This window comes from Notechis scutatus, chromosome 2, assembly GCF_049901735.1.
Source record: "Notechis scutatus isolate UNSWTSFEM ecotype Mainland chromosome 2, rNotScu1.2, whole genome shotgun sequence".
NCBI lineage: Eukaryota > Metazoa > Chordata > Lepidosauria > Squamata > Elapidae > Notechis > Notechis scutatus.
The window spans coordinates 232,672,227-232,960,584 of record NC_142010.1 but is presented as its reverse complement, the minus strand read 5'-3'; the positions used below and the strand labels follow the sequence as shown (position 1 = coordinate 232,960,584).

Sequence of the window (288,358 nt, the reverse complement as noted above, 5' to 3'; positions counted from 1 at the left end):
CTTCTAAATAAATGAGCATACAGTCTGTTGTTGATTTGTTATGAATTTTATTATACTGATTCTGATAAAGCTTTATTCTTGATTTACAACTGCAGTCTAAATCCACTCCATAATATTCAAGTAATCCAAAAACATTAATGATATATAATAGTAAAAATGGTAACTTATTTAACATGTTTTTTTCAATACTTCTGAATATGCATCTCCAATGTCTTCCTCAAATGTTTCCATACATTTAAAAATAGGGTATAATAATAACAGGGCACAATAATAACAAAAATAGTGACATTTCTGGTCCTCCCTGCCTGCATATGAAACTGTTCAGTAACCCAGTATTTTGTGGCTCAGTTGTCAGTGCTATGAGCTGAGGAGGCATGATTCGACAATTTTCTCTTTGCTTGAGATATTTTTGGCTAAGAGCACTTTGCTCCACTTCAGAAAAAACCTCAGACATTATATATTTCAGTTATGAGTAATCAGCAATCTACATATCAGAGGAAAGTGGGGACGGGGGACGGAGAGAGAGAGAGATTGCTATGCGGTATGCTGGCATTTCTACCCCATCAGCATTAAGACCAGAAACTCTTCACAATATATGGGCATTTCTACCCTACGTTTATAACCAACCAGGAAATAGGTGGGTGGGGAGTATACAGAGAGCCCTCAGAGACAGCCCAACACATAGTGGCATGATGAAAGATGCAAGCAGCAACAGAATACACTGCAAAAGAAGCTGGCACTAAGTACAGAAATATTTGCACAATGTATGAGTTAAACTCTTAGTCCAGATGGGAGATTCCACAGGAAGTCATGAAGAATAACAGGGCTAAAATTCTATAGGATTTCCAGATCCAGACAGACCAGTCAATTTGCCAATCAACCAGACATTGTGGTAGTAGAAAAGGATCAGAAGACTAGCAATGAGATTGACCCCTCTGTCAGCTTTCCAGAAGAATACTAAGACTTAGTTAAATCAACAAGCATGGGGGGAGCAATAGTGGTATGCAACCTTGAGGGTGGTTGGTGGCTTGAGGGTGCTCTCTCCATCCTTTTAAATTTTTCTTTTGCTGTAAAGATTTTATTGTGTTTTTACCTGTAAACCACTTAGAGCCACTCAGATAGCGAGATGGGCAATATATTAATTTGATAGCAATAGCACTTAGGCTTATACCACTTCACAGAGCTTTACAGCCTCTTTAAGTATTTTACAGAATCAGCATATTGCCCCCGAACAATCTGGATCCTCATTTTACCGACCTCAGAAAGATGGAAGGCTGAGTCAATCTTGAGCCTGGTGAGATTTGAACTGCCAAATTGCAGGGAGTGAGCAGAAGTAGTCTGCAGTACTGCATTCTAACCACTGCACCATCACAGCTCTTATGTATTAATTTGATCAATATAAATAAATGAATAGATAAATAAATTCTAAGAGTCCATTCAAATTTCCAAAATGCTCATCATTGCATAGCCCAAACAATGTCATCCATATATAAAAGGGAAGTAGGAACAAATTCATGAGACTTCTATTTGTCATTTTATTTTACGAATTTGTAGATTGTAGATTGGAACTGCGGGTGGTATACATCAATCAAAAATAAAAAGCAACAAAATAAAAAATAAATATAAAATTAAACCATATAACACATAACACCTAGCCACAGAAATACATAGTTCCTATTAGATATAGCAAGCCCTCACTCATTCAACAGAAGGGACTCATCTAACATCTTGGTCCAACACCCAGGAGAAGAGCTTTGTCTTCTCTGATCCTTGAAAGGCTACTTCACACAAAGTAGTAACAGGTTTTAAGGAAAAATAATCAAAATGGGGAAGGAAACAATGACAGTTCAGTAAGAATTGATTATGCTAAATCACCACGAAATTCTGATTGATATTTGAAGGATGAACCTAAACATGCAGAAATAGAGAGGAAAAATACAATCCTGGAAAGGGCCACGTCTAGCTGGCACTCTGAATAAAAACACTTTATATTGAAACATGTTGTTCTAGAGGCTCACCCATGTCTTAACTTGGCAATCTGATACATATATACTCAGAAGGAGGTTCAACTAAGTAGAATTGTTTGTGTCAAGATGATAGTAATATAATCTCCTTCTTGTTGGATCTCACTGCAGGAGAAGGGAACCTTTGGGAGACAAACTTCACATTTGGGTAGAACTGATGGTTCTACCCAAGTGTAAAGGCTTGATGGTTGCAAAATGAGTGAGGCCATATCAAAGATGGAAGCCAGGAAGATTTTTCAGCATGTTTGAAGGCTTTTTAACAAAATATGCCCTATTCTAGGCCTTGTACACAATTTACATTGGTTGCCTCCTCAAAATTACAAGAAACTATGCTGCCTGTTGCTAAAATTCTGCTTCTTTGATACAGATAGTAGGTTTTAATTGGAGGTTAGTGTACTACCTGTAGCCATGTTTTAATACTGGCAAATGATTCTTAGGAAAATGAGAAGAGTAGTTTTCATTCACCTTTAAATGTCACTCATTTAAATATTTTAATTAATATTCAGGCAGAGAAGCTTAAAAGTGCTTGGAATCATGTGGCATCTTATGTAAATTCTGAGGATTTGCAGTGATCTAGTCATCCCTTTTCTAGCCATATCTAAGCCCCATTCACTAAGAGCTGCAATTTTAAAGAACACGTGGAAAATGCACATATACAGACTGCAGAAAAGGGATTAAGAGAAAATATGAAACCTGAGAGTTAAATACGATATGAATACGTACAACTATGGCCAAGTAACTTGTAACTTATTAAAATTCTGGCTTTGGTACTACAGAAAATTCAATGTCAATGCATTGCATTGCAGTGTATTTAGTTACAACAAGCTGCAAAGAAAATTACTGAGCCAATGACAAGATATTATTAAGTAGCAAACTAAGTCCTTCTCCTACTGAAAAATAAAATTAAAATCAAGCAAAATATGACTCAACAATTCCCAGCAGATACTGTAGAATTCACAGATGACAAAAATGATGTTTTTATGTAACAAATTTTTTAAATGGGGGTTTTATTCGAACTTTGACAACCTTAAAGTTCTTTGATTCCACTGGACAGCAAAGATGAATAACCTAGTGAGCTGTATAATTAAATAGAATTTCAACTGCATCTTCCTGAACATATTCTAACACTCTAATTATTACATTGCACTGCTTTTTCTAGGATCCATAGATAACTGTAACATTTAACTTAGCTTAGAGCTCTTCTCTAAACTTTAGTTTAGAGAAGCAGAGCTTTTATTGGATAATACATACAGTTTACCCAAGCATTAATGTGTGAAAAAGAAGGGAGAATAAAGAAAGGTGAGAATGAGAGTGAAGTAGTCATGCCTTGAACTACAAACTTTTAGTTTCTCTAATGGTTTGTTACATTTTAGAAACTATCTCTTCAGTACAGTCCTGAAATCTATGTTTCACTTGAAACAGTGTGATCTCTTCCAACTTGAAAGCACTAGATATCATAACAATTTTGATATACATTTAGTGATAAAACTTCAACAGCTTTAAACATGTGTCTACCATTATCTTAAACCTTCAAAAAACCACATATGTAATTTTCAAAGGAACATCTTTAGAGTTCATAATAGTGTACCAGAAAACAAGAATCTGCTGTCCATGGTTCTGTTAGCAACTAGTAAATGGAGCTAAGGGAAGATAGGTTAATATAAGGAGTTGAGGAATCAAATACAAGAAAAGTGATCATGCTTGTAAAAGCACAAAAATAAATTTAAAAAAGTTTAATTATATTTTTTCTATGGGAAACAAAAAAAATTGCCAAATTTATTACTCTCTACTTTGGAGAGTTTGTACTGGCAAAAATCCTCATATACAATACAGTAGTAAAATTTGGCAGAACACAGAGACTTGATGGGAACAGAATGTTGACTATTTATCTTCTACCATCTGTAAATGAATTAGTCTGACACAGATTCTCATTATATCTGCAAGCTGATGAACATATAAAATAGAAGGCAAGATCACCATGCTTTCAATTAGGAATTTTTATTTATATGATCAATTTTCTCTTAATTTTAAGGTATGCACAGAGCATTCACTTCAGTGCTTTTAAAATCAAGTCACAGACACTCCTGATCACTCCAGTTTTATCAATAATAATATTTTAATTATGCATGCATCTAATGTAAAGTAGGATGGGTAACCTTTTTGTGGCTTGGTTTTTTGCTCTAAGGATTTTTTTTCCAGCTGCAGGAGCTGATAGGGAGATGACTGGTGATATGTTAATACCATAAGGGTATGGGCTAAAAATGTTTGATCTGTTTTGAACAGTGTTTCAGGATTGGGGGCTTAAAATGGCAATGGGTTTGTTTTGTCTCAGAGATGGTTTGTGTTTTTATTGCCATCACCATTCATATTTTTTTTCATCAATGATGCTGCTAAAATTGACTGAGCTACTAATTTTCATTGTTATTCAATACAAATTAGGTCTGGGGGCTGGAGAAAATCCATAGGCCACAGATTGCCTGCCTCATTACAGTAGTGTATTGATCATAGAGAAAAATATGGCAGATCAGTCTTTTCAAAACTGATTTCTTTATGCTCCTATTGTAACTTAACAGGCAGAAAGTCAGCTAATTTATCTACTTATATTCAGAGATTAGGTTACCCTGCTGTCTTCCACCAAATGAATGTAAGAACACCTTCATCTATCTAAAATCAGGAAAGATTCCTGGTAGATCTTAAATGAGACTTTAAATCTACGTTTTAGGACAAACATATAGAATGAAGAGATAGATTACAACCAAAAATGTGAAGAGGCAAAAGATTTCTTACAGAGTGACACTATTTACAGTATGAAGCCAATGTATACCTCATGGTGTAAGTATCAGCATAGAGAGCTGATTTCTGAAACAGGAAAGAAATGTGAATACAAGATTTTGAACAGAGTTTATATTTGGCACACAGAAAACTAATGACAAAAGGATAGTCATTTTGCAGAACCCCATAATGTTGCCATTGCCAAAACAGCAAATACCCAGCAGATTCCAACCATTCAAAGTGTCATTATTTTGTTTTCTTCCTCCTGCACATTCTTTTCCGGTCAAGTTCTTCTTTGTGGTGGCCATTTCTGACCACCCCTACAACCGCCTTCAGGGAAGGGAGTAATGGCCCTGCAGGCAGTCTCCCCCCTCTTCACCACCTCTACGGGGTGGCTTAGCCCCGAAACCAGCCGGCTCGGGGTGCTCCAGCAGCGAGCACGGATCGAAGCCTCGCAGAGACGAGGTTTTGGTCTGTCACCGAAGAGGCTCAAACCGGAAGTTTTGGTTGACCAGGTCAAACAGCAAAAGCAACAAATAAGGTACCCTGGAATTGAAACTATTAAAAAAAACCAATAACATTGTTCCCTAAGAAGATTTTTAAGCTGCGAAGGAGAGAGAAAAGGGAAAAGATTTGTTTTTTTTCTCATTTTCTTATACTGACAGCTTAGAGACTTAAGCAAGAAATTGGAAAAAAAATCCACTTTGACATTAATAGGCATTTAATGCTGAAAATAAAAAGTCAAAGGGATAATAAAAATTTCTGGATAATCAAAAGTTTTTGAAAACAGGAAAGGAGAGAAAAAGAATAAAAGGGCAGGATCTGGAAGGGAGGAGACTGCCTGGAATTAAAAAGAACTTACAGCAAAATCTCAACAAGACTTCCAAAAGATACATTTTAACTGAAATATAGGAACAAAAACCCCAGGAAGAGAAAGTGGAAAAAGAAACAAGAAGAAATAACTTGGGACTATTTGGATTACTTGATGATTTCTGGATTTTTGGTTATTGTATTTGAATGACTAAAATCAATCAGGTGGTTGTTTAAAACTGTTTAAAAAGACTCCACTTTTAGAAGAACTGAAAATGGAACTTAAAAAGTACAAAGAAGATGCACAAGAAGGGAGAGGTTCTTTTGGCTTCGTATTTCAGTTTTTAGAAATGGAGATTTGGAATTATAAGAAACAACAAGAAATGCCTGCAGAACAAGAAGATTGCGACAAAGAAGAAGCCATCTTTAATGAACAAGTAATCTTAGGTGGGGGGAAAAAAGGAAAGGGGGGAAAGAGAATGGAAAGTTTAAGAATGGGAAAAACAACTCAAAAAAAATAGAGTGAAAAATAAGTATAAAATCAGAAAGCAACAGAAGAGGGAAACGCAGAAGAGAGAATTCGAAGTAGGAAGACAAGGGGGTAAAAAGGGGAGGGAGAAGATGAGAGGGAAGAAAGAAAGGAAAAGAAGTTATAAAGGACAAAAACAAAATATAGAGAAACAGTGCCTATTTAGAGATAATGGGTGAAAATTTAATGGAAAAAGGGATTCTGCAAAGATACATAAGATAGTATTGTTATATTAGAAATGGAAATAATTTTAGAAAATATGAAACAATGTATCGTAATTCAGTGGAATGCTTGTCAATAAATAAATGTAACAAAATGAATATTTAATGATTTACAAAACATATGTGAAGAGAAATAAGGGAAAAATTAATTATGGAGATTAAGGAAGTCTTTAAGGAAGTATGATATTTAATTGAAAACAAGTGTTAAAGATGTTAAGATTTTAATGATTATTAATGATAGAACTGAATTGGAATGGAATGAGGGTTTATAATTAAAAAAAAACATTATAAATATATGTAAAGAATATCGTATGTATTATAAGAATGTACCAAGCAGAATTTGATTGGAAGTTATGTATTATGTATTATATTGAAGGTCATAACATTAAGGCATATATTGAAGTTTAAATAAGAGTTGAATGGATGTAATTAAAAGATATAAAGGTGTCATACTCCAATTGGTAACTACAGGAGAAAATTTGTTTAATGAGAAAAGATAATATGAAATTGAAACAGAACAGACAAAAGTATAAATATAATGATTTGAATTGAGATGAGATAATCAAAATAAAATTGAGAAAATTAAAAGAGGGGAAAAACTATATAGAAAATGTAGAATAATATAAGATATGGAATAGAACACAAAAAGAAGCATGAAATTGAGTTTTGTGTCTGTATAAAGAAGTTCAACCCGGGACCATGCTATTTTAAAAAAAGATGTCTTACTTGTATTTTGTATGTGTGAAAACCCAAATAAAACTTTATTTTTAAAAAAGTGTCATTATTTTGAATTATTTTGCCATTGTCTTATATTGTACTATATTGAATTATTTTGTCTATTATTTTGTTTTCAGCTGAAAAAAACATTTTTCTAGTTACTTTCCTGTGAAATAAAAATTAAGTTACAGTAAATTGAATAGCTATCCTTCCAACTCTGCATTCGGCTCAGATTATACCTGTTAGTGGGACATGGTGGCTCAGTAGCTAAGATGTTGAGCTTGTTGAACAGAAAGGTTGGCAGTTCAGCGGTTCGAATCCCTAGCACCACAAAATGGAGTGAGTTCCCGTTACTTGTCCCAGCTTCTGCCAACATAGCAGTTCAAAAGTATATAAAAATGCCAGTAGAAAAATAGGGACTACTTTGGTGGGAAGGTAACAGCGTTCCGTGTGCCTTCGGCATTTAGTCATGCCAGCCACATGTCTTTGGATAGTGCTAGCTCTTCAGCTTTGTAATGGAGATGAGCACCATCCCCTAGAGCTGGAAATAACTAGCACATATGTATGAGGGGAATCTTTACCTTTACCTTTATACCTGTTCTGTTGCTAACACCTGTATTTGGTAATACCCACATCTTTCAAAGACAATCTGTATATATCTTTGTGTAGTATCAAAGCATATAAAGATATGTTCACATTTGTAATTTCTTTCTTGCTGATGATCTCTCTTATCCAAGAAGACTTTTGCTTAATTTACTTTAAGCTACCCTCTGTTAGAGGAAATTGAATTATATAGTTCCTTCTTCCTTTGCTGACTAGAAACACCATAACCACTTGATGACTTTTTTGCCTTTCCAATTCTATCCACAATCCTCTCTTTTCTTGCCTAACCTCTGTATTGTCTTTCGTTCTATTCTCTTTGCATTTAGATATTCATAGAATTTAAAAAGAACATTCTTTAGTTTATTCTCTTTCTCCAAGTACTTTCAATTCCTTGTCTTTTTCCTTTTGTTCTTTTACTATGCATCTTTTCTTTTTTTTAATCATGCATCTTCTGAAAATAAAGCTTGTTGTTTCTTCTAAATTATTTACCCTTAAAATGGCCTTGATGTACTAAGGTTATGAAGATAGATGATAATTTTTTGTCTGCTTATCTTCCTTTTAAGCAGGGCTGTTTTTAATTGTAGTACTTGTGTGTTCCCACCAATCCAGTGATTGGGGTCCTGCTTCTAATTTATCTGCTGACACAACTTCATGCTCTGAGTTTTTAAAAGATAGATCAGACTGGGGCATTTTGCAGCCCCCAATGCAGCACTTTGGCTGCCCCTGTCCAGCCCATATGAGGTCAATTGGAAACTAGAAATCAAATGTAAATAAGTCTTTGATAAGCAAACAAAACACTTTTTTGGACCTGAAAAGTTATAATTCCTTACAAACCTGAAAACAAATCCATCTCCAGAAGCTAAAAGAATCAACTAGGACAGGGGTATCAAACTTGCGTCATCACAGCGTCATCACATGACATATCGTGATTTTTTCCCCCTTTGCTAAAGTGGGCATAGGTGTGGCCAACAGAGTTTGATAGCCCTAAACTAGGAGATATTTAAGAAGATTTTTTTCACGGTGTGTTATCAAGTCTTCTCTGTCATTAACCTTTCCATTAAAACATATCCTTCTAACATCTCCAACTAGAATGTCTAAAAATTCTGGCTAAATGTATATCACATTTCCATTGTTGTCAGGTAAATCCCTATTCAGTAACACAGAAAAATCCTGCTATCCACTTTAACTTTACCTAGCCTACATGATTCAAATCTGAAGTATTTGATTTCATATTGTGCAGACATATGCTATATTTATTTTATTTATTTATTTATTTGATTTGCCAATTGTTTACAAGATAATAAGTGTATACATAGTTGTGAATACATGAAATGGGTACATATAAGAAAAATAAAACAAGAATAAAAGAAACAATAGGACAGGGACAGTAGGCACGTTGGTGCGCTTATGCACGCCCCCTACAGACCTCTTAGGAAAGGGGTGAGGTCAATAGTAGACAATCTAAGGTTAAAGTTTTTGGGGTTTGGGGAAGAAACTACAGAGTCGGGTAGAGTATTCCAGACATTGACCACTCTATTGCTGAAGTCATATTTCCTGCAATTAAGTTTGGTGCGGTTAACATTGAGTTTGTATCTATTGTGTGCTCTTGTGTTGTTATGGTTGAAGCTGAAGTATTCATTGACAGGTAGGACATTGCAATGTATGATTTTATATACCATGCTTAAATCAGACCGAAGACGGCGTAATTCAAGGTTTTCTAGTTCTAGAATTTCAAGTCTGGTGGCATAAGGTATTCTACAACGAGTAGAGGAGTGGAGAACTCTTCTTGTGAAATATTTCTGGACTTTCTCAATTGTGCTAATATCAGATATGTAATGTGGGTTCCAGACTGATGAACTGTATTCGAGTATTGGTCTAGCAAATGTTTTGTATGCTCTGGTTAGCAGTGTGATATTACCAGAGAAAAAGCTACGTAGGATTAGGTTAACAACTCTTAATGCCTTTTTGGCTATGTAGTTGCAGTGGGCTCTAGCACTTAGATCATTAGAGGTGAGTATTCCAAGGTCCTTTACAGAGCTTGGGTCATCAACAAGATCTTGACTATTCAGCTTGTATTTTATTTTCTGATTTTTTTGCCAATATGTAAGACAGAGCATTTATTTGTTGAGATTTGAAGTTGCCATTTGTTTGACCATTCTGATACATAGTCAAGATCTTTTTGTAGGGTAGCAGTATTGTCTGTGGTATTGAACAGCTTTACATCATCAGCGAAAAGAACGCAATTGCTCTTAATATGATCACAGAGGTCATTTATGTAGAGTATGAAGAGAGTTGGTCCTAGAACACTGCCTTGGGTGACACCACTATTGACAGGTACAGAATTTGATAGTATGCTCCCAATTTTGACCATTTGTTGTCTGTTTGCCAGGAATGCTTCTATCCAGTTATTCAGTTGTCCAGAGATACCATAGGATTTTATTTTTAGGAGTAGTTTGTCATGTACCACTGAATCAAAGACTTTACAGAAGTCTATGTAGATTGCGTCTATTGCTTTGCCCTGGTCGATTTGTGTCGTCCATATGTTTTTGCAGTGTAAGAGTTGCAGATTACAGGATAGTTTTTTTCTGAAACCAAATTGTTTATTGGAGAGTAGGTTATTTGTCTCTAAGTGGAGGATGATGGATTGGTTAATAATTGATTCCATGACTTTACAGGTGACGCAGCATAAGGAGATTGGTCTGTAATTTTCAACTAGGCTTGGGTCTCCCTTTTTGAAGATGGGGATGACTGTGGCTTGTGACCATAGGTTAGGCAAGGAGCTGGTCCTGAAGGATTTTTTCAAAGATTATGCTTAGAGGTTTGGCTATGGCAGTGGAGTAGGCACATATTCCATCCGGTCCAATAGATAGAGATGGTTTTCATTGCGTGTGCTTTTTCAACATTGTCTTCTGTAAAATGATCTGTATTAAATCATTGTTGTTATCTTTCCAGGAAATACTGGGCATGATCCATTGCTGTTTACAAATACTCCAACGAAGAATGTGTTAAAGATTCTGGCTAAATGGTGTATCACAGTCTTTACCATTGTCCTGTCAAGGGTGGGATGGACCTTGAGTCCTATTCAAAATTGTAAAAGCACAGAAAAAGGTTTTCCTCTTGTTTATGTGATAATTGATGCATTTGGTCTTTATCTGGTGGCATAAATTTTTGTATCGGCTTTTGAAATTCGTGACCAATTTGTTTTCACCAAGTGATCTCTTTTGGATTGAAGTTTCTTATTGTTATGGGTAATCTGCTTTTTTGTTTTGTTTTGGGAGTTGTTGTTGGTACATATAGTTTGATATGTCAGAGCTGGTCTTTTTTTTTTCATTGAAAAACAGCTATCAAGCCACTATTTTTACACACACACACAGAAACACTTTTAAATAGCCATTTGATATTTTAAACAACATAAATATTAGCTAGAGAAAATAATATTGCTATGTCTTTCCCTATGTTTAAATAAAAAAAAATCAGAAGTAGAGAGGGTTTACATCTGGTTTGTAAACCAGAATTTTAAATGAATATGGCAATCTTTCCATAAGCTGCTGTTGAGATTTGTCTCATGATTGCAATGCCTCAGAGGAATAATTTTTTTCAAGAAGGAAGTTAATAATGTAGTAATTTCCTGGATAGGACATCCCTTGACACATTCACTTAGAATGAAAAGAACAAGAAGCCACTAGAATCTATAGATTAAGGCAGCATTAGATCACAGGAGGCATTTGGTTGAGAAAATCATGAGTTAAAAGTTTAATTAGCAGCAAGGTTCTAATAGCTATTTTCCCAGTAGCTTAAACTGGTCTTTGTTCTAATTTGATTATGTAAAAAAAAGGAGGTTCAAGGGTGAAAAAAATCCTTCAATATCTTATAAATAATTAGATTTAATAAGATTTTTCTTCTTGAAAGAAATTATAGAATAATTGGATAGAATTAAATTGTTATAAAATAAAGATATAATTGTTGTAAGCTTCTTATCAAAGGCCGTTCAATAACAAAAGGAGACATGGTCATTTTGTAATGGAGAAAACTAATCAGGCTTTCAGTTCTCCTGGGAACATGGTGGCGTTGGGCTTGGTCTCTTGTCCATAGACCTTGCTCCTGTTATTAAAGATATCTTGCTTATGTTAATTAAGTTGTCATTTGTGGGTTAATAATTTATATTAAATATGTTAAGACATTGTTTATATTAATTTATAATTTAAAATGTTTAGGCATCTCCAGTTTGCAAAATTAAAAATACCTTTAAAAGCAGCCAATTCTGAGTTCTTTGAGGAAATAACAACTCAATAAAAATGTTAATTTTTTTCCCCAGGTGAGAAGCAGAAGTTCATGCTAAGAGTTTGTTATTTCAATTGAAACAATGGATTTATTCCAACAATAGGAGGGTTCTTTCTTCAACTGGTTAAAAAGGTTGCAGAATTGGATGAATGTGCTAAATTTGGGGAAGATGCTGAAGCTTTCATTTTTTTTGTAAAGTGCGGGATTCTGCTTCAGTTATACTCTTCATTGTCCATTAGATTTTTGTTGTTCACAGCACTTTGCAGAAAAATATGCATAAAAAGGTACATCTATGATAGTGAACAGATGGAAACCCATGCAGTTTTCTTGGCAGTGTTACAACAGTGGGTTCTCACTTCTTCTGATATTTTCAATTTCCAAAGCTAGACAGTGGTCCATAAATGATCATGTTGTTCCCCCCAGTAGAGAATAAACATGCAAGTAAATCAATATGTTGGTATAATCACAGGTTTTTCCACCATTAGCTGCAACTTGGATCTATCAACTGAATAATGGCCCCATCTTTTGACAGCAGTTTGAATATGTAATTATAAATCGATTAAGTAGAAAATTAGCTGCTGCTTGCACTCTGTATTACAGTATATTGCTTTCAGTACCATGAAATATTCATTTTTTCACTGTATCAATGTTAATATTAACTGTATGAGATTCCTGTTCAGATTATTCTATATGTTTATATGATAAGATTTGTAAGGTAGCGGATTTTTAAAAGATCCTTTTGCTCTTGGATAATGATGAGCTTCTGATTCAGAAAAAGTTGGCACATAAATGTGGATCAATCCTTTTCCATACGATCAGAACTATTAAGTGATGCAATTTTGGGGGGGGGATGGAAATCTGTATCTTTCTGCATTTTTAAATATAATATCCTCATTTTTAGAGTTCCTAACCTCAAATATTCATCTTAAAGTCTGATAAGGAACTGTATCTTTCCTACAGTTTTAGATATTTTGCACATGCTGTAAAACAGAGTTTTTCAAACCTGGCAACTTTAAGATATGTAGACTTCAAGTTCCAGAATTCCCCAGCCATCATGCTGACTGGGAATTCTGGGAGTTGCCCATACATCTTAAAGTTGACAAGTGTGAAAAACACTGCTCTACGGCAATATTTGCTTCCTTGTCTATTACCAAATACCATGTTGTGTTAAGCACAGTCTATCTTCTATAACAAAAAAATACATGGGAAAAAAATTGGTATGGCTAAGATAAGCCAAATCTGAAATAAAAGTACAGTAAAGTAAGTATTGCTGTACAGTAAAGCTATTTTATCATATAGTAATATGATTTTGCTTGAATAAATCTAATCAGTTCAAAGCTTGTTTCTTGGCTGCAGTTGTGATCTTGTGTAAACAGTATGCGTGCTCTATTTGAAGTTTCCATATTTAACTATTGCTGAACTTCTAGCTCAGAGCTGTCAAACTCAAGGTCTGAGGACTGGATCCTGCCTATGGGATGCTTACATTTGGCCCGTAGGCCCACCCTGGAAACAAGGAAGGACCAGCCCACAGTGTCTCTGCCAGTGAAAACTGAGCTTGGGAGGGCTGCATGTGGCCCCCTGGGCTCTGTTTTTGCTGGCAGAGGGCTGCAGGAGGCCATTGTGGCTGAAAACGGAGCCTGGGTGGGCTGCACACAGCCTCCCCAAGCTCCGTTTTTGGTGACAGAGGGCTGCAGGAGACTGTTGTGATCGAAAATGGAGCCTCGATGAGTGATATGGAGGTAGCCACACACCCCTGACCTTGCTCCCCCGACCCCTCCAAGGTCAAACACAATCCTGATGCAGCCCTCAATGAAATCGAGTTTGATACACCCCTGCTGTAGCTATCCCAATTTTTCTTGACAGGACTCAGAAAAACCAGCCAAGAATAAACCAAATAATTATTTTGTTTGGTCACATCACTGACTCTGGTTTATTTGAGTATGTTCGTTAACTAACTACGGCTTAATTATATGTTAAAATAGCAGCACAGGACAAATGAAGTTCAAGGCCCTGCTGTGCACTTTGACACCTTCCTAAATGACAACTTTGCAGAAGCAAAAACAACAACAATAACACAAGTGCTCAATATGGGGAGATAAGCCTCTAGGATGCTTTTTTGCTTGGGGGGGTGAGAGAATTAACCTGAATGGATCAACAGCATAGAACGTAGAATAGATCTGGACTTAATCACATTTTTCCATCCCACAGACAACCATGAGTCACTGTTAAGATTCATGGTCATCAACCTGGAAAGATTTGAACAGATATAAATAACAGTGTGATAAAACTATTAAAGAATTCCAGAATAATTAAGGGGTCAGAAAATCCAAATTCTTATTTCTATTTAGCTATGTAACTGGGGGCATATTCTTTTGCTAAACAGACCCAGGCTGATGTTTTTTCTTAGGCAGGGAGTACCGTAATATATTTTCTAAGATACAATATAGTTGGCATATTTACCTGTTAGTATGATTTATAAACAAATTACCGTGATTGGATAAAAAAGTAACATTTATGATTTAGCCCAATGCACAAACCAGACAAGAGTGGCTTATTCAGCAAACTAGTTAACAAAATTGGATATTAACATGCCCACAGGGTATGCACTCATGTCTTGCACTCAGGACATGAGACAACTGATTTCAATCTTTTCCTGGGCTCCATTATTATCTCTGCCCTCCAATATCTTTATTCCAAATTAAATATATTCAGTTCCCTTGCCTTCCTTTCTCAAATAAATTTAGCCATCATAAAGAGGCCCATTATATTATGCTGACCTTCAGAAATGTTCTGTATGTCATTAACACAAGAAATCAGATCACATCCCTCAGAAATAAGCAAGGAAAGGAGATGATGCTACAAGATGCATAACAAATAAAATAAAGGCCTAAGCATTTCAGCCTTAATGAGGTCCGTCCTTTGGGAAAGAGGTAAAAATACAAAATTGTTTACAGAGCTCACTAAAAGAGTGACTTGAGAACTTCGGTTATGGCAGGGCAATAATAATGCAAGCGCTCCCTAGAGAAAACTCAGCAAGGAGCTTTGTATTTTTATCTTGTGACTCTGAGGAAAGTCTTTATTGTAGATGAAACCAGGGGTGGGATTCAAATTTTTTAACAACCGGTTCTGTAGGCGTGGCTTAGTTGGTGAGCTTGGCTTGGTGGTCATGTGACTGGGTGGGCGTGGTCAACTCAACATCACTCACAAAGAGGCACGCATCTCCTCGCCTGGCCTCTCATGACTGTGGGGATGCTGCAACAGTCATAAGTGTGAAAAACGGTCATAAGTCACTTTTTTTCAGTGCCATTGTAACTTTGAATGGTCACTCCACACAAGCAAAGTACCAGCAAAGGAGAAAAAAAAACTCCAGGGAAGTTCCAGAGACAGGAAGTCTAGTCCTGCCAAGAACGTAATAAGGGTTAATGGAGAGGCAGTTTCTGTAAGCAACACCAGAATGTTTCCTTCCTGCCTTCCTTACAGGATTAGGCCAGTAATTTCTTCTAACAACCGGTTCTCTGAACTGCTTAGAATATTAACAACCGGTTCTAGCAAATAGGTGCAAACCTGTAGAATCCCACCCCTGGCTGAAACAGGTAAAGCTTATTCCACTGTATTCATTTTTCTGGATGATTTCAAAATCTTTTGGCAGTACCTGGTATTGGCAGTGAGCGTAGTCTGTAGGGCATTTCTGCAGATTACAGAGCAATTTCTTATGAACTTTTTTCCAAATCAAGCAGACTTCTTTTTATCACTCAAGAATGCTTCCAAAGGGCCTACAGTGACACTCACTGCCAGAGCAATTTCAGCCATAGTCACTCATGCTTTCTCTAAAATAAACATTATAATATCTGCCCCCCCCCCAAGGGGTTCTCCTGTCACAGCTTATTCATAAACAAACTTAGCAGTTCATTTATTGATGCCAGACTAGACAGTGACATGGTATCAGCCATGTTTTTAAGAAGGGCTTTTTAGAAGATTAGCACTTCTTAATCAAATGGAAGGGGGAGGGAATCAAAATATACAGGCCAGATCATATTTAGAAGTTCTTTCTTCAGACTTCTTATCCTTCATCACATAGCCCATATTATATTTGACTTGGTCTCACTGATGTCTAAGGCATTGCTCCAAATTACACATGTCTCTTCAAAAACAAGGCCTTTTGTATTAAATGAAATATCAAAATTGCAGTTTTCAGACAGCCTTGGACAAAAGGAACAAGATACTCTTCTGAAAAGCAGGGCACATGGGACAGGAAGCCCACTAAACAGAGTGAGGAACAAATAGGTTCTACAAAAGGGAACATGATTTTTATTACACTAATGTTAATGTAAATAATGCCATGGTTAAAGTACCAGATTTAGTCCAGAAGAAAGGTTTGGATCACCTTCCACAAAGCATCTCCCTGGATGGCTTGAGGCACCAGAGGTCAATTATTCCTAACCCACATGATAAACTGTATAACTGAGTACTCTAAAGGAAGGGGGAAATCAAAATCTAGTAATCCTGTGAAGTAATATAAATATGGATTCACCTAACAATCTTAGCCATGATTTTTGTAATCATAGATTTAATCATTAGTTACAATTGGCTGGACTTACACCAGTGCTCTTTGTGCCTGTTGTTCCATATATCTATGTAGCCTCCTTGCCATTTATGTCCATCATTCTTCTTGCCAGTCACCCTAAACATATGCACACACCCATGTGTGTGCTACACTGAGGTTCCTAAGTGAACCTCAGACACAGACACACTGAACTTGTATCTATCTTGCTAGATGCTTCAGTGCCTACGTGGGTTCTGTAGTCAGACTATGAAAAGTTGCCTCCGACCTTCTTTTCCACAAACACTAACTGAGAAGTTTAAATGGAGGCATAAAAAAATTCTACATGACTGGATGGTACAAATGGAAATTGCAGTAGCAAACATGCCAACACAATTAGCAGAACGAAAATATTTGACATTATATCACCCAGAATATCCCTCGTGTCACCTGAGAAATTTAAGACGCTCTGGTCTGTTTACTACCTTCTTAGCACAATGATAATATCCAGAGCTGAAGAAACTTCTTGGATGAAAAGTGAAATGTCTTCAAAGAAAAGTCAGAAAGTCCAGTTGCCTCTTGAAAAAGCACCTTTGGGATTCTTAGCACAATGCAACTTATATCTATACCTGGGATCAAACTGTCTCCCCTTAAATGCTGTTAAGATAACAAAATGTTGTTAAGATAATAAACTACAAACCCTGATGCTTCCTACTACCAAATTGACAATCCTATATCTTTTGGTTTAAAGCTCCACATTATAAAACTGAGCATACTATACTTTGTGGGAAAATTCCAATGGGTTTTTGAAGATCCCATCAAAGCCAAAATGGCAAATAGATGAATATGCTAGCTATGCCAGGGGAGAGGGGGGATCAATGACAGAGGATGTCTCCAAGTTTTGATTACTTGCCCAGGGCCTGGATTGTAATAATTCAGTGCCACTAACCAGGTTCAGAAAAGAATGCCACATAATGTCCCAGTTAAGTTGGCCAGAGTGGAACATCCCACCACACAACATGGTGGCAGATTCAACTGGATATGCATATAGATGGGCATTTGACAGTGCAACAGATTCGAGTAGGCAGGGGCATAAGACCTGATTTGACCCATCTGACAAACTCTGAAACCTCTGTCAAATGTTAGAACATTTCATAATGATTTTCCATTCTTATTGGAACAATATTTCTATAACTCTTTTTTTTTTTTAGAAATCAATATTGTTTTAACAAACATTGCATTTCAGGTTTCTCCATAACCACATATGTCCTTGCCATTGCATTTCAGCCACTCAATAGTTTCACCTGATTAGTAAGCTTCTAAGAGGGCTGTGAAAATATTTACAGACCCCTCACATCCCGGACATAAACTATTTCAACGCCTACCCTCAAAACGATACTATAGTGCACTACACACCAGAACAACTAGACACAAGGACAGTTTTCTCCCAAATGCCATCACTTTGCTAAACAAATAATTCCCTCAACACTGTCCAACTATTTACAAAGTCTGCACTACTATTACTATTAATCTTCTCAACGTTCCTTATCACCCATCCCCTTCCACTTGTGACTGTATGACTGTAACTTTGTCACTCGTATCCTTACGACTTACATTGACTGTTTCCTAGTATGATTTGATTGCTTATTGTACCCTATGACTATTATTAAGTGTTGTACCTTATGATTCTTGACTATTGACAAATGTATCTTTTCTTTTATGTACACTGAGAGCATTTGCACCAAGATAAATTCCTTGTGTGTCCAATCACACTTGGCCAATAAAGAATTCTATCTTCTATCTAAAGAGCCCCTAACAAATTCACTGTCTTGCCCGTGGGGTAAAGTTTTGGAGAAAACAGTTCCAGAAAATGCAGATTTCCAGATGGAAAGTGAAGGAATCTGCAAATGAACAAGAAGGGCTGATTCGCAAACATTTAAAAATCCAAGTCCTGCTGAATCAGAGCACAGGACTCTGCAGCAATATTCATTCTAGATAGCTATGAACATACAAACATCCAGTGCTTTACAAGGTTGGCTTTAATAAATGATAATAAATCAATTATTAAATAAATCATCCAGACAGAACTAAAAATAAGTGGATATTATTATTGCTTCCTGGCAATATCAACTTTAATATAACCTATAATATGATATCTTCTTACTACTAATAAACAATATTGTGAGCCTACTTGTCATGCCCCTGTTAGAATCTGACTCTGAGGGAGAGGAGGGACAGCCGACAGGGAGTGGGAGTGTGGCTCCGGAGGTTGTGGAGGAAACTGGGGAAGGGCACTGGATGGGTGGGCATTCAGAGGAAGACCCAGGCCCATCCCCTCTTCATCCTAGCGCACGCAGGGAGGAGCGGATAATGGAGAAACGTGAATGGTGTGGTCTACAGGGGAGGAAAGGGCCTTGATCCCCTTTATGGGCTATGAGGACTGTTTAAGAGGACAAACTGCGCATGGGCCAGTGCTGGAAGCAAAACGTGAAAATATTTCTAGTTTGTCAGTTCTTATCTGAGTTTTGGCGTCCTTCCCAGTCTGTGTATTTCAATATCTGTGGACGTCTTCAAGCCCTTATCCTGCCTGGTCTCCTTAATTGCTTCAGTGTGGTTTGTGTTGTTTTTTCCTATTTATAATTTATATGTATTTTGAGTTTGAACAGAAGTTCTTCCTTTTTGCAACTGTTTGTGGGAGAATGTTTTCTCTAGTCAATGATAAGTGGATCTTTGAAGCCAAGTTGAAGGAATTAAAGGGACTTCACCTGTTTTTGTGACTTTGTTGCTTTTGTATCCCACCCTGGGTCATCACACTACTCTTTATTTTATATATTCATCAAACTTTCCCTAATTATTGGGTCTATTTAATGCTTTTCTTGGCTCAGGTTCTGTGTCACCTTTTAGTTCCAGTTTCTCAGGGGTGCCCACAGGGTATGCACAAAAAATCTCAAGATAACAGTCATTACGATGTGATCAAAATTTCACCTACTTTTATGTGTGATGTTTTTAACCACAACCTACATACCCCACTACACTTTCTACTTCACTGTTAAATGGATCTCTGCCCCATTCCTTCACACACTTTCACAGTTATAAAGTTTGTCAGTTATAAAGGCTTGAAAAAAAAACAGCTGAGAAAACTGTAGGCTGTTACAGAACAAGTGTAACTGGGTCACTGAAATGCAAAAATAACTCAAGTAAGGTTATCTGTGTCCCACTGATAGGGCCACTTTTGCTACTTCCCGCTGCCTGTGGACCTCCAGAGGGGACATCAAAACATGCAAGGCAGATAAAAAATGATTGGAGCTTCAATTGCTTCAGTTACAACCCCCATCCTGCCTTTTTTTAAATCCTCATCCCCTGCAGATGTTCCTGTTGCTGCTCTTCTCTTTCCCAAAGAGTGCAGAAAAGATCTCCACCAAGTACTGCTGTTGTTTATGAAAAAAGTATTTTATGCATATGAGAAAAAGAAAACAGGAGGAGGAGGCACGGAGAGTAACCCAAGATTATTGTGACTCAGCAGTTTGCCAAACGATTAATAATGGAAAACAACTGAAAAACGTGTCCCTCCATGTAAAAAATACAAATCTTGAAGTTACTGTAACATCAACTACAATGCCAAGAGTCACCATCCAATGACATTTTCAGAGTCATGTTCTTTCCTTTTCTGGTTGGAAAAGCTGACAGATGAAGACGAATTTTCAAGCAAAAAGTGCAACCCCTCTTAATGGCCTGATATGCAGATATCTTATACATCCAGACAGATAATTTTACTCTTTGCTGAGGGGGATTATTTGTCATCCAACTCTTCTGTACTTAAAATGTGTGACCAAGGCATTTTACTTCTGTAGTTAAATTATATTTACGGGATTGAGCCCAATGGAAAGAGGATTGATTTTCAAAGGCCTGGAAGACAAAAGTACAATCCTATTCCTGAGATCTTCCAGCCTTAGGTTTTTGTGAAAACCCCCCTATCTACACAGAATGTGAAGCACACAGCAGTTATAATAGATATATCACTAGAATACCCTCAATGAAGCCACGAAGCTGTGTTATTGCAAACAATATATTGAGAGCGCAACTAAAATGAAATAGTCAAGGATGGGATATAGAATAAGAAAAGAGCAGCTAACTATATATGCCAACAGTCTTCTTCACTGTTGTAAGTCCTACCAGATAACTACACCAAGAAAATGAAATAATTCTGTCTTATTGTAAAGTTTCCTTAACAGAATCTTGCAAGTCTGAAGACAACTTCCTACTTCTAGGAAGTTGTTTTAATCACATGATCCATTAGGGATGTCTTTCCTATGTGTCTTTCTCTGACTCCTAAAGAACTGGGAGTTCTTGCCTTCTTGTCTGATTCATAGGAAGCAGCTCTTTCTTTCTTTCCTTAATGCCATTTACATGTTCCATTACATCTCTCTACCAATGGTGGGATTCAATTCTTTTTCTACCAGTTCTGTGGGCATGGCTTGGTGGGCATGGCAGGGGAAGGATACTGTAAAATCTCCAGTCATAGATGGCATTTTCCAGTTCTCTGAACTATTCAAAATTTCCACTACTGGTTCTCCAGAACTAGTCAGAACCTGCTGAATACCACCTCTGCTGTCTACTATGTGGTTCTTACATCTAGCAAAGAGCAAACAACCTGAAACCAGGTTGATTTGTTATAACACAGGTTTTAAGTGCTATTATTTCCCCAAAGCATGAGACTCTCAAGCCATTAGATCACAGAGGTCAAGGAAAAAGGTGCAAAGTTTTAATATTGTTTTGTTACAAATACGGTTTGCATTCTACATAACAGTTATTGGATTTCTTCTAAGCTGTGTCCTTGAATCTGCCTGGAATTAACCAAGAGAAAGCTAAGTCTAGACAAAGAAATTAAGTGCTGTATATTGGCAATGCAGGCATGATCAGACAGTTCCATGCTAATTTTTCTATTCCTCCTTGTAATCTTGGATCTCCTAAATCTGTAATCTGTTTTTACTTGAGATATTTGAATCAATTATTTCAAGATCACATGAGTATTTACTATAGTTACTAGGTTTTGTCTTTCATAAATGAAAAAGAACTTTGCCACAAGGCTTTCTTTCAAGTATCATCTAATAATAGAGTTGATTTTATCTTTCAGGGGCTCAAATCAAATGACAGCCATCACCACAATAGAAGCTCTGCCTCTTTCTTACATGCACCACACATTTTAAAAGGTAGTTGGGATTCAATCGTGCAGTAACTAGTCTGGGCTTTTTCTACCCCCTGCCCCCAATCTCTCTTAGCTGTCTTACTTTATTATCAATTGTTCATAGATAATAATCATTCATCTGTTAGCTCTCTGAAAACTTGCATCCCAAAGGAAAGGTAAATATTTATTTTTAATGAATAAGTAATGCCAAGAAAGGAACCCAAAGGGGGAAAAATTCCCTGGTGAGAATTTTAATTTTGAAAGATTAAGTCTGTGGCCAGATTCATATATCATGTGATTTTGTTTATTTTAGGCTTGGTATCTTGTGTAAATCTAATTGCTGTGGGTTCCAAATTATATTTATGTCTCAAAATTATATAAAAGCAGATTACTATAATTGGTTGAAAACACCATGATTAAAGCCCAATAAATTTTCTTGTTCCTCACCCATTATTTTATTAAGTCTTATTAATTCTTCACAATTTGTATAATAATATGACCTCTTAAACCCTGAAAAGGCCACTATACAGCCAGACAGCATAAATTTTACAGTACTTCCCTACCACCTCCTTTGGGAAGTATATTAATGTGGCCAACTCATCTTTCATCAGAGTTTATTATAGAAGAGAGAGCAGGAAATACCTGAAGTCAAACATCCTCAAAATATTCTCTTCAGAATATATTTAGAACAATATATTTGGTTAGCTAGCAGGAGAACAAGACTTAGGGTAGAATATCAGCGTCCAAGCAAAACATTGACTTATAAATTCTGAGTGGAGGGCCCTCTAGTTGTTGTCCAATAATAACAGAGTTGTAAAGTTTACAGTAGAATCTTGATTTAAATCAGTACTATAAAATAAGCATATTATAGGCTTATCTAGGCTGAAACTATTATCTACAGAATGTTGAGATGGTGTTAAACCTTCACCCCTTCTGCTTCATTCCTGAAATTTATTAATACCTCTCTTCGGGGCGGGGGGATTAAATAAGGAATAAAGCATCCAAGAGGCCACAATTACAGTTAACTATATATCACTTAACTAATTGGCTACAATCGTAGCATAGAACTATTCAGCTTAAGAGTTTTTATGAGACATAATTACATTGAAATTGAATTAAAAACTGTTATACTTTTTTCAAAACTAGCTTCTTTCAGTTACATTTTTTTCTAACCAGTGAAAAAATAAAATCAAAATACTTCATGTTTTCCTTTTGTTCCTTGATAGATTAACTAACACAAACACAGTTCAGTGGTAGCATCCCGCTTCTTTTATAAATGCACAAACTCTTTTGATAGGATCTATTTTGTACTGGGTTTAGGCAGAGGGAATGACTCAGCTGCAGTCATTCTAAATCTCAATGCAGAGTCCAAGATGACTCAACAAAACTGCCTTACAGACAAGGCCTCGTCAAGGCTGCGTTTTCATAAAAGGATATTTATGCTGCCATCAAAACAAATCAGAGTTTAAGGTTACTAGAGGTTCATTTGTCACATTCAGTATTATCAGTCCCAAAAGATATCAAAACAAATGCCTGCATTCCATACTGAAGCAAAACAGTTTTTCCTATTTGTGAACCTGGGAGTCAATCCATCTCCCTGAACAGAAATTCTTAAAGCAGTAGTGCCCTATTTTTTTCAGACTTTGCATTGGAGCCTGCAAGAGACAGGGTGCTTTAACACACAACAGAGAGAGCCATGCATGCACTCGTATAGTGTCCAAAGGTTTTCCTCTGAATAGTTTTTGAAAAATACAGCCCTTGAAAACTAGTTTTGACTTTGTGAAAAACTATCAGCCTATGCACACTGAGGATGATCTCAAGTCTGTATTTGAATTCCTGAATTCTATGGGATCTGATTTGTCTTTGATAGAGGGAAAGTCCAAATGCCTACAAAGGAGGGGATATTTCATGTCTCCTTTGACAGATTGACAGATTGGCCTACCTTATATATGCATTCAATGTCTTCTGTTTCTTAACTATATTATAGATTCTTGTGAAAATTCTGTGGATTTTCTTCCATCTTCTTCAGAGAACTTTTATTGCATATTATTAATCCGAAACATTTCTTTCTTATTTATGAGTGGTGGTGGTGGCCTAGAGGTGGAGCTTTCACCTCACAATCAAGAGGCTGTGAGTTCGATCCTAGGTAGAGGCAGATACCGTATTTCTCTCTCTGGGCATGAGGAGAATGTATCTGCTGAATATAACTCTGTAATGGCTACAGGAAGGGCATCCGGCCAGTAAACACTCAGCTCCATACAGTTGCCCAGACTCCACTCCGCAAAGGATTATGGGGTCATTAAAAGATGATGATGATTTCTTGTTTATGTTCAGCATTGCATTTCTGGCAAAAGCAGCTGGGGGGAGAGGGAAGAATTAGGGTGTGCTTAATGAGGTATATGAATTTTGATTTGTCATCAGTATAAACCTATTACAATATTGGAAAAGCACTTTAGTTGTTTGTTTTTAGAAATCTGGACACTACCCTTTTACATTTAAAGATGCAGAGCCAAATTTGAAGTAGGTCATATTCTCTTGCAATGTCTCACACTTTGCCATATCCATGATCGGCCCACTTTTCTGTGCTTCCAACACTTAAGCACAAGGCTTCATTTATCACTTCTAAAATACATGAATCATGCCTGTACAGTGTAATTTGCCTATTCTTTCCTAAATACACTTGTGCTTAAGGCACCACAAAATAGTTGTAGCAAAGCTATTCCTTTGGAAATATTCATTCTGCCCAAAAGGCTCATCTGATTATGTTGTGCACACTCTATTTATGAGAATGGGTAGCAGTTTTCACTTGGTAGACTTTGATAACCTAATATGGATTACACCTGAGTATTATGTGCATAAACAAGCTACATAAATAAAATTAATTAATTAGTTAGGATGAATAGCTTCTATTTCAATACATGATCATAGTAGCCAACAGGATTTTGCTTTGGGGCCTCTCTCTAGCCTAGGATGCCTAAACCATTGGAAGGGGAAAGTGATGTCCAGGCTACCCATCCAGGGAGGGGTTTTATCTGGACAATGAGCATTTTTCTTCGCCTTGGGCCATGGTGTGTAATAACTCCTGGCTGGCAGTCTAGCTGAATTCCAGCTCCCATTCATTTACTGCCTGTGAGTCAGTCATGATAATATGACAATAAGCATATTTGTCTCTTAGAATTCCTTCACTCTTTTGAAAAAGTCTTTTCCTGACAAATGGAGAGTTGGCTGCCTTTGATCCTCCCTTTATGCCCTTTTTCCCTAATATCTTTCTGACCAACATATGGCAATACAGCAGTGATCAGTCATGAGTGACGAATGTCTTCCCAACACTGTTCCTAAAGTGCTGGCAGAGCATTTTCTCCTGCAATTTGTTTTTAGCCCATTCTCATTTCAGTGCAATGAATTTTCTTGAGAAATTCTTTCAAAGGAGAATTAGAAGAATCAGAGATTCCTTAGTTACCAAGCGGTCAGAGGGTAGGCTTTTGATTATGTATTCTTTGAATTAAAAATAATTAAATGACAAAGCAAAATGCCATCTCTAACATTATTTTTATTTCCAAGACATATAATTGGCCCATAGGCAGTTTTAGAAAATAAAATCAGTGAGTGGTTCTATCTCAATATTTTATTACTCAGCAATTCCACTGTTGGACAGGGGAGTAGAGAGATAAATGGACAGTAATTTTTCAAACACACACACACACAGTGTTCAAATGAAAGTAATGTTTATTGTTAGACTCTATTGCTGGGTTAGCAGTTGAGTTGCCCCATGCTGACATAAATCTGTGGCAGATCAGGATTTCAGGGCCACAGTCACCATGACAACCAACCCAAGTCATCAAGCACCAACACATTCCACGGATTGCATATCAGATTTGGTTTTTGCCTTGGGCCACTTGCAATTGGGACATTGCCAGTAGTCCTTTTCAATAGTTAAATCATTCTCTGATCGCTTTTCGATCTCACCTGAGAGAGGTAGGAGCTGTTAGATTAGTCCTAGTAACTAATGGACCCTATGTGGTTCAAGAAGGAGTTTGGGGTTTTCCCTGAGGATCTAGTAAATTATTCAGCCAAAACTTTAGTTGCAACCTGGCATAAGCATGTGATGAGGGATCAGATTGTACCTTTCTGGATTCTCATTGTGTATCAATCCTGGTACATGAGGTAGTGGTGGCCTCCTTGATAGTGGTGGTGGATCTACTTACCTAGAAAGAGACAGCGATGGGCTCAGCCCTCAAGAAGTTATAGGTGGTCCCAACAGTCGTGGACAATTTTTATCCAGTCTCTATTTTTTCCTTTCAAGGAAAGCTTATTGGGCTATGATTCAAGAGGATCCTGAATGAATTGGATTATCTGGATCCTTTTTATTTGGATTTTACACTAAAATGAGACAGTATTGATGGGATTTGCCATTGACCTCTGGCAAAGCTCTGACAGGTGTGTTGCTAGTTATCCTCATCTGTCCTGGTTATCCTCACTCTCTCAGCAGCTTTTGATAATATTTGTAATGATACCCTTCTGTACTGCCTACAGAGACTGAGAATGGGAACCATTGTCCTGCGGTGTCTCTCTTCCTTTCTGTATGAGAGGTTCCAGTTGGCATTGGTAACAGGATAGAGACTGAGCCATAACCCCTAACCTATGGGGTGCCTCAGGGCTCTCATCCCTTTTATTTAATATCTACATGATGCTGTTAAGGTCACCTATCAGTTTGGGGTCAGGTTGTAACTCTTGGCCCGGGTTATCCACAAAATGTCAAAGCCCTGTCCCAGTATCAGGAGGCTAGGGCGATCTGAATAGAGAGGACCAGACTCAAGTCCAACCCTAGCAAGACTGAGTCAACTGTGTCTATTCTGGGAATCCTAGAGAATAGAGTTCTACTTCCCCATTCAGGACAGGTGCATAGTGGAAAGGAGGGGGATTCTGCACATGTAGCTCTTGTTGAAATGGCATGTGGCAGTGTGGCCAGGAAGGCCTTTGCACAGATATATTTTGTATGTTAGTTACACCTGTGCCTACAAGGCCTTCAATCATTCAAGATAGCTGGACATGCTATCTTGCACATGGACTATGTAATATGCTGCACATGGGGGTACCCTTGAAAACCACTCAGAAGATGCAGGTTTTCTGCCAGTACTGCTGGCAACCAACAACATAGCAAGATGAATGCCTGCCACAGTACAGTGATAGGCAAGCTCAGGCAAAACTTTGAGAAGACAGGAGTCCTTTTTACTTATAAAGACAGCAACTTCAGTGTAGTCAAAGGCTTGGCACTTGTTGAGACCAGCAATCCAATAAACAAGCAATAAACCCAGGAGAAAAGCCAACCAACAGAGTGAGGTAGGACCCAGCATGGCATAGCAACATAAACATGACAGGACTGAGGCTTGAACATTTTATTTTGGTGTTTTCTGTTTGGCAGGAAGGTTAATAAATAAGCTGAGCCTCCACCCAAATGCAAAGCTGAGGTTCCTTAAGAGCCTACTGTCCTGCTGGCCTGTTTTTGACCTGCATAGCTCAGCCCTCTGCTGCTGCATTTTTAAAGCATTCCTATGCTTGGAATTAGGTGACTGAACTTCAGAGTCTTAGAGGTTGTCATTTAAGATTTGTTTAAATTCTAGGTGCCCAATGTAGTTATGCCACTTGGATGTGGAGGTCTCCTTTATTAAAGTAAAATATCTTTGACTAGTTACATAAATCTCTTTTCCTATGATTCTGTTAACCCTTTCATACAATCATTATGGAATTTGGCAGAAAACAAATCCTCCACACAGATTAAAGTCTGTCTTGGGCTCTTTGCCTGCATTCCGCAGCTCTATTTGTGACTGAAAGGATGCTTGGAAACAGTTAATTAGAGTTTGTACATACACCATCCATTTCAGAGTGTCATTCCAATGAAAGGAGGTAAAGAGCTCTGAAATAGGTTCCCTTTCGCAGCCATTTGTACTCACCAAACTATCAGGTAGTTTATTGGTGACTCAAATTTACTCACAGCTCATTAAATTTTAGGGTAGTGGAACTGGACGCAGTTGTTCTCTTTTGTAAAGTCATTGTCAAAGAACTAAGAAAAGTATTGCTTTATTCCTTGAATGGCAGAGTGCACCAAAAACATCTTCACTTCTTGGCTGCTTCTATTTAGAAAATAGCTCCAACAATTCTGTTGTCACCAGGAGATGCCACACTAGTTTTTTCCCCCCAATGTTTATATATCTTGGTGGTGTTTGCAAAAGGGAGCAAAGAGAACAAGAGGATGACTTTGACTGTGCAATTAGCAGCCACGCTCTTGTTTTATTTTTCTTTAAATTTACTCTCCTGCAGATACCCTTATTCCTAGTCATTTCTTTCTGAGAATATGGACAGTACATTACCCAAAGATTATTCTCTCTTACCCTCCACCCTCACTACAACATCCACAATTTTTATTTGCTGGTGGTGGGCAGCAATTTTTGGAATTGACATCTTGCAACTAATATTCCAAATTTAGTTCTCAATCCAGGTAGTTCTAGAGATGGTCTAATATGCCAATTTCACTTGCTAAAACATAGGGGTGTACTTTTTTTTCAAAAAAAAAGCTCCTTTTATTCTGTTTATAATTCATTATTAAATTTATGATCTGCTCTTCTGCCTATACAGGTTCACAGGACAGTTCAAAATAAAGTGCAGTGCAAAATAATAAAAAATGACAATTAATCAACTAACAAATAAAGAGTTATGTTTAAAAAACACAAATTGATTAATTAAAATGCCTGCCATTTTATGAAATGTAAGAGTTTTGGTAAATACTAAACAATGAGCTAAAATATAATTTGTCTCTGATTGAGAACATGGACAGGACTTAGCTACTCATTTCTGTCTACAAAGCAGACCCTTGTGGGGTGAGAGCAGGGGAGAAATTCAGTTCAGCTCCACAAACAGGATTGAATACTCAGAAATACAAATTTCAAGATTTTTTTAAATTAAGCATTCAATCAGAGTCTTTCAATTCTGCTGTTTCAGTTTTATGAAACCTCAAGTTTACTTTCCCATTTGTGAATGAAATATCTCTCTGAACTGATATCTCAGGTGATTTAAATTTAGTTTTGAGATTGTGTAATTTCAACTCTCCATTAATGGTATGTTCTCTTGATTTCAACCTACCATATACATTGCTGTAAAATACTGAATTTCAGTACCTTAGATTGTGTTCTGAAGTTTTCACATCCTAAAAAAAATGAAAGATTTCTCAAAGTATGTTTGACAAAAAAAATTAGCTGGTTTATACAAAATGAGATGAATAATTCCTCTATCTCAGTATAGATTTCTAGAGTGGTGGTCAAATTACTGTTATAATTTTAAAAATCATTTTCATGCAATGTAATTTTTTAAAAAAGAATGTTTATCATGTCTTTTCCAAAGAAAAAATACTACATGAAACCCTAATGGATAGAGTCTTGCACCCTACTAACTGTGAGCTAAGAGAAAAACATATGAACATCCTGTTTTGTTTTATCCTATCATCTATTCAGTGAACTGCAGTCTCTTTGGCTAACCACACATTAGTTAATTCCGTTGAGGAGATATAATGAGAGAACTCCTATGGGGCTTTTTCACAGCAGGAAGCGTGGACAGTGGGAGAGCTGCAGCAGTGTGCTAGAGTGATATATAGCAAGTAAAGAAAAAAATTGACTCAACGACACATCAACTTCTATCCCCTAACAATGATAAACTAAGCTTTAAAACACCAGTATGATGATGTTGAAATATACTGAAAACATTCTGAAAATGAGGTTCAAAAACAGAAGCCTCTTTTGATGATGAAGAAGAAGGAGGAGGAGGAGGAGGAGGAGGAGGAGGAGGAGGAGGAGGAGGAGGAGGAGGAGGAGGAGGAGGAGGAGGAGGAGGAGGAGGACAGGAAAATGGAAGTAATGGTTTAACAGAGTTTCCACAGTAATTGACAATGGATTTGTCTGATTTTCTGCCAAGCTGAAGAATTTTTCCATACATGCAGCAGTTTCTGTTCTACAATGAGCTTGTTCTGAATACAAATGGATATCTGTAAGCCTTGTTGCATTCTAACATTGCCAAAATACATACTGATTTTGATAATCAGGTATTCCCCATCCATGTGCAAAAATAACACCTATTTTACCTTGTTTTTCTAACAATGCATTGGATAAGCATTTACACGGTGCTTTGATTGGACAAAGATACCATGCAGCTCTGAAATACTGTTAACTAGTTTACAGTTGGAATGAAGAATAGAAAAACCCTAGCAGAAAATTATATTAGACGAAAAATGTTTAAAAGCTCAACTAGAGAGCTTTCACACATGCATTCAGCTAGGCAATTCATGAAGCAGTTCCCTATTGTGAAGTATCCGTGCGTTGTGTGAATGTGTGTGTGTAAACCAGAAGGATTATTTTTCTCTTTAACTCTTTTTCTTTACTGCAGGGACCAAGAGCTCTGTTTTTATCCTTAACGTTAGGATGGCTTTCTAAGCACTATAGTACTTTACACGGAAGCAAGAGGCACTGCACACAACCCATTTGCCTAATCATTTCTGGCGGATGGAGGCGCAGGTGGTAAATGTGCTAGTGGAAAGCACACCTATTACTAAGGCAACCAAGAACTATTATTGGTCCTAATGGGATCTGCTTTCCTTAAGCCTTAAATTACAGCTCTGTGGTATGAAGCGGAATAGGCATAAACATATTTTCTTCCTACTCCAGATGGCAGTATTGTAAAGAAATAAGAGTTCATTGTTGATATATCTCCCTTCAATCTGCTTGTCACTTCCCAATATAGTTTTGCCACCATTGGTTTTATTTAAATACACAGCACAAATCTTTGTAATATTTATAATTTGGGGCTTATTGTTCTTTAACAGTCTCATTATTACCCATATTTAAAAGAAAACAAAAATTTGAAGAAAGTTTTAGTTTAATACTTTGGGGGAGTTTCATTGTTGCGGTGTCTTCACTTGCTCTTTAATATGGCACTTAGAACACCCGTGGACTGGCAATGTCACCCCATTTCATCCACAAGTGAAGTCACCATAATCAGGGCCATACAGTGCTTCAGACTTTATTGGAAAGAGGTTATTTGGAAAACTCAGGAGCAGGAATGCAGTAGAGATTTGTTTAACTATGGTTCAAAATTATGATGGTGCTGAAAAAAGTGGCTTATGACTCATCCTTGAAGTTACAACCGTTGTGATACTTCCACAGCCACATGATCACAATTCCAGCCCTTGGCAACCAGCTTGCATTTATGATATTTGCAGCATCGTGCAATCATGTGATCACAATTTGGAACCTTCCTAATGGGCTTCCAAGAAGGAAAGTCAATGGAGAAGTCAGCAAGGAAGGTTGCAAATTGTAATCACATAACACCACACTTAATGACCATGGCAAAAATAAATAGATAAATAAAATCAGGTACAGTCACATAATAGTCACTTAATAAATGTGCCACTTAACCACTAATTTTTTTTGTGGTCACAAATGTGGTCACAAATCAAGGGGTACCTGCATGTTTTAGCATCTCATTAAAATTGCCACTTTTTTTTCAGGTTCGCAAATCTGCAACAGAAATTTCCCTTGTAGAGAGGGCCCTGTGGAGATCTTGAAAAAGACATGGCTGCTTTAATGAGTCACAGAAAGCTATTTTGTCCTCACTGCATTGTGCTCTGAAGCACTTTGCCAAAGTGAATCTGAACATTGGTATGTTTATAATAATATTTTCCCATTAAGTCATTGGATTGCAATTTTAAGATATGTAAAATTTGTTATACTTTGTTACATGGAGTGAAGCTGTTCAGTGAAGCTGTTATAGATGAGATTTCATTTGTAATACAACCCTTCCCTTTCTGGTTCTTTTTTTGCCACTAACCAGTCTCTACTACAGCCATTTCTATCCCAACATTTATCTTATCAAGCAACACTTCATTTCTTGGCTTAGCTTTAAATCAAAATCAAAACAAGAGCAAACTAATATCAAAGCATTTTAACCTCCCAGAAAAGTCTATAGCTCATCCATACTCAAAGTGATTGCAATTCTGAAAAAGCATGATTAAAAGCAAGATTTTAATAGTAGCATCCAGTGAGAAATTGTTGAATTTACATGCATAATAAGGCTTCAGGCAATCAGAAGGTCTCAACAAAATGATGTGGTTTTTTTTTTTACACATTGCTATCATAGTTGATAAGGTACTTTAATTTGTGGAACCTATATCTGCATAATTATCTTCCCTTCCTTTCCCTCTGCATCAACCAGCTTAAACCCTGCATATTTAGCTCTACTATCTGCCTCTGATGAAGTTAGCTACAATTTAATACAATTTGATAGTCATAAAAAGGACTACAAAAATCTTTCAATTTTCAACTGAAAGAAAGAAGAAACATATAAGACACATGCAATAAATAACTGTATTTCCTGAGTTATTAATAAGTATTTTGAATGATCCTAAGATATTCCTAGGTTACTGTATCAAAAATATGAAAACTCTTAATCCCTGAAGATAATAATTTATGCATTTATTTATTTTAAATGCTCCTGTTGAGAGAGAGAGAGAGAGAGAGAGAGAGAGAGAGAGAGAGAGAGAGAGAGAGAGAGAGACCTTAGTCTAATTGTGAGAGGCTTAGGACTGTTTTAGTGTAGATGACTACTGCCCCTCAGTGGTTAATATCAGTATGAAGCCATTCTTGAACAGAATTTCCTTTTAATCAGGTCTTCTTCGTGTTGTTGCCTTCCAGAACTGTTGAATGACACTCCTACATTGCCCAACATATATTATGGCTTTAAATGAGGGAGGAGGTTTGCAACATACCTGCAGGGAAAAAAAGTTTTGGTTTTTTTTATTCCTTGAAAAGACCTTTATAACCATAGAGTTTGATGATTAACTTTAGGAAACTGTACAAGAACCATTACCTGGTCAAAAGGGGTAAAACATTTTTAAGTCCTGGAAAGCAAGATAATAGTCAGCTCAGGCAGGCAATTTCCAGATTCGTGGGAATATAAAGCAGGGAGGACACCATCAGATTTGCAAGGTTCTGTTAATATAGCCAATCTCAATAAAGATAGCTTTAGCCTTCCCATGGTGCTAATTTTTTTTGTCAGACCTAACTGGTGGGACATTAGTCCAGTATTTTTCACATCACAAAAACATCCTTGGGGAACTCCCAAGCAGACCTGAAAGCCACTGTATTCCAGCCCTCCCCCCACTTTTTTTTGCAATTGGTCCTAATAGAGTTATTTTCCACAAATGTAACATGAATTCAGCTCTGCATTGCTTACATTATGCCACAAGTTGCCAATATTGCAATGAAGGAACATGTTTGTTTTACAACCCACCTTTCATTTAGGAACACATGGTGATATATTTACAACTCTCTTCCCTCACTGTTTCTGTAGTACTACAACAGCAACCTTTTTCCCCCCACAGCAAGACCTGGACTAAACAAGTTTGTCCCTTCCTTGTCAAAGTCCAGGACAAGGCTTTAAATATATAGATATATATATTATCCAAGAGATTTTGAGCTGCTGGTTGTTCATGTTTTATTTTATAATTAAGCTTTGTAAGCTATTCAGAAACATAAAACAGAAGTGGGAAGTATTCTTACCTATTTAATTAAATTTAGAGGCCACCCAACTCCAAATAACCTTACATAGCTTACAGTTAAAAATGAGAAAGGATGATAAAACTGAGCAAAAAAATAATCATGTAGGTCCATAAAATGTTCAATATACCAAAAACAACCAATGGCATCATTACTCACTTTATTCCCAAGCAGGAGAGAACAGTCAAGTCTTCAAAGACTTTCAGAATGATATCAAGGATGGAGCTTCATGGAGAATGATGTTCCAGAGAGCAGGTGTTATGGCACAGAAGGATGCTTCCTAATTCTCAGCAGATGGCAATGTTTAATCAAAGGGCACTGGAGTACATCTACTCTGCCTTATCTCCCTGACTGAGAGGAACTATTAGAGACAGACAGTTCCTTAAACAGTCAGACTCTATACTACAAAGGGCTTTCTAATTGATAATCAGCACCCTTATTTGCAACAGGAAGCCACCTGGCAAACAGCAGCTTGTGGAGCAGTAGTAATACTTAGGCATACCACAGGTGTTAACCTCTGCCTGTGCCACCAGGTGGCCTTAAGAACAGCTGCAAGTAATTCATATTAAATACAGTAGTCCAGTCAATCAATAAGCATGCAAGGAAACCTATTAACTGTAACAGGAAAGAAAGTTATGCTGACCTCATTACATTACTGTACTTTCAAGCAATCTGGCTCAGATAGCCTCCAGGTCCTTGTTCTTCATTTTCCTCATTTGGGACTATATGTGCCATCATCTGGCCTCCCACCATTTCATCAGTTCACCAGGATTTTTGAAAGATTACAGTCAACAGTTCTTGGTCAGCATCTTCAACACCTGTCCTCAGAGACTGAATTCATTTAAGGTGGTAAGATGGCTTCTTATTATAGCTTATTCATCCTGAGCTGCATCCCTCATCCCCACCCTCCCGTTTCTTCAGTCACATTAGGTAGTTCTCAGTCTCTTGCAAGGAGACAAACATAAAGAAAGTGTAAAGCAGTGCTGTATTTTCCTTGTTCCCTTTTATTATGACTTTTCCAACTAGTTTCCCATACATTACATCACCAGGTCCTTGGCTCCTTTTTTAAATCACACTATGCCCAAAACAATTCCTTATATTTTGAATTCCTAGGGGATTCATCTCATCAGCTACCAATTTGAGGTTCTAAATTATTCTGCAAGAATATAAAAATATTACATATGAAGCCATAGATCCATCTTGTCCAAAGTTCTGTGTCACACAGTGGTGAACTAGATGCATCTGGTAAGCTCCTAGGCCTGGACTGGAAAGTGATATTTCCATTCAACTGTTCCAGCATCCAGTATTGAAGGCATTCTGCCTATGATTCAAGAGGTAATTAGCATTCATCAGCATTGGTAGCTTACCTTCCGTGGTCCTGTTTTAAAGCCATTAAAATTGACTGGGATTATTGTCACAGTGTATACCACAATTAAACCAAGTGTTGTACTTAAACAACAACAATTTCCTTCTATTGGTCTTCAATCTCTCTAAAATTAATTTTCGTGGAGGACCTTGAGTTTTATCTATACATGAATGGTTTTATATACATTAATCATGTGTCCCCTTATGTTCCTGTTCATTCCTTCGTTCTCACCCTGATCTAACCTTACAGCAACGTGTATGATCCCAGGAGCTACGTTCTGAGCTCAAAAGATTACATGAATTAGGTAATACAAATCTATACATTGATTACCGTGCTGACTGTATCAAAAGCAAGAGCCTCAACCCATGTCACAATATCCATCACCCAAACATCCAATGTTAGGAATGCACGCCCCTTACTTCCTCCAGACCCAGTACTTCATATCTTAAATGCAAACTACTTAACGCAAGAAGCCTCGCAAATAAAATGCATGAATTGCTCATCCTTCTAAGCTCAACCACATTTGACATTATATTTGTCTGCAAGACATGGTTAAATGCATCTTTCCCAGACTCCATTACCACTACAAGAGAATATCAAGTTTTTCAGTCAGATCGCGAAATCCGTAGAGGTGGTGGAATTGCTATATTCTATAAAAAGTCTCTAAATCTAAAAATGATCCAGATTATACAAGAGCTTGCTCTTCCCGAGGCCATCATCTGTGAACTGTCCTTAAACATCTCAATCCGTTTCTTACTTTGCTATCGTGCCCCTGACTATGATATAATTCATGCAAACAAGCTAACTTCACTACTGACATGGGCTGCCTCCTGCCCACACCGTCTCATTTTTCTTGGTGACCTCAACTTATCTCTTATAAATTGGACACTAAATGAATGTACATCTGAACCCATTCATACAACCCTGTACAATGCCGTTGCCACACTAGGACTGCAACAACTAGTAACCAACAACACTAGACTTAACAACTGCCTCGATCTCATCTTCTGCAACAGTTTGAATTCAATTTATGGAATACAAATTAATGAACCCTTTTCCAACAGTGACCACAGCATGATGGACTTTTATCTCAACATATATTCTCACAAAAATCACTATAACAACAGGATCACCAATTATAACTTCAAAAAAGGCAACTATGATCTTATAGACAACGATCTCTCATCTCTTGATTGGCAAATTCTATTCACTGGATGCAATACTGTTGGAGACCACTTCAACATATTTTTACTTGAAGTCAAAAGAGTCATCAAACTATATGTACTAATAACAACAAACCAGAAAAAACAAATTACCCATAACAATAAGGAAGCTCCAATCCAAAAAGAAATCCCTTTGGCGGAAAAACAAATCTGGTCACGTTGTCAACTTTAAAAGCCAATACAATTTTTTTTGCTACCAGATAAAGATTGAATGTACCAATTATCACACTAAACAAGAGGAAAACCTTCTACGCACCAATTCCACCCACGCTTCCTACAATTTTGTAAACAACAAACTAAAAGACTCAAGGTCAATCCCATCCCAATCCCACCAAATGGTAAAGACTGCAATGATAACACCATTAAAGCCAAACACATTCTTTGGCTCAGTATTTGTAAACAGCAATGGATCATGCCCAATATTTCCTAGTCGAACCACAGACAACTACAATGATCTGATACATATCGATTTTACAGAAGACAATGTTGAAAAAGCACTACGCAATCTAAAACCATCTTTATCTATTGGACCGGATGGAGTTTGTGCCTATTTCTTAAAAAAGCTATTCACTGCCATAGCTGAACCTCTAAGCATAATCTTTGAAAAATCTTTCAGGACCAGCTCCTTGCCAAATCTATGGTCACTAGCCACAGAGACCCCAACCTAGTTGAAAATTACAGACCAATCTCCTTATGCTGTGTCACCTGTAAAGTCATGGAATCAATTATTAACCAATCCATTATCCTCCACTTAGAGACAAACAACCTACTCTCTAACAAACAGTTTGGTTTCAGAAGGAAACTGTCCTGTAACCTGCAACTGTTGCACTGTAAAAACATATGGACTACACAACTTGATCAGGGCAAAGCAATTGACACAATTTACATAGACTTCTGTAAAGCCTTTGATTCAGTGGTGCACGACAAACTACCATGTTTCTCATAAAATAAGGCCGGGTCTTATATTTTTTGGAGCCCCGAAAAAATGGCTAGGCCATCTTTTTGGGGATGACTTAATTCCCCCCTTGCATCCTCATCTAGAGCGCCCCGCGGGCAGCCTCGCCACCAGCCGCTCCTAACGGGTGATCATGGTGAAGCGCAGAGAGCTCCCTACTCCCACCAAACACCTTTGCTGCAGACCCAAGACCTTTAGCACCCGCCGCTGTTGCTTTCCCTTCTGCCCATTCCGCCGCCACGTTTGGAGCTGCTGCTTCCGTGTTTGAAGTGCCGCTGCCATTTGGAGTGCCGCTGCCATTTGGAGCACCACCATCATGTTTGGAGCTGCCATTTCCACGTTTGGAGTGGCAGCGGCGCTCCAAATGGCGGTGGTGCTCCAAACAGTGGCAGTGCTCCAAATGTGGAAGCGGCAGCTCCAAACGCGGCGGCAGCTCCAAATGCGGACATGGCAACTCCAAACAGCGGCAGTGCTCCAAACAGCGGTGGGGTTCCAAACGCGGAAGCAGCTGTTCCAAATGCGGCGGCAGCTCCAAATGCGGAAGCGGCAGCTCCAAACAGCAGCAGTGCTCCAAACAGCAGCAGCGCTCCAAATGCAGCGGCAGCTCCAAATGCAGAAGCGGCAGCTCTAAACGGCAGCGGTGCTCCAAACAGCAGTGGTGCTCCAAACGTGGAAGTGGCAGCTCCAAACGCGGTGGCGGCATGGGAAGAAGGGAAATCAACAGCGGCGGGCGCTTAAGGTCTTGGGTCTGCTGCAAAGGTGCTTGGCAGGAGTAGGGAGCTCTCCGGGCTCTGCCATGATTGCCCATTAGGAGCAGCTGGTGGCGAGGAATTGCTGCCCGCGGGGTGCTCCTAATGGCAAGTCCCCCCGCCCTTCCCCCCATTTTACATGTTTTAAAATAGGCCTAAATTTGGGGGGAGGGGCTTAATTTCATTTTATGCCTAGAAAACATGCTGGGTCTTCCTATTGGGGGAGGTCGTATTGTTGGAGAAACACGGTACTCCTAAAACTAAGGTCTTATGGTATCTCTGGATACCTGCATAACTGGATAGAAGCATTCCTGTCAAACAGGCAACAAATGGTCAAAATTGGGAGCGTCCTATCAAATCCTGTACCTGTCAACAGTGGTGTCCCCCAAGGCAGTGTTCTAGGGCCAACTCTCTTCATATTCTATATTAATGACCTCTGTGATTATATTAAGAGTAACTGCATTCTTTTCGCTGATGATGTAAAAATATTCAACACCACTGACAAGGCTGCTAACCTTCAAAAAGACCTCAACTATGTGTCAGAATGGTCAAACAAATGGCAACTTCAAATCTCAACAAATAAATGCTCTATCTTACATATTGGCAAAAAAAATAAAAAAATAAAATACAAGCTGAATAGTCAAGACCTTGTTGAGGATCCAAACTTTGTCAAGGACCTTGGAGTACTCATCTCAAATGATCTAAGTGCTAGAGCCCACTGTAACTACATAGCCAAAAGGGCATTAAGAGTTGTTAACCTAATCCTGCATAGCTTTTTCTCTGGTAATATCACTCTACTAACTAGAGCATATAAAACATTTGCTAGGCCAATACTTGAATACAGCTCATCAGTCTGGAACCCGCATTACATATCTGATATTAATACAATTGAGAAAGTCCAGAAATATTTTACGAGAAGAATCCTCCACTCCTCTACTCATAGCAGAATACCTTATGCCACCAGACTTGAAATTTTAGACCTAGACAACCTAGAACTACACCGCCTTCGGTTCAATTTAGGTATAGTATATAAAATTATATATTGCAATGTCCTACCTACAAGAGCACAAAATAGATACAAACTAAAGATAAACGGCACAAAACTTGATTGCAGGAAATACAACTTCAGCAACAGAGTAGTCAATGTTTGGAATACTCTACCTGACTGTGCTTTCTTCCCCAAACCCCAAAATCTTCAACATTAGACTGTTTACTATTGACCTCACCCCTTTCCTAAGAGGTCTGTAGGGGGCGTGCATAAGGGCACCAAAACGTGCCTACCATCACTGTCCTATTGTTTCTTTCTTTTTCTTATTCATATCTATTTCTTGTATTTATAACCATGTTGATACTTATACCTGTTATCTAATAATTGTTTGACAAAATAAATAAATAAATAAATAAATAAATAAATAAATAAATAAATAAAGTTTCAAGCTGAAAGTCCCAACTGCTATTACCTTAGTTTCATTTCCTATATAACTGTTCTTGTTTTTCAACTTGACAGTGAGATTTCTACTTTTCAACCTTCTAAAAATACGTATGACAATCTGCTCCTAGAGGAGTAGCTTTTCCAACAGATATTGAAATAGCTGAACTCTCCTTTTATCACAATATCAAGTCATCTTAAAAACTTGATGAGTTAATTCCAGAATTCCAGAAACGCATATTTTGTATCTTGTGCCTAGTTAGTAGACTACAGAAACTTCTCATAATCATATCACAACATATCACAACCGCAACTGGTTATGCAGTTTACACAAGTGTCTATAATCTCATCCCATTTCTACTCTGGTTACTTCACTGTCCAAGGTCCTTGCCAGTTTTGGTGCCAATGGCAGTCTGACACCTAACTACAATCACTACCTAAACTATGAATTGCACCCCAGGATAGATGTGGTCTCTTCTGGCATGGCTTGAATGGGCTCCTGTCCACATAACAGGATTGCTTCTCATTAGCACATTTATACACTCACAGGACACAAGATTGTAATAAAGCTGAAATACCACCCAGAACTCCTTAGAGGAAAGCTGAAGTGTGACTGCAATAAACATACATGGTCTGTTCATACTAAAACTTCAGAATCTAATCTGTTGTTGCTCAGTTTAATGGCATACAGGACAACTTGAAACAACACATTTCATTTGCCATTGTTCTCTTGAAAAAAGTGAAACGACAAGAGTTGAAAACTGTTTCAAACAGAGAGAGAAAATATGTTTTTTTTAAAAAACCTTCAGTATGCCAAGAAAGACAGTGGAACAATGGCTGCATTAAAAGCTCCCTGTTGGCAGCAGCAGCCAGCAGCAGCTCTCCTTGGAATGAATAGTGGTAGGAAATAGAAATCCTGCCACAGCTTCCCAGAAATCTTGTAGCAACATTAAGAAAATCCCCCAGCAAGCTGACTCCTGAGTTGAAAGGAAAATTCAATTCATTTATGCCAGCAGCTATTTTGGACATGTTGTACAAGAGGGATTAGGGTACTTTACACTCAGCTTTGAATACTGAGCAGACCTTATGCTAAGGCATTAAATGTGTTTATAAGGGAAAGATGAGGTTCTTATTTTCTTGTGTTGTTAGACCTTAATCAGTTTTTTAAATTATCCTCTTATCTCCATTCCTCACAAAAAAAATACTGGGAAATGTGGTTCTGGGATCAGCGAGTAAAATGAGATGCTTCTAGATACATGGAACGTTACCCACTTTCCAATTACATCTGCCATCCATGAAAGGGTGCATATGAATTGAACAATACACATTCAGAAAGCAATTATTAAACTATCTTAAACTAAGTGCTTCTACTCTATTTAATTCATGTTTAACATCTATTTGAAACTGCTTCTAGGAAGAGGTTCGGTCTTCCTGTAATTTTCTTGAGGACTATTACATCAAGAATGCATTCAGGTGTTATGCAGTGCTTTTCTTACATTGGTGTTCCACCTTTTTAAGTCACAACTGAAAGCTGAAAAACTAGAGCAATGTTTTTCAACGTTATACTGGCCAGAAAAAATTGTCATACTTCACTTAATCCTCCAAGAAAAGATTGAAGGCAAACAAGGTCCAGGCAGAAGAAGAACATCATGGCTTCAAAATCTAAGGGACCGGTTTAGACAAAACTCAATGGCACTTTTTCAGGCAGCTGTTGATAAAAATAGTATTGCCAACATGATTGCCAATGTCTGATGACAGATATGGCACAACAAGAAGAAGACGATACTGGCAACATTAAGATGTATGGATCTTCCATTCCCAGAATTCCCCAGGCAGTATGCTTCTGATTTTAAATAATAGGCATTTATTATAAGTAATTCAATACAATAATAAATGCTACTTGATTAGTTTCGGATGGACTACAGATTGTCTGAGGCCATAACAATATAAGTTAAAAGCTCAAATTGTCACTTCAATCTCTTCTTATTTTGCACTAATATTACAACTACTTTTATTCTTTTTTTATATATGGAACAGTGCATGGCATTGAAAAGGTAACTATCTTCCAAAAGTATAATATTGCTCTTCAGGGACAATTGTGGTGATGATGTTTTTATCCCACGTTTATGGTTGATCAATGCAAGGCAGCAAGCATACCTCATTCTCTTGCATCCTATTTTCCCCACAACAACAACAATCCTGAGAGGTGGATTGAACTAGGAGAGAACCCAAAGTCACCCAGCCAGCTTTCATGTCTAAGAGAGACCTAGAATCAGTCTCCTGGTAAAAGATACTAAAAGATCCTGCCATATGAAAATGTTGTGCGTAGTTGCCACAGTGACCCATTTCATTTCCATGGAGCTTGTGTGAGATTTTAGTGGCAGGTCCATTGCAATCGCTGTTGCTAATCTCTCCTTGAACAATGATTTGCAATAATAAAACAACAAAGGTTTCCAGTTCACAAATGTTACCTTTTCTGTAACAAATCAGGGGTACAGCAAAGCTCATAAAAGCAGAAAGTCCAATTTCAGAACAATTAAAAGAAAATAAAAGAATCTAGAAACAATTACTAGTTCTTTGTCTTGTGTGTGTGATGACACACTCTCCCTGACAATCATTAAATTAAAAGAAAAGAAAGAGAAATCGATCCTCAGATGTATGATATGCATTCACTGATCAACAACAAGGAATCCTGAGGCATCTTAAAGTCTAACAAGTTTATTATTACCAAAGCTGTAAAAAGGAAAAAAAAAAAAAAAGAGAAGTGAGAGACCAAATTACCTATAGATAGGTGTGATATAGACACTTATGTACTGCAGAACTGATTAGCATACTTAGTGTGATTAGAGTATTTGATCAGTGAGAAATTGTATCACTGTAAATCTCCTAGCTCAACTATTTCATAATAAAACTGGTCTCTATAAGTCTTGTATTCAATGGTCACATTGAGATTACTACAAAGTGAGAGTCCTGAGGAATTAAAATATTTTCCTACTAGATTTTGTACAGTGTGGTTTCTGATATTAGATTTGTGACCATTTATTCTTTTGAGTAGAAATTGACCGGCTTCTCCAGAGCATGATTTTCAATAGAAAACAGCATATACTACAAATATCTACCCTCCCAGCCTTCTGAAAAGCATTAAAGTCTTGGTTTTCCTATCAAAAGCTGGGATTAACCACATTTGAAGCTTGGCTTGGTGTTTGATTTTATTGTATGTGTTCAATTTTTATAATTTTAATGTATTGTTTTCATTTTTGATCGGGAGAGATCCAGAGTTTGATATAAGATGGGTGACTATATAAATGTAATAAATAAATAAATAGTGGCAACAGTCTTAATAGTCTTCTTTTTATTAACGGTTAGATCTAAAGGATATTGCTGACCAAATGTTATTAGTTGGGTCTCTTTATCCCCAGCTCAGAAGTGTGAGGATGCTGTGTTTCTTCTTTCTAAAGTACATGTACCTTTCTTCTTTGGGACATCTTGTATCAGCTGAAATAATCTAGTTCCTGAGCGATATTCATATTGGACAAGATCCTGGATCTTAACCCCGGGTGGAATTCAAAAATCCCATCAACTGGTTTGCTGCCTGGTTGCTGGGTGGGCGTGGCCATGGTGGGCATGGCCTACCGGAACTTCCTGTTTCTGGCTTCCGGTGGGCCTCCAGAGCCCGGACAGGCTGTTTTCACCCTCCCAAGAGTCCAGAGGCTTCCTCTGGGAGGGCGAAAACATCCTCGCCCAGGCTCTGGAGGCCCCTCCGGAAGCTTGAAACAGGCCTGTTTCCAGACTTCCAGAAGGCCTGTTTTTCTCCCTCCCAAAGCCTCCACACAGACCCTGCATTTACCTGCATCGCGTGGAGACTCCTGGGAGGGGGGGCAGCTGGTCAGTTGAAATACCAGTTCAGCAAACCAGATGTAACTTTAACATCTGGTTCACCCAAACTGGTCCGAACCAGTAGAATCCCACCCCTGATCTAAACCAGTTACCTTCCAGATGTACAATACTGGAGTTCAGCTTCCATAATTTATCATACAGTGTTATACCATTAGTGTCTATAGAGATTCTCAATCATCCAGGTTATGGTTGTCCCAAAGGTGCTTTTCAAAGGGCAACTGGAGTTTCTTAGTTTTTTTTCTTGAAAACATTTTGCTTCTCATCCAAAAGCTTCTTCAGTTCTGGCACCATTAAGGACACCATTAGCCACATATTGTACATCTGGAAGGCACTAAATTGGGGAAAGATATATCTAAAAGTCCCTGATGTTTTGTTCATACTGATTTTATGTCCTAGTAGTTTTTAGTACTTTGACATTGTATTAGAGTAGTGAGGATAGCAGGGAATTGGAAGCACCATTTTGCTCTCCTGTCACTACCAAAAAATTATACTGAGAGATTTTTTATTAATCAAGGTATCCCATCATTTTCTAGCTTGTGTCCCATATTGTTTTAACAGCTACATGCAGTCACAAATCATTCATAGGTTTGCTGATATCTCCAGGGACTCTGAGCAACACCAGGTTCCAAAAAAATTTGGATGTTATAAAATGATATGAAACTAAATGCAGGCAAGGATTTAGGACAAAGACTTACTTGAGTGCGATTGCCCATCTTAGGAACAGATTGCAGTCTAGGGGCTTCCCTGCGATGTGCAGTAGCCACATAAAACTGGTGGCATGAAAGGCCTTTTATCTGCTTCGTCTAATAAATCATATGCTTGAGACTTGGAGGAGTGAGGCTTAGCTTCAATGATTAATGTGCTGATATCTTCAAGATTAGATTATTCTAATTTATGTATTCCGTGTGAGGCAGTCTAGACATTGCAGATGTCTCAGAGTACAGCCATACAACTGATTGTTGTCTTATGCTCACAAAAGCATAGAAAGCCTTACAAGGCTTTAAGCCAAACTATTCGGTGGCGCAGTGGTTAGAGTGCAGTACTGCAGGCTACTTCTGCTGACTTCTGGCTGCCTGCAATTTGGCAGTTCAACTCTCACCAGACTCAAGGTTGACTCAGCCTTCCATCCTTCCGATATCAGTAAAATGCGGACCCAAATTGTTGGGGGCAATAGGATGACTCTGTAAACATCTTAGAGAGGGCTGTAAAGCACTGTGAAGCAGTATATAAGTCTAAGTGCTATTGCTACCCAAAAGCAGAAGCAGTATGCTCTATTCCATAATTGGTAGATCAGGTTGCCCTGATAGACCAGCCTCACTGGAAAAAAGCACTCCGTTACTCCCACATATATACTCTTATTGTTAGATCGGGCAAGGAGAGACTCGAGACCAGCGTGACTTTCAGCTCTTTATTTAGTGTATAGATCTGTGTAGGATCTCGGAGCCGCGGCAGCCCTTCATATAGGGATTGCTCGCGGCTCGCCAGCCAATGACAGATCTTTGAATCTCCCGCGATCGGCCCAGCCAATCGCGGTTGATTCATAGCGAACCAATCACTGCAGTTTAGTTAACCAATTGCATTGCGGTAAGTGTGGACCAATCAGAAAATAGTATTTGAAGTATGTTAATACAGAACACTTATATAGACCGCTCTTAGTTTTGGGCACTTTCTGTGGATCCTAAATACAGAACATGTGCATTACTTCCATTTTAGTGGCATGTCATCTATCGAGAAACATATTGCATCTCAAGCTGAAGCAAGCCCTGTAATGGTACAATTTAGGGATAGACTAAAAACTAGTTGCATGCAAAATTCACTAGCCTGGGGATAAAACATTTTGGAGCATTCCAGAATGATCCATTTTTCTTCTGGAACATGTTCATATAGTTATCATTTTCCAGAAATTAATCTTTCAGAGTAGGAAGTGGTTCTGAACTGCAAAGATTGAGCTTGTCTAGATGTCTTGTAAAAAATGCAAGACAGGCTTTTTTCCAAAGATTTTTTTCCAATGGACATAAAAGGACCACTGTATAACCAACTGTCTTTTCACCCCCTGGCAACTTAGATGCAGAGTTGGAGAAGGATATTTTGCCTATTATTTTTTATTTCAGATTGCTGTCCTACCTGAAGAAATGGTGGAAACATCCTCAGGTTGAGGGATTCTATTGGAGATTATTTTTTCTCTCCACTCAAATGAAGCATCAAACTTTAAACCATGTTTAAAGACAGATGCCAGTATCAGTTTTAATCCATTTATCTGAAACAATACCATTGATCATAGGTAATTGCTGAAATATATCAAGGGATCTTTTTTAGCAAATGGAGATCTTGAAGGAGACCAAAACTTATTGCTTAATGAGAAGAATACACTTCAGCCCTATATTCAGGTGGCACATGCAGTACCATCTCAAGCAAGACAGCATGATAATGCGTAGAACAAGGAGCTAGCAATCAAATTCAATCTTACACAAGTTAAGTAGCTAGAACACAAGTACTAATATAGCTTTGTAATCATATTCATTGTGGAGAAAGCTAGGTTAATAAAGGGGAAAGTATTAAATAAGCAGATTAGGCAGACAATAGCAAGCAACCTTGAAGAAATCTCTTGAAGTAAATTCTATTAACTTAAACAGTTGACATGACCACCTTAGTCCTAAACTGGCCAGAACAGGTCCATATCAGCAAATAAAGAGAGAATGTCTGTATAGAATGCAAGAAAAGCCATATATATTCTGTTCTTATTTCCATGCCTAAATGCCTTTTTCTTTTCTGAAGAAGTGCCTGATAATCATTTTCTTCTATTTATAAAGCTGCATCTTGTTAACACTTTCCAACTCACAATAACAGAATTAGAAGGGACCTTGGAGGTCTTCTAGTCCAACTCCCTGATCAGGCAGGGTTGCTTGCATGTGCAGAGAAAGGATGAGTGTCAAGAGCTCTCAGAAAGCCAACATTCAATAATTTAGCTTGAGCACTATATCTAGTGCTCAAGATAAATTATACATATTTTGATTGTGACTTGTGTTTTCTTTTCAATGTTCTGCAGGGATGTTTCCAGTTAAGTCAAACAGCCACATGTATGCTTTGCAAACTGACTTGATTTGAACTACCAAGGAGACTAAAAAAAAACAAACAGAAAGCAATACCCTTATTAAGGAACTATCAAGGAGAAAACCTCACTTATATCCTGACATTAGCAAGGCAAGCTACTATATATAAACAGAGAGAAAATCTTCATTTACTAGAACTCATGTTTTCCAGTCAAGGAATAGAAGCAACAATGCAAAGGACAAAAAACAAAATAAGTGAGTCAGTTTGGCCTAGTGATTAAAGCACCAGGCTGGAAAGCAGGAGATCATGAGTTCAAGTTCCACCTTAGAGGGAATGTCACTTGGTGATTTTCCACTCTCTCTCAGCCCTACTCACCTCACACAGTTGTTATTGTGGGGAAAATATGAGGAGGAAGATGTGTTGGATATGTTTACTGCCTTAGGTTGTTTGTAAAAATAATAAAGATGGAATATATAAATCTCTCTATATAAAAGTGAAATACCATGCATCATCATAAATCTCCAGAACTGTAAAGCCTACAAACTTGAAATTTGGCTCTTATGTTCCTCTTGGCTTCTAGGTGCTCACTAAGAAAGGATTTTTCAGAATGACCATTAGAGCATTAGTATTTCCTATATTATTATTAACATGCTCTGGTGCTCTCCGCCTCCCCACCTGAAAAGAAATCTCTTCCAAATGCAAAACACAAGCAGAAGAGAGGAGTTTCAGTTTCAGTTTTAGTTTCACAGCAGCAACCAGCTTTAGTACAGAACAGTTGAGCTAAGCCAAACCCAGGCTCCTTCCGGTCTCTTCTTGCTCACACAGCAAATACTGCTTCAGTTTCCAAACAGCCCTCAACTCTCTCACACACTGACAGGATGCTAGCCAGATGAATACCAATGGGTGCTGGTAGGCAGAGACACATTTTTTTGTCCTTATTTTCCTCCCCCAAAACTAAGCCCGATCACATAGTTTCATAGCAAAGCACAGGTATAGAGTTAGTAAATAAATAAAATCATACCTCCCCCATTCTCTCTCTCTTCCAAGCACTGATTATGGAAAGAGGTCAAATAATTCTTAGTAGCAGTCTGAACTGATCTCCTGCAAGGGGCCATTAAATTAGACCAAGGACTCAGGTGGTCCATTCCTCATGCCCCAAATAATTATTTTACCTAAGCTCTATCTAAACTTATTGTTCTTGGAAATAAATCCCACTAAACGTAATAATAATTGTTTCTGAATAAATGTGATTACACCATTAATGAATAGAACTGTTTATAGACGTTACTTTGTAAAAAAAAAAAACCTAATCACAATAGGTATAGAAGTATGAAATGTTTGATGGTATAGATGATTCCTTTGGTCATCTCTAAGCCTACTAAAATATTTGAGGCATTGTTTTTGAAAGCTCCAGACAACTGTCACTTCTCAGGTATGCTGAAGAGAAAAATGTAAACTATTTTTAATCCACCAGAAGAGGAGTGAATAATATCTTAAAATAGAAAGAAGTGTTTCTATCTGGCAAAAGAAAATGACAGTCTAATGCTCTGAAGTGTGAAACTGAGAACACAATGAACATTGTAGATATTTTTATGTCTTATTTCTTTGAGTTTAGTTTGTTATAGTATACAGCAAAATAATTTTTTGAACATTCAACTTGTTTGTGTTGTAATACAACTTAACTTACCTGGCAATGAGCCCTACCTATCAGCTAATAAATATGTGTAGGATTTCAATGCATAGTTTAATGGTACCTAAAGAACTTTACTTCCGAAACAAGAATCTTTGGATACTTGGTAATCCTTTATTCTCCATTTAATGCCTTGTGGGTCAGGAAATGGAAAATGGAAGAAGTGCAGTCATCGCAAAGTTAATCAATTGTCACAAAAGAGGAAACTGACACCATTATTCATGGGTGCTGGGCGTCTGCCAAATATCTGCAACAGGCACATAATAAATCTGTTCTTTTAATTATGCAGAATGAATATGCTGTGTGTGTTCTGGTCATTACATTGTAGGATCAGAAGGGATCATTAGGCCACTGAGTCTGATCCTTTGGTCACTGCAGGAATCCAATTAAAAGCATCAGTTAGTTGTCTAGCTTCTGTTGAATATGCACAATAATGAAGAACAGCTTGCTATTTCTCTGAATAATTGTTCCTACTGAGAAAATGCTGTTATGGTTAATTCAGTAGAAATCAGCTTCTTGTAACTTAAATACATTTTCTGTATCCTACATTTTGGAACAATAGAGATTATATCTGTATAATTCTTTCAGGTATTTGATGATTGCTATCAATCTTCAAATCTTCTATGTTTCTCTTTTTAGGTTAAACAAATTCAGACTCTTGCTCCAAAGAATTCAGTTTGTGTTTCCACCAACTAGTCCCACAATCTAATTTGAATTTTTGTTTAAATTTTCTATAATTCTCAGAACTGTACATAACATTTGAAGAAGTGTACTTATTTTCTCTTCATGAAGAGTTAGCTTCTGAAATGATTAATTGCCAGGGGAAAAGAGAACCCTATAAAAATATCCCTTAAAACATCTTTAAAAAGTTGGAGCAGCATATTTTGTTAAGGATTGCTAACCTAAAGACCATTTAAATTTGGGGTATCTCTGAAATAGCCCACTTTGTATCATTATTTGGGGAATTTGTTTTAAGGCAAGGAATTTTAATTTTACATGAGTGATGGTTCAGACTGAGATGGCAGGCACTGATCTGGAAAAGTTCTTGAAGTTGAAATTGATGATCAAATGAAATATGAACTCAAAGTGACACAACTATGAAAAATACAAATTCCATGAAAGATATGAGGGAACAGAAATGAACCTGCAGTATGGTAGCATTTTTATAAAACTGTATATAAAACTATGACCATAGTAGGACATGAATACAGCTTTGACCACCACTTCATAAAAAAAAAAGAATTCTGGTGATCTGCAAAGGTATTTTTAAAAAGGCAGCCAAAAATTTACAGGAGCTAAACCACATATCTGACAAGAAAAGATTACAACATTTAGTGGAGATTATAGAGGATTTTATTGGGTAGAGAAAATTAAGCGCTGGATAGATTTGTCTGCTTTCATAATCCTAGATACTGGATGGACAAAAATAAATGCTTATCCATGTAGCACATAGTTAACTCTGATTGGCTGCCACAATAAATAATGGCTTAGCAATTTACAGTAAGTTATTTTAAAAAATCATATATGCACACATGGGAGTAAACCTCTAAGTTACTAATCATGTTGGCGATAGACTACTTTCAAAATCAGAAACTGTGCACATCTAATAAAAGTTGGTGGGCCACAACAGTGAAAAATTGTTATGGCCTTCATGTCCAGTTTCTCAGTTTCTTATTGTGGTGACAAACAGGATGCTGGACTTTCTCTCTGCTCTATATCAAGATGCCTGTTTTGATGTCTTAGATGTGAGGGAAGAAGTACTGCTCCAACTAGCATATGTATTAAGTGTACTACATTGGCAAGCAGAGCTTTGATCTTACCTGTTTTATTCTTGAGTCCACTTTTTGAAAACTGAATCATAAAAGATTCATCATTTAATATATAGATATTATTGTCCATATCATGAAATATTTCTTAATGAATCCTATGTTTCATACTAAATTGTGGATCCAACATCATTTATCTAGTTAATTCTAAGAAAGCAAATAAATGACATACTTTTATATCCATTATGCAAATACATATGCTTAGCATAAAGGATATCTATATCACCTATATCTAACTATCGTCTATCATGCATAAGCTTTATTGACATCAGCAAGATGTCCTACATCTGCCAATTTACAGACTTCCCAATCCATACATTTCGGTGGACTGACCAACAGACAGGAAATTTGATAATAAAGACTTTAGACATCCATACATAAACATAATGCACCAAAGCTCCCCTCTTTTTGTCTAGAGAAACCAAGTTAGTCATTTTGGAATCGTGGCCTCAAAAAAAGGAAAAGTAAAAATAACAAAGTCTTGCTCAAACTAACTCCAAAGAGATTCCTCCAATAGCCAGTCAGTGAAAAAGATTTGGCCTTGACCAAGAATGGCAAGAGATTTATACAAAGATCTGAGGGAAATCATGGATAGAGGAATCTCTATGTAAAGCAAAAATGGGTCTTTGAAGAAGAGTGAGAGAGACTGGAATGGGAACCTAGGAAAATATAGTAGCTTTTGAAATGTTTATACTAGAATTAATGTTCTTTCTTCATGGCAATTACATGTTATTACACTGGTATTCTCCATGAGATACTTCATGGTACTACATTATTACGCATCCTGGAACCTCATTATACCAGAATGCTTTCAAAGAAGAGGAAGCCAAGTTAAAGCATGGTCTACTTTAATAATCTTACTTCTTTCTTCTATGGAATAGTTATGTTTTCTATGCAGTCTGTGTTTTTATCAGCACTAAATGTCTTGGCAATTGACTATCTAAGGCAGGGGTGTCAAACTCACGTTGTCATGGCGGCAGCACATGACATATTAGGACATTTTTTTCCCTTCGCTAAACTGGGCTTGGGCATGGCCAGAGCTTGACGCATCCAGCCCACGGGCCAGGAGTTTAACAGCCCTGATCTAAGGCTAAGAGGAACATGATCAACTGGTCACGCCTACCCAGCCAGAGAACCGGTTGTTAAATTATTCAAATTCTACCACTGGTGGTGCTCATTATGAAGAAAAGGAAGAACTCTGTAGCATCACATTCCGGCTCTGATAGTTTTTGATGTATAGGTGAAACTCGAAAAATTAGAATATCGTGCAAAAGTTCATTTATTTCAGTAATGCAACTTAAAAGGTGAACCTAATATATGGGATAGACTCATTACATGCAAAGCAAGATAGTTCAGGCCGTGATGTGGCATAACTGAGATGATTATGGCTTACAGCTCATGAAAACCCCAAATCCACAATCTCAGAAAATTAGAATACTGTGAAAAGGTTCAAAATATTCTAGGCTCAAAGTGTCCCACCTCTTCCTGAGCCTTTAAATGGTCTCTCAGTCTGGTTCAGCAGGAATCACAATCATGGGAAAGACTGCTGACCTGACAATTGTGCAAAAAACCATCATTGACACCCTCCATAAGGAGGGAAAGCCTCAAATGGTAATTGCAAAAGAAGTTGGATGTTCCCAAAGTGCTGTATCAAAGCACATTAATAGAAAGTTATGTGGAAGGGAAAAGTGTGGAAGAAAAAGGTGCACAAGCAGCAGGGATGACCGCAGCCTGGAGAGGATTGTCAGGAAAAGGCCATTTAAAAGTGTTGGGGACTTTCACAAGGAGTGGACTGAGGATGGAGTCAGTGCATCAAGAGCCACCACACATAGATGGAACCTGGACATGGGCTTCAAATGCTGTATTCCTCTTGTCAAGCCGCTCCTGAACAACAAACAACGTCAGAACCATCTTACCTGGGTTAAAGAAAAACAGAACTGGTCTGTTGCTCAGTGGTCCAAAGTCCTCTTTTCTGATGAGAATAACTTTTGCATCTCATTTGGAAACCAAGGACCCAGAGTCTGGAGGAAGACTGGAGAGGCACACACTGCAAAATGCTTGAAGTCCAGTGTGAAGTTTCCACAGTCTGTGTTGATTTGGGGAGCCATGTCATCTGCTGGTGTTGGTCCACTGTACTTCATTAAGTCTAGGATCAATGCAGTCATCTACCAGGAGATTTTGGAGCACTTCATGCTTCCTTCCGCAGACGAGCTTTATGGGGATGCTGACTTCATTTTCCAGCAGGACTTGGCACCTGCCCACACTGCCAAAAGCACCAAAACCTGGTTCAATGACCGTGGGATTACTGTGCTTGATTGGCCAGCAAACTCACCTGACCTGAACCCCATAGAGAATCTATGGGGCATTGCCAAGAGAAAGATGAGAGACACGAGACCGAACAATGCAGAAGAGCTGAAGGCCACTATTGAAGCATCCTGGTCTTCCATAACACCTCAGCAGTGCCACAGGCTGATAGCTTCCATGCCACGCCGCATTGAGGCAATAATTGCTGCAAAAGGTACCCAAACCAAGTACTGAGTACATATGCATGCTTATACTTTTCAGAGGTCCGATATTGTTCTATGTACAATCCTTGTTTTATTGATTGCATGTAATATTCTAATTTTCTGAGATTGTGGATTTGGGGTTTTCATGAGCTGTAAGCCATAATCATCTCAATTATGACAAATCATGGCTTGAACTATCTTGCTTTGCATGTAATGAGTCTATCCCATATATTAGGTTCACCTTTTAAGTTGCATTACTGAAATAAATGAACTTTTGCACGATATTCTAATTTTTCAAGTTTCACCTATACATCACCAAAACTATCAGAGCCGGAATGTGATGCTACAGAGTTCTTCCTTTTCTTCATAATGAGCACCACCAGTGGTGGAATTTGAATAATTTAACAACCGGTTCTCTGGCTGGGTAGGCGTGACCAGTTGATCATGTGACTGGGTAGGTGATGTCACTCATCACACCCAGCCCCGCCTCCCAGCCACTCACTTCAAAGGCAGAGGTGGGATTCAGCCAGTTGGGTTAATCCCACCACTGGCTGACTCCACCCCCACCCATTCTTCGGTCTGTTTTTGGGGCATTTTTGGGACATTTCAGGCTGTTTTTCAGCTGCTTTTGGGGCCATTTTCAGGCCATTTTGGGGCCATTTTCAGGCCGTTTTGGGGGCATTTTTCAGGGCATTTTCAGGCTGTTTTTGGACTGTTTTCAGGCTGATTTTGGGGCCATTTTCAGATCATTTTTTCAGACAATTTTTGGCCCAAAAAATGGCCCACTGAAAACTGGCTCCAAAATGGCTGAAAAACAACCAGAGAACCTCCCAGAAAACAGGCCAAAAAATGAGGGGGTGGAGCCAGTCAGTGGTGGGATTTGCTGGTTTGCCAAATGATGCAAAATCTTAACTACTTCACCTTGAACCAGTGCAAACCGGCATCAGCCCACTTCTGAGCACCACCATAATTAGCACCATTGCTATTATGTTAAGTTTACAGGAAAGTAAGTACTCAAGCTGTGAGGTGCCTATCAGTCTCACAAGCCAATGTTAAATGGGAAGAAGTCAAACAAAACTATTTCTCTTCTTCCAAGAGAGACGATAGCAGCAAGAAAGCACTCCACAACTGAGGAGCAGCGGGAGAGTAGACCAATCTACAGTATGTGAAACACAAAATATTTCTGGGAGAAGAAAATAAAACTTTTCCTGATATTGCACCTGCTAGCATCAACTCACCACAGCTAACTTGCCATGGCCAACTCTCAATGGGACAATTCGCCATGGTGAACTCATTGCGGGACAGCTTGCCTTGGGACAAAAGTTACATAATATCAAATAAATGGTGGAATAGAATCATTAAAGAAAGGATGCAAAAGGAGGAACAAAATGAAATGTGATTGACAAAAATTAAAATATTGTCCCAAGGCAAGTTGTCCCACAGTGAGCTGGCCCAAGGCGAGTTGGCCATGGCGAGTTGGAAGCAATGAGTTGGCTGTGGCAAATTTGCCATGACAAGTTATCCTATTCCAAGCCACAGTTCTTAATTGTTGGCTTAAATCTTCAGAATTGTATGTTCATGGATATTTTTGAAAATACAGTGATAAGTTAACCTACCTCACTTAACTTTTCATGGAAGTTTTATTGAAAGAATGCTTATCCTTTCAGCACATAGATGCCATTATCACACCTGCTGATAGAAAATTTATTATCCGTTAGACTGCTGAGTCAAGGCACTTGAAAATACTAGATTGAATTAACAATAAAAGGCTTAAGTCATCCAATTATGCCTCATCACAGTGGAAGTCATTTTGTTGGGTGACAGCATAATCTTTTTTCCTGAAACAGAAAGAGTATAAACTGCAGAGTGCTAAGTCAACCCTGTCAAGAAACTAGAGTGGGATAGAAATGCTCACATTCAAATACCTTTCAGTTGACTATTTCATGTACATGTCTTCCATATAAATTTTATTCCAGGTTCCTCATTTCATATATTTAATTCATCTCCTGGGAATGTTTAATTAACTAATTAATTGTCAATTATAAATGAAAAGCATCTCTTCCTAACTCATATCCTAAGATACATTAATGAGAACATCAGATTTATTCAAGTTAGTACATGGCTTCATATGATCATGTGGGAGGGGGTTATTATTTTATTATTTTTATTGGTATTAGTTTTACTTCTTTTATGTGAAGTTTTTATATCCTTGTAAGCCACCTTGAGTCACAGCGAGTAGGTGGCAATATAAATTTTCTAAATAAATAAATTATATGATGGCCAACTTAAATGAAAACTACCAAGAAAATTGATGTAAGCCAAAGTGCTTCAGTCAAGAATTGCTTGTTTGTGTCACTTTTGAGTAAATTCACTTCTTGCAACACAACATAGACTTTGATTGATTTGGCTTAACTCGTACTAAGCAGAGGTGGTATTCAGCAGGTTCTGACCAGTTCTGGAGAACCAGTAGCAGAAATTTTGAGTAGTTCAGAGAACCAGCAAATACCACCTCTGACTGGAGATTTTACAGTATCCTTCCCCTGCCATGCCCACCAAGCTACACGCACAGAACCAGTAGTAAAAAAAAATTTGAATCCCACCATAAGTCACCTTTGGTTCACATTGAAATTAATGGTTTGATTTATCTGTGTTTGTGTAACTTTATATATATAAAGTTGAAGACAAATAAAAGATTAGTTGCATATTTGTTGTTCGTAATTTTATTATTTAGTATTTTTGCATAAGAGAATAAGCACAATATAAAGGGCAAAACTAGTGCTTTTTTTTTATTAATTGTTATAATTGTTCAATTATACCTCAGAACAGAAACTCAATGTAATGTAAACTCAGAAACAAGTTTTGGATGTATGCAAAAGAAATTCATGTGTGGCTTCTTGCAAGTGGTGGCCTCAGGTCTGCCAGTTAATTTTCTTTAAGCAGTTAAATTAGTTCCAATAATGCCTGTGAATGAATGGTATTCTAACATCCAAAAAGATTCATTACCATATAACTGTTCTGTTCTGGAAAGTTATGGGATTCTCAGAGGCAGATTTGAGATTCATGGAGAACAGGGTATGAGAGAAGGACAAAAAAAAATATTGCATAAATGTATTCATTTAACATTAGAGATAATCCCTAAGCTTCCATTTATAAGAATAAGAATTTGGAAATATTAGAATTAGTTCAAAAGCTGCTTAATCTTTATGATTCCTGAGCATTGGGATTATACCTCTATGATTTGTCCTGTGGTTGGACAGATAATGAGAACCATCTCTGTGCTCATTCACTTACCAGGTAACTGAAACTTCCTTATTACAAGAATTCCAGCAAAAGAGACACCATTCTAATCCCAATTAATAGGTGAGTTCATAAGAAAAGTATCATTTTAATGGTTTTTAAAAATGAACACTATGCATTTACTGAACCAAATCAATATAAAACAGTATCTTACATTAGTTTACATGTATGTTGCTTCTATATAGGCATAGTGTGTCCAGTATCAGTATATAAGACTTATTGACTCCTTCTTTTCTTGTAAATGGATTGTGTTACGAATACGCATCTGTCACCCTTTAAATTTATGTTTATATCCAACCTCAAAACTCCTTTTAAAATGTATATTTGGCTTGTTGGAAGTGAAGCCTTTAAGTTCTCCAAATAATAACGAGTGCAAAATTAGGACATATTTTTGACCAATATAACGGAATAAAATATAACTCTGATTTGAAAGGATATTCTGATTTGACGCCAAGGCAAAATAGCTTGTAAAAATCTTTCCTGAAATCAAATTTAATTCATAATTCACAATTAGTTCACGTTATCCCCATACTCAATCAACAATACTCCAAATTGTCTAAAATTGACTACATGCTTCTGGAATTTTGGGGATTTCATACAATATGTAGGTCTGCGCCCAAATCCCACAATGATGCCTTTAATACAAAGATAATTATCTGCCTGAAGGACCACATACCTACCGATATTTTGGAGCTAATATCAACCTTTCTTGTCCCCTTACCCCTCCCCCTTTTTAAAAAATGTACTATTTTGGGAGACTGATAGAATTGTGGGTTCTTTTTTAATCAATATGTTAAAAAAAGAGGCTAGTCAATCATTCATTATAGATGCTTTAATAATTTCTGAAGTTGGATTTGATTGCCAAAATAGCCCATACCAACTTTTTGATTCTATGGTAATATTTTTTTTTACAAAGTACATCCAAAGTAATGTATCAGACACATTCCAAATATATAATTTGCCCAAATAACACAAGTATTTATTCTTTTAATTTATACCCTATCTTTCCCCAGTCAGATGAATGCCTTGTTCCACTTTTAACATTGCAATTCACATGTCCATTCATGCATACATTAGTGCTGATAAAAAGAATCACTTCAGTCAAGAAGCTTAAATATTTATCCCGAAAGATCCGGAGATAGTCAAAAAATAAAAATAAAATACTACATTGAAACGGACTTTGTGACAATGATTTTATTAATGATCAAATAGATTAGTAAAATACAAGAGGACATTATTGAAAAATATTTGAAAGTTTGACCAATACATTGTTATAGAAGTAACAGAGTTAGAATCTTTCCTTTATAAATATCCATTCTCATTGTTTGATATATGCATATTTGTAAAACATGTAAATCTGCTTCAGGTTGCTTGAACCCTTTATAACAGAATTTAATTGTATACATAAATAAGTGGTTATTGTCTCAAAAGAAAAGGCATCTACATGGTATGGGTTTATACTTTTCTTCAGTAGCAGATTATGGAAGTAATATCTCAAAATTGAAAGTGTTCTTTATTTCATCAATATTTTTTGCAACTTTAGAAGATGGGAGTTGTTGTGGTCCTCATAGATTTCATAACACTTTCATTTCTTATGCTCAACCAAATTCTTCTCAATCCTGACAAAGTCTTAACATACAAAGTAATATAACAACAGTGCTGCTTGAATGCACTGGTATGTGCACTCAGCACTGGTCCTCAAAACAATACTATATGGCAATGATCAAGGTCTAATAATAGAGAAAACTGATGATGAATATTCAGAAATTTTAATTTGAAGTAGGTCTTTGCAATATCCTTCAATACATACACTAATTAACCAAGTATAATGTCAACAAAGACTTGTCTCATATCTTTCTACTTAGTCATCATGAAGTAGACATGTCCTGATGACTTGATCAGGGTGTCACTATTTGACATATATTTAAATTACAATTATTAATTGCCTATTATGCTGCTCTTTCTGAAAGAAACATCAGGAATTCCATTACAGATTTTGTCAAGGAAAAATGTTCCTAACTTTTCTTTCCATCTTATTCTCAAAAGATGTCAGGAGGCAAAGTCTACGTCTCTTCCTCTGCTATTTATTTCAAAAATATGATTGCCTAAGAAAGCTGGAGGTACTGGGTTGAAAGTACTACCAAATTGAGATGAAAGAATTGTTTAGTAGAGTACTTTTGAAATAGTGCCACTGTTTTCTTACAGTTGGCATACATGTGTGTATCTTTTGGGAAATGGATATTTATATTTTATTTTTAAATGTTTGAATCTTGGAATCATTCCTATGTGTCATTAATTTGATTAACCCCTCTAGTCGTCCTCTAATTTATCCTTGTGTTTGCATTTGAGAGAAAATAAATGAATATATTTTGTAGAGCCAATTTTCATGGGGACCATCTACATTCAAAAATAAAGTTTTGAAAATATCAATTTATTCTTTGAACACTGGTGTACAAATATGGGAAAAAATAGGACAGGAACAAAGAAGGAAACCAACAGAAAGAAGAAATGGCAAGAAGAAATCCTAAAAGCAACAGTACGGCCCTTACACCCATTTCCCTCCCACCGCCCACTACTTTGTATGTGATGAATACAGACCCTACTCCACCCCACCCACCTGCATCCATAACTCAGGATTAATTCTTCAGACAAGGCAACTGATTCTTTTCTGTTCTCTCCAGAGGTTGAAGGAGGGACTTGACTTTACAAGCACTTCAAGAGAAAATTATTGCAAGATGTTCCTCTGGGACAGTCACAGAGTTTTCCAATCCTGGCACCTTTTCTCACAGCACACTGCTCTCCTGCATCACACTGTCATTAACAGCAACCAACAATTAGATCAAGAGTGAAACTGCATTGGGCCAGAGGGAGAAATATCATAAAAGATTTTTTTTTTTTTTGCAAAAATACAAACTCTATATGTGAGGTTTGCATTTCCACCTGATTTAAAGGACTAAAGCTAAAATTCAATTATTTCTGTATCAAATGAATGAATTAGAAAAAATATTTCATTTAACTTTCTGTATCAGCATTGAAATTTTTTATAAAAATTGCTTAAAACATCCATTTTCTAGACTTCATGAAAAAGTTCAAATGCAATATGTGTAGAAATATATATATTTTTTAAAGTATCATACCATGGTTAGATGTCATCAATTATCTTTTTAACCAAGATGTAATTTTTTTTGTCAAAAATTCAAAATAGAAGACACCAAAACCCACAACTTCGCTATCATAATATGAATCTACACTGATGATAAGGTTCTTTTTCCTTTTCAACCATGTTCTAATATTTAATTCAGAAAATACTAGTTAGTGCAAAGGAGCCTAATTCCTCCTGTAAATGAATGACCAATGTTTTATTCAGATTCTTTTAAACTTTAGTCTCAGAAGCATTTCAATTTAAGTAATAGCCTAAAATATATGCAAAGAATACCAATAATCCAAGTGCAAAAATCTAGCATGACTACTAGGTTTTATTTCATTTAAATAAACTTCTCTCCAATAAATATACAGCTGCACTGAAGTTCCTTCAAGTAGACATATTTACAATATAATCCAGTGCATGGGATTTAATCCCCAAAAACAGAATATATATTTGCAGCTTTAGGATATTAGATAGAAAAGGAAAAAAGGGGAACAGAACATTTGTAAAGCGTTATTTCAGTATTTTCAAGCAGGACACCTAAGGTTTGACATGAGGGAAGGTAGAACATTATTATTATAAGGCTAACATTAAGCCTTATGTTGATAATGTGAGGATTAATTAATACAATGGGGTGAAAAAAATCATTTTTATTGGCGGTTTTCTAGGAAAAAGTTCTTTCCTCAATCAGATATCAGCTCCCTACCAACCTACTTCTGCTCCAGGGAATATGCTGTTTTAAAAATAACTTTTCTGAGTTAGAATCAGAACGCACTCACCATGGGAACTTGACCATACTTCTTTTCATAATGTGGGAGACGTTTGCTTTTCAGCTTCTCCAGGACTTCCTGCAGTGCTTCAATCTGCAGACACATGAACTAGCTTATTAGTAATAGATCAAGCAGCTGAATACAGAATGGGAGGCAAAGCATTTGACAACCTAAAAGAAAGCTGGCCGGCCTCTCATGGGCACTTGGGAACGGTGGATATGAAGAGCTGATATTAAGAGCTGTAGACCCGATGACCTCATTTAGGAGTTTTCTTCTTTTCAAGCTTCTTTTCCACTCCAACTTTCCCTTCTTATTCAGCCTATCTCCCTGCTAAGAATGGCTTTAAGTTTGCCAAAAGTTGCATCTCGTGAAATTTGAAGCAAAACGTGAGGAGTGAACAGCTACTAAGCAGTTTAAGGCTAACATCGGAAAATAGTAAAAGAAGCTGCTGAGATCAGTAATAGCCCCACCCGCCTATTCAGACGCTTTCTCGCTGGAAAACATACCAGTTCCTTTTCGTGGGACGTTTCCTCCATGGTGGAATAGAGATCCAAAGCTCGGGATTGAAGTTCGCCTTCTTCCTGACCGCGGACTCCCGCAAGCAACAACAAAGCGGCTCCAAGCAGGGCGAAAAAGCGAGAGCTCTCCATGGTTCTGAAATGTAGCTCAGCTTCGCGGAGCAGTCTTTATACGGATTGTTGGAGTCAACTGTTGACAAAGCTTATTGCACTGTGATACGTCATTCCACCAGCGGGTACCGGTGGAGGTGGGCGGCGATGGGAGGGGGTAGAATCTGATGATGAGTTAGGCAAGAATCTTAATTTCCTTCAGGGCAGACAGAAGCCTGAGAAGGTAAAGAAAACAAAATACAAGAGGAGCTATGAGATAAATTAGCTAACTTCTCAACAAAAACTTAGAACAGTATTGGTTTTCAGCACCATATATTGAATTGCCAGGTTCTCATCACATACCTAGCCAAAAACAAACTACACTGACATTTTGTGCATTATGTGTGAATCTCTCCATTTTGGTTTGTAAATAATGGTTTGTTTAAATAGTTTAAAGTGTGAACTCAGCCAATTAGCAACTCATAATTAAGCCAATAGCTTACAGTGTTATGCTGGATTCTTATTAAGATCCAGTCCATTTTGCCTATAGATGATTTACACAAGTAATATATGAGTTCTATATGCTTGATTTTGCTGGATCTCATACTGGTCAAAAGAAGTGAGCTGAAGGTTTGGGCTGAAATGTTATCAATACATAGATAAATGTACTTTTATTTCACTGTTCACCATCTAATATAATGGAGAGCAACCTTTAGCTCAAGAATTCCATGCAATCAATGCAGTATTGAGTCAATGCCCATAATTAATGTGTGTGTGTGTGATTTTATTGAGTACAATAAGAATTCTATGTAACTGTTTCCATCTCTTGTAATTTCATACTTTCCATTTCTCATTCTCTTTTTTACAACTAGAAATTTGATTTCATTAGTTTATAATGAGCAATTGCTCATTATACTTTTCTAATATGCAAGATAATTAGCACAAGATTTATACAGCTCATTGCTCTGAAACTATGGGCACAATAATCTAAAAGACTTTACATTAAATCCTAGAGCTGACCTGAAGGATGGAAAAAGCAAATAAATATTGCCTACAATAGGAGAGTTGCAGACTCAGATTACCTATTTCTTATTATAAGCCATAAACCATGATGTACAAACCACAATGGTAGAGTTTACATGTCCCACTAAAACTACGTAAATAAATACAATAGCACTTCTCTACACTCTTCTCATTAGTTTTTAATAGCCTTTTAAAAAATTAAAATAAATATGAAATGAAAAGCTGATGTTTTCCAAAATAAAGTGTCAGCTTTCATTGTTTCTCAAAGAAAATCCAAAGCTACACCTGGATCCCATAGGAATTCCTAGAAAATAAAAAATGGACCAAATGTTATCTTTGGAAATGTATAGACTAGTTTATAAATTTGATGAAGAAATAACTATAAACTGTATATAAACTATAAATCTAACTAAATTATTGGGTAAAATATTTAGAGTAGTGACAAGCACCCAAAGTCTATTGTAAAAAATGGTGTTTTGTGAATAGTTACATCTACATTTGTAAATAGATAAGACCCATCAAAATAATCATTTTGTAAGAACACCCAAGATGTATTCTTAAATTTTCAGTAATGTCTTCTAGCCCAAAAGGTCAAGGAGAAATACTACTGAAATCCGATTCAAACCTTTATGACAATTAAATTAATTTCCATAAAGAAGGGGGTTAGACAAATATTAACTACATTTACAGAGGACTTGTGAAGCCTTTTCAGTTTGGGGAACCGTTTTTTTAAAAAAATCTGATAAATACCTGATCAAGAAGAAAAACTCTAGTGACAGAAAATTGAATGCATTTGAGTGCATTTTTTTCTTTTATCCATAGCCTCTCCCAGATCCCACTGAATTCATGCAGAACCCTAAGACTCTAAAGAACACAGTTTTAAAAAGCCTGCATGAATGCAACTTGATTTCGTTGATTGATTTGGTAAATAATCAAATTGTTTGAGCCCTCCTCACCTCCAGATTGGATTACTGCAATGCTCTCTACATGGATCTGCCCTTAAAGATTATTTGGAAGCTTCTACTGGTACATAATGCAGTGGTACAAAAAATTATGTGTGCTCCTAGAGCAGCATCTTATTCTCCTGCTCCACAAGTTACATTGGCTGCCAAGTTGCTTCTGAGTCCAATTCAACTAGTTTTAACTTTTAAAGTCTTTCATGGCATGAGACTGAGGGACCATATCTCCCCAGTTATATCAGCCATCCCATTAGATCTTGCCATAGGTTCCATTGGCTAGGAACCTACATCTGGTGAGTACCAGAAGACATGCCTTCTTTGCTATGATGCCTGCCTTATGGAGCTTCCTCCTGAAATTAGATTGGCCTTATCCCTTAGGGTTTTCCCTAAGACCTGGTTATACTGTGCATTATCCATAGTCTCCTTGTGTGTGATGGGTGGCTATATAAATTTGATGAAGAAATAACTATAAACTGTATGTTAGAATGCATTTACACCATTGAAAGTTAGACTGAAATTCACATAATTTCCTATCCATGTGGCTAAGAGATCAGAGGCCAATCAGAACTCCCTCTTGAGGAGAATGGGCAGTCTACAAACATGAAATATAAAATAAATAAATAAATAATAATAAAGGAAATAGCCAGCACTTGTGTATTTCCCTCAAAAATAAACTGACAATAAACACTATTTCAACCTTGATCTAATGTGGTCTCTGGTTCCTGAAACAAATTGCTCAGGTAGACCGAAAAACCAGCACCATCTCACCCTCTGCCAATAGAGTGTAATACAGTACACCCAGTAATACATGTGATGTTTTAATATATTACAGGAAGTGCCAGATTTGCCATACCAACTAAGGAATTCAGAGTTGTTTGCTTCAAATTATAACACAAGATAGCCATTTTGGTTCGGAACTGCCCCTGTGTACCTGGTCCTTCTGGGAGAATGTGACCCTATTCAGAATAGGGAAATTGATAACATTCCTGCAATTGTGACTTCCTACAATAAGTATCTCTGACATCCAGATTTTGTTTCAATATATTATTTCACATCCAACTTCTTAAGATTGGAGGAAGAATTATACCACCTCTTGAAAAAAAAAATCAGATAACTAGATTTGAATGTTTCTAAAAGACCATTTAACTATTCCAGGATATAGCAATAACACTTAGACTTATATACCACTTCACAGTGCTTTATTCCCCTCTCTAAGTGGTTTACAGAGTCAGCATATTGCTCCCAACAGTCTGGGTCCCTCGTATAATGTTTAGATGTCAGAAGTGGAAGGTGACAGAAATACATGTTGTCTACACTGAAGCATAATGTTGGAATTTAGTTTGTACTGCCCCGATTCTTATCATTTTGTTCAAACTTCCAGATGATATATTCTGCCAGCACATATAACTGGAGGTAAGCATAGATTAATTTCAAAACTTACTATAGGGCTCTCTGATCTTTTTGACAGGTAGGCACATTTGGAATTCACAGAAATGCAAATTAGCAAAGCTAGCAAATTAGCCTGAGAATCCAAATATATGGTGGACTCAATCCCCTAATAAGAAATCTATTTTTTATCTACATCTATCTCAGAGTTCCTTTCAAACTATTTCTCACCCCCGCAGTGTTAAAATGTGAAAGTCACTCTGCCCAGTTATTAATGTTGCTGTCTGCCAGAATCACGCCTCCAAATACAGGCACACTCACGTCCAAGGAGAGATATTTCTTTTTTTGCAGTATCCCTTTTTTTCCACAGACCAGTCCTATTCTACTTTCTTTTTCCATTATATTAGGTAACTTCCAGCCATTTCTGGTTACACTGTCATTATCACAACACTTTTCCTTCCTTCCTTCCTTCCTTCCTTCCTTCCTTCCTTCCTTCCTTCCTTCCTTCCTTCCTTCCTTCCTTCTCTTCCTTCTCTTCCTTCCTTCTTTCCTCCCTCCCTCCTGAGTCCCAGAGTCATTCTCTGGAATTGTAAGGTTGCAATGTTTTGCTTTGCCCTCCCTGCCAAATAATTCATATTTTAGCGTATCCTTTTTTCAAGTGCAACCACAGTGGCTATAAGTACCATCATGCCATACTATGTTTCACAAGCTACCTGTTGTTTAAAAATAGTGACTATGGAACAATACCATTTGCATTCATTCAAGAATGTATTTTGACCCTAGGCCATATATATAATGAATGTCTCCTAGTGGAAAAATGTATCTTTAACATCAGTGGTGGGATTCTTTTTTTTTTAACTACCCGTTTTGTGGGTGTGGCTTGGTAGGTATGGCAGGGAAAGGGTTCTATAAAATCTTTAGTCAGAGATGGTGTTTGCTGGTTCTTCAAACTTCTCAAAATTTCCGCTCTCCAGAACTGGTCAGAACTTGCTGAATACCACCTCTGTTTCACATGGTTAATATATCAGTTATTTTCAAAGGTATGAAATGTATATAAATTGGTCCTTTTGTCTGTCTCAAGACTGTTGATGAATTATGCCTTGCTCAAAGAAGGTATTTATTACCACTCTGCTGGAAAACTTGCAGCCCAAGAATGTAATTTTCAACAAAAGCCTGGTTTTTGTTTTATACTAGTTTGTCTACGTTCTGTATTTATTAGATTTTTATCCTGCCTTTATTACTTTATAAGTAACTCAAGGCAGCAAACATGCACACACTCCTTCCTAGTTTCCCCACAACAATCTAATGTTTACATGATAGATTATATGCCAGCCTAAAGCAATATATTTAAACAAAGGAAGTGTTTTTTAAGAAAACACTTGCTGAAGTGCTTTAGTTTAATGTTTGATAACCCCAAGTGTCTTTATATCATGAGGCAACTTGTAGTTCTTAGTCACTCTCTGCAAGGAAGCTGACAGGCATTAGTAGGCAGTGGTGTATGGGTCACTTGTTATCCTGTTAGTAGGGGGGGGGAAAGGCAGCCTTCTTACTGATAATCATTGGGCAGGGAATCAATCATATATTTGAACTGTATCTTCTTGCCTAAAGACTGAATGACGGCATGGGTGGACTGTTTAATTGTCCCATCTTCCAAAGCACCTGCATGCCCAAATTCCCAAAGGTTCAACAGAGCTCAATGCAATGTTTCCAATCCCCCTGCCCTGGTTTGCCCAACCTTGTATTAGTATAGAGTATTCGTATCTTTTTCAGGTTTCAAAAGTAAAGACATGCAGATGAGACATATTAAGAATTGATTAATGCAAGCCTATGAAGGGAGTATTAATAAAAGTTGAAAGTATTCCCCTTTCTGAGCAGGAAAGTACATCATATTTTAGAATTTTAAAGCATATTATAATGTGAACATGTTAGATTCATTTAAAGTTTACTTTTCCCTACATATTTCTTCCAAGTTTACTTGCCTTGTGGATGATGAAATAGAAAATCTTTCTGCACTGATTGATGTATCATTGAAATGTCAATATTCAGTTCATTAATGAGATGCTATTGGATGCATAATCCACAAGGATTATTTCTGTTTCTGAATCTCATCTCCAAAATGAGAATGACTTATATCTCAGACTATACAGGCTGAGGAATACTGGGAGTTGAAGTCCACAAGTCTTAAAGTTGCCAAATTTGGAGACCTCTGTCTTACAGAGTAATATAGTTCTCTATTCCCAATCCTCAACAACTAGATCGAAAAATTTCTCTCATTTTATCACACATGAATTTCACAATCCTGGAACAAAAGTTGCCTATGCGGTGACTTGCAAAATGCCATGATATTCAGAAAGGCAAGGATCAAGCACTTCCCACTGCAGAAAGATTATTCCAAAATGAAATACAATCTTTGCTGGAATCCATTTGCTCCTTTATTAATCAATATATATATTTGCAAGTCAATGGTAAGAAAATGAAGTAGGAATCAAAATTCTTGAGACAGAATGATTGAAGAGCGACACAAAACAGTGGCATCATAGTATTAAGTACAGTACCAGCTGCCAATACAACCAATCTTAATTTTAAAAAATGTATGAAAATGCTTAACCATAGGCTAATTATATTAAAGATATATAATTACCAAATCCTAAGCAATTGATATTATTATACTTGCAATTAATAGAACAAAGATAAAATGTGCTGTGCAATGTGAATTTAAAGGCAGATAAACATCTTATGTCATTAGGAAAGAAATTAAAGTTTTAATTTTGTTCTCAAGAAAAATTGACTCTCTGGATTAACTCATCAAAAACTCTTCGGATTAATTCTTCAAAAAATTTGTAAAATTAGAATAAATTGTATTGGACCCTGTTCAACCCTTATTTAAAAAAGGACTGAAGAGAGAATTAACCTTATTTATTGCTAATTTTTGATAGGTTGTAGAAAGAATATAATCTTCCAAATAGCACTATATAAAAACACGTTATGTTCTCAGGTTTGTTGTTGTTAGTTGCAAAGTTGTGTCTCACCCATCGTGACCCCATGGACAACATTCCTCCAGGCCTTCCTGTCCTCTACCATCTTCTGGAATCCATTTAAGCTCAGGCCGACTGCTTCAGTGACTCCATCCATTCTCTGTTGTCCCCTTCTTCTCTTGCCCTCAATCTTTCCCATCATTAGGCTCTTCTCCAGTGACTCCTTCCTTCTCATTAGGTGGTCAAAGTATTTGAGTTCTCTGGTTACACCCACTAAATTTATGATACTGAAAACCCATTTTAAGTCTATTAGGTAAAGGTATATTTAGATTCTAAACAGTTTATTAACTGTTTATTAACAAATTTAACAAAAATAAATACAATTTTGAAGAAATTTCTAGATATTGTTAATAACATTATTATTAGCAAGTTAGATTCAATGATGTGTTGTTAAATTATGTTCCTAAAATTGTGAATTCATCTATTTGGATCTGTCTTGCCTGGACTGTAGCCAACTCCTATCCCTCCACATAGTTATGTCTTCTTGAAAAGATATTTCTTAAACCAGATACCAAAAGCTGCCTTGTTGAATGATATACACTCTTAGCCTTTGAACTGTTGAAAAATCCTCTACAATATGATTTGTGTATAAATAATCTGAAATTGTTTAAAGAATATTTACTGTTGTTTGTTGAATTTTATTTTCGATCCTTCCTTTCTCTACTTAGAATAAACAAAAAAACATCCTCCCCTCCTTTAAAAGACATATAATTAAAGGAGGGCAGCGTGTTTTTGGTTTTTGTTTTATTGATATAATACATTTAATGTGAATTGATAGATCTGATTTTCAGAGATTGAATGGGTTACAAATACTGACAGCTGTTTCACTGGGTTAGAGCTTGATTTAATAAAATAATTATTTTTAAGAGCCATGAAAATTAAACCCAGCTGCATTATTGTACAAATCTTTATTTTGTTACTTGATTATGTTAGGTCATTTGATTTTATTTAAAGTACGATTGGTAAACCTTTCATATCACATTCTGAATATGCCAAAGTCTGTCTTCTTGCTGGGTGCATTGAAAGCAGCACTGAGGCCAAGGCCCAAAACAAGTCTTGTATCAGCTGGATCAATGATTCCATCATCCCACAATCTGAAACATATGTCACAAAAACAAATGGTTTTAAAACAGTACCATAACTGTATTCTGATTTTATAGCAAATTATGCAGTTCACTTTTCAACTGAGTTTCATTTGTGTAAGTTCATTCATAGCTGAATTACAACTTGCTAAATGCTTCAACTCTCCTTCAACTTTGTCACTGCATTTTCAGTATGTATTATCTGATAGGATTACATATCATGAAAATTAAAAATTTATGTAACCCCATTTCCCCTTTTCCTATTACTTCAGCCTAGCTCTTCTGCATTTATCTTTTAGTCTTTTGCAGTGACATATACTGGAAACACATCACAGTTAATAACTGATTCATATGTTACAGGAAAAAACCCTGAAGATTCACTGCCTGTGTTTTCAGACACATGGGCTATTTCAATTGGAATAAATGTAGTCGAACTGAAGGTAGAAAAAAAGTGTGAATGTTTCATTATTAGTACATTGTTTGACATTTAGTACAATGTCAAACAAATAGTACTTTAAAGCCAAAGGCTGCTGATAATTATTGGAATGTGCAACCTTTGACTGAATTATAAAATCTCTAAAAATCAAATAAATAGCTTGAGAGCATGCCATTTCTTTTGTTTATGGATGAGCAAGTGATATCTTTGTCTGGAAAAAAGTAGTTTGAAGGTATTTAGAAGTTTGGAGATGTTCATCATTGTTTGATTTTGTCTGGATTGGGCAGAGAACAGGATAACATTAATGTTATATTATTTCAACTATGAGTGTTGACAAGTCCTGACATCTTTTCCAATCAAAATCCAACCTAAGCAACATTTTTTCTATAGGATAAACCAAGATTGGAAATTTAAATGAAAACTGGAAATGTTTTATTAAATGCATCATTATCCCAGTACAAATCCCCAGATACTAAGATCAGCAAAATAGGACATTTTAATGATGCCCATTATTAAGGTAATTTCAAAGGTAATTTAGTCTGATAGAGAAGGTCTTCCTCCTGTTAGCCAACTAGAGAACACATTCTCTTGAGAATTACATTTCTCTCCCCTCTCTCCTTCTTTAAAATCATATTGATAAAGCTTTTTAACCTGGGCCTTTTGAACTATTGTAAGAATGATTTCAATGTTTATGCTTGTACGGGTATTTCAATTATTTTAAACTGCATCAATTTTAATTTACTGTTGTTTTTGTTTTTACTGTATTATTTTACTATCCTGATCTGCTTGTATGGGAAGATGGAATATAAATATACTGTAAATACTGTCTCATGCTGAGGAAGAATTTTCCAACCTTTAAACCTGCAAAACACAATTTCGTTAAAGGAAGCGGAGATTTTATTGATCACTTGCAAGATTTTTCATTGTAGAATAAAGATTGCTTTCTCCAAGTCACTTTAGCTTTCTCTTTGTTTAGTAAGAGCCCGTCTTCAGTAGTGGGACAGAGCATTAATTATTGAACAATCTATCAAGTCCCATGGCGAGAATATGAATCATATGTCTCCTTATAAAAAATTCATAACACAACTTCTGCAAAGAAAAGCAACAAAACTCAGGAGAAAGCTGCTCATGATATTTGTTACAAGGTAAACTGATTAAATCCTTTTAGAATTCTCTAAGCAGATTAATCCAGCTCATTAAAAAGATGTCTGATTAATGATGCTTGTTAATGAAGACCTCGGCATATGAAAGTTTCTAGTCTGGCACATTTGATGAGGAAATGCAGCTACAGAGCAAATGTTACATATATAGAATGAAATATAATTTATGTGGATTTTTTTTTTCAAAATAAAAAGCATAAAAGCTTCTATTGCCAAAAAAGGTACACTATAAATACATATAAAACTACTTGTACAAGGACTTATTTCAATCTTGTATTTTTGGGGTAGGGGTACCTGTCAATCATTCTTGACTCCTGACAGTAGCATGAACAAGTCTTTTACAAGATTTTTGGAAGTGGTTTGCTCCCTAGGGCTGAGAAAAAGTGACTGGCTGGAAACAGTCACTCGGCTAGTTTCAGGCTTAAGGTGGGTCTAGAACTCATGGTCTCCCAGTTTCTAGCGGTATAACATGGTATTAGTCAGATTAGCAGGATATATCCTCCTAATATAACTATGCTTCATAAGCCATGGTTTCATACTGATTTAATGTTAGGCCTGAGCCTGTTCTACTTCCGTTGTTGAAAATGGGTCAGCCTCAATATAAATTGGCTTCTTGTTGGCATCAGTGGCGCAGTGGTTAAGAATGCAGTACTGCAAGCTACTTCTGCTGTCAGCTGCCTGCAATTTGGCAGTTGCCAGTTGTGAATCCTGATTCAAAGATACCTTCCCATCACACACACACACACACACACACACACACACACGAAAAGTAAGCATGTGAGTATTTCATTTAAATTGACACTCACATAACACTATTTAGCAAGCCATAGTTACAACTGGAAATCTATTAGCTATGGTAAAACATGTTACCTTAGAAGGAAAGCTTGATTCTTATGTAAAAAAATTCAAACGACTTTTTGAAGTTCTTAAAATATATGTGGGCTTACTGCCGTTAGTAAAAGAATTTTAAATTATTCCATAAATATATATTTTATTTCACTTGTTTTAAGAGAAATATTAGTTGCCTTAATGCCTTATAAAATACACCAAGCACACATCTTTCTAGAGAATCATGGAAAACAAATGTGATCTGGAAGAGAAATTATTCAGTTCCCCAAAGATTATTTTTAATATTTTCTCTGATAAGATACGGAGGAGAATTACAATTCTTTAGCTTCAACTTCTCATCTTTAAAATGGGAGGGTAGATTATTTGTAACTGTGTACAATGTTACAACAACCTATTTCACATATAAAAGAACTCCCAGCCGAGGCCTTTGCAAATTTCTTTTCTTTCCTACTCCTAGATCGCTCACATCACTGTTTTTGCAGCTTTGGGGGCCATGCTGCACAGAGCAATACGCCACACCCAGCGATTTTTTCAGGGGGGCGGCATTGGACAGACCAATGGCAGTGATTTTTTCAGGGCGGGACGCATTGGACAGACCAACGGGCCGGATGTGGCCCCGGGCCATAGTTTGCCCACCCTGTTCTAGAGAATCATGGAAAACAAATGTGATCTGGAAGAGAAATTATTCAGTTCCCCAAAGATTATTTTTAATACTTTCTCTGATAAGATACGGAGGAGAATTACAATTCTTTAGCTTCAACTTCTCATCTTTAAAATGGGAGGGTAGATTATTTGTAACTGTGTACAATGTTACAACAACCTATTTCACATATAAAACTTGCTTTATAAATAGTAATGAGTAATGAGAACTAAAATCCTGAACATTGCATGCACGTACATGGCACTTCAGTATTAAAAATAACTAATTCTCCCATGATTCACTTGGGAGCTTCCTCTACCAATGTTAGTAGAATCCTTTACACTGTGCACGCAATTATTAGGCAAGCTGTATTTTGGAGGATTAATTTTATTATTGAACAACTACAGTGCTCTCGGTCAATCCAAAATGTTAATAAACCTCAAACCTGAATATTTAAAAAGTAAAAGAGAGGTTAGGACTTTCTTAGGAGAATATCTATGTGTGCAAAATTATTGGGCAACTAAATGAAAAATGAAAATTTTGTCATGTCACTCATTTATTTTCATCTGTTAAAGTGAGAATAATAAACAAAGCTCAAAATGTACAAATAAACATTTCTGATATTCAAAAAAAAAATCAGTGACCAATATAGACATCCTTCTTTTCAATAACAGTCATAAGCCTTCCATTCATGGAGTCTGTCAGTTTCTTGATCTGTTGATGATCAACTTTTTGTGTAGCAGCAACCACAGCCTCCCAGACACTGTTCAGAGAGATATACCATTTTCCTTTACCGTAAATGTCCCATTTAAGAAGGGCCCACAGTTTCTCAATAGGGTTTAGGTCAGGTGAGGAAGGGGGGCAAGTCATTATTCTTTCATCTTTAAGGTCTTTACTGGCTAGACACAGTAAACTTTTGATGCATGTGATGGAGCACTGTCCTGAACAAAAATCATGGTGGTCTTGAAAGATGCAGACATTTTCCTGCACCACTGTTTGAAGAAAGTGTCTTCTAAAAACTGCAGTAGGTTTGGGAGTTGATTTTGAGTCCATCTTCAACCCGAAAAGGTCCAACTAGCTCATCTTTAATAATACCAGCCCATACCAACCCCTTTTCCACCTTGCTGGTTTGAATCGAAGTGGAGCTCTGTGCCCATTACTGATCCAGCCACAGGCCCATCCATCTTGTCTGTCAAGAGTCACTCTCGTCTCATCAGTCCATAAAACCTTTGAAAAATCTGTCTTCAGATATTTCTTGGCCCAGTCTTGCCATTTCAACTTATGTGTCTTGTTCAGTGGCGGTTGGGTTTCAGCCTTCCATATTTTGGCCATGTCTCTGAGCATTGAACTCCTTGTACTTCTGGCACTCCTGGTTGCAGTTCTAAAATATGATAGCACTGGAGGATAATGGGTTCCTGGTAGCTTCACGTTTGATTCTTCTCAACTCTTTGGCAGTTAATGTGTCTTTTTTTCTCAACACGTTTCTTGTGACCCTGTTGACTATTTGCAACAAAACGTTTGATGGTTCTGTGATCACGCCCCAATATCTTAGCAATTTCAAGAGTGCTACATGCCTCTGAAAGACTTTTTACAATTTTTGACTTTTCAGAGTCAGTGAAATCTCTTCTTTAGACCATTTTGCCGTAGGAAAAGAAGCTGCTTAATAATTATGCACACCTTGCTATAGGGTGTTGATCTCCTTATTACCCTCCCTCATTACATAAATACACATCACCTGATATGCTTATGCCAACTAAGCATTCAAGTATATACAGCTTGGAGGTGGAAAATATGCATAAAAATGATGATATGGTCAAAATACTCACTTGCCTAATAATTGTGCACATGGTGTAGATCCACTAATAGAGCAACAGAACAAGTTTACAGAAAAGGAATTAAAGCATAGAATTCCCTGTTACTTAACATGGGTGGTGGTATGGGGGAGGTGTTCATCTGTGTGAAAGGAAAGCCACATTCAGAAAACATACAGAATGAACACTTAGTAGAGTTCCTATTAACAATACTCCATACCCCTAGCACAATTTAGAGAGATATTACCTTTAGAAAAAGAAAAAGTTGATAGAGAAATATACTTAGAAACCCCCATGCTCTCCGATTCAGAACATTTTCACCATAGCCAGGACCTGTAACTGCTAGGCCACAAACTCCTAGCAACAGCCTGACCTACTGAGCAATCAGATGAGCTAATTCTTCTTTATTGTAACGGCATATCGACAGAATCTTCAAAGTCTGAAAGCACAAGTCACTCCCTTCTCCTTACGTACCCAAAGTCTACTTCTGAGCTTCTTGCCTGTCATGCTATTTCTTATCTGACTGTTCCCTTGGCAGCACCTCTTTGCCCTGTCTGCCAAAGTTTTTCTCCCATTCCATTATGTTTAGTTACAAGATCAAGCTTAACTGAAGTTTCACTAATGGACAGGATAAATGTTGTCTCTTCAGTTTTTCCGACATCCTTAAGCTAGCCAGCTGGCTGTCTGGCTTCCTTTTCCAGCCATCCTTAAAAGTTATTTTTAAGCTGTCACACATATAAAGACAAGCTGTCACCCTCATCTGTACGTACCGTGCACTAGAATAATAAGGGTTTCCTTCTTCTTCAAATCTCTGAATTATTGGCTCTTTCAGAGCTTTTTCTTCATCTTCAGAAAACTACAAAAGATAATTAACAGGAATAAAAACTCTGGCAATTTTCATCTGCAAGAGCACTGGACATCCTGTTCTAAGAGATAATATGCATTAAATGTGCAATAATAATGCTGGGTACATTAGACATCTGTTTAGTTCAGTGGGATTTCCTATTAAATGTGCTCAAAACTGCACTAATATTAATGGCATTTCTCTTACAGAAATCAGTACAGAACTTAAGAAAATAGTTTCAATGTAAATGATAAAGATTTTTTAAAATGCAGTGCTCTGCAAAACTGTTTTCCTTGCTCCTCTTGGTTATAAAACTGAGATATCAACATTTCTCTTTAGTTATATTTCCCGTGAGAATTAAAGCACAGAATTAATTGGAACAGTTTGCTTATAGTGCTAGGCTTGTAAAACACAAGTACAACAATTTGATAGGAGGTGACTAATTAAATAGCTTAGACTCCTTTGTATTCCTAATTTTACTATTGAATGTACTAATATGTAGGTTCTATAAGTGCAAGTGATAGTTGAAGTACTATTGTAAGCTACAATATGAATCCCATTTCATACTTCATCTGAGATCATGCTGAATGAATACTATCAGAAAAAGTAACTAACTATAGTGCAAGAAAATAGAGGAAAGCGATGGCACCAAATACAGCGTTATGACCATTCCCTCCTAAAGCATTTCTAAATATCAAATGTAATAGACATTACCTGCTTCCCTTCCCTTGCTTTTTGGTCCTTGATTACTGTAGCTAAAACAGTTGCAGCTTGTTCTCCCCCCATCACAGAGATTCGAGCATTTGGCCACATAAAAAGAAATCTTGGACTGAAAAATACAAATGATAGAATAAAAATATCTTCTGCTGTTTACCAATTCGTTCCTTCACTTTCTATGACTGAGGGAACAGAGAAGGAAGGAATGATATCTGCATAATGTGAACATTAGTAAAACTTCCCTAGGTCCTTCATTGCCCTTCAAAACTACTAATGGTCTTTTCAGCCCACATAGTAAACAAAACATATTTTGCCTTTTGTTCCATAATCTGGGACACTACCATATAGATTAAACATAATTAAACAGGAATTTATTCAGTGAAATCTATAGCATATCCAGCCATATGCAATCCAGTGGCATCCTTAGATTAAATAATTCATTCACATAGGTATTTTAAATCATACAATATAACAATACTCTCTTCTAGATTAAAAACAATATTTTCACATGTTATAGACACATTCCCAACATCTACAATACTATGGTTGAAGTGCATGCTTACCTATATGCTCTTCCACACATCCCATAATTTCCAGCACCATAGGACCCTCCAATAATAACCGTTATTTTAGGCACATTGGCACATGCAACAGCAGTAACCATCTTGGCTCCATCTTTTGCTATGCCACCAGCTTCATAATCTTTACCAACCATGAAGCCTAATTGGAGAAAGAGTTGACCATTATCAAGGATATTTGCAAATAGCTTGCTTCGCCATTAGAAAAAAACAAAGCAAGTGAGACTGTAAAACTTCATTTATTACTTTAATTGATTCAACGAACATGTTTGATGCTTTGTAAGCTTTTAGCTGATATCATTTATTGGCTAAACTTTTATCCTGCCTTTATTATTTTATAAGAAACTCCAGAAAGCAAACATACATAACATTCCTTCCTCCTCTTATTTTCCCCACAACAACAGTCTACTGCTAAATGACAACTGCCCAAGTAAATGGTAGGCCACCAGACAGAAACTCAGTCAGAGTGTAAACTTAGTTTGAAAACTACTTTATAAATGAATAATACCTAAATAGAGCAACAGTAATTCAATTAGTATGCATATGACAATATTCCCCAAATTCATAAATAAGGCTGTCAGAAACATGAGCAAGAATTAATTTATTACTATTACACACTTATTTGAAAGAAAAGGTATAATTATTTGCTCAAATATTTATTGTCTTGCAATTCAGTTCCATAGACTATGATAATCACTTATTACCTGTGATGTTTTGTAAAAATATAATGGGAATATTTCTCTGACAACAAAGCTGAATAAAGTGTGTGCCCTGTAAAGATAAGGAAAAATTGATAGTTGACCTATTGAGAAATAATTATTAAATAATATGATACTATCTGCTGTTAAAATCATTATATGATCCCAAAGCAATATTTCTAAAACCATTTATTTAAAAAAAATGGGAAAAAGAAATTGCGTTTTTGATATGTGCCAGGATCTTGAATTTGAATCTGTTGTTCATTTTCTCAAGTGAAATAATTCTGTGAATGGCTTTACCTCTCAAACTATGAAATCATATTTAAAACAAAACTTTTTCTATGTAACATTGACTTACTTTCTTATAAATCTGATCCATGAAGCAATTACTCATTCCCTAATAACTGCTAAAATAAATTGTAGCAAGTTTTAACACATAATGATGTGGTAAAATAGCAGGTGATAGTAACTGAGGTAACAGTTTGCTACTGTACTTAATCCTAGAAATAGCAACATTGCTATAAAAAGTACTAAAAAGTACTGCAGCAGGTACCTTGAGAAAAGCTTAATAACAACCTACAACTGCTCAGCATCTGTAGAAATTCAAATCACACAATTTACATCACCTATAATACAATTCTCAAAGTTAAGCCGCATGATGAATCCCATATATTGCAAATTGGATAAAAAGACAATATGAAATAGCTTAATCATTCAATTATTAGGCCATATCCTATCCTAAAAAATGAAAACTTCATCTTCTTCAACTTCACTATACATTAACAGCAGATATAAATCTAAACAAATGCTCATCATCAGAATTCCATGGGAAAGTGCAACCCTATCAAAGACTAGAAATGGAATATCAGCCAATTAGAAAGGCCAACAAACATAAACACTTGAATTTGACCAGGATGGAGTCTGTTGTGTCCAATCCAGACCTGCACAGCCTCCAGACACAGGGCTAAAATTTCAGTGGCATCACTTGGTTGGTCTAAGATGTACATTATTAATGCGCCATTAACACATTGATGATACCTGACTCAAAACCAACAGATGACTTCACTCAGTTAAAACAGAAGTTAAGCAAGAAGGACGAGAGTCAAATCCTGTGACATCCACCAATAAGGAGTTGTCAGTGAGACTTAGCAATCTATCAGGCTAATCTAACAATCACTGCAAAGTGGAATGATGCCAGGAAGCCAAAAATCAATCAGAGAGTGATCCACCATGGTGATAGACTGATGACAATGACCTCCAAAGCAGGTTGGAGTCTCTGGAATTCAGTATGAGTGTGTGTGTGTGTGTGGGGAGGGAGGGAGGGAGAGGGAGAGGAGAGAGAGGGAGAGAGAGAGAGAGAGAGAGAGAGAGAGAGAGAGAGAGAGAGAGAGAGAGAGAGAGAGAGAGAGAGAGAGAGAGAGAAGCTGTAAAAGCCACCTAGCATGTACCATCAAACCTCAGCCCTCCTTCCACTAAACAGAGGGACAGAGTAAATGGTTGGTTAATCAAAGTCAATCTGAGTCTGAAAGAGGGGATCAATGTTCAGAGAACAGCACCACAGGGGTCCTAGTGGGGAACATAGGTCAGGTTCCGAAAGCATATCCCACCTTTGTATCATCCACCCAAAGTCCTCTTCAAGTCACATCCCAAACCTCTCCCGCTATGGGCTAAAGCACTCCAGAAAACCACGGTAACCAATAACAGAATTGGGCAAAGAAAAGCTTGTCTACAAAAAATGTTTGCCTTTTTCTCCCCATCCCTCCTGCAGTGTGGCAAGAAAGATTTCAAGAGAGAAAGCTGTTTGTTCTTCTACATATAAAAGCAATATGATCACACCAGTAGTGGAAAAGAGTAAGACAAAGGAGAAATTGCCTTCAGGAACTGCTTTTTTCTTCTTCCTTCATTTCTCCTTGCAGAACAGAAAGATTAGAGAGAAAGAGATTTCAAAAAAGTACTGTAAACCAGAGGTGATATTCAGCAGGTTCTGATCAGTTCTGGAAAACCAGTAGCGGAAATTTTGAGCAGTTTGGAGAACCGGCAAATACCACCTCTGACTGGCCCTGCCCCCATCTATTCTCTGCCTCCCAAGTTCCAGCTGATTGGCTGGGTCTTCTTTTGTTGCCCTGCGCAGGAGAAAGGAGTTGGAAAGCAGCTTAGTGGGATGGGGTGGGAATGGATATTTTACAGTATCCTTCCCCTGCCACACCCACCAAGCCATGCCTACCATGCCATGCCCACCAAGCCACAACCACAGAACCGGTAGTAAAAAAATTTGAATGCCACCACTGCTGTAACATGATAGCTATTTGTGTAGCATGACTGTGGCTCCCAGCCCTGGACTCCTAGCATGATTGCATTGTTTTGAATGCAAAGAAGAGCAAACAGCTTACTCTCTTGAATTTTTTTTCTTTTCAATCTCTCTGCTCTACAAGGGAAGGGGGAGAAAAAACATGGGTCAAGCATAGAACAATGCATACTGACTGTAATAGCTATCATGTGACTGAGGAACACTGCAAAAAATCACAAATGGGTGTAAGGTTATTTTTCAGCACCACGGTAATTTTGACTGATGCTGAACAAGTGGTTGCTAAGTGTGGGCTACCTGTAGTTCTTAGCCTAATGAATCACAAGCTAAATCACAACACAATAATAAAATGGCAGCAGCATAAGCAATAGACAAAATAGCAGCATTATAATATTCACGACTTTTGCATCAGTTGTTAAAAGTGTGGAGATATACTTTGCACATGTTTTGCACATGTTTTCAGTACAATTGTATCTAGAGCTAGCTGCCAGAACCACTCCCAGCAATAAACTCAGGCACACTTAAGTTGGTGCAGATTCCTGGAGAACAGCCTCCACAGATGCTCTTATTTAATATCTATCAGCCACTATGGGTTGTAGCCTCTGGTGTGCATTTTGATTCTCAACTACAAAAATAGGGAGAGGCTTCAATAACAGTTGTTTACACTTGCCTTCTTTGCGGATTCTGAAAAAAGAACACCATTGTTTCCAATTATTCCAACTGGGTAACCAAATATCCGAGCAAATCCTGAAAGAGAAGAGAAGAGGGGAAAAAGCACGAGAACACCATACTCTTATCAACTCTCTATGACAAGCTTTATACTTAAAGAGTTCCCACACCTTAATGAAAAAAGGAATACAAAAGTAAAACAAATTGTTTTGAAGCTATATTTATCATAGCAATAGCCACAGCAATTGATTTTGCTGCAACAAACTAAAAATATGGCAATTTAAGAACTAGCAAATTTACTATAGGAGGATACTGATGTTAATTCAGAAGTCTGTTGATTTTACTCTCAACTGAGTTGTGCTCCCTCTGGAGAGTAGACCTGCAGCCTTAGGGGCCTTCTGAAATCACAGCATTTCCTAGAAAACCAGGTGACAGCTGTGGCCAGAAGGGCCCTGCCCAGCTTCAATTGTGTCATTATTACGAACAGAATGCATGAGGTCAGTTACTCATGCCTGGTCATCTTGCAAATGGATGACCTGAGCTCTTTACAGTTACCCTTGATGATAAACCAGAAATTGGTTGAAAATGCAGCGGCCTGTGTATTTGCCAACCAATATCAGTACAGTATATCTCTTTGAGAGTTACCAGTGTGTTTTCAAAAGTAATTCAAGCCTTTGCTTGCTACTTATAAGCTTGGGGCCTCAACTTCTGAGAGACTACCTTTCTATCCAAATTGGATAATTCTGGAGTCTGCTGAAAGTCATATCCCAAGATTCAAAGGAAGCAGTTATGATGGCGGCTTCCCTCTTTGGAAAAAGTAGTTCTCAGAAAACTTGTAAAAAATTGTTGGTTCCAGAAAGCCTTTGAGGATTGATCAGTGTGAAATTCCTGACACCAAACCATTTATTGTTAAAGTATACTATGGCAAATTACATATTTAACTCATGTTTAAATGTTAGTTAAATATGTAATCTGCCATAACATTGTATTACTTAGAGATAAAACATTGTCTAGAGTTCCTGTATTGAGGTGGTAAATCCGTTAACTACCTTAATTAATAAATTAATATGTTTTCTATACAATCACATACAATTTGTTTAAATTGAAAAGATAAATTCAATCAAAGCATGACATTGTAGAATAGTTTCATTTTTTTAAATTTAAAAATAATACCTGTGACTAATGTATCCCCATATAAGGCCTTAAATTCATCAAATTTGCTTCCATCAACAATTCTAGCAATGACCTTAAATAAAAAGAAGAGACTTACATTTATTATTACCAACTCATTTTGTTGTAATAAATATCAACCTATTATGCAAAGTGAAATGTTTTCCATAACATCTTAAACTGTATCCATGTCCAAAGAGTCCAGTCCAACTAGTTCATGTCCAGTCCAACTAGTTCAAATAAAATGGACTGGATGATGACATTAATAATGGAAACAAGCACTTTTCCAACGTACATATTTGCTCATAATTACTGATATCACAAATGTTTCATTTTTGTGTCATTATAAAATTAAGAAAAAAAATGCACTTATATTACAACAGTTTGTAAGTTTTGTAAGTAAATGCCAGTTTTTATGTTCAGTACACCTGCTCAATTATAAAACAAATGTGTTAGCAGGAGTATGTTATTGCATATGGGTGAGATTACATGACCAGGTTATCTCCCAAGAGTTTGCAGCTATAGAATTACAGAAGCCTCCATTCATAATATATGTAATGTACTGTGCAAATAAGTGATTATGTGATTCCCATGTCAGGGATGGAATATGTGCCTACTTCTTAAGAAAGCTATCCACTGTCATAGCCAAACCTCTAAGCATAATCTTTGAAAAATCTTTCAGAACCAGCTCCTTGCCTAACCTATGGTCACAAGCCACAGTCATCCCCATCTTCAAAAAGGGAGATCCAAGCCTAGTTGAAAATTACAGGCCAATCTCCTATGCTGCGTCACCTGTAAAGTCATGGAATCAATTATTAACCAATCCATCATCCTCCACTTAGAGACAAATAACCTACTCTCCAATAAACAATTTGGTTTCAGAAAAAAACTATCCTGTAATCTGCAACTCTTACACTGTAAAAACATATGGACGACACAACTCGACCAGGGCAAAGCAATTGACGCAATCTACATAGACTTCTGTAAAGCCTTTGATTCAGTGGTACACGACAAACTACTCCTAAAAATAAAATCCTATGGTATCTCTGGACAACTGAATAACTGGATAGAAGCATTCCTGTCAAACAGACAACAAATGGTCAAAATCGGGAGCGTCCTATCAAATCCAGTACCTGTCAATAGTGGTGTTCCCCAAGGCAGTGTTCTAGGACCAACTCTCTTCATACTCTACATAAATGACCTCTGTGATCATATTAAGAGCAATTGCGTTCTCTTCGCTGATGATGTAAAGCTGTTCAATACCACAGACAATACTGCTACCCTACAAAAAGATCTTGACTATGTATCAGAATGGTCAAACAAATGGCAACTTCAAATCTCAACAAATAAATGCTCTGTCTTACATATTGGCAAAAAAATCAGAAAATAAAATACAAGCTGAATAGTCAAGATCTTGTTGATGACCCATGCTCTGTAAAGGACCTTGGAATACTCACCTCTAATGATCTAAGTGCTAGAGCCCACTGCAACTACATAGCCAAAAAGGCATTAAGAGTTGTTAACCTAATCCTACGTAGCTTTTTCTCTGGTAATATCACACTACTAACCAGAGCATACAAAACATTTGCTAGACCAATACTCGAATACAGTTCATCAGTCTGGAACCCACATTACGTATCTGATATTAGCACAATTGAGAAAGTCCAGAAATATTTCACAAGAAGAGTTCTCCACTCCTCTACTCGTTGTAGAATACCTTATGCCACCAGACTTGAAATTCTAGAACTAGAAAACCTTGAATTACGCCGTCTTCGGTCTGACTTAAGCATGGTATATAAAATCATACATTGCAATGTCCTACCTGTCAATGAATACTTCAGCTTCAACCATAACAACACAAGAGCACACAATAGATACAAACTCAAAGTAAACTGCACCAAACTTGATTGCAGGAAATACGACTTCAGCAATAGAGTGGTCAATGTCTGGAATACTCTACCCGACTCTGTAGTTTCTTCCCCAAACCCCAAAAACTTTAACCTTAGACTGTCTACTATTGACCTCACCCCTTTCCTAAGAGGCCTGTAGGGGCGTGCATAAGCGCACCAACGTGCCTACCGTCCCTGTCCTATTGTTTCTCTTATTCTTTTATTTTTCTTATATGTACCCATTTCATGTATTCACAACTATGTATACATTTATACTTATTATCTTGTAAACAATTGGCAAATCAAATAAATAAATAAATAAATAAATAAATAAATAAAATAAGGTGGAATCGGTTGTAATTCTAACATTGGTAGGGCAGGTTTGAATGTATGTGGTGCTCATTTGCTACCAAGCCACATGTAGCTGTCAACTAAAAAGATACTTCTTTGGTCTTTTTAGCTGCCAGAAAAGGGGAGTGGGAGAAAACAGTGCATTCCTTAAGTGCCTAGATAATCGCCCTGGCAGCCCAAAGTTGTCAGAGCGCAAGAATATTACTGGAGAGCATGATTGATGACTCTTGGCTATGGATGTGTCCCATTGAAGAATATACATCTGGGGGTGGGGGAAAATCAGGGTCAAGGAAGAAATGAATGATATATTTTAGTATCGGCTGCATCCAGCTAACGCCAACATGGCTTTTTCTAATAAATCAATTTTCTTTTCTCTGAGAGATGCGGCTAGAGACTTATGATTTGAATGGGGGTGGATTTGTTGGAGTCCTGACAGGAGCTTTAATTTGTTGTCTGAAATGGCTCCTTCTATTTATGATTAAGGAATGAATGAGTTCAGTATAACTTATTTTTATTGATAAAAATAGTGAAATATACCACTTAAGCATTGTGCACAGTATGTAAAGCCCAATATGAGATAACTAAGGACTCAGTCTTGGGATATTACTTATACAATTAGTGAAACTGGTTGCAAGATTTTGAGATAACTGCTGTATTATTGTATATGTAGTATCCTTATCTTTTTAATCTGTCCTGATATTGCTGGCTTAAAATGGTTTTCACATTTAAATTTAAACTGCAAAGATTTAACAAAACTATACAGAAATTATATAAATTAAATTCATATGTATTTATAATTAAACATGGTTGTAAAAATTCAGGTGATTTGTCTCTTGTACAACTGAAAAATCTGTTATAGTAGGAAATTAAAATATTACAGAAACAGTAATGGTAGCCTAGTCTTGCCCTTCTTAGCAGTGTTTTTTTAAAAACGAGTCCAACATTTTATTTTTTATTAAAATGTGATTCCTTCTAAAAAACTAGAATCCCTAAAGAGTCTGCTAAATTATCTTCTAAAAATTATGACTGCAGTAAAACAAATATTGCTGTTGATCTGCCAGCTTACTTATCATTTTGTGAAAAATATTCTTGATTGTTCTAATAAACTACATTATATATACCCATTAAATTAAAACTCCGTGTACCCTAAAAGCATTACTCAAAATATATGTCCTTGGAAGCAAGCAAAGACTACATTAATATTCTGGAGCTGCTACTATCCCCAGATATAGCAATATTTCTAGCCTACAGTTACAATCAATGACTAAGTATTAGGTTTGCACACCTAAAGACCTTGGACGACTTTGTCAAGATTGTTCTGTGACCATGAGCAGCGGTTTGTTTAATTTGGCCTTTGGAAAATTGAAGCTGAAACGTGTATCTAATCGTATCACCTGCCACTTCAAGACTTGATTAATTGTGTCAATAGATTTGACAAAAATTGGTAGTAAAGAGCTGTGAACTTGGCCTCTTGAAAAAGAGCAGGAACAGCAGAGGCCTGTTAGATAGATGGAACACGCATGGCAGGACTTCTGTTCTCAACCCCCTATTCATTGTTATTCCTAAATGCAAAAACTGAGCTAGAAATACAATAATGAGAAAAATCAGATGTAGCACCTAGCTACTGACACAGTCATAAGTAGAATTCCATTTTATACTAATCTAAATTCCATAATTTTGATGGGTTGTGTTTGGTTTAGTAAACACAATTTGAAACTAGGTTTCTTGGCTTACTTATTATAGTTTAAACAATATATAAACCAGGATGGATATTTGTTTCCTGACTAATCACTTGTTTGATTTCATACTTCACCCAAGTCTTTTCAGGTCAAGACATAAATGTTTAAGACAAAAGAATCACTTAAAAAGAAGTAAAGTATAAGAACTGCCAAAAGGCATGATTAATTTACTCATCTGCAAGTGTGAATCTGGCTTTGTTTCATAAACTATACTTAAAACAGTTTTATACCATATTATGTTATCTTGGGCTCTCACATTCTCAAAATGATCCAAAAAAAAAAAAAAAGCAATCTTCCATAATTCATATTATTTTCTTGAGATTAGCCTGTCATATTGAGAACATTAAGCAGTCCCATGGATATCCTGTATGTAACCGTATGTGCAAGGATCTAGCTAGGCACAATATTTTAACATCATTTTTAGAAATGTTTACCTCTTTGACATCAAAATTTCTTTTAAGCTGTTCTCCAACTATGCCATACAATTCATCTGAAGGAAACAAAGGTTGTTCTAAGGGTTCTACTGTTACCTGAGATAATTGGAAGTACCAAAAAAGAAGACAAAAATTAAAGGGATTTCAAGCATACATCAGTTTTGCACACTGACTATGACTTCTTTTCTATAAGCCCAGATTAAAAAGTTGACAATATTCAGTATGAAATTTAAATTTAGTCTAAATTTTAGATTGCCATTCTCCTCCAGATACCTACAGTACAGTATTCATATATTTAAATCAACTTTATTGATTCAATCAGACCAAATTAGGGAAATAAAAATGGGGTTCTTGATTATGTGTGTCTTTTCTTTATCCCACAAGTTTTATCATCACCCACAATTCAATACATGACTTCACAAGAATTCCATCCTCAGCAAACAAGAGTGGAGGGTGGGATAATGTTTGAAACAAGTGGGATACGGAGGTAAGAGGCTATAGCAGGGGTTAGCAATCTTTTCAGGCACATATTTTCATCACACAATTCACAATCATTCCAAAAAATGGAAGTTTTTTTTTTAAAAACTCATAATTTTTAAATATTTTAAAATGACCCAAAATGTAACTAGGTTTTATGTATATTATCTCAGGATCTCAATCTGTGCTTACTTTTATATATTTAAAAAACAAGCCAAAATCTAGCATTTAGAAGCACTAAGGCTCCAATTTTTGGACTCATGTTGAATATTATCTGGTTTATAAGCCAAGCTCGATTATTGATTTGAATATGAAATAATCTAACATTCAGTCAGAGCAAATTGTGCAATTTTTAGGCCACATGAATCCTTCAGGAATGTGGTGGGTGACCTACAGTGCCCCTTCCCACACCTATAGAGCCTTGGTGGTACAGTGGTTTGAGTGCAATAGCGCAGGCTACTTCTGCTGACTGCTGGCTGCTCACAAACTGATAGTTCAAATCTCACCAGGTTCAAGGCTGACTCAGCCTTCCATCCTTCCGAGGTCAGTAAAATGAGGACTCAGATTGTTGGGGGAAATATGCTGACTCTGTAAACCGCTTAGAGAGGGCTGTAAAGCACTGTGAAGCAGTATGTAAGTCTAAGTGCTATTGCTATAAGGTAACCAGTTGGGATAGCAATTCCATCGCTAAGCATGGCACCTGTGTAATGAAACATCATGTGGCTTTATCTGACTTACCACGTCAGTTCTAACTGTGATTATTAATTAGCAAATCACCTGTGGTAATTAAGCATGACATCACCCAACCATAATTTGTGACTTCGTGCCAACTTCCCCACTGACTTTTTCTGTCAGAAACCAGGGGTGAAGATCACATATAGATCACATGTCCACAAGATGATGTGATAGCCCTGAGTTTGAGAACCTGTGGTTTACCTCTTAAGATAGATTCTAGTCCGCAATTACATAATAAAAAATACATCTTGTGAGTTAAGCAGTCGCTGCCAGCATGCAATATGATTTTGGGGCTGAATGTAGGCACCTCCTTAACTCAAACCCATATTTTCTTGGGATCACATGGATATCATTCAAGCCCTGGAAAAAAAATACCTTTCAGGGGGATTTATGTATTAATTTTTTAAATTTATATGCCACCCATCTTGCAGCAAATATTTGTAATATCTCACAATGTGCAGCAGATATAATGATATAATGGCACTATGTTATTGGCAAAGTTGAAAACACAATGGGTGGAAGGAAAAAAGAGCAGAAGAAAGTGTACAGGAGTCTGTAATGCACTTTTAACTACCCTTAAGAAATCAGCTAAATTATGCCGAAAGTGAAACAACCTTTAAATTCATATTTTTCTCTGAACTACCCCAGTAAATACATAATGCAGCATAGCATCTTTATATAAGTTCTATACACTCCTATTAAAGGAAAATACACACTCACGTCAACTTTCTTCTTGTAATTCAAACTTCTCACCACTTTTCTAGCCAAGTGGAGTGCATGATTATCATCCAAAGCATAGTGATCAGTTACACCAGATTTCCTGCAGATTTAAAATACAAAACTATAGTATGCCAAAAATTGTGTTTACACGATCCCAGGAAAACTGCAACAACCAGAACTGAGGATTAAGGTTGTAAATCCCCCTTGTTCCACACTGTCATAACTTTGATGAACAAGTGCCCATAACCCAAGGACTACCAGTATTTCACCAGAAGAGTGGTAGCAGAAGATTCCGCCACAAGATAACAGCTAGCATAATGAAAAGCTATTACAATCCAAACTATTGGTGGAAAGAAGTGGTTATTTTACCTGCAGTGAAGATCAGCACCTCCAAGATCTTCTGCTGATACCTGTTCCCCAGTTGCTGCTTTCACCTAAAAATGAAAACTAAAGCTGAGCACTTCCAAATGTACCTGTGCTGTTGTGTTGGATGCACACTCTGTTTTAAAGCTAAGAAGGAAAGAAAAAGACCAGACCAAATCATCTCCAGAAGCCAACACCCAGATAAGCAAGAATTAACACCAGGCAAACAATCAAGCAGAAAACAATATCCAAATCAAGGAACTATCAAGAAGAAAATCACACCTCCATGCAACACCGGTGGGCAAGCTACTGTATATAAATAAGGAATAAACCAAACTCCCTTCTAGCATTGATATTACCTAGTCAGGTAATGAAATGTCTGTAAGCAAATAACCAAGCTTAGAAAGCACTAAGGACTTAATACTTCAATCCTGAGCTACACCTATTTTCTTCTATTGCTATCTGTCTATCTGTAAGAAGATATAAATGCAATTATTGTTATTAGCTGCTTGCCCTTATTTTCCATTATTGTTCAAGTTGATAATATTCCCCACATGTAAAGTCCTTGATTCTGAAAAAAATGCTGAGAATTAATCAGTAACTCTGGTTCTTTCCCATTTTTCTAAACTGACATAATTAGTGCTTAAAAATTCAACAGGAGATTAAAAAGCAGATTAATTAAGTGCTAAATTATAGGCCTTTCGTTATCCAATAATTGGTATTGATTTTCTGTCTGCTTTTGCTGATTACTTTGCAGAGGAAAACTATGTCTTTCCACATCAAGCAACTATTTTTGCAAGACAAGCAATGCAAAATACATGTTTTACCTTCCCTGACAATATATTTTAGCCAAAAATGTCATTGTCAGATCTGTGTATCTGTCATTTCTTCAGTGGAAGAAGAAAAGTGGGGAGGGTGGGGGCTGATAAAGAAATCCTTTCTTGATGTAACCTGAATATATTTAATCTTATATCGAATTTGTATAACCCACACATGATACGATGGAGGGAGAGAAGCCAGGTGGCCAGAACTATCACCTCTGAGAGGCACAACCAGGAGATGAGAAAGTCATAAAAATTCCACAGTGAGATTGTACTTTGGGAATCTCTTGAATAGTTCGTTCTAAGAAGAGGGGTGGGGAGGAATTAACATACTGGCTTTTGTTTCACTAAATACACATCGAGATAAGGGGAGGGGTTCTAAACTCCCTTACGTATCCCTGTATGCCTGAGAGACCTCAGACGCTGCTTTGAACTCCTACAGGAATTGTCTCATCTCAATAAAGAATTCCTTTGTGATAAGTTTGGATATGTTTTCAGAAGTTCATTCTAGTTGAGTGAATGGGAAAAGTTCTGTAGCCTGACAGTCATTCAAATATATTTCAATAGAGTTTCCTTCCCCAAAATCTAGAAATAATGTTTATATTTAAAATAAAATAACTAATTATTAGAAAGTACTTAACTGTATTTTCTGACAAAAAAAAGTTAGCAAATCATTGCAATATGGCAAAAAATATTAATTGATCAAACCAATAAGAAGGACAAAAATAATTACTGATCTGTGATTTATATGGGCTAGTACTGTCAGCTCTGAGGGGCCTCATGCTGAGATTTTTCCCCTATTTGTTATTTCATGTCTTTAAGTAAAAATGACATTCTATAAATAAAATTAAAGCAGTATTTCATGCAGACCACTTAAATGACAAGTTTATGTTGTTAAAATGCAGCTTGTCTATGATACCTTGGATACTACAAGATGTTTACATCATTTTTTCCCTAATATAAAAAACACCAGGATTTTCCCTATTTACAAGAAATGCGGAAGACATCTGAATCCATAATAGCTGACAAAAAAAAATGTGGAGTTTTTAAAATCAGCCCAGCTCTGCTGTTGAAGTAGGTAGAAAATACAAGTAAAATTTATGATGCCTTCAAATTATGTTTAATTCCTAGTGACTCTATGGACACCTCCATAAATTTTTCACAAAGCAATTGGGAAGTGATTTGTTGCTGTCTCCTTCTAGGAATTTTTATTTTTTTAAATTTTTATTTCTCAGCCTAGTTTTCAGTCCTGACATTTCTTGAATGTCTCCTGTCTAAGCAGTAACTTAGTCTGACCTTGGTGAGTTTTATTTGATGTGTTTTACTGAACTAGCCGGATGCTAAGCAACCACAGTATATAAAATATTTTGGTATTTTAACAAAATATCCATTTTTGCAATACCTAGTTGTTATACTGAAACCTACAATACAGTTATTTATCTGTTTTTATGAAGGAAGCCTTTGCTAATCCTTTGAAAATACTTCACTCACCAATGGAGGTCCACCCAAAAATATTGTTCCTTGCTTTCCAACGATTATACTTTCATCAGCCATTGCTGGGACATACGCCCCTCCAGCTGTACATGAGCCCATAACTACTGCAATCTGCAAAAAAAAAAACAAACATGATTTATAAGAAATCAGATCCATGTATCAACTTGTGTTTTCAGTCTAAGAATCTAATGCATAATAAACCTAATTCTTCCCTTGTATATACAAACCAAAGTTATTGGCTACTCTGGAAAACAACATTTATCCTGATGTAATTCCATTGTATAAGTGGGTTAGCTTCAACCTTCAGTAAGAACAAGACTATGGAATCTCTGTTTCAGAACCAAGTACCAGCAACCATCAGCAGCTAAAATGCCTGTGGAGATCTCAGATTCCCAATCCAAGATCATTTTTAAAAGTTAATAATTAACTTTTCAACATTCCTTTAGGCACCAAGTTTCTTTGGAAAGTCATCTTTAACTTCAGGAAATCAGCACAGTGGAGTACGAACTATGTTTCTCTACATCACAGGCATCACATCTTAGATCATATTGTTGCAATGAAATTGACTTCTAAGCAACTTTAAAAGGGGGTGAATGACTCAGTAGTTAAGAAGCTGAGCTTGTCAGCTAGAAGGCTAACAACACGGTTTGAGACACGAGTGCCACATAACAGGGCCAGCTCCCGTTTTTTTGCGCCAACTCCTGCCCACCTAGCAGTTCAAAAGCATGAAGGTAACAGCGTTTCACTATTTGGATAACTCTGGCTCCCTGGGCTAAGAAATGGAGATGAACACCAGTCCCAGAGTCAAACACTACTGAATAGGGGAAACATTTACCTTTACATTTAAGCTATTTTAGAATCCAGTCACAGTTGAAATCTAAATTATTATTGTTTCTTTTATATTTCTTATTCTATGAATTATTCTACCTCTCTCTACCTTGTGAATTCTTTTACTTCAGTCACTTCTTTTTTGATCAGATTTTTTTGTTCTTTTCGTGTACCTTTAACCATGTTATCAATACCACCTACCTACACACTTGAATTACTTAATCAATCAACTCTTTTAGATGTGCTGATCCTAATCACTTTTCTTCTTAATGAGTTTTCCATTCTTATTGTGTATCTGCTATATAACAGAATTCACCACATCAGTAAAGGGAAAAACGAATGGCGAAATATGTAACAAAAATGCATCTTTAAGCTCTGATTTAATTATTTCATATTTAGTTCATAATATTTAGTTCATAATTAGTGGGTTATGTTTCATTGTTTTGTGTCACAAAATCATAAAGCTGAAAGGGATCATTTAGGCCAGTATTTTTCAACCTGGCAACTTTAAGAGATATGTGGGTTTCAAGTCTCAGAATTCTCTAATTAGTGGAGAAGAATTCTGGGATTTGAAGGCCACACATCTTAAAGTTACCACGTTGAACAGCAATGGTTTTCCAGAGCACAGACCACAAACGTCCTGCCCAAACATACAGGTCCACCTGCACAATCTTTCACAAGTACACCATGGGTTGTCACAATAAGGATGCCTCTGTTTCAACTAATCTAAGGTTAGAAAGCAACAGACCATGAGTTCAAGTCCCACCTTAGCCATGAAAGCCAGTTGGGTGACATTGAGCCAGTCACACTCTCTCAGCCCAACTCACTTCACAAGGTTGTTGTAGGGAAAATAAGAGGAAGGTGTATGGGATATATTTGTAGCCTTGTTTATAAAAATAATAAAGGTGGGATATAAATGAACACAAACAAACATATAAAATCCATCTCCAGCCTACCAGACGGACAGTTTCAGCAAGGGAGCTGAGATTGCTTGCTACTGATCTCTCTTTGAAAAATGTCATTCTTCTTGACCTCAGTAATTTGTTTGCTACTGACTGTAAGTTAGTCATTACTTCAAAACAATGCCTAGTTAAAACACCCAGTGACATTTTTCTACCTGAACTTTCTCTATTTTTTCTCTCCTACATAAATGGAAAGAGCATGTCTATTCCTCTGACCTTTATAATATATGGAATTTTATTTTATTTTTCTTCATTTGTGTTTTAACATCAAAGTGACCGTCAGGTCTTTCTTTCTACTATGATTTAAGCCTCTGCCTCACTATTTCTATTAAACTGACAAAATAGAGATTCAAGAGATAAAAATTATCTCTTCCTACAATATTCGGCAGTTCCTAATAGAATTTAAAATAATGATCCACACTTAGATCTATGTTCCTTCATTAGCTGTGGCTGCTTTTTCCATTAGTTTAGTTTTTCCTAATCTGATTCTTCCCAAATAAGACTGGGAAATAATTTATAATCAATATATTATTCTGTTGGGAGAGTGTTAAAAAAAGCAAGATGACAACTATAATTTCCCCTTTTTATAGGCTGCGATGCAGGTTTTAAAAAAGGGACAGACTTCAATTATGCAATTGCAGACCCCATCTTGTTTTTATCTTATCTGTTTTCCCCCTTCATTCATTCATCTTTTTAAAAGTTAATAAATCTGTTTACTTTTCACACAGAGAAACCTGCTATTTCATGTCTTATTTAGAACTACAACTGTATCTTTATCTATTACGTCTACCACATACTCAGCACTATTCATATAGTCATATAATCCATATCATGAATATTTTTTCCAAAATAAATGTCTCAATTAATTTTTTTGGGTTCTAATTTGGCCACATATTGAAAATTCAGTTCTGACAATAGAATGTATTCAGTCTCAGTCTCTGTACCTATCCATTGCCAAGGTGCATTCCCAGATATCACCCACCACTGTACGTGAGGATCATTGGCACTAGATGGGATGGACACAATGGGATGGACGATGCCAAAGTGACATAAGTTACAGAAAGTCGTTGTTTAGCAACTACTTTATTTAATTTACATTTAGACCTTTGCAAAGGACAGCTGAAATAAGATCATAAGCACAGTTGCAATTTCACTTAATGAGCAATTGCTGGTCTCAGTTGTGGCTGCTAAATGAAGACCATCTGTATCAATTGCAAAAGAAAGTTCAAAGAATCAAGAATTCTTGACAAATATTTGCTTTGAAGACATTAGAAGTCATAACTTTGTAGTCTCACAACACAGATGACCATTGGAACCCATCTACACAGTTCTCGGTTCCAAATGATCTACATGCCCTCCAGTAGTATTCATAAACTTCATATTTGACACCAATACTTTTCTGGTTTTGTTCTTAAACAAAATTACCTGTGGAATTCTTTGGGAGGACATGAGTGCTTGATTATAGAAAATCCTACCAAAGTGATCACGATCAGGAAACACTTCTGCCTGGCGAGGCAAGTTGGCACCTCCTGAATCAACTAAGATCAAATAGAAAAATGAGCATTAATAATTGGCATTTCGGTTAAATCTTATTTAAAAGTAATCCTTAGACAGAGGAAGCAATACTATAGACAGGTCTGGAAGAGGAAATTAAAAAGCAGACTTGTTTCTCTGCCCAACGTTAATAATCTGCCATTGTCATTGCTACAATGCAAACAGGAGCTGTTGGTGAGCAGTTTCTTGGATGAAGGAATCCCCTCACCACCAAACCATAATCCTTTATCTAAACCACCTCCAAACCTACAAAGATAAAAAGAGAAGAACCCCAGGTGGAAGATGGAACAGCTAGCCAGTTTCAGTGCAATCATAGATTGCTTAAGGCGATTCCTTTTCATTCCTTTCAGCTGTCCATTAGATGGGACTGCCATTTTTAATTGAACAGTGAAAGAAAATATTGAAACACAGTTAAAATATACTATTACACTGGAGATTTAATACTATACTGTTTCACAAACTATAGCACAATGTATACTAAGTCCAACTTCTATATCTTTATTCTACCCATGTTATTTTTTGGAAGTTATGATAAATATTTTAGGTATTATGCTAAATAATGAGTGACAGCAAACCTTGTTCATTGCTCAACAACATTGTTTAAAGTTTAAACCAGAAGTGCTGATTCTAACTCAGCTCCAGGAAATATGTCAATGTTTACAGGTGCTTATCCAACAACCTACATCACAGTTTCTTAATCTTGGCAAATTTAAGACACATTAAATTAAATTCCTAGAATTCACAGGCCAGCATATGAAGTCCACATATCTTAAAGTTGCCAAGGTTAAGAAAGATTGATGTATATTCTATGTACACTCTATAATTTATAGCTGGTCATCCCTGAAGCCATTTTGGGAGCATCTTCAGGGCTGCCACAACAAGGCTGGCTGGAGCTGTGGGAACAGGAGGGGGGAGATAGAGATAGCTGGGGATGTGTAGTCGAAATAACATTCTTTCCCGAGGGAGCCAAGGATGTTCTAGCAGGTGTTGAAGCATGGAGCAAAGCCAGCCGGGATGGTGGTTGCAACCTGGTTGGATCACGTGATGGACTTGTAGCTTGGGGGAAAGAACTTTGGGGTTTTGATTTGGGTGGGGAAAACCTCAGGTCCTTTAGAGTCGGGTTTTTCCCAGATGTGCCAATATGACATGCCTAATAAATCTATGCTTTGAGGAATATGCCTGCCTCAGAGTTTTGATTCTGTTGGGTGTGTTTTCTGGAACCCTGACATAGCTATTATGATTATATTATTTATTCATTATTATTGTTCTGTTTTACAAAAAATACCAAGCACTTGGCTTTAAAAATCATTCCCACCACCCTTAACACATCGGGCTCTTGGCTGATTACAGTTTTCCATTATAAGTAAATTAACAGAGTAGTCAGACATTATAACCATTACCTCTGCAACTCTAGATTTTCAAAATCTGTTCAACCCAATTTCCTGTATTGGTTTCCACTCAATTATAAATCAAGTTTTTGCCAAATCAAAGATAAGGCTGTTAATTACGTGTATTATATATTCTGCCACTGAATTAGAAAGTATTGTGGATTTACAGCCAATTGCTGGGTACAGTAGACACTGTGTGTCATAACAATAGTCTCTTACAAAATAAAACCTGCCTCAAAACTTAATACTTACCTAAGTATACACAAGGAAGATGATTTTGCATGGCAATTTCTTGAGCACGCAGATGCTTCTTTACAGTAATTGGATAATAGGTTCCACCTTTGACAGTAGCATCATTGGCAATAATCAAACACTCCACTCTGAAATTCAGTTTTATTAGTTAATTGAGCACATTGAATATTAATTGTGTAATTAAAATTAATAAAACTTTCTTTAAAATATGAGCTTACATTGGCAGTTCTAAACATATTTAATAAGAGATTCTATTATTATATATTATAACTCTTAAACAGGTCTTCACCATGCTGCTATTGTAACAAACAGAGGATTTTTCTTCTCCTTAGAAGAATCTTTATGAATCATCCATATTATACATACTGTAACATTTAAATATAAAAGATAACAGTCAATGTATAACTCATATGAAATAAGTGAGAAGCATTTCCAGCTAGCAGAGCAACTGACAATTCCAGACACAGAAAAAGGTTAAGAATATTGTAAAGCTAAAACGCTGAATGAAAACTATCGCTACCCTTCTAAATACTATAATCCTACCCATGTTATTTATTTATTAATTATTTTTCACATTTTTGAGCTACCCATCTCCCAGAGAGAGGGACTCTGGGCAATGTACAATAAAACAATTAATTAAATCATTATGTTAACACCTGGCTTGTTCTAACAGCAACAAAATTATCTGTCACTATTTTATGCCGACACATTACAGCCACAACAGATATTTTGAGGCATTCTTACAGTTACTGGACTACTACTCCTAGCATCCTTCACCTTTGGTCATCCTGTTGCCTGGTATAACCCTGGCTGGGCTACTAGAACTTGTAGCTTACAAAAATATCCGATGAGGCACAATCATCTACATATGAAATTACAACTTCTTCAGATCTATTAATAAAACCAGCCTCATTTGAATCATTTCTTCTTGTTTGATATGGAGTGATGCCTTAATGTAGGGATGAAGTTTTCTGGCTTTCCATAGACAGCAAGGACAAGGTAGGAGTGGCCTACTTAACCACGAAATTCAATAAAGGCTTGATAATGTCCCAACAATACAAACTGCTCAGAAAAACTGCCAATATACAATGGTCATAACAATACTTCTGAATATCAATGACTCATACTAGAAAGCAAAGGAAATTAAAATACCACAGTAAAAGGTACACAAGATTGTTTTTATATTTGTACTTAGAAATAACTTTTAGAAGGTTGGAAATAAAGTGTAATTTAAAATGTGGTAAAATATTTAATATAACTTAGTGAAATTGGTGTTAAGGAAAGGGGAACATTTTATGAAATAAAGATTGGAGATATGATGTGGGGGTGGAATAACTGTGGAAAATATAACTATTATTAAAAAGATATGATATTAAATTGAATGGATAAAATAGTTAAGGTATAAAAGAATGTTGGGGAGAGGAGAAGGAGGATTACCTTAATGAAATAATGATTTAAAATATGTGATGTGGGGGAGAATAATTGGAAAGTAGGTCCTCCCACAAAAGTATGTTAATTAATTGAAAAGCAATGTGCTAAGTTTTTATGTTATAAAAGAATATGAATATTAATGAATAGATTAGTTCTGGTAGTGATAATATTGTATAATTTTTGAATGTACCAAGCAGGATCCCAATGTAAGTTAGGTGTTTTATATTAAATATTATAAATGTAGAGGAAAGAGGTAAAGGCGTTATACTCCAATTAGTGGACAGGAGAAGTTTTTTTATTTTATTTTAAGGAAGAAAGCAAATGGATAGCTGGAAATAAACAGACAAAGAATAATAAATATTATGATTTGAACTGAGATGAGATGAATAAAATAAAATTAAGAGAATTTAAGAGAGAAAAGAAACTATATATAAAAGTGAAGATGGTAATAAAATATGAATGATATATAAAATTAATATGAATTTGAAGTTGTGTCGGTATAAAGAGTTTTGACCGGGATTGAGCAACCTTCAGAAAAGATGATTTTTATTTTCTTTATGTTATGTCTTATGTTATATGTATTTGTGTTTGTTTTTAAAATTAATAAAACTTGTTTTTTTTAAAAAAAATACCACAGTAAAAAGCATAAATGAAACCAACAATATAGCAGTAGCTGTCCTCACCCTGATACTCGCCCAATGCCTGTAATGATACCTCCTGCTGGCACTTCTTCATTACCATACAGCTGATAACCTGCAAACTGGGAAAACTCTAGGAATGGAGATCTATGAGAAAAAGAAGAACATTTTGTAAACTAGCCACATGAAACATTCTTACCTGATTAATATTGGCAGGTATATACTGTTTAAGTTTGTAGTACAATAACCTAATTCCTAAAGAACATTGACTTATTTTGAAAATTTAACCCACCTTTCTAATTCTGACCAGGGAGTAGTCATAGTGACTACTACACAATTACTAAAAATGCACAGTACATGTAAATGATGATTTTAACTGATTCCAAAATTATAAGCATCTCTGGTAATTTGAAATCATCTAACAGTAAAATAGTAAAACTGGAAATGTGTGCATCTTATGTTAAAACAGTTATAATAAATCAGCAAATACCTACCCAGGATCTATAAGTCTGTCAACTCTTTCTCTAGGTAACAATTTGCCTCTTGATGTATGCAGGTTCCGTGACTTCTCTCCACCACCTATCAGGCAAAGTCTTTGATCATTTCAATGTTTTCCATATATGTATACATTTACCAAGCAACATACATAAACAATATCCATGTTATATTATTCTCTAATGGTTTCATTAATGCTTAATTTTACTTCTTCTAATACCAATGCAATCTTTCTTGTTCTTGTGCAAATGCAATCAATATCATCACTCTTCTCACACGAGAAGACTTTTGGCAAAATACAACAAAGAACACCAAATATCTCAGTTGTCAGACTTGAACAGCAGAAAGAAACTCTAGCAAAGAAGTTGGAGAGAAAAAGAATCAAGTATCTAAACATATATAGATTTACAAAGACGTCTTCTATAGCAGCCCCAGTACATGCTGTCCCAGAGGTATATACAGCCTCTGCCCTACTGATATTACAGTGTGCCTTTGACCTGGAAAATTTTGAGTAAAAAAATAGCTTTCCTTATTCTTATATTTTTGTTATTTCTATTATTTTGGAACAATTTAGAAAAAACTCTATAGAAATAGCCAGCATATTTATGGACAGATCACCTTCTTGTTCGGAATTAATTTTAGATCTCTGTAGCGGAAATTGAAATATACAATAGCAAACAATGAAGGTATCATAGATTGGAATATTAAATGTCTTTTATACCCAGAAACCACAAAATTAAAAGAAAGACCAAAAATGGAGGAGGAAATTCTACAATGGGATGAACAACCAAGAATACTCAGTGGCTACAGAACATAACTATTGGTAAGAATATTGTTGCAGCTCCTGAACTCAATCTTTTTAAATATACTTCTCATTTCTCTTTTCCTTTAGTAAGATCTTCCTGAACTCTGCTAACTGATCCTTATGCTTATACTAGCACTACCATTAGAGGTTTCTCAAATCAACCTTGCACATTCACTTTAACTCTCTCTTTCCCCTCAATGTTTATTAAAGTCTAATGGCCCAGAGATAGGAACAAACCTTAAATCATTAAATTACGCTAGTAGTATTTTAAGGCTTTCTGTGCTACTCTAAAGATGTGTTGGACTGGACTGCTGATTGGGAAATATGGGAGTTGTAATTCAATATAGTCAGAGACAACAATCTGGGAAAGACTGTCTTAAACACTGTAAGTTTGAGAACCAACCAATCAGACTCTAATATGAGATACTTTAACAAGAAAAAGAATGCATTCATACATACCTAATCTAATTTTTTCAGACTGTCTTTTCAGCTCTGTTACTAAAGCTTTCATTCGTTCATAATTTTCCTGTTGAAAAATAATCACAGGTGAGTTAGTTAGAAAAATATTTAATTAAAGGTATACTTTTTTTCTCCTGTCCTATATGTATTATTTAAGCTTTATAAACCACATTTTCAAAACACACTCTTTAAACATAATTACTAAATAATTACAACTGGATATAAAATAATATATCATTCTTTTCCATTTTATACATTTTCCTAGGCTGAGAATCCTAATTTACTTCCAAGTAAATTAAATTTGCCTCTAGGAAAACCTAATGGCCACAAATGAAGATTCAAGCCTTTTAACAATTGTAATGGTTTTAAAAATGTGTTGTGTTTGTCAAAACCTTTGGAAGTAATCTGAAACTTTTTGATGTATGTAAATTCAGCAATAGCTTGCTCAATTATGCAGCTTAAATGTATTCATTCCAAGATGGCTACTTTGAGATCTATAACAGCGTATCCTGGAAAGATAAAATGCTCCGAAATTACTTGTTTCGAGTTCTGATGTCAAACTTATGTCAATTAATTTTTCTGCACAAAGTTTGGTCTGTTTGTCCTATTTAGAATCCAGAGGGGCATTGCAGCATATGTGGCATATATCACATAGAGCAAGGGTCTCCAACCATGACAACTTTAAGACTTGTGGACTTCAACTCCCAGAATTCCTCATCCAGCAAATTTCTTGAAGTTGATGGCACTGATGTAAAAAACTAGTACCTTGAATTTGACCTGGAAACAAACCAATGCATCTCTCAGAGTAGAGGTATGACATGTGCTGTTCTGGGAGAACACATATTGCCCATGCCGTTGCATTCTGTACCAGTTAAAACTTGTAACTTATTACCAGTTATTATATCTATATAAACAAAACTTTTGTTCATGGTTAAACCAAGATCAGGATGAGGAATTAAATACTATATAAAATAACATATGGCATAATGAGCTTAAGACTATACTTTGTACAACCAAATAAAAATAATAACTTTATCCAGGCAAATTTTAAAAAATGGCTATTGAAGGCTTATGCATTATATTCAGGATTCAAAGGACTATTCTTTATTAAAATCCTTGAACAAGCAAAAATATTTGAGAGTTTTTAGTAAGGGTCTCCAAACTTGGCAACTTTAAGACTTGTGGACTTCAACTCTCAGAATTCCTCAGCTGGCTGAGGAATTCTGAGAGTTGAAGTCCACAAGTCTTAAAGTTGCCAAGTTTGGAGGCCTCTGGTTTTTAGCATTTAAAAAAAATCCCCAACAATCTCAAACATAAATTTCTATTTACAGCAAAGTTAAAGATGTCTGCTTGGAAGATACACAGGTGTAGAGATACAAGACTTCCTTGATACAAGATTGTACAAGTAAATTTCAGTTACACAAATTCTGGACCTTTCTTCACATGTTCAACTCCTTTATCAACAAAGCACAATAGGCTACTTTTCAACTTGGTAAATTACAAATCAGAACTGAAATCATAGTCTGAAGCAAACCGGCATGCCAATTTGGATGCAACACTATACAATGATCAACCCAAAACTAAACATCGAGAAAATTTGAATAAATTCAAGTTCATTTGTGCAAAGCATGAATGTGCAGTCTATATAAACTAGATCTTGAAATTTAGGTGAATCATATGAAGTAATTGGATTCTTAAATATTTCTTTTAATGTCACATAGTCACAGCAAACATAACTGCTTCTATTTCGGTTTGACAATAGAAACTGAGTGCTAACAATTTAATTATTAATCACACAAAGAACATATGCTAGAAGTCTGATGCAAGTTCTGTGTATTCAATGCGTCTTAGGATTTTAGAAATTAAATACACACTTACTATCCCACCAAATTACATTTATGTCTATTCTATCTCAGAGGTTTCTTTTTCACAGTCTTTTAATTTGTAGAGGAGGACAAACAACAAAGGGCAAACATCATCTTTTTTCCTCTGCATCTTCTTCAACTTTGCACCATACTTTGTGTTATAGTTGCTCTGACCAGAGAATTTTCATGTTGGCCCATTCTTCTAAACTGTTGTAAATGTGCAACAGTTTAGAAACAAGATCATCTTTTTTCCTGAATGATGTACCAATGAAGTCATGTAGATTGATTCTTAAACAAATCGTTCCATTTGATCTCTTCCCCAAATCTTCTTCCTAACCATTTTAAAGACTATATACCCAGACCACATCTGCCATTAGATCCTACAAAATTCAAGCCACAAACTATTTTCACAGCCTTCCCATTCTCTAACACAGCCTTCCAAGCAATCTAATTGCCACAACCACAAAGCTCTCTATGCACCACCCCTATCTTTAATTTGACAACCATGTGCTGCTCAGAAGGCTAGAGGTGATCTTTAGTCATTTGCCTGCAGGTTCTGTTCTGGGAACAAGACACACAAACTTAAGCATACATGCTCAAAAGTAGGACAATTTGAATAAATTCTAAAACTTAATAAAAGTTGGATTGACCCCAAGACAGACAGATTACCTATAAGCAAACCAGAAGACCGTGAGTTCTAGTCCCACCTTAGGCATGAAACCAACTGGGTGACCTTGGGCCAGTCACTTTTTCTCAGCCCAGCTCATCTCACAGAGTTGTTGCTGTGGGTAAATAGGAGGAGAAAGGAGCACCTGGAAAATCAGTTTGCTATGGCAGTTAAGACATCAGGCTAGAAATCAGAAGAATACTGGTCCTAGATTTTTCTCAGGCACAAAGCCAGCTGGGATTTGGGATTCAAATTTTTGGGATTCAAATTTTTTCACTACCGGTTCTGTGGGCATGGCTTGGTGACGTGGCAGGGGAAGGATACTGTAAAATCTCCAGTCAGAGGTGGTATTTCCCAGTTCTCCGAACTACTCAAAATTTCCGCTACCGGTTCTCCAGAATTGCTGGGTGAATTTGAGTCAGCCCCTTTCTATCAGCTCTAGGAAGCAGGCAATGGTCTGAATCATTTCTGAAAAACCTTGCCCAAAAAACCCTGCAGGGACTTGTTCAGGTAGTCAGTAGGAGTGGAAAAAACAGACTTGAACACACTCCCCCTCACACAAAAATCCTGAGTTAAAACCGGAGTTTTAAGCCCACTTGTATAAGGTATAAGATCCTTGTGCTATATAGCAGAATTTGGGTTGTAACTGGTTCCATTTAGGCAACATAGTACAGTTTGTTGAGTAGTCAAGACTCACAGTAAAGTGGGTGCTTTTGGAGGCAAAAAATCTATTTTGCTCCCGATAAAGTGGATTGTTTACTGAAGTCAAAATTGAATTATAAACCTGGCCTTTTTTTCCCAAAAGCAAATGCAGCATCACCATCATCTAGCAACAGTAGCCTACAGTTTCCTTTTTGGCTTGGTTGTCAGTTGTCTGCCTTTGGCCACACTCAAGGAGAAAAAGAGACTAGGGGAGATGGGGGAAACCTAACCAAGGTTGAGGTCTGGAGATATTTCTGGAGCCAAGGGAACCTTAAATGAGAAGAACAAATTACTGAGAAATACAACTGCTCTACTCTTTCAAGGAACTTTTTGTAAGTGAATTATGATATCAACATAAATCACAGAAAAGAACTCAGAAGAAATCAGGTCCAGCCTTCACTCCAAGGCAAGAAGGAGGAAATTGACAAAGCAGTGGGGCAGGTAGGGGACCAAGTGCTTTAAGACTAGATCAGGGATCTTCAAAACTTGATAGCTTTAAGATTTGTGGACTTCAACTCCCAGATATCCTCCTCCAGTCCTGTTAGCTCAGGAATAAATGTAAACAGCTTCAAACTTGATTGCAGAAAGTATGACTTCAGCAACAGAGTGGTCAATGCCTCGAATACACTACCTGACTCTGTTGTTACATCCCCTAACCTCCACTCCTTTAACCTCAAACTATCCACTATTGACCTCACCCCATTCCTAAGAGGTCTGTAAGGGGCATGCATAAGTGCACTATCATGCCTACCACCCCTGTCCTATTGTCCCCATTTATTTGTACCTATTTCCTGTATTCTTACTCATGTTTATACTTATATCTATTATCTTGTAAGCGATTGACAAATCAAACAAATAAATAAAATTCTGGGAATTGAAATCCACAAGTCTTAAATTTGCCCAGTTTGAAGACCATTGGACTAGATCAACAAGTTAGTGATCTTTACAATTGCCACTGCCTTTCTGAAGGGTACACGGTTGCCCAAAGAACAGCTGCCAAACTTTCATTCAGATTTCACTTTTATCGAGAAACCCGTCCTTCTGTGGAATTATGACTACTATGCACCGGCCCCACATGAAATACAGAGGTCTTACAAAATAAATAAATAGAAGGCTAGAAGCCAGCAATGGATGATCTCTAAGCATCTACGCGCTGGAAGTCTTCACCACGCTCCTCTTCCTTGGCCTACCTGATAGAGTGAGGAAGCGACATCGGGCTGAGAGCCCACAGTGGCCACTTTGTCGCCGTGATAAGCACGGCCGAGAGCCGCTGCAGCCGCCCGCGGACAGCCAAAGAGACGGCATCTTAGGCCCGGTAACATCGCTGCTTGGGGGCGCCTACGGCGCCAAAGGCACGACTTCCCGGGGCTGGAAGTAAGCATGCGGCCCCTCCCACGCCGGAGCCAATGGAAAGAGGCGGCGAAACGCTGGTTCCTTTTCCTATCTCAGCCTTATTAAAGGGCCAGCCGAGGGAACCCTGGAAGCTCCCTTCCTCCTGAGACGGCGGGGTAAGGTTTAAAAAGTTAACGTTAAGAGGGAACTATGAGCTGCCGGATTAGTCTCCCGGCCTGTTCGAGAAACGCTCACTGGCAGAATGGAAAGAGGTTTGGTTTTAAGAAAACGTACACTAAGGGTCTTCAAACTTGGCAAGTTTAAGACTTGTGGACTCCCAGAATTCCTGAGCTAACATGACTGGAAGAGCAATTCTGGAAGTTGAAGTCCACAAGTCTTAAAGCTGTTAAGTTTGAAGACCCCTGGTGATGAAAAGGAATGGGGAAATACTATTTTACACTAGAATTTTTAATTGTATATTTATTGAGCATTTTGATTTGTTCTGGTCTAAGGCTGTAATAAAACTGATTGAGTGATTGAATGGGAAAGTAAATTACAGTTTGATTGACACCTGCTATCTAAACTAGGACTATTGTATCTGGGCTGTAAAATCAGGGTGACCAGCAAATGGCAGAATTTTCTATATATTTATTCAACATTACCCTGCTCCTTTCAAATAGCTTTAATCTAAATTAACTACCATCACTTCTTACCATGATAAATTATGGTTAATCAAACTACTTGAAATCCTCAATTTATGATTATTCCATTCCCTCTCATTGCTTCTTTATAAGCAAGCTGTGGTAATCCTGCACAAGATTATTGTTTCAGGTGAATTGTGCTGTTCTATTACAAAACCAGTAGTACCTGATAAATTATTAATAAAATGTATAGGTGCAATAAAGCCTGGGATTTCTATAACAATATACACTATTTAGTCCCAACTCATATAGAGAAAATGCCTTGAAGTCTTGCTCTATAGTCTTTTGGCAATGCTATGGAGTTACTGCTGTCTTATTTAAAACATTTTCTCAAGAAAAATGTAAGCTCCTACCATAAAGATATTTGAATGAGTCTGTGCAGAATGTAACAGTAAGTTAATGAAATTCTTAGCTTCTGTATCCACCTAGTAGTTTCAATAAATGTTTACTTGTTAAAGTACTTGATAAAATACTTGATAAATATGGATCAAATGAAATGTTAAGTGGAAGATTGGCAATGAGGAATTGAATAGTGGTATGTACCACTTCCATTACTGCATGTTACATGAAACTATATTTCTGTGTAATGGTTGAATATGTAATATAGAAATAAGCATTAGTTTTAATCACTAATGTGTTATATTTGGATTGTACAATTTATCATTCATAGATTCAGTATGTGTTGCTTTCTAACATTTGTAGCTCCATAATCAATACTTGTGTTGCTTTTGCAGGTATTTGCAGACACATGACGAGCAGCAAAAATTTGAATTACCGTACCCAACACTCAATTTCCTAGCTAAGGTCAAACAAGGCAATGCTGTTTCTGTTCTTCTACTATAAACATGTGCCATGCATTTCCCCTAAGCAATAGTTCGATATTCACTAATTCAGTATTCATAGCATTTTTGTAGAACATAGCTACCACAAATAATGAAAATCAACTGTGTTTTGTTTTGTCCTTAATGGGACATATGTGTAAATTGGGATGATCAACAATGATTTCTCATCAATCCAACAAGCCTGAGAGATACTTAAGTTTCAAATGGTCTCACCACCACAAGATATAAACAAATTCTTTTTAACCTTGATGGTCTTAGTTTTGAAGAAGTAGATAAAGCAGTCTAAAGTGCAAGAGATTAAACTTGTCTTCTATAAACTCCAGTGAAATGAGGCTATCTGAAATGGGTGGAAATTCTGGTGATTCTGGAAACTGCATGGGATGCAATTTCAGTATAGTCTAGTCAAAAAGCATGAAAGGCAGATCCATGGGATGATGGTTCATGTATGCTTACTGGCTTTGAAGTGATCTGCCTACAACAATCTCTTTGGGATTCTCTCACTGGCACAAGGGATGGAAGGTCTTTCTTTGTCTTCTTGTATTCTTCAACATTCTGGAATATTCCTTCATTTCTGCATATACAGTAGTTGCTATCTTAGTTATATTCTTTAGTACTCATGAATATTTGTTACTATTGTCTTATGTTTGCTACTTTGGAATAAAGCCATAAGTACTGATATTGTGTACTCACTGCTTCTGAATTCAAAAGATCCTGTGACTCAACTCTGCTGATCAGAGCAGTACCAAACACCACTTAAATGTGAATGAACAGATCAGACTTTCTTTTTCAAAAGTATTCACAGCCTAAAGAGTCCTTATTTTAAATTAGTACACATTTATAAGTGCCAATTCTGATTCTATAAATAATGTAAGAAGTAAAGATGAAATAGTTTCATATATAATAATGAACCTGTAAGTTGAACTATACAGTATATAATAATTTATAAATAGTTAATTTCCAATCTGTTTCTCACCGATAAACTTAAATATTTAAGAATGGAATAGTATAACAATGAAATACATATAATTTTGTTGAATTTTGTATGTTCCATCAAATGTTAAAGATAAACTTTGACAAATAATCCATATAAAATTTTATTCACATAATTTACATACATAATATGCCTGCTTTCTTTGAAACAGAAAGCTTTCATATGAACATTACATACCACTGAAAATATGTATCAAACTTTTCACAATTTTTTTTGCATATTAATTAAAATGAGATATTCTGTCAATTAACCAAGGTTTTTGTTTTTCTGTCATCCGTAATATTGATTTTGCTATAAAGGAACCTGTATATTTTAAAGAATTTTGTAAACATTGTCAAGAAAACATACTATAGTTTATAATAAAAATTAACAGGATCTTCTCATCCTTTCCACTTAGTAAGGAAAGGTAAGGCACCTTATAGCTTGGTTTCTTTAATAAGATGTTTGTGCTATACTTTTTTTCATTGAAATTTAAAATTATTACAGCAGATTATGGTGGATTTTTAAGGATATATTCTTCTATGTATTAATATGAACACACACTGCTCTATGGTGGAACTATTTGGGTTAATTGTTTACAAACAATATTTGAAATGTTTATTTGGATCCGTTTTATCTATATGTATATTTTATAAATAAGATTCTTGTTTTATTTAATTTCCTTACAACACTGCAAAATTAAAACAGGAAACTTGAAATTCAAATCAGTCAAATCAATAAAGAATTGTTAAGTCTCATAGAGTACTGGCTTTGTTACTAATAACTACAATACTGACTTGGATATCTTTAGAGAAGAGGCACTGAAATAAACTGATCTTTGGTCATGACAAATATTAATTAAATGGGTTTAATGTAATTTTTTTTAAAGTCTGTTTCCAACCAATTGTCTATGTCTGAATTTTTAAAAATGCTAATACCTTTCATATCAAATCCAATAATAATGGAATGTCTGCCTATAGTAATATTTGCACAGAATAAATCTAGAAAATAAAAGTAGCTTCTTAATTAGTTTAAATGGTATACATTAACAATTGCAGATGCAGACAATTATTTTCATAGATATTGCATAGATTAAGAAATATCTAGAGGAAAAAAATCCTCTCCAATCATTAATTGCAATGAAAAAGACACCTAAATTTAAGATCCAATAGCGGGGTTCCTTTTTTCACTCCAAATTATACTACAGATCAAAAAGAAAAAAAAATCAAAACCCAATGAGAAATGGAATATGTTTATAACTTGAGTTATTAAACTAGTAACTCACAGCAATAAGAAAAAAACAAAACAAAAAAATAAATTACATAAAGCAGAAAAGAACCATATTTATGATGTTGGGGCAACTCTTACTTCCTCATACATTCAATTTTAATTTCTCCTCTTCACTGGTATAATTGGGTTTTTAAATGGCAGCGTATCGTTTCATATAAAATTTAGCACTTTAGCACTAAATAATAGCGAGGTTATGTATAATAATAGCGAGGTTATGTATCTTCAGGATAAACAACACAATAATCTTTCTGTACATTGAACTTAAATATTTTTTCACATTTATGTCTGTACATTTAAAGACATTAAACATTATTTTTGAAACAATTCACATATATTCATTATAAAAATACATAAAAATAAGTTGACTTCAGATATTGTAACCTACAACGTACTAATTACGTTGAAAATTCCAGACTTTGTTTATTTTACAATGATAATATTCTTTCTATAAAGGTTTACTTCATAAAAAGAAGCAAATATTATTTACATAAGTACTGTGTTGAAGTGGCATATGATCATTCTGCTATTCCTCATTGCATTTCTAAATCTAAATATGCATGTTTAGAAAAATGTACCATAATTCAAACAAAAACACAGCTTTTCTGATCATGTACATCTTAATATTTAACATTTTTTCATCAGTTTCAAAAATATCACACTGCTCAGAATAAAAGAAAATATTTTTTGCATTCAGCAAGTTCCTATTAATATATTAATATAAATATATTAAACATAAATCATTTGTTTAATTAGGATATTACATTGCTTCTAGGATTATTAGAAACCAAGCATCCCATAATCTTTACGGTTATTCTGAATCATCCACCTCCATAAAAATATCACGAAAGAAATATTCTGAAATCCTTATTTGCTCTTCTTTTTCTTGTTCCTTAGCAGAACCCTCTTCCTCAGGTAAAACCTAAAAAAAAGAATAAACATTTTACAATCTGATGCCTGTTTAATAATTATGTAAAAGCATCATATGCAGGGTGTTTGAATTAGTCATGTAGAGGTACAGGCAATTCTGTTTGTGTTTTACAATATGATTTTCTGTACAAATCACCCTGCAATCGGGTGGGTTTCTACCGGTTCTGTCTACCTCTGTAGAACCGGTTGCTCCAAAGAGCAGCAGACATAGAACCAGTTCTATGTCTGCTGCTGTTATGGCCCACATGGCCGCCTGGGCTCTTACCTGACCTTTATTTCTTGCTTTTTCAACTGCAGCTGCTTTGCGCGACACAGCTACAGTTGAAAAAGCAGGAAAAAGGGATTTTCCAACCGCTGCGCACTTGCATGCAGTGCTGCTCAGCTGTCTGGGCAGCTCAGCAGGTTGTAAATTGCACTTGCGCGACTTGCGCATGCACGCATGACGCTAATAGACAGAACCAGTAGTTATACCAGTCGGATCCCATCCCTGCCTGCAATATCTATCTTATGAAATTAATCAAAGGTTTAATTCTGAGGGCTGAAAGCATTCTGAAAGCATTCTGTCTACTCTAAAGTCTTCTGGAGAATCTGATGCAGATAATAAGATAGCAAGAGAAAATAGGCAAGGATTGGTTCCCAACATTCTTGTACTATTAACAGATCATGTTTCTTATAGAGATATTCATCTATACCTGAACAGAGGAACAGCTTCCACTCTCATATTTTGAAGGTGACAGCATGGTTGTTGGTAATAAACTGTATTCCTGAATCTCTGTGTTGCTGTCTTTGGAAGTTGAAGCTGGACATTCGGGGGTATTTTCAAAAATCAGCGTACAGGTTTTCTGAGGAGGTTTGTTGTTCTCTTTATCAGCTATCTCTTCATCAGTATTAATTTTACAGATTAAAGGTAGAAATCCAAGTGACCTTTGATATGATATTAAAAACAATTAAAATTAATGTAACAAAATGTAAATTAATAAAATTATCAAAGTATCCCCAGAAATCCCCTGAATTTATTGATTTGAGATCCCCTGAAATAGATTATTTAATAAATAAATTTATTTTCCATAGGCTTGGAACTATTACTTATGTTGATTAGTAGGGATATAACAAATTTAGAGGTTCTTTAGCAACATAAATAGACATTATGTATAAGTAAATGAGTGTATGTAGTATTATTGCTTTGATGGAGCAACAGTAAGAAAGCAAACGTCTTAGTGAAACAGTTTTAATTAACAAATTTGGCTGCCAAAATAGGAAATGTTGTAACTGATAAGAGAGTGTTCCTTTAAATAGAACAGTGGTTAATTTAGGCTGAGCAGTTATAATTTAATAGTTCTAGATTTCTCTCTTCATTACAAATATTAAATAAAAGATTATAGGATCAGGAAATGATATAACGAAGTAAAAATGAAGCTTGAATCATACCTGGGTAATGATGTTTTTGGAAGGGCTTCTGTATTTCTAATTTGCTCTGATTGTTCAGAACTGTAAGCTACACAGAGTCTTTGTTCCTTCTTTGTTTCTGCTTTTCCTGCACCTGGCATTCTTGACACGAGTTCAGCTTCACTATCTGTTTCACCAAGCAATGCAGTCCCTACATTCAGGGAAGACTGGAGCTGCTCTTTTTCCTCCACTTGTAGCTCTGTAAGTGACATTATTTCCTTTGAAAAATTACATTTTTCTGATATAATATAAAAGAGACAAGGCTTGCTTGCAAATAGTAAAGTAAAATAGTAAAGTAAATTTGGAAGAGATCTCCATTTTTTTAATTTTTACACACACACATACACACACATATGCGCACACACAAAGAAATGCAGATTAATTTGGAAGCTCTTGAAAATTAACTTCATTTTACTATTTGCAAGCAAGCTATGTCTCTTTTGTTCATATATAGATATTTTTCAAATTATGTAATCATTAGCATTCATCAATGCCCCAAGTTCCACTAGTTCTATGATGCCAAAGGTGGCTTTTCATATATTTTTCAAACACCATTCTCACCAATCCGTGCCAAGTTAAAACTGCCTGAAAGGGATGGAATAAAAGGTGTGTTTCAAAAGGCCCTGTTCTTTGAATGAGCACCATCACGTCCATATATAACATGACTGATATAAGCAATTGCCTAAGTGTCTATATAAACACGCACATGTGTAATGATTCTGCATGTGAAAACAAAAGGAACTTCACCTACCAGCATCTTTTCTTGATATATACTGTAATTTAAGAGAGGTCCCCTGCATTAAAAAAAAATGAATATTGGTAAACAATTTCCCTTTTAGTCACATGACTAAAAAGCTCAATACAGTAAGGTATTTTAATATGCTTCAGTTTGTGAAATGATGGTTTAGAGTTTAAGCTGCCTAATGATGCCTCCTGCAGCACCCTGCCAGCCAAAATGGGCTGTGGGGGGTCTGCACATGGCCACCCTGTGCCTCGTTTTCACCCTCCATGGGCTCCTACAGCACTCTGCCTCATGGCCCATTTTCAGGCTGGTTTTTCGGCTGTTTTGGGCCTGTTTCTCAGCCCATCTTGGCCCCATTTTTTCAGCCCATTTTGTGGCCATTTTTGGCCTGTTTTGGGCCCGCTTTTGGCCCATTTTTCGGCCTGTTTCATGTCCATTTTTCATCCAGGTTTAGGCCCGATTTAGGCCCAGTTTTGGCTGACGGAGTGCTGCAGGAGGCCATGGAGGGTGAAAATGAGGCACGGTAGGGCCACATATTGGTCATTTTAGCTGCCAGCGGCATTGCGGGCTAGTCCCTTGATATTTGTAGGCCAGCCCTGTGGCTGGATTTAAGCACCCTGCAGGTCGAATCTGGCCCGCAGGCCTTGAGTTTGACACTCCTGAGCCCATCCCTTCAGCAGAATCCACCAGTTTCTAATACATTAAAACCTACCTGATTTTCATATGTAATTGAGCAACAACCACATCTGCCACATGGCAAGTTTTTTCCACTAACTAAAGTTGACAGAGAGTTCAGTACTGAACAGCTAACTCAGTTCATTTGCTTTTCAAATGAATATAGTCGCCCCCTACCCCCCGTTCCATAACAATTCTGGCAACGTACAACATAAACAGCAAACATTATAATCAAGAAATATATGCCCACATAGCTGCAGCTGGAGGGTAGAGGATATTTTTAAAATACATTTGTTATTTTAGAATCAGGAAATGACATGGCTGATTATTTGCATAGCTTAAATTAACTGTCTATCAACTTCCCAGAAAACCAAGCATGCAAACTATTCCTTGAAGACATTTCACTTCTCATCTAAGAAGCTTCTTGAATGAGAAGCTAAAAGTCTTCAAGGAAAAACAAAAAGCCCAGTTGCCTATTAAAAAATCACCTTTGGGACAGCAATAACCTGGATGATTTGAGAAATCTCCATAGACACTTTGTATCTGCAGTTATCAATAGAATGCAAGACTAGAACCGTACAGAATCTTCCCACACTTTTCTCATGTGGTATTCAAAATTTTCTGGATCCAGTTGTAACTAACATATAATGGATTCTGAAATAAATATTTTGTGAATCCTTGAATCTAACCTTATCAGAGCTTTCCAGGTGTTCTTCTATAGGAACAGTATGCCTTATCTTCTCAGAGGCACTACTTCCTTCTATAGATATTGAAGACCTCTTCCAATTCTTCCTAGGGGTCAAACCCAAATCTACTAATTGTTCTGATGAAGATGGATGCAATTCTCTTTCTGTAGGGTCCGTCACAGAAGCAACACTTTCTTCAACTGAAGCTTGGGTGGATCCAACACTGTATGGGTATATATACCATATATATGAATCTCAGATATTACTGAGATTTAAAGCTTACTTTACATTCAAAGTTTTATTAATAATAAAATATTAACTTCAGAAGTAATTCCACTGACACCAATGGGATTTTATTCTAAGATATGGCTGTTTGAATCGCTTTCTTTGTTATGAGTTTAGAGCAATAAGCAATCTTTGGAGACCACAGGCAGATACCGAATGTTATTACCATCTTGCGGATGCTTTCACAAAATAGCTACTATAGCAGGTATGATAATAAAATGCCCATTTATGCAGAACTAAATGAGTTACTACCTACAAGATTACTACCTACTGCACTCTTACACTCTCAGAATGGTCTCTACAATATCTTTTCATTTTATAGGCTAGTTGGGACTCTCTGAAACAAAGCATGAAACTGCAGATATCCATTTCCCAAGAATATCTATGCATAGCAGATACACAGAAAGGCATTCTTAGAAATAAAGACTGTAAATACTGGTATTTTTCAGCACTGCAGGTTATTATTGTTTTATTCCAAGAAAGTAATCTAAAAAAAAAAAAACCCTTAAAGATAGGAAACTAGGCAGGGATCATAAAAAGTAATCACAAACACATTGATGATGGGCACTGCTTCTCCAAGGTGCAGAAAGTTATTTTGATCCTTTTTGCAGTAAATCTTATAACATGTTCATAAGGGATTGGGGGGGGGGGAGTCATTGTTTTTATTTTATTTTTATTTTCTATACTGTGTTTTTACTGTATGTAAGCCGCTAGAGTTGCTGTGAGTGATTAGGCAGCCATATAAATTTTCCAAATAAACATTTTTTCTAATTAATAATTGACAGTTCTAATGTATTTTGCTAACTTGCCTGCCTCGAGCTTGCATGGCCTCAAATAGAAGTATGGGGAGGTTCGCCGATAGAGAGAAAATGGGTAGAGAGTTTTGCTAGGAAAATTTGGGGGGGGGAGAAGAAAGGAAACGTCCACAGAAAAAAAAACGAAGGGCAGAGCATGCCTTTTAACAAAAAAAAGAACGCAAAAAAGAAAAAAATCGGCGCGAGGAGCAGGAGGGAAAGGCCGCGGGAGGCAAAAGCAAAGGCAAGGCCCCCTGCCAGGACACCCCCCACCACACAACAAAAAAAAACCCAAAAACAAAAAACAACCGGCGCTTTTCTTGGGCCCTGAAACCCACAGAAAAAAAAAAAAAAAAAAAAAAAAAAAAAAAAAAAAAAACGCCCCCACGTGCCCAGCATAATGATATGTAATTCTGCATTCGTTTCTACAAAAAATATCCCCCAATATTTTCAAAAGTCACACAAGCCAGCTCTTTCTCAAAATATCTCTTTAAAACTTTTAAACATGCATGTACTCATTTATTCTGAATGGTGTTTTTCAAATTTGGCAAATTTTAGGATGTGTGGACTTTTAATTCCCAGAATTTTCCAGCTAGCACATTGCCTGGAGAATTCTGGGAGTTGAAGTTCAGAGATCTTAAAAGTTATCAAGTTTGAAAAACACTGATTCAGAATATACTGAAGCACGGGTAGTTCTCGACTTCATTTAGTGACTGTTTGAAGTTACAATAGTGCTGAAAAAGAGTAGCTTATGGCCATTTTCCACACAGCCTTTGCAACATCCTCTTGGTTGTGTGATCAAAATTAGGACACTTGGCAATTGGTATGTAATTATGATGGCTGCAGTATCTTGGGGTCATGTGATCATATTTTGGGACATTTGGGACAAGCAAAGTCAATGGGGAAGCCAGATTCATTTAACAACCATGTTACTGACTTACAACTGCAGTGATTCATTTAACAACTATCTTGCTTAGCAATGAAAATGTTGGGGTCAATTGTGCTTGTAAGTCAAGGACCATCTGTACATTGTTACATCTCTTTTCAAGAGAAAGACTATTAAGCTTAACACTTGCATATGGCTTAGAGGCAAGGTCCCCTCTCTATTTTTGATTTGTCCCCAGAAAAATACCGACCAAGATTAAATTGGAATCAGGCCTTGGGCTTAGCAACATGATGAACTAAAAAATGTTTCATGTTTGCTTCCCAAGGTTAAGGGGCTCTCATATGCAAACAAAGAACTCTTTATTGGATTGACCTTGAAATACGGACTTTCTTATTTATTCCATTTACATGGTTGCCCATTTCAGAAAGTGACTTTGGGTGACAACCAATCTTAAAATAAATTAAAAACAAATTCTCATCAGACATAGAAAAAAATAATACATATCACTGTTAATGGCTTTTAACACAATCAGGAGATGGGACCCTTCCACCCTCAGGGCCCCAGGCCAGGGCAAAGAAGCAGGTCTTTAGTATCTTGTGAAAGGCTAGCAGAGTCAGGGTCATCCTAATCACTGGGGGGAGAATATCAGAGCATAGGTGTTTAGAGCAAAAAAAGCATATCTTCTAGGCCCCGACAATTAGCACTTCCTAAGCCAAAGCATGCTTATCTTGCTGGACTAGATTGGACAGATAGAAACACCGACTGCAACCAGTTTCTGAGAAAAGGAGAACCAGCATAACACAGTGCTTCCCTGAGAAAGATACCATGATTAATGGTATCAAAAGTCACTTGACAGATCAAGAAAACCAAGGATTATTAATCTTCAAGAAACAAGTAGAATTTTAGGCCAGGCAAGCAGTATCAAGAGAGGTTTTAGGCTCAAAATTCAATCTTTAATCTTAAGAAGTTCCAAAAGTTAGCACCTGAATGCTAAAGATATATTAATATTTAATATTTACCTTTCATCTCTTGTCAATTCCAATGAGTCCATATTATCTGAGGTGAAAAGTATCGGTGGAGAAAGCAATTCCCCAGGACCATGTGCAAGCGCAGCAGGGATGTTATTACATTCCACAGAATCAGGCGAGATTTCCACCAGTGTTAGAATGAACTCTGGCTCTTCCTCTGTATCTACGAAATCTGTAATGTCTCCTCTTACTATCAAGAGTATCAATAAAAAACAGCAGAAAAAGTAAACCTTTGAGAACATAAACATTCAATTTTTCTTATTTACTTCTTATTTACTTCTAAATCATGTGTTTGCATTTCTGAGCAATGCAAATACAGTAAGGAAAAGTAGGCACGTTTAGCCAGATAACCCAAGTTATTCTGGTAAGCAAATATGGTTACCACTCCTGTAGATATTAACCTGCTTAAAACGTTCTGTGTCTCTCTGCTTTTCTCTCTCTCTTGCAATTCAAGTCCCCTGATCATTCTCATTATTCTATTTCTTGTACTTAAGTCTCACTTTATTCCTTCCTCCCAATAATTATTCTTTGCCCCTTCTATCAGATAATGGTAGTGTTAAGGAAATGTGCAAATGGGGTAAAAGCAAGGATACTTTATTTTAAATCCCAGAAATGTCGTCTAAAAAAAAAAATTTGTAAATAAAGGTTGTGTTCAGATAAAAAATTAAATATTAGATCATACCTGCACTCCTCTCTGTCATTGCTGAAATGCTGGTATTCTTGTTTCCTTCAGACTAAGAATAAAAATATCACAATGAGTATATCCAGCATGTCAAATAATTCTAGTGCCCAGAATATGTAACTCTAAAACTATTGCATATGTTTATCCGTGCTGTCAGAAATCACATAAAGGTCTTCTTGTCCCAAGATTTCAAGGGAAAGAAACTGGAAAGCAGGGTAAAATCCTTTATAAATAAAACTATGAACAAACTCAAAAAATAGCAAGTGTCAGAACACAACAGAAATAATTTGTAAATGAAAATACATACAATACTATTAATCAAGAATGGAATACAGCATATTTGCCTTTCATTTACAATATTTAGAAACAACTATAGCACAGAGCTCAGAAAAATAATATGCAACAATTTAAAAACAATATTCCTTCAATAGTTGTAATTACAGTAGCTTCATCTAAACCCAAATGTCTTTTTTCCTCTAACACTTGGTTCATTAATGGAAAGTCAAACCACTTTTTGGAAGAACAGTGTTATGCCTTTTCAAAGCAAATGTAACTACAATCTTAAATCAGTGATAAAGTAATGGTTACTAAAAAGGCATAGTTTATTGGAAAGGAAGCATAAAAAGAAAAAGCAGTAAAAGTGTACAATTCAAAGTTTAATATTAGCAACCCATCCAATTTATACAAACACGCATAAAAATCTCTCAACAAGATTAACCAGAATATACTATGGTGAATTTAGAATATAGTTAACCAAATTATGGTGAATGTTGTAAACTTACATACAGTTATTTAGCAACAATTTTCCTTTTCTACTACAATCCAAAATGTAGCTATATCCGTTAATTAACATGTCTTACTTGTGCAACTTCAGCTGTAGAAAACTGGTGTTCAGCAGACTCAAAAGCGTGAATGTTACTCTTTATGTTGAAATTATCTGGTGATTCAGATAAACAAGCCACTGCTTCTTGAGAACATTTTGGAGATGTTAATTCAGATGCAATTTCACTAATCTCTTGTATCAGGTTTCCACTTTTGCAAAAGAATGAAAATAGTTTTAATCTAGACGCTATTTATCAATAAATTGTTCCAGAACCTTTTTATACCATACCAACTTAAAATTAATGGCATGAGGTTTACAATCATTCTGTATAAAAATGGCACTACACAATTTAAGAAATGTAAATAGTAAAGAACATGGTGCTTTATAAAGAGAAATGAATTCCAATTCTCTTTTAAGAAAATATTTTATTACTCTCATGCATCTGAAGTTATTTGAAGAAAATTAAGAGCATTTATATTTAAATATTAAAACTGAAGACTACTTTTTTTAGAAAACACAAAACATCATTTATTCCCATTACTATATTCCCAGTAATTTTGGAGAACTTCACCATGTACACATCTGTTTTGCCAAACAATTTACTACATATTACAAAACATCGCTCCAAACATTTTGAGAAATAACAAATATACAACTGTAGTGAGGTTGTATACCTTTCCATATTATTTTCCTGCATGGCGGGGCCAGCACTTTCAGAATGTAAATCATACTTTTCCATAGTGCTGATTTTAGCAAGCTGCTCATCCATTTGGAGATTCATTTCAACTTTCTGCTCTTCTCTAGATTTTTCTGACATTTTGTCATCTGTTACTTTAAATATTAGAATACACAGGAAAAGTGTGTAAGCTATTGTTACTATTTAGATATAGGTGGAAAAATATATTTTGTATTGGAAGTGAACAAATACATAGATGAGGTGGACAAAAATACATTTTGCTTAGTTGTGAGATGTCTTTGTTATCTAAAATATAGACTGATCTGGAATTTTATAAGCACTTAGACTTCATCATTAATCTATTAGCAGTCAAGGAACAAATAAACCCAGAGCGGGATGGAGCCTATGGATGGCTTTTGAGGTGCTGTTGCCGGGGTGGGGTGGGTGGGTGAATTGAGTATATTAATTTATTATATGACTCTTATTTTATTGTTTTTTTGTTTTTATATGAGGCTTTATATTCTTTAAGCCGCTTTGAATCGCTATGTGCGAATAGGCGGCAATATAAATTCCCTAAAAAATAAAATAAATTTTCAAATAGTTCAACAATACCAAAATTAATGAACTATGCATAGCCCATAGATTAAAAAAAATAACCCCTGCCTCCATTCTGCTGATAAACACTTGATCCACACAAACAAAAAGGCTTTATTTCAGAAATGTCTACAGTATAAACTTCAAAAAACTACCTTTTTGGATTTCTTTATATTCTTCCATATCTGAACTTAGATTTAGAGGTTTTTGAGAAACATTCCTAGTAGATACCGAGCCACTGTTAAGATTTGGTTTAGGTTTTGGGAGTCTGCATCTTGCTGGCCTGGGTGTTTTATTTCTTTTACACAAAGATACAGTACTGCAGACAAAAGTAAAAGTCATTAAAAGGATCACTCAGTGTTCTCAGTTCTTAATATATTATTAGGTAGAAGAGACAGCAAAGAACTTTAGAACTACTAAATCTGTGCTACCGAATCCCAGAGTAAAGAATTTAATATATCCCTTTATTGCCATCTAGTTGTAATCTGGATTGAACACTAAAGGAGGAATTTAGGAAAGACACTCAGGAATTGTTTTCACACTCCATATCAAATATTAACGTAAGCATATCATGATAGCTTTGAATATGAACTGGACAAAAGTTGCATTCTTAGCTGTTTATCATTCTGAATATAACACATGAAAATTAACATTAGAATTTAATTATCCTAATAATATTAATAATTAAAGCAGATTACTATCTTCCAAATGTTTTGTGTGGCAATCCCAGTTTGTTGGCAGTTCGCTATGCTGATTATTTGGATTAAGTTCCCCAAATACCTTACTATTGTCTTACAGTCACATTTTAATAGAAGCATAACTTATAAAAACCTTTAAAGTTTTCAGATTCAACATAAAAATATTCATAATGTAGACTTCTGCATTTTCTTGTACATGCACCAAAGATGAGACAATATAGCAAAAAAAAATTAATTTGGGATGGGGAAATTCGTTTTACACAATTAAGCATGTTATCAAAATAATATTTACGAATTAAAAAATAGGTAGGATTCCTAATTTTAAAAATGCTCGGGGTAATATAGCAAAACAAACCTGCAGACTCTAGTTTCCTGTGAAGATTTTTCCAAATCTGTGGTAGTTTTATTTGTCTTGTGTGGTGAAACCAGTAGAGTTTTTGAAGAGTCTGGAAGTAACACAACTGTCTTTTCTTCCAAGCATTCTTCAGAATATGATGGTTTACTGCTGTTACCTTCTGTATTATTTGTATTATTTGAATGAATTGGTTCATTTGCTGAAGAGACTGCCATTTGTACTTCATTTCCTGAATATAAAAAGAGCAGATAGATTCAGTTTATCTTTATTGAGACATTCTTGCATTTAAAGCAAATCAAATGAAATCATTAAAATGTTACTTGACTAATCAAAAGCATAGTTCTGCTTGCATAGCAGCAGGAAGAAATAAGAGACACAGCAGGAAAAAAGCATAACGTTTTTCTGGCTTTTGAAAGATGTTAATAATATTTTAGACTTTGCATAATTATTTTGTCTCCAGTGTCAAAATAGCAAGAAACTTTGCTGTGATTCAGTAGACTCTGGAGAGAAAAAAGTCTTCCATCCTTCAGAAGTTGGTAAAATGAGGACTCAGATTGTTGGGGGTAATATGCTGACTCTGTAAGCCACTCAGAGAGGGTATAAAAGCACTACGAAGTGGTATATAAGTCTAAGTGCTAATGCTATTATAGGCTATCCACTCTCATTTTATGTGATAATATTGACCATACCTTGGATATCAGTATGTAACTGAAACACTGGCTCTCTCATAGCAAGTAAAGTCATGGCTGCTTCAGCACTTCCATCATTAATTCCTAAAAAAGTTTCCAAATAAGTAGGCTTACAAATCAACAAACGCATCACATTTCTTTATATTATATGATTGAAAATATCATTATATTTTCAATGAAATTTACTCTTAGATAAGTATATATAGAATTACAACCTTAGTCATTAATGCTTGATTCACTGGAAGAAGGATTTAGGAATCTCCTTTCTCTATGCATACACACACACACACACACACACACACACACACACAGAGGCATGTGCACACACACACCATGTAAAGTAAAAAATATATTTTTAATTTCACAAATCTCCATTCAGTGGTTCATTGCATATTTTGGACAATGTACCTGTTTCTTTTGTTTGTTCTTCTTGTGTAATATCCTTTTGAAAGAGAGAAAAAAAAAGAAATAAACTACTACGCTTCTGGATAAGGTTTGAAAATAAATTAAATGAACCAACTCAAAAAATAATGCTATAACCAAATCAAGGTTTACCTAGAATGGGAGACTTTGAATGAATCCAATACAATCCTAGCACCTCTTTAATAATAGTAGTAGCGAACCACAATTCCCTGTTTTCTTTTAAGTACATTATAATTAAAGTTAGGAAATGAATGAAAGTTCTGCTTTCTGTGTAGCTGAACCTTGTTAAATCGATCAATCAATCAATCACAGCAAGCAAAGGCCAGCAGCAATTGCAAGATGAGAAACAGGAAACTAGACAACTTGCTTACGATAATAAACTGTTACAAAGATTAACTCTTTTGTGGGTAGTCCTCCGTTTACAATGGCAATTGGGATTGGTTGCAATTGTAACCCAAAGAGGTGCAGGCTGTTAAGTGGAAAGTGTCAGAAGCGTCAGTAAAGAACTCAAGGGTGCCATAAGGGAGTGAGGGAAGTGTCTAAGGGAGATGGGGAGGCTGGGGGAGGCCTTGGGAGATCAAACACAGTCTATGTCAGGGGACTCCAACCCCCAGGTCATGGCCTGGTACTAGGCCACAGCCCCTTTGGAACTGGCCCATGCAAGTGATGGGCAAGCATGTGAGTGCACGTAGCTCTATTTGCATGAGTGGTGAGCACGCACACTCGCTGCTTCTGTAAATGGAGCTGTGCACATATCCCCTCTCCCACTCCACTGGTTGACAAAGCCAGAAAAGCTGGAGACTCCTGGTCTATGTGAAGTTGGGGGTGTGGGTCCTGTGGCATGAGTACAGGAAGGCCAGGAAAAATTTTAAGAACAACCTGCAACCTTCCCTTACAGTTTTCCCACTGATTTTGCTTGTGGGAAGCTGGCAGGTAAGGTCAACAAATGATAATCATGCGACTGAAGGAGATTGCAATAATCATAAGCTCAAGGTGTTGCCAACTGCCCAAATCACAACCACATGATCATGAGGGCACTGGTATGGCCAGAACTTTGAGGACCAATCATAAATATTACTCGTTCAGTGCCACTGCAACTTCTAACAGTTGCTGAATGAGTTGTCAGTAAGCAAGGACAACAGTAAAGCTCATTCTGCCTTAGACATATTTATGTTTCATCTTAAAAGAAAAATTTGCATACTTACAACTGCTGGGATATACAATTTGCTATCATCTTGCATCACAGACTGAATAGACAGATTTAGATCATGAGAGATACATGGCTCATCTGCAACATTCTCATATATCTCCAACTGTCATGGAGAAAAACACAACTATTATTTTAATTGTCCAAAAGAATCTAGTTGATTCTCTTTTTATATGTTATAATGTTATACACTGAAATAGAAGTGCAAGCTATAAAATCCAAGTTTACTCAAAATACACTTACGCTGACAATTACATTTCCCAGCTTAATTATTAATGTTAAGGCTGTTTCCACATTAAAATGCATTTGCAATTATAACAATTTTACAAGACAACAATTATCCTTTAATCATTTGCACAAGTTTTATTTTCCTTTTGTTCACCTATGTTCTTAAAAGAGATAATTTGTTTAACCAATAGTCTGGGAGAGAAAGCCAATTCTTCAAAATGTGACGTTCCTTCATGCATCATTCTCTTTTCTTAGGGAAAAACTCAGTTCTGTTCATTAACTCTCCTCCATTCTGTATCTGATTTGTTCACTCATTCTAAAGGCAAAGTTGCCTTGAATCATGAGATGACAGCAAATAAATTTGATAAATAATAAATATATAAACTATGCATGTGGAGAGTTTATACATAGATGTTTCTATGATCTTTTTTGTCCCCATTATTGTATTTACTTATACTGGAATACACAAAATTATCATTTGGGAAATTGCCTTGCCTCTACATATTATTCTATTGTCTCAGTTTGAAAAGGCACATGTCTCTATCGGAGTATATAAAATTGAACACTCTATCTAATGTTATACTCTATAAAATGTTTTTAGGATAGATTTGGGAGGGTTATATGAATTGTTATAAAATAAACTAAGTAAATTATAGTTATCTCACAAAGTATGAATGAACAAAATTATAGTCAAATGATTGATTAATGGTGATACTAGGGTATTCAATTTTTGATTGATAATATGAGTTAGTATGCAATGTAACAGTAATTGAGACTATGAAACGGATGCACAAAAAATTTGTAAACCAACCGACACACTGCTTGTACATTTATGAAAGAAAGCTGGATGTTTTTATGTTTTGTTTTTGTTTGTCTTTAAAAACCAATAAAATTGTTTTCAAAAAAAAAATCGAACACTCTGTTTAAAAGACATTTTTAACATTTCTGTATGCCCACATGATGACACAAATAATGAACTGGGGAAAGAAGTGCATAGATATACGTAGTTATTAATGTTCTAGTGATAATGACTAAACCACTAGTGTTCACAAACACATTTACATCTTTCATGTACTTTAAGTAGCTCTAAAAATCTTGTTTTTAAAGGGATCATTGGTAGGAAGTCAGTCTTAAGAAAGTCTGGCTCTCTAGCCTTGAGGAAGATGGTCTTCCTAACTTTCTAGCTGAATTTCATATCAGCTGGGCATGCCTATCAGCAGCTGCAGAGAAAGGAAAAGTTAAGTGCACCCAAGTGTGGTGAGGCAGGAAGAAGGCTAGGCCTCTTGGAAATGGGAAGAGAGGGAAGAGGCCTGCACACTGGTGGGTCTTTTGGGCATGGGTGGGAAGGGGGAGGAGGAATAGAGGAGGCCCACATGCTGTCTTACAACCCACAGCAAGTTTTTGCATGTGTGTGGGTGCTGAGTGGAAAACTTCCTCCACAAAGCATTCCTGCATGGTCGCTTAATGGTCACAAAGACTTGAGATTGTTGTTGGTGACTGAGGCAGTTGGGTGGAAGTCTTGCTTAACAACCAAAATTGCGGGCTCAATTTTTCTTCACCAACTTTTAACTAAAATTTAGCTGAGAAAGGTCTTATCAGATTTCACCTGACTCTAAAAGGAAATATTTTTGGGTTGGCATTTCTGATATACCTCTTCCATTGTTTCTTCAATGTGCATAGGAACAGGATTTGGAGATCGAAGCCCTTTAGGAACAAACACAGGGGCTTTATTTACTTCTTCCGGTGAAAAAAATTCAGCTTCATATTCTGATTCAGGTTCATCCTCATCCTCATCATCCTCCTCCTCTTGTGAAGAAGCTCTAAGGGTTACCAAATTAACTTTAGAATTTCCGTTTCTTGGTTTTTTACAAGGGGCTGGTTTTAAATTTCTGCCTTTGAAGACATGTTGTTTAACTTTTTGTTGGGGCTTCATTTTTCTACCATAGTCATTTTCACATTCAGAAGTGGAAGATGTTTTTGAATCATAGTTTTTGTTCCTCTGCTTTAATGTTCTTCCTGGTTGCTTCCTAGATCATAAAGAGATATTTTAATTAGTACGACTCACAAAAAAAGGAACAAAAGCAAATAGTTCTAAAGTAATTTTTAAAACATCAAAAATACAAGATAATAGGTATCTAGGTTTTAGGCATTTGAGTTACTAAAGTAGATTTTTAAGAATTCTTATGTATAAATGTGTTTATATTGTGGTATTTCAAATTAAAAGAAATATTGTAGGCTGTCCTCCACCTAAGAATAACTTTTCAGAGGAAGAATACACTCAAACCATTCTACAAAGTCTTATGCACTTGCTGAGCAAATCTGAAACAAGGCCTATGATTTTAAAAAAATGAATTAATTGGTCTGGGATTGCCTAAAAACTCTGATCTAGACTGACATATGCAGCCACCCAATGGACATGAACAGGCACAGGGTTAAATATTTGAAGGTAGCAAAAATCTCTAACTTCACACATACTTTAATAGTCTGAGCTCTCTGAATCCAACTATGGCAAACATAATGCGGTCCCTATCTTTAAGCTAGATGAAGATGCTCAGTGAGTAGCAACTCTGAAAAGGGCATAAGGATTGTTAAGAAACTACTAATGTAGTATGTCCTATAAGTTACTCCAGCTGTTGGAATACTAGGCCAGTTCTGGCCATCACATTTGAAAAGCAATGCAATAGATCTGAAAAAAACTATAGAAGAAAACAACCAAAAGACTTGGGGGTTCAAGCGCCAACCTTTGGGGGGGAACTAAAATATATGGAACTGCTTAGCTCAAAGAAAAGGTGACTAGAAGGATGTGGGACATAATCAAAACGTATTAAAATATCTGGCACAGACGAAATGGATAAGGAGAATATTTTGAGCAGGCTATTTTTTAAACTCATAATTGACCATAATTGACCTGTAACATTTGTTACGATAGGTCATGGTGATGGCCACTAATTTGGGTGATTTTAAAAGATATTTGATACATTGATGGAGGACAAGGGTATCAAGTACTATTTGCCTTGAAATTTCAATGTCTCAATTTCAATTTTTGGGTTGTGGGCAAAATGTCTATACACACCAGTTGCAGAAAAGTAATAGCAGGAGAGAAGTATGCCTCCATCTTTAGCTTGCAAGTACCACAGAACCATCCACAGTCATCCTGAACAGAAGCATCTGTGGTCATTTTGAAGTCAGTAGACACCAAAATCAAATTCAATGAATACAATGAATACAGATACTTGTATTCAGATACTTGGAGTAAGATGGGCTTTTGATCCAGAAGAGCTAATGTTATGTTCTTAAGGTGGAGATATATTCAGGTGTTTGTTTGCAAGCATTTGATGAATAACCACAATGAGTAATAACTGAATTAAGCTCTTGCTATACCTAGACTTGCTTTGATCTGGTTTGATAAGAATCAGCTGAGTAAGAGCCAATGAATTACAACTGCAATATAAAACTCTCAGAGGTATTTGGGCTTGAAAGAAGTGTTTGCCATTTGTATTTGTGTTGTGAAACCTAACTCCTCTCACGTGTGTCTATATTCCCTGGGTCGAGTTTTGCTCTCTTTCAGTTTTCATAGGACTTGTTTTGAATTTTCTATTGTTCTTCTTACAATCTTTCTGACTATAAGACACTTTCCTTAGAATCTGATCCTGAATGCTTTAAAGCCCTCTAATCCCCACACAAGACATACTACTACTCAAGGTGTACTTTTACCCTTTTAAGTTTTCCACTTCTTTCTCTTGGACAGAAAGCAGCTTAGGGATTTCTTTTTTAATTTGTGTTTCATTCTCCGAAGGCTGGTCTGATGAACCATGTTTCCCAAAGTGCCTACTTCTTGTTGAGGATACTAATTCGATGTTTTCTGTACATTTTTTTTCTTTCCTTGATTCAGAAGTTGATGCAGATTCCACCAAATGTACCGGGCTGCCCTGGAAAGAGTAGAAACACATGCCATATTAATCAGGGCACTTATACAAAGCTGTCAAAATATGACATGTTTATCATGATGTCATTGCAGAAATGATATAATTAAACCATGATGTCCTAAGATTGGAGACAAGCATATAAATAATGTGGGATGTCCTCATGCGTATACCATTATTTGACCTTGTGAACACCTATAAATTCAATACAGGTAGTCCTCGACTCATAACAGTTCATTTAGTGACTGTTCAAAGTTGCATCAGCACTGAAAAAATGACTTATGACCATTTTTCAAACTTACGACTATTGCAGCATCCTCATGGTCATGTGACCAAGATTTGGATGCTTGGCAATTGCTTCATATTTATGACAGATGCAGTGACCCCTGATCATGTGAACACCTTTTGTGACCTTCTGACAAGCAAAGTCAAATGGGGAAGCCAGATTCACTTAATAACAACCAGGTTATTAACTTAACAAATGCAATGATTCACCAAAAAACTGTGGCAAGAAAAGTTGTAAAATGGGGCAAAACTCACTTAACAAATGTCTCATTCAGCAACATAAATTTTGGACTCAATTATGGTTGTAAGTCTAGGATTCCCTGTACATATTTATTTTTCCAAATATTTTTAAGGAGCATCATTTGAATCTTTCAGTGGGCTGCATCGCACAGCATATTTTCTTCTGCTGCCTTCCTATGCAAGTTTGCAGCCCTAAAAATCAATTGCAGTAAAGGAAGGCTGCATCTGTATACAAGGGAGAGTTATTTGTAAAAGGAAATCAGAAAAATAGAAGTGCTTTCCACTAACACCAGAAAATCAGGATAATCCAATATATATTTTACTTAAATACACTCCATGCACATATACATATGTATGCTATTTAAATACATTTTTATAATATTTCTTGTATGAAATCTGCTCATAAGTTTCTAAGAAATAAAAAAGATTCAACAAGTATTTTGTATTGGCAAATTCTCATAAAAAACATTAATCAAGTGATGATTTAGGATGATTAATCTATGCTTACCCTTAACTGAGCTGTTTTTCCACATTTGCTGCCATACAAAGTATCACATTCTGCATCTCTTCCTGTATCTCCTTTGCTATTTTCTCTTTCTAAAGAGGATTCTGTGTTTTTAGGAACTTGTGCCATATTTGGCTTTACCTTTTGCAGATGACCTATCACGAGCAGAGCTGTATTTTTGTTTTCTGAATGATTTATTTCTTGAGGGTCAAAAGTATCACTAAAAACAAAAGTAACCAAAACTATTGAGATCATACAGGTTTTGGAACTGAAAACATATTTGTAACTATATGTTGTATAAATCATACTTTAAAAAAAGAAAACTAAAACCAGTCAAATTCACTCAGTTGATTCAAAAAAGACAAGGAAAAAGCAAGAAAAATTTGGAGTGGAAAATTAATGAAAGTATTATGCCACATTATATAGAAAATAAAGATTATACTAGGATCTCAGGAAAATTTTCATTTATTTATTGAAAACTCTTTTACCTTCCAAGAGCATCCATTTTTTTTCTTTTAACATCATCTTGGTTTTTCAGAAGACCACATTCCAATGATTTCTCAGAAGGATGTTTCTTCTGATCAATCCATCTTTTTGATGAGCTTTCAATAGATTCTGATCCTTCTTTTCTATCTAAATAATCTGGGGATGCCTGGACAATGACGTCATCCTTGATGTTGAAGAAAATTTGTGTATGCCAATTACTTATCAGAGTATAGCTAAAACACTTTCACATTAAATTCAGAATTAAGAATATTGACATTTCCTGTTTTGATAGTTGGCATAATTTCTCCAGATTTGTAGTTTATATCCCATGTAAATTGGTAAGAAGTTGTTACAACGGTGATGTACCTAATGATATTTATAATTTTTAGTTTACTAAAAATCTAAGAATACTTTAATTGAAACTCAAATATTAACTGCATGATTTCTTTTTATAAGATGTGAGACAGCTATGGATGCATCTGGGGATCACAATAATTTATGGTTTAGCGAGACTTAAATAACTGTGGCCTCCATACAGGCTCACAATTCCACTATCCCATAGCAACGAGGAGCACAAAAGCTTTCAATCTCACTACATTTAGGAACTCCATTTAGCACTATTGGCTGAATGAGGGAAGATTTTCAAACCTTTACTATAGTTAATTTCAAATGTACCACTTTAATCCATGCTTTATATTTTATTTTATAAATATATCTTAAATATATAAAATATTTAATAAAGATTAAAGAAGTATATCATTTTTATTTATTACATACATACATACATTAAAAAAAAAAACACACACACACACACAATTAAAACTCTAGCAGCTGCCTTTTCAATATACCTGCTTCTTCATCAGATAAGATGGAAAAATGAAAACATAGGATATGATATAAAGAAATATTTGTTAAATAGTACTGAAAAAGTTTCAATAAATTGAGTAGATAGCTAACCTCTGAAATTAGATATAGATCATCTTTCTTGCTAATGTCCATCTCTTTTACTTCTTCCACAATTGGAACACTAATATCTTCTGACACAGGTACTTCGTTTTTGTAATTAGTCCTTCCAACATTAAATTTGGCTCTCTGGAATCGCCCTCTTACCAACTGAGCAGGCTTGATTGTAGATGACTTATCTCCTTGGAAATTGGATTTCTCTCTATCAACCAAAGATGGAAAGTACCAAATTGAGTTAACAGATCTTTAAAACACGCATTTGTATGTTGATATGAAATTAATTCTTAAGAATTCTTTCTTCTGCTTGCCTGCTTGTCAAATGTTAATTAGAAACTCTCCTTCAAAATAACGGAAGATGAGCTGCATTTCTGCTTTTCTATGGGACTTTGGGACCCAATGCCATTCACTATTTGTTATATTTTATTGTATATTCTTATTGTGTGAGCTACCAAGAATACTATACTTGTAACAGGATAACAGCTTGATAAATAAATCATTACTTTACAGCATGCTATGTAAATGCAGGTTATGATCACGTTAGGTACTAAAACAAGGTGAGTTTTTATTGTTGAGGAACAATTAATTATGAACACTTGCCTTCAGTATTTTATTCTGAAATAATGAAATGTTTTCTCTTCAGCTATTATCCTGGGGAAGATTCAATAAGATAGCCCACCAAATAAAATACAACTATTCCCTGCTTGCCTTTCTCAAAGAGAAAGAGAATAGCTAATCCAACAAATTAAATCCAAAATTGAAAGGCAAATTTTAAATTTCCAAATTAGCATATGTGTAAAAAATGTAAGAAATTAACAAATCCTAAAACTTTATCGATCTGGTATATGATTCATATGTATGTATGTACACTGTGTACATATGTACACAGCCTCATCTCCTAAAATATGCCCCTTTTTCTGTTTTCCTTCTCCATGTACTTGTTTCTAATCACTAAAGGGTTTCTATCACTTTCTATTCTACCTCAGTGCTCCTGTAAATTGTTCATGAAGGTCAGAAAAGGAAAGAAAAAAAATTTGCATATGAAAACACCACATGATTGGGAAGCAAGGGGAGGAGTGCCATATTTTTACAAAGTGTAAGTTCATAAAAGCAACATCTAATTATTTTAATTATTTGTTTAGATTTACTAGCATAGATCATAAAGCAAAAGTCACATTTGAGTACATACCTGAGATGTAGATTGGAGCTATTCTGACCAGTACTAGACACTAGAGAATCTTTCTGAATTACTTTCTCGGCGTCTTCTAGGCTACTCTCCAAGTTTTCATCAGGTAAAATTTTATCGTTGATCTGAGTCTGAAAGTTAAAAGTTTCAATCTTAAACTGAGAAATAGTCTTAGCAGTGATATGCTGAATATCAAGGAATAATTGTGGCAATACAGAAACCCCATTTATATTGAATTCCAAACATTCAAGATTTCTATGTAAAATAAAAACAATCCAAACCAAATTTTCTTTGACTTAATACCATTGATGGAGTTTTGGTAGGTTCAGATTTTTGTAGTTCCAGATTTCCAGTGGTTGTTAATCCATTTCCTTCCAGAGATCTCTTTTCTTTCCTTCCAATTATCCCTCCTATGTTAGGTTTGGGTCTCTGGAATCTGCCTCTGAGAAATGGTGTTGATCGAGTATCGCTATGCTTGCTTTCTTCCTGTGACCTCTGTTTGCTAGAGGAAAATCAAAATGAACAGTCATGGCAATTAAAGTATTATTGACAGAATTTCTAACAGATAATATACATATGATCACTAAACACGGTAAGGAAATGTAAGGAAACATATGTCCATTTTTGTATTGATTTTTAATTGGCACGCTGATATCTAATAGAACAGTAAATTTTATTTATTTTTTAGTTGTTATTGGAATTCTCACCTAATCTTCAGTTTGGATTTAAACAAAGCACATGTAGTAAGGCTGATACTTTGAAAATGCTTTAGAAAAAATATTTTCAACTTCCGGCTTGAGCTTCTTCGGCGACGGACCGAAATCTGTGATCGTGTGCAGTTTCGATGCGTGCTCGCCGCTGGACTGCCCCGAGCTGGCTGGTTTGGAGGCTAAGCCACCCCGTAGAGGTGGTGAAGAAGGGGGAGACCACCAGCAGGGTCGAGGAGAGCTGCATTTCTCCTCCCCAGCTGGCCATTACTCCCTTTCTCAAAGGCAGTTGCAGCGGTGGTCAGAAATGGCCACCTCAAAGAAGAACTTGACTGGAAAAGAATGGGCAGGAGGAAGGTAAGAAGACAACGTTTTGGCTGACCGGGTCGAACAGAAAAAGCAACAACATAAGGTATCCTGGAATTGGAACTATAAAGAATATCATTTCTCCCAAAGAAGATTTTGAAGCGGCGAATGAGAGAGGGAAGGGAAAGGATTTGTTTTCTTTTTCTTTCCTTCCCCATATTGACAACTAAGAGATTTAAGTAAAAAACTGATAAAAATCCACTTTGACATTAACAGGCATTTAAGCTGAAAATAAAATGTCAAAGGGATAATAAAGACTTCTGGATTTTCAAAAACCTTTGAAAGAAGGAGAGAAAAGGAAAAAACAAAAGGGTGGGATCTGGAAAAATGGAGGGGACCACCTGGAAGTAAAAGGAATTAACAGTGAAACTTTAACAAGATTCATAAAAGATACATTCCAACTGAAACTTTGTAACAAGATAATAGAACCCCAGGAAAAGAAAGTGGAAAAAAGAAGAAAGAAGAAACAGCTTTGGATTATTTGGATTACTTGGTAATTTTTGGATTTTTGGTTATTGGCTCTAAAGGACTAAAATCAATTGGGTGGTTGTTTAAAAGTTTTTAAAATGGTATCACTCTTGGAAGAACTGAAAATGGAACTTAAAAAACAGAAAGAAGATGCTCAAGAAGGAAGAGGTTTTTTTTGGCTTTGTATTTCAATTTTTAGAAATGGAGATCCTGAATTATGAGAAACAACAAGAAATGCCTGTAGAACAAGAAGGGCAGGACAAAGAAGAAACCATCTTCAATGACCAAGTAATTCTATGTGAGGAAAGAAAAGGAAAGGGGGGAAAGAGAGTGAAAAATTTAAGATCTGAAAAAATAACCAAAAAAAAGAATAGTTTGAAAAGTAATTACAACATTAGGAAGAAACAGAAAAGAGGATTACAGAAGAGAATTAGAATTAGAGAGACAAGGGGTCAAAAAGGGAAGGGAGAAGAAGAGGGGGAAGAGGGAAAGGAAAAGAAGTTATAAAGAACAGAAATGGGATATAGAGAAATAGGGAAAACGTGTAAGGATTAAAGGTATAAGCCTATTTAGAAGACACAGAGATAATGGGTGAAAATTTAATTGAAAGAGGGATTCTGCAAGGGTACATAAGATAGTATTGTTATATTAGAAATAGAAATGAACTTAGAAAATATGAAACAAGTGTGATTAAAATGATAGATAAAATACTCATTGTAATATAATGGAATGTTTGTTAATAAATAAATGAAATAAAGACAATGACAGAATGAAATTAGGAAAGGATGAGAACATTTTAATTATTATTAATGAGTTATAAAAATTTAAGTGAAGAGGAATATGAAAGAAATATGGAAAAATTATGGAAATATTATAAGTGTTCCTAAGGAAGTATAATATCCCATTGAAAGATTATAACTAACATTAATGATAGAGCTGAATTGGAATAGAATAAGTATTTTATTTATTATTGTTATATATATACTTTCTCTTTAAGAACCTAGTGTGTATTTTAAGAATGTACCAAGCAGAATTCGACTGGAAGTTATGTGTTATATTAAATGTTATAATTGTAAAGGCATAAATTGAAGTTTAAATAAGAGTTGAATGGAACAAAAATTAAAAGATACAAAGGTGTCATACTCCAATCAGTAACTACAGGGGAAAATATTGTTTAATGAGAAAAGAAAATATGAAATTGAAACAGGACAGACAAAAGTACAAATATAATGATTAGAAATATATTGAAACTTAGAAAAAGATATATATAATTGAATTTAGAAAGGAATGAGATAATTAAAAGCAAGGTTGAGAAAACTAAGGGAAGGGAAAAATTATTGAGAAAATGTTAAAATAGTAAGATATGGAATAGAACACAAAGATGAATATGAAATTGAGTTTGTGTCTGTATGGAGAAGTGATAACCCGGGACCATGCTATTCTCAAACAAAGAAATTTTACTTGTATTATGTTTTGTGAAAACCCAAATAATTTTTTTACAAAAAAAAGAAAAAAAGAAAAAATATTTTCGAATTTGTGGAAGCACAGTATCTCATTAGATTCAGTAAGCAATCTGACTGTTCAGATTTGGTGCAACTCTAAAAACATGCTATTCTTGTAAGAATTACCGTATGTTTTGCCCCATAAGATGTACCTGACCATAAGATGCACTCCTGTTTTTGGTCTCTATTTTCGGCTTCCATGAGCCCCATTTTTGGCCTCTGTGTGCCCCATTTTCAGTCTCCACGCATCCTGTTTTTGGCCTCCGTGTGCACCATTTTTGGCTTCCACGCATTCTGGTTTTGGCCTCCACGCATCCTATTTTTGGCCTCCGTGCGCACCATTTTTGGTCACCGCACGTCCCATTTTTGGCCTCCTTGCAGTCCATTTTTGGCCTCCATGGATTCTGTTTTTGGACTCCACGCATTCCATTTTCAGCCTCCACATGTCCCGTTTTGGGCCTCCAAGCATCCTGAGAGGCCAAAAATGGGGCATGTGGAGGCAAAAAATGGGGTGCGCAGAGACTGAAAACAGCCAAAGGATGAGGGCTGGCAGGTGGGCCAGGCTTTGGCAATATATATTCCATAAGACGCTGAGACATTTCCAGCCACTTTTCAGGGACAATGAAGTGCGTCTTATGGAGCAAAAAATACGGTATATTCAGATCAAACCAACAGTAAATATGCACAGACCTGTAATTATTAATAAATGTAATAAAATTACATAAAATGTGTTATTGTAATAATAGGAGTACAAATAACAGTGGCAATCACCAAATTTTGTACTAAACGTCCATTGTAGATAGGACAGATATGAGTCATGGGACAAAATCAGGCAACCCGGAAAGATGCATCAGATAAAAACAGCAACAGATAGACAATGTATTCTCTACCAGGGAAATTCTTTAAAATGGGATAAATGTGTATCTTCCTTGCTTCCCAAGAAAGCAACAAAGGAACATTCGGCTTAGAGATTCCATAGAGCCATCGCTATCTTGTGTTTTATTTATGTAATACCGCTGAAAACAGATGTTTTTATATTGCTCCCACAGAACTGTAGAAGTTAGTACATCCAACTTGGCCAAGGTAAAAGTCCACAAACTTTCAAAATTAGAATTGAAGAGAGATATAATGATGGCACATGCCCATTTGAGAAGAATCTATATGCTGTAGGGTTGGATAGTAGGCTTAAACCCATCTGAAAATCAATATCTCAGGTATGTTGTTATTTCTTGGCATTTTCAAGTCCTAAAGTCCTAAAAGACTTTCCAAAGAAAGTCCAAAGGAATAGAGCTTGCTATTAGTTTTTGTTAGGTTGATTTATAAAATGTCTGAAAAAATGAATTTCAACCAGAAATTAAGGAAAACCGGGCTCTGGCACTTACAGAAGCCAAACTTTAACCATAAAGTTCTTCATGCATTATGAGATTATGCATTATGCATTCTTCATGCATTATGAGACATATTGGTTTTAATGAATTAACTACTTAGAAGCAGGGGGAAGGACAGTAAACAATGAAAGTAACATCTTCCTTTTGTATGAATATCATAGACATCCCATATAAATATCAAAGGGGCATAACATATAGCACAGTGTGCTTTTGTCTCTACATCTCCTTTTTTGTGGCAACTTGAGTGTAGCCATAGTTAAATTTTTGAAACTTTTGAGGCAAAAAGCCAAAAAGGATAGGTCACTTTCTATCTATGATTGTCTCGCCCACTTATTTTAAATTTTATAAACATTACACATATCCAAATAAAGAGATGTTGAAAATACTTTTTAACAACATCATTGTGTTATTGCTATGCTGCCTACTAGTTTCCAACAGCAGAAAAAAAAATATTTTGGCAGCTCCCAGCATGTTTCTCCCCCCCCCTCCCCCCCTGTGGTCAACCCAAATATTTTAGCTGTTTTTTTAAGAGGATGTAAGGCTCTTGGATCAATTGGATCAACCACTCAGAAACACAAAAAAAAGTATGTGTGGGGTTATCTAATGGCTTACATCTTCTCTTTTAATCTTATCAATTTCATTAACCTTCCAAAAAAAGATTAGCATTAGGGTTACGCCTTGCCCTTTCTAATGATGTTCTGACCACCCCCTTTACAGACCTGGCTGCAAGTAAATTGTAAGTCTAAATTGTCTACAAAATAAATTCATATCAAGAGTCTTAAAAACCACAATATCCTTACCCAACTAATTCTTTTTTCTGGGTATCAGGTTCCAGTGAAATCTTCTCATTTGATGCATCATTCTTAAATCCTGGAAGATTCTGAAGAGACAGATGGGTTTCATTTGTTGCAACCTCCTCTTTAGCATTGGTAGGACATTCTTCTAAAAATGGTAAGGTTTTAGATTTTGCTGCTTCCTAAAATATATCAAAATATTCAAGAATTAATGCATGATGCAAGCACTTTTATTTCTAAATTACAATATAGTGCAACATACAAGGAACGAGTCTCAGGAAGAGCAATTAGAAAACAATTTTCACTTCTTAAGACCCTGACATATTTATCACTTGACATAAAGAAACTTGGCTGACACCAAAGTCATAGGTAGGTGTGACTTTTCACAGATCCATGTTGTACACCAATTTGCTCATAGATCATCACCATTTTACAAAATGTTCTCGTTACAAATTAGCTTCCAGCTGCACTTCAAGAGACTGTTTGTCATCTATAAAGCCCTTAATGAATTAGGGCCTAGTTACTAACAGAACTGCCTCTCTCTGATCATTTCTGATTTTCCTACTGACAGGGTTGGCATGCTCTATGTCCAATCAACTAAGCAATATATGCTCTGGGTCCTCAGAACCATGTGTCTTCTGTTATTGGTTCTGATCTTTGAGATATGCATTCTGAAGTTTACATAATCCCAATCTGCTGTCTTTTAAGAAAGCTTTAAAAATCCTGGTCTTTTGATAAGCCCTGAGCCAGAGTATTTTGTGAAATGTACACAAATACACATACATACATAGACACATACGTACAGTACATACGTACATACATACACACAATTACAAATCCATAAATTTAAATGGTCTTAAAAAAACCTTAAATTGTTCCAATTGGATGGCTTATAAATTTTAAAAAATAAATAAAACAAAGTCACATTAATTACAAACAAGAAAATACAAAGTTAAAATAATCTTACGCTTAGATTAGAGGTCTCACTATATTCACTTTCACTCTTTTCTGCAGAATCCAGTTGGGGTTGTACTGTGTTTAACAATTCCTCTCTGTCTGATGCATTCTCTAAGTTCTTTTTACATCTTGATTGTGAATTCTCCAATGAATGCTCTATTTCAACAGTATTATCTTTTTTTTCTTCCTGAAGACTGGAATCTCTGATTAACGAAGGGGGAAAAAATTAACCTATGACTAGAAAATTTAGAAAAACACAATTTTTGTGTTCATGAAGATTTCAGACTTTGACATATAAAAAAAATTATAGAAATTAACATTTAGATAGCAATATCCCACTATAGAAATATCTAATTTATTAAAAAGAATTACGATAATTTTCAGACAGACAAAAGTTGCAATTAATTTGTTAAGAGCCTAATAAATCTACAAAATGGTTCCATGTAGCTTGTAACTAATATTGAGAAGACTCTGGAAGCCAATTCTACTAAAGCATATTTGGTTAAAAAAATATCCAACTCGAAGCTTAAAAAGGTATGTCATTCTCATAAGCTCTGTGGTTGAGCTCTTGATTCAAAATTGCATCAAACTGTACTTTTGAATGCAACAAAAATGAGTAATTGTTATATTTTTAATTGGAGAATGAACAAATTTCTTAATAATATAAATCAAATGTAGTTTTCATTCTGACAGATTCCACTACTTAATACTGGACTTCTGGAATACTTTTTGAGTGTCTTTTTCAATAACCTACCCAAAGTTAACTGTAGCCTTCAGATTACAAAAAATGATATGCTCTTCAGGTAAGTCTAGAGTGACTCCTGACTTGGAGCTTCTGCTACTTAGAATAACATTTACCCTAGCTTAGAAATATAATTGGATTTGAATTGGTATAAGAGAGACCCTAAACTCCCTTTGTTGCAGGAAAAGGGGATTGTTAGTAATATATTTTATCCAATCTGAATCTTTTGGTACCTGAAATATTATGTAGAGCATTTCCATTATTTAAACTCATCATTAGACACTATATACCCAACATGGATAAATAATTCATGCATTATAACAAGGGCAGGCCTCCTTTTTTGTTGGGTTGCAATTCCCATTTACCATTATGTGAGGTTGATGGGAGCTGAAATACAACATTGAGAGTGTTAAGAACTGAGAATCACAAGTGGGAACCAGCAGGTCCTGCTCTAGAAAGAAGTATTATGTAATTGTATAACAGCTGTGTCCTCATGCCATTAAGAGGCCAGCCATGTATCCATTAAAATAAAGAAAATACTGAGAAATTAAACTGCAGCAGAATCGGTGGTACAATCAAGGTGGCAAGTGCAGATGCATGTTAGAATCCAGGACTCTTTTATAAGTAGGCAATACTGTACACATTAAAAAGGGGCAGGGTTTTGATTACTTGATTGCCCTGATCATTAACTGTTTTGACCACCCTGCTGCAGATTTCTCTGTGCTAGCTACAAAAGATGCCTACAATTTCTGCACTGCCATAGATGACCCACTATTGGGTTAATTTTTGAGGCAATGAAACATGTAGCTAGCTGAGTCATGTACTCTTCCACAAAATTAAGCCAAAGACGGAAAAAAGATTTATGGGTATAGAGGCCTGAGCCTCAGTGTGAAGCTGACACAGCTGAGCCCTGAGTTCCCAGCCCTGTGCTCTATATGGGCTATGTCATAAAGATAGATATTACGCATTTCCCTGTGAAAAAAGGGTTTTAGGTGTTTGTTTTCCATTTTTAAAATAAAATACACCTACTTGCTGGCAGGAATTACCACATCCTTTGTAATATCAAGTGACAAAGAGGCATTTTGTAGTGTGTAACTTTCAGACTCTATTGGCTTCTTCACAGGAGATTGGTTTGAATATGCTCCACCTACTTTCTCATTGCTGACAACTGTTCTTTTTTCTAATGCCGCACATTGTGGTGTGTCAGCTTCATGAGCTGTTGCATCCTAGAAAAAGATTAAATTTCTGAGGTATAAGGGTTTACAGAAAAAAATGGTTTACAGAGAATGCAAAGTTTTTAAAAGTCATTAATTCACATATTAGATAATACAAGTCCTGTATTTTTTTTAAAGGACAATGAAACAGCAACAAAAGAAAAACTCTTATCAGAGGTGTTCGGATTCCCAAATCGCTGTACTGAACTGCTGGTGGTAAGGAATTCTTCTACTATGAACTTAATGCAGTTCAAAAACATATAGCACAACCATAGTAATGCTGATCTAAGAGAAAGAAATCCAACATATATGAATGAAGTTTTTATATTGACTGCAAAGGTAGAGAGTATGATTGTCAGCATACATAAAGGCCATCTTCTATTCAGTTGAACCTGTTCTCCGGGATTCTAAGTTCCAGTCGTAGTAATCAAGAGTTGGGTCAATCTATAGGAGTTGCTTCTAGTATATCAATATATGCTTCACAAACAGGTAGTCCTCAACTTATAACCATTCATTTAGTGACCATTTGAAGTCACAATGGCACTGAAAAAAAGTGATTTACAAGTGTTTTTCACATTTATGAACATTGCTGCCAGAATGGGATGCTCAATTCACCATAGCAAACTCACTGAGACCCACTTGCCACAGAACAGCATGATACATGACAATTTGCCACAGGAGAATCAAACAAACACAAAAGTTAAATTAATTTCAATGGAATCATGGCCAATAATAACAAAATAAAGAAATCAATCCAGAAATACAAGCGTTACAATAATTTTGATGAATATGTGATTGTCAATAAAAGTAATTGAATAAAATGATTAATACAGTGTTGAATTGTCCTGCCACGATTGTCCCACAGTGAGTTGGCCACAGTGAGTTGGCCATGGTGAGTTGGCCACGGCAAATTGGCCATGACGTGTTGGCTGTGGCGAATTGTCTAAAGCCTTGCAGTATCTCCATGGTCACATGACCAAAATTGGAGCACTTGCAACTGGCATCTATTTATGACATTTGCACAGTCCTAGGATAATTGTGATAACCATTTGTAACCTTCCTACCTGGCTTCCGATAAGCAGTCAATGAGGGAACCCAGATTTGCTTAATGACTGTATGATTCACCTAACACCAGTACTGATTCACTTAACAACTATGGCAAAAAGGTTATAAAATGGGGCAAAACTCATTTAACAACTACCTTTCTTAACAATGGAAAATTTTGGTTCAATTGTGGTCATAAGTCAAGGACTACCTGTAATGGGTACATAAGCAGAACAAACTGACTTATTAGAATAGACTAAACTACCATTGTATAGCACATGCCTTAAATACAGAGAAACTGTACCATGGTTTAAGAAAAAATTCAAATTAATTCAGTGAAGGCATCTTAAACAATACATATTCCATAGAAGGAATTTTTTATAGGTTGATACCTAATTTATTCAGTCTTTGACAGTTATTGTTTTACATACAGCATACTTACAGTGGTATTATTTAGAAGTTGACAATCATTACATTCAGTCTGCATCACAGTCTTTTCAGTGATTACTGCTTCACTTGCTAATTCAGTGCCTGCTTCGCTTGGTTTTTTTACTGTCTCAGTGCTTCTTCCAGGTAATTCTTGCCTTCTAGCAACCCTTCCTAAATTCAGTTTTGGTCTCTGAAATCGTCCCCTTGCTAATAGTGCAGGTTTGAGAACAGTTTGCTTGCTACTTTCTTGTGAGGTAGATTGGTTCTTATTCCTAAAAGATCAACCGTGAAAAGGCAATAATAAAATGAAGTAATTCCTAAAGATGGCAATCAATTCTACTATTATTATTAGTGAATAAGGAAGAAAATCCTTGCCCAAATTCTGAGTTCTTCTCCCCATACTTACACAGATTCTGCATCCAAGCCCTGGCAATGTGTTTTAGTAATCTCAGCTGGGTTGATGCCAGGTGTATCATTCTGCTCAATTTCCTGAGAATTAAATAATTAAAGAATGAATGCTGTACCTTTTCAAAACAAATCACTCTAATCAATAAAATTTAGAAACACTTTATTTTACCAGCTTTCAAGTCTATATTCTAATTAGCTGGCATCTTAAGAATATTAATTTTCACTCATCTCAAATACATGTCATACATTTGGGAAAAATTACTAGTGAGCATTCACAAAGCAAACAAACATCAAACTGGCAGATGAGACCTTTAAATACATTCCATAACTTGCTATTCCTCATGTTTTATTACTATTCTTGCCAAACAAAGAAGTATATTAAATGGCAAGGAGAACTTAAAATGTACAAAAAGTATAAATATTAACCAATGTATTTTGATTATTATACATTTTTCCTTCCCAAAACAAATTGAAAATACGTTCCAGACCTTATCTAGACACTAGTTATTTATTAGTTTCTGTTTTTTTAATCAACCAGTTTGTAGAAGCAAGATTATGTAAAATATATTTTTCTCTTTTAAAGAAATAAAGAATTTTACAAAACCTCTGAAAAACAATTTCGAAAACATGATGTGCCCCTTTTTAGTCCTGTTACTATATTGTACATCAGTCCAGAGAAAATAATAATTGCAATAATTATTTCTGCTTTAGTGACACACCCTGCAGGACCCTAACTCAGCATTCATATACATTCAAAAACTGTTGATCGCCATACTCTATACTGATTCAATTTTAACTGATACAGTGGGTTATAAAATAGTTTTATGCAAGAGAGATAATTGAAAGCTTTCAGTTCCTCAGGCAACACATATAAATCCAAACTAATGAATACCTCCCCGCCTGCACCATCAGATCCAGACTTCTTGAGCTCGCCTTGAACAGATGCTTCTCTTCTTCCAGACACGTTACCAATATTAGGTTTAGGTCTTGTCCATCGACCTCTCACTTCCATCTTTCCCACAAAAGCTTTTTGACTCTCTCTACAGAAAAAAACAGTAAAAAAAAAAACCTGGTTTGAAACCTGCAGTAGAGTGATTTAGATGAAATGGAACATTCAGATAAATCACCATCAATCAATTTCAAAAGGCAGCATTACTTAGAATAGCTTACATCCTGCAACAATAACTTTACTACATCAAACATCTGTCTATTCCAAGTCCTTGGTAAGGACTCAATAGACAGATAAAAATGCCAAATCTAATCTACATGCTAATTTGCTGACTGTGTGACAAACCCTAATAAATTACTTACTCTGTTACTCTTATGACATCACTGCTTGCATTGCATGTTTCCTCTGTAGTAAATCCAGAAATGGAAGCAGCTTTATTTTCTACAAGTGACTCAGAAGAAACTTTAACAATTAATGGGTTAGATGCTAGAGGTTCTATTTTTTCAGATGCTCTTGTTAAGTCTGATTCAAAGTTCTGCAGCTGCACCTCCTGTGTGGGCTTTTCAGGAATTGCCCTATCTGTTTCCCTGCAAATAAATTGGAAATATCCATTTTGCACGTAAAACACAGCCTCTGAAAACTTAACCAGGATAAAAAAGGAAAGTCCCTACGTATGCATTTTTCTTCAAATAACTGATCCCACCCTTTGCTATATCACAAATTGCCTTAATTCTTAAACTGTCATATAGAAAACAAAGCACTTTGAACTTGTTTGGAAGCCATTCTATCCCACTTCATGTTGGGGGAATGTTTTCAGTTGGTTCTGGGAGGAAGAACAACTTTTACTCACATGATTTCTTCACCACATATTTGTTTCTTTACCACGTTCTGATTTTTATCCAGTTTATCTCTTACAACTACTTCATTCTGCAAAGCAACCAAAATAGCATGATCTCATTATGAAATTCACAACAATTTATTTATATCTTGCATTTAACTTTCATCAACTTTGATTCATCAACCACAACGGTTAGACTCATACACTAACATACACTAAATAACAAATGAACAATTATGATGCAATGTATGAACCAGGTCTATGTATGAAAAAAAGAGTAAAAAGATAAATAAAAGATTGAAAGAAAGTGAAATGATGCCAGAAATAACTGGAGGATGTCCTATCAAATTAGCGATGGGACGTTTTTAATCAATCCTAGTCCAATCATATTACAGCCAATAATACCAAGAATTTGGCTATATACCTATAAGTACATGCAAGCCCAGAGCTTTCTCACTTTCTGTCTCCAAAAATAAAGAGCCCTTGTCAGAACCAATATCAATATTCAAATATTTGGGGTCACTGACTTTGCTGGAATGGAGCACAAGTCTTTAAAGTGATGTGTTTGTAATATAGATTTAATATAGATACTCCTCAAATAAGGAGAATTAGCAAGCTTTAACACAGAAAAATTAATAAATATTTTACCTGGGCTTCAGTGGATTTTTCAAAATCTTCTATATTTTCTTTTGGAGTTATTTGAGACACTGAATGCTGCTCAACATTGTGCTCAGATGTAACTGATGAAACATCCTCTTGTTCTGGTTTATTTTTTTGAATACTGAAAATAATATAATATATAGAAAATCTATATTTTTCCTTTTTTTTCTCTAACCTGTGAAGAACTAGTGGCATTTCTCTCTTCATATAATGTGTAAGCTATGAAACAGACTAATCCTAAAAAATTATACAAGCAAGCAGAGTGGCTCTATATTTGTTCGGTGAGCTATTTCACATTTTTATGTCCTTACTAATATATAAACCAGTTCAATATATTCTCATAGTAACAATCAAAAAAGAAAATCATCACTTTTCATAGTAATGAAAAATCAAACTCACAGGGAAAAAAAGCTTCATCTAAAATAACCAGACTGTCATAGCTAGAGAAAAAGTTAACAGAGAAAAACTTGTTCATAATGCACAATAGTCAATTCATTGTTTATTAGAGGCACGGCAGATTTCTCCTCACCCAAATAAAAAGTAGTTTTCAACATCCCTAAATTCTAGCAAGACTGAAATTCATATACAACTTCATCAACAACATGTTGAAAACAGCATAATTTACTGAACTAAATCTGAATATATTGTTGTTTCTTAAATTACACAAAAACATTTAAAATTAAGCCACATAGGAGAAAATCTTATAAAGTTATAAAAATGTGCTGTGCTTTACAAGATTGCTTTGATACAGTATAATACATATAATTTATACCTATGGTCTTTTTCCGCTTCTTCATTTAATCTGATAAAGCATTGTAGTTTTTCTTTATCCATGATAAGAGTTTCATCAGGGATTGTTCTATTAGGGACTTCCAGTTCATCACCAACTTCCCCAATGCAACTTATCTCATCATTAGCCGATATATTTTTCCCTAAGAACAGATTGTAAATTGAATTAAAGTTCAGAAATTAGCAAAATCAAGACATAATATCTCAGTGGTATAACAATAGCATTTCAAAAGCTTACTTTTCTTTCTAGTCCTTTTTTCTTCCATCATTTCTGTTGGAATATTTCTTTCTTCAAGAAGATTGTCTGTCTCCTGTTCAGAATCTTTTTTCTTTCTTTTCCTTTTCTTTTTTGTCACTGTTGATTCAATAACTGTTTGCTCTTTTGCCTGTTCCAAAATGCCAGGAGATTCTTCATTCTCCTTTTCAGCTGTTTCAGCATCTACTTCTATTTCCATGTCAGAACTTCTACCATCCTGATGTTCATCCGGACCATGGTTAGACTGTCCATTTACAACTTTATCTATCAAAGTATACAAGATTAAACAAAGGTATTCCTAATAATGAAAAATAAACTTGTTCAAACATCATGAACAATATGGAGACATTCCATTTTCTGCTCCTTATAAACTCACAGCATCTTCTGCTCTCCTAATGTCAGTTACAGAAGTGCTAATTGTTTTTAGTTATATAGAAATTTCCTTTATTTTTCTCAAGATTATATATCTATGTAGTATAAAACGCTTTGTGTGTGTTTGATACTTTGCAATCTTTAATTGGGTATAATGTTGCATCATAAAGCAAAACTTTGTCAACAAAGATCCCCCAAATTGACATACTAAATGCCAGAACCCTCACTCTGGAGGAAATTAAATTTGTGGATTATTATTTTTTTGCCACTTCAACACTACTACCATGCTGCCACAGTCAGTAGCAGTCAGGTGATCCTCGTTTTCAACAATAACCTGACAGTTTCCCACAAACTGTCTCATATGAGGGAGGAACTCATATGATTGCTGATACCCCTACGCTCCCTGCCATCTCCCTATTAGCAAAAGTTTTGCCTGTGGGGAAATTGCAGGAAGAAAGACAATGAAGAAATCATCCAGTCCTGCTGCACTTATATCATGCCAATCCCTCATTTACTTCCTTTTCCACCAGACAGCAGCTAATTACCTGCCTACTGGGAAAGGAAGAGAAAGGAAAAAGGAGGGAGGGGGAGGGAGGGAGAGGGAGGGGAGGAGGAAAAAAGGGAGGGAGGGAGGGAGGAAGGGAGGGAGGTTAGTTGGTTTTTGACACTGGCTGCCAACTTCACCCAAGGAAACTTAATGGAGAAGCCAATAGGAAATCAAGTCATTCCCACTCCCGCTGATAATTTTGCCTATCCATGTTTTTCTGTTTAGGTAAGAGAAAATTTCTGAAATGATAATCCAAGGCACAGGTCGTCTGATATTATATACAAAATATTTCATCAAAAATTATTTGGATCACTGAAGTAGAATCAAAGTATTCTGCTTTTATCAATAAAAATGCAAGGACTTATCTAGGCAATTGCCAAGAATGAAGACCGACTCAAAGGCACACGGACACACAAAAATCAGTGTATCTTCTAGTTCAAGTGTCCTACAACTACTGTCCTTGCTTAGAAAGGACAGAATGCGACATAGCAAAGAGAAGTTATTCATGACTTCGCCAAGCATTTTCAGTATTATTAAAATTACCTTTTCGCTTTTTCTGAGATCTCGGTGTATTTCTCTTATTGGAATTTTTTTCTTTTTGTTGCTGACATGCAGCATCTTTATCTTTCTTCTTCCTCTCATTTTCCAGGACCTTCTCAAGGAGTTTTGTAAAAAAACTGAAGTCAAAAGGCCTTTTTTCTTCTGTCAAAAAATGAAATGATGTGATAAGTTATTGAACATAAATTATACTTTATTAAATGGAATACGTGAAGTAGCTATACCATTAACTTTATTTGTTTATTAAAATAAGTCTTTGCTTGTTTAAAAAAACATGTAACAGTGAATGTGTGACTTTTAATATGTCAGGATTTAGAAAAGATTTGAACAATTTAAAATATTTTGTAGATATTACAGATATTACAGATAAGGAAGACTATAGTACTGTGTTTGAAAAATGTTACGGGTTAAATCCAATGGTATGTTGGAGGCCATTCCTACTGATAGACTAGAAAAAATGGTCTTATTTTCAGCCTGGATTCCTCATACTACAAGGTCAAGGGTCTGATTTTGCCAGAACATGAAAAATTGCAACAAGAAGAAAAAATTTTCTCCTCAATTATCAGAGTTCTACCCACACTATATTAATTAATTTCAAGAACTGAAATAAGCCCTTCACTATGAGATTCATACTGTGAAGATGCAGTCCAATGAATTTTTACTAATACATATATAAAATGTTTTCAAAGTCAAAAAATATCATATACCAATACTTACTAAATGCTTTATCTATTCTCCATCCATTGACTTTTTCTTCCCGCTTAAATTTATTCTGAAAACAGAAAGTTGTAACATGATAATTACTTTATTGAGAAATGATATTAGTTTAAATCCATATTTAATCTTACTGAGAGAATGAAAGGAGTGGCTTGTGTATCTTTATTCTCCGGTATGTTTTCTAGATAATAGAGACAGAATTTTTAGCATCCATAAAGTAAGTTTACTTGAACAAAAACAAAGTTAATGCTTTGAATTCATATCAGAAAAAAACTCTTTATGATTAAAACTGCAATCCAATGAAATATACTTGTTAGGGATAACATTGTTTACCCTAACTGGTTTGGGTAAAAAATAATAAATAAGTTATCATGGTTTGTTGGTCAAAGTGTGTGTAACTTTAACTACAAGAATGTAATTAAGGGTGTGGTTGTAAAAGCACCATAAAAGAAGCAAGTCAATTGCAGCTCTCTCTGGCTTAATGATCCCTAATTACTGGATGGATTGATGACTGCGTTGTTCCTTACTGGAACGGAGGAGAGAAAGGAGTCAACTGAGAGAAGAGATAATACGGACTGATTTATTGTAAGTGAACTGACATTGGCTATTCAACACGGACTTTGCAAATTAAGTATCCCCGACTGGACTGACTGAAATGATACATGACTAATAGACCGTTTATTCTGACTATGCTATAATTCCTAATGGAATAAACTATATTTTTGATAGCACAAGCGTATCTGTATTTTTTTACTGCGTGTTAACTAAAATACAAACTTATCTCACACATTTACCTGTCTGCCTATCTGACTACACTACACATTCTGTTTAGTTTGTTTTCCTTAACACTTGTTGGGGAATTCAGGCTTAACAATACTGATAAATAGACATTAGTTCTATTAGAAATAATAGTCATAGTAATAAAAATGACAACAGTATGATAAGTAATAAGAAGCCTAAAAACAGTTAATCTACATCAAAAGACTGCCTGGTATATTCTCTGATATCGCCAGAGGCAGATTAAATTGAAATGAGGTAAAGTAATTTATAGTAAGTTACCATAAAATATTAAATACACAAGCTAAAGAATATCTTCTTGTGCCTTTTAATTTTTTTCTTGAAAATATTTACCTTGATTTCTGTTCTTGCTCTGTGAGGAAAAAGCTGACTAATCATTGAGAAGTCAGTTCCTACCATACTTATTGCTAAGAAAAACATGTCTGTTTCTGTAATTTAAAAAAAGATAAAATATGGTTAAAGCAATTGTCATTTCAACATATCAGTGTCGATCATATATCACTATAAACAGATCACTATATCACTATAAACAGATTATAGATTAATCTAAACCTCAAAGTATCATTCTTTTCATAATCATCAAAAATGCTCTGTGTTTCACAGAGGAAAACTACATGACCTGCCTTACTTAGAACTTCATTCAGAATCTGGTTGTCACTTTTAAGTACTGCAGAAAAGATGGAATATCCAGGCATCTGAGCCTTTTTGCATACAAAGTAAATAATGTACTGTTGAATTATCTCCTATTTTTAAGTCACATCAGCACCAACCATATGTGTTACATGAATTGTACATTTCAGTAAGAGTTGAAGAGGCCCTTTGGTCATTCCCCAAGGTTTCAGTTAATTGAAGAATAACTGAACTTTCAAAATATCCCAAACACAAAGGACTTTTTAAGTTATTCATTCCACATCTTTGCAAATGAACTATATCCCACCAAATTCACAAGCTAGAGCTGGAAATCACACACTAATCCTAATATTTATTTATGAAAAATTGCCTGATTGTTTACCAAGTGTAAATCACCTGATGAATTATTTCAACAAGCATTATTTCTTATTCCATATAATTCATTAAAGGTTCAGGAAATTGGCAGTCTGAGATATTGAAGAGTCTCTAGTCCTTTCTGAGCTTGGTTGTCTACTTCCTGTGCTTTGCTTGAGTGTGGGGTTTACTCCCTGTTTATATTCAGCAAATAGAACTGATGATGTTACCTACTCGGGTAATGAAATGTTTTCAGAATAGCAACCAAAGCTCAGAGAGCACCAAGTCCAAAATTCAAATCTTACCTACATATATATTTTTCTATTGATATCTGATTTTGGGGCAGGAAATATAATTCATGTATATTCTTGCAATCTGTAAGTATCTATTAAACTGCATATATCCTTCACTGACACATACTGTAAGGTGCATATTATACACCCTAATATGCTTCTATGCCTACAGCACTAAATTATACACACCTTTTTCTGACCATGGTCTAGTATAATAGCTTTTCCTAAAGCTTGAATATGTTGTTGTGGAACCACGCTCAAAAATGGGATCATTTTCTTCCACTACACACTGTCCTTTTGTCCTGAAAACCTCTACAGTTAAACTAAATAGGAACAACAAAAAGAAAATAATTATATAAGAAATGCCATAAGAAGCAAAGTCATCTTAGGAACAATTGTCTTGCTAATAATGGAGAAGATTTGCAACCTGTGTTGAAATACAGGTGGTCCTCAGCTTACAACAGATCATTTAATGACTGTTCAAAGTTACAATGGCACTGAGAAAAGTGACTTAAGGCCATTTTTCACACTTATGACCAATGCAGCCATCCCCATGTGATTTACATTTGGATGCTGCTTCATATTTATGATGGCTGCGGTGTCCTGGGGTCTTGTGATCCCGTTTTGCGACCTCCTGACAAGCAAAGTCAATGAGGAACCCAGATTCACTTAACTAAGTTGTAAAATGGGGCAAAACTCGCTCAATACATTTTTCACTTAACAACATAAATGTTGAGCTCAATTGTGGTTGTAAGCCAATGACCACCTGTACAGCAAAATATATAAATGTCCAAGAAAGACCGAGAAATTGATGAAATATTTTTTTTGCCCTCAGTATTGCTAAAGCAGCTCTTTAATATTTAGTTTTACTTTACATTATCTTTCCATGACAAATAAATTAGATGATTATGAATCTCTCCCTCCAGACACAGGACAATGATTACATGTATAAGAAATATTTTGGGGGGAGGAAATACATAATTGTCCAGTTGAAGATCTTTCCAAATTAAGTACCAGAAGCTCCAATGGAATTTGCAATATAAGTCACAGGATATAAATCTTAAAAAGCAGAATAAGTGGATAAATTGAAGGCAGGAATTAATAGCTGGTTTTATTTATAAACTGTCAATCCTAATGAAGTCTTACCTCAAGTACCAAAATATATTGACCAATATTAAGCACTTCTATAAATGGACACCAATTTTATAATGCAAATTGACTGCAAAACCTAACCTTTCTTCATCCAGAATAATTGAGCCATCTTCTGCAACTTTCACCCGAGGGACTAAAAGAGAGCCATCATTTTCCCCTCCTCCTCCTCCCTGTTCTTCTTCATCATCATCATCATCTTCATTTTCATCTTCATGATCAGCAACTATTCTTTCTTCAGGCCTGAAATTTGAGGAAATAACAGTTCAAATAGCACTAAGCTCTTTTCATATTTCCTTTTTTTTAAAAAAGCATCAGTACAAGAATCATTACATCCATCACATTTTTTTTGTTGGAGTATAACTTTCCTCAGGGTATATGTTCCTATTCCTTACCCTAAGAAACCTACACATAAAAGATTGCATCAGAACCTTACTTAATAATTGCATATTTATATCAATATAAACTTAATACCACCAGTTCTAAATTATGTCCTGGGCACTGGATAATAGAATGGGCAATACCTTTCATTCTTTAATTGACCTCCTCTTGATTGCAAATGTTTCTTTCCTCCATTAAACATAGTATGGAATTATTTATGCATTAATACTCAGGTACTTCTAACACAGCACTCAAAAGTTGGGTTAGGAATGCTACCTCAGAATTAAATTAAACTTGCTTAAAATAATGGTTACATGCTTAAAGTAGCAAAATAATAAGAGGAGGATGCAATTTTATGTATACTTGCCATCTTAATATAAAGTAATAAAGGCAAAGAAAGATAGAGAGGCAGTGGAAGGAAAGAGAAACAGGGAGGGAGGGAGGGAGGGAGGGAGGGAGGAAAGAAAGAAAGAAAGAAAAAGAAAGAAAGAAAGAAAGAAAGAAAGAAAGAAAGAAAGAAAGAAAGAAAGAAAGAAAGAAAGAAAGAGAGAGAAAGAGAGAGAGAAAGAGAGAAAGAGAGAAAGAAAGAAAGAAAGAAAGAAAGAAAGAAAGAAAGAAAGAAAGAAAGAAAGAAAGAAAGAAAGAAGCAAAAGGAGAGTATACAGCTGAGCATCCATTCATGCTACATGACCGATTTTTAATTATAATTAATAAAATCAGGATTTCATCAAAAGGCCAACATAATTAATGAACAGATTAGGATTATGTTTTAAACCAATAATTTAAATTCAGCAATATTAAGCAAACACGATTTTTATTTTTTACAAATGTATTACTGATCGTACATTTCATGAATACTATTTCAAAAAAGAAACAAATTACTCTTTTGCTTGGGTCATTGTAGAAGTCTTTTCTGTTTTCTTCTCTTCAATGAATGAAGACCTATTAAATATTGAAAAGCGCATACTTAATGATTCATTTAATCCAGCAAACTTCTAAATTTCATAGTGCATAGTCCAAATGCAATTAAATTGTATATTTAATTGTGCTAATTGCTAGCATGCTACAGTATGCATTTTTGCACACAAAAATTTAATTTAATTTATTCATATAAAGTTCAGTAACATAAGATAAACCTACATCGTTTCTCAAATAGTGAATCAAGATAATAAAGCACAACTCTAATCAGATTTCACAATATAACAATAATTTCCTGAAAACAACAGATAACAAGCTGATTTAAATCCACTTACTTAGGAATGTCAAATTTTCTACAAAGAATAAAAAAATATGCAAATGTTTTATACATACCAAAACTAAAAATGTGTCATTGGTTTCAATAAATCTTGCCCTGTATTAATTTGATAAAGTTCCTAGCCACATTTGATTATATTTCTACTCATTTGGCTAGAATACAGATGCACTTTTATAGAAATCAACATATTGTATATATATTAGTAATTTATACTGTAGAAAAACATCTAGAAGCCAATATTTCATAAGTAAAAGACCACTAGATTGAATGTCTCAGATGTTTAGATGCTATGTTCCTATGAGCCCAAGTTAACAAAACTGTTGTAAAGAAAAAAGAATGAGAAACCATGTAAGGCACCCTAAAATTTTTAGAGGATACAGAGCGTACAGATCCAATGAATTAATAAAAACAATTTGTACCAACATGACAAAAGAATATATGCACTTACTTCATAGGATTATTTTCAGGCAAATAATAAATAAAATCTCTCATAGTCATTTTGGAGCGATCTTCCGGCATACTTTTCTCAATTATAGGATATTTAAATTTCCGTTGTTTCTAGAAAGATAAATTAATATATTTTTATCATTCCATAGATTTTTATTTAAATCTTGTTTCAAATTTCATTTGTATATATTTAAGAGTTTTCCACTTGCCATATTCAGTTGCTAGCTTGTTTTGTTTTATTTTCATTTTTTGTTAGTGTTAACTTTATTAAATTATTTTAATAAATTATTTTAATACTTTATGTTGATAGAAGCAGAAAAACACAATATGTTTAAATTTTAAAAATGTATTTGCATGTATAATGAGACCATAACTAATTATCACTAAATGAAAATTTATCATACAATTTACGCTACCATATTCAGACACCAATTCACCTTCTGCACCCCCACACCTAATTTAGATGGAAGACAGAATTAAAATGGGTGAGATCGACCAACTGGTCACAGCCTATTGATCACACATTGACTTAAATCCCCATTATTTACCAGAAGCATCAGACAGATATTAAGCACTGGAGAGTTTAGCTGGCAGTTTAATATATTTCAGATGTTTAGAATTAGAATTAGTTTTTGCTGCTGACCATGGCAGCCAGAGCTCATAGTAGTAATTGAAGTCCCAAACTAAGTGTCTACCTAGAATAGCTTGGTATAGTGCAAGCTGCCAAAGATCTCGCTAGATTATAGTGATACTTTCTGTAATACTTCCATATTATAACAAGAGATTCTTCACTTCTCACAAGTGAAGACTGCCTTAGTTCAACAGTAGGGTCCAAGATCTACATGCAAGAGGTCACAAGATGAAATCTATTATTTCCAGATAATGATTAAAAAAATCTTCTCTCTGTAAGACCTGGTTACAGATCATCATGAAGAAGATCTACTACCCATATGGTCACTAGGAGTCAAAAACAACTTGGTGCCGAAACACTCTCCGAAATTAAGAAATGATGCCATTTAGCACTGAAAAAAGGGGGGGGGGGGGGGGGGGGGGGGGGGAGGGGGGGGGGGGGGGGGGGGGGGGGGGGGGGGGGGGGGGGGAGGGGAAAAAAAAAAAGAAAGAGAGAAGGAGAAAAAAAAAAAAAAAAAAAAAAAAAAAAAGAGGGAAAAAAAGGAAGCTCGGGATATCAGGCTGGGAAAATCAATGATCTGATTCACTATAGGATACTTCATCCCAAAAAACAAGCTAGAATTTCTTTCCTTGATACTTCAGATTAAAATTACAAAAATACTGTACTTTCTCTTTATTCAATTCTTCTTTAAGCATCTTCCTTAGCTTCTGAGTTTTGATAATTTTCACACGATCTGAACAAATCTTTTTCTTATCTACTGAAGCAGATTTTGTCTGTGTTGTTTCCTCTTCCATCAGTGTTTCCTGGGTGGGTCTTTCTTTGAGGGGTGAGCTTGTGTTCTTCGGAAGGACTTCATCATTTCTTTGAGCTGGTATACATGGGCTGGGTTCTTTACTAGCAGATTTTTTAAATGGAGAGAACTGTGGCACTTGAGGAGCAGAAGTTTTCTTTTCAGGCAATATGGAAGACTTGGGAGAACTTTCCAAATTTATCTTTTCAGGTAAAGATGTTTCTTTTTGAAACAGAAGGTTACTAAAAGCAGGAGAGTGAGGTCCTTGTTTTTGAGAGCATTTTGATGATAAATCAACAGTGGGAGGAGGCGGAGGTACAATTTTTGGTTTTATAAGGTTAGGCATAGTGGATATCCGTTTTCTTCTCTGTGGAAATCCTTCAACATTTTTCCTGCAGTCTCCATCTCCACTTTTATCACTGGTCTTTTCATTTCTGGAAAATTAAGTGAAATATTAACTAATAGAATAGAATAACATAATGACAGATTTTTTTTTGAAAGGTAGTACAGTAATTACCATGTTTCCCTGAAAATAAAACCTAATTGGAAAATAATCCCTAGCATGATTTTTCTGAACACTTATAATATAAACCCTATCCCCCAAATAAGCCCAGTTAAGATTGTCAGCCAGACAAATACATTTACTGTTTTTCTCCAAAAACTAAGACCTAACCAGAAAATAAGCCCGAGTGCATCTTTTGGAGCAAAAATTAATACAAGATCCGGTCTTATTTTCGGGAAAATACGGGTATGCCATACTTTATACAAATAATTATACTATATTATAATTAATTCTTATGGAAAATACTGGTATTCTTAAACTTGAGACCTAAACAAATATATTAAGACGCTATAGCTAAATGAATATAGATCAATAAATCAATTTCCCAGAAACACAAGTTTACAGGTAATTCTCAACTTACAACAGTTTATTTAGCGATCAAAGTTACAACAGCATTGAAAAAATTGATTACCATTTTTCAGACTTATGACCATTGCATCCTCACAGTTACATGATCAAAATTCAGATGCTTGGCAACTGACTCATATTTATGATGGTTGCAGTATCCTGGCATCATGTGCTCACCTTTTCTAACCTTTTGACAAGCAAAGTCAATGGGGAAGCCAGATTCACTTAACAACTGCAGTGATTCACTTAACAACTGTGGCAAGAAATGTGACAAAATCACTCAACTCACTCATCTTACTTAGCAACAGAAATTTGGGGCTTGTATTATCAACAAATATTTATTTGGTATATTTATGCCATGACTAGTAGAAAAGTTACACAATAAACAGAACAAAATACTACAATGTTACAATGCAAGGTCATGAATTCAGAAGGCTAGTTATGTCATAAATTGTCCTGCAAATGTTTTGGGTTTCTTCAATCTGTTAATAAACAGAATTTCAATAATTTTGATCATATCTTTAAATGTGTACTGAAAACTGATAAATTAGGTTACAAGCAACACATCAAAAATCTTGCAGCTAGTTTGATTTCTCCTTTTAATGTTACTGAGTCAATCCTTTGCTTGAAAAAAACATATTTCTTGGTATCTTGTGAATTTCAAATACTGGGGATATAGCCAAGAACAAATACATCTTTAACATTCAGAAATTGATCTAGAATTTAACAATCCTGTTGATGTCAGCCCCAAATCCAACAATCATAGGAAATGACCCGACCATATGGATTAATGTGCCAATTCTTGAATTACATATCTAATGGCAGGGTGATTGTAATCAAACATTAACATTAACTGAAAATTCAATAAATGCAAAGTAAAATATTAAATCACAGTAATTTCAATTTACAATCACAGGAAACAAAATTATCATTGTTTAATTCAACCTTTCAATGATTATCAAAGTACAGCATTCAAGCTCATCATGCTAATAGTTACATAAGTAACTAAAATACATTTCATCAACTTGCTAAAAGAGTTACTGACTTAACAGCCACAACCTCTAACTTCTGGGGAAGTTCAGAAGCAGCAGTTGTATTTGGATTAAATAACCTAAGTGTTAATTGAATATTCTGCCAAAAAAATCCTTGATGTAAATCAAATTGTTTTAACTCCCCCAAAAACCAACGCACACATACATATTAAATGTTGGATTTAATTTTGAATTTAAAAAAATAATTGCTTCCTCAGACATGAGTTGATCCAAAGTAATAATATTGTAATATCCAATTTACCCCCTCCCTCAACTGATTTAGACATTTTTAAAATGGGATTATCCCATAAAGTAATGAGATAAAGGGTTCAGAGTTAGATCTGTAACCCAATACTTGCTATGTATGTCTTGGAGCATTAACTGCAGAAATCCCAATACTAATCAAAAATTAAATAGGGCTAAATAATGAATCTCAAATTGAGCTTGAAGACAAGGATAAAACTTATTAACTGGGATATACTCCACATGTATATATGAGTGTTCACCTCTCTCTCTCTCTCTGTGTGTGTGTAGAACTGCAGCCTCAGAGGAGCAGTAGAAAGACCAAGCCCTTCTGTTTGAAAGTTCACCAAGCATTTTAAACAAATCAAAAAAACAATTCTACCTATTTGTAATTTATTCATACAATATAATTTTATGGGAGATCTCACACAATAATCAAGTTTCAAAATAAAGACATTACTTTATTAATTTATGTATAATATGCACATCAAGGCTGCAACAATTCAAAGGACCCCTAAACTGCAGTTAATGGCAGCTTCCTGTGTTGTTCTGTTTATTTTACTTATTAAATATATATGGTCAAAAGTCACTTTTTTCAGTGCTGTTGTAACTTCGAACAGTCACTAAATGAACTGTTGTTAAGTCAAGGACTACCTTTACATGTTATCTAATTAGCTATATAGAGCTGATATTAAAGGGTTACAAGATTGGCAGGGACATTAACACAGCTCAAATTTATGAACGTATTGACAGCATTATTCATTGTACAGGTGACCAATAACACAGTTTAGATAATTGGATCAGAGTTTGGCCAATGCAATGCTTCTGCATCATCATCACTATACCTGGAAAATTTATCTATCCTGGAACAGCAAGTTGTTAGGATATCTACAGTCCATTTAATGCCAATTACTACTCCGTATGTTCACACTACAGAATCAAGTCACTAGACTCAAGTCCCAAAAGCTCAGTTATTACAACACAAAGCTAAAGTTCTTTCACACATCTCTTTGAGATGGGAGTTTTGCTGACAGAAGATGATTATGAACCTCTACTAAGAGAAGTTTTGTCAAAACCGGGTCCTCAAATACCGTAGTTAAACGAGCGTCACAGATCCAATTTCCAAGGTGTCTCTCAGGTCATCTCAAAAAGGAAGCTCCGACGGTTTCTGAGAAGAAGACACCACAGCGAGAGGGTAAAAGCAAAGCTCAGTTACCTGCTACTATTGTTACTACTGTCCCCGCTCAGGTGAAGATCTCCAGAGGCGGCAGCGTCACCGGGATGGGGCATCGAACTGTCCTCGACCGTAGAAGACCGGGTGGTCGGTGCCGAGTCATGTTGACCGTCGGCATCTGTGGTGGCGGCGGCAGTGGCGACCGCCGGGACAACTGAGCTCGTGCTGCCTCCACTATTCCCGCCTCTCCCTGCAGCATTCGGCCGGACATTGGGCTTCACGCTAAATCTGGCGCGGCGGAACATGGTGTCGTGAGGCGGAAGGTCCGGCACCGGCTAAAGTCCAGCGTCGCCGGCGAGGCGGCCTCATGTCATCGGCCCGGCTCCGTCCACTTCCCCGCCCTTCCTTTCTGGGACAGGACTTCAATCAGCTGCTCCTAGATGGCGTTGGTCGCGTCATCATTCTGCGACAAAGCAAGCCGGAAGGTTTGGTTCTTATTAACGGTTAATGTACCGCCTGCAATGCAGAAATCGAGTTTTCCGTTTCAGATTTCCTACTGAAGGAAGTGGTTTGTTAATTCATCGTTGGATAGATAGGGGATCGGTGGCAAATAAATTTTAAATCCCATACAGAGTTGGAAGGGACCTTGGAGGTCTTCTAGTCTAGTCCATATAGTAAAGCCTATGCCATAATTCTGTATTTCATTCCGATTCAATTTAACGTCTTGTTCTCCCCCGCCCCCCAATTGGCACAATTCGGTATCACTTTTTTTTAATTTTCAATAAGAATGCCTTAGCTTACAGTTTCATTAATTAGGGAAGGAGGGACTGTAATTTCCAGAATTTTAACTGAGACATAAGATTAGAAAAAAAACTGTAAAGCTCTATTATTATAGAAATTGTGACATAATTTATGTGTCTCTTGAGTCCAAGGATTTTCAAAAATATGTCCTAGTGACTTCAAATGTGTTAATATAAAATTCAGTCCCTCTTCCATGTGACAGTGATTCAGCTAAAGATTGTAAAGATTTTATCTCAATCTTCACTTTTTGTAGGTTAAATGCTTCCAGATTCTTTAAATACAGATATAGCCATTTAATTTGACCAATCTTCACTTTTTGTAAATCCTTCAAGATTCTTTAAATAGATCATTTCACACATAGAACTTGATTTCCAAACCTCTCACAATCTTATAACCAGCCAATTCCAATTTCTCACTATTCTTTTTGAACAATAGCACATTTCTCTAGACCAAATTAATCACATAACAGTCACCAAAATAATTCATTGGAACACCTGTAAAAATTATGTACCAGTAATGAAAAATTATTAATATAATAAAAATTATCATGTACCAGTAATGAAAAATTATTTCTTTGTATCCCATCTTTATTATTTTCACAAATAACACAAGGCAGCAAGCATATCCATGACAGCTTCTGTTTTATTCACAACAAAAATCCTGTGAGGTGTGTTGAATCGATTGAGAGAATAGGACTGGCCCAAAGATGGCTTTCATGCTAAGGGCGGAACTTGAACTCACATCTCTCACTTTCTAGCTTGATTCTTTAACCACTAGACCGAACTGGCAAAAATTGGTGGGAACAGAGTTGGAAAAGCAGGAGGTTAATATATGAGGGGATTTCTGAATACAGATTGATTAAATTGGCTGATAACACACAAAACATAAGTATCAAGTCTAAAAATCAAAATTGAAAGATTATGACATAAAGCAGTTCCTGTATTCCCAGTGGTTATCTACCCACTGGGTGCCAATACCTAAAAATTTGAGATAGCACTTAGAAAATTCAACTGTCAGTTGCAAAAGACCATAATACTTGATCCACACATAACTACACCCTTATATAATGTTTTAAGTTGTTGAGACAAACACAATGCTTATAAAGATCAATAGCAGTTAAAGAACTGACAGCTGTAACTTCCCATTGGGTGAACAAAGAATAATAATGGGAAGGACTAGAATCGGTGGATAAAAATGCCAAATCCAGGTTAAATAGCTGGTCAACCAACCATAGCATGCATTTATTTATATCTCTTTTTAGGGCAACAACCCTGGATTATTTGAATCATGCTATTCTGTTAGAACAAAAAGAGAGAGAGAGAGAAAGAAAAAAAACCTGACTGGTGACCGCTAACTTGGAAACTACGAGTTCCGACCCAACCCAAGCGAAGGACTATAACTTGAGTCAGCTGCTGAAGCAGACGTCACCATCCAAACAAAGGAGGCTTTTCTAGACTTGCGCAAGCGCACTAAGCGGCAGGGCGTTCCTGAACAGCTCCGTTCGGGACGGAGAGATGTGCGGCGTGACGTCACGGGGGCGGTCCCTTACTTAATAAAAACTTGGGCGGGCGGGGCAAGGAGAAGGTTCTGGTAGTTGGAGCGGTTGGTGGGGAGTTGGAGCTTGCGAGCGTAACGGTTGTTATCGCTGGGGTTATTGTTTTGCCATGGCCCGTAAGTATTCGACGCGACCGCCCTCTCCCACCACCAGGAAAGCAAGGCGGTCCCTCCCGCTGGGTCGGTGCCCGTTAGAGGCCGAGCGGGACAGTTCACGGGGCCTTGCGGAGGCCGTAGGCCGGAGAGGGAGGCGCCTCTCTGCCTGTTGTTCGTGGCATCTCCGTGGTGGGCGGCGATCTTGGGGTCAGCAACCTATTTAATAAAGTGGAAGCCATAGCGAGGTGCGTCGCAAAGCGTCCCCGGTTTATGGATTTTGTTACCGTCGCCGGCGGGCGTTACAAATCTTTGGGTTTGGTTTTTTTTTTTTTTTTTGTATACATGGGGAGGCCGTCTGGAGAAAAGGGCAGCTTTGGTCCTTCGTTTCCGCGTTTTTTTTGATCCGCTCTCCGGGGCGAGCTCCCCGCTCTTTAAGCCATCCTCTTTAAGTCTGCGAGGTGAACTGACCCGAATTTACACTCAAATCTGCCTGTGGCTCAGTAAAGTTAGCTCTGAAAAGCTTCGAGGGGAAGCTGTGAAAAACTGTCCGGTGTTCGCGTTGCGCTCGGTTTTCTTCAGGACCTATTTGGAAATAGTTGTTTTGTTAAGAAACTGAGCACCACCCTGTAGTCTTAGTGGAGGGGTCTCCAACCTTGGCAACTTTTAAGTCTGGCGGACTTCAACTCCCAGAATTCCCCAGCCAGCTGGCTGGGGAATTCTGGGAGTTGAAGTCCGCCAGACTTAAAAGTTGCCAAGGTTGGAGACCCCTGGTCTAGCGTGTGGCATTTTAAAGAAACCCCTTAGCTTATCTCCTTAAGCAGGTGTTGGCGGTAGAATGTATAGTAATTATGACTGAACTAATGTGGGTTTCTATAGAATGATGGTTCATTGTGATCTGCTTTAAAAATGGTTAAAGTCTAACAGTTACTCCATAAACAAATTGGGCAAATAAAACATACCTGCTGGATTGTAGCTGAAAGTCTGAGAAGTAATGGGTTTAAGGGCTGCAACTCAATGAACCCTTCTAGACAGCTCTACTGCTTCGTGGATATCACAGCTAACCCAGTAATTTGATTTATGTTTTGTTTGATTTTTAACATAGAAAAACCTGCAGTTTCTGTGCAATACTGTATATTTAAATCTTCTGGGTTGGAAATACAGAATGCGTGGTCCTTACTGAATGAACTGACATCTTGGGTTGGGTTTTTTTCAGGGACCCACATTTTTTAACATGGTGCAGATATACCTTATGATTATAGTGCTTCTTCACTTAAGGAACTAAAAATTATATGCATGGTTGTTGCCTATGTAACTTGTTTATCCTTGCACCAGTGCTATAAAATAGGTTAGGCTAAGAGAGAAACTAATTTAGTTTTGTCTTTTAGCGTGTTTTTATGAAATGAGCTTAGAAAGAACAATGTAAAATTTATTTGTGGTAGTATGTTTATGTATTTTATTGATTTTAAGTTCAGAAAATCATTTAATGGATAGAATTAGGTTTGCTTAAAATTAAGTATGCCTAGAAAGTATTGTTTTTCTCCCTCCCCGCCCCTTTTTTTTCCTAAGACTTTAAAAATATTTTAAGAGTTACAAGGAGCATTGGCCAAAACTGGAATTAAATGAATTCAAAAAGATCTTATTTTCAAGACTGATTTCTAACAATATGATAGATTGTAAAAGTAGATCAAAATAAAAAAGCACATCCCAGTTAAAATGTACTTCTAAGATCATAATGTGTAGGATTGAATTATTGTACATATTTTAAAGTTTAAAATTCATAATCACCAAACTGTACTAAAGAGATTCAGCAACTATGCATATGGTTTTCCTAAATTTTATAATGCCAGATAAAATCTTAAAAATTACATTATATTTTATGTTAAGGCCATACAATAATTTTCAGGTGTTCAGCATTTTCAAAATGTTTATATTTTGCTTACAGACATAAGACCTGCTGAATCAAATCATAAACCTATCTAATCTCACATTCTGCATCACTGTAGCCATCTGGATGTATTTGAGAAATTCCCAAGCCTGACCTAGCTCAATAGCCACATTCCACTGTTGCTTTCTAGCAATAGGCATGATAAATAAGTCCATGAACTTTCTAGCCTCCTTTTAAAACATCCAAATAGGCTACCTATTCTCACTATGGGCAGCAAATTCCAAAAGTATATTATGCTTTTAATAATAAAGTGTTATTTCTGTCAGTCTCTAGAATTTCACTATTTAGTTTCAATAGGTGACTTTGAATTTTAACATCGTGAGAAAATTTTCTGACTATTTTTTCAATGTGTTATTATACTGGTCTAGCATATGGCATTTTAAAGAAACCCCTTAGCTTATCTCCTTAAGCAGGTGTTGGCGGTAGAATGTATAGTAATTATGACTGAACTAATGTGGGTTTCTATAGGATGATGGTTCATTGTGATCTGCTTTAAAAATGGTTAAAGTCTAACAGTTACTCCATAAACAAATTGGGCAAATAAAATGTACCTGCTGGATTGTAGCTGAAAGTCATGTGAAACCTTGCCCTCAATTTTAAACTAAATTTCCATATGCTTCCTTGCCAGAAAGCTGCTGTTTATTTTAGTATTGTGTGTAGAGAGCAAGGGAAATATCTTGATGGAAATACACAAGAAATATTACTTAGGCAAAAGAGACTAAAACATATTTTAAGTCCAGAGAAACAAGGTAACATTGGAAAGTGGCTCAAGCAAATGCCCCTTTCTTTTATATGGAATATATAAAAAGAGGGAGTACAACACAATTATTCTCATTCTTTTATATGGTGGCTATTTTTATTTTAAATATTTCAACTGCTTTACCTGCAATAAATGTTTGGATAATTGGCCTACAGTTTATCATTCCTTTAAGAAGGTCACTCAAGCTATTTAAGTCCTGTGAAAGACATGAAGAAGATGATTTGTGAACAGATCCATTTCTTTTAAAAATTCTGAAGTGGATATCATTTGGGCGTGCATTAATTTAAGTTGTTTCATCCTTTTTTTAATCATGTTTATGTAAGAGTTAATTCTGCCAGTTCAGAATTGGCATCTGTTCTGTTCCCTCAGTAGTGAAGACAGAAGCAAGTAATTCATTTAGTTTCCCTGCTTTTTCCTTATTTTTTTCTGATACCTTTAATACTCCCATCATTAGTAGTGCAGTAGCCTCTGGTTGGGTTCCTATTCCAAATAAATCTGCAGATATGTTTAATTTAAATGTTACATTTAAAGTGACAGTAAAGTTATTCTAAGTCTACAATATTTGCTTTAATGTTATCTGCTATATGTTCTTCATAGTCTTTTGCATACATTATTTTATCAGTTGGTTGCATATATCCAAACTTTGTTCATTCTTGTTTTTCTTATTTGAGCAAGATTTTCATTTTTAAAGACATCTTTTGCTTTTAAATGCATTTCAGACTGCTATAAAGAAACAGTGGGTAAAAATCATAATAGGTTAATTAAAAGAACTACGAGTTTGCAGTTCCTAAATATTCAAAACTTATTTTAGATAATTTGGGCAAGCATTTTCAAAGAGCAGTATATTAGTGCTGCCCAATGTTGATTTGTACCCTAGCCCATATACTTCTATTGAGGAAATCAGGGAAGTTTCTTGCCATGGAAAAGACATCCTTGAACCCAGGATATTCTTTTTAATGCCACACTGGTAACTGGATTTGATATTGTGGATTATATTTTAATAGAATATTTAATTACCAGTAATTAGCCTAAAACCTGGACTGTTACTTTTACAGGTGGGAACCAGCGTGAACTTTCCCGCCAGAAGAATATGAAGAAAACTCAAGAACAGAATAAAGGGAAAAGAAAAGAGGGCGCTTTATCAGCTACTCAAAGGAAACAGAGGTATATTTGCATAATCTGTGACACCTTTCATATGAATACAGGTAGTCCTTAACTTACAATAGTTCTTTTAGTGACTGTTCGAAGTTACAACAGCACTGCAAAAAGTGATTTACGACGATTTTTCACATGACCACACATTTTGATCACTTGATCAAAATTCAGATCCTTGGCAACTGACCCATATTTATGACAGTTGCAGTGTCCTGGGGTCATGTGATCAAAGTCATGGTTGTCCCAAAGGTGCTTTTTCAAGAGGCAGATGGACTTTCTGGTTTTTCTTCAGCTCTGACTGGATGGTGGGAAATGGAAGGATTTCTATTCCTTGCAGACAGCTGGTATAAGGTCTAGACTCCTTCTCAGGAATTCCATCCACTCACTGGTATAGATATGTGGATGATACTTGGGTCAAGATCAGACCACAGGAATTGGAAGGATTCACCAAACATCTCAACTCTCTGGACAGATAATCAAATTCACACGGGAAGATGATAAGGAAATTAGTCTAGCTTTTCTGGACTCTGCAGTACACATTAAAGAGAACAGAAGCCCTATCATTGAAGTTTACAGAAAACCCCCACACAGAGATCAATATTTACATTTTGATTCTCATCAAAACGGGAGTCATCAGAATCCTACACCACCGAACTAAACGCCTGCCTACCAGTAAAAATGGCAAAGAAAAAGAACTAAAACACATCAAAGAAGCCCTCAGAATGTGTGGCTCCCAAGGGGGCCTTCATCAAATTTCAAAAAAGATCCTACTGTAAGGCATCCAGAAAGTATCCATGATATCAATCACTCTGAGACATTTTCTCTCCAATTGATTTATTTAGAAACAGATCTGGCATGTCAAAGGCAATTTCCCAAAGTGAAATTATTTTCGGGAGTTACACAGAATCCACCTTCTCTTCTCTCCTCCCACTTCTACACTTCATAAATCACGAGAACCAATTAACTGCAACTGGAATTTCTTAATACGACATACAGAATAACCTTGAACTTTTCAACTCCTCCACCCCACCCCCCTTCCATGAAATGTGACAGCTGAATTTTAAAGCTGACACCTACAGGAACTCCTCTATAACAGACAACACCGAGAACAATAAACGAATCAATGTCGTCATTCCATACATTGCAGGAATATTGGAAAATCTCAGGAGGATCTTCAGCCCACACAACATACGTGCACACTTAAACCCAAGAATACACAAAGGTAGAAGCTTGTCCACCTCAAGGATAAAACACTCAGAAACAAACTGAGCAACGTGGTGTATGATGTATAATGCAGTGAGCCATGTGCAAATGTGTACATTGGGGAAACAAAACCACCACTTCATAAACACATGGCACAACATAGGAGAACAAATTCATCAGGACCAGATTCAACAGTCCATCTGCATTTAAAAGACAAAGACCACTCTCCCAACACAGAGGGAGGGATATGATATCATCCAGTCTACAACACAGTCCTTTCAGCAGTTTCAGGAAGGCTCCACACCCATTTGCACCACTCAGGTGACACTGATGACATAGATAAACCTCCAGGTGCCCTTAACGATTGTCTAAAAGAATGCAAATGACCAGCTGTCTGCAAGGAGTATAAATCCTTCCATTTCCTACCATCCAGTCAGAACTGAAGAAGCTTCTTGGATGAGAAGCAAAATGTCTTCAAAGAAAAACCAAAAAGTCCAGGTGCCTCTTGAAAAAGCACCTTTGGGACTTTCTGATAAGCAAAGTCAATGGGGAAGCCAGATTAATCTTAATGACCGTGTTACTAATTTAATAACTGCAGTGATTCACTTAACCTGGCAAGAAAGGTAAAATGGGGCAAAGCTCACTTAACAAAGGTCTCACTTAGCAACAGAAATTTTGGGCTCAATTGTGGTCTTAAGTCAAGGACTACCTGTACATAGAAGTCCTGTGTAAAAAATTTTCTGTGCTCAGAAAAGCTGAAAGTTTTGCTCTTTTGAATTTATTGATATTAAATTGATGAGTTCAGCCCAATACTTGAGATTTATTTGTGATGTTCTGACTCTAAAAATTGGCATCACAAACTGACCTTATTCTTTCCCTTTTTACAGAGATTCTGAAATTATGCAGCAGAAGCAAAAAGCAGCAGATGAGAAGAAGACTCTTCAGGCAGGAGCAAAATAATATGTGGCTACAGAGAGGACCTAATAATGCTGCAGCATCTCAAAATATAGGGCCTAAAAAGACATATTTGTAAAGTAGCCAGCCATTAAATGGTTAATGTTTATCTTCTACTTACTTGCTTGTCCAGTATGCATTTATTTTAGAATGTATGGTTAGTATAGTGTATTTGCAGCTGACTTGGCTTTGACTGAATTATTAAAATCTGATCCAATAAAATTGGATTTTAAGGTTGTATTTCCCTTTGCATGTCTGTTAGTCACAGTAGCAATAGCCAGAATGTATTTTATTGTTAAAATGTTTGCTCAATAAATTGCTTGTGTGATTATACCACTTATATATGCAAGTAAGCTAGGAAATGTATATGGCAGCACTCTTAAATTCAGAAGTGATGTTTTAAAAGGATAGGTATCTGTACTTGCTTTCCACTTTATAAAAGGTCAGCTGTAAAGTTAATCATAAATTATTTTTACAATAAAAATATTGCATGACATATTGTCGGAATTGGGTACTCAAGAAGCTCCAATAGATTTTCAGTTATTGCTGGAAATACAACATAATTTAGAGAATCCTTTGTCGCCTATAGCACAAATAACTTGCCTTTCATCATGTGTTCTAACTTCAATCTGAGTATTTAATACCATTCTTCAGTAATTGCAAACCAAGATTCTGTCTTACGTAAAATTGCAATTAAAATCTAATTTGAATTAAAATATAAACTATATTATCTTTTTATTAAAACGTGGTTCGGTTGTAAGTGCAGCAGTCACTGAATGGGTTGCTTAAGTTTATTGATGTGCAACATTATTTCCACGACACTTGGTAAGAACCTTATTTGAACAATTAGTTTTACATGCATAATTGTGTTTCAGCTTGTGACACAACCAGACTGACCTAGAATTAGGTCAAGAGAATATTCTGAGAACAGCAACTTCTTCTGAACAATGAAATTTTATTAGCATACTTGTCAATTGGAAGAGCGTAATCAGGGTGACCTTTACTGAATTCTGAACACGTCAAAGACTGCTAGAGCATACAAAGAACGAATTGCATTGTTTGAAAGGTACAGATAATTAAGAGTCTTTTAGGTCAGAGTTTCAGGGAATAAATAGAATTATTTTTTTATTGCAACAAAGAACCATATTTTTTGGACTGTAAGACGCTCCAGACCATAAGACACACCTAGCTTTTAGGGAAGAAAACAAGGGGGGGGGGAAATCTGCCTCTGCCTCCCAGCAATTTGCCTCCTTGCAGCAAACCGCCTGGTCAGCTTCAGCACAGCCTGATCTAGCACAAGCAGCTGATTGGCGGTTGGATCCGCCTCCTGGAATACTGCCGATCAACTATTCCAGGCTGCTGGGATCACCTCCGTCCATTGCTGCCTCAGCCACATGTCCCATTTCAGCCAGTTTCAGGCGGTGGCGATCCCCACAAACTGGAACAGCTGATTGGAGGTATTCTGGGAGGCTGGCGGGTGGGTGGGGCTTTGCCATTATTCGCACTCTAAGACGCACAGACATTTCCACCCACTTTTGGGGGGAGGGGGAGTGTGTCATAGTGCAAAAAATACAGGTAGGTATGTTGAAATTGGCTGTTAGCCATGATTTAATTTTAAAACAAATACAATTGTGATTTAAGTGTGATATGTTGGTATAAAACTTAAAGTAGAAATGGCCTTGTGTCCTTTCTTGTGATGTTATTAAATTTCAGTTATGTGGGATTTAAAAATAGTTGGATTTTAGATAAGACTGACTTGAACTTTAGGTAAAAATTGGCCTTCTGGGTTAAAAATAACTTGTAGATTATAATTACTCAGATTCAGTTCCAGAAAGATGCTTTAGAACATATGGCAACATATTCCTAACATCTTAACTTATACAGTAGTCAATTTGTATCTATGATAAGTATGTGTTTTGTCTTCATTAATAGGATTACTGGGATGCTAAAATTTGGACAATGGTTGGCTGATAAAAAGTTAAAGAGATGGGGTATCTTTACTGCCATCTAGAAATCAGGATTTTTGTAATAACCCCATTTCTCATACGTTTGCCCTCTTTTCTGCTCTTTGAACTGTAATCAGTGGAAATAGAACTGGGAATGATAAGAGTATTTACAAAAATCAACTTAAATTCTTTTTTCAAGCAATATAATTACTGTATTAGTCTTTGTTTGAGTCTTTATCATTAATCATTCAAGTTGATCAGGCTCAGTATTCAATATTCTGTGTAAAGAATTTAGGGGTACTATATTTAATTCACTAAAATTTAACAGTGTAATCCTCATAATTAAGTAGGCATCCGAATTGTGAGATTAAATTTATTGCATGAACTAGGATGTGTTGTGTATTGTCTGTAGGTGGCAGTGCATGGCTAACTTTTTGAGTTGAAAAAAAGGGTCAAATTAGGAAAACTACCTCAAATATCCTAAAGTTGAATGCAAGCCAGGAAATTGACGAACTTTCCATAATAAGGCAGTGGCAAATTATTTTTTGTATTGTCAAGAAAATTGCAATGCTTTGTTAATGATATCACCAAGATTCAAATGAAACCTGTGTGTTAATGTAGACAGAATACCGAAGAAGCACTGGGTGAAGTATTTGGTCCAAAAGGCTATTTCATCATAAATGCATTCTATAGCAGATTACCGAAGAGCCATCCACCTTTCAAAGATCTTTCAATCATTCTTATAAATTCAAACTTTTAGGTCCATCTTATAGATGTTAATAATTTTTGAAATATATTTTTTCATTTTCAAAACCAATGGAACAGGTAGATTACAGAAGAATCCTGAAAAATGCATTGCCATTTTAAATGCAATATATGAGGAACAAATAATACAGCAGCATCGAATGAAATAAAATCACTTGGGAAGAATGGTTCCTTCCTTTTGAGTATCAAAATTTTAAGTAAAAAAATGGAAGGCCTTTTAATTCATGGCAAGTTCAGCATTACAGTGAGGATTAGCACTTGTTTTCTGGCTTGACGTTAGCCAGAGTGAGGTACAAATCTGAGGCAGTAGAAAATACAGGATTTTCTATTTTGTGTCAAATCTGGCTACCCTTAAAACTTCATGCAAAAACCAGAGGACTAGTAGATAACAGTAAAGAGTAAAGATATTTCAAATACTGTAGCTCTATTACTACCCACCTCAACTTGGGAATCGGTGATGACTGTTGGTCAGCCATTGGTTATGTAATACTTAGTATAGATTCTTCAGCCTTTGCCCATTAGTTTTAGTGTAATTTAGCCCTTGCTGTATTTGGTCAAAAAATATTGCAACACCATATCCTTGTTTGCTAACAGAAAACATTGTCTTTGGTGGCAGTGGAAGGAAGATACTTTGGAGTGTACTAATCAATTGCATTAATAGTAATTGGCACACACTCCATCCTGTTCCTTGGTACTGTACCAATTAGTGATCAAATGGACACGAACACACTTTGTGGAGAGGTGAAATTAAATATGGTGTGCTTAACATGCCATAGCTGTGTTGATCTAAGCAAGCAGTTTTGAGGCAGGTTAGAAATTGGCAGACAGGAAGGTCTAGTTATGCCTTAGGCATGAAAACCAATGTGGATGACTGGACCAGTCAGTCTCCCTCAGACCAACCTAATTCACGGGTTGTTGGGAAAAAGAAGAGTAGGAAAGAGTATTAGGTACGCTCACCACATTGAATTGTTTATAAAAGTAATAAAAGACAGGATTTAAAAAAAATCTTAAATCCAAGCAAGAAGAAATGGGTCAGACTGTGTGTAAAAGATTGTCAGATTAATTAAATTTATGGGCTGGGCCAAAGAACACTGGCAGTCCGTTAGCGACAGGGATTGAAAAAGGGTAATGCTTGTGGCTATAGAATCATTCAAAATCTTTTCGGGATTTTGATTCCCAGCCTGCTGCTTTCTGTAGATTATGCCTCCCCAAATCACTCGCTGTTGTTACAGTTGGCTGGGAATTTTGTAGGTCGTGGCGTCCCTTCCGGAGAGGCCCCTGTTGGAAAACGCTGGAGCCTCCAGCTGAGAAAGAGCCAACCGGTGGCGGTGGACGGCCGTTGCCAACGAAGCGACGACCTAAGACGGGGAGCCTCCCCACCGGCAGAGGGCGGTACCGCGTCTACGCCGCGCAGTCGGCCCACGCTTGTGGAAACCTCGTTGGCCGGAGCTCTTCCCAGGCGATGCTTAGAGAAGGAGGCCAGCTGTAGCCGCGAAGTGGCCTTCGGAAAAGACGCTTCCCTCTGCTCGCTTTCCGCTTTTCTCCTCCGGCTCGGAAGTTCACATGGCTTCCCGCGAAGGGGAGGACGCGGTCCTGTTCAGACGGGGGGCCGGGCAGGTACGGTGCTATCAGGCGTCCCTTCGAGGTGCTTTGCGATAACCACGGTCGCTGTGGCTGGCCGGTGGCTCTGAAGCCGTCCCGCGTGGGAGGAAAGGAAACAAACCCTTTCCTTTCAAAGGGGACGCGTGGGGGTCGGGGGCGGTGGTGCTGGTCTGAGGGGCGTCCGGGCTGCCCGAAATGCGGGGAAGCACGAGGCTCCTTTCAGCAGGGAGAAGCAGCAGCGCCCGAGTTTCGGGAGCTGAAGCCGCCGCGCTGCACACAAAAGCAAAACTGCTGGAAAGTTTGGCGGAATTTCAGAGACGAGAGTTTTATCCTGTTGCAGGGCAGGGAAATGTGTGCAGTTGCCGTTTATCCCCTTCCACGCGAGAAAGGCAACTACCACCCAGACCTTTGAATTCAGCGTGCCAATAAGTGATTCCTGAAACAAAGTAATAGGGAAAGCCAAGATTATGCACATTGCACGGTTCGTTGTTGTGACTGTTGTGTTGTTTTTTTTTAACTTCTTCATAAATATATACTTTTTTGTTTTTTTTTCAATTCTGCTTTTCACAGAGTGATGATTCTGATATATGGGATGATACAGCACTGATAAAAGCCTACGACAAAGCAGTTGCATCTTTTAAGGTAAAACGCACGGTGGAATTTTGTGCTCACTATGCAGAGGGATTATTTTTCCTGAAATGTATACATCGTATATTGCTTGATTCTTAAACATTAAACTAGCTAGAAACCAAACAGAAAATTCTAAAGAAATAATTTTCCCTAATGCAGAGGTGTACTCAAAGTACAAAAGCGCTTGCGCTCAAAATGCAAAACATTTCAGAAAGAACTTATTTATATATCTACAAAGGCATTTTATTTTCAAAATTGTATTTATTAATCTTGAGGGGGAAATGAACCATGTGCTAGGACTGAGCCCCAAGGTTGGCTACTTTTCGGCTCTCCAATCATATTCTGGTTAATTTACTTTTGTAACAAATTTTGTAAGAAAATCAATACAGATTTTTAAATAGACTTTCTGTTATTTAATAATACTGTATATTCTACTTAAATAGCTAAAATTACAAGTTCTTTGTCTTGTGACTAAACCGTTGTTCGAATATAGCAGCATCTTTATGCATATGTATTTATGTAGAAGCAAGCAAACTAAAGTTGAACCAATGTCACATTGAAAGCTTATAGAAGTTCTTAAGAGCTACATTTTAGAAACCACAGTTTGAAAGAGAAACAACCAATCCATCTGCCTATATGATACTCAAGCACATCACCAATCTTAGTCATTGAAGGATTGCTTGTACAATTCCAATAGGGTTCTTTTTACATGTTTTGTTTTATTACATTCCGTATGTTTCATAATTATTTCAAATTGTTTAAAATATGTCTTGTATTTAAAAAATCACAATACAATTAAAAGAGTGGTAGTTGTAAAATGAGGTTTATAGTGCATGCTGAATATATAAGCAGCTGGTTACAGAACCAATGAACTTGAAAATTAAGGGAGTTGGATCTAATTAACATTTGACTGAAAGTCTTTGAGGAATCCCAAGACTGTAGGTTGGACTAGGCAATGGAAAGCCAGTTGCCAATAAAAATACATCTATGTAGCCATCAGCAATCTAGTTCAACTTGAAGAAATGTCTATTTTACTCATTTCTTTACTTTCTCCCACAGAATGCCTTAAAGAATGGTGACTGCTCAGAGCCTTTGGATAAAACTGAGCAAAATGGTGGAACAAAAAGAAAAAACAATAAAAAGAATAAGAGTAGAAAGAAAAATAATGCTGCAACACAGAAACAGGTTGTTGTTGGTTATATGGAAGAACACTGTATTGAAAATTAATAACAGATGAGCCATTTTTAATTGTTTTATTGCGGAAAAAGCATTTTTAAATGAACTTCAAAAAGGAATTAAAAATCTAAAATAAAAAGACAAAAATTGTTCCCTGCCATGAAACAGGAGGCAAAGTTTCAATTTTCTAATTATGTTTCATATTAAATTTGATGGTAGAGAAATTGAGACATCTGCTATTTGCCAAGATTTAAGCTTTTTTTATAGGTTAGTTGTTTTCCAATTGCTAAAATAGTTTACTGTTGTTATAAAATAGTGTGTTTATGAAAACTTCTACATTTTGTATTATTTGAATCTTGTTTCTAGCCCATTGAAGCTATTTCAGTAGGAATAATAAAGCAGAAAGTCTTAAAACATGAGCTGCAAATTTAAAAAGTGACTTAATTGAAGTGACAAGATGTCCAGACCGTAAATATACAATGTATAAAACTAGTAAGGTTGCTATCCTGCTTATGTGCAACGAATTAAATAATCTTTTGTTGGGGCATTATAAACCTATTTAAGTGCCAGAGTAAATAAAAATAAATACAAAAATCTAAGAATTTATGAAATAGCATGAGCATTGTTTTACAAAAAGGCTGTTTTTCTTTTATAATTACATAGTACAAGTTCAAGCAAGCAATTGGAGCAATCCCAGAGCAAAAAATTATAGGATGTATATTTGTAAGGGATGCGATATTTGCCTCTGATATTTATCTTTAAAGCAATATAGTTCCTTAAAACTGGTATAATATGAGCTGATCTGGTATACTGTCAGATCCCAAACCAGGACAAAACTTCCACTTCTACAGCTTCCACTTTATTGACATTTGCTTTTTTATCCTTCCATCAATACATTAGTAAATTTGGAGTCACTAACTGTTCAGAATACTTGCTGTATAAAAATAATACCACACCTTTATGACAGGAGCTAGCGAGTAAATACATAGTGAGGCGAGGAAATAATTGATTTGAAGCACCATTAATATAACATTTTTCTTTTCAATGCAGTGGAGAGTTAATGATGCATGTAGCGCAGTTTGGTCTGAAGATGGCAATGTATACCAAGCCACTATTGCCTCAGTTAACTGGAAGAAAGGAACTTGTGTAGTAGTTTATACTGGATATGGTAATAGGGAAGAACAGAAGTTGTCAGATCTTTTACCACCGATGGATACTGAGGGAACTAATGAAGAGAAAAGTGCTGCTGAGGTAAGGCCAATGTAACAACTTATACCAAATAGGAAGAATATAATTTTAAAAATGCATCCTGTCCTCATTTAGTGACCACAGTCTATTCCAGCTATTTTATTATTATCGCCATTTTTACTAGTTACTGTTTTTTTTGAAATACGGATTATTTTAGCAGTTAAAGCACTTAAAACAGTATATTTTACAGAGAATAGAATGAAAGCAAAAAGTACAGTATATGTTTTGTAATTTTAAATATCTGCTGCCATTCATAAAAAAAATTTTTTTTTCCTAGAATGAAAATGAGACTCAATATTCAACAGATGAAAGTGACTTTTCCTTCCGGTCACCTCAAAGCAAACACAACCCTACAAAATCAGCACAGTGGAACTCCCACTTTCCTCTTCCACCATCACCTTCAGCACAAGGCTCAGAAAGGGTAAGTTCATAAGCAAGTTTGAAAGTTTTTACCTTACTAGGCAATGGTATTCACAAAATTAAGTTATACTTGTTATATTAAAACTTAAGGTGCAGTATTGAAACTAATTTTATGAGGAAGGACATATTGGAAACTATTCAAAGTAAATTTGCTATCAGTTTAATACTTGGGTTGTTCATATTGCATGGAAAGATTCCCATCAGAGTCTGTAGAGCCTTGTTGCAAATGAATAGGTTATTTTAAAGAAAATGAATAAACACAGTTGTCTGAAAAAGTATTTTGTCCCTCTCAGATTTTTAATCCTTGATACTGAACGTTAGCAGCAGTGATGGGATTCAATTTTTTTTACTACCTGTTCTGTGAGAGTGGCTTAGTGGGCATGGCAGGGGAAGGATACTGTAAAATCTCCAGTCAGAGGTGGGATTTGCCGGTTCTCTGAACTACTCAAAATTTCTGCTACCTGTTCTCCAGAACTGGTCAGAGCCTGCTGAATACCACCTCTGGTTATCAGAACAGAACTTTGTGTGAATTGCATTGATGTGTAAAGAGAATCTGAAAAAAATAAACATCTACTTTTTTGTGCATAAACAAAATCATCCAACAAGTAGTGTACCAGTGGGAAAACCTAATTGTTTCCCTACTTCATGCAGTTCAGTTAAAAAGAATGACTAGGGCAGCTGTGAGAATGTTTCATTAAACAGATTGATTTGGACCAAATCTACACTATGTAAATCTCACAAATTTGACTCCCTACTTCATGGTTTCTGAAAGCATGTCATGTCCCACTCAGAAGGCATTTCTGAGGATTTTGGAAAATAAGCCTATCCATTTGAACAAAGTTATAGAAATATTTCTAAAGTTTTGTGGTTCAATTAAACTCCATAAACATTGCCTTAAAATAGAGATTTTGGAGAACATAAAATCACTCCAAGAGAACATTGTTAAGAAAATAAATAAACTAGCAAGGTACAAAATACTTTCCAGATCAGCAAGTCTTTCCCACTTGGGCTAAAGCCACACCACCATCAGAAAATCACTGGGTAAAAATGGGATTCATGGTTAGAAGGGGTGGGGGGAATTGTTCACTAAGAAAAACATTGATGCCCATGCCCCAGTGACCACATCCTCTACATCAGGGGTGGGCAAACTACGGCCCGCGGGCCACATCCGGCCCGTTGGTCTTTTTAATCCGGCCCGCCGAAGATTGGTACAGAATTAAGGTTTGATGTGAATGATTGCATTCATTTGATTTTGACTTGTAATGACAGGCATTTCGACACCAGGTGGTGGCCCGTCTGTCAAATTTTAAAAGTCAATGAGGCCCCCGAGCCAAAAAGTTTGCCCACCCCTGCTCTACATACAGCACAAGTGCCCTTCTGGAAACAATGCATTCCTCCTAACCCTATCTATCGGGCTCTAGAATGAGTGCATCGTTTTATGTTATATTAACTCCAGCTTGCATATCAACTCCATGGTGGGCCATCTCCTCAACACAAACTTGTACTCGCCAAAAACAAAAGGTGGCCACTACTTTCCTGCAGCACTCAAATTATTTGAAGCCAAACCAATATAGCACAATTTCTTTTTGCCCAGCTGGGCCCATTTTCTAGTTTTGCACCATTAGAACTTGTTCAGTCCAAATTTCTAAGATTGACCATTCAAGTCCACAAATGGTACTTAATGACACCATAAGACTAGAAACAGGTCTCGAGAAAGTAGAGGCTAGAATATGAATCACCATACTCAACTATTGCCTTTTTTCTTCTTGGAATTGAGGAATAGTTTTCAGTCCACATGGAAAAAGACAGTGACATCTAAATCTCATCCTCAGGCTTTTCTCCAAATTAGGCCAAAGCATTCATTAAACACTGTGTAGCAGACACAGAGCATCAACTGGACTATATAGCTAAGATACCAACCCTTATTGCCAGTGAATCCCAATAGGCATGGTTGTTTTTACTGTACTCCATCCTCCTTATGCTGGCGTTTGACCATAATAAAGTTTGATTGATGCTTATGTCAGGTTTGCCCAAAAGCCCATTGATGTTTCTCCAGGTTTGTTTTATGGATTGTTGAGTCACACATGAATATGGTAGTATAATTAATTAAGGATCCTTTGCTGCTTTAGGCTGGTAGGAAATTCCCTGGGCCTCCACCTTTCTTATCTGGCTGGTCTCCACCATTTCCATCAGGACCACCGGTGAGTAACGACAGGCAATAAGAGGCATATCATAGTTGTGAAAAATAAACTTCATTACTGAGTTTCTAGTTGAGAATTGTCATGAAATGACAATGTGCCTCTATAATTTTTATTTCACTAATTTGGTTAATTTTACATTAAGGATTTGTCTGAATTTAATAAGCAGTAATAAAAATGTATAAATTAAATTTGAAGTGACTGATTCTGAACGGGTGTACTGTGGTTTTAGCTAGTTAAAATGTCACTGTTGTATCTGAAATGAGCGCTTTCCTTTTTGTTCATACAAACTAATGCTTCTCTCCCTTAGATACTTTAAGATATGTGGATTTCAACACTCAGATTTATCCAGCCAGCCTTGAGAAACACTATTGCAAACTAAAGCTAGCTGATAAATTTGTCCATTATTTTTCTAGTTGATACCACCTCCTCCACTTCTTAGTTCAGATTCACCTGATGATGATGATGAAGCTTTAGGAAGTATGTTAATAGCTTGGTATATGAGTGGCTACCACACTGGCTATTACCTGGTGAGACATCTTTTTTCCATATTAAAAGGCAAACTGCCAGCTGATCAGATGTATTGCTGCTAAAAATAAATAAAAATGTGATATATAACAATATGGCTTTTTTGAAAGAAATGTCCTATATACAAAGATTGATGTAAAACCTTATTGTAAATATTAAACCATGTAGTTTAAAGAGAGAGTTCCACATTTCTCAGGCTTGCAATAAGTCACCTTCTTTTTATATTCTATTTTCTATTTGTATTTTGGTTTTCTATTTCTGTTTAATTATAATAAGTAATAGGTGCTTATAAGTAGATCTTGCTATCTGCTTCTCTGCATTTTATCTTTAAAAATATGCAGAAGTAATTTTAGGTTAGTACTAGTACTACTATATAGTACTACTACCTAATAGGGACAAGATTATTTATAATTACTCTTTTCTTCAATCAAAAGACTCCCAGAACTTCATTAAAAAATAATACCGTGTTTCTCCAACAATACGGCCTCCACCAATAGGAAGCCCCAGCATGATTTATTGGCATAAAATCAAATTAAGCCCCTCCCCCCAAATTAAGGCCCATATTAAACATGCGAAATGGGGGGGGAATGGCGGGGGGGGGGGCTTGCCGTTAGGAAGTACTTTGTTGCATGACCCGGATATGGTGCTACCTGCGTTGGTGGAGCACTTCATATCGGGAGACCTTCCGCCACCGTTGCTTTTCCTTCTCCCTTGCTGCCGTGGCGTTACAGCAACGCCGCGGCGTTTGGCGCAGCCACGTGCAGCCAATCAGGGCTCCTCCCTGCAACCGGAGCCCTGAGGAGACACTTGGCTTCAGGCGCTCCTGTGGCCGCCTTCCCTTTGCCTTCGAAGGTAAAGCGAATTATTTTAAAAACCTCCGCTCATCCCATCAGGGCCGCGCCGGAGCCGTGCGAGCTGGGCAGAGCCGGGAAAGCGAGCCGCGGGTGTTTCCTGGTTCTGCCCAGCCCGCACGGCTCTGCCGCGGCCCTGGCGGGATGAGCAGAGGTTTTTAAAATAATTCACTTTACCTTCGAAGGCAAAGGGAAGGCGCCGACAGGAGCGCCTGAAGCCAAGTATACCAACAACAAAAGGCAAATCCTCAAGGTGGGCTGGAGGGAGGTGGCTACGTGCCCCCCGGGCTGCTTCAATGCAAGGTCCTGACTTGCAGCATCCTGCTTTTCGCCGCCGCCTCCCTCTCCGACTGTTAAACTCGTGTGCTTCGCCAAACGCTCCGAGCAAAGCGAGCTCTTTCATACATAGAGAGAGAAGGGGGGAAAGACACCGGCGTGCTCCGAGAGGCTGGCTCTTTTCTCTAGCCGAGGCTGACATCTGACTGAATCTCTATCCCGCTCCTTTATCCTCACGACGGGGTCGGCAGCGATGCTCTCTGGTGCGGCCACCTCAGCTTGCCAGCCTTGCCCCGCTATGAGACGATATTGTGACAGCCGCTGCTGCCGCACTCCCTTCTCTTTCCTCGCCTCTCCTCCCTTCGCCGGCAGGAGTGTGTGCGCCTGCTGCCACTGCCGCCGCTCCTGAGGCCGTCTGGGGCGGGCAGGTGGGAAAGCAAGCAAGGTGGCTGCGCTGTCTTCTTTTTCCCTCAGCGAAGCGCCGCTGCTTGCCGCCGCCACCACCACCTGCGATGGGCGAGGAGGCGGCGGAGGCACCCGAAATGTCACCAAGGCAGCGAGTGCCTCCCCGCCGGGTCCTCCGCTCATCCCGCCAGGGCCGTGGCAGAGCCGTGCGGGCTGGGCAGAACCAGGAAACACCCGCGGCTTGCTTTCCCGGCTCTGCCACGGCCCTGGAGGCACTTCCTGTCAGCCTCGGCTAGAGAAAAGAGCCAGCCTCTCGGAGCACGCCGGCGTCTTTCTCTCTCTCTCTCTCTATGTATGAAAGAGCTCGCCTCGCTCGGAGCGTTGGCGAAGCACACGAGTTTCGCAGTCGGAGAGGGAGGCGGCGGCGAAAAGCAGGATGCTGCAAGTCAGGACCTTGCATTGAAGCAGCCCGGGGGGCACGTAGCCACCTCCCTCCAGCCCACCTTGAGGATTTGCCTTTGTTGTTGGTATACTTGGCTTCAGGCGCTCCTGTCGGCGCCTTCCTTTGCCTTCGAAGATAAAGTGAATTATTTTAAAACCTCCGCTTATCCCACCAGGGCCGCGGCAGAGCCGTGCGGACTGGGCAGAACCAGGAAACACCCGCGGCTCGCTTCCCGGCTTTGCCCAGCTCGCACGGCTCCGGCGCGGCCCTGATGGGATGAGCGGAGGTTTTTAAAATAATTGCTTACCTTCGAAGGCAAAGGGAAGGCGGCCACAGGAGCGCCTGAAGCCAGTGTCTCCTCAGGGCTCCGGTTGCAGGGAGGAGCCCTGATTGGCTGCACGTGGCTGCGCCAAACGCCGCGGCGTTACTGAAACGCCACGGCAGCAAGGGAGAAGGAAAAGCAACGGTGGCGGAAGGTCTCCCGAACATCCAAGCTGTCGCCGCCCGCCCACCCGAGGATGCAAGGGGGGGGAATTAAGTCACCCCCGAAAAGACGGCCTAGCCAGTTTTTCAGGGGTCAAAAAAAGAAATAAGGCCCGGCCTTATTATGTGAGAAACACGGTAGTAAGACACTTCCTGCTCATAAGTTCCAGACTACAGGAAAAGGGAATGGAATATGACTTTCATTGTTGATGGCTCTTAATTAAATTGTCCACATGGATCCGTTCTATGTTGGACTATTCTAAGCTCTATAATGTAATCTCTTCATCACCTGAGCTGTTCAGTTCCTATTTTTTCATATGCTTCATTCATATTTCAAAGTGCATGGCCCAAAGAAACAAACCTGGCAGTTCTTAAGATTTTTTTTTTTAAAGACAAATGCATTTTCTATCACAACAAAATTCTCTCAACTTAATTTTTTCCACAAATGTCAAAAACATCAGTGATAAAGACAGATAATCACATCAAAATCTTGTGGTCAGAAACCATGATTTTTTTTTATTCTAATAAGTTTATTGCAAAAACATTTCTTGTGAGGAAAAGTGAGAGAATATGTATATAAAAACTCTAAATACCATTGATGATGCTCCAGGAATTTCAGCAATAAAATTTTTGGAATCATTTGCGTATCATTTATGCTAAAAGGGGAATATAGGAGCTTTATAGCTCATGAAATTGCATATAAAATGTTAATACCTTTGATTGTGGGAGCCCTTCCTACTCCCTTTTTGCAGGATGGTTTTATAAGTGGTGTTTACCTATGAAAAAACTTAAGATTAATTTAGCTTGAATTTTTATTTGTGTTACCTATTTCTTGCAGGACTGCAAAATATATTAACCTTTAACTTCAAACTGTATATTACATTGCATAGGGTTTAAAGCAGGGCCGAGTGGAAGCTACCTTGGGAAGACACACTCATTTGAAGTAAGTCTGGTAAGTATTGTATTTATCTTTATTAATTGTGCGGTGCAAGATATTCCTTTGAATGTATTGAGAGGGGTCCCTGACCAAATATCGCTTCAGAATAGCATGTCTTGTAATTGTTAGTAGCATTTAGAACTCATAGAATACTATTACTGAATCCCAAATTGCAGTGGGTATGGATTGATAAAATCATTGGGAGTAATTTTTCCGATTTATATTATTTATATTTTACATGCCCAAGAATAAGTGTTTAAGCATCAGATTTATAGCAGTTATTAGTAATCTGGAGTAAGGGTAGAGGTTTGTTCTCCAAGCTTGGGGGGGTTCATTTCCGAACATTTCATTACCAAGCCAGGTAACATCTTCAGCGAAGTTTAGGGAACATCAGTGTTACTGTTCCTCTGTTTATAAGGGCTTTGTGTGAAACAGAGGAACACTACACTTATAAAGCCCTCAACAATTCAAAATCCTTATAAATAGAGGAACACCAACATTGACATCCCCTAAACTCTTCTGAAGATGTTATCTAGCCTGGTAATGAAATGTTTGGAAATCAACCCATGAGCTTGGAAAACAAATCCCCACATGCTCATCCTATACCCAAGGTACAGACATTTGCCACCATCGCAAATCTGGAATAAATCATAATAGTATTGGCAAAGATTCCCAAATGAATTTGCTTTCCCACATGAGTTCCCTTTCTACCCTTGTTAGCAGAGGAATTTCACGGATAACAGATAATGCTCAGAGATGAAAATTTGTCATTAATCCCATTTGTCTACATTATCTTTACTGCCTTATACTGATACGGTTGCTGTTGTTATCCTGTGTTCATTTTTAGATGCTTATTCTGGACAAATTGAATAACATTCAGATAAATTCTGACATGCTGATTCTTAGAGTCAACTTAGAGTCAACAACACGAAGACTAATCTTCACTGCTAGCTCCACAGCAACACTATCTTGATGTAGTCCATGTTATAGTTGTGGACAACAGCAATGACCTAAGTGAAAAACTGTATTCATGCATGGACTATCCAGCACTAGAACAACTCTCCTGTCAGTTAAGGGAATGGTTGCTTACTATCACTCAACTGATTTGAAATACTGGTCAATAAAATTAACTTTTTCCAAATTGATTTTTCATTTTCATTTTTATTAAACTTATTGATATCTAAAATAGGAAAAAAGCATTTTTAACATGATGGTCATGTTTCCTTTGTGGAGTCTTCTGTGGATTATACCCAGATGGCTATATATCCTCACAACAGAACACAGACGATGCACACACTGCATGAATTAAGCTCACTACAAAACACTGCTTTCCCTTTAGGATTTTAAAAATCTCCCATGGTATCACCACTGATTCAATTTTGAAGCAGTAAGGAAGCCACAATAGCAGCAGAAGAACCTGTTTTGTCTCACACCATGTCTCCTTTTATTGTTTATATGATAATTGTATTTTGAACACACATTAGCAATTACAGAACTACATATGAACCATATTTTATCTATGCTTTATCTATTTTAATCTATGCTTACTGGCTAGCAGTATACCTAATAAATCACATGGACATGCATAATATATATTACATTACATTTATTAAGGTTATACTTAGGTTTCCCTGCTTAATAGATAATCGGAGACAGAAAATCAACAGGGTTTTCTAATATGCATTGGGATAACTCTTCTGGTCAGGATCACAAGACTAAAGGGGGTAAACCATGCCCAAGTTGTGAACTGAGTTTTAGATATCTTGAACAAGATCATGACCTTATCCCTGAAGTGTATTATATTTTGAAAGAACAGCAGAACAACACATAAGATAAAATTATTGTAAAATTATTACAAGAATGGACATCTTAAGACATCTGCAGAAATGATCTACCAGTTGAGTGTAACAAAGGAGAAAGAAAAAACAGTTACGCAAGCAGGCTAAATACTATATGGAATTAATGTAGACAGGTCTCAATCAGGAAAAAAATTGTAACATGGAAAAAATGCTGACAGATGCGACAAAAAAGATTAAAATAGTTGTAATTCTTCCCAGATAGGTTTAGGGTGGTGGTCTCCAACTACATGGTGGTTACTATGCAATCGATTTATAATCGAGTCAGAATTTCAAGTCAGAATTTGGACTACTTCAGCTTTCCCATCAATGGGAAAACTGGCCTAAAACCTAAGTTTCAGCGATATACAGAATTGCTGGTGATGTTGAGCTACAGCTGAACTGTGAGTAAATTATTTCAGCCACCTACGCTATGTCAGAGGTTTAACCAATACTGGTGGGGAAGAGCTTTCAGAAAAATGGGAATCTGGTTGTGAAAAAAGAAAGTAATAGGATGATGACACTGGAATAAATTTTATAACAAGTCGACAAATGAGAATATGTATAAGGCATAACTAATGTTAATAAGGTATAGTCAACTACATTCCACTTCTTTATTCATTAATAACAGGTGCAAATGGCAATATAAAGTTCCAAAATAACCGTAAGTACTTTGATTGGGGATGTTGTTTTTTCATAATCTCAAACATGTTGAGATCCTTCTCATCGAACAACCAGCCAATCATGCTGATTTCCCTGAGGTTGGGCAATCGAGAAACACATTGGATGAAAGACGTCACGGTTGTTGCTTGGCATTTGATTGGATGTGTAGCAAGGCGACCGAAATCCATAGTTTGTAAGTCTGGCATGTTGGACAATGTTTGAAAGAAATTCCTCCAAGTCTCTTCAGTAATTGTATGGTTGACTGACAGGCATAGATATTCAAGTTTTTGAAAACCTCCAGCAACAGCTACCTTTGCTGAAACAAAAACAATGAGAGAAATGAAATTATTTAAAAATAAATTGGACACATGGTATTCATGTCATGGATACAGCCTGCAAAGAAACAGTGCAGGTAGCATGATGGCTGGGAAATTTTGGGAATTAAAAGCCACACATCTTAACATTGCTAAAGTTGAGAAATACTAAACTAGCATAAAAAGACACAGCTTCCTCTATAATAAAAAGGAACGAAACTTTTGATATGATTCACTTGAACATAAAATATTGATTTTTAATATTTTAAAGCATTAGCTCTTCCCTCAACATGACATAATGTTATTCCAGGGTAGCAAACACTTTTACAAAAACGTTTTCACTATCTTCTGAGAAAGTTAGAAGGGCCATTTAGGCAATGTCCAAATTCCTCTTCAGGGCAGGAATTTAAATGAAACCATCACAGACAAATGGCTCTGTTGCCTTCAATAGCATTGCAAGAAGGGAAATGGGTTTTACAAGCATCAGACTGTCATTGTGCAAAGAATGTAATTTATGGAATTAACATCAGTTGCAAGAATTATTAATTACATTAAAGTATTACAAAATGTTCAACATTTTCAGAATAACACAATAATGTATGGGATATCACTGTGGCTTTTACTGCACACTTTAGGTCATAAGTATCCATAGCAAAATATATCATTTGCATTACATTGTCTTTCAGTTGAAGCAAATTATGTACTTAGTCACATCATGTAGTTGAAACAGATTTACAACATATGCATGCCAACATAAACATTACATAATTTATGTCAGTTACATGACAGGCTTTTGTGTGTCAAAAATTGCTCTAAGGGCTTTTAAAATGTGTTTGTCAGCTCCGTACTTACTTCAGGGATAAAATAGTTAGACCAGGCCAAATCTATCAACTGGATGATGAACAGAGTATGGGCCTATGCTGAAAAGTTGTATAGAGATTATTTGTTTTAAGAACTTACCTATTTCCAACAGGCCTTCAGCACTTAAATACTGACTAAACACCAACTTGCGAAGATTTGGAAAATAGAAACATTGTTGAACAATCAGTGTAGCTGTATGCCTTATTCCTTCTCCGTTCGGTAGAACAAGTTCTTCCAAATTCATAAGAGAACGTAAAGCTAATGCTGCAAAGTAAAAAAAAATGTGGTGATAGGGTGTCTCCCAGGAAACCGTACTGTCTAGAAAGACTATAACCTGTTCAAGAAAATGCAATATCATAAATGCTGAATTTTCTAGACCAGCACTTCAGGATATATTCATCAGGAATGAAAAGTTAAAACATACCCAGTGCTGTGCATGCTTCCTTGTTTTTCAAAAATAATCTTGAGAGATTTAGTATCTTTAATGCTGTAAAATTTGGCAAAACAGCAGCTGCAACATATACAAATAAATATCAGTATAAATGAACAACTACAAATAACTCTTCAATTCAAATCAGGAGATTATATGATTAAAATATCACCAATACTTTTACAATAATAAAATGCTTTTTATTACTCTTTAATTTTCTTATAATTCATTTATCTGGGTTGTTTTATGGCCAAATTCTGTAAGGGTCTGTCGCTGCAATCTAAGGTCTATCCTTTTGTATAAGAATGTAATATCAACCTATGTACAAGAGAGTGTGGCTTTGATCACAATACCGCAGTCACCATCTTGCAGATTTTGACACAGACACTTCTGAATCTTCCAGTTCATAGTACCTCTTGCTATGTGAAAAGGAAATTGGATTATTTGTGATAATGAAGTTGGAATAAAGAATGACCTTGAGTAATAGGAGAAAGAACCATTACCAAAACAGATAAAAGAAATATCTCTTGTTTTCTCAGGTTACAGTACTGCCCTGGCTCATATTTCTTTATTCAACTATTGTCTTGGTTATCAGTTTTTCCTCCTTTTTCTCAGGGTCATTCCTCCTGTCCACTGCAATCAACCTTTTATGTTGCTTTCTGATTACAAATACAATTCAGCGCATCCCACACTCTTATTTCATAGCAATGTGTGTATAAGAATAGCAGAAAAACAAACCAGACATATCATTTCCCAAGTATGTTCAGGTCAGCACAGAAGGCTCTAATCTCTGAGATATATTTTAAGTTGAGGACATTGTGGCCTTTGAATTGTCACTTGTTTGATACTAAGCAAAAGTGTTATTTGGTATTAATATTGCAAAAGTTTTCCATTAAATTTTTCTTACTAAGGGTATACAGATCTTCATCTCCAACATTCAAGTCATTGAGGAGAATTTCAGTAAGCTTCTTGCAGGAAGACATTGCATTCATAAGAGCTCCCATATTAAAAAAAGGTGAGTTTTGCAAATGGAAGAGAGAGAGATTTGGACAGTTCTGTATGAGTTCACCTGTAAAAGAAAAAGAAAAAGCACATTGTAAGGCGAAGAATTTTAAGCTACTTTTGATTTTAGTAGTGACAAGTGTACGTAGATTTACTTCGTGTTAGTTCAGAATCTATTTTACATGAGCATATATTTCACTTCTATTCCTTTTTACCCTAGGCATGCACAAATCTGCCAGTTTCATTTTCAGCGAGTTCCTCATGATACGAATTGCAAGTTTCTTCCAGTCTGATTTCCACATCGGTCTATGATGTAGATATCAGTGGTGGGTTTCAAAATTTTTTACCACCGATTTGATGGGTGTGGCTGGGTGGGCACGCTTTGCACGCATGCTCACACTCTGCGTGCATGCGTGCACCAAACGCACACCACTTTGCGCTGGCGCAGAGGTGTTCCAACTCACCTCCCGCAAGCCTGCACTCTCCCAGTCACTTCAGCAGCTGTGGCATGGCACTCTTTTGTGCCGTGCAAAGCAGCTGCGCTTCAAAAACAGGATAAAGGTGAATATGGGAGCCCGGGCAGGCGGGTGGGCCCAACAGCAGAGCAGCAGAGAGAACTGTTTTGGTGTCCACTGCTCATTGCCGCTACCGGCTCGGCAGAACCGGGCCAAACCAGTAGAATACCACCACGGGTAGATGTGAAGGAAAAGCTATGCACCACCATTTTATGTGCATTGTAGCATATGTACTTTTTGTATATATATTTTTTCTTAGCACCCTAGGATTTTGTGGCAATACAATCTCTTAATCATTATACCATTAACGGTATATGTATTGCATTTAGAAATAAAATTTAAGGATGAAACACAGTGAATTTATTAAAATCTTCACATGCCTTTTAAGTATTTAACCCAACTTTTCTCTAATTATTGCTTCCCATTTGAGGGGGCTTCAAAATAGACAAAAAAGGCAGTTGCAACATCACGTTTCAGTCCCCAACCATTTGTATGTCTATGTCCCACCAATGCATGCATAAAAGTGATTGGGGTTGTCAGAATTTTGCCTAGATTGGTTAGTGGGTCTATATATTTGTTTATTTATTAAATGTGTAGACTGCCTAACAACATCATAGCTCTGGGTGGGGGCTTCCGGTTTGAGTTCCTTCGCCGACAGACCGAAACCGTGATCGCGGTTTTGATCCGTGCTCGCCACCAGAGCACCCCGAACTGGCTGGTTTCGGGGCTAAGCCACCCCATAGAGGTGGTGAAAAGGGGGGAGACTGCCAGCAGGGTTGAGGAGAGCCGCATCTCTCCTCCTCAGCTGGCCATTACTCCCTTTCCCGAAGGTGGTTGCAGTGGTGGTCAGAAATGGCCACCTCAAAGAAGAACTCAACCGGAAAAGAATGTGCAGGAGGAAGATAAGAAGAGAAAGTTTTGGTTGACTGGGTTAAACTGCAAAAGCAACAACGTAAGGTACCCTGGAATTTAAACTATATAAAAAAATAACATTGTTCCCAAAGAAGATTTTGAAGCAGCAAAGGAGAGAGGGAAGGGAAAGGATTTGGTTTTTTTTTTTCTTCCCTTCCCTATACTGACAGCTAAGAGACTTAAGCAAGAAATTGAAAAAAAATCCACTTTGACATCAATAGACATTTAAGCTGAAAATAAAATGTCAAAGGGATAATAAAGATTTCTGGATACTTAAAAGCTTTTAAAAGCAGGAAAGGAGAGAAAAAGAATAAAAGGGCAGGATCTGGAAAAATGGAGGAGACTGCCTGGAACTAAAAGGAATTTACAGTGAAACCTCAATAAGATTCCTAAAAGATACATTTTAACTGAAACTTGGCAACAAAATAATAGAATTATTTTGGAAGAGAAAGTGGAAAAAAGAAGCAAGAAGAAACAGCTTTGGATTGTTTGGATTACTTGGTGATCTTTGGATTTTTCGTTATTGCATTTAAATGACTAAAATCAATCGGGTGGTTGTTTAACATTGTTTAAAATGGCACCACTTTTAGAAGAACTGAAAATGGAACTGAAAAATTACAAAAAAAAAAATGCACAAGAAGGGAGAGGTTCTTTTGGCTTCGTATTTCAACTCTTAGAAATGGAGATCTGGAACCATGAGAAACATCAAGAAACGCTTGCAGAACAAGAAGATTGGGACAAAGAAGAAGCCATCTTTAATGATCAAGTAATTTTATGTGGGGGGAAAAAGGAAAGAGGGGAAAGAGAATGAAAAGTTTAACATTTGAAAAAACAACCAAAAAAAGAAGAATAGTTTGAAAAATAAGTATAATATTAGAAAGCAACAGAAGAGGGGATTACAGAAGAGAGAATTAGAAGTAGAGAGACAAGGGGGTAAAAGGGGAGGGAGAAGAAGAGGGGGAAGAAGGCAAGGAAAAGAAGTTATAAAGGACAGAAACAAGATATAGAGAAACAAGGGAAAAGGTATAAGAATTAAAAGTATAAGCCTGTTTAGAGATAAAGGGTGAAAAATTAATTGTAAAAGCGATTCTGCAAAGGTACATAAGATAGTATTGTTATATTACAAATAGAAATAATTTTAGAAAATATGATTAAAATGATAGATAAAATATTTATCGTAATCTAGTGGAATGTTTGTTAATAAATAAATGAAATAAAGTGAATGAGAGAATTAAATTAGGAAAGGATGGAAACATTTTAATTATTATTAATGATTTATAAAATATAAGTGAAGAGAAATACGGGGGTGGGGGGGATAATTAATTATGGAAAGTTTATAAGTGTTCCCAAGGAAGTATGATATTTAATTGAAAAATGTTAAAGATGTTAAGATTTTAATGAATATTAATGATAGAATTGAATTGGAATGGAATGAGTGCTTTATTTACATACATACATACATACATACATACATATATATATATATATATATAGATCTTTGTTATTCGGTTTCTCGTAAGATTAAGAGCTTTGGCGAGTCCCACTCGCCATCTTCAGGCTGGTGCTTTCGGCTTAGTGCCAGTGCAAGCACCAGCTTAGTGCCAGTCTGCTTGCACTGGCACTAAGCCAAAGCACCAGCCTGAAGATGGCGAGTGGGACCTCGCCAACGTGCCTAGATACTGAATCTTACGGGGACCCGATACCAAAGATCCACATACAAATACCGAGAACCTCAGAAAACAAATTAATATATATATATATATATATATATATATATATATATATATATATATATATATATATATATACGCACATACATACATACATACATACATACATACATACATATACATATATGTAGTGGTTGGATTTTCCCACGAAAATACCGAACCAACCAAACATCAATACCGAAAACTTAGAAAACATATATATATATATATATATATATATATATATATATATATATATATATATATATATATATATATATATATATATATATAATCTTTTTTAAGAATATAGTGTGTATTTTAAGAATGTACTAAGCAGAATTCGATTGGAAGTTATATATTATATTGAATGTTATAATCTTAAAGGTATACATTGAAGCTTAAATAAGAGTTGAATGGATAAAATTAAAAGATACAAAGGTGTCATACTCCAATTAGTAACTACAGGGGAAAATTTGTTTAATGAGAAAAGATAATATGAAATTGAAACAGGACAGACAAAAGTATAAATATAATGATTTGAATTGAGATGAGACAATCTAAATAAAGTTGAGAAAATTAAAAGAGAGGAAAAACTATGTAGAAAATATAAAACAGTGATAAGATATGGAATAGAACACAAACATGAGCATGAAATTGAGTTTGTCTCTGTATGAAGAAGTGATAACCTGGGACCATGCTATTTTCAAAAAAAGATGTTTTATTTGTATTATGTTTTTTTTTGTGTGAAAACCCAAATAAAATTTTCAAAAAACAAACCAACATCGTAGCTCTGGGTGATGTACAGTATTGAACAGTTTGGAACAATACAACACACAACTGGATGCTACTGCTCTTAGTTACACACTTACATTACCATCACATGATTGTGCCTGCTTGAAGCCCCAGTGAATCCTTCTTCCCAAAATTATCTGTTCTACTTAAGAGTTTTCTGAGCTGGACTTACTACATTCTGAAACAGGAGCAAGAATTCTCAGTTCTAATATAACTTACAAGAGACACATTTTAAAAGAATAGTGTTATTTTAGTGGGAAAGGATAAAAGCATTAAATCTCCCAGTTTTTCATCCATATGCAACCAGTTGTCCATTAAAAGTACTCTTGAATTTTATACACAAAAGACTTACCTAGCCAGGCAGAATTTGTTTTAAACCGAATGTTGTCAAGGATCAATTTCTCAATGTTATGAAGATTTTTGAATCCCGCTAGGGAATATGTATCAGACATATTCTGGCAGTCAGATTGATTCAACGAGAGTTCCTTTAAAAACGTGTATTTGTCCAAATTTGCAAAAAGAGTTTCTGAAACTTATAAGGTAAACGGATAAGCAATGCATTTATTTGTACATCAATATGTAAATTACATTACTCAGGTTTATCATTAAATCCTGTGCATGCTTATTGCGAACACAGTATTTAGCGTGTTCTATGTTAAGTTGGTTTGACATGCTTTCCAGACTTAATGAGACTTATTATTAAGGAAGTCCTCAAATAAATCAAGCAAAATCAAATACAGTCTTGTCCCTTGGTAACCACTTATGTTGTTCCTAATCCTCCAGTATTTCCTGATTTATTTATAAATAAATATTTTTGTAATATTTCTACCTAGAATCTTGCAAGATCCAACAATATTGAATATTGCATTATAAATTAAAAGCAAAATAGATAGAAGTACCTGGTACTGAAGCACTCCACTTAATGTCAAGGGATTCAAGTGAAGACATTGAAAGAAGTAGGTTTTCTTCCAGCTCATTCAGTTCAGTATTATTTAAGCTGAAGACTTTAAAAGACTTCAAGTTCTCTTCAATAGCCATCTTGATATTCTCAAGGAGGCCTTTGCAATTTTTCAAATTGAGTTCAATATTATCAAAAAATGAGAAGAGCAATTTTAAATTCTCAATATCAGGAGCTTCAAGGGAAGTCATGTGATTGACAACAAATTTCAGATATGGAATCTTCTCACGGCTTTTCACACAGAGAAATGGAGTTATTATGGAATCCGGAATCTCTCTGCATAAATAGCTCCTAAAATTATTAATAGAATCAAAGCCTTCTTTTAGTTGCTGAGTAACATTACTGAACAGTTGAAATGCCTGAGTGTATATTGGTTCGACCGATGGAACCTTCAAGTTGAGAAAAGCACTTTCCACGGCAGCCATATCAATAGGTTTCTCCATGCCTGTAAGCACTATCTCAAATCTACTTGGTAAGAACAAACTTTCTGGATAATCCAGACATAATTGATGGATGGATCCACTTTTCAACAAATATAAAGGAAACTCTTTTCCAGTCAGAATCTCTAAAATCATAGGTGCACAATCGGAAATCATATTGCTTTGATAGGCTAACTCAGTAGCAATTGTCAGTACAGTTTCGATGAATTTTGAGTGATGATACTCTGGAATAAAACTGGAGGCCATGCTGATAAGCTCATATCCTATTAAATTAAGGTCTGGAGTTTGTTGCAGATAAATATCTGACTGGCTTTCAAGTGACTTCTTGCAACTGAGTAAATTCAGTAGGTGGGATATTATTATGGGTACTGCTTTGGATGGTTCACTACAAGCATATCTCAAAATATATTGGTAGCGCCCATTAATTTTCACAAACGTGTTGATTTGCTGCAAGTATTCCAGGCCTTTCTTTTTATCTGACTGCACATCTGAAGCCAAGAGCTCACTCATTTTTTGTCCTGCAAGAAATTCTTGGAAGGAAAGGTGGAAGAACTTATAGAGTGGCTGGAGCCTTTGGGCAGTAAATTTGCTCAGCAACCCAAAGTAAAGAGCTTCCTCCACATTAATCCCAATTTCAGACAGGTCTTTGTCACTGAAGTTAAAGAGGGATTTGAAGACACCTTGTAAAGCTAATTCACCACAAGCAGACATCATGGCTTTCATGCGATCCACTTCTTGAGGATATTTCAACAAGCTGTACAGTCTGTAGGCTTTTAAAATGACAGTACCAGTGAATATGTTGCCATTGGGATTCTGAGCCCAGTATGAGGCAAGAGCTGCAACAAAAAGGGGAGTCTTCAGCATGGAACGCATGGTCTCTTCGTAAGACAATTGAATAAAAAAGTCTCCTAAAAGCCGAACATTGTATGAAAATAGTTTTCTTAACAGATAGAGCGTGCTACTTAATGGGAATTCCAAAATACTGAGAAGAGTGTTTGCATGTTGGCGAATTCCTCTAACTTGGTGAGGACGCACTGCAATAACCAAGCAGTGTTTGTTCAAATAGTTCTTTTGAATCAAATCTTCGATCACCCAGGGAAGCCCATTCATCGTGTCAAACTCATCCAAAAGGAACAGGACCTCGTTAGTTAAACTTTGGCATATGTTCTTCAGAGAATCTTCAGTCAAGGTCCCTTTAAGCCCTATTACCTGATTGCAAATAAGGTCGGCCAGACTTTGATCACGTTTTCCAGAATTCAGGGACAAATAAAAAACTAACTTGAATCTGCTGAGTATGGGACAACATCCAGAGGCCCAAAGAATTGCTATTTTCCGAAGCAATGCAGTCTTTCCACTGCCTGCCTCTCCTTCTATTACTGTAATGGAATAAAAGCTCTCCAGGATCTCAGGCAATGTCAGCTGCTGCTGTGGTTGGTTACTGATGTCCTTGGAGACAATGGCCAGATCCCCATAAAGCAATTTCAAGTCAACAGCAAAATGAGTGTGATCCCCAAAAGAAAATGTTTTCCTGAAACTGAAATCATTATAAGCTTCTGAGAGCTTTCTTTGCAGCCGTTCATGTTCATCCAGAACAATGTCTGTAAAAGCAGAAATGAGACATTTGCCTTGATAAAGTTGATTTGATATGTTTTAACTATAACTGTTTTTTCTAATTGTACATTTCCATTTGGTGGCTGTTCTCCTGCTGGACATCCTATACTTATAGCAAAGTTGTGTCTTACTGTCTTGCACACTTCCTAGTCACTCTGTTTTCAATACATAAATAGTAATTTTAAAACAATTAAATATTGCTTAATGTGAAGCACAAATGTGTGAAGTATTTGTAAGAAAGATTCCTGGTCTCCATGAATATATTGGCATTATATATTTTGCAGACTGGGTAAGCAAAATGAAAATGCAAAACAGAAATTAATCCCTTTGATAAGATGCAAACTTGAAGGAAAGAAGGTCCAGCAAGGGATTGTCTGGCAAGAAAATGTTGGTTTGGGAAATACCAAATAACCATCACACCCTCAATAACGATTCTCAAATGCCAACTGTAAGATATTATATTATTGTGGATTTATTCATTTATTTATTTGTTAACTGTATTTGCCCACTATCTCACTGTAGGGCTACTCTAGGCTGGTTACGATAATAAAGAGGAAGAAAAATGAAAAAGTGTATAAACAGAGGTAAAATAATAGAATAATAAGGAATTAGTATACTGTCAGCTATCCAGAGCTTGAATAAGATAAGCAATTTTATAAATGTAATAAATAAATAAAATAATTCTGTAAACTTAAAATGTTTAAATAAATAATGATAGTTCCTATGTAGATGAGAGAGAGGGGGAGAGGGAGGGAGGGAGGGAGAGAGAGAGAGAGAGAGAGAGAGATTAAGCACCAGGCTAGAAATCAGGAGAGTGTAAGTCTCTCAGCCCTAGAAAAGAGGCAGGAACCAGCCAATTCCCAAAACAAAATTCTTGCCAAGAAAACTGCAGGGTCTTATCTAACAGTCACCAGGAGCCAAAATCGGCTGAAAGCCACCAAATTATATTATGATCATAATACATTTATACTTTACTTTCAACCAGTGACTTGACACTTACCAGGCTTGGTTTACAGTGTACTATAAATTAACATCTACATAAGGCATCTCTTTTGATATCCAGTTGTGCAATGTAGTTGACTGTATGCCCTTCATTTGGCCTGAAACCTTAGGTATGCTAATTTAAATGTAAACCTTAAAAAAAAATCCTGTTGAATCAGTAAACTCCATACAAATGCTACACAGGTGTTTTTAGTGCAGGGTTATATAGATCCTGAATAAACTGAACGCTTCACATACTTATCCTAAAATTTAAGGCAAAATATCTGTGATCCATGCCATTGAGTGTGGTAAAATACTTACTGGTTGTGGCTGAGCTGACAGCTTCTATCTCATTTAAATTCTCATTGTAATATGTTTGCTAAAAAAAAAAAGCATATTAAGGTTCCTGTATAGCACTGAAGGACACTTTGTTTTACTTTATTAAATTTCTGTTTGTTCACTCTCATTAGTCTAGTCCTGCTATTAGATACTAGTGTAGAATTTGAAGAGACCCCTTGGCATTCCAAAGGGAGGATGTCTTCAGAATAGTTGGTGGCACCAACTACAATCTATCCCATTAATTTCGTGTAAGCCATTATTTCATGGATGACAAGACAAAATCTTGTGGAACATCATAGCATGAAAACCTTTACTGCACTGGTATGGCTCTTCCACATATGCAGACTAGGCAGTCACCATAGGGATTGCACACTGATTACTGTACAAGATTCACCTGGGACACAGTTGCTGACAACAAATCTAGAACAAATCTAGAACCACCACCACCACTACCTCAGCATCAACTTCTAAGAAGTAACATGAACCTTCTTCTATTTCACCCATTTACAATTAATGGTACTAAAAATTATATAAAGATCCAGCCCAACCAATAGATGCTGTGTAATATGCAAAGGAGGTATTGCACTATATAAGGTGTAAGCTAAATTACTAGCTGAATAAGAAATGTAGCATCCTTCTTTTAGTTTCTGATAATCTAGTATCCTTGTTAAAAGCAATCACCCCCTCTTCAGTGAACTCACTCTTGTGTGGATCTATACTGGCAATCTGAATTTCTAACCAAAATCTAAAATTTGTATACACCGCGGACAATTTATTAGAATATTACAAAAAAGCAATAACAATTCTTGTTTTATCTCTCTGATACTTCTATTTATACAAATGGAAATTACTTTCTATTATGAAAAAGTTAACCTAATCAAATCCTAGCTACCCTCTGTTTTACCTTTTCATGCTGTGACTCGGCCTCTGGTTGCATTTTGCTATTTTCCGATGATATCCATCTTTCTGGATCTGATAGCTTACAACTGCAATGCATTTTTAAAGAATAGCTGTGTTAACTGAGATCAACAAAATGAACCATATCAGATATCACTAATATTTGTATACCCTTAGATGATGCACCACTGAATGATTGAATCTTGCTATTTTATCTGACACCAACCAGTCTGTTTACCTTTAAAAAAATAAAAAAATAAAACTATACCTCTATACCTATATCACGGCCTAGGATCCATCAACAGACTATGTGGTTTGCTCCAATCTAGAACCACTTGTGATGGCTGAACTATAACTGTCACCAATCCTAGCTATCTGCATGTTGTGCTAATTAAGATGATACAAATAATAGCAATAGCAATACCCTTAGACTTATATACCGCTTCACAGTGCTTTACAGCCCTCTCTAAGTGGTTTACAGAGTCAGCATATTGCCCCCAACAAGCTGGATCCTCATTTTAACCTCAGAAGGATGGAAGGCTGAGTCAATCTTGAGCCAGTGAAATTTGAACTGCCGACTGCTGGCAGTCAGCAGAAGAAGCCTGCAGTACTGGATTCTAAGCACTGTGCCACCAAGGCTCATAATAATAATCTGATACATGTGAAGAGCATCTACACTTCTTTTCCGCAAACTCCAAGTTGGAAGTTTACAAGAGTTCTGTATATCTCCAGACCATTAGGGACTAGATGTAGGAGAAAATAAAATGAAGTTGAATGCAAATTATATAGCACTGTTGCTAATTTCACGATTAAGAAGATACATCTGCTGGGGGGGCATTCTTCTTTAGAGTTATATTTATAGCTTAGGAGTCCTGCTGAATCCAGCCAGATGTCCACATCTGATGGCTGGCTGTTTGATAAAAAGAGAGACTTCTATACTATTTGGAGGAAAGAGTGATTGATGCACCAAAACTTTAACACAGGATCACTACAATCTGTTCATGAAGCAATTCTTGAATACAATTAGAAAATTAAAGATGGCCCAAAAGTGGCAACATGGGTGGTGAGTGGAGCTTCTCACCATCATATTGCCATATTCTGGAGGGTTTGAATACGTGAAGTTCTACGTTGTTCCCCTGCTGAGACAGATTCACTGGTTGCCAGTTCTTAACGTTAAAGTTAAGGAATTCACAATGGTGCTTAAGGCTATCCAGAGGACAATTTATTCATGTTCAGTCCTTCTAACACTTTCAGTGGAAGACTGGAAGACATCCTGCTTATGTTGTCATGTATTGTTTGACTTCTCTATGGGATTCATTTTTGTAACATGATGGACCCACAGTGTGGAAAAAAATTCACTGGAGTTAGAACAAACTCCCTAGGAGGACCTCCTCAGTACAATTTAAAGAGTAATTAAATCAACCAATTAAAACATACATATTTATCCAAATATTATTTATTTGTATTATTATTTAATTCATTTCTACAAGATTGGCAAGTATTTGTAACTTTTAAACAAACAGTTATACTATTTTATAAATTATATTGTAATGAGACCATCTTCACTTACTGAGGGAAAAATTTCATATGTTCTTCCCAAGGATCATCAGTTTCTTTCCAGTTGTTCACACACCCACTACAGTAAAAGCACTGTACAGTATCGTTTTTCCCTACAAAAAAAGGCAATAGCAGTTCAACATTGTGGGGGAGGGGTGAATACACACAGTATATGCACGCACGCACACACACACACACACACACACATACACAAGAATGCTGTCATCAATGTTTGATCAATCTATTAATTTTGATCAGAATCTGTAATACTCCCTTTTGTTTCAGTTGACTTGTTAACACTCCATCAAGATCATTAAAGTAATAGATATAATGCTAAATGAAAATCAGAAAAACAAAGCCTCCACTCTCTTACTTATAAGTAGAAGGAAGGGAACATCTATCAGAATGCATAGAATTGATCCTTTTGGGGTTAGATGAGGATAATTATTCATACTGTAAGATAGGACGATACATGAGATGATTAGAGATTGGCTGCTACCTGGAAGGACTAACTTGTCAGAAAATATGAACAGATGATGACACTTAGTTTGCTAGGAAATGGGGATTGGAATGCCATTGTTTGGCCCAGGTAGGATCAGTGCAACTTTTGTCCTGATTGACTTAGGCATACTTAAATGGAAAACCCTCTTCTCATTTTTAAATGTGTAGCTTTTCTTGTAAATAAATTAAATGACTTGAGGACCTAGTACAGGGAGCCAACAGTTTTTGGTCCTGGGAATACACTTTATGATTTTGGGATTGAGAGCTATAAGACGTTTGTCTAGGAATGCCATAAAATCATAAAACTCAATGAGACAAAATGTTAATTGGGGTAGTTTTACAGAACAGAATGAACATACTACGGTCACAGAGACTTAGGACATCAATGTTAACTTATATTTTAGAAAAACAATAAACATTAAAAAAAACCACACCATTAACAATTAACAGCTTCCCAATGTTCCTTCATCAATCTTATGCAGTAAAGGACTGAGAAAGATGGGTGCCCAGCAATGAGGCTATGTGGATTCCAGGAATGGAACGGAGCGGAGAATAGAATAGAATAGAATAGAATAGAATAGAATAGAATAGAATAGAATAGAATAGAATATTGGCCAAGTGTGATTAGACACACAAGAGTCTCTGGACAGATCACAACAACAAAACTATAAAAACATAAAACCATGAAAAACATAACACTAAAAGCTAAAACCCAGGTTCCTTAGTCATCCTAGAATGCCTTGACAACATTCCAAGGCTCCTATCACTTTACCCCAGTGAGTGGGTGAAGAGTTAGGTCTTCATGGCCTTCCATTAGTCTAAAATACCAATTCAAGAAAAGATATATATATATATATATCAAGATATATCACTTATGTTAAATTTCCATCTCCTTTTTTGACACTTTCCTACATGCTTCCTTAAACACTAAATACAACATACATAGAGTTAAGCCCTCAACCAAGCATAATTGCTTGATTTTAATGAATAGCCTATGAAAGGCAGAAAAAACATGCTGACACTTTAAGGAATATATTATTTAAAGTCAAAGTGTCTCTTAAAGTAACTGTTCCTTTGTTGAGGCTTTCATAAAAGTTGAAAAAACTTGAGTTGCGTGTTCACACTTACTCAAAGGCGAAGTTATTTTCCTCTGAGTCATTTTCCAAGCATGCAGAACCTCATCAAACAGTAGTAAGATTACATATTTAGAGTAGTGCCGTTAATGTTTAACTCTACATCAGTGTTTCTCAATCTTGACAACTTTAAGATATGTGAACTTAAACTTTCAGAATTCCAGGAACTCTGGGCATTGAAGAATAGACATCTTAAAGCCACCAAACTTGAGAAACACTGCTTTATATACAAGGAATTTTTTTTAAAAATTAAAACAAGTTTCCTAGGTGACTGAATCAAAATTTATTCAATATAGCCATCATTTGAAAAACCTGTTTTTTGATTCGAATTAAAATAATGTACAAATATTTTCAAAATATTATTTAAACCAGTAAAAGAAGACTAAGATGTGGAATTAGAAAGAGAAGGTGATTATTAATTAGAACTGAATACAAATATTAAAATTTTAATCAAACTCCAATAACACTTTGCAGACATTGGTAAATAAGGGTAAGATTATTGGGAGGGGGGAGCAATAAGAGACTTACCTGTATAGAAGAAACCTACTTTAGCCAGAATTGCTGGGTCAGCATGTGCATCTTTTGGCCACGTTTTGAAGGATTCCAGCCGAATCTCTTCATCCTTATAGATGTTCAGAAAGGGTTCTAGATCCTCTTTAGAAATCAAAAACATCACAGGGTTTAGGAAGAAATGCCTGAGATATTGTCAAGTAGACATATTTTCATGATTTATAGTAGAGAAGAAAATGTATGTTGTTTTTAAAAGACCCAGAAAATTGTAAATAAAGAAAACTGAAATGTCTTTGAATATTATGGTAGTAGCTCGGGTTGGTATGTTGTTGGTTTGAGCTCCGAGCTTGGCGATTTGTTTGCAAATATTTTATCCCCATTCGAGGAGACATCTTCAGTGTTCTTATCCAAAGTGCACTGAAGATGTCTTCTTGCATGGAGATGAAACTTTTGCGACCAAATTGCCAAGCTTGGAGCGCAAACCAACAACATAATGAAAACTGTAGATCATCATTTCTGTGATGACCCGGGGCATGGCACAAAGACAACACAGTCAGATAATCAATAAGAGTCCTTTTATTAGCTCCAACTTTGCCCCCAATGTCCAGGTTACCTTCTGGCTGGAGAAAAACTCTCTCAGGAACAGCCTTTGACTGCAGAGAATTAAGTCCAAAACATGTTCAACACAAACTGTAACTATAAATCCAATCAAGCCAAACTGAGGTAATTACTTTGGTAGTTCAGGGGCAACAATTCCAGATGTGAAGGCATGGCAAAACTCACACGGTTGAGAAGATGCCAGGAACACAGGTAAGCAAAGATAACACAGGATAAAGTCATGTTTGTTCCCAGAAGCTGCTGCAGTCAGCATTCAGTTCTTTTAAACTTTCATTCCCAGGTGTGGCTAATGAAGGGAATCAAGGCCCTTTCCTCCCCCATAAGCCATGCAACCCACATTGCTCTCTTCTCCATTCCTCTCTGTATGCCCTAGGATAAAGAGGGGGTGAGTCTGGGTCTTCCTCTGAACTCCCTCTCCCTTGTTCTATCTCTTCCCTGCTTTGCCCAGCCAGACTTTGCCTTTCTCCAGCCTCCTCCACAGCCAATGGAGCCACACTCCCGCTCCCTGTCAGCTGTTCGTTTTCCTCCTAGGATTCAGACTCTGACAGGGGCATGACAATTTCCCTATATGTCATTTTTTCATGTGTACAGAGACATTTATACAGCATTCACTATTTATGCATAGGATGGGATTAGAGAAGAAAATTATTTTGAGTTAAATTGTACTCCATCATGAGTTCTTAATGAAAGGTGTTTAAAATAAACACAATGCTAAGTAAATAAATAAAAATCAGCAAATTTTGAAATGTTTCAAAGCTTTGACAAAAAAATTAACTAGACAATGTTATCTGTTGCAATCAATTCCTGCAATTAGCATGGTCTTGCAGTCTCATATTCTTCAGATATTTTTGATAACAATATCTATAAGAGCCAGGCAATGAGGCCAATGGTCAAGTGTGATAATCCAAAATATCTACGTTATTCCTTGTGATTTAAATCAAAGGCCTAGAGTTCTATTTCAATTACTGTACCTGGGTCAGAAGGTAAACATTTCCTGGCAGATGCTGCAAAATGCTTCCCCTGAACAAAACAAAACGTTAGAATTTTTATTTTATTCATGTTTCTATTTCTTCTATTTTTTTGATAATAAGTTGCACTGATGCTTTGAAATCAGTTTATAAATACTGTACATAAATTGTTATAAGGACTCCATTGAATAGTTTTGTTCAAGTAACCTTTTTTTGATCTGCCATGAGTTTATATTTTGACAAATGACTATGTCTTGAACAGCTGCAATTTCTTCCCTTTGGTAGTCCAGTTAGGATTGTTCTTGACTCTTTTTTTTTCAGATCTCAGCATCAGCTTAATTGCTGCTTTAATTTCCCACAATACTCAAACATTCTAACTTTTAATTTTGTGAAGAAAGACAATCTAGAAAAATACTTTTCAGGAAGTTTAGTTAAGACTTTCCAACAAAAAAATAAGATCCTGAGGATTAAGAGTAGCTCCTTAAATAATCATAGTCTAATGTTTCAATAAAATAAAAATGAAAAAAGAATACCGTGATGTCAAAAAATCCGCAATAACTTTGAATATACTGTTTAATTTCATCTCTGGACTTCTCCCTTTGAAGAAATTCACATCTATAAAATAATATAATGATAATTTATATATTTTAGATTATCACAACAGATATGAACAATTAATGGAATTTCAGTCTGTCCTGGCATTTGACCAAGAATTTAAAGCACAAATGTAATATACGGTAATGGGTACGCGATATTGTGGAGATTTTCAATATGAATTGAGTTTCATATTATGAAATAAGAAGGACGTGTTGTTTTAGTTTTTGTTCTCAGGATTCTTAACACTTTTTTACTTGAGAACTAGCATACAAATATCCAAGAGCAAGCGCTCCTTTAGATGGTGCCTGCCAAAAATGTTGGATTATAAATTCCACTGTCTGCTGTAGCAGATTATTGGCAATGCTAGCTGGCAATGATTATTACAACCCAAGATATTTTGAGGGTATCAGGTTGGAATTTTGCCACTAGAAATTAATGCATAAATGTATTTATTCATAGTATTTACATTGTCTTTCTAGTAACAAAACTACTATAGTGAAATCTGACTACAATTCCAATTTTCAGATAGAAGATGGAACAGTGATAGGTTGGGGTTGTTGATGGTGAAAATAGTTGTTTCTTCTACCTGTTCATCCCAAGCAATCCAGAGAGAGTAATTTGTTATAATATATGGGAATAAGAAGTGAATCAGCACCCTGGAAGGGCAGGAATGGATCAGGATAGCCTAAGAATTAAAGCACCCTCCAGTCTACCTATATTATGCTTTCTTATTCAGCATTCCTTTGTTTTTACTTATATGATAATATGTTTATGTAATGACATAAATTTTATCATTGTTTGTTACTGATGTTTAAGATATTGGGTTGGATCAGGGTTTGATGCCTTAGAAACCTCTGACCAACTCTTACCTATAAATCCAACCACGATGAGGATTTAGTTCATACGCTCAGCTTATTATGCTCTTCGCCTGCTTTTTTGAATATTGCTAAAGCAATACATAGCATTGTTTAAATAAGAAATCATGCCAGTTTATATTAACATAAACAGACATAAGCAAACATTTTAAAACCTATTAAAACTGTTTGAAGTGTTACATTTAAAAGATATTCTTCCAGGATGCAGAGATGGTTAAATTTAATTTCATTTCCAAAAGGAGAATGTTTCTGTCACAGATACAGAGCAACAAAGACATTCTAACAACACCTTTGCAACTGTGAATGCATATGGAAGGCATTTCTATACAAGTAACCAAAAAAGAACACTGCAGTGGCCTTGTAGTGGATGAGTATTGAATTATGTTGCCATGAGGCTATATTCCTATCATCCTACAATGACTGGTGCTTTCCTTTAAGGATAATCTTTAGGCATAATTAGCAACAACCTTGTGGTTGGTGGTTGCAGATCAAATATACTTTTGGCTCTTCTGTTCATTTGGCTATCTTGGATTTGCTTCAATGAATCTGGTAGTGGAGTCTCAGCTGCTGGGAATATAACTACAATACTGCTATCTTCAATATTAGAACCAGGAATATAAAAGGATTGTGAACTTGTCTTGTGTATTACTCACTCAGGAAACCATTTTGCATGTTCTTTCCATGGATCGTCACCTTCTTCCCAATTTCCCAGGTACCCAGAGCAGGCAAAACACTGAACTGTATCTTTTATGCCTGCATGAAAGACAATTACACAGAGCTGAGCTGTTCATCTGACTCTTGGTACTTTTAAGCTATCCTTCTGGAAGGCAAACCAGTACAATAAGAATGCCAAACAAGCAGAGGATTGTATTAATAGGGAAAGCTACATTAATCATCCTTGTGTATGAAACCTAATAGATTCATCCTGTATGCATAAGGGTGGGATTCAAATTTCTTAACAACTGGTTCTGTGGGCGTGGCCTAATTTGTGGGCATGGCTTGGTGGTCACTTGACTGGCTGGGCGTGGCTTGTATGTAAATATTGATTTTTTTATTTAAAAAAAGAGCAACTTTTACCCAAAATCAGACAAAGCAGGCAAGCAGATTGAGTTACTCAGAGAATCACGAATTCACTCACAGATTTACCTTTTTGCAATCTGCTGCCCGAGTCCGTCACACACAATTTGTTTGCAAGCAAACTCATAAAATTTGCTAGCAAGGAAACTTAACTCCCAACACACCATATATGTAAATATTGATTTTTTTTTAAGAGCAACTTTTATCCAAAATCAGGCAAAGCAGGCAGGCAGATTGAGTTGCTCACAGAATCAGATTCACTCACAGATTTACCTTTCTGCAATCTGCTGCCTGAGTCTGCATTGAAAAATAGAAGCTTCAGCCCTAAGGAATATTCAGCTCTGCTCTTAGGCCACTTCTCCCCATCCTCCAACAACCTCCTGAATACCACCCCTGACTGGTTCTCAGGGAAGCCTCCTGGGCGAAGGCAAAGCAGTACAACAGCTATTTAGATTAGCTAGAAAGCAAGAAGTCCAATGATTACCTGCTTTCTAGCTAATCTAAATCACCGTGTGAGAAGTGTTAGGAAAAAAGTATCCATTTTTGTGACTCAAACCTCATGTTGAAAGGAATGTCTTTAAGGTAGGGAGGTACCAGGTACCGATCAAACTGTTGAACTATCCAGGAATGTTTGAACTGTTGAACTATCCTGGAATGTTTGAACTGTTGAACTATCATGCACTTCGCGCATGATATGTTGATGTATGCCCTCGTGTTGGGGAAGTGCTTGCTGCGTGCTATGCACCATATAAGGTAATGAATTGTAACCTGTATTCTGAAAGGTAGATTGTAAACCAAGCCATTTGCATAATGGGGCGGTAGTTTAGGGTATAAGAATAGAGTAAATGCTATGCTCTGGGTTCCTCCCAGCTGCCAAGGGTGGAACCCACCTCTGCAGATGTGTACTCAATAAAGCCTTTTTCCTTGGATCAACTTCGAATAGTGGTGGTCTTTTGAGCCGCCACCTCACAACCGGCACAGCTGATAGTCAGAACAGCTGATTGTTGGGGGGGGGGAGGAACAATAGCAACTTACCAAAAATTAGGCAAAGGCACAATGTAGGCAAATTGGATGGTGCACATGCCAGGTAAGGAGTAACCCAGTGGGGCAGGGAAGGAAGGGGCCAGCTAGTGGCACGATTTGCTGGTTCTCTAAACTGCAGAATCACAACAACCAGTTCTATAGAACTGGTCCAACCAGGTAGAATCCCACCCGATAGTACATATACAAAATGCTATGTTGAATTTATAGACTTAATTGTAGCTTCTATTGGATGCCTATAGAACAAAACATATAAACTTCTACTTGGCTATAATAATAGCACTTAAACTTACATACTGCCCTATAATGCTTTACAGCACTTTCTGGGCAGTTTGTAATGTCAGCATGTGGCCCTCAACAATCTGGGTCCTCATTTTACCAACCTTGGAAGGATGGAAGGATGAGTCAACTTTGAGGATTCAACTCCAGGCTGTGGGCAAAGTTAGCCTACAGTTCTGCATTTTAACCACTGCTCCACCAGGGCTCAAACACCAGGACTACTTGTTTATTGGACTTGCATTGCTGCCTATCTTACATACAATAACACTGGGTGACTTACAAGCAGCAGTCAAAAACATAAATAATAATAATAATATCACCATTTAAAACAAGAATCCTCTAGGTGCCTCAGATAATTCTTTTTGGCCCAGGGGCTTATGGTTCAGGCACCTCCTGGAGAAAATGAATAAGGACCCTGCATTGCCGAAAACCCCAGTTAATATGAATGAGCTGCCAGAAACACCAGTTTGACTGTAATTGGGTTTGTGGCTTGGTATACAGTGGGAATAGCACCACTGATCAACATAAAAATGGTAATATTTCTCAACAGCAGTGTGTGTTGGAAATGTGGTACAATTAAAGGACAGTAGCAGTATTGTTTAGTAGCCCATTAGACCAATTTTGCATCTCAACAAAGAACTTGTAATGTTTTATGTTCTCTTTGCAGCATGGAGATTTTAGAAATCAGACAATAAATATGCATTTGGATTACCTGTATAGAAAAATCCAGCATTAGCTAGTAAAGCAGGCTGTATCTCTTTGCAATAAGATGGCCAGTTGGTGAAGGATTCAAGTCTTGACTCCATTTCTTTGTGCTTATTTTTTACTTCTAGAGAATTGTTCTCTGGATTCTGTACTCGAATATCATATTTACAGATGTTACCAACCTCTTTGCCTAAAATAAATTTGCAACTGGACCATAGATTTTTATGTTTCACAAAAGGTGACTTTTCAAGACTTCTTGCAAGCAAAACTAATCCACAGCAAAAACACTGTATTGCAGTCTTAACACTGGTATAATAGAAGCCAGCTGCAGCCATTTCGGAGGGTGCCCAAGCTGATTTACAATCATTAGGTAGGGAGAGGAAAGTTTTTAACCTTTTGGCTTCACTTCTCATTCTGGGATTAAACCCTCTTTGCAGTTGCTTTCGAATTTGCCGGTATTCTAGCTCCATTTCTTCCATAATTTTGCTAAAATTAAAATTTGATTGAGGGTACAACCTCTCAATATAAGTGGAATCCAGCTCTGAAATGTTACTGATATCTGCAGAAGTCTCTTGGGCAGCCATGCTACGGTATTAAAAACAAAGCAAAATTGTAAGTCATAAATGATCTGGGCTCTGAAATTACATACTTCATTGCACAGAGTAATAATAATTATAGTGTTTATTTTTTCCAAGGAATCAACAGAAAGTAGTATGGGTCTGACTCTGCTTCAATTATTAATCCGAAGTCAGTTTCTACTAAAAAGGATTTACGTTACTTCCTCCTTTCCCTTTGCCCCACTTTTTGAGCTATTAGAAAAACCTATATAAAAACTCCTGTGCCTCATTTTTCTAGTATAAGTCTAGTATGTCCCAGTAATGTAGATATAGCAAAATTTTAAAAAACCCTAAAAAAAGAAACACTAATGAAATTTCTTTCAAAAAGAACTTACATTGATATAGAGATAGATTTTGTGTACACGGTATTTATGCGTGTTCTCTCACCATTTTTTCTTGTTACTTGTTCAATGCAAAAACAAATTTCTAGGACATTTTCTTATGCGTGAAGATTAAATGCCACTTGCCATTCAAATTTGTGTGAATGTCTTGGAAATGAATCCAAATTATAACAATATTTGGGCTCCCTGCTGTGGTACTAATAAAATCATGATTCTGGCTTTAAAAAAAAATTATTCTCACCAATGCAGGCAGTGTTCACTATTTCTCAATATCTACAGGAAACTCTTCAAATTGACATCACCTCTCTTTCCCTTTAAGTTTGGACTGTATAGTCTTGTAAAACCCACTGTTCATGAGCTCAATTAAAGTTGAAACTTAATGAGGGCAAAGAGTGGGCTGGGACAGATATGTGAATTGCAATTGAGCCAAATAGGAATTACTGCTTCATTTCCCCCCAAAAAATCAAAACTGACACCGAATGAAATTGACAGCGAATGAAACACAGAGAAAAGAGATAGGAGGAATGCATATTTCTGTTTTGTATTGTCACTGTTATTGACACCATATATTAAATAATGTCAAATTCCTTCTCAAATATAGTTCAGTTTACTGGCAGATGTTTCATTACCCAAAGTAGGTAACATCATCAGGGCTACCTAGTTTGAAAACAAGCAAGAAAACAAGCAAGCTCAGAGAGCACCAAGGGTCCCTCATTTCAACCCTGAGCTACAAATATCTTCCTTTATTGATAGTTCAGTTTAGCACTGGAACTTACCTGTTTCCAGGTCCTGATTCACAGGCAGTTGAAATGAGTTGCCTCAGGGGAAAAAGGATCTCTCAGCCCACATACCAAAACAAAAACAAAAAACCACCTCTTCCTTTACAGAAAGGAGGAAGTAAGAAAAATGGACTTCCCACAATTGAGAAATGTATCTGTGGAAAGCGAAACAAGGACAGAACAGTTTCTGTAGCAAAGTCTCAGGTAAAAATGACTTTACTGCTGGGAGGGGGAGGGGAGTACAGAGATTCTTAGATGAAATTAGTTATCTAAATCAGGAGTTTTCACATTTTTCCAAGCCACGGAACTTGTTAAATTCCTGGAACCCCGATCAAAAGCTATAGTGTTGATGATACAAATTTGCTAATAAAATGAAAAGTAAACTATTTATTATACATGCAAAACAATAAAAGTTGAGTTTCAGTTATCAGAGAGTGTGTTAATGTTTTAAGCAAATAACTTAGTTTCAATGATTACAATGTAATTGCTTTTCTTGGATAAAAGTTGAAGGTAAGGAACAATAATATAATCTAAATTTAGCCTATTTCTATACTCATTTTTTATTGCTGGATATAGTCTTACAAAAATATCACATATTTCAATGCTTGACTAGCAATTTTGGGTATTTAAAAAAAAGGCTATACTCAGACATTCATAAATTCTGAAGAAAGAAATGTTAATAAAATCAGTTTAATTGCTGAAAATGTGCCAGAAGCAGCAATATCAGCAGCCCTGGAATTTGCTTTTTCTTTTATTTTCACCTTTTTGTATACTATCGGATATTGTACCAGTCTGGTAGCCAATTAATTATAATTGAAAAAAATTGTTCATTTGAAATAGGTATTAGACATAATAGAAAAACAAAATAAAAATATATACATATACATATACCTTAGGGCAGGGGTCTGCAACCTTAAACACTCAAAGAGCCATTTGGACCCGTTTCCCATAGAAAAGAAAATACTGGGAGCCACAAAACCTGGCTGGGTGTTGCCAATTCAAATCACTCACTCCCACCCAGTCACATGATACACACCTCAGCCACGCCTACCCAGGTTTTGTGGCTCCCAGTATTTTCTGTTTTCTTTTCAACAGGTCTCTCTCTCTCTCTCTTTCTTTTCTCCCCCCCCTCTCTCTTTTTCTCCCTCCCCCCTCTCCCCTCCCCCTCTCTCAACTCCTCTCACTCATCTTGTCCGCCTTGGAAGCCATTTTTCTTGGAAGCTTCTAGGCTGCCACATTTAGTGCCTGGGAATTTGGGAGGGGGGATTTCATAGTGGGGTTGAAGATTAGACTCAACATTCTTTCTCGGTGAATCAAGAACAGAATGCTCTACACCTGGAAGAGAGTAATTGGGAGGAAATCTTCTGATGGAATGAAGAAATGATAGGATAGAATACATTATTGGCCAAGTGTGATTGGACACACAAGGAATTTGTCTTGGTGTAAATACTCTCAGTATACATAAAAGAAAAGATACATTCGTCAAGAGTCGAGAATCATAAGGTACGACATTTAATGGTGGTCATAGGGTACAATCAACAATCAAATCATACTAGGAAAAGTCAATATAAATCGTAAGGATACGATACAGGATACTGTATGACTGTAAAGTTACAGTCATACAGTCACAAGTGGGAGGGGATGAGTAATAAGGAGTGATGAGAAGATTAACAGTAATAGTAGTGCAGACTTTATAATAGTTTGAACAGTTGTTGAGGGAATTATTTGTTTAGCAGAGTGATGGCTTTCAGGGAAAAAACTATTCTTGTGTTTAGTTGTTCTGGTGTGCAAGTGCTCTATAGAGTCGTTTTGAGGGAAGGAGTTGAAACAGCTTACGTCCAGGATGTGAGGGGTCTGTAAATATTTTCACAGCCCTCTGTTTGACTCAGTATACAGGTCCTTGATTGAAGGCAGGTTGGTAGCAATTGTTTCTTCTGCAGTCCTAATTATCCTCTGAAGTCTGTGTGTATCCTGTTGGGTTGCAGAACCAAACCAGACAGTTATAGAGGTGCAGATGATAGACTCAATAATTCCTCTGTAGAACTGTATCTGTATGATTGGACTATGTGATGAACTGATGGGTGCAGGGGATGGATCTTTGGTTTCTCTTTTGGGAAGGGGAAAACTCAGAACTCTCAGATTCGGATTTTTCCAGATGTGGCAATACGACTTCTCTAATAAAATCTTGCTTGAACTAACTTTGTTTCTGAGTGATGGAGATTGAGAGTTTGATTGGAATGCTGACACATGTCTCTCTCCCTCATCTCTCTTTTTCTTCCTCCCTCATCTGTCCCCCTTTCTCATCTCTCATCTTTCTTTCTCCCTTTCTCATCTCTCATCTTTCTCCCTTTTTCTTTCTCCCACTTTCTCATCTCATTTCTCTCATCTTCCTTCCTTTCACTTTCATCTCTCATCTTTCTCCCTCATCTCGTCTTTTTCTTCCTCCCTCCCTCTCATCTTTCATTTCTCTCATCTTTCTCCCTTTCTCTCATCTTTCTCATCACTTTCTTTCTCCCTTTCTCATCTTTCCTTCTCTCAACTCTCTCTCACTCGTGTGTGTGTGTGTATGTGTGTGTGTGTTCCCTCTTGAACCATTTTCAAAACCAGGTGAGGGTTGGGTTTTGTTTTTTGTATTTGCTGAAGCTGTTCTTTCTTCTTCTTTGGGTGCTTTTTACCATATGATTTAAATCAAGAGCCATTTCAGCTTCCCAGATAAACGAAGTTCTTTCGTTCCCCCTGCTGTGGCTCCTGTCACATGATCCCACCACTGGCTGGCCCCGCCCCTCGCCCTCACCTCCCTCACTCCTCGCCTGCCCTGAGAAGAGTGATGGCAGCAGAAGGAGACTCACTCCATATTACAGAGCGGGAGTGCAGTACCCCTCTACTTGCCTCTTCTTGGTGCTGTGCGCGCCTCGCCCTAAGTATAAGTGTGCTGCACAAGGCACTGCAAGAGCAGCAAGCATGCCATGGAGGCGGCAAGAAGAATATGGGAAGACGCACGTCTTTGTCTCTGCCCTGAGACACTGATGCCAGTGCTCTTGCCGCCTCTATGGCTGTTCGCTGCTCTTGCAGTGCCTCGCACAGCACACTTACACTTAGTGCACTTCACAATGGGGGAGGTGGCGTCCCCTCCTCCTCCTGGAGCCCATTATGACACGGAGCACCAGCTGCAGCCGGCCTGGCCAGTGTCTCGGGTAGAGAAGTCGCACATCTCCCCCCAGCGGCCAAGGTGCGCACAGCACCAAGGGCCAGAAAAAGAGGCAAGTAGAGGGGCGCTTCGCTCTGGAATACAGAGCAAGTCTCCATCCGCCCAGTGGTGGTATTTGACTGGTTCTGCCCAGTTCTGGAGAGCCGGTAGAGCGATGAGCAGCGGAGACCGAACCGGTTCTGTCCGCTGCTCTGCTGGCTCTGCTGTTGGGCCCACCTGCCCGCCCGCTCTGAAAACAAAAGCCAGGATTTTAATAGTGACTGGCGACATACTCAGATATGCCAAATGAAAATAAAACATATTTAGGTTTTATTTTTCATAGAACATATGATTAGATAAATTACAGTAAAAAATTAGAGAGCACATTTCTGCAAATAATTATCTGCTTTGCTACTAAAACTATAGCTAAAGATATGACTCAGAGGTGGGATTCAGACAGCTCAGGCCAGTTCGAGCGAACTGGATGTTAATTTTACATCCAGTTAGGCAAACTGGTAGTTCCAACGACCAGCTGGCCCCACCCCTCCCGGGAGTCCCCACATGCCTGGTTCTGGCTCCCAGGTAAGCGCAGGGAGGCTTCCTGGGCCCAAAATAGGGCACGGGGTGTGTGCGCGACCCGTTTTAGCTCTCGTTAGGCTCCAGGGAGGCTTCCTAGGCCCAAAACAGAGTGCAGGGGGGTACGGTGAAAGAAAGAAAAAGAGGGAGGTGTGGGAGAGAGAAAGGGAGGGATGGGAAAAAGAGAAAGAGGGAGAGAAAAAGAAAGAGAAAGAAAAAAAGGATGGATGGATGGATGGATGGAAGGGAGGAAAGAAGGAGGGAGGGAGGGGAGAAAAAGAAAGAAAGAGGGAGGGAAGGAAGGAAGGGAGAAAGAAAGGGAGGGGAGAATGAAAAAGAAAGAGGGACGGGAGAAAAAAAGAAAGAGGGAGAGAAGGGAGAAAGAAAGGGAGGGAAGGGAGAAAGAGGAAGTATCACAAACCCTGGCACCAGACGCAGCTTCAGAGGATGCTTTGAAAAGCATAGTAATCCAGGACTGGAAGGTACCTCGGAGGTCATCTAGTCCAACTCCCTGATTTAAGAGCATTGTTAAATTTTCTCTCTTTTGACCCACTCAGTCACATGACCACATAGTCACACCCACCAAGCCACACCCACAGAACCAGTAGCAACAAAATTTAAATCTCACCACTGGTATGACTGAAACAAAGCAACAATAGTGTCTGCAGGTGGAGGAGAAAATGAATACACATTTGCAGAAATGTAATAATGCAACTGCCCCAGTTTAGGTACATAAGCCAGATGTTTGATATAAATATATAAATACATAATTTGCATGAGAGCCAGGTTTGGTGTAGTGATTTAGGTGCTGCCTTAGAAACTAGGAGACTATGAGTTTTAGACCTGCCTTAGGGCCTTCACTTTCTCTCAGCCCAACAGTGCTGCTATGGGGAAAATAAGAGGCAGGATTATTAAGTACATTCACTTTGAGTTCACATTATACATAATAATTACATAATCACATATGTCATCATTTTAGTATTATCATGAGCTGCTTTGGATGTCACTGGAGAGTCAACCTTTACTCTAGATATTAGCAGAACTTGTTAACAGATTTAAGAGGAATTTCTAAAATTATATTCCCACTTTCACTAATTACACTCACATCTCTAATAAAAAGTTCTGCATAGAAAAATCATTTTAAATAGATCTTATGCTTCTAGAGGGCAGCTTTCTCTACTGCCTTTGGAAGATAAAGAAGAGTCGGATGTTTGTAAATTTTCATCTTTAAATTGTAAACAATGCCACAGCAAAATACATAGTACTTTAAAATTATTGACAAGGAAGCACACTCATTATCTGGAATCAATCTCAACTTTTCCCTACCCTTAATGGAATGGACAAAGGAAGCTAAGATACACAGGGGGCTATCACAGAAAAGAAACTTCATGTTTTGTAAATCCAGGCGTTATATACAGGTACATAAAAATAAATGCCATGAAGCTATGTCCAATTAAGTGTCAGATTATAGCCTTTATAATTTCAGAAATTATATTTAAGAAAAACAATATATAAATAAGATTAATATTTTAAGTGCACATGTCCAGTTTAATACTTTCAAGATATATTTGGCACATTACTCCATATTATTCCAAAAGAACAGTAGCAAAAACAAATACATGTAACACACAAAATTATGTCTCCATTAAATACATCATAGAATGGGTGCACAAATTCATATTTAGAGATGCCTCCAGCTGACTCATCTTCTTATCTGTCTCTTTAACTTAATTTATTGAAGATGTTTAATAACTGGTGAGGATTCTCTGCTCAGAGGAATGTACAAGAAGTAATATTTAATCAAAGGCATCACATGCAGGGAGGACCAGGATGGCTGTGAATGCAACCTGGACAACAGTGCAAGCTATCATGAGCAAAAAGATCACATTCAACACAAAATGCACTATGACAGACTTTACAAATGTAGACCTGCGGAGGGGGGAAAATGAAAGTTAAAAGTTACATCTTAGCACACCATCACATTGTTAATAAAGTAGTAATGCCCTTATATGCTTTTTAAAATTTTGCTAAGCAAATGATAATACCCTATTTAATATAAGCAATAATTTTATTACATTGTAATGAAAGCTGGCCTATTCTGATGTCAAGACTGAAAATAATTATTTCCAAGGCCCAAAATCTAATATATATATATGAAGATGTTTGTAAAGCTTACTTGCATGGACATAAAATATAAAATTGTTTACAATTTAAATTTAATAAATACTTACATGATGATCTCTGATTTCTCCTTGACATCCCTGACAATACCTGTTTAAAATATATTTGCAAAGTTCTATTAGGAAATGTGTAATAATGTTTTTGTTCCAATTTATTACCAGATTTAGAAGAAGATTGGTGGTGCCATTGTAAATCCCTTTATTTAAAATAAATAAACAGAATACAATGGTCTCCATAAAGAAACCTTTAACAAAGTTTTCTTTAGGGATTCACACCGTCCAAGAAATAGTATTCACTACCTGAGATGAAGGTAGGAAAAGGCCCTCCTTTGTCTACCAAGAAGTTGGAACTCTGCCTCAAACCTTAAATTACTCTTAAAAACTATAAGAACCAGAAGAAATACTTTCATAAACTGAAAAAAATAATTTAGAAATATTTTACTCAGTAGTGAATATATTGTATTTTAAACAAGGGGCTAGTGAAACACTTGACTAGAAACATTAAAGGATATACCATTTAGCTGAAGAAAAAAATTCATGGAATTTTGGATTGATAATCCTTTTCTTTACATACCTTTCCCCCATATACTGCTCCACTGGGACCTCCTCAAAGGCATCCAAAGGAAACAGGTGATGGTATGATCGAGCCAGATGTGGTGCAGACACTAGTGTAAGCCCTGCATAATATAGATTCTGTTGATTTTCAAGCCTCTGTTCCTCATTCCAAAATAGTATGTCCAGTGTATAAAAGTTTCGAGTTTATTTTTAGCTATATAACATTGAAAATGAATAAGCTTATTCTAACTGCCTAAAAGTAAAGGTATGATAATGAGCATATGCATATTGAAGTCTAGTCCTAACAGAATAGCCACAGCCAATCCAACATTTGTGATTAATTATCATGATTTATAGTTGAGTCTAAACGCAAAACATGATCCACTGGAGAAGGGAATGGTAACTCAGGGGTGTCCAACCTTGGCAACTTTAAGACTTGTGGACTTCAACTCCCAGAATTCCTCAGCCAGCAAAGCTGGCTGAGGAATTCTGGGAGTTGAAGTCCACAAGTCTTAAAGTTGTCAAGGTTGGACACCCCTGTGGTAACTCATTCCAGTATCTTTGCCATGAAAACCCCATGGACAGTACCAAAAGGCAAAATGAAACTCAAACACTTTGGCCACCTAATGAGAAGGAAGGACTCACTGGAGAAGAGCCTAATGCTGGGAAAGAGTGAGGGCAACAGAAGAAGGGGACGACAGAGAATGAGGTGGCTGGATGGAGTCACTGAAGGAGTAGGCATAAGCTTAAATGGACTGCAGAAGGTGGTAGAGGACAGGAAGGCCTGGAGGAACGTTGTCCATGGGGTCGCAATGGGTCGGACATGACTTCGCAACTAACAACAACTAATTTCAGTCATAGTGAATGATGAAATTCATTCATTCAGGTGTTATCAACTAGGAATGTCCTGCACATAGGAATGGAATGGTTGAAGTTTCTAATGAAACATGGCAGATACAAGTGCACATGAACTTCCCATTCTAGTAAACCTATCTTTTTAATAGATCAGTAAGTGTTTTAAAATATTATTTAAAATACTTACACAGAAATGTATATTACTATTAAGTCATAATCTCAACTCAGGCCATAAAAAGCAGGACAAGTAAATTATATTCCTAAAACTATAAAAAGTCCATTCAGATATCTCAAAACATATGTATTCAAATCTAGCAATGCGCTAAACTGAAAAAGATTAATAAGCTAGGAATGATTTAAGCATTAATAAATACTCATTGTTAATGACACATCAGATAAACAAACCACAATTTATAGTACAGGAGAAAACTTTAATCAGCTCTACATTGTTAATTTCTTATAGTAGCTGTTCTAATTACAACTTACTTGAAAATATTTTGTATTCATTCTGTAAACAAATTCCTTCTACCCAGGGGTGGGATTCAATTTTTGAACAACCGGTTCTGTGGGCATGGCTTAGGTGGTGAGCAGGGCTTGGTGGTCATGTGACTGGGTGGACATGGCTTGGGGGTCATGTTACTGCCTGGGCGTGGCCAACTCAACATCACTCACATCGAGGCACACATCTCTGCGCCTGGCCTCTCATGACTGTGGGGATGCTGCAACAGTCGTAAGTGTGAAAAATAGTCATAAGTCACTTTTTTCAGTGCCATTGTAACTTTGAATGGTCACTCCACACAAGCAAAGTACCAGCAAAGGAGGGGAAAAAAACTCCAGAGAAGTTCCAGAGACAGGAAGTCTAGTCCTGCCAAGAATGTAATAAGGGTTAACGGAGAGGCAGTTTCTGTAAGCAACACCAGAATGTTTCCTTCCTGCCTTCCTTACAGGATTAGGCCAGTAATTTCTTCTAACAACTGGTTCGTCAAACTGCTTAGAATGTTAACAACCGGTTCTAGCGAATAGGTGCGAACTGGTAGAATCCCACCCCTGCTTCTACCTGAAACTGCAACAAATATTTAACCACTTTTCAGACTTCCATAGATTAACTATATTTGAGTCAGATTTTTAAATTACTAAGTAATAATAGTAGTAGCCTACTTGGGACCCATATAACAGCTTAAAAGTACAATTTTCTAGAGAATGTGACACAATTGAAGCAACTGAGATATAGATCATTTATGAAAGATGGAGGAAGTGTCATTTAACCATAGCAGAAATGCTGTAACTACTTTGTGGGAACAAGTTTTATCCCTCGTTTTTAACTATAAGAACGAAAAAGGAGAATATACTATTATGCTCCATTATGGTAGACAAGTATAAATGCCCTGATACTCACCACACACTTTGCATTCCACAGGGAGCTCACAATATTTGGCTCTACACTGGGGACAGAAATATCCTCCTAATGTAAGGCCTGGATCATTGCTGTTTTCCAGATGCCTATATAGAAACATGTTGTTTTCTGAATACTTGTACTGAATTTGCTTGAATTATTTGAACAAAATTAAAGGGAGATTCTACAAGTAATATTATGATTCTTACGGAAATTGTCATCAAAGAAATCATGACTATTAAGTGCTTCTATTTTGTAATATATTTTTCCAGCAATTATGTTACATTTTATAGGGAAAATATTAGTATCCTGCAATGGATAAAATGCTAAAAATGTATAAGGGTTATTTCCACTTACAAAATAGCAACTGAATTATTGGCAATTAGTACATCTAAAAGATCAGTTGATTAATATTTTTAGAAAGAATAAAATAAGGTGTTGGTGAAAGCTAATTTTTATTAAAGGATTGCATCAAAAATGTATTTGCAGCTTTCAATACATCACCTCCTATTTCTGGTGGGTGAAAAAGTCAAACTGAGTTTGCCTACATTTACACAGAAGATGTAGAAAATGTATCACAAGCTACTGAATGATCTGATATACCTTAAGATTGTGCCCTATGAAATGAAATATGTAATATACAATCACGTATTACTTACGCCATGCTAAAAGATGGTTTTGCATCCTGGTCAGCCATCAGTGCAATTGTGTGCTAAGGAAAGCCTATGTAAGAAAAAAAAATACTTAGAAAGATTGATGTTGTCCAAATTTGCATTCAGGCAAGATATAGGACATAGTATCCAAAAAATGTTCCAATTTGTGCAAATTCTCAATGAACAGCAGCATGCAACTTCTTTCAGTACAGCTGTTTCTTAACAAAAGGACTACCTTGGTGCACATGATTACACATTACCTAGGGTAAAATAAGCTACCATCAGCCGCAGTGGTCAGTGGTTAGAGTGTAGTACAGCAGGCTACTTCTGCTGACTGCTGGCTGCCTGTTGGCAGTTCAAATCTCACCAGGCTCAAGATTGACTCAGCCTTCCATCCTTACGAGGTGGGTAAAATAAGGACTCAGATTGTTGGGGGCAATATGCTGACTCTGTAAACCGCTTAGAGAGGGCTGTAAAGCACTGTAAAGTCTAAGTGTTATTGTTATTGCTGACATTGCATGCTGAGCCTAGAAACAAAATAGACTTGGAGGAATTTTACCTCTGGGTGTCCATAGTATGACCTGCATTTCTCATGTTAAAACAATGGAATAAACAGAATTGCATAGAACATTTACAGAAATGCTGTATGTTCAATATTAAACTCTTAAAATAACAGAATTCTTACCCATTCGAATAAGAGAACTTTCAGAACTAGAACTGGCTGGTGGTGGACTGACATGATGCATCAGGAGTTCCTTATAATGGCTTTCGTCTAAAATAACATGGTAAGTTCCTGCCATACAGAAAATAGTTAAAATAGAAGTTGCAACCACTGCCAACATATGTATCAAAAGCTACCTGCCTGGTTAGAGTGAGAAGTGTCCTGCAGACTTAAAAAATGACTCTTTGCAAGTAAAGAAGTTCTCTAAAAAGGAAAGGTATTGTTTTCTCTTTTGGTCTAGTCAGCAGTCCCCAAGCTTTCAGGCTCCGTGGACCAGCAGTGGTGGTGGCGGGGAGGGGGATGGTTTTGTGTGCACAACCTAATCCCACACATGCGCAAATGGAGCTTTGCGCATTCACCCACTGTTTGCCTGGCCCGGTTCCCAATGGGCCACAGCCTGGTATCAGGCCACAGACTGGGGGTTAGGAGCCTAGTCTAGCCAATACACAAAGAACAGTACATAGTGGGTAATAGTGAGCCCACTTATCCACTTATCTTTAAATTTTTGTAAGGCTGATTAAAAAAATATTAATGAAGCATTAATTACATTGACTACACTATACAATGTAACAATTTTAATAATTTAATTATGACTAAAATACTTTGATCAAATTCTATTGCAATCAAAGAGTCAGAGAGATCTGGTCAATTCTGATTGCCAGATACACAATTTATAAGAAATACTAAGGAATTTTTACCTTCCTTTTCACTTTATTAAAATTACCATATGCTCCTAATTTATTTTCTTGTGTTATTAAAACAGAAAATACATCAATAATCTAAAATTTGCTGCAAGGCAATTGTTTGAAAAATATATATTTTAAGTTCCTTGCAGCTACACCGAACACTCTTCCCATCGTGCTGTTGCTGTTATGTCAGTGTCCTCTGTTTCTCTAGGCCAGGGCTGTCAAACTCATAGCCTGTGGGACGGATGTGTCACGCATTAGCCATGCCCACACCTACTTTAGCAAAGGGAAAGAAGTCGTGATATGTCATGTGACACCGTGATAATGCATGTTTGACACCCCTGCTCTAAGTAGCAATAAACTACCAGAGCTGAAATCTGTTTCCAAAGCCCTCTTTGTAGCATGTTTTTTTTATCATTTTGAAGCAGAAAACACTTTTAAAAAGAACTCTGGAGTATAAATATTAAAATAGCTAACATAATTTAAACCAGAAAAGTCCATAATTTCCCTCTAAAAGGAAATAACTCTTTTAAAATCACATCACCAACTTCCTTCCACTAGCACCCTGCAGTTGACAGAGACTCAGTACATGTTTAGTGTCGCCCACAATCATCAAAAGATTTCTCAGCCATGCTTTAAATGCACAACAGAAAGGGGAAATCGTTAATGTTTTTCAGGGAACAAAGAGTTCAACATTTTACAATGGTTACTGAACACAACCAGAAGCATATTGAAGCTACATTAAAAAATGGTTATAAATAAAAAAAATCTTTATATTGCATGGTCAGGAAAAATAGAGAAGGGTAAAATATATATATAAACTTTCTATAAAATGATGATATTTGTGCATCATTTCCTTTGGTAAAAATCCATATCCATATTTCTGAATTCATTTTATGTATATAAATATACATACCACCAGTTTCTCTGGCAAGTACAGTGCATACTCGTACTTCAGCAGAAAGACCAATAACAGACACTCTGATCTTAACCGATTTTAAGAACTTTGGATGAAAAAAAGACAGAAATAAAAAAACACATTCCATCAGAATAGAAACTTATAAAAGGAAAGAAGCTTCCAATATTTCATAACACCCCAGTTAATTATTTAATTATCAAACTGGCCCAGTATGACAATTAAATAATAAAACAGAATAAATTCTGTACCTTTATTAGATCATATATATTTGAGGGATCACATGTTGTAAGGCTGCTCAGTATTACTAAAACTTCTCGGCTTGTATGTCCTGGCATGTGCCTAAAGACAATAAAATATTCACTTCTAATAGTTACAAGAGCAAGTTCCAAATGTATTTATGATTATATTGAATATGTGAAGTCTGTTTGAACCTTCAATTGCAAACAGATGAATAAGGCTTTATTAAATCCTTTCTTACTGAAAGAAGCAAACCCAAGTTTCTGATACAGATAGATGAAGTTATACATATACCTAGTTTGAAAAAGTGTGGCTATATACAAACGTGACGTTTACTTTGATAGTGATAAAAGACAAAAAACACAAATGAAAAAAATAATATAAGACTTTTCAATTTTCATTAAAAATCATGAAGACCAATTTGATAAAGCTATTATTCTAACACAGTCTTAGCTTATTTCAGTAATCATGCAAGACTGCAACAAAACTACCAGGATTTCTGTATGATGAAATCCAACAGAGCTAAAGGAAACAGGATTAGAAAAGCCATTCTAGGATCCTTATATTCCAAAGTGACTTGGAGGAACAAATTAAGGCAGCCAGTTTGGCATGCAGGCAAGGCATATGATTTTACACTGAAATCAAGTCAAGAAAAAGACCAGAGCATGAGACAAAAATATGTATCCAGACTCAAAAATTATTAAATTGCCCTGTCAATTTTTTGCTTTTTTAACATCACTTATAATTAGTGCAATCATTTACTGCTATTTTACAATAAAATTAAAAAAATCAAACTTCACTCTTATATTTCCAACATATACTTACTTTAATGTTTGGGTGGCTAAATTTAAGGCATTATATAGAGAAGGTTCTCCTAGGCAGGTCATATCTACTGCTTTTTTCAGAGCTGTTATATGTTTCCTTGGATTCCCTATGAAAAGAAATTAACCTGTTATCACAGATTAATGTCCTAGCTCACTCCCAGGCTATGGAAAATAACTCCCTTAGGAATTGTATTTGGCTGTTACTGTTTTTAGAAAATTAAAACTTCATTTTAATGTACATGTTTACAACATCAAATACATATACAGTATATATTATTTATATCAGAAACAATGGCCATTTCAGGAAGAAATAAGAACCGAGGAAACAGAGAATCAATACCTGAAAGTTCAGTCAGTTTTTCAGCTCTTTTACTCTTAGTTACAACAATGCCAATCTGCAAGAAATTTGTTTGCCGTTAATAGGATTCATTGAGACATGAAAATTATATCTCAGAAAAGATATGGCTATATTTACATAACGGACAGAATAGGATAGCTCCACATACAAAACACTATTGCTTCTCTTTGTATTACAACAGATTTTGCTGATAAAAAGACTGAGTCAAAGCAGTTATTGCAAAATATTTACTGGAGCAAAAAGCTTTAGGAAATATTTTGTAGTCTGCATCTTAATTAAGTTACATAAAGGTGTAATTTATTGCTTAATTGTGCTGTAAAACCATGGAATCTGATAACGCAGATTTCAGAATGCTAGAAATAATTGATCTCCCCTCCCAACTTTTTTTTAAGTTACGGTATATGGCTACAAAACAGGCTTGATAAATGCTGTCTGGTGAAATTAGCAGCCCAGGAATGAAGATATTGAAGATATTGAAGAGCTTGAAAATATTATAATGCACTATTTCTCTATAATCCAGGAAACAAACAAAGATTACATTCATGTAAATTGAAAATCCAATCTTCAGTCATTCTAAACCACGCCAAGAATCCACTTGCAACAACTGGGAAAAAAGAAAGTATGCTTGCTTCCCCAATTCCAGATGGTTAACTAATCGCTACCACTTTACCAAACATTAAGGAAAAAAGGTAATTACAGGAATGCCCTATGCATGTAGCATCCTGCCCTACATAATTTCAAATTCTATCTAATCCTTTATCTTCCATTATCTATTTCATGCTGCTTTGCCCAATAATAAAGTGTTAGTACAAAATTAATGTGCACTGGAGTTAATTAATGTTTCCCTAGGACAGAAATGGAAGTTATGCTAGTGGTTTTTAATCTTAATTTACGATAACATATATACTGCTTAAACATTAGAATTTTTATCCAGGACTTCAAACTTCAAAATAACTTATTACTACCATCAACATTTCAAGAGAAATTGTATATTTAAACAGATGAAGTTTAAACAACAACTGTGAAACTTTGTTTTCAACAGTACACATACCTGGCTTATAGGATTTTGATCAAAATATTCTTCAACAAAATATTCCAGTAGCTACAGAATGAGAAACATTAAAACAATATATCAAATACTATTTTATATTGGACAAATGTATTGAATTCTTTGCATCTCTTTAGAAAAATGCTCTTCAAACTAATTTCTAAGCTATAGTGGTTTAAAAATAGCAAAAATACTGTGAAGTTAATAGCAAAAAATACTGTAAAGTCTGATCATTATATTTATAAAAATATGCATATTTCAAGGATTAGCTTCTTTTAAAAATGATGATCCCAGTTCTGCACAGCCCCACACATTTAGTTAAAAACAATTGTAATTGGAATCTATGTACCTATATCTTTTGACTGTGACACTTCTTGAGTTTAGCAGGACTTAAAATTGAACTAGTTTGTAATTACCTGCACTCCTGAACACATTTTCTAGGGATTAATTCCAATGAAATCAGAGATTGCTAATGTGTTTGGGATTAAACTGCATGCTAATTCATTGAAACAAAGCAGGTTAATACACTCACACAAGTGGAAAACTGCTACAATATACATACTTTCATATAAGAGTACCAATTTAAGTAGACTCTTATATTCACGGAATCGGAAAAATAATAGTGAACAATGTACTGGAATAGAATTCTTTATTGGCCAAGTGTGATTGGACACACAAGGAATTTGTCTTTATTTATATATTTCACTTTTCCGGTGATATACTTGTTATTTCTTACCATCTTCTATTAGAATAATTGTGCAAGTTCATTAAACTAAGAAAGGATCACTAATCTATGGTCAACAATAAGAATTTGGGTCTCCTAGACAAATCCCACATTACATTTTTTATATAGATTTGGAACAATTTTGAATTATTTCAAAAATAATCACCTTTAAGGTACACGTTAATCTATTAGGTTTTAAATCTTGATCTTCCATTGTTCTTGATCCATCTACTACTACATACAGGTGGCGCATCTATAAAGATTAAAAAAACATGAAGCGCATATTATATATATGATTGTATTCCAAAATAGCATTAAATATTACCTTTATATACAACTTCACCTAAAATGACAAAGCTAGTTTTCAAAAAAAATAATCTATCATTCCCTTAATGTAGAATTACAAATTGCAAACATGCATAAACTTGATTAAGATCCACTGAAATCAAAGCTCAACTAAAAGCAAAGAAACTAATCCTGAATACGTAAGTGTAAAGTAGAGACTACAGATATCAGATTTTTTTTAGGCTTCACCCTAATTCTTTGCCTGAAGCATTATAAAACATACCTGAACTAATCCAAGAAATGTATTACTTATCACAATTAAAGGGATTTATAATATATTCATTTATTATCTTGCCTTTATTTTTTATAAATAAGGTGGCAAACATACCTAATACCCTTTTCTCCTCCATATTTTCCCACAACCCTGTGAGACTGAACCGAGAGTGACTGGCCCAAAGTCAACCATCTGACTTTCATGCCTAAGACAGTACTAGAACTCAGAGTCTCATGATTTCTAGCCTGGTACCTTAATCCCTGATCCTCCCACACCGAAATCCAGCCAAGAAGCTGCCATTTACTTTGTCCTACTTCATTTAATGCCTAAGTCTAATTTAAGCAATTTTATTTGAAGCAAAATGAGAAAATGAAAGTGTACCATCCCAAGTCGAACTTGTCCATGATGTTCAAAAGTTCTATAAAATAAAAAATAATTTATTTAGTGCAACGTTCATGATCTCTAGGTAAGCTGTTTGCATATTTCATTTTGTACATTTTCTAAAAGGTATAATCCATGTAATTCATGCATTGATCATTACCCACCTGGATTGCTGTAACACATTCTACATATGGCAGCCTTTGGATATTAACAGGAAGCTACAACTGGTCCAAAATAGCATAACAAGACTCCTATAGGATATACTGTTTTATAGGACACATCTGGCAACGAAGAAGGCATGTCTCCTGAATCCTACAAAGTGCCTTTTTAAAGTGATTGGACCTGGAGAATATCAAGCTTTTAAATACAACTGGAGAAGCAATCCTGCAAATATCCAGCCCCAGTACTATTAAGGGCTTTATAGATGACCAGAAGGTCCTTGAAGCGTACTGGTAAAATAGTGCAGCTCATGATATAACGTTACATTGCTGTACTGATGTGCCCATACCACTGCAGTCTGAACTAGTTATAGTTTCTGAATGGTCTTCAAGTCTAGACCCATTTCGGTATCTAGTCACATGGTGTCTAGAATATCAGTTACTATGAGAAAAGCCTCCTATTCCAAGAACAGACACAAGATTTAATGAACTGGAATTTTAAACCAAATGAGCAGCAAAATTAGAAATTGTTAAAAATAAACGTTGAGCGTTAAAGCAGTATCTAGAATTCTATAAAATTCACAGAAAAAAATTACACAATTTACACGAATAGTTAAACTTTTATGCTACTAAAAACAAATTGAATAATTGTGTTCCATTACTTGTACTACTATATTTACATCAAAATGTATAAACAAATTGTACCTTAATTTTTAATTATAATGAAATGAAGAAATTATAGCACCAACCTTGTGAACCTTCAAGTTTCCTCTTTCTACTATGTATTCAAAATGGATAGTGATTAGTGTGTGTGTGTATCAGTCAGGTATATATGTATGTATATAGCATGTGTATATGTATGTTATGTATGTGTTTAGGTAGATATATACTTTCTCTTAAGAGCAGGCAACAGAATTTCATTTTTAATGTGCCAGTGTGCTTACAAAAAATGAATGAAAGTTGTTTTATCTATCTTAAGAACATCACATTACCGGAATACTTTTATGTTTACTGAGATATAAATCCTATCACATTCAACTGACATTTGAGTCCTAATTGTTAAACAAATCACAAATATTTATGATATTAGCATGTAACTGATATTAGCATGTACATTTTAACTGGTTGTTATATGATTATGCTATCTACAAAGTTTGCTTGAATTCCATTTTTACCTTCTCAGTCCAAATCTTTTTTTTCCTTTTTGGCATGTGACTTCCTACCTATTTAATATTAGCATTAAATATGCTACCCGCTTAATTTTAAAATCACTCTCAGTGTTTTTAGCTGAACAAAGAAGTAAAATATTTAAATAAACAAATATTACTAGGGCAAATTTTGGATATTTAAAATAAAACACTAAAGATAAGGACAGTGCTATATTTCATTTATCTGAATGTAACTTCAAACAAGGGAGAGCTGAATATTCCATATCCAAATGGTATGGAATTAACTAATTTAAATTTACACATTTCTTGTAAAATTATATCAATATAATATACTATACACCAGGGGGTCCCCAACCGCCGGTCAGCGGAACAAGTCTTGCCGGCGCTGGTTGCTGGGCGCTGCCATCTTTTTGGTAATAAAGTGCTTCTGGTGAGCTTTTCCGGTAGAAAGCTCACCGGAAGCACTTTCATCAAAAAAGATGGCGCGCCATACGCTCCCGGTGAGCTTTTCCAGGTAGTAAGCTCACCGGAAGCTTTTTACGTCAAAAAGATGGCGGCGCCCAGTTGATGCAGTGCCGGACCGCGGCGCCCAGCGAGTGCGGTACCCGGGCGGCATAAAAAGGTTGGGGATCACTGCTATACACCATACTCAATTAATGCTTACCTTTTTCTCTTGGCCTTGTAGAGAATATCTTCTATACTAGCTTTTAGTGATCCAGATTCATCTTCTTTAAGAATTTCCCTAGAAATAAAAGAAACAAAAAAAAGAGTAAGAATTCTGTAATGTACTTACAGCAGGATGCCACATTTAAAAAAAAATGGAGGGAAACTTAAGTGCTGAAAAAGCAAGCTTACCATGTTCTTTCGTAACCCCCTTCCCACCGTTTGGTTCTTTCAGGTTCATCATCCATTTCTTTGAGTCAATGTTTTCCTAATTAAGTAACAAAAATAATTATCACAATCTACTTAAAAAGATTTTAAAAACATTGTATTGATAGCCGCACAGACACATATTCCCACACAATGCATACATACAATGATAGAAAGTTAACACAACCACATCCTGAATTGTGTTCAAGACCAAATTTACCTAACTGTGTTTCCCCCCTCAATTCTGAAAAACAGTTTAGTGTATATTTGCTCCATGGAAAACACCCTTTCCTTGCATTCGAAGGCACTTCCACATCCTTTTTCTATTCCTTCTGTGGGAAATCAGTCCACTTCCTTGTTTTCTAAATACATTCTGAGCCATTTAGTTTCACATCACTATTCTTATGCATCTAGAGGAACCAACTTGTGAATAATCAGCTGTTTTTAAGCGGTTGTTCTTAAACTTTTACTGTGTACATAGGAAAAAATACTTCTTACAAGTATACCCTTGGAATTTATATAACTTAGAGTAACGTTATTACACGTTGACACATTTATTCATGTAAGTTTATAAAATAATGCAAAAAAATAAATAAAGAATATATAGCCAATAATCTCAAAATATGATTGATTTGAGAGGTAAAGACATAACAATCGGGCAGCGGGCTGTAGGGAGAACTTCAGAAACGGAAAACAATAACGCGATATTTGTAACACAAAACACGAGAGCAAAACTTTGCCCAGACTGCTGCAGTCGAAGAAAAGCCAGCCTCTCTCCTGTGGCTGATGTGGAAGGTTCACTTCCCAGGAGTAGCAGAAGAAAATTTAAGAGAAAAGCATTTTGCACTCACAGCGTTTCTCAGCTGACAGAAAGGTTTTTTTAAAAAAAAAAACTCGAAACCGGAGGGATTCACAAAGCCTCCTTTTCTTCGTCAACGATCTGTTTGGAAAAACGAGGAGACGAACAAAAATAACCCACCCACCGCCCCGTCTTTCCTGAAAGAACCGGCAACAACCCAACCAAACACCGCCTCCTCTCTGATTCCGTTCCTTTCTTTAGACACTCCGGTCGCAGCGCGAAAACGGTGCAACATAGTTCCGGCGAAGAAAAAACTCGAGATAGAGGGAAAACGCCATAGATGCGGAATAAATATTATTTCTTATTATTTTAGCCAATGGCTTCTTAATCCTTGAAAGGGGATTTCTGGAGGAGACTTTGTACAGTACCCGCTTGGTATAGTAAAACTTTTGCTGAACCGAAAAGAAGTTGTTTTGCGTAGCTGTATCAAAGATAAAACCCAATTCTTGAGTTTTGGATTTTATTCCCTTCCGGATCAACACCGCACGGTTCTGTTTTTATGTGCAGTATTTAAGTGTACGGTGTCATTAGACCTTGAGTGAGAGCAATATAAAAAAAAAAAAACCGATGGGAGAGGATGCAGGTCATAGATAGCAGTACAATTGTGATTGAATGCCAATGTATCCCCGCTCCAACTCGCCACGTAGCTACAAGTTATACCAAAAGAGGAAGGAGGTCTCAATTTGACTGAATAGTTTCTATTAGTTAGAAAAAAAGACATCATCAGAGTATATAATATTATACACACATGCTGTCTGTGTAAATATGGAGCACTTTAAATCCAGACCATAGCTGATTTCTGCAGATGCAACCGATTGTTTGATTGAATTGGCCTGATTCGGAGGGGTCAATTTAAGGAAGTTGTATGGGTGTGCATAGGAAAGGTTTGGTTAAAAAAAATACTGTTTGCTTCTTACTCTGCTCTGTACCATCACTACTGTAAAAATGTAATAAACCATTCTTTCTCAGCCTAAGGTTGCTGAACTCTGCACCTGCCATTTGCAGTTTGGAAACATTGGATAGGCTATAGTTGGATTTTCATAAGTAATGCTGTTTTAAAAATTTTCCATAGCAAAAGGGATAACAGAATTTTTAAGGGAGCTCAGTGGTGGAATTCAAATTTTTTTACTACCATTTCTGTGGGCATGGCTTGGTGGGCATGGCAGGGGAAGGATATTGCAAAATTTCCCATTTCCACCCCACTGGAGCTGTATAAAACCCTGCAATTTTCTGTGATAAAATTCCACTAGGCATACTTAAAACAACCGTTGCTAAGTGTATAGCAAATTGCCTATGCCCTATGAAATGCAATATTGATTTCAAGCAACATGATCAGGTATTCTTGTCAAGTTTTCAGGGATATTAATCTGATCAGTGAACAAGAAAAGGCTTTTTTGATGATGGTTTTACACTTTTGGAATGGTGACCATTATACTACAAACATGTAGAAATATCTGGATACCCTCTAAATATTGCTGCCAAAACTCCACATTTCTTAAAAAAAACTATTCATAGCTTGCTGCTTTATAAAAGCATTTATTTTTTTTAAAGAAGATTGCTTGCTTTCGGTAACATTGGCAGTCCTGAGAGCACTTGCAAGAAAGACTGTATACTGCCTCCTGCCGTGAGTTATGGCAAAAGGATACCCAGATATTAACATTCTCTGTTCATACTCCTATGAAGTCAGGTATTTTTAGAAATAAGAATTGCATTCTCATTATTAGCACTCACAAAGCTGTTGAAAACATTGTTATTAAAGTGCACATTCAGGGATTAGGAGAGTGATAATAAGGTACTTTGCATATGCATGATACTATTGTGGTTTTGTGACTCAGAATTTGTGCATGAATGAATAGGTTTAATTTATATCTTTTATTTGTAAGATACTTAAGTTTTGTCAGTTGAAGTAGCATAAAAATTCAAGAAAGGGAGGAAAGGAAGAAAAAGGTAGGATCCCAAGTACAAAACTGAAGCAAGTTAATTTTTTTTACCTCAATACAGGTAGTTCTCAATATGGGTAGATTGTAATACCAATCACAATTGGGACCAGAATTTCCATGGCAGCTGTTAAGTGACTCATGCCTAATTTTTTTGTGCATTTTGCCAGTTATTAAGTGAATCACTGCAGTTGTTAAGTGAATCTGGCTTTCCCCATTGACTTTCCTTGCTGGAAGCCAGCTGGGAAGGTTGCAAATGATAATCATGTGACCCCAGCATGCTGCAACTATATGCCAGTTGCCAAGTGCTCAAATTTTAATCATATGACGGTGGGAATGTTACAACAATTCTAAGTGTGAGGACCAGACACAAGTTCTCTTTTTTTAGTGCCTTGCAACTTTGAATGTCACTAAATGAGTGGTTATAAATTGAGAATTGGTTGTACTACTTCAGTTGAACCGCATTCAATATATATTTTATGTTTAAAGCTTAAGATATGTTTAATTCTATTAATAGCTGTTAATTTACATATACTTCATAAACTTTAGTGTGTTCTTGTATATAGTATATTCCCATATGAAACAAATACATGCAATTACAATATACTGTAAATTTTAAGATCAATACTCTGAAGTTCAGTTTCATAATTTTAATGAGACTGCCCTTCAGATCCATAGCTCTTGTATTACTCTTCAGAAAGAATAGATATATTTTCATCTTTTTATTTTGAGACAATAGAATCTAGAAAATGTTAATGAAAATGTCATATGAAACATTTGACTGCAATCCATGGCTCCACACCCACGGCCATTTTTTTCTTAATGTAAATTTGGAACTTGATGTACATTGTTCCTTTTTTTCTGCTTTGGAAATTCCTTCCCTGTGGTATAGGGCAGATCAAGGTATTTACATATCCCAGTTCACAACAGGAACATCAAACATTACTCTTAATCAGATAAGATTCCAACTTAATGCTCTTAACAAAACATTCTTCTAGCAGGAGACAATTTCTTGCAACACCTGAATGGACAGGTTTGGATGAGTTTGTGAATCAGAATAGCTTGTGATTCTAATATTTAGCCTTCTAACTTATTTCTCATTTACTTCATTTGTTTATGAAATCTTAAAAATTTGGGCCAATGGAAATACAAGAATATATAGTATATTCAATTTTCATCATAGATAAATTTGTAGATCCCAAGATTCGACAAGAGCAGAAATAAACTATTTGATATTAAGTAGATCTTTAAAAATAACTAGATTTGGATTAAGGTAAGTATCTTTTATTGCCAACATTCAAATGCATAATAGAAATGGATTGGATATACAAAATAGTAAAATATTTGTTATGGTTCCTGTGATAATTAAATTAGTTTAGGCTTGAATTACTGAGCTTTATTCTCCTTATATAGCCTGTTCCTATTAAGTTTAAAAGAGATGGTTGACTGCTATCAGGTTATATGTATGTTGCAGACAAGTTATACAAAATGAAATTATAACAATATTCAGTTCATTAGTATTACTGATGTAATAGCTACCTTGCTTACTTTAATAGGAAAACAGAATGAAACTGAAATGAACAATCTCTTGGCTTAGATTTATTTAACGCATGCAAGGTATATACTTTGAAGTTTTTCTTCTTCCCTCTTTTTGCAATATACATACAATTTTAAAAACCATCTTTGTACAGTATATAACAATTTATTAAATTTTATTAACTCTCAACGATTCTGAGCTATTAATACAATAAAAGAAATTACAAGAAAATCAAGAAAAGATAAAAGATTGCAAGTGACCAGATGAAATAAAGCGAGGGATCTCTTTATCTCACCAAAGGCCTGGGTGAAGAGTCACGTCTTCCAGGCTCTTTTAAACATTAACAAAATAGGGACCATCTGGATTTCAAGGGGAACAATCCAGAGAGTAGGTGCTGCTACAGGGAAGGAACACTTCTGGATTCCTGATATATGACATGTCCATTAGTTTGTTAATTAGTTTGTTAAACCAGGGGTGTCAAACTCAATTTCATTGAGGGCCGCGTCAGGGTTGTGTTTGACTTGGGGGGACAAGGAGGGGTGTGGCCTGGGTGGGTGTGGCCAGCTCATCACTCATGTTGGGGTGCCTGTGGTGGCCAGAGCGCTTTGCCAGTGAAAATGGCTCCTGAGCTCCGTTTTTGCTGGCAGAAGTACGGCGGGCCAGACCACTGTTTTCAGGGTGGTCCCACGGGCCAGATCTAAGCACCCTGTGGACCGGATCTTGGGCCTTGGTCCCTGGGCCTTGAGTTTGACACCCCTGATCTAAACACATTGGCAAGAGGCATCTAATGCAATATCTTTTTTAAACTTCTTCTAAACAGTTCTTTAATTCCATTTTATCTCCAGAGATTGACTCCAATACCTATTGCTTATCAAATGAGTAGATGAATATACATATTAGGGTTACCAATAATAGGATCCCAAGCTGTGCTACCAAATTGGTCTGATAAAGCATTGCATTTCCAATTTGGCAGGTAAATATTTCAAGGATATTTCTGTAGATGCAAGAAATCAGGAACCAGGGTTGCTCAAATGATTACAAGTTTATTCCATGCTATCTCTCTACAAACATCTGAACTACTAATGCGAAGGCAAATTGGCAGTAGATCAGTCAACAACATTCAAGGGGGGCTGGACTTAGATTTCTTGTGGGCATGAAGGAACTCCAAAGTGATGGTGTGCCTGACCCTTTGCTTGGGCTCAACCTGATCATCTCCTACAATTTATTTGTTCCCCAATATAATATTTCTGAATACAGTCTTGGTTATTTTTCACAGAAAAAAGGATTGATAAATTTTTCTAAATCTCTAATTTGATCATTCATGAAGAAACTCGAGATGGTTCAGAAATGAAATGAAACCTAATGTTCCTACACGTATGATATGAAACAAAACTATTGATTTGATTGTTTATACATTGACAAATTTGAATTTTATTGACACTGTATCACAAATTACAAAATGAAATCCAGTCTTTCAGTATGTAAGGTATTGCATTCTAGTCACATATTTTAAACACAATTTCCATTATTAAAAAAAAAGTGATTAAAAATATTACAGTGCTTACATAAATGTACAGTCGATGGATCCAAACAGTCATATTTCGATTATTAGTCATGACTGAATCCTACTAGTCTCAATGAATCTTTTAAAACATGGTTCAACAGAACCTCAGACTGCATAACTTCTGGTGTCCTTTCCAACTCTATGGTTCTACTATTGTTTAGACTTGTCATATACCTCTGCTAATCGTATGGCATGCATTCCTTTTATTCCCCAGCATCTCTCCCCACTTCTAATCAAAAAGAATTCTAGATGCAGCCACTGTCAGAAACCTAAAATTGGGCAGTTTTAGGGACCCACCAAAAGAAAATAAATTTCCCTGTTCAATTTATGGGGTACAACACTTGGAACACAGCCAAAATGAATGCATCTGGTGTTCAATTCAGCGCTTATAATTTTTCCATCACCTGCAGGGTTTGATATCAGAACCAGTGCTCAATCAATTATAACCAGAAATAATTGTCAAAAGAGTGCCCACATTTAAAACTAACAGAATTATAATAAGTATAAAAACTGGATTATCTTGCTTTATAGTACTTGTTTTCATGGTAAAATGTATATTATTTAATATATTTTAATATTTTAATATTATTATTGCATTATAACATTAAATAGGTTACAGGTAGTCATTGGTTAACATTTTCTATTGCTAACCAATGTGGTTGTAAAACAATGTCATGTGACTGCATCACTTCCTCATACCGCTCCCCATTGGTGGTGTTAAGCGAGGATGAAGAGTTACTAGGCAAGTCTCAGTTTACAAGCAGACAAGGGAGGGCATATTGTGTGAAAATGGCAGGGCCAGAGGTAGTTTCTGCTGGGTGGGGGAAGATGTGAAAAACCTACCAGGGAAACTTGTAACCTTCTTTGTTGGCTTCCCCATTGACTTTGCTTGTGGGAAACTGGCAGGAAGGTTTCAAATGGTGATCCCATGACTGCAAAATACTGCAACCATTTAAGCGTGTGAGCCAGTTGGCAACCACTCAGATTGCAATCACATGACTATAGGGGTGTTGGGACAGCCAGAACTTCAAGGACTGGTCAAAAGTACCACTTGTTCAGCACCACTTAACTTCAAGCAGTTGTTGAATGAGTGGTTGTTACATAAGGACTATTCATAATGTGAATACATTTGCTTTTACTTCTCTTTTTGTCATTTGGCCATGATATGATATGTCTTTACAGAGCAGTCTAGATTTTTTTTTGCAATTTAAAAGGATCGGTTAAATGTGCATACAATATCAGAAATAAACCTCATTGATTTGGGACTTCCCATTAAGTTTGTATAGAATTGTAGCTGCTTATATAGTCAAATATAACATACAGGCATTTTTATAACAGTTACAAATTGGACAGTCAAGTCAAAAACACTAAAAATTATATTTCTGTAATAAAATGATACTTAAAATACAAGGTGAGATTTTAACAGAATAAATTTACATTGCTTCACAATGTCAATAAAAATATATTATACTGGCTGATCAACAATGGATCCATTTATACACCATTTAAAAGAAAAGCCTGCTAGTTTTTTATTTACAAGTAACCTAGATATATAAAATTGGTTAAGAATAAGAGAGGAAGACAGGTGTTTTGGATAAAGGATATAGCTTATACTGTATAAGATGTAATGAAAAACATCACTTTTTTCTGAAATTAAGATTGCAATATGCTGAGAAAAATGGAACGAACAGAATGACAAGAAAAGCAAAAGCTCAAGATGTCTACTGTTGATCCTGAAAACATAGGTGGTAAAATTCCTTGACTCAGTGAAACTATAAAAGATCCCATATACTGAATTCTTATTTCATGGTAAACATGGCACAAATAATATTATGAAGTATATAAAAGTATACAAAGGATCTCTCTCACTATTGTATTGTCCAACGCAAAGATATCCCAGTTTAATGAAAACTGGCATTCTTATGCAACCCGATTTGTTTCCTTCTTGTTATGATTTCCGACTGTCATAATTACTGACCATCCTTTTGATATGCGACAGTTTATTCTTCAGCATCTTGCAGTGTGCTTTTCGCTTTTTATAATCTGCGGACTGAGGACAACATGCAAAGTAGTATTAATGGTCAAACTTATTAAAAGTTAAGGTTAAGAATACAATGCTAGATTAATGTAACTAATACCTCTGTTTTAATGCATAAAAATAATCACAGCAGATGGCAGTAGCTAGCCAATTTCTGCTGATTTTTAAAAAGCTAAGCAAAGTGGGGCCTGATTAAGAAATCACCAGGACATCCTAGGGCTTCTAGGAAGCCATAAAACACCCCAAAGAACACCATGAAAAATCACTCTTATTTTGAGGTCAAGAAAAACAACATTTATGTGCCCATGAAATCGCCAGGAATGAAGTTTGACTTGAAAAAGCCTACTTATTTTGCAACAACAACGAACAGTAATACAATTAAATTGTCCTATATTTCAAAATTAAGAAATTATAGTTCCTACAGCCATAATAGTACAAAAGATACTTAAATGACAATGTGCTGAACAAACTAAAACTGTTTGACTTTACATTTGGCTTAGATGCTTCAGAATGCGGAGAAACTTGAAAGCAGCATGTGCTGTGAATTATTGAAGCAGCTGGGTCTATTTCTAGAACTGGGCAATCCCACTTCAGTTATTTTAATAAGTCCTATTTGTGCTATTGAGCATTGTGAATCACCTTTTCCAAATTGAATCCAAAGAATTGTACTGCCTTAAAACAAGCAAAAAAACATCTCTACCAATGCTCTGTTCTTACAAAATGTGTGAGTTAATTTGCATCAACCAAGAAGAGTCATTGCAATTTTTAGAATCTTACAGTCTTACACATTACAATCTGATAAGTAATTCTTGCTTGTTTCCATGGAATTTTTAAGTAAACAGATCCAGTATTGCTGTTTAAAAATCAAATTGAGCAGCTATATTAAGTAAAGCAGAGTTTTCTTTTATTAATGGGATAGCACTCCATCACAATGGACCAAATATGCTCTCTGGGATGTTATAACACATAATAGATATATTATGTATACTATATAATAGATGTTATATATAAATCAACAGTGGGATGAAGCCAGGCCAGGTTCTATTAAGATTATTGTAACAAATTGATTCATTTAAATTATATTACCAAAATAGAGACTTGGGGTAACCAGAATTGAACTTGTGTTTTGAATGGCACCTGTAAGTGCTATCTAGTTCTGATAATTTCTCAGGTTTTAATTCTAATTTATGTCCCTGAAATCTGGCTCTGATAGATCTTATAAACCAGAAATCTGCTTACTATTATTACAGATCTGTATGAACTTGTATTTTCTTGTAACTAACTTGGTTTTGTCAGCCAGGCCAGGCATTAAGAACTCTCATCATTTATTAGGGACAGAGGTAAGCAAAAAAGAGAAATATTTGTTTGCTGTGGTTCTGATATCAGAAATTGAGAAGACCAAGCTATGCTGATACGCTGGCATCTTCAAGAATGACTTTTAACTATTGTACTGAATATGGAGCTAATTGTACATTTAGCATTGTACAGAGGCAAAGCTGAGCCCTTTTTAATTTTATACAGTAAGTTGGTACACATATTGATCCTATATTTCTATCATTTATTAGAATTAGTACTATCACTTGTATTAGTTCCATCACTTGAACTTTTGAATTTATTTCCTGTCTTCTGTTTCTGGTGATACAAGGTCTATCACAATTGCTTTAACTAAGGCAGCCTTTTCTGTACATTTAAATCATCTACCTTAGGCATGTCCTCCCTGAACCATAAAGGCTTTGATGGTATTTACAACCACCATCCCCTTAAGGATGCAGATAGCAAATGCCCTTCCAGCTTTCCCTATCTGAGATGGATTGGGGGGTCAATTCTTAAAATAACAACACAAGCAATTAGCATGACAATCATATTGTTAAGCAAAGTGCCCTAGAAATAAGAATATTCTTTCCCCCAGCAGGAAGATAGTCAGGATTCCTACTTGCTTGCTTATAACCCATCTGCATTTCCTACTAGTTGCAAACTCTTTCTATGAGAACTGTTCTTATGCCCTTTCTCCCTGAACCCTATATGAGTTGCTGTGATCAGTCTATGCACTCTTAGATCTTGAATCACTGTGATTATTGTAGATTTGACTACTATATACCTCTTCACTTTGACTTATTTCTTAAGGTTTGATGTCATAAAGCTCCAGTAGACTAATAATTGGCTCTGGGGAAAGTGCCTCTGCCTTCTTTGGCTGGTCCACAAGATGGTTCTATCTGTTGTTGGTTTGAACTCAGAGCTTGGCAATTTGATTGCAAACATTTCATCCCCATTCGAGGAGACATCTTCAATGTGCTTTGGATTATGCTTGTCTGGGGGAGACTGGCCTTTAAATACCTTTCTGAATCCTGGTCTGATTTCGGGTTATTTACTGGCTGTAGTTGTTGAGTCACAGTCCTTTGTTTTAAGTACCATCTGTGTGATGTAAATTAGTGCTGGTGTTAGCAGCAGCTGAAGACAAGTTCAATTCAAAGCACACTGAAGATGTCTCCTTGAATGGGGACAAAACGTTTGCAACCAAATCGCCAAGCTCGGAGCTCCAAACTAACAACATAACTACCAACCCGAGCTACTAATATTCAAAGACATTTCGATGGTTCTATCTATCTGGAGCTGCTATTAAACGGGAGTTATGATAGCCTGGAGATGAAGAATGAGTAAAGAAAAAAGAAAATAAACTAAACAATTTGAAATGTAAATGAGGGACCTGAAAAGATTCAACAATGAACATTTAAAGTTAAAACTGAGTATTGCCACCCTAGTGGCCAGTCTTAAAACCACTTACTGATTTGATATCCTTCAATCTGTTATATTCATCAGCTGCAGCCTATGGGGAAAAAAGACCCAATGTCAAATTAGACAACCATGTAGAAGTTCATTACTTCCCAATCCTTTTCCTTCATTACCCAAACCGCTGATTAAACAATCCTGTTTAACATTAATAACAAAATCCTTCTTTAAATTGGGTAAGGGGTTTGTGTGTCATTACCCAAAGAAAAACCACTTTTACCTAATTTCAGGTAATTTACCCACTGAATTGAAACCCAATGTATTTAAAGGCAAATTGCTGGTAACTCTTTACAGTTGGAATATTTGAAATATGTATAGATATGTTAAAACATGCAGAACATGAGCATCTCTTTAAAGCAACCATGTCTTTTTTTCAAGCTTTCTTGCAAACCTGAAGAAATCACTTTCAACTGGCTGAGATTCCTGAAGGCCCTAGGCCACTATCTCAAGCTGGACACAGTGCTTCTGCCTACTGCTGTACTGTGAGGCATTCGGGCACTCAACTTAACAACCCTTGCAATTGCTCAACAACCACAACTGGGAATGCTGAAGTTACAGTCATTGAGTGAAGGAGTCATGTGGGTGTCTTGCTTAACAACTGCAATGACTTACAAATGAAATTCTGGTCTCAGTTGTGTTTGTATGGAAAGGAACATCAAAAAAGATTAGCATAAAGGAACAAGAAAAACTACACTTGTAAAAGAAGCCCAAAGCATTTTTCTTAACCATTGTTGAATAGACTGGAAGGATGTCTAAACTAAAAAAATAGTGAAAAGAGACTTCAATATTCTCTAACATCAGAATATAAAGTTGATCTTCAAGAAGGTTAAGATTTTAATGTGTCAGGAAGGAAAAAGCAATGAAGACACAATTTTTTCTCACGTGAAAGCTGAACTACTGAATATTTTTTACTTCATTAGCCACCATACCAAATGGACCTTATTGTCTGAAAAGTTTTAAAGGTTTCCTTAAAATACCATTAACCATTTCCTCTAAATCAGGGAGGCACTGTTTATATCAAGTGCTGACAGACTCCAACTCCCATCAGTTTCCATCAGCAATTGCTGACTGCTCAGAGATTGCTACCCATTCAGCTGCTCAAAAATTAAAGAGTTTTAATCACAGGCGACTGTGATTATTGGTTAGATAAACTCCATTCTATGAAATTTGTAAACAGAAAAATGCTTATAAGCCTTTTAAAGTATGATAAGGCTAATTTCTAGGAAACAAAATTATAGTGATTATAAATGCTAATGTGCTTTTCCCAGGTCCTGTTTATACATGATTTTTTTTTCATCTTAATTCTTCAGTATCCTATAAACATCTGAAAACAAAATAATTTAATAGTCTTTAACCCTATTATTGATTTTGCAAAAGTATATATTGCTTCATGTTTTAGAACATTTCAAAAAACAAAAATAGGAAGCTGTGAAGCAATGTCCCACTCATGTTAAATGAGTCTGAAGGTGATTCACTCAGTGAGACACCTGAAAAAGGTTTGGGTAATTATTGCAAATTACTTCAACCTATTTTCTGGACATGACCTGAATAAAAAGAAGTTGCAACATCTTTAACTCTAGGATCAACTCTAGGGCCAACTTTTAGGATAACTTTAGGACTAACATTAATTACAAACATATAATCTTTTTCCTTATATAATTTAAAGTGAAAAATACATTGTCTGTTTATATGAGTTTAAATAAAGAGGCTACCTTATATTCTTCACTGCCTTCAATGTAGTCATCCAGCTCTTTGTCAAGACGAGAGAGCTCTTTACTGATCTCATCAAGTTCTGCTTGCAATCGTTTGTATTCTTGTAATCCTGCATCAAAATCTCGCTTGTACGCTTGTCTTTGCTGGTCTGATGATACTGATGGATACTCTCTAGATGACAAGTAATTTAAAATGGACCTTGTAAAATGATTTGGATCTATAAATTATGGTCAAATTATACCCAAAATAAACTGATTTGTGTTTGCAAAAAAAGTATATTAACATAGGAGTTAAATTCGCCTTTCATTCACCCTCCAATATTTGTATAACAATTACACTTAGTTGAATACTCTTTTGTATTAGTATTCATATATGTACAAACATGGAGTTTAATAATTTGCAATTCCACATCTTTTTATACATATTATAATAGATGCACAGTTTCTATTATCTGGAGAGCTATGAAATTATGCAAAATGTATCTAAACAAAAAATATCTGGGGTTTTAAAGGAAGAAACTTTTATTTAGTTTGTTCCTATAACACTCCAAATTTGCCCCCAATTCCACCAATTCTTGAAATGTACTTGACTGGCTATATTTTCTGCATTCTTGTTTCAGATATACTATACACAATGAGTAGTATATTGTTCAAACAGCAAAATATAACAACTAATTTGATTTTCTACAGGCAATTCTTATCTTGGCATAGGCATTTGTAGTTGAAAATGATTTCTACAAAATAGAGCAACATTTTATACTCAGATTGCACTCTTTGTTAACCCAACCCAACCTAGGGAACTTTTTTAATGTTGACATGTGGGCTAGTTAATGCTGATGAAATAGTTGAGGTTTCCTTAAGCAAGTTTCTATTTTTATAGTCACATTTTGTGTGGGTGATTTTTTTAAAATGTATGGAAAGAAAATGAACTAGATAAATACTTAGTATGAACGAACAAACTGTTGCAAGTTACTGCAATACTGGACAAATATTAAAATGTGAACATATTTCCAAAATGTAGAGCAGTTATGGCTTTCCTTTAAAAAACCTGATTTTATATTTTGGCTTAAACAATTGGTTACACTTCTTTTTATTTATTTACTATATTCATACACTAAACACTCCCAGTTATCCCAGACTGATTTCTCATAAAACTCAATCAGAAACAAGCAACTCCAGACATAATCTGTCAAACATTTTTTTTTAAATTATATAGTCAAAAAGATAAATCACTTAACTAGAATAACAATTATATAGACAGTGTAAACATTGCAAGCCAGTTAATAGATTTATTTTAAAATGCCGATTTTGTGGATGACTCTTTAAAATTTAGATTTGAAAAAAAGGGCCAAAGGGGCAGACTGAAGCATCAAGGGAGGGAATAATCATCAAAATCTTCACCATAATCTTATAATCAGATATTGATACAGGTAGCATATCAAAATAAATTTGATGTTCTTACAGTTTCAGAAACTGCACTTCAATATATAATATTTGGCTGCATTTCTCTTCACTGTTCTACACTTATAAACAAATAGTTATAGGTTGATATTAAATGACACTACTAATACAGCAATTACACCTACCATATTTTTCACTTCTACTGAATTCCAAAACCTTAAATGATTGTACACATGCTCTCATAAGAGGCATGAGCTTCATCTCAGTCATAGATAGGATTAATATTCTTCTTGATTACAGGAAAGGTACTTTATTCATTTTTTGTTAAATATTAGCTGATGATTCCTAATGTGAGACTGAACCCCGAATTTTATTCCTTCCTCTTTCCATAGCATCGCTTATGTTCCATAAACATCTGCCAGAGTTGCTGGGAATCAGGCAGCATATACCTTTAAATCATCATCATCATCCCCATTATCATCATCAACTGTGATACAGTTACAGATATTGCTAGAACTAAGATCTTCTACTTTCTATAGACCCCCACTGGCTATTAGTGCTATAACACAGCCAAATAGGTGGAGTAGCCAATACCTGTCCCAGTTCTCATCCAGTTCATCACAAGATTCACCACCTGTGGTATAATCAGCATCATAATTATCACTGTTGGCTCTTCTTGTTCTTCCTCTTTTCTTTTTCTGCTGGAGCTCCTTAGCTGACCCATTGTAATTGCTAGTGTTCACATACTGGGACTGTTTTAGGTCTTTTAAGGGAGCAACAACTTCAGGTACCCTGTTAAAAAATAAAGATAATTAGTTCTCAGGTTCATACCAAAACATCAACAATACAGGGGGTTAATTGGATGATGCAGGGAAAAATGGTATAAAAGAACTATGTTACATGGATATATAGATGGACAACATGGGTATTTTTCAGTGACAAATAGTGTAATAGTCTTGCTATCTGTATTGTTTATATTCTATTTTAAGGTATAAGCTGATATCCTTTTCCAAAGGCACAAATTATTAGTTGTATATCTAATAATTAGAATTGCAATTATACTTCAGCCAATAGGTGTTAGGTTATTCCTCTGTAATTACCTAATAATAAAAAGAAAAGCAAAAATGTACTGAATTGTGAATATGAATTATATTTGTATTGGAAATATTTATATTTTGAAACATTGAAATAGAATTAAAAAGCAATAGGTGATTATTATAACTGACTGATTATTGTAGGCTTCTAAAAATTGAAACATAATTACTTGGCATTAATGACTGGGCAAATCACTTTCAGAATCTGAATGGCTAAATACAATTGTTGCTCATTAACACAATGGTCAGTCTGCAAAGCCTACAGCTTACAACAGTTTTCAAACTTGGCAACTTTAAGATGTATAGTATAAACTTCAACTCCCAGAATTCTGGGAGTTGAAGCCCACTATCATAAAGTTGTAAACTTTGGAAAAACTGGCGTACAATGACCACTTTCTGAACCTAATATATTAAATAATTTATTTAACAACCTACCATTGGAAAAGCAAATCTCAACCTTCCCCTGTATCATGTAGATCAGGGAGGCAAAATGTGACCATGCCCTCCTCCCACCACCACGTGCATCAAAAATTTGGAGCACCTAGATTAGGTGGGTTTGAAGAAAGCAAATTGGGTGCTTTAAGTGTTTTAAATTCTTCAGTTATCTATTTCATCCCTTAAAACCCTCTCAAAATGGACATCACCAACTACAATGTATCACGTGACAAAACCTGACAACTATATGAAGGATATATCTAAATTGCACATCCTGATGAAAATGGTGCAACAAACCAGGAATCTTCAAGATCAGTAGGCAAATCTGAAAATTTTAAAGTGTTGAAGGACACTCTAAAAACTGGTAAGGCAAGTAGCAGGGCTTTCTGTTTACAAAATAGCTCCATGGTACTCTCAAAATACTTCTTTATCAGAAAGCAAACTCTATAGATGCCACATATGGAAGTAAGAAAAAGCAAGCCAGGCTTGTAAACAAAAGGAAATATACCTCTTTGAAATTATCTGCATCTTTTCAATAATCTAAATTACTGATGTTTCTCATATAAAGCTCTTGCAAAAATACTGCTTTGTTAAAAACATGGGAGAATATGAACTAAAAGAATCTTTCTAATGTTATCATATTTATCCCAAAGGACGACAAATTCACCATCTCCCATGGAAAAATAAACAGCAAGAAATATTTATCTAGACAAAAAGTCCTGTGCATTATCTGTTTTGCTCCCCTTTACTAATTTAGGGTCACTATGTCTCTCTGAAACCAATTCTGGAATCTTTTTCTGTAAAAGAATACATGCATGTGAAACACTTGTATTTACATAATTGTGTATGTGTGTGTATACATATTTACAAGTATGCATTTATATATTGCATGCATACACACACACACACACACACACACACACTTGTCAAAAACCTATCTAAAAAGAAGAGCCAGAACTAGGGGGGGGGGAGCATAAATTGAATTACAACTAAATCCTGGACTTAACATACTAATATGGGAAAGTAGTATCCAAAAAAGAATGACTATTAAATCCAAATGATACTGTAAACATGAATGTTTTATGCATTTATGAACACGATTTTACGTGTGCATATTTTATTCATTCTAAGTATGCATATTTCAGGCAGTTATATATACATACAATAGGAAATAGGTTTTAATGCATAAATAAAATAGCAAACAGGATTCTACACATTTGAAGAAAATTATAAGTTACAGATTTTATTCATAGCATCCCAAGTGCCCTAAACAAGGCTATTAGCTCAAGGGTTAACTTTTATTAACTACTGGTGATTCAAGTTATCTCATTTAGAAAACCAATTGGCCTCTGCACCAAAGAACCTCTGCTTCTCTCACATACAAATCAGCCTCCTCTACAGAAATACACAAACACACACACTCTGACATACTTCTCTCCTCTTTCCAGCAGAAACAGTATAAAGGAGGTAAGAAAACAAGGTGGAGATGCGAGAAGAAAAGGTTGCTGTATTTGGAAGGAAGGCAGTGAAAGAGAAGGACACAAAATTAAGTAGAAATGATGGGATGAGATGGGAAGATATAACTGGACAAGGGGAAAAATACTGTAAGGTAGAACATCTTGTTAAGGATTAAAGAGTCAAATCTGGCAGGCATGTAGTCCCAAACAACAAATCAGGATGACATTCTCAATTCACAGATAATCATCTTTCTTTTAAGTATAGTCAAATTAAGGGAAAACTGAATATTACTGCCAATCAGGAAGCCAAAGTAGATTAAGTGCCTTAAGACCCAGAAATATTGGCTTCATGCCTTCTGTTTACTGTAGCTTTCATCATAGCTTCCTTTAATCATATTATTCAATCTATACTGCAACACAAAGATGATGTTGTAGTAGAAAATACTACAAGAAACGAAGACAATATCATGACGGTATAACTTGTTTCAGGTGGAAAGACTTCCAGAAAGGGTTCCAGAAAGCAACTTAAGCAAAAATTAAAGCCAGGGGGGAAAAGTTAACTTCAATTATTTACAACTGTGTGACAAACTCTGGGAGGGTTCTGGCGGCTGCACCCAAGACTTCCAAAGGTGGTTTTGTGTTCCCAGATCACAAGACTGTCTTGTCCGTCTCAGCTCTACTTTCTTACCTAGCCCTGACAATCTCACAGAGCACAGGGTTCAATGTAATTTGTATTTATACACTACGTTATCAAAAGGCAAATTGACTATTCTTATCCAAACAATGGCTATCTTATACAAATACAGATTAGAACTGGAACATACATACAAGACAATCATTTCATTAATACAAAACTACATTTGAACAGTCTTCGGTTCCCCCATCTCCTATTTAGAACTTTTTTTAAAAAAAAAGCTGGTCATTAGGTCTGAATAACCTATAACTTTTCAGTAGATTGAACATGCTTGTAGAGTACTACGTATAACTCAATTTATGGACTTAATTTAAAATACTACAGTTAATAAATCAAGGACAAGTGTTTGATTGAAACAAAAAAAAAATAGATAAGTCTTCAGGGCAAGCTTGATTCCTGGTGAATGTGGAGATGCCCATATTTTCTCCTTAGAAAACATTTCAAAATTGTTTGCTTTCTTTGGGTTGGTTTTTAACTTCCCAGTCTGACAAACCTTGGAAGCCTCTCATTCTAGAATTAATTAGGGCCAATTAATACCTCATATTTATATTCATTAGTGCCAGTTATTAAAATTGTTAAAGTATTTGGGTTGATCATGTGCAAGCATATTAATATTTAATGGAATACAGGTAGTCCTTGACTTATGACCACAACTGGGCCCATAATTTCTGTCATTAAATGAGATGGGTAATAAGTGAGTTTTGCCTCATTTTATGATCTTTCTTACCACTGTTGTTAAGTGAATCACTACAGTTGCTGTTAGTAACAAGGTTGCTGAGTGAATCTGGCTTCCCCATTGACTTTGCTTTCAGAAGGTCGGAAAAGGTGATCATATGACCCCGGGACACCCTGACTGTCATAAATAAGAGTCAGTTATCAAGCGTCTGAATTTTGATCACATGACCATGGGGAGGCTGCAACGATCATAAATGTGAAAACAATCATAAGTCACTTTTTTTCAGTGCCACTGTAATTTTGAACGCTCTGTAAATGAACTGTTGTAACTCAAAGGCTACCTGTATATGCTGCTCTTATAAAGGAAAAATAGGATGATTTACAAAATTAGAAACAAGAGCAAAAATTAATTTGATACATTGTGAAACGATTAGTAGCAGAAAAAAAAAATCTGAAAGGACTGAGAGCTAGAATGAATAACACTGATTTTAAAAGTTTCACCAACAGCAATACAATGAGGATTCGTGGTCTATAAAGTTGCTCTAGAAAGGAGAAAAATCTCATATAGCTTTGCACCCATGTTTTTGCCCTGACTTTCAAATACACTGCACTCATTCAAGCAAGCAGAAAAATGGGAATGATTACTCACGGACTAGCTGTGTAGTTGTCCTTGCGAATCTGATGTGCAGGAGCATCAGAAATTGAGTATCCCATAGAACTGGCAATTCGATCTGGATAGTCAATTCCTGGGGAAGTTGCCACTGGCTCTGGACTTACATTCTTAACCTGGAAAATCACACGAGATAAATGTTTAACATTGAAAGGGATACGATTAATCTAGTACTTCAGGTTTTAATTGCTTAGATTTCGTACATTTAAATATTACACAACACTATCAGGAAATGAACAAACAACAATAACTTATTGGAATGCAGAGGAGGTATTAGCTTCTGCAATAGAAGCACACTACTAACAAAGATATGGAGTTCCAGTGATAGGCCACTGCGCTACAAATGTAATTTATGGAGTGATTCCATTGCCAACATTTTTCACTAAGTTTTCTTCAGGAATAATAGGAATCACTGCAATTTAGCACAAGAAATAAATATAAGATTGATTGATTGTCTGTTTGTTTAATATAGCTACCCATTTCAGTTTTATGTGACTCTCGATGGGATTGGCCACCAATGGAGTTTCAACATGCATGGAGCATAAGATTAACAATGACTTCAGTCATAATGGCTATACCTACTATCTCTAGAATCAGAAGTAGCACAGCTCTGAACACTGGACTGCCATCTCTATAACCTGTCTCACTTCTACTTTCCATCTGATGAGATAATGTGACAAACTGGACTGGATGGGTTTTTCCTCATTCATCATGACCATTTCTTCTAGGACAGCAGTTCTCAAACTTTCCAACTTGGCGGCACAGCGAGGGGGGAGGTCATAGTTCTGTGTGAGTGGCAGGCACACATGAGTTCAAGTACCTGCTACTCGCGCAAGTTGCCTGCAGCTTGCACAACCCACTTCTGAACAGGCCACAGACCAGTAGTGGGCTGCAGCCTGGTGGTTGGGGACCATGTTCTAGCAGCACTTACTGATGTCATCTTAGGAATTTTCATATGGGCTTCAGTTAGAAAAAAGCATGTAGTAATTCTTGACATGATCACAACTGTGACCACAATTTCTGCTATAAGTTATTGGATTCATAAGTTGAGTCAGACCCGATTTTACAACAATTCTTTTGGCAATCGTTAAGTGAATCCAGTTTCCTCAAAGCATTTCTTTCTGGCATTTTTTTTTGCCAGAAATTGGTCAAAAGGATCATAAATCATGATCATTTGATTAGACACTGAACTGGTCGTACATACAATCTGGCTATCAAGTGCCCAAATTGTGATCATGTGACTGTGAGGGTGATGCAATAGTTGTAAGTGCAAATTTTAAAAAGTGTTGTAAATAACTTTTTTGAAGGCTGCTGTAACTTTAAACTGACATTAAACAAATGATTGTAAGGCAAGGGCTACCTGTAATCCTGGAAAATGAAAGAGCTGTATGCTACATTAAAAAAACCAGGCAACCATATTTTTTTCCAAGTGCTTGTGTTATTTGTTTCTTGTTCAAAGCTTTGTTTGAACCCAGAGATTGGGTAACTAATGCACTGTGTAAATTAATAAATTAATCATGTGCAATTACCTCACACAATATTTCCTATGATTGTGTAAAGGTAGGAAATCTGTTCTGCAGACATTAATGAATCATAGTGCCAAGCCACCCTAAACAGTATGACCAATGGTGAGGACTGAGTTTTATTTCTGCAATATTTGAGTGTGTCACTAAATCCCAATCTTTCAGCAGTAATCCTTGCATGCACCTGCTCACACTAAGAACAGAAGTTTTACTAGAAAGTTTTCTTTTTATCAGGTAAAAAAGGAGCATTCTTTACCACATAACAGCATGTGAAGCAACATCTCAATTAAACCAGTGTAAATGTTTATCATGCTAGGGTAAGAAAGCAGCAATCCAACAAAAGCCCAGTTCTCCAGGACACATATGCTGATTAAAAGCTTAATACACATACCAATCGAAGAGGAAAAAAGGTCTTAAGAACTGCCACATTTTTCAACAAAAAGAGAGCCAGCAGGAAATGAAATCTGTTGAAATCCATTCAACAGAGAAGACCTAATTCTGCACCTGTTTTAACTCACTGTTCCAAATAGAATTTAAGGACATTTCCCTTTTACTTAAGGATCCACCTACAGATCCAACTCCAGTATGTATGGGGACTGGACAGATTGACAGATCAATAAGTTGTACTTGAAAAGAACTTCCAGGCAAATGTGAGAGTGACACATTTATATATTCAGGAATGTTCAGCCCAAAATATTCAAATTTGTTAACAAGAATGATTAACAATGCTAACTGCAAGGCAAGATGTCACAGAAATAGATATGGTCAGATAAATAATGTGCTATAAGTTCGTGCTAAGACCATGTGGCTGAAGCAATATCTGCTATCTAAAGAGAGTGGTCCATATATTCCTTCAAGGTACAGCAGTGCTTAAAAATTTGTGAATTCTTTTGAATGTTTAATATTTCTGAATAAATATGGCCTAAAACATGATCTATTCTCCACACTCCTCTTAAAACTAGATAAAGAGAACCCAATTAAACAAATGAATCAAAAACATTGAACTGGCAAATTCTATAGAAGAATGTTAGGATATCTATCCTCAAGAGGAAAATGTCTCATGCAGCAAGACAACAACCCAAAATACACAAGTTGTATGGCCAAGAATGGCACAAGCAGAAGAAAGTTAATGTTTTGGAATGGCCAAGACAATGTCTGACCTTAAACCTATAGAAATGTTGTGGAAGGACCTGAGGCAGGCAATTCCTCAGGAAGCCTAGCTGATGTGCAAGGCCAATCAAATTATCAGAAACATTTAGTTGCAGTTATTGCTACCCCCAGGGGAGAGAGGAAGGGGCAGTTGAGTAAACCAGTACTGAAAACAAAAATTCATCTGCTATTGCCACACAAAATTATGTGGCTTTGGATCATTTCCCTCTAAAATCAGTGAGTAAGTATAATGATTTTGACACATTTGCTTGGGATCTCTTTAACTAGTTTCAGTACTTGTGTGGAAAATAGATCATATCTTAGGTCACCTTTATGCAAAAATATTAAAAATTCAAAAGAGTTCATAAACTTTTAAGCACCACTGTATACTGAGGTAGGTTTGTATATGTTATCTGCTGTAAGGCTGTTAGGAGTTTCATGCTGAAAATGATTCCTTCCTTGGAAAAATGGTAACAAGCTATTCGATCTTCAGAATAACTTTGTCTTCAAATTAAATCTGAATTTCATTCTACTGTAATCAGAAATCATCCTTGGACTATAATTTGTTTCATATATACCACCCCACAAATTTGTTTTTCTAATTTAATGTATAGAAAAGAGATATAATGTGTGGTTCTACTTTGTGGGAAACTAGATGCTGGCAATCATTTAATTCATTGTTAAGAATGATTTACACTCATTTGACTATGGTTCCTAGTAAGTAAGCTTGAAGCTTAATAGTGATTTTTATGGGTTTTTAGAGTGAAATATTCCTTTATTTTTCTAGTTTATATTTTTTATTTAAGTGTTTAATTACAAAAAGGCAACAATCCTGAAGCCTTGCTTTGTTTCTTCATATTGTATAAAACATGAAAAGAGAGCTATAGTTCATCTATCACGTAAACCATTGTTTAATAATTATCTGTTGAATAAATCACAATTGCCAAAATCCAAAACCAGGTTCCAAATACATGATTAATATACTACACAAATCATATAATGGCTTATAGTTTTTGTGCACTGTGCTGTGCCAAATGTTTTCAACAAAAACATATTGCCAGATGTCCATTTATTGATACAGGTAGTCCTCAATTTACAACCATTCATTTAGTGAATATTCAAAGTTACAAGGATACTGAAAAAAGCGACTTATGACCATTTTTCACACTTATGACCACTATCCCCATGGTCACATGATCAACATTTCAGATGTTTGGAAACTGGCACATATTTATGACTGTTACTGGGTCACTTGATTTACTCTGGGTCACTTGATTTACAACTGTCTGATAAGCAAAGCCAATGGAGAAGCCAGATTCATTTAACAACCATGTTACTTACCTAACAACTGCAGTGATTCACTTAACAACTGTGGCAAGGAAATAAAATAGGGAAAAAAATCACTTAACAACTGCCTTGCTTAGCAACATAAACTTTGGGCTCAATTGTGCTTGTAAGTTGAAAACTATTGTAGTCATATCTTTCTCTAGTTGCTTCAGAAGAGCAAGGATCTCCCAAGGTAGGTAGCTAATGTTTCATCTTCTCACATTATAGACAGGGCAAAATATTTCTTGCTGACAACAGGTTAAGATTATTCAATAGCTGCTTAATATGTACATGGACCTAAGAGAGCACTAAGACTGTGTCTGTGGCCTAATATATTTTATAAGATAGTATATGTTATAAGCATAACTACATACCACAAAAGCGTATTTCTAAACTGCAGCTAATATTCAGTATTATATAGACTGGTTTGATTCTGGGTTAGTGTGATATATAAAATGAGCTATCTGATTTGCAAATTGTACTTTACAGATTACATTATATGTGAAGCAACTCACAATGTTTCAATAAACTATGGTTAAACAATATATTAACAAGGTAAGTGCACTCAGCTGGCATGAGAGGAAGAAAACTCACGCTACATAGGTTTATCTTTTTTGCTCTGTGAAAATGAAATTACTCAAAGAAAAACTTACTTATACAGTGCTGGGTAAAACTACTTTATTGTAAAGAATTCTCTAGTAATAAGTCTTTCCCATGTTCCTAGCACTCTGCACTGAATAAAACCAGAATGCATAAGTGTTTTTGTTGTTTTTGTTGTTGATCTTTGTGGTGGGAGCCCAAATTCTAAATTATGAAAAAGTCATTTTTTTATTAGTAGCCATACAAATGGTATACAATGTTTTTAAAAGAGTAAAGGAAGAATAGACATGTAAAGAAAGAATGTGGTAGATTACATTTTGACATTTAGACTTTAAACATATAAAATCTGAATGTGAACACAATATCATATAACTATTCTTGGTAGATCTATCTATATGCTCAGGTGCAAGTTTATGCTGAGTTTATCTGTCACATGTGAAAGAATTCTAGCTAAATTGTTTTGGAGGTGTTTATGGAACACTGAATCAACAATTGTGGATGTTTCTTATTATTCCCAAATAACAGAGGGCCCATTCATATATAATATAAAATAAGTGATGGTTTAGCAACTTGGGAGTCATTGTACAGACACTCACTCAGAGCTCTTAATAACATATCCTGTCACATGGTGAGTGACATTTTTCTGTTAAATATGCAATCACCAACTAAAGGTGGTCACAAACCAGGAAGTATTAATTAACTGTAGTGTACAAGAAGAATTAGTACAATAAGGGAAATATCTCAGTTTAATGCTAATTTTTTCTTACAGTGCTAGACTACTAATGCAGTCTAATGCTACTTATTGACTACTTAACTCAAGTAGTATTAGAATAAATCTACATGCTAGATTTATTGCTAGACTACTATTTTTACATTTAAATCCTGCCCCCACCCCGGGTAACTCAAATATGGTGTATATGGTAGTTCAACAATGACATCCTTGTAAGATACAGTACATTGAACTGACACCCTACAAAGGCACATGCTTGAGGCTGAATTTCAATCTAGGTCTCCCTGGTTCAATCTAATACTTTATTTCAGGTGTGCCCAGCCTTATGATTTACCTGGGCCACAATAAGTAAAGAAGAATTGTCAGGTTGTGCATAAAATATGTAATATACTTAATGTATGAATGTATGTGTGTATGTATATATATATTATGATCTTATAGGGCCACATTACTAGCTGTCTAGACTTGATGCGACCAAGAGGCCACCAGTTGGACACACCTTACATACAGCACCACAATGGCCCTGTATAATTTAGCATTATAGTGATTCACTAATTTTGGCATTAGCTGCAGACAGAACAATATCTAAGAAATAACACTAGGTTACATAGCTTTAATTTTGGGGCAGAGGGAATGTATCTTCTTCATGTGGTATAGGTACCATATTAGATCTTTGTGGACTCACTAAATCCAAGCAAAGATAACAGTCTCATATGGTATTTTTCAGCACCTAGGGAATGCATTAGAGCAGGGGTCCCCAACCGCCGGTCCCGGACACCGGCGCGGAACAAGCCTTACCGGGCCGCTGGTTGCTGGCGCCGCCATCTTTTTGGTAAAAAAGCAATTTTTCGTCAAAAAGATGGCGGCGCCAGCGTTCAGTGAGCTTTTCGGGTAGAAAGCCATTTCTACCGAAAAAGCTCACCTGAAAGGGGCGCCGCATTTCTTTTGACGAAAAATCACTTCGTGACGCCACCGGAAGTGATTTTCGTCAAAAAAGATGGCGGCACCCAGCTGACGCCGGAACCGGGCGCGGCGCCAGCTGACGCCGAAACCGGGGCGCGGCGTCGAAAAGGTTGGGGATCCCTGCATTAGAGCAGGCGTGTAAAACTCACGGCTCGCGGGCCAGATGCATCACCTGCTGGCCCATTCCTGCCCCGTTTAGTGAAGGGGGGGAAAAGTCATGACACCACCCCTGCATTAGAGAAACTAAGGCATTACCATTACTTGTTGCAAGGAAAAAATAACTTGCTCTTATCCTTAAAGAAACATTTTTCCCTTTCCAAATGAAAACTACTCAGTCTTATTTGAACTAAGGCAAGTAACAGAGCTTGACACCTCTCAATGAGAGTTTTTTTTTTTTAATGATACTCCATTCTTCTTTGAAAATGCTATAAGAAATTACAATGTCCCAAAAAACCCAGCCTGCTTAAAGGGCTCAGAATGATTTGAGACATTTCAGAAGCAACTCCCAGCAGCTTCACAGACTCAGATCGACACAGCAATCGTGGCTCTGCCTCAATTGCTTTTGGGCTCAAAAGCTGTAAGGGCATAGTCACTCCAAACTGTGGGAAATTACTTTTATGCAGATGAACATAAAGCACTTTATATGGTTTGCAAATCTGTGACAACTCACCTCCCCAGGTTTTACAGCTCAACACACTCAGCACTGAATGTTGAAGCCATTTCATGTTTTGCTCAGTTACAATAACTGTATTTAGTCTCTGTAACCAAAGCCATTTAGTGGACACAAAGAAGACAACATCAATCTTGCGGTCTTCTGCTTAATCCTCAGGCAATTTTGGTTAGCAATTATAATCTAGGAGAAATGGATTAATGTCCTATAAATGGCTCTGCATACTGAGTAATTCTGAGTAAGTTGTTATGTACATTTCAAAGTCCTCCAAGAAACAGAGAAAAAATATGACAACACAAGTGCAAAGGAGCAGTAGTGCTCCTCCCACCTTCCACCAAGCCTCCTGTGAGGACAGATTTTCTCCAAAACATTTCTTTACATAGCCTTTGCTATGATTTCCATTAAAGATTATTGGTCCATGACAACCACATAAATTTTAAGTAAAAGTTAGTCACCAGAATGTGGTTTTCTTCCTTATTTATTTTGCAAAACAAAAAGCAAAACAACAAGAACTAAAGTGTCAACAGAATTGAAGGAAAACTACTACCAAGACCAAAATCATAATATGAGGGGAAGAACTAATCAAGAGTCTACACTTACGCACAAATACAAATTACTGTTCTGTGAGAAACACAAAAACCACAGCTACAAGTTATTCACTAGGATTTGATTTGCTGTTTGGTTTTACTCTCTCCTCTATCAGTTGAAACATGAGTAAACAAGTTCATTAGTTAATAAAGTACACGCCCTGAAACTGTCTCACCGAAACATTCACTTTGTCTCATTTAAAGCCCTAGATGAAGTAATCAGTCTCTTTACAATAAGTTTCTTGATAAAGGCCAATGCCAAAGCAACGTTGCAGTTAAATCATAAGGTGCCAGGATGCAGTGAATAATACAAACACAAACAGGCAATTTATATACAAGATTTATGCTACTATTTTTAGCTTCCAAGTCCTCTACATAGTGGACAATTAAGAACACTATTTCTAATATGATAAAAAATTTGATTTCAATCTATAATACCTATTTATTTTTAGATGAAAAAGTTGTAATGCCAACCTTTTAAGTCCAGAGAGGGAAGCATCTTTATGTTTTGAAGTTGTGAGGTAGCCAGTGGCACAGGAAATAACATGGGGCTGGAAGAAAATTGGATTTACCTAAGAGCTTGTCTACAGTGGCCCCTTGCTCAAGAGAGGAGGGGGTCAAGCTATTTTCCAAAGCACCTCAAGACCAGACAAGGAATAATGGATGGATACAGAACAAGGAGAGATTCAACCTGGAAATCAGGAGAAATTTTCTGACATTAAGAGCAATCAACCCATGGAACAGCTTGCCTTCAGAAGTTGTGGGAGTGTCATCACTGGAAGCTTTCAAGAAAAGACTGGACTGCTATCTGTCAGAAATGGTGTAGGGTCTCCTGCTTGGGCAGGGGGTTGGACTACATGATCTACAAGGTCCCTTCCAATTCTGTTAATCTGTTAGAATGGATCCAACTGCCCAGGATATCATGAACACAACCACCAGGCACATTTTCCTGCCAGTGTTGCTTCAACTGCTGTAGTCCGTTTGGCTGGTGTACTTGAGTTGTTCAAAGCCAACCTCATCATTTTATTGGTTGCAGCACAAAGTGCCAGGAATGAACCTCACCCTAACCGGTGGCCAACACCCCTTGTGCTATCACAGGTTACAGTGAGGGGCATTCCTGGCACTTTATGCCCCTTGAAGTTTTTTTTTTCCCTTTAAGAACTTCACAGGTGGATTACTGAAAACCCTCATACACTAATTCACTATGTTTTAAACTGTAAATGTGGCTTCCCACATGAAGCAACCAAACAAGCAGCATTCTCTGTAACGGTTACATTTTAAGTAAAATAATGACGTGGATAAAGTGTTCTCTCATATTAATTATTTTCTTATTTGGGGCTCATAAACTGTACATAAATAGTAAAAAAAAATGGGCTGTTTAACTTTGTGTCATGTGGAATTGTATCAACTTCTTTTCACTCAGGAATCAACTGAAATAGACAATTTGACCAGATATGCTGAAATATTTGCGTGCAGCTGGATGGACGTATAGATAGGTTGGCATCTGCCCAAGCCTATATTCCTTCTCTCAATGGAGGCAAGGCCAAGATGCAAGATAAATTAAATAGCATCTTATTAAAATGAATTGCCTATAAAATAATATATAAATTCTACTTATAAAAGCAATTGCTTATTTGCGTATATTATCCTGATTGGCCAGAGGCCGTATTAAAAATTCATTCATTCATATACTATTCATTTTTTCTCTCATAGAAACCATTAATGTAGATACATTCTAAACTGCCTTCCAGAAGAGAAAAACAGAGATGCATTAAAGTATAATTGGCAGAGAAGGAAAGGAGAGCGCCTTGATTTAGCCATTATAAAAAGGACTAAAATCACTAAGAAGCACATGTTCCCACAAAGCGACAGCTGATCCTGAGACAAATCCTAAAGACAACCATGTTTTTCTGCAGCAATCTTTGCAGCTGTTTACATATTTACTCATCCTCCTCTTTTCACTTTCATTTATTTGTCTATAAATCTTCTCCTTTCAACAATTCAACAACTATTTATTGGAGAATTAACTACCGGGTATTACATAGATCAGTCTGGACCAACTCCCAGAATTCCCCAACCATTTGGCACTTGCAATTCACACTTCTTACAGTCATTGAGGATAAGAAACACTGATATTGATGACTATTCACAATTGGCTATAACGTAATTCCAGCAGGGATAAAAATATTTCTGCCTTATTTTAAGTGATATCATCACCCGCACATTACTGCAAAGCATATTTCAGCATTGCACATATTTTTAAAACAAACACAAATGCTGCAACAGGTCAAATAAATATTAAATAGTTGACTTACCCATTCTTCTACATTAGGAGTTTTATCATAACCTTTTGTGTTATCCCAGAGTATACTCATTTTGCCATAGTAACCTATTTTACTTCGGGTCTTTACTGCGAAAAATATTATTATAGCCAAAGCTGCAGCAATCAGGAAGCCTAATACAATGGCAATAGCCTGGGGAAAAAAGCAATTAGTATGTTTAGACTACTGCTTTTACAACCACAAATAATCTTAAATAGAATGTCTGTCTTTTTCAAATTACAAATAAACAACATGGAATCATTATATGGTTAACTAAAAAATGAAAAATTCAAAAATATATTCAACCTGTTGTTTCCACTATATTGGGAAATTTTGATTTATACGGAAAACTAAACAAATTGGGGAAGAGCTTCATAAACATAGAAATAAGCATTATTTACATGAACGCACACAGCATGCATTATTTTAACAATAATATTTATGCAGTAAATAAATATGTCCCTCATATTTTACTTAATTCAGTCTGATGGAGCACTGAAAAAAGAATCTAATCTTCTCCATGTTTAATCTACAGTATATTTTTCCAGTCAAATACAAACATTTTGAATATAGTAATCAAAATATGTAATAAAGTTAACTTTTTTCAATAAAATTATAAACATCTTTTTAAAGATCAGATAAATTCCATATTCCCCACTCATATTGATTTGCTTACAAAGAATAAAGCTTGCACAAATGCAATATATATATATATATATCCAAAATTCTTTTCCATTTACATAATTTCCTTTGGCAATAGCATAAGTTAGTCTAATCAAATAGAAACAACTGCAGTCAATACATTTAGCAAAAGATTTTATAAATGAAGTAGAATTTTATTTAGGGAACATAGAGTTGGACTGAAAATGTACAGGTAAAAGCATATAATGGTATACACATGCAGTCAAACCATTGTTGGAACCCTCAACTTATATGATAGAATGAAGGAAGTTCTAGTTTCCACCTCATAATTTTGTAGGTTAATTCTTATCTAAACTGGGTAGATATGGAAGTAGTATTCTCCTAATGAACTACACTAGAATTTCAATAATCCCAAAGTTAATGGCAGTTATTAGGGGTGTTGTAGCCCAAAACATCAACAATGTTGATGCCAAAGCATCATCAATGTTGATGCATTGATGATGCTATCTAGTTTAGTCATAAAATGTCTGCAAGAAAACAACCAACTTTACAGAGCACCAAGATTCCCCCCAAAACATCTAGCAAGCATTGTGTCAGAATCTGTTTAGAAGGAATGAGAACCAAGATATTTCTTTCTTTCTTTTTGTTTCCCTATAGTAAGAACAAAAAAATAAAATCATACTGCTGAAAAAAATGGGTGGCTAACATTCGGTGTCCTGGACAAACCAGTGAAATCATTTCTGCATAAAACTAAGTTTTAATTCTATTTTTACTTAAAATACAACTAATATTTTGCATTGGGGATGATACTAATTTATTTACATACCTCCTGAGGTTCCACCATACAGTAGTGATATAAGTATTGATTCACGTAGAGCCCAGTAGTTGTGGATGTGTAAAACTGGCTGCACATCATATAGATCTGATTGTAGATCACTGATCCAGAAGCTTGTGCAGTTGGGTTGACTGCTAGTGTATATACGATTGCAGCAATGAACATCAAGAAGAGCAATATAGAGCTTGCTATTATCACTAAGAGATAATATTTCCTTGTCCTGGCCATCTTAGTCTTTGTAACCCCAGTTACAAAAGCCATCAATCCAGCAATAAAGCAAAAAGCTGCCATTGCAAGTATAAAGCCTTTTGCTCCTCGTGGATCAATATAATTTCCTCCAAGGCCATATGCATTATTATAGCCAAAACCACTGCTGCCCATGTATCCACCATAGCTGGTTCCAAAACCTCCATAGCCAGGTAACCCGTAACCAGTTCCTAGTCCACCTCCATACATGTCCATATCCCAAGCCAGAGTAGAAGCAACACATGCAAAGACCCCAATAGACATGACTAGTATGAGAATTGACATGATCTTGATTATTCCTGGTGGGGAGGACCATTTGTAGAAACGTTGCACTTCATCTTCCGGATAATAAGAATACGCTGGTTGAGAGTGCATAGGCTGAGAATGGAATTCACCACCAAATGTATTGTTGCTTGATAAATAGTGTGGAGGTATGCTACAAAGATTTAAAAAAAACTATTAGACACTACTTTATCAAAGCAAATAACATTAAACATCAAGTTTACTTCTTTACACTGCTCCAAAACATATTTATATATGCTACATATTCATATGTATAATCTGCCATGATCAAATACAATATGCACATAGAAAGTCCGTAAGATTTCTTGCTGCTTCCAAAAAATGTTTATCATTAAGTAGTGTTCAGCTGCTAATGTCTGACCAAAAGATTTAATGAAGTAGGGAATTATGTGCATGTATGTAATACTCATTAAATTGTGGTGAGATGGAAGTCATTTCCATAAATGGTACTTTTTAGACATATGAGAGAAAATTAGAAAATCAGATGGAAAATATATTTTATTAACATTCATCAAATTGAGCCGTCAGTCTGGATCAGCAATTAATATTTCTTCCATTAAAATAAATACCTTGGTTAAATGAAGCTATGGTCAATTATTGTGATATTTCTATTACTGGGGAAGTACATTTTACCTCTCTTTCAGCTCAAATTTGTATTTCATTAGATTCAAAGCTCCCAAATATTTGTGTGCCTGCTGTGAAATATTCAGCTATTTTGCAAATATATAAAAGTTTTAAACAAAATGAGCAGGTGCTACAGTGTATCTTAGCTTTAGTCATAATATAATACACTAATCACTGTACATACATTTTAATAGCTTTGTCATTATAAAGAATTAAGAAATTCTGGATTAAGAAACAATGGAAAAAACTGCCAGAATCCATATTTTAATAGTGTACTTTACTTATCTATAGTAAATGAAATAAGATATTTACTATTCATCTGGACGATACGGTGGAGGACTTTCAAAAGGTTTGGGTGACATAGTGGAACTTGGGTTGTGACGTTTTTACCTATAGAAAAGATACTCCAATAAGTTATTTAATAACTGAATTGAAACAAAATGCTACCAACTATATGAAATGCTAATTTTCAAGATTAAGTTCATGGTGCAACACAAATCTTTTAGCCAAGAATACCTGGAATGATGAATTAAATTATTAATTCTCTATATCACAATCTTCAACTATCTATTTTTAATTGTATAATTTACCCTGGTAATTCACAGGCAATTGTTTAGATTCACTGTGCAATCTTACAGAAATGCAGACACTCCTCACTCAGTGACCACAAATGAGACCAATTATTCCAACACTTCGTAAGTGAAGTGGTCTCTAAATAAAACTGAACTCATGTTCTTACTTCAACGTTCCTTTGCTTTATGCACATGCAAAGGTTGTACCATAAATGCAAGGATAGGTTGCAAGGTTATTTTCATCACCCTTGTAATGGTCACTACACAAGGCAGTTCCCTAAATGAGGTATATCCATAATTTGGAGATTAGTTCTTCTGCATTTGTTTATTTCAAACAAATATGTAGACTTCCACTGAAATATGCATCATAGATCCTGCTCCCTCAGAGCTTCTATAGTAAGTAATCTTTTTAGTCTAGATAAAAACTGCAATTTCACATTCCGAACATTTTATAAATAAGGAGGTAGCAGGAAATGTCAAAGGAGCTCCATTCATAATGCTCCTTTTATTGATGAAACAATTTTTCACTTCTTTCAAGAAAAGTAACAACCAGAAAAAAAATATATCATGCTACAGACAAGGCACGCAGTTTGTTTTTTTTACTAAGGGTAACCTTAGTTCAAACCTACTGAAAAATATTCTTGCTCTCAAAGCACCTGTTGTTTTTTAATAATAAAATGTAGTAAAAACAATACAGTGCAGAATGTTTTACAACTATGAACCAGACCTAGGATGATAGTAACATATTAATTGCTATATTACATTAATTCACCAAAGTAATACCATAAATGTGTTTATTTAAACATATCTGAATAAATCAAACATAAGATTATTAAAGGAATCACATTAATGGACAGGATGGCAATATTGCAAGAAGCTGGGGTTGTTGTTATAGGAAACACAGCCTAACACTAAAGACTTCATTTTTTAGCAAATTTCCTGAAGATTTGTCTTTAGTTCTTTAAGAGCAAACTTAAAGATGTTTACAACCATAGATTGGAAAAAATAGCTCAGTGTAAAATACAAAATGACTTCATTTGCAAAGAGCAGAAAAATTCATGTACCTGCCAGATATATTTAAGTTGTAAGTTAAATTAATACTAAAGGAAAATAGGCATTAACATTACCAGAAGATGCTTTCCAATTTATCAGTAGTAGAAAACAATGGCACTTTAAAAACTGGCTATGGAATCAGTTTGTAATATACTGCCTTTATTGAATGCTTAAACTGCTATCAAGAAATTATGTAAAGTAGGTATAGGACAAAAGTTAAGATAGCATACAATTTTTGATGTTTCCTGACCAAGGCTTTCATGTGGCATAATCTTCTCAATCATAAAATGCTATGGAACAGTGTAGAACTTTTTTGTCAAGTCTAATGATATCCCACTGTTCTGGGTTTTTTTTTTCTTACACTGAAAATAAATAACAGGGAGCAGTGGAATAATTACAGAGGTGTTTATTTGCCAACTTTTAAAAACCACCTCAGTCACCTGCTAAATGCACCTATATTTGCTACAACTAAGGAGTGTAACTAGCTGGTATATGGAAACACAGTAAGTCTTGATAAATGGATATTTAACAGAAATTCTTTCCAGAGGAAAAGTAGACAGATTGAGGCTTAGAACACACATCAAGCTAAGTCAAAAATGCAGGTTGCTTGTTTGAAACGCAGCCTCCAAATTTAAAAGGTATAAAGTTGATTGTCACTCGGCATAAATATCCCCGAGGGATCCTTATCAAGGGATAAATAAATAATCCCTTGAAACTTAAGGAGAAAAATAAAAGAGAAAACCAAGGCACATTCCACCCCCTCCCCATTTCCTGCGTTCCCTACGGCTCCCCCACCCTCCTCCGGCCACTATTGCTCAACTTTAGGAGAAGCCTGAACAAACTAGTTTGATCCAGAGAGATCAGAGCTACCCGGTTCAGAGGCCGTGGGAACGACGTACCTTTCCAAGTCCTAAAGTTAACGCGACTGCGACAGGCACAGGGACACTTATCTCATCAGAGTTTCAATTCGGAGCAAAAACAATTAGGGAAAGAATTCCTTCCGGGCTCCCCTCCGAGCGCCTCTAATGCTGCTCAGCCCTGACCACCAGCTCCGCTGAAAGGCAACCTTACTTACGTCGCCTTCACGGAGCTCCAACCACCTGTTGAGGTTTCGCACTTCTTTAAGAGACGCATCGGCTCCTTCAGCAGCACAGGCAGGCTATCTCGCGCGCGCCACACCCAAGCCCGGAGAGGGCATGCGCAATACCTACATACCTGAGCAAAGGGAGGGGAGAGGCGCCTTCGCCCCGCTCGGCTCCATTGGCCGAGCGCTTTCTTCCAGGCCAATTCGGGGGCGGGGCGCGGAGGGACCCAAGAGGCTGAGATGCGAAGAGAAGCGCCTTTGTCTCTCTGTGTGACCCAAACACCTGAAACTCGCCCGCGGGCAACCCGTAGGTTGGTCGGATGAGTCCTTCAGGGCGGGAGAGTCCCTTTAACGCAAGGAGGATTTGTTTCCAGAGATTGTTTCGCTGCCGTCCGACAGTTTCAACCACAAGCAATAGCAGCTCGCCAATAAATAATTAGACTAAGGCTCGTCCAGCGTTTTCCTCTTACTGTAGCCATCTAGATAGCTTCTTCCAAGGGGAAGCAATTTATTTTTCTGCCTGGCTTCCGTGGAGGCGAGATCTCAAAAAAAGAAGAGGCGCTCCGGGACAGCCACTTCGGCAAACTTGGTACTATATACCTTTTTGGGTGATCGAAAGTTTCAGATGGGGTTTATAGCTTATTTACTCCTTTGTAATTATCACTGGAGTCATAATGTGCAAATACGCACTGCACGCACACGCACACAAGTTTAGTTGAAAAGGAATTTTCAACTTCAGGGAGACAGCCCCCATCTCAGAATTATAAGGTGGGAGACGTGCTATGTGTTTCTCAATTTTAGCAATGTTAAGTCGTGCGGACTTTTAACTCTCAGAATTCCCCACTCAGCAAGAGAAACACTGCTATAAGAAGAAGTGCACATCAAGTGGCCTGGAGAAATGTTAGAAGTGGATGCTAGACAGACACACCAAATAATGTTACCAAACTCTGATTGTTTAGTCTGTGACAGAAGAGAAATATTTAATACATGGTTGAAGAGAGATGGTGACTAATTTTAAATATAGATGAAAGAAAAAAAATCAGGGTTGTTGTGCCATCAGTCAGTACTTTCTGGAGCTCATTTATTTATTCAACTTGTATTGCCATCCAGCATCACTCAGTGACTCTGGGTGGAGCCTAGCAATAAAACAACACAATCAAAACAAATGAATTAAAACAAACATAAGGCATGCAATAAAAACTACATTAAAACACATACCATAATAAATGTAGACACTAGCAAATCCAACCAATACATCACATTCAACACAGGCATTGTAAAAGCTGACTCTCATAGCAATGGCAAAGTCATTACCCAACTTTCAACTAGTTTCCAATTTATTTTTAGGAAAGATTGTTGAGTGAGTAGTGGCCCCTGGATGAAGTGAGCTCTTTTCAGTCGGGGTTCAGGTTGGGTTAACCACTCAAACAAGGTTAACCAGGCTTGTGGATGACAGACAGTGGTAGTCCATCTATTAAGACAGTGGTAATCCATCTGTCCTGACTCCTGGATCTCTTAGTGTCATTCAATATCATTGACGATATTATCCTGACTCTGGGCTGGGAGTGGAAGGCACCTTGATTTTCCTCCTTTGTGTCAGGTTCAAGCCGGGTTTGGGTAGTGGAGGAAAGGTCAAACCCTAGGCCCCTGGGATGTGGAGTAGCTTAGGTAGGGCTCATATATTTCGCCCCTCCTCTTTAACATCTATATGAAGCTGTTGGGAAAGCTCATCCAGTAGCATGGATGCAATATCATTAATATATTGATGATACCCAATTGTATATTTGGGTACAGCTGGTCAAGCAACAGTGTCCCAGTGTTGGCCCAGTGACTGGAGGTTGTAAAGGTTTGATTTGGAGGACCAGCGTTGATTTAACGCTAGCAAAATGCAGCGGCTCTGAGTTTTGATCCTCCTGGATCCGGTGAGGTATCATCTGACTCTTGCTAGGATTGCAGCTATGGGTAGGGGGGGCAGATTCACACAGATTTATCTTGTGCATAGTTCCTATTACTAGCCAAGAGGCCTTTCTCATAGTCACTCACACCCTAATCATTTCTTGGTGGAATCATTGTAATATGTTTGACAGAGGGTTTCCCATGAAGACCATGTGGAAATTGCAACTGGTCTACAGTGCAGTGGTGCAGACGCTTTTGGGTAACGCATAGTTTGTCCATGTTATACAGTTGCTACACAGGCTTCTAGTTTTTCCAGGTGTAACTCAAGATTCTGATATCATTTTTAAAGCCCTGAGTGGCACAGGAACAGATTGTTTGTGAAACGCCTCTCCCTGAGGATATCTGCCACTGTACCAAGTCCAATAGGGTGGCCGCACCCAGGTCCTTTCCCTTAAATGTTATCATACCATCACTAGCAGCCCTTGCCTTTTGAAATACCTTCCCTCTGAAATCTGGCAGGTCCTTACCCTCCTAGCCTTCTGGAAAGCCTTGGCTTGAAGACCTGGCTCTTTCTACCAACACATTGGAATAACGAAGTGTTGTTTTGTGCTTTTTATTGTCTTATTATTTATAAACTGCCCAATATTATGGTAAATGATGGCCAGTTATATAAATATTTTAAACCAATCAAATTTGGGCCAAATCAGGGACCCCTTACAGTATTCAATATCATCCTGGGCCATGGATTGAGAACTGTTCTTTTAAGGAGCATTTGAAATGTTGGAATATATACCCTTGGGAACTTTTAACACTGTTCAAGCTTCAGAGTAGTAACAGGGCTGTGTGGCATTTTTCTATTCCAAAAAAGGCACCTCAAAATATATGAGGGTAGCTGTGTGGTCCCAGGAAAAGAGGTAACTTCTATTAAAAGTTCTAAGAAGATGCTTCATTCAAACTTCCATTTGCTCCAAAGCATCTTATAGTATTTGTTTATACTTAAATGTAACTTGCTATACTGCCTGCCAATTGTTGAATAGTCTCAGCCATTTATAATGGAAAAGATAAAATGACAAGTAACAACAAATAGCAGGTGAAATTAAGAATCAACTCTTCAAATTAGCAGTTGAAAGTCTGTACAAAAATATGTGTTTTGAAGATTTAAAAAAACTCATAAAGATCTTAGGTCCTTCAGGAATTCAGTCATTAGGAATTTTAGCAATAGACAAAACCTGTAAATGCACAGATTTTGTAGACATGCATTCCAAACAGCTTGGATGGCAACAAAGAAAGCTTGTTCACCAGTTGTTACAATGGCAATTCTCAGTAAGCATAGAAGTGCATATAGAAAACTCTGTTCTCCCAAATAATCTGGATCTAAGGAATGTAGCATGTTCAAGATAATTTATTGCACTTTGTATTTTGCCCAGAATTGGCAAATAAATTTGGCCTTGAATGCAAAGCCTTCCGCATTCATACTAATTACCTGCTTTGCCCACAAGGCAGGCACAATCTGGTGAACTGCATAGCAACAGATCTATTTTCCGATTTCAGTGTAGCAACTTTCTGAATTTCAGAGATACTTCTTACACTGCAGCATACATACAACCATGATATCATGACACCATTAGAGCCATTATTGGATCTAATTACATAATATTTCCACCCAATGAGATAAAAATACAATACTGGCAATTAGAAAATTATTTTCTGGAGGATATTGACATCTGAAAAAATGAGCCAGTTTGGTGTGGTACAGTGCTTTTCAAACTTGGTAGCTTTTAATATATATGAACTTCCAACTCCCAGAATTCTCCAGTCAGCATGCTTGCTCTATCCCTTCTGTGATTCATTTATTAAAAATGATGAATTAAAGAGATTGATATATCCCAATCATTATAGATAGGTTCAGGTTGCTGTTCTTCTACAGCATTTAAATCTTTTCTTTTCACTTCACATTCCACTGCCTTGCAATGGAATAATGTCCCAAGTATCTTTCTCTGAACCAATTATCTTGAAAAAACAGATGTCAAGCATTTAAATGAGTTGCTAACACAAAGATTAACATTTGGCAAATGACAGAATATAATATAAAGCAGTTTGCTGCCTCGGGATACAAACCTCAAACACATGGAGGTTTGATTAATACTTAATTTAGTGGTGATGGTTAGAATATAATCACTTCAAAACACTTTCAGCTTTTGAATTTTAAACACAGTGTGGTAGGATCAGTTTGCAAAAGTAAGAAGCTGAATGCATAATAATAAACTATTGCAGAATGCAATTACCATTTATGATTGCCCATATTTGGTAAAGCACTACACATACCTGCTGCCTTGCCTAAATTCACGTACTTATATGCAGTAAAAAATGAGAGGCAAAAGATTGAGACAAATCACACTACATATGAAATCATTCTGATCCGCTAAACAGAATACATCTTACAACTATTCTGAAGCATTAAGGGAATGGGAGTGGGAGGCCTTGCACTGTCTTAGTTCACTTCCTTCCTCTGCGGCCCCTCTCAGTCAGTGTTGATAGGAAGGGAGAGATCCAACCCTCACTCACTGCTTTACAGGGTTCCACAGGGCTCGGTACTCTCTCCGCTCCTGTTTATATGAAACCGCTGGATGAGATCATCCGTCACCATGGACTGAGTATCACCAATATGCTGATGATACTCAGCTGTATGTCTCGGCCCGTGGTGAGTTAAGTGTTGCTGTGTCCTCCCTCTCACAATGCCTGGAGGGTGTTAGGGACTGGATGAGGAGCAACAGGTTGAAACTAAACCCATGCAAGACCGAGTGGCTTTGGGTCTGGGGTTCGTTGGTTCAGAGAGAATTACCACCTTTAGTCTTGGATGGGGTGGCACTACCCCAAACAGACCCTGTGCGTAATCTGGGGGTTCTCCTGGACTCACGACTCCTGTTCGAAGAGCAGGTGGTGGTTGTGGCCAGGAGGGCCTTTGCGCAACTGCAGGTTGTGCACCAGTTACACCCTTTCCTGGATCAGTGGTCCCTACTCACAGTCACTCATGCCCTGGTCACTTCCCGTCTTGATTATTGCAACACGCTGTACATGGGGCTGCCCTTGAAGAGCATCTGGAAGCTCCAGTTGGTGCAAAATGCAGCGGCCGGCATGGTTTTGTGCAGACCCCGGAGTGCACATGTATCACCTCTCCTGCAGGAGCTGCATTGGCTGCCAATTTGCTTCCAGGTGCAATTCAAGGTGCTGGTTTAAAGCCCTTCATGGCTTGGGTCTGGGTTATCTAAGGAAACATCTCTTGCCAGTGACATCTACCCGACCCATTAGAGCGAGGAGGCAGGGAATGCTGCAAGTCCCACCACTGGTGGGACCTAGAAGGGCCTTCTCTATGGTGGCTCCATTTCTCTGGAACATCATTCCCTCTGATTAGAATGCCCCCTCATTAATACTATTCCGAAAGGCACTGGTTTTGCCAGTGGGCTGGGGAACCCAGAAAGGGATGGAACCCATCAAATGGCTAGTTTGACCCGCTGTCGTCGGGATGGGGGGGTAAGAGTTGGGGTTTTTTTTCCCCAAAATTTTGTTCTATTGTACTTTACTAATTTATTTCTTTTTGTTGTTTTTATTTTTATTTGTTGTTTTAAATGATTTTACATTGTGTAAGCCACCTTGAGTCACCATGGGTGAATAGGCGGTAATATAAATCAAATAAATAAATAAACAACATTCTGTAGCTTTCTTAAGTATGTTACCCAAATTGGAGCACCTGTCACTTCAACTGCATAACCAGAATGAGATTTTATGTGAAAAATACTCAGTGACTGCATTTACACAATGTGTTACGGCAGTATGTGGCTTGCTCCCTGTCAGCTTCCCAGGTCAATGGAGAAAATGGGAGGAAATTCCATGCTGACAGGCAGATGAATGATTGCTACAGGGTGGGAGAGGGAGTATGGGTGTGTTTGGCAGTGCAGGAGAGGTGCCACGTAGGAAGCAGGAAAGATGCACAGCTTGTAAGCAGGTGTGCAAGAGTGCAAGGGCAAGGATCAGGTGCATAAAGGTGTGGCATCAGTTGGTATGTATGTATATGTGAGGGAACACAAGAGGGACAGTAGTTAGGAAGGGTGTGAGAGATGTTGCGTCGCTTGGTGGGGCACAAAAGGTGCCATACACATTGGGGAGGGTGTACAAGGGAGTGAAAGTATGTGAGAGAGGCACTGTACAGGTGAGAGAAGTTTCATGGAAGAACAGATAGATGGATGAGAGCGACATGACTTGGATCAGGGAGGATGTGTGAGGCTGCCCAAGTGGTAGGTAAGTAAATATGTCTGAAAGGATGACACAACAGGTCATGGGATTGTTTAGTATATGTTTTATTCATTATTTTATGAAAATATACAGTTCAGTATTTCAGAAGGTTTGTTATGACTTAATACTATAAAAAAACCAAAGGAAAGTGACTTGCATTGTAGTGCATATTATTTGAAAAATGATCTTTTTCCTTTTCTATGTTTAACGTCTTTCTTTTCTTGAATTTTTTGCTTTATTTTTTTCTTCCTTACCTAGCTATATTTGTTAGTTTTTATCTTCTTGTTTAACAGTTTTAATAAAACATTATATTCTAAAAGGAGATTGTTTTGAAGTAGAGTATTCCAGAGTAGAAATTCACTACAACGTGCTAAGGTTCTTCTGTAAAAAAATGTGATATACTGTAATATAGAAATGTAGAAAGATATATGAACTTCCCACCTGACTTATAAAAAGATAAGTTTGTGGAATTTCTATTTTCCAAGAACTGTATTAAAAAACTATGCCATTTAATGCCCTGAATAATTTTTCTGCACCTGCCATTCCAATCAACATTTTAAGTAGCTATTTAGAAAAAGTCAGCTATAATCACTCCTCCAATCTGAATTTAAGAGGTGAGATTAGTTGACAATTCAATGATATATACATGACAACGCTATCTTTCAACAGAAAAGTAGGATTCAGTATCAGTCTGAAAATATTTTAGTTGAATGCTGCTTTTCTTCGATAGTATTACATTGTCTTTTAACGCTTACTTTCCTAATGATATTCTCCCACACAAAGCTAATAACTTTCTCTGAGAAAGATTGCACTGTACGCTCAAAATGCATTACCTGTAAGTTACAGTTGGGATAGATCGGGGTGTCAAACTCACATTGTCATGGCAGTGTCATGTGACATATCGGGACTTTTTTCCCCTTCGCTAAATTGGGCATGGGCATGGCCAGCATGTGACGTATCCGGCCCATGGGCCGGGATTTTTACAGCCCTGGGATAGATTTCCAATAAAATGACAGGTATCTAAACACTTAGATTTACGTCCCTTTCTACATCACACTCTATTTTAAAAGAATGATATTTATCCCAGAACTTGTTTCCACCTCCATATGGTCCAGCAAGAAAACATGAAGTAACTACCCCTCCAACAAAAAGATTATACGTTGCTTAATTGAGATATTTTCAATTGCTACAGCCCTGTCAGATGGAAACTCATATACCTATTTTGTTGCAAAACAGATGCAGGTAACAAAAATACAACTCCAATTTTTGCTTAGAATGTCATGGTTTACAAATATTAAACTTTAAAAATTATTTAATTTTAAAATGTGTGGCTATCCAAAGGAAATGCTGAGTACATTTGCTGAACAAGATGATTGTACTCTATAGAAAGTTAACTTTGTTCTATAACTAAAATATTTATTAGTTCATATAAAGATGTATTTACTCAGACCAAAACATAAGGGGAAAAAAAGAATCTGTTAATGCAAAATAGAACTCAGTCCAATATTCCATGGATGTGAATCTTTCTCCTAAACACAAACTCTGCAACATTTCACTAGGAATTGTTAAAAGAGAATTAAGAACTTGCGTTCCTAGAGCTGAAATCACCAAACACATGGCTGAGTTGTGGAGAACCTGAATCCAAGTTCCTGCCTGCCAAAGGAGGAAATGGCTAGAATCTGGTTCCCTGTCCCTCCAAGTAGGTCATTATACATAGTTAAGTGGCATATAAAGCAATTTTTAATACATATGGATCTCTGAAAAACCACATTCATGTAACTAAGCTATTCATGAAATTAAGGCAGTCATACCTGTTTACAGTATAGTCACATTTAGGAAAATATCTCAGTGATAGAAATACAAATATTTTGAATTTAAAAAGTAAAAAGATATAAATTTTATCTGTTATTTTAGAATAGGATCAACAGTGCACTTAACTACATTCTTAGAAAGTTTTCCACCTTACAGTGGATAAATCTTTTCCTTAGTTCACAATATACACACTAGATTTTAGTTACTAATTTTACAAGAAAAATATACAATAGTGGCAATAAATATTTTAAAATGGTAAAAAAAATCTTGTTGGTAAAATTAAAGTCATTCTAAGTATTCCAATTGATAATTTTGTCATATTCCTGAATTCTTTGTTTTATGTGAGAAAGTTTGTTTTTTAGATATTCACATCGTTCTTTCTTCTCCTGAAATGTGGGATCCTGAAATACAAACGATTCAGTAAGTAAAATTACAACGTTCATCCCTTTGGGTTAGCTGGATAAGTAATAAAATATATGATTTACAACCACAATTTAGGCCAAGATTTCTGTTGTTAAATGCGACAATTGTTAAGTGAGTTGTGCCTCATTTTGCCACAATTGTTCAGTAAATCACTGCAGTTGTTAGTAGTAACACAACCGTTAAGTGAATCTGGCTTCCCAATTGTCTTTGCCTGCCAGAAGTTCTCAAAAAGTGATCACATGACCCAGAACACAGCTACATATGAACCAGTTGCCAAGCATTCAAATTTTGATCACACGTTTTTTTCAATGTTACTGTAATTTCGAATAGTCACTGAGTGAATGGCTGTAAGTGGAGGACTACCTGCATTTGGAATGTTGTAAGCAGTACATTTAATTGATGAAATTAGTATTTCTGTAGCCTGAATAAAAGATGAATGAAAATAAAATCTAAGGAAAACTTTATTCTGGAGAATAAATTATCTTAGGAATTTATCCTTAATAGTTCTTTCTTACCTTTGATGTCCATACACAAAGTATATTATATAATTTTATGCATATCAAATCCCTATCTTATTGGGAGAACACTTGATACATAGGAAATCCTTGGCTCAAATATGAAATCCTGGCAGTCACTGTAGAAAATTCTTAAAATATACAGTGATTTGGTTTGATATAAACACCTCAGGCATGGCAGAGCAGCCAAGCTGTTATTGGATCTGATGCTGAAATCCAGTCTCCATTTATCAGTAAATGGAGTAAAAACTAATCATTCCACTGATTTCAGTATGAGAGAACACAGGAATCTATAAAATCCATTTTACATTAAATAGGACAATGAATCCATCCAGTACAGTATAAAACAATAGAATTACAGACAGGTTTTTTTTTCAAACTTCTTTGAAGATGTCAAGAACTTAATTTAGGAACTTCCTCATTCTAGATATGGTTTTACACCAGACTAGGGACATATGCAGATTAGCTCAGGCAAGATTAGAAGCAAAAGGACTCAGAGCAGACTGATCTGTTGCAATAGCAATGAACAGAGCAATTGTCCTTCCTGATGAGAAGCAAGAAGTTCTTAGCATGTAAGATGCACATTTGGTAGAAAGATTCATAAGATTTGCATGTGTTGTGTATATGTGTGTGTGTGTGTGTGTGTGTGTACCCACATTCACACACACACACACACACATTGGGTTTTAATCTTATAGTCTGTCATTGCTGATTTCCTTTGCAATAATGGTTCTTTTAATATCAGCAAACTGGTGTAAATCCTAAAAGCTCATAGATCCCTGGTGGTGTTTTTATTATTGCTCTGGACTGATGTAAGCTATAAGTCAATGACAACAATGAATATATAAATAAGACAATACTCACATTCTTTTTCTTTTTATACTGTTGGAGAACATTGGCGATTCTATCGTGTTCCTAATAAAGAAAAAAATATAAAATATCAATGTTTCATTTACTTATTAAACTTATAATATTCTATATAACTGTTTTATTTTCTATTTTGTACAATTTTTTTCTATTACGTTTATTTGTCAACTTTTTAACATTGCTACCTTCTGACACCATAATGACTATGGGTAAGTATACAATATTATAAACAATCAAAACCTTTGTAACCAACAAAAAAGAACGGTAGATTCCCCAGAAAGAGCAATATAACCTCTCCCTGTTTAGCAATTGCAGTTCCTTCCTTAAATTGGAAGCAAAATGGTCATTAAGAGAACATGACAGAAAGAGGCTGCAAAGATTATTAGTTGCTGCTGTCTCATTTAGATAAAGTTCTCTCATAATAATCACGCAAGCCTTTACTTATTCCAATGTGCATGGTTTGTTTGTAAGTGCTCGCACTGGTTGGAAAATTACTTTTTAAAAAAATTACTGTCATATTCATGAAAAGTTACTAAATAAGATAGCTACTTGAAGAGGAGTATAGCAATAACTCAATTCCACATGTGTTTTATTCTAACATATGTAAGTTGTTCATGGCAAAGTTTGAATGTCACCATAAAGAGATCATTTGCTTGTTGGATCAACTTTGCTAAGAATTGCATAACTTCCGAGCTCTGTTAGAAGCTGGTGCCCCTGACAGATGCACCTGTATTACAAATACCAAGAAAGTAGACCAGGCAATATAGTGATTGGTAGTTCCAATCATTCTATTGTTAGATAATAGTGTAAAGTTGTATAACAAGATCTTTTTTTGTGTCATAAATAACAAGTAATGGACCTTAGTAAGAAATATAAAATATGCATGACTTCCAAAAATGAAGGGATTATCATGATTAGATCACTGATCAGGTAGCTTATAGTTCAATATTTGCTTATAAATACAAACTTTTGATTCATACTTACGAGAGTATTTCCAGAATGCTGAGGAAGCTTCCTCATAAGTGCATCTAACTCATCAAACTTCTTCAAAACTGCCTGAACTTCGGAAGACAGTTCTTTATATTCAGAAAACTGATCATTAAACACAGCTTTATAACGGTCTCTTTCCTCATTTGTCTGAATTGCTGGGTATTTTCTATAAGCAATAAGATTCCAATCAGTGCTATGTCAACAATTCAGTAAATTGTAAATGTGTGTATTATAGAATACGGAAAATTTAACTTTAAAATGTGTAACATGAAAAATTCTTTACAGTTTATTAAAAATTGCATGAATAAGACAAGTATCATTGTTTTCCTTGGCATATAATATTTGGATTGCAAAAATCAGGACAATCACTTATCTGGAAAACATTTGGTGGAATAGACTGAATCAGATATTTTAAACATTCCAATAAGTTCATGGATTTACACATCACATGATTAAAGCATGAACTGACAAAGTGACCATTGGTTAAACCCTAAGATATTTACCAAGCAATAGCTGAGTTCACATAAAGACTATGACAAATCTAAACAAGCCACATTACAGTTTAATGTTTGACTCCATAGCTTAATAAAAATTAAAAATCAAAAGTTTACCTATTTTAAAACAAATTAGGAAATCTTCTTCCAAACTGTAGCATTACAGCTTAAGCAGCAAACTTTAAGAAAAGAGCCAGTTTGGTCTAGTGGTTAAAGCAAAAGGCTTAGGAGACTCTGAGTTCTAGTCCTGCCTCAACCATGAAAATCAGCTGGGTGACCTTGTGCCAGTCACTCATTCTCAGCCCAACTCACCTCACAGTTGTTGTTGTGGGAAAATAGGATGATAAGGATGTGTTGCATATGTACCCCACTACTGAGTTATTTGTAAAAATAAAGGTGGCAAATAAACGTAAATAAATAACAGACACAATGAACTACACTTGTTGATTTATATATTACATTTTAAAATCTTATAACGTGCCTTATTTGTTTTTAGTTTATTATTGGAATCAAGCCACTGTTGTTTGTAAATTGTGGTTTAGGGCTTAATGTAATGGTGATCTTAAATGCTAGTTTGCATATTAAAAATACATATACTTACGCTAAGTAATCTGGCATCACTATTGGTTTAGGAATATGTCCGGCTGGTATATAGCCATTAAGTACTTCAGGTTTCATTTCTGTACCCTTCAATGTCTTTATTGCTACCTTGGATGTGTGATTTTCATGATCTTCATACTATGTAAAAAGAATTTTTAACAGTTTTACTTTTGCACAAGTTTGTATGAAGTAAGTAAAAGTTCAATTCTCTCGTGCTAGTTTGTTGAAATGAACAATTGTGTTAGATACTCTCTAAATTCATTTGGACAGGAAATTTTGCAGCCAAAATAGTACCACTGGCATCTTGTATAATACTGTTGTTACAGAGGCTTAAGGTACTACCTAGTGCCCTACCTCAAACCATCCCATTTGAATGACTTGGGAAAGAAGTTATACTTAAACTTTTGAAAACTTTCACATTGCCTCTTAAAACCCATAAAAAGAGCAAATCTTTCATGCTTTTCCATTGGGTTTTGCAGGTGGCAATATCTGCAAGATACTGCTATAAAAATTCATCAGGGATGAATTCATCAGAAATCATTTACTGGAAAATAAGGTGTTGTTAGTAGTAGAACACCAAATCAACATTTGTGAATTTTCACTAAAACATTTTTTTTCTTTGCAAGAATTAATATTTTTTCATGTCTTTTTGAAACAGACACTTTTGTGAGGTAACTCAAATTCAGTAACTACAAAGTAAATAGAACATATGCAGTTCTGGTTCTTACCATTCTCTTTGGAGCAAATGATTGTGACTTCATCTAATAAAAGAAACAGAAATAACAATATTAAATGTATACATTCAGATTGTAACTGCTGATAATGCTAGTGTGCAAATTCATTTCATTTTGTATTGACAGAATATAGATTGTAGTGGTTTGTATAACTTTATTAACCTGTGCAGAGAATTGGTATGAAAGCAAATTATCTTCCACAAACAGACTTTTGAAATGTTAACTGTTTCCTTTTTATTTATTATTAAATTTATTTGCTGCCCATCTCGAGGATCGAGGCTACCCTGAGTGGTTTTATTGTTGCTTTAATGCATTTTTTGTTTTAACTACAACATTTCTATCTTTTATTTTTATTATTCAGTGCTGCTGATAGAATAAGAAGTGTTTATGTAGGAGCTTTACCTACATAGGAATTGAGGAACCTGACATAATAATTAAATGCTTCTACACTGAAATTAAAATGGTTGAAAATCTTTTGATAGCAAGACTATGGATATCACTAGAAAGCAATTCAAGAAAAAAAAACAGGTTGTGATACACTATATAAAAACTCACATAGCCTAATCAATAGATATGGCTTATGTTTATAGTTCTATTTTAAAACATCTTTGGTTTCAACTACAACTCTTGGCTAAGAACTCATATACAAAGCAACAATGGCAAGTTTACTAGAAAAATCCAGTTACTTATCTACTTGTTTCTGAAGATACTTATATTTTGCTTTCATCTACCAATACAGAAAATGCAATTTTTTTAATTTTGCAGATTACCCAAAAATAAAATTTGAAGAACTGTTGTGGGAAGAATTACAGAGTAAATCTTTTCTGCCTTTCCCTAAATCCATGCATTACAAAAAATAGCTTTTCACCCATTTATTGAAACTTTTCTAGGGATCTGCAATTGGAAAAGTTCTTTAACTTTCTAAAATTTCTATTTCTCCCTAGCAGTCTTTGGTACAATTTTTTTCTGAATCTTAAGAGAAAAAAAATTAAGGAAATAATCTTTATGGAAGCAATATATTCCATCATTCATTTTGATTAGAAGCACACATATTACTTGAAACTTACCCGCTCTTCCATGAACTCTCTGTGTCTCCGTGCAGTTTCATGTCTCCATAATTTTAGGCAAACCATTGCACCAATGAGATATATAATCATTGTTACAAACAAAAAAATAATTCCTGCTGTCTGTCCACCTTCTATACGGCAAAAAGCAGCATTCAGTGGTGTGTTAAATAATGAATATGAGCAAAGTCCTCCTCTGTTTGCATCATTTACATAGACAATAGCAGCTGACATATATAAAATAAACAAGGCCACATTGATTCCAAATTCAGTTAAAGGCCACCAGTGGGAATCCAGAAGAATAGTTCTGTAGTACATTGACATACCAAGTACTAGAAGTATGATAGTCACTATCCAAACAAGTGCTGCTACAACAAGAACAAAAGGAGTTTTGGGTCCACTGTAATAATAACCACCATACATGCTGTTTCCACCATAGCCATATGGTTGTGAAAAGCCATACATGTTGTACCACTCATTGTCTTTGTGAATGTAAGCTGTGACACAGGCAAATACAGCTGCACCTAAGAGCAGTTCAACAACAGCCAAGATTCTAAGCAATCCTGCCCAAGATTTCATGTAGGAATATCTCAGGTTAAAAGCTTCTACTTTCTCACTGTATGTCAGAGCCTGAGTGTGCCTTCCCAGAGAGCCGTATGGATCTGAGGGGAGAATACCTTCAGCTTCTTTTTGTGAATTGTAAGTCCCTCCTGAACCTCCATATGGATCTTGATAAGAGCTTGGTGTTGAAATATGTTCTGCTTTCACTGGAGTAAGTGTTGGAGATGATGGTGGAGAACATTGAGTTCCATCTGAAATGGCAGATACTGGCTTATTCCATTCTGGATCACCTCTTTTACCTCTGAAGAAGTTTTTCCATGAATCAGGAATGAATTTTCTCACTGGTTTGAGATCAGGCATTTCAGCCGACTCTTCATTGTCACTTGGATAAAATTCAGGTCCAAATGGTGGCTGTAATGGAAGAGGCGGAGGCAAAGGTTCTGAATTTAATATCTCCTCAACATCTTCTGGGGAAGAGGAATCCACATATACTTTATCATAATGGACAGAACGACTTTGCTGCCCACTTCTGTGCTCCAGTGATGTATTCCTTGAAGACATTTGTGAACTTTTCCCCTGTTTCAGAAATAATAATTTTTAAAAGCCCTGAAAATTAGGGGACAAATAGTTCAAGTAAAGTCTTAAAAAAAGAAAGCCAACTAAATTTCTGCACTCAAAGACAGGGAAAAAAAAAAGCTAACATGCCATCATTGAGCTATAAATCCTCTTCCATAGTAAGGCAGTTCAGAACTGCCAAGTCACTCTAGCTTTGATATTGGGTTTATCATAATTTAATGCTTGAAACTTTTCCAGAGTCCATGAAACCACAACAGTAAAGAAGGCAGAGAGCTTAATGCCTCATGTACAAGTTCAAAGTCCACCACACTGTGATACTTGGATAGTTTGAGAGAATCCAAAATATATAAAAAGGAAAAAGCAACACAGTGGCCATAATTTAGAAAAGAAAACAATGTCCACAAGCTCTAATTCCCTTATATTCCAGTGATTTTCAGTGTGGGCTATGTCTCACCCTCCCCAGACATCATGGCATATTTTTAAAAGTTCACCGTCTTTACATGATGCAGTTTAGATTAATAAACTGTGTGGATAAAAACTCAAACTGAACTTTTTTTTTCCAGCTAACGATTGGATTAACTAGCAACTCTGAAGGATTTATAGAGAGATAAATAAGCCAAAAAAAAAAAAAAAATTAAGAAAACCTACCCTTATATACAGGTTGTTGAACGAAGTTTGTGCTGCCTAGAGAGAGATAGGACAAGGGGAAAAGACTGGAGATATCCCCCCCACCACACACGTATCTACTACTTTCCAGCATCAAAGTGCACTTCTACAACCTTAGACCTACATTTCCCATTAAACTTAGCGGGCCTTCCTTCCAAGGAAATATCCACAGGATGTCACCAGAAGCGTCCGAGAAACACGAATTTCCACCCAATTCCGCACTGCTTCCCATTCCCCCCTCCTTTGGTTCCCCGCAAATCGCGCGACTTGCATTTACTGCCGCTACCACACCTTGAGCCCGCTCCGCCCTCACCCCCAAAGCTCCGAGCGGGATAAAAAGCGGCGCCTTTCTGCCCGCGACCCCGCCAGCTCCGTGGCTGGGACCGGATTTACCTCCAACCCCCTCCTCCCCACAATAAAATGCCCCACTCACTCTTTCAGACGAAAAGGGCGGGCAAAAATATATCCCGCTACGGCCAGAGGCGCAACGGCCAGAAGAACAATCCCGTTTCCGTCTCCCTTTCCCGGAGGCGTTACTTTCGGGGGCGTCTTGGCCTCAACCCATTGTCCCGCCCATCTGGTCATGCGCGAAGTCCTTCGGGCTGCAAACACTGCCCTGCCTACCTGTCTACCTCGCTCGCTCGCTCCAGGTAGGCCTGGGTAGGGCGACAGGTCGCTTGCTTCCGCTTTCTGCGCTGCACGCCCCGTGTCATCCTCCCGTCCCCTCCAAGTCGCAATCGGTTTTGTGATTTTACACCGCGGGGAACGAATCTCCCATTTCTGTTTCAAAAGACGTCGTCCAAGTTTCAAAAGCGCGGGGAAAAAACCCTCGACTATTAGGGCAGGACAGCTTACTGGACAAATGTGGATAAAGACTTGGGTTACTACCGGCCAGAAATAATTAGCAGTTAAGAAAGCAGTGGAATATACGTTTTAATTAGACGTTTTAGGGAAAAAGAGGATAAAACATTTTTTTTTAAAAAAAGTTCTAATAAGTAAACCAAGACAATGTCAAGATATTAATTTTCCCAATCTATCATTATTTATGAATTATAGCTTGTTATATCTCTTATTTAAAAGACTAAAATTATCAACTTTTGAACCAATGAGCTGTTTTGAGGCTAATTATTGGTGCAAACCAGTAGTGTCACAGAAAAAACAAGGCATTTTTTCAATCAAAGTGTCAAGTTAAAGTAAGCTGGCTGTCTTCAGTGCGTGGACACAGATACACGCTGTGATTTGCCTACTTTTTTTGTCTGGTGCCGTACCATCTCTGCTGCATCACTTGCAGTTCACTTTATGCAGCAGAGAGCTTTGCCAAAAGCTAAATTGGAGTAAAACGCCCTATTGAGGCATTGCATAGACCCAGCAGTCAGTCATAAAATACATGTTTTGCCTGGAGCAAATTGGTAAAATTTAGGCAATCAGTGGATCTGAAAGTAATAGATTACAGCTGAGCTCTTGGTACTTTCCTTCATGCATTGTGAAGTTGTGTCAATGTCAGCTGGACATCAGGACCACAGCTGATTAAACTGATTTATTGTTCATGCCTATGCATAGAAATTTCCTCAACTAATGGTTAGTTGGTGCAAGATAAGGATTAATGGAATTGGGGGGGAGAGGGGTTGGACTTAATCTGTTGTGGCTATGTAGAGATTTTAGGCTGATTCTTCTTTTGACTCCACTTCCAGGTTCTGCCATTCTTTCTCCTACAGTTAGTCTATGGTAGCAACAAACTCAGATGTCTACTTTGCTCCCACATCTATATAATCGGCATTACCACAGGCCTAACAAATACATAAACAATATTACAGCATCTTCAATGTTCTTCAATCAATTGAAAAAGAAAGCCCAGGGAAAAACCTGTGAGATCTTATAGGAAATTAAAAGTAAAGAAAAAGAATTAAAGAAATCACCTGCAAAGATAAATGTTCTAAATCAAATTAAACTTCTTCAGCAATTATCTATGTACAGTTGAAAAACTAAAAAATTGAAACAACTTAAAAAGAACTTTAAACCTACTAATAAACTAGGAGGGTGGTTGGCTTATAAATTAAAAAAAGAGATATGATTTTGAAATTTCAGGAAGATGATAGTGGTAACAGACAACTCGGCAATACAAAAAAAAAACCCATCCACATTACTCCCATCTGTATAAAAGATCTGACATCTCTTTGGAAAAAAATACAAAAGCAGAACTTGCCATGCCTTACAAACATGCAAAATCAACTTATGAATGGACCAACCACAATGATAGAAATCTCAGAAGTTATAAAAAAAATCAAATTAGGGAAAATAGCTATCTTGCTGACACCAGGGCTGAAATGACGTTTTATGGATATGGATCTATCTATCTATCTATCTATCTATCTATCTATCTATCTATCTATCTATCTATCTATCTATCTATCTATCTATATAAATATATAAATATAAATATAATGAAATAATTGGTTATAAATTAAGAAATGAAGTTATTTATACATGTGATGAAGATTGGAAGTTCTTTATACAAGTCTTTATAAAACCCAAGGTGGTACAGTGGTTAGAATGCAGTACTGCAGGCTACTTCTGCTGATTGCTGGCTGCCAGCAGTTCGGCAGTTCAATTCTCACTGGCTCAAGGTTAACTCAGCCTTCCATCCTTCTGAGGTTGGAAAAATGAGGACCCTGATTGTTGGAGGCAATATGCTGACTCTGCAAACCACTTAGAGAGGGCTATAAAACACTGTGAAGTGATATGTAAGTCTAAAGGCTATTGCTGTATGTTTATTTTTTATTTCTTTACTATCCTTCCTTCCTCTTCTTTCTTTGATTAATAATCTAATAAATTATATTATTTTTACTATTGAACTTCTAATATTTAATACAATTATGAAAAATAACTTATCAGTAAAAATGAATGATTTGAAAATAAAGTTCAAGAATTAACTTAACAAAATACGAAAAATTATCATGTTATTGTCCTAGATCAGTGTTAACAATACTTTTCAAGTTAGAATTGTCCAAAATATATGTAAACATTGTTTCAGAAACCATAATGATACAATTTATTAATAAGGCACCCAGAGACTTATTTACATATTAAATATTATACAGCCCAGGTTAAACACTTTGTGCAATGTTTCATCATCACAACTTAGATCTAAACTTGTGAAACAGTAACAAAATAGTTGACAATGCCTTCAATATCTACAAGATAAATACAAGTATAAAATATCAAAGTAAATATATTTCTTCTCATTTATTTCCCTTATTCTGTATGGATGAGAAGCGAAACCTTGAGTTTTAACTGAAGCTCTTCAGTATATGGTAGGCTTAAAAATATAAAGACTCTGTACTCATTTTCCTCCATATTAATTATTATTCATGACAAATGTTAACAGCTTGCTGAAATAACAAAGCTTTTTATCTTTCCTGTACATCTGGATATAAAATATGAAACAAAAGTAAAATTATAATTTAAATATTATCACAGCTTTGGAATTGCTATTTGTTATTCACTGTCATATTCTTCTATATTTAAGTCATCTGCTTCCATTATTGCTTGTGCTGCAACTGGCTGAGGTTGACTGGCTGGTAGTTCATTTTCATTACACTGACTAGAAGTAGGAAGGAATTCATCCAGTTCATTTTCCTCACTGTTTTTTATTTTCTCCCCCTGGACATGCAGAATTGTAGGCTGCTTCTCAGAAAACTCCTCTTCGTCATCATTGTCCAGGATTTGTATTTCAGAATCCTTATCAGTAAGAGTTTCAAGTTTCAACCTGCAAACAGCAATGCAACAGCAATTTATTCTTCTTTGGAGTGAACTAAGACACCCAATTCTCTCATAATAATTTTCTCTATCACGCTGGATGTTTGGACAAAAAAGGCACTCTAGTCACTACTTAGTACTCAGACAATTCATTTTATTAGGGTTTTAGCAACTAATTGTTACAAGCTGTATTTTCTCAGGGAATAGTAGAGTAGGGCAGAGTGCTAAGAAAATTACAACCTTGGTATCTGTTCTGCTGTCTATACTTCTCTGTGTAAATAAATGAAAGTCAAGAGTTACTAGTATATTTTCCTCCTTCTACCAGGCAATTCTGTCTGCCAATTAGTTCAATCACTTGTGTGTGCCAGCAACTTATGATATGAAATGGCAGAGTCTTTTGAGCTTCAACCATGTTTACATTCCAAGCCAGTGTAAGGGAAGTTGGTATTTCCTATTCCACTTCCTTTAAAAAAAACCTAAAGAAAAAAAAGCTCTCCCATTGGGCCCATCTATGTCAGAATCAGTGTATAGTTTGCAAGAGAGTCATCCATTGCCTTGCTTATTTTTCACTCCACAGATTCATCTGGGAACTGAAATGACAGGGGAAACAATGTCTCTCAAGAAAGCCTCCACTTAACTGGAGTGTGTTGTGCAAATCAGACCACTGAATACAGGAATTAAATTCAAAACTGGTGTTTCTTAAAGTAAGATCAGCGGAATCTTTTCTGTATAAAGACAGATTCCAGTAGGAGACAGAGAAAACAAATGCTTTATACATTTAAGTTATAACACCATGCAGTTTAAACCACTGGTATCAAAGTGGCAGTATCACGTTGCCCTCACGTGACATTTTATGATTTTTTTCCCCTTTGTGGAGCTAGGGTGGACATGGCCTGCACATGACGCATCTGGCCCGTGGGCTACCAGTTTGATATCCCTGGTTTAAACAGATGGATAGGTTTTCACTTTAAGAATCAATGTTAGCGGCCATTTTGATCTTTATTTACTTGAGAGTTGAGAATGACAGCAGGGGGGCTGGATTCAATAAAGCTTTATGAATAATATCAAGGTTACCTTCCAAAGTGATTTCTTAAAGGAAGTTTCCCAACATCCTGAATAAAGGTAATCTGAGCTGAAAAAGCCAAACAAAAATTATTCCTAAAAGTAACTTCAATCTATATATAGAATATACTTTGTAGCTATTTTTAAATATATTTCTGTTCTAGTTTGATTCGACAATTAGTTCTATAAAGTCAATATATTGTAATATATCAGAAAAACTGATTTAGACTTTAAAATATAAATCCTTTTGAAATCCATAAAGGGCTTCATAAGAGCATTAAGTCACATTTTTAGAAAAATAATTATTTCTATATAAAACATACCATCAGGTTGTTGTTCAGACTAGTAGTATATGTTCAGAAAACAACCTAATACATGTATTACTTCAAAGAAAGTTGTGAAGTAACATTTACAAAGTAATTATATACATATCAATATCGGAGCACAGTACCACTGAGATCAATTTGTTGTACTCACTCAAGTAAATTGATATAGCATTGAAATCCAAAGCTTTTTTTTTTTACCCCAAATGTACTTAGTTATTCCTGCTGGGATTTAAGCCAGTTCCACCCCAACACACAAGGAGGTGGAAAATGCTTAGGCAGCTGCAGGAAGCAGAGAAGTTGTTTTCTTCTAGCAGCAAATTCTCAGACAGTCTGAAGAGGTGGGGTGGGGGGATATTGCTGGGAAAGGAAACTGGGCAGCATTTGTTGTTGTTTTTTTAAATTCAGATAAGATCCTAGCCGATACATTCAATTCACAACATTAATAAAGGAAAATATAACATGGTACTTCAGTTCTCTCTAAAGCAGAGACATTTAATCCATTTAGTGCCATCTCCTCTTTCTTCCTCCAGAAAGAAAAGCAATATGGAAATATAAATGAGTATATAATTTTTTCTTCTTCTAGGGTAAACGTTCTGCATAAAAGAGACCACTTTTCCCCTCCAAGCAAATGTGAGAGGCGAGTTCAGTTTGTTAGGTAAAATTGATCTACCCAGGCTTCAAGGTTGAGCTGGGTGTGAGACCCAAATTCTAACCAAATTCTACTGCTAGACTATACAATCCAAAACATTTCATACTTTCTGACATAAGTATTGAAAATTCTGTTTACTTTTAAAGTACTATGGTGAGTTACACAAGCAATAATAGAAGTAACCAGTTTACAGGTAATATATATTTCTTAAAATTTTGGCTATTGTGATCAAACAGAGTAGTCTATGATGCTCAGTTGTTTTTCCCACCAACAGAAACATTTGAACAATGCAGAAAGACACATCTATGGTTTTGCCATTACATGCAAAGTCAAACCCTTGGATTGCTGACCCCAAATATGTCAGGAATGTGAAACAACAAATCTTTCAGACATTTGTATTGGTTAGTAGTTTTTTATTTTTTAAAATCTCTTACATGTGCATGGGATTTCTTGGAGTTTAATGTGTTTATATTGTTAGCAACCTACAGGGTGCAGGGAATGCACAGCATACAAATAATATATGTATAAAATATTTGATACATCCCATTTATGTCACTGGGACTTCTAAGTAAATAGTATGAAATTACACTGAATAATATTCTGTTCTATGACTAATTGCTCTTCTAAAGCAGAAACAGAAATATGAAACATTTTGCATATGTTTAAATATACCTTGGTTTCTCATTGGATTAGTCAGCATGATAAGATAAGGTATTAGCTCAGTCTGAAGACACAATGGTGATAAACAGAAACTTGAAAAGAGGGATTTTGCAGCAAAGCAGTTTTCTTGATACTATAAGGAATCAGAAAATATAAATCCAATATGCAAAAGCACTTTTTCAGTTTTATCCATTAAACTATAGAGTTTTGATTTCACACACACACACACACACACACACACACACCCTAATCATCTGTGTTTAACAATCTAATTTCAATGTTATTCTATTAAACTGTTCTGTAAAATTGCTGCTGCCTGATGTAATAAATACATAATTAATTGCAAGATCTTAAATCTTCAAATTATTTTCTGACTATTGATTAGTTTTCTATATGGGGGATTAAATGGGGCATTCCAATTTTGATAAAACTCATTTTTACTTAAAGGTAATACAATCTAAATGATGTTTAAGATCATTTTAATGTTTCAGAGGATACTGTTATGGAAGGGTGTCAAACTCGCAATGACACCTCATCATGTGACTTTCCCCCCCTTCGCTAAAATGGGGGTGGGCGTGACCAGTGCATGATGCATCCAGCCAGCAGGCTGCGAGTTTGACACCCCTGCTGTAATGGATATATTTCTCAGATCAAAAAATGCTTCACAGTAATCCATAAATATATTTTCTCTAAAATGGTTTTTGTAGTCAAGTTAGTGCTATATTTTACTGATTCATTTAAAACGAGGGTCCCCAAACTTAGCAACTTTAACACTTGTGGACTTCAACACCAAGAATTCTCCAGCCACCTATGCTGGCTGGAGAATTCTGGGAGTTGAAATCCACAAGTCTTAAAGTTGCCAAGTCTGGAGACCCCTGTTTTAAAATATCTTACTTTGCTAGTATGAGCAGGGCTGTTTCTAATTGAGACCTAAATCTTTATATGAATCCTAATCCTGTAATAATGTTAATTACAAATACAAAAGTTAAGTCAATGTTACTTCACTATTGATTCTGCAATGAGAGCAATAATAAAAAATAGATTACTTGATTCTGTTTTAGACTGGTGCAAATAACATTAGTAATTGAGAAAAAGTAAATTGTTATCAATTACCTTTCTATTAATTAGGAACCATTGTGGTTTATGAAGAGGTCTAAAGCCCATTCCTTTTTTGCATTGTGCAAAAGCTCTGCCTCTGTTTGAGTGCATCACACCTCTTGTGGCTACAGAAGCACTATATTTTTGAAGTGTAGCTCGTGCCTATAGGAATTGGCAGAATTAAAATATGGTATAAGAGCTCCATAATAGATTTTAAAGCAAGGTACAAAGTACCAGGTGGAAATTAGTAGTATATTACAGGTATATATTAAATCTTGTTGAAATTACAAATTGTACATCCCAGAAAGCAGTCAAAATCTTGGTTCAATAAATATGCTTGATTGTACAAACATCAAGTTTTCTTCCCATTTGAACACAATCCAAGTAAATCCATTATTAAGAAAAAAAATGTTCTGTTAAATCTAAAAAGCAAACTTTTACTTTGTAATTAAAAACAATGTAAAGTCTAACACAATTATTTTTAAAACAGACAAAAACTGATAAACTGCATAGATGGCGAGCAGAACACTATCTGACAATAAGACTATAAACAGTAAATATAATTAATGTTGCCTTATTTCTTCATAAGATTCCAAATTGTAAAAATTAGTATGCATGTCACATGTTTTGTTATATTTGTGTGTGCGTGTGCGTGTGTATTTAAAAACTTACATCCCAGTTACTGCAAAGGAAATCTGCAGTACTTAAATATTCACTGGCTCTTACAATATCATCGATATCAGAGAAGAACTCCAAATAATTTTGGTGAAGGTATACATTAAATAAGTCCCCAGACATGTGTGATTTTTCTATGACATCCTAATAAAAGAAAATATACACAGAATATCATACCACATAGAAAAATTATCTGTATTCTTTTAAATTAAGAATTTTGCCAAGTATACATGGAAACATATTATTATAGAAATAGCAAACATTTTTACCTCAGGTTGCACAAGCAAGGGTTGTCGTTCATATTCTGATAAATGATGAGGTAACTGAGGAAAGTCTACCTCTATAGCTGGTTCTCCTATAAAATTATTTGAATAACTGTAATTTCATCAAACACCAGATGTCTGAAAGACAGAATCTTGACAAATGGAGACAGGTACCCTGTTTCTCCAACAGTACGGCCTCCCCCAATAGGAAGTCCCAGCATGTTTTATAGGCATGAAATGAAATTAAGCCCCTCCCCCCAAATTAAGGCCTATATTAAAACATGCGAAATGGGGGGGAATGGTGGAGGGGCTTGCCGTTAGGAAGTACTTTTGTTGCACACCCGGATATGGTGCTGCCTGCGTTGACCCCGATACGAAGTGCCCCACCAACGCCGAGGTCAACATCCAAGCCATCACCGCCCGCCCGCCTGAAGATGCAAGTGGGGGGAATTAAATCACCCCCGAAAAGACAGCCTAGCCATTTTTTCAGGGCTCAAAAAAAAAAGACCCGGCCTTATTATATGAGAAACATGGTATTTCTTCAGAAACAGATAGTTTATAGAACAATCCTGGATCACATGGTTTGCACTGCTTAATATGAATTTTGTTATCTAAATTCTAAGTAATATATTGGTGAGTTAACCTGTATCAAAAAGGCAGCACCTCTATTTTATTGAAGATTTTTACTATTATATTTCACAGGTTTTGGTTTTTTAGTAGCTACACAAAGTAATTGTGGTAGACAGCACAAAGCAGACAGCATCCTATTCCAAGGTGTCCATCTGTTGGGGTGAGCTATAGGTCTGACACCTGTGGAAGTCTAATATGTATGATTATTGCATGGAAGGCCTTGTTAGTACAGAGTACATGGGCTAACTTATGGATATCTGCAGATACTATAACAGTTGAAGCTGGTGAGGAAAACATCTATAATGTCAAAAGAAGTCAGAAATCTTCAAAGCTACAAAGTAGCTTTAGGCTGTGGACTCAAAAACATAGGAAGAGTCCTGTTTTAAGTCCTGAACTTAAAACTGGAGACTAACATATATAGATGGCAAGATTTAGATGGAGAGTTTCTTCAAATGTATGGCTCCTTTGTTTTTCTATATAATGAATCTATTTAGTTCATCTTCATGTATCTGCTCAAGAATGTAAAGTGGGGAAGAGTTTAATTGCTGTACCTGGTATTAATAGGTGGGGTCAGAAATTTTGATCCACACATATAAATTACATGAGTTTCCTTAAAATGAGTTAACAACAAAAATATTTCTGAAATGTTTTTTAAGTTATAAAATATGCATAATAAAAAAAAATCTTAGAATTTTTACATATATAATATAATAAGGACAAGTAGATTCTCTTACTTTTGCAGTAAAGTATTTTCCCCAAAGCATGGAAAAGGAAGATGGAAGCATCCTTGCTACCAATAGCTGGTATTTCTTGGTCCTCTAAAAAATTATTGAATAGTTTTTTCTTCTTTATTTTAGAGGATGTATCACACTTTAAAACATTATTTTTCTTTCTTTGTGACCATAAACTCTTGTCTGATGGCCTCTCTGGAAAAAAACGCAAGGGAATTTATAAATAGGAAAAATGGAAAACTTTGTCTTTAGTAGAAAGAAAAAAACATAGCTTTTACAGCAAAATTCTGTCTAGAAAGAACATGTTGCTTTACTTTTTATTTCATTCTATTTTGGATAAAAATGCATGCACATTTTGAAATTACTAAAAAAATTATTGTGTATATAGTTTTTAAAATGCTTTTAATTTTTCAAAAGTTTGAAATTCTTCCAAAGGGAATAACTATTTTTATTCCATGTATCTGTGTTTTTGATTATTTTAATTACTTTTATTATGTACTGAATATGTGAAGAGGACTTTTAAAAAATTTTAGGAATTAAAAACTTTTATTTTATGCTTTCTAACGTTGTTTGAATTATTTATGTTATTGTAATTAATAATATACTGCTAATACAGTACTAATATATTGTCATGATACTGGCTGTAACAATGTTACAACAAATAGAAACATTTTGTAATATCCGAAAGACGTTAGTCTGCAATAGGAGTAAAATACTAGAATCCCACACTAATATACATGTGGGAATTTAGCTAAGAACAGAATGAAAACTTCAATAATAAACAAGAATAATAATAAAAGAAAAATTATAGCAAAAAGGAAAATATTAAAAAAATAATCCCAGTTAATATAAAAATAACACTGCAATTTTAAGAATTCAATTAATTAGCTATATTCAGTTCATCCTGAAAAACAATTAGGATAGTTTGTCAATAACATAATTAAAAACTAACTAGATATAAATTAAGCATTCCTTAACTAGTCTACTCTTCAAAATTCTTATTTTTTTCATCCACTACTATTTTTAAGTGTTAGTAATGCTAAAAAGAAACAACTTTTTCTGTATTGTAAAATAAAATGTTTTCCTGACAGATTAAAAGCAAAAACATTATAAGAACAAGTAAAGACTTTTTTAAATGTTAGTGCTCAGCATAATTTAAATTAATAAGAATATTTTCTTACCTTTTAGAGAAGAAAATTGAAGGGTGTTTATTGCACTTCTAATGTCACCTGTACATCCACTGCAAATCAGTTCTAATAAGGTTTTGTCAGGGACATCAATTTTATCTCTTCTCTACAAAGAAAAATTGACAATAAAATCAAAGCTAATTTGAGAAAATCTACGGAAAGTATTAAAAAAAAACTTCCCAGATGCTTCCTGCTTCTATTTCTATCTCTCCCTTGATCCAAACATTCCAAAGATTGAGCTGTACTTACACTTTGGAAGGAACATTTATCACTCAATATTTTCACTACTTCTACAGAATCATTCAAAACTCTGTCCATGATTATCTCTATTTTACTTTCATAACAATTTTATAGTAAAGTTGGACGAGCAATGCTAATTATGAATGAATTGCTCACTAATGAGCAAAGATTTTTGAGATCAATACTGTCAACCGTTATTATACAACACATTTTTTAAAACTTCAAAGGTATCTTTCAGATGAAATGTAATAATAATGTTTCCATCACCAACGTTTGCTTTTTGTATCCCTTACAGTATGACAATATTGTAATTTCATTTATCTTACCGTACTGATCTCCCCTGTGATTATTCGATTTAGGGCTTTCATCATCAGTGTTGGTGCCACTGGGTTAAAACTGAGAATATTGAAAAAAGAAAATGGTCAAGATAAATTTCAGTATGAGCATTTCATCATGGCCAATGTAGCTGTCAATTCATTTACCTAATGGTTGCTATACACAGCTCTTCTTGAATTGCCTTTGGGAATAGAGACCTTTGGTTGCTCCCTGTGCTGAAAACATCTGATATTATAAATACAAGAGGACATCTGCTTGACCGCAAAAAACTCCTACAATGAAAAACTGAAAATTAGCAGTTCAAACTTAACAGCATCAATTCTGACCAGCAATCAATAGAATTGCACAGCAAAAATACAAATGGTATGTAACTTGCAACCTGCCATCTTTATTCATTCACCACCCCCAACTATGCAGCAAAAGAAACAGATGGAACTTTGTATGTTGTAGTGGACTATTCTGCACTAGAGAACCTTAGGCTTGGTCCAGCCATACCTATTAATTTCCCTGACTGATCCTTTGGCAAAATGAGATACTGAACATACCTCAGAATGTCATGTAAACTGCTAGGGTCATGATAAAAATGGTTTGGCATATCCTGTTGAAAAGGAAATACAATGTTGTTATTCTAAAATATATGTTAAATTGAACTAAAATCTGTTGGAGCCACTAAAATTATTCATTAAGGATATTTTACTTTACAGCTATAAATGTTACAAACATGGTATATTTATTTGAGATGAACCCAATGCAATATGGTGTCAAGGTTGAAGATGGAGAGGCAGAAAGCTACAACTTTCAAGCCAGAAAAAGTTAACATGTAAACAATGTGCTGCAGCTGTTTTCCATTGCCTTGTAGAGAGCAATGAAATATTATTTAATTTGAGAAATGAAAATAAAAAGCTCAGATTTAACATCATGAGTCTAGTTAGACAGACAAGCACACACATCTGTGTAGGCCTTAAAATACATTACCTGTATTAAACTACTTATCTATCAATAAGAGTCTATGCTTTGAGCTTATCTATCTATGATAGTTTCTGGATTTATTTCATGCCTAAAAAGAAGTCCAACATATAAAGGAGTAAGATTATTCATGTTAAGTCCAAAGTGCATTTGGAAACCACAGAAACACATGAAATTGATTTTGCCCAGTAACTAGCTTTAGAACAAAGAATCTAAATGTCATTGTTATGAATACCCTTAATTATTCAAAAATTATTTGGTACTTTGGGCTCAAAGAAACGTTAGTTATTGAATTTAGAACCCTGCATTCACAGCTAATGCTCTACCATTAGAGTACAACATTTTCCAAAATGCTTGACAAGAAAATAAAGCTCAAACTAATGAAAAAAGATATCAGGCAATTATTTTTCACTTTCTGAAAACTGCAGTTTTTAAAATTTTAATTGAAAAAAAATCAAGCACTTGTTATATTTGTGAGCAATTTTTATCAATGATTATTAGTAGGACTGTTTGAAATAGGCTATTAGTTATTATTATTGTAGAAAACTGAAATTTTACTACTGAGCAATTAATTTTGGAAAACCTAATTAACTTAAACTAGTATATTTAAAAATTGGGAGAAAATAATAGAACATTTAATTTTAATTATTAAAACACTTTAATGGAGTTATTCAACCACTGCAACTTACTTCCACAAGAATAAGTCTTTTGTCAGTTTCCATGGACTCTCCAACCATCTGAAGCTTCATATACTTGTTTGCTCTTAGAAGAAATTCTTGAAAGACAGTTGCCTGGCTCTGATAAGGAAGTATCTGAAAATCTGATTCTAAATAGAAATATTTATTTTGTAATATGCTTAGTATAAAGTACTAAGAAAAGTAGTACATATATGTGACAATATGCTTACTGTCTTGAATTTTGTTCTTATATTTATTTGCATGGATTGTTACTGGTCCAAGATCAATTGATATGTAAATTACAGGAACCAGACAAGCTGTATAGGCAGAGGTATATATTTTGAAACATTGGGCCAGATAAATCAATTACTAAATTGAAATTTTTCAAAAAGAATCAGATGTGCTTTAGCGTTGAAGGCCTGTCCATTGTTATAATGCTACATTTCTGGGCAAAAAAAAATGGCCTGAATTTTATTTGAAAGTTTAAAAACTAGTCTACTAAAAAAAATGTACTGAAAATTAATCATTAGTTTAAAAACAGTCATATTATCTAAATCGGAGATTTCAAAAATGCAGCACATAGGCTATATATGTGTATCATGGCACTCCTGGGTACAGTCTGAACCTGATTAAAATACAGTGGAGAAATTTATTTAAGAAAATAAGAATAAGAGAAAATTCAATTAAACATAGATAATATTACATTTAAAAATTAAACAATAATACATTTATTCACCAATCACCATAAAACTCTGAACTTGTGGCTCATGAGGTCAAGCCCACTGCCTTAATTGCAGTAACAATTAACTAAAGGTTGTTTAGCATGGATGGAGCAGGAGCATCATGTGATAGAAGTTCCTTCTGAAACTGTGCTGTAGCAGGACCTAGATACTGCAATTAAGCTGAGACAGCAAGCTTGTGCCTTTTTCCCAGGACCGCTGGGCAGACAGCTTTGCATTAGTAGCTGACCTTCCCTGAACCCCAGAGCCTTCAGCACAACTTTCCAAAACATATTTTAACATATAACTATTATATGCATTTGCAATTTATTCATGTTCTTATATTAAGGTGCAAAACTTGTACTTGGTTTGGAACAAGCTGCACAAATCTTTTTTTTTTCCACACAGAATAGCAGAAATTAGAAGGAACATTATAAAGAAGTGTTCTCTATAAGTGGGAGTAGGAGGTGAAGAGACAGTTTGCATGTAGGCTGAGAAGAAGCTCACAATGGAGTTTTAGGGGAACTGAACACCAAGAATTTAATCCCAAGAGTAGAACCAAGTTTTCATTTGGGTTTTAGATAAAATGCAGTTTATCACCCAACTGAAATCAAATAAACTGCAATTAATTTTAAATATTTTTTAATGAAAGCAAGCCAAGTTTAATCCCCTATCTTCAGAGCTGGCTTTTCTTGCTAAATATAGCTAAGAATAAATTACAATTCAGACATAATGCAGACATATAGCTAGAAACTTCCTTGCAGTCACACTAGCAGAAAGGAAAACAGACCAAAGAGCACGTGTATCAAGGAGCAAGTGGTACTGGACAAGGAGCAAGTAGTACTGGACCATACCTGCAGTTACAATTTTGAGTTCAACTTTTATTTTCAACTTGAAATCTCTTATCACTCTAAAGTGCAGCAGTTTTAAAACACAGGAAATCATAATATAGAGGAAGTTGAAAATAAAGAATGCCTTTATTCTCAGGCATTGTGTGTAAATCCTTTGGAATTTCCTCAGCAACTTACTTTCAAATTAATTAGAAGTTAGCTTCATTTATTTTAATGAAATTTGCTACCATCTAATGGTCATCCTACCAGAAATAGATATGCCACTAAATATATTCTAATGTCTCAACAATGAAGAAGTGAACATTTTAAAATTTTACCATGATTGAAAGCAACTTGAAGGTCTTCGTATTTTTTGAAGTCTAGCGATACAGGATTTATCCATTCTTGTATCTGAATACCAAGGTCCTTGGCTAATATTTCCACAGTTGCAGATTTTCCACATCCTGGAGGGCCAGTTAACACTAGGATGGAGCCTCCCTACAACAAGATACTTATTATAAGCAGAGTATGATATTTAAAGAAAAAAAACAATATGATATTATTTAATATTCTATATTTTAATATTCTTAAAACAAAATAGAACTTTGGTGTCAATGATATCAATATTTCCAGTAAATACAGTAGCCATAATTATATTCTCAGTAATTCAATATTACAGTAGCCCACTTCCTTTATGCTGCACAACTTAATTCCTATTACAATTTAATATCTGTTGCAGACCTGGAGATAATTCAAATAAATTGTTTGGACTGCAGTTCAAATAGCCTAGTGTGTGTTCTCTAAATGGAAGCAGGTATTCCTTAATGGAAACTTGAGCACAGATTAATCCCAACCTGTGTACTCATTTAGTGACATAAAACCTCAAGATATTCAGAAAAAAAGAAACACAAACTGGATAATTTCTCTCAAGGCAATCTTTGTATAAATCAATTGCAACTTGCTTTATCTTTATCTAGCCAAACAAATAAGTTTATTATTTTATTCCAGCAGATAAATGTTGCTCTAAAATTATATTATATAAGATTTTGATAATATTCTAATCTCACTTCATTATTCAGTAAAATAAAATTGATAAAATAAAAATAAAACTTGATTGAAATTAAATAAAAGCTTCAAAATGAGCAATTTTAAAAGTATTAGGTTCATAATATTTATTACCTGTCTTGGCTGATTTTGAAATATGTGATCTTTTAACCATCTTTCAACTTCTTCAATTTTTTTCTTGTGAATGACAAGGTCACTCTAACAGACAAAAACATGCATATAAAACATATTTATGTAGCAAAATATTAAATTAGGTATTATGTATACTGGAATTCTCTTAGCATATATATATATCTATACCAGATGTAAACAAATTAAAATATTAGGGAAAGATCCAATCTCCATGACAATTACTTCCACTTACAAAATGATATAAAATGATATAATTTTTTTCATTTGCAAAACAATGGCATATGTATAGCATATCTTATCTTACCTGCATGTTGAATATATACAGGAAGTTGAAGTGGAAGATGAGAATGGTTTTAAAGTTGGAAGAGAAACAACTTACACTATGATAATGAGTACTAACTTAGTACTAACACCGAAGAACACAGTGAAAAAAATTAGACTAAAATTAAATATAAGAAAGGCCAAATGACAACAGGTAGAATAACTAGTGTGTCACTTTAGAGAAAGAGGTAAATTTATAATTGTATTTATAACTGCTGTAAACAAGATAGAAAGCCACTTTTTTGTATTTTTTCTTTTCTATTTTTCTTTTTTCTTTCTTCCTTGCATTTTTAGCTTTGATTTTTTTTTCTTTTCATTTCCTTACTCGTATTAGTTTGTACTAGTTTTTTATCTTTTTTATAAATCTTTTAATAAAATTATATCTATATCTACAGTATATGTATATTTAAAAAACACAGGTAGAATAATTAGCCATAGAATTGGCAATGAAGATATCAAAGTGGTGGATAGCTTCTGCCTTTTAAGATCAACCATCAACAATAAAGCAACAAGTAGTCAAGATGTATGCCGCAGACTAATACTTGGTAGATCAGCTTTGCAGCAAGATAAATTCCTTGTGTGTCCAATCATGCTTGGCCAATAAAGAATTCTACTCTACTCTACTCTACTCTACTCTACTCTATAAATAATTTTATTCTATTATATGAAGAAGATATTCAAATGCTATGTCTATACCTTTATAAAAATTAGAATCATGTAAGTCCATGACATTCCTTATGACATTCTATATAAGTGAAAGCTGGACTTTGAAGAAGCAGGATAGGAAGAATATTGATATCTTTGAACTCTGATGTTGGAGAAAACGTCTGAGAATATTGTGGACAGCCAAGAAAAGAAACCAATGGCTCACTGAACAAATCAAGGTTCTAATGCTGGGAAAGAAGGAAACGGGGAAAGAGAAATGGGGGAAGGGGGAATATCATGAAGAAAGGAAAGGAAAAGGAAAAGGAAAGGCCATCAGCATGGTTGATGGGGCTCAATTTCAGTGTTGATGAGGGCATGCTGGGAGATCTGAAAGAATGGGTTAGATCAGTGGTCACCAACCAGTGGGCCGGGGACCACTGGTGGTCCGTGAGAAAATTTTGGTGGTCCAGAGAGAAATGTAAGCCCCAAAGCACCCCCCAAAGCTATTAATCCAGGATGCACAGGAACACAAAGCTGCACTGCCCACATGGCCTGCAGGAACACAAGGCTTGCGTCGCTTGCATTGCAAACAGCACGAGGTAGTGAGGGGAATGGGGGAACTTGCCCTTCTCGCCTCACGCTCCTGGCCTGGCCATCAGGCTGCTTCTTTCCGCTTCTTCCTTCTTCTGCTTTTGGTTACACGCAAGGAAAGCAGCAAAAATCTTTCTTTCTCTCCCCCAAATTCTGCCAGAAATGAGTCTTTGGGACCCTGCAAGGCATCCCACTGCAAGACGCTGTGCTGGCAAAGACTCATTTCTGGAAGAGTTTGGGGGGAGAGAAAGAAAGACTTCTGCTGCTTCTGCTGCTTTCCTCGCACGAAGCCAAAAGTCGCTCTCTCTCTCTCTCTCTCTCCCCAAGAAAGGAGCTGGAGACGGAATCCTGTGATCCCAAATAAAGAATGATCAATCAGTAGGAAAACAGGGTGGGGAATTTTCCTGCAAACTTTTTGGGGGATTTTCCCAGGGTCTCTGGTCTGCGGGATTTAAAATTATGAGTTTGGTGGTCCCTGAGATCCAAAAGGTTGGCAACCCCTTGGGTTAGATTGTCATTAAAAAATCTGTGTGGTTGCTTGGAGTCAAAAGTAACTTGACAGTATATAATCAATCAATCACTTAAAAATCATGCATCTTCTAATTTAATGGACAATTGTGAATAAAACATCCTCCTTCCTACAAATGGTCCATTAAATTACAGTTTTACTGAACACTTATGATCAGGACCTAACATTTTTATAATAATCTTTAATTTAATTTAGTACTTTGTATATTAGTACTTTGTATATTTCTCTAGAAATATCATTTTAACAAGCAAAATAGCTTATTGTATTAAATATTAATATACAGTAATATGTATATATTAATACAAATACTACTAATACGAATATATACTATATGTTAAATCGTATAGAATTGTACCTGAGTTTTTGGTTTGTATTTATCTACCCACGGTTCAGTTTGGCTGTGATTTTGTTTGAATTGTTTATATTTCTCATCTACAGAAATCGGTTTTCTTATTTTTCTCCCACACTTGTAATTTTCAAGCAGAGGAAAATGCTCTTTGTTCTCATGATAACTGTCAGTGAGCGATTTTTTATGGAGAACACTAGATGACAGTTTTGCAGTCTCACAGAAATCAATGAAAGATGGTTCCACCCAGTCAATTTCCTGATAATATAAGCATATAGAAATTATTGCAGCCCAAAAATTATCAATTCTTAAACAAGTTAGTATTTTATTACTGCCTTTATATATAGTAACCAATATATAGTAGTTAATAAAATATGAAGTAAACTATCATAAAATGTGTGCAATCATTTACTAAACATAAAACAATTTAAACATACATAAATCACTTCAAAACATTTATTAACATTTTGCTTATCTTTAATAGTTCTTACATTTCAACTTTGTTCAATATTAAAAAATTAGTGCAATTTTTAAACAGGCTGAATTCAATTTAAACAAACAAAAAATTGCCAGATTATTTTTCTCCACTCTCAGTAGTACATAATCTAGTCTTTTAATTAAAATTTTAGTTATAATGATTTCAAAATACTCCACTTGGCTATAAGAATTTTGATATGCCTGCATCAGCCTGAATTAAACACATGATGCAATAAATAATAATTTTAGAGAACAACATACTTTATTTTGCGCTGTCTTTCTTTTTGAAGATTTTTTTGACATCATCAGCCTTTGCAGTTTCCATCCAAAATGTATGATTAAATTCCTTTAAAAATAAAGTACCTAAAAAATAAAGAAACTTTTATATTAACAAAGTCTGCAGCCCTGAAGATAATTACTGAAAGAGAACTTACATTTGTTTTGTTTCTCATTTGTATAGCTTCTTTTTTCTTTTCTATATGCTGTTACTTTTTTAAAAAAAAGCTATTCTTAATGGCTACAGAAAAGGAATGCCAAAGTCAAAAGTCCCTGAAGCCCCTGTTGAAAAGAACACACTTCTGCTTGACAAAGATACTGTAGTTCTAAAATTTTCAATGAGAGCAATATCTGTTTAGTCCATAAACAGAATAATGTACATAACATTATAATACTATTACACATGCATCATAAGATAACCTGCATATTTAATTTTTCACAACGAATCTCTATGTGTACAATAATTTACACATATGAAATTACCGTGACATAAGCAAATGGAAATTGTATAATCTCCACTCTAATTCTAAATATACTTGAACTATTTCAGTTCAGAATATTCTCATTTAGTGACAATTGGATCAGCAACTCAGTTGTTAAGTGAAGCAGTCACTAAGTGAAACCACAATTGAGTTTACAATCTTACTTCAGTTTTTCTTTTGCTTTACAGACCTGTGAAGTAGTAGTTACAAAGCTACTTTTTATTACCACTGTAACTGCAACTGTTGC

The 288,358-nt window shown here is 36.1% G+C and overlaps 10 protein-coding genes and 1 long non-coding RNA gene across 20 annotated transcripts; 3 read left to right on the top strand and 8 right to left on the bottom strand.

The window, feature by feature from the left end:
- Positions 1 to 56,448: 56,448 nt before the first annotated feature.
- On the bottom strand, positions 56,449 to 60,145 carry CARTPT (CART prepropeptide). The gene is made up of 3 exons (XM_026670654.2): positions 59,691 to 60,145; positions 59,194 to 59,277; positions 56,449 to 58,080 (listed from the first exon to the last, which is right to left on the bottom strand). Exons 1-3 carry the CDS (start codon positions 59,832 to 59,834, stop codon positions 57,973 to 57,975), a joined length of 336 nt encoding a protein of 111 aa, XP_026526439.1. The 5' UTR covers positions 59,835 to 60,145; the 3' UTR covers positions 56,449 to 57,972.
- Positions 60,146 to 67,088: 6,943 nt separating this feature from the next.
- MCCC2 (methylcrotonyl-CoA carboxylase subunit 2) lies at positions 67,089 to 101,720 on the bottom strand. Of its 2 annotated transcripts, XM_087958256.1 has the most exons (18): positions 101,414 to 101,599; positions 99,524 to 99,636; positions 96,990 to 97,056; positions 95,725 to 95,809; positions 95,276 to 95,377; positions 93,162 to 93,289; positions 91,393 to 91,505; positions 88,175 to 88,288; positions 85,869 to 85,933; positions 85,500 to 85,599; positions 83,568 to 83,663; positions 79,158 to 79,230; positions 77,986 to 78,062; positions 75,017 to 75,083; positions 74,298 to 74,454; positions 73,732 to 73,846; positions 72,944 to 73,029; positions 67,089 to 67,289 (listed from the first exon to the last, which is right to left on the bottom strand). In XM_087958256.1, exons 3-18 carry the CDS (start codon positions 97,039 to 97,041, stop codon positions 67,172 to 67,174), a joined length of 1,548 nt encoding a protein of 515 aa, XP_087814382.1. In that variant the 5' UTR covers positions 97,042 to 97,056; positions 99,524 to 99,636; positions 101,414 to 101,599; the 3' UTR covers positions 67,089 to 67,171. The 2 variants fall into 2 exon arrangements, with proteins under 2 accessions (XP_087814382.1, XP_026526437.1); XM_026670652.2 differs by lacking the exon at positions 99,524 to 99,636 and having other exon boundaries at positions 101,414 to 101,720.
- A 4,312-nt stretch (positions 101,721 to 106,032) lies between these two features.
- Positions 106,033 to 153,043, bottom strand: BDP1 (BDP1 general transcription factor IIIB subunit). Its single transcript, XM_026670648.2, has 41 exons — positions 152,621 to 153,043; positions 149,096 to 149,654; positions 147,801 to 147,910; positions 146,980 to 147,039; positions 145,801 to 145,959; positions 144,757 to 144,890; positions 143,624 to 143,718; positions 142,493 to 142,547; positions 141,761 to 141,919; positions 140,281 to 140,562; positions 140,026 to 140,185; positions 139,242 to 139,374; positions 138,606 to 138,682; positions 138,118 to 138,342; positions 137,699 to 137,846; positions 136,805 to 136,887; positions 136,412 to 136,670; positions 134,741 to 134,937; positions 132,980 to 133,172; positions 132,019 to 132,194; positions 127,091 to 127,289; positions 126,791 to 126,918; positions 125,599 to 125,806; positions 124,644 to 124,825; positions 124,159 to 124,375; positions 122,917 to 123,131; positions 120,854 to 121,229; positions 118,973 to 119,080; positions 117,753 to 117,786; positions 117,345 to 117,428; positions 116,656 to 116,884; positions 115,758 to 115,921; positions 115,007 to 115,163; positions 114,370 to 114,541; positions 113,510 to 113,561; positions 112,819 to 113,017; positions 109,838 to 110,057; positions 108,483 to 108,525; positions 107,714 to 107,930; positions 106,978 to 107,209; positions 106,033 to 106,277 (listed from the first exon to the last, which is right to left on the bottom strand). The coding sequence occupies exons 1-41, from the start codon at positions 152,881 to 152,883 to the stop codon at positions 106,167 to 106,169; spliced, it is 7,074 nt and encodes a 2,357-aa protein (XP_026526433.2). The 5' UTR covers positions 152,884 to 153,043; the 3' UTR covers positions 106,033 to 106,166.
- LOC148132548 (uncharacterized) lies at positions 132,043 to 142,050 on the top strand. The gene is made up of 4 exons (XR_015748159.1): positions 132,043 to 132,169; positions 133,663 to 133,772; positions 135,064 to 135,141; positions 141,867 to 142,050. It is a non-coding gene; the product is annotated as an uncharacterized LOC148132548 (long non-coding RNA).
- A 1,912-nt stretch (positions 153,044 to 154,955) lies between the features above and the next one.
- Positions 154,956 to 161,768, top strand: SERF1B (small EDRK-rich factor 1B). The gene is made up of 3 exons (XM_026670655.2): positions 154,956 to 155,050; positions 158,790 to 158,898; positions 160,980 to 161,768. Exons 1-3 carry the CDS (start codon positions 155,044 to 155,046, stop codon positions 161,050 to 161,052), a joined length of 189 nt encoding a protein of 62 aa, XP_026526440.1. The 5' UTR covers positions 154,956 to 155,043; the 3' UTR covers positions 161,053 to 161,768.
- Positions 161,769 to 165,042: 3,274 nt separating this feature from the next.
- On the top strand, positions 165,043 to 176,094 carry LOC113413983 (survival of motor neuron protein). Of its 2 annotated transcripts, none has more exons than XM_087958252.1 (9): positions 165,043 to 165,374; positions 165,930 to 166,001; positions 167,049 to 167,174; positions 168,216 to 168,416; positions 168,691 to 168,834; positions 170,963 to 171,034; positions 171,448 to 171,561; positions 174,907 to 174,968; positions 175,801 to 176,094. In XM_087958252.1, the coding sequence occupies exons 1-8, from the start codon at positions 165,321 to 165,323 to the stop codon at positions 174,961 to 174,963; spliced, it is 840 nt and encodes a 279-aa protein (XP_087814378.1). In that variant the 5' UTR covers positions 165,043 to 165,320; the 3' UTR covers positions 174,964 to 174,968; positions 175,801 to 176,094. The 2 variants fall into 2 exon arrangements, with proteins under 2 accessions (XP_087814378.1, XP_087814377.1); XM_087958251.1 differs by having other exon boundaries at positions 165,194 to 165,374; positions 174,907 to 174,959.
- A 4-nt stretch (positions 176,095 to 176,098) lies between these two features.
- Positions 176,099 to 201,819, bottom strand: NAIP (NLR family apoptosis inhibitory protein). Of its 4 annotated transcripts, none has more exons than XM_087958247.1 (15): positions 201,705 to 201,818; positions 199,084 to 199,661; positions 196,628 to 196,727; positions 195,036 to 195,117; positions 194,506 to 194,554; positions 192,935 to 193,060; positions 190,786 to 190,885; positions 189,223 to 189,304; positions 188,301 to 188,358; positions 184,889 to 186,985; positions 184,342 to 184,515; positions 179,964 to 180,125; positions 179,051 to 179,137; positions 178,726 to 178,890; positions 176,099 to 177,767 (listed from the first exon to the last, which is right to left on the bottom strand). In XM_087958247.1, the coding sequence occupies exons 1-15, from the start codon at positions 201,761 to 201,763 to the stop codon at positions 177,403 to 177,405; spliced, it is 4,284 nt and encodes a 1,427-aa protein (XP_087814373.1). In that variant the 5' UTR covers positions 201,764 to 201,818; the 3' UTR covers positions 176,099 to 177,402. The 4 variants fall into 4 exon arrangements, with proteins under 4 accessions (XP_087814373.1, XP_087814376.1, XP_087814372.1 ...); XM_087958250.1 differs by lacking the exon at positions 201,705 to 201,818 and adding an exon at positions 200,811 to 200,872; XM_087958246.1 differs by having other exon boundaries at positions 176,374 to 177,767; positions 184,342 to 184,521; positions 201,705 to 201,819.
- Positions 201,820 to 205,786: 3,967 nt separating this feature from the next.
- Positions 205,787 to 219,858, bottom strand: GTF2H2 (general transcription factor IIH subunit 2). Its single transcript, XM_026691086.2, is given in 16 exon segments — positions 205,787 to 206,505; positions 206,808 to 206,847; positions 207,331 to 207,433; positions 209,563 to 209,666; positions 210,219 to 210,282; positions 210,898 to 211,005; positions 212,536 to 212,623; positions 212,787 to 212,877; positions 213,601 to 213,706; positions 213,940 to 213,994; positions 215,009 to 215,059; positions 215,896 to 215,982; positions 216,670 to 216,706; positions 218,661 to 218,738; positions 218,852 to 218,927; positions 219,718 to 219,858. Coding segments are annotated over 15 exon segments (1,188 nt in total). The 5' UTR covers positions 218,908 to 218,927; positions 219,718 to 219,858; the 3' UTR covers positions 205,787 to 206,385.
- Positions 219,859 to 224,606: 4,748 nt separating this feature from the next.
- OCLN (occludin) lies at positions 224,607 to 253,063 on the bottom strand. 3 transcript variants are annotated; one of them, XM_087958254.1, is made up of 9 exons: positions 252,946 to 253,063; positions 250,558 to 250,635; positions 249,064 to 249,754; positions 247,590 to 247,748; positions 237,706 to 237,842; positions 233,296 to 233,493; positions 231,301 to 231,472; positions 229,584 to 229,625; positions 224,607 to 226,813 (listed from the first exon to the last, which is right to left on the bottom strand). In XM_087958254.1, the coding sequence occupies exons 2-9, from the start codon at positions 250,605 to 250,607 to the stop codon at positions 226,712 to 226,714; spliced, it is 1,551 nt and encodes a 516-aa protein (XP_087814380.1). In that variant the 5' UTR covers positions 250,608 to 250,635; positions 252,946 to 253,063; the 3' UTR covers positions 224,607 to 226,711. The 3 variants fall into 3 exon arrangements, with proteins under 3 accessions (XP_087814380.1, XP_087814379.1, XP_087814381.1); XM_087958253.1 differs by having other exon boundaries at positions 226,122 to 226,813; positions 252,770 to 253,053; XM_087958255.1 differs by lacking the exon at positions 252,946 to 253,063 and adding an exon at positions 252,101 to 252,232 and having other exon boundaries at positions 226,122 to 226,813.
- Positions 253,064 to 259,189: 6,126 nt separating this feature from the next.
- On the bottom strand, positions 259,190 to 269,011 carry MARVELD2 (MARVEL domain containing 2). Of its 3 annotated transcripts, XM_087958244.1 has the most exons (8): positions 268,876 to 268,998; positions 268,425 to 268,460; positions 266,643 to 267,776; positions 265,570 to 265,602; positions 264,843 to 264,979; positions 263,742 to 263,913; positions 262,755 to 262,805; positions 259,190 to 261,353 (listed from the first exon to the last, which is right to left on the bottom strand). In XM_087958244.1, exons 3-8 carry the CDS (start codon positions 267,759 to 267,761, stop codon positions 261,243 to 261,245), a joined length of 1,623 nt encoding a protein of 540 aa, XP_087814370.1. In that variant the 5' UTR covers positions 267,762 to 267,776; positions 268,425 to 268,460; positions 268,876 to 268,998; the 3' UTR covers positions 259,190 to 261,242. The 3 variants fall into 3 exon arrangements, with proteins under 3 accessions (XP_087814370.1, XP_026527571.2, XP_087814371.1); XM_026671786.2 differs by lacking the exon at positions 268,425 to 268,460 and having other exon boundaries at positions 268,876 to 269,011; XM_087958245.1 differs by lacking the exons at positions 268,425 to 268,460; positions 268,876 to 268,998 and adding an exon at positions 268,756 to 268,859.
- A 2,373-nt stretch (positions 269,012 to 271,384) lies between these two features.
- Positions 271,385 to 287,711, bottom strand: RAD17 (RAD17 checkpoint clamp loader component). The gene is given in 17 exon segments (XM_026671822.2): positions 271,385 to 272,208; positions 273,273 to 273,330; positions 274,908 to 275,028; positions 276,009 to 276,155; positions 276,666 to 276,812; positions 276,938 to 277,023; positions 278,296 to 278,487; positions 279,474 to 279,585; positions 280,046 to 280,115; positions 280,202 to 280,327; positions 280,601 to 280,653; positions 281,711 to 281,847; positions 283,586 to 283,745; positions 284,427 to 284,510; positions 286,886 to 287,134; positions 287,615 to 287,650; positions 287,652 to 287,711. Coding segments are annotated over 17 exon segments (2,076 nt in total). The 5' UTR covers positions 287,679 to 287,711; the 3' UTR covers positions 271,385 to 271,937.
- Positions 287,712 to 288,358: the final 647 nt, after the last annotated feature.

Excerpts from the sequence above, each read along its gene's own strand:
- NAIP (XM_087958246.1), bottom strand. The coding sequence starts at position 201,763 with ATGGGAAACGGGTCCAAATGGCTCTTTGAGTGTTTAAGGTTGCAGACC. Across the intron at positions 189,305-190,785 it reads CATATGAAATTTTTCCCTCA|TTGTAAGCTATCAGATCCAG; the intron begins GTAAGTGAAGAT and ends AATGCATTGCAG. Across the intron at positions 186,986-188,300 it reads TGTCAGCTCAGCCACAACCA|ACATTGTTCTGGATGAACAT; the intron begins GTAAGTATTTTA and ends CTGCTTTTACAG.
- BDP1 (XM_026670648.2), bottom strand. The coding sequence starts at position 152,883 with ATGTTCCGCCGCGCCAGATTTAGCGTGAAGCCCAATGTCCGGCCGAAT. Across the intron at positions 147,911-149,095 it reads AAGAATTGAATAAAGAGAAA|AAACAACGGAAATTTAAATA; the intron begins GTACAGTATTTT and ends TTATCTTTCTAG. Across the intron at positions 142,548-143,623 it reads GAGCAAGAACAGAAATCAAG|AATAAATTTAAGCGGGAAGA; the intron begins GTAAATATTTTC and ends TTCTGTTTTCAG.
- OCLN (XM_087958254.1), bottom strand. The coding sequence starts at position 250,607 with ATGTCACCCAAACCTTTTGAAAGTCCTCCACCGTATCGTCCAGATGAA. Across the intron at positions 249,755-250,557 it reads CCGTATCGTCCAGATGAATA|CATACCTCCACACTATTTAT; the intron begins GTAAATATCTTA and ends AAATCTTTGTAG. Across the intron at positions 231,473-233,295 it reads CTGGATGAGAACTGGGACAG|AGAGTATCCATCAGTATCAT; the intron begins GTATTGGCTACT and ends CTTGTCATCTAG.
- SERF1B (XM_026670655.2), top strand. Across the intron at positions 158,899-160,979 it reads GCTACTCAAAGGAAACAGAG|AGATTCTGAAATTATGCAGC; the intron begins GTATATTTGCAT and ends CCCTTTTTACAG.
- MARVELD2 (XM_026671786.2), bottom strand. The coding sequence starts at position 267,761 with ATGTCTTCAAGGAATACATCACTGGAGCACAGAAGTGGGCAGCAAAGT. Across the intron at positions 264,980-265,569 it reads CATTTGCTCCAAAGAGAATG|TATGAAGATCATGAAAATCA; the intron begins GTAAGAACCAGA and ends CTTTTTACATAG. Across the intron at positions 261,354-262,754 it reads AGTATAAAAAGAAAAAGAAT|GATCCCACATTTCAGGAGAA; the intron begins GTGAGTATTGTC and ends TTTGTATTTCAG.
- CARTPT (XM_026670654.2), bottom strand. The coding sequence starts at position 59,834 with ATGGAGAGCTCTCGCTTTTTCGCCCTGCTTGGAGCCGCTTTGTTGTTG. Across the intron at positions 59,278-59,690 it reads CGTCCCACGAAAAGGAACTG|ATTGAAGCACTGCAGGAAGT; the intron begins GTATGTTTTCCA and ends ATGTGTCTGCAG. Across the intron at positions 58,081-59,193 it reads AGTATGGTCAAGTTCCCATG|TGTGATGCAGGAGAGCAGTG; the intron begins GTGAGTGCGTTC and ends TGTTAATGACAG.
- LOC113413983 (XM_087958251.1), top strand. The coding sequence starts at position 165,321 with ATGGCTTCCCGCGAAGGGGAGGACGCGGTCCTGTTCAGACGGGGGGCC. Across the intron at positions 166,002-167,048 it reads AAGCAGTTGCATCTTTTAAG|AATGCCTTAAAGAATGGTGA; the intron begins GTAAAACGCACG and ends TTTCTCCCACAG. Across the intron at positions 171,035-171,447 it reads CATTTCCATCAGGACCACCG|TTGATACCACCTCCTCCACT; the intron begins GTGAGTAACGAC and ends TTATTTTTCTAG.
- MCCC2 (XM_026670652.2), bottom strand. The coding sequence starts at position 101,605 with ATGCTTACTTCCAGCCCCGGGAAGTCGTGCCTTTGGCGCCGTAGGCGC. Across the intron at positions 83,664-85,499 it reads ATTACAAGAAGAAAGTTGAC|GTAACAGTAGAACCCTTAGA; the intron begins GTGAGTGTGTAT and ends CAATTATCTCAG. Across the intron at positions 67,290-72,943 it reads CCTTATTATTCTAGTGCACG|ATTGTGGGATGATGGAATCA; the intron begins GTACGTACAGAT and ends CATATGTTTCAG.